The sequence below is a fragment of the Pantherophis guttatus genome, chromosome 4, assembly GCF_059756535.1.
Source record: "Pantherophis guttatus breed Tessera chromosome 4, ASM5975653v1, whole genome shotgun sequence".
Taxonomy (NCBI): Eukaryota; Metazoa; Chordata; class Lepidosauria; order Squamata; family Colubridae; genus Pantherophis; species Pantherophis guttatus.
The window spans coordinates 55425648-55714005 of NC_142066.1; the positions used below are offsets into that span (position 1 = coordinate 55425648).

Consider the following 288358-nt stretch of genomic DNA (forward strand, 5'->3'; position numbering starts at 1 on the left):
ACTGAAGCATGCAAAACATTTATTAACTGAGATTTATCTCTTTATTAGTTTAATTTCCTTAAATATTCATTTTACTCTTGGCAGCACTAGAAAACAACTTTTAAACCAATTTCCTTCTACATTTTCACACTCTCATATCATCTAATCAGCTTTGCTGGAATGGTGTAGAGTAATGTATTGGGAGTTGAATGATATCAGCTAAAAGCCAAAGTACTATTTTGTTGAACATGGCTTATAAAATAAACCACAGTTGGTTGTTTCAAAGCCTAAGCCTAAGGTTATTAAATGTTGTGTCCATTTGATTATTAGAGAAATAGATTTCCACATCAGGGCATTTTGTTAAATATAGATGGAAAGTCTACAACTATTTATAGACCTATTATGTAAGAGGAGGAGAACATATTAACTTTTTGATGCATCTTTCTCAGCCTTCCATCCTTCCAAGGTAGGTAAAATGAGGACCCAGATTATTGGGGGCAATATGCTCACATTTGTAAACCCACTTAGAGAGGGCTGTAAAGCACTGTGAAGTGGTGTATATCTAAGTGCTATTGCTATTGCTCTTCAGCTGGAGTAGATTTTTTTATGCTTAAAATAGATTATTTGATTTTTTTCTTTTTTTGTAGACATGGGTTTTATTTTTGTCACTGTTAGTGTTGAATATTCATTAGTCTGTTTTTTTCTTTCTTTTTGTTTTGCATTTTATCTTTGGTGAAAAAAGAATAAATAAATATGTTAAAAAATTACAAGTAGTCCACAATTGAGCCCAAAATTTCCATTGCTAAGCAAAAAAGCAGTGAGTTTTGCCCCACTCTATGACTTTCTTTGCCACAGCTGTTAAGTGAATCACTGCAATTGTTAGGTTAATAATAATACATTTATTGAGTAAATCTGATTTCCCCATTGCCTTGGTTGTCAGAAGATCACAAAAGCTGACCATATGACTCAGGGATAGTTTCCAAGCATCCAAATTTTGATCACGTGATTGCAGGAATGCTGTAATGGTAGTAAGTGTGAATAATGATCATAAATCACCTTTTTTGGTGAGGTTGTAACTTTGAACGGTCACTAAATGAATGCATATACTGTAAGTCGAAGTCTACCTCTATGGATGAGAGAGTTAGGGTTGATCAATTTTCCCCTCAGCCTGTCAAAACAAAGGTGGTCCTTATGCAACACCAGAGTTGAGGGGCCTCTTGATGATTCCGTCTCAGTTTATCTTTCTCCACTCCAGGAGCCGAAAAGAGTGGTTCAGGTAAGCCTCCTTCCCTATCTGTCCATCTGAGCCACCACTGATTTCAAACATTTTTTTTACTGATGAGCAAAAAAATAACACAGAAATTATGGTTTCCAGCAGCCTCTGTGGTAAGTCAAAGAAGTCAAGATGGCAGCCCAACAATATGATCAAAGCCTAAGGAGCAAGGGGTTCATCAGGCATTTGCAGCCACTATCTTTACTTTTTAAAATCTTCTCTGCAGATGACCCTGGCTGATTGTGTGCTGTTGGTCCACAGTCACTTGCCTGCAGGGATGACTGTGATTATACAAACAAAGCCATCAAATATGTATTTTGCAAAGCAGCACATGTTAATTCTGGCAGATAAATCAGTCTGCATTTTTGTCTGCCACTTCTCTTTCAATTTGAGGAAAGAGATTTGGCTATACACATTTGCTCAAAGGGAAAAAATGGTTTCTTATGGGTGGAGATTTAGATACTGGCTAGCCAAAGGGTATATGATAAATTTATTTCATTGTGTGCTTATCTTCACGATGGTCTGTAGTTCCATGGGATTTTCTCACTTCAATAACAAGAAAAATTACATAGGAACATTTCCACTTATCTTTTTCAAGTAGCGGTGTTGCTCTTAACAATAAGACAAAAATTGCCCTTGGGAAAATTTGAAAGAATTTTAAAAGGCCATTTGTGCCCAGTCTAAATACATATGGGAGATGTTTTTATATTTTTAGCTCAAAGTCTTGGGAGGGTTCAAAATATATTGAGGGTGGTTAGGGTAGAAATAGAAGGCCCAAAGAGAATATAAGCCTAGATATTTCTTCTTCCCCATGAACTGACCTTCCATGAAGTGTTCTTCCGTCCCAAGTTCTTGGTTGGTGGGAAGAAGCTTGTTGAGGTTAGGTGCTGGAATTTTAGCTGCAGGCATCTCAGACTTGATATGATTCAAAGCTCAGCAATCTACAGTGCTGATCTGGAGCTAAGTTGGAGACCAGCCTCTTGGTGAAGACAAAGACTGAGACATTCTGGAATTGCTTCAGGTTATCCTTTGAAAATCACCTCTGTTTGGCCTTCAGCCCCTTTCTTCTAAACTCTTTTTAAATCTTTAACATCTCTCCAATTGCCCCAGGCTGGACCCTTCCATGTGGCTGAGCTGTCATAGAGATAGCCAGACTGACCTTCCCTGGCCTGTTATACCAGGTAGTGCCACTAATGGACTGCTCCTCTCATTAACTGTTTGCCATCTGCCTTAGCTACACTAAGGGTTGTAGGTAGCCAGGGAAGGTGTGCTGCATAAAACACCCAAGACTCCTGAGTTTGTCAGTTTGGGCTGAATATCCAGCTTTTGTTGTTTCCAGTATGATTTCTATTGAGTTTGACCAAGAGTCCTTATGAAAAACCAGACTATACTTACTGGATTTAATTCAATTTTCTTTCTAACATGCACTTTTCTGTCTTCTTGCTTCATCTTAAGAACAGCAATTTTCTCACAACCATGGAATAAATGGTTCCTCAGTCCTTCAAGGAGGAACAAAAATCCATGAAGCTAGCAACTCAAAGAATCATACAAAAACTAAGGAGAACAAACAACTGCAATAAAATAGTCTATAACATAAGGTAACAAAAAAGTTTGCATTATGACTGACAAGGAAGCTGGGTGTCAACCATATAATCTCACAACCTCATTGCATTTTCTTCTGTGATTCTTGCCTCTTGGGAAAAAAGGTTACCATTCAGTTATTATTCTCTTCAGTTATTTTCAATTACTTATACTAGGAATTTAGGGACATACAATCCCAGAAAATTCTGGGGGTTAAAAATTGCAGAACCCCACTCAATATAGAGAGAGAAAAGGGAGAGATAGTCGGAGACAGAGACAGAGAGACACACACAGAGAGAAGTGATCAGCATTTTATTTTTTAAAAGTTTTTGTTTTATAGAGACAAATCAGTTCTAATAACATATAAATAGTCCTGCTGCTCATTTTAGTGCATCATTTTGTTTCGTACAATGGGCAATTTTCTTCAAAAATGTTGTTTATATTATTTATATTAACTTACATTTAACCAGTCTGTCATTTGTTAACCATTCACCAGTTTAAAGAAATATCTCTGGAGCTCTTCTAGAGTTCTTTTTACCTTCGTTTGCAGTTATGCAAAATGGCCAGCTTATTGCTTAATTCCCTGGCAGAATCAGAGGGGGATCTGAAATGCACTGAAACAAGGGCTGAATTTAATAAATTAAGAAAGAAAGCAGAACAAGCAGATTATGAACAGAACTTGGTAGGCTGTGGCCAGATTTTGTCACAGTATCCACCTAGACTTTGAAGATCCCATTATTGGTTATCCCATGTACTGTAATGTATGATGAAAGTGATTATTATATTATAACTGAATTGATAAAATATTGGCCATATCCTTCCATGGTGTGGTTTGATTCTATTCATACCAAGCAAATGTGTATTGCAGTGATACAAAACTCACTCCCATCTCCATTCTTCCTAAATATGTCTGCCCTGATGGTCCATGAAGAATCTACAAAGAATTGCCCCAAGGAACTCCTAGTGATACATTCCTTCCCTGACAATCTCTCTCATCCAAGCAAAGCTCTCTCCCTAGGTAAGTCTTCTGACACATTATGAAACCACAAGTATTTTAAGCTGAGTAAAAGGGATGACAGTGGTCTATAATCCAAACTGACAAGTAACCCAAAGGGCAGTGGGTGAGGGGAGGAACAGAAAGGAAAAAGACTTTTTGAATAACAAAAATAATTATTTGTGGCAGGTGTGGTGGGTAGAGTAAGGGGAGGTGTTGAGACTAGGCGGCGATGGGCAGAGGTGAACTACTACCTGCTTCTGGGAACAAGATATATATGTATTTAAGGCCTACTCTGGTCAGGACTGGTCTGCACATAAGAAGAGCTGGCATCACCATGACTCCTAGTGCCAATAAAGCCAAAACAAAATAGTAAACTAATAAAAGCAGTAAAGAGTAAAAGACTTGGTTGCAGAGCAGCAGAAAATCTGTAATACTGTCAATAGTGACATTGACATGCAGTTGGCAAAGCTGACTCTCTTTCCAAATTAAATTGACCTTCTGGGGCAGCACAGGAATAATGCACTTTCAAAAAGCTTGAGAGTGTTAAACGGGGCTTACATAAAGGCATGAGAATTGCTTCGGAAATAAGTTAAGGAAGATTTTCAATCCATGGTTGGCCCAAAGGTGCTTTTTCCAAAAGGCAATTGGACATTCCTGGGGGTTTTTTCTTTGAAAATGTTTCACTTATCATCCAAGAAGTTTTTTCAATAGTTGAAGAAGAAGTTTCTTGAATGAGAAGTTTTTTTTTCAAAGAAAAAACCAAGAAAGTTCAGTTGCCTTTTGGGAAAGAAACACCTTTGTGATATGTTTGGGAAAGTGCCAGTTGGGCATAATGGTGGTGCTGCCTCTTCAGGCACTCCAGTCTCCTGTTTGCCAAAGGCAAAATGGTCACGGTGATCGCCATGGAAGAGAGAGGTGGAGGAGAGTGACTATGTCTAAGAGGAGTCTAACATGATCATAGGATTTGGGCAATTCCAACTCCTAATTATGTCAAAAACTGTATTTTAGGTCAAGTGTGCCAGAGCACATCCAAAAGTTATGTTGGAATAAAAGAGAAAACACTCTTTAAAATTGAAACAAGTATGTCTAAAACTACCTCTGCTATGGATTAGAGATGAGATGAAGGCAATGTGGTGGCAGAAAAAATGAGTTCCTGAATCTTGTTGTATTTACAATATGTGAGGTTAAGCTTCATGGCACTCTCAGTCAGTGCTGCCCAAATTTTATTTGGAAAACATATTGCTCTAAAAGAAGGAAATGAATGAAAAAGAGTGCTTTGTGACTAAATCATTGTTTCTCAACCTCAGCCAATTTCTCCAATCAGCATGCTGGGAGTTAAAATCCACATACATATTAAGGGAGCTGAAATTGAGAAACACTGGCCTAAACAAAAGAAAATATACATTGACAATTAATCTAAATCCAATTTTAATTGTATCTGAGGCTACCAAAATCATAAAAGAATAGAAATATATTCAGTTATTATTCCCTTCATGCATTAATAGATAAGATGAGGTTGTGTTTCCAATTCCAAGAAAAAGTATTCCTCCTCTTTTAAATTTTTTGAATATTGGTATCTGTGGAGTCTTTGGTGCTCTCTAATCTTGGTTGCTCGCTTGCAGACATTTTATTATCCAATTAGATAATATCATCAACCCTAGTGAGTGTAGGGTTAGCACCTACCAGTATATACAGTAGCTTGCCTTGCCAATATTGGTGGGGTATGGTTTTCTTCTTGGTAGTTCCTTTATTAGGATATTGGGTTTTTTGCTTTATTGTTTTTCTAGGATTAATCCCTGCTTATCTGAATGTAGGTTCCTGAAGAGAGGATATGTTCTGGAGCTTTTGTTTGTTTGTTTGTTCATTTCCTTCTTAGTTGTTTTTTTTAATTGTCTCCTTTGGATGGCATGTAAATATGATTTATTTCTATTAATGGATAATTTGTTTGACTGCCAAACTTCCAGGAATTCCCTTGCAGTTTTTAAAATTTAGATTGGTGTAAGATACTCAGAGTTTTCCAGTTGAGACTATAGTTGAGTCTGTCCATGTGTTCTAAAGAGTTTTCATCAAGTCTTTGGACTGCTAAGTGGCATTCATGAAGGTCTTTAATTTTCTTCTTTAAAAATAATATATGGCACTATGTAAGGAATTAGTATATTCATGCTTTTTAGATATTTGGGTCTACAGCTCCCAGTAAGCCTTAGTAAGCAGAAATAATGACGATTAGCATGAGAACTTAATCCAAAACACTTGGGAAGTGCCAGATTGACTACTCTCATCCATAGTGACCCAGCTGTGGATCTACAGGATATAAAGAAGGCTTTCCAGGCTCCAGTTACTTCCAGAGATGCTCTCTAGTGCATCAGTGCTGAGTTGATCCTCAGAAGAGAGCATACACAAACATTTTAACATGACCTCCCTATTTGATTTTTGCATCTTCCTCCTATAAAAATAAGTCTTTTCAGATATAATAGAGATTTGTCTTTAGTTTTCTTTTTAAATTAATACATGGCACATTTCTTATATGTTGGAAATGCTGGTGTGAATTTATTTTAAAATTCTCCTGCTTATGATTAGTGACTACTGTATGCTCAATGTGGCCCAGACTTAGATTGTTCTTGCATCGGATCATGATATGATCTGTGTCTCTAGATTGCCTTTATTTTTGGACAGGCACCAAGAAGGAAGGTTATGCTTTTACACTTTACTTAATGGTAACTGTAATGAGGTCACATAACGTAGCCTTTTTCTCCAGAGACATTTGGGTATAGGCTCCCTTGTATAATGCATGATTCTGTTATCCCATCCTTGTACATTCCTGAAGGCACACCCCTTGGTTTTAGTTACACCAAAGAGTTCAAAGTTGAGCACCACAAGCCATTATTATTTCTTGGGACAAGTTGTTGTCTGTCCTGAAAGAATTCTACCTGGTCCCCTTGGGGCTAATAGTCACAGAAGATTTCTCATGTTTAAACCTGACCCGCCATCCTCTACACTTTGAGCAGGAGGAAACATGAGAAGTAAGGCTGGCAGGACTGGGATTGCAGTGTGTGTGCATGTGCGTAAGAGAGAGAGAATGTCACTTGCATGTCTCTTTCACACATACTTTCCCCATCAGCAATTCCTTGATCCCTTCTTGGAGCAAGCCAAGCGCACACCTGTGCACCTGTGCTGTTGGAGGCCTCCAGGCCTCGAAATGACATGGTACCGAAGGGGAGGAGGGTGGGGAGAAGTTAAGTTTCTTCTTGTTTAAAATCTGCAACATACTGGTTTCAGGTGACCCTCCCCTGATTTGGTTTCATTCCCTTACTCAGAATGAGGCATGTCAGGGGTTGAGGCTGAATGGAAGCCAAGAGCACTGAAAATGGTTCACTACTCAATCGCTGGGCTAGTCTGGGCAGAAGGGCAGTAAATTACTGGCAAATGGCATTCCCTCCTGGTGGCATTTCCTGCAAATACATGAGTCACTCACATCTGTAGAACTTCACTCTAGTGAGTCACTGCAGCCGGCAAGAGCAGAAACCTCCCTGCTGATGCCATCCAGATGTGCTGGCTTTTGTTTTCATTTCCCAACCATTGTGGCCTCTGATGTTTGAACCAGGTCATTGCAGAAGGTGGCTTCTACATAGGCAGGAGCACAACCAGGAAGGAGCAGAGAAGAAGGAAAGCATTTTCAGCTGCTTTCTTTTCTTTTTATACCAGGGGTATTGGTGGGGAAGAGAGGAAGGGAAATGAAGAAGGGTAACTGCAACTGCTCATTTGAAGCAGTTTTGTATATGTTCTATTTGGTCTGTACCCCACTGCAGTTGCAGCGATTTTTTCCTGTTCTTTCCTGCTCAAAAATCTTCCTGGGTGTGGGTCAGTAAATTGCTTGCTGAACAATTTAAAAAGTAGTCTGGGTGCATAAGATATTTATTTATTTGCTTATTTATTGAGACATTTATTCATTATACTTATGTAGCTGCCCATCCAACAATCCAGTGACTCTGGTTGGCAATGCACATCAAAACATTGCAGCTACAGACTGCTCATCTCTTCTGTTGTAGGTCTGAACATTGGTGAGTGAAAAATATTTATCTGCACTCACCCCAAACAACATATAACTTTCCAGATGTCCTACTTCTCCTTTTGCATCTATTCCCCCTGACATAAATATTCCTTAATTGCAAGACTTTTCCTTATCTTTGCTCTTGACATACATAAATAATCATACCAGTCTATCTTTTGAGAGCTGTAGTAAACTGATAACCCAGATGATATGAAAGGTTTTGAAACTTGAAATGAGCGTTTTAATATTTTAAACCCCTGAAATATGAGCAATCCTGCAGGTTCTAATCACTGTGCAGGGAAGCTCCAGGTTGTATCACCAAAGCTGAAGGTTGTATCAGCTACCACTATTCCAGTTCGTTAGGCTTCAGACTTATTACATAAATAACAGGGTTGAAAATGTCTGATTTACAGGGGTATCCACAGGGTATGATAAAAAGTATTACAGTTTTTGACACCTCTGCTGGTTTGTGATCCAATACATGTGTAGAAACAATCTGGGGTAGAGCTTGAAATTTGAGAAATTTGAAATCCAAAGCCTCCTTCTATGTTTGTCGATGTATTTATATACTTGCTTTTAGAAAGAGGCATAAGATTTCTGAATTGTACTTTTTGAACATTAAATCATATTTATAAGTATAGCTGTTGAATAATTTGGAACTTTAAAATAGTTTTTCACTTGTAATAACCTTTGTAATTTTAAATTAGGTAAACTGCTAATTAGCTGAAGGGAGTCCCTCGCTGATTTTGGATGATCAAAGGAAAGCTAAGCAGGGTGACAACTAGTTAAGATGAAGATGAGAGACTATTGGTGTGGGGGGGATCCCATGTCTGTGAACTAAACTGAGAAGTTTTTTAAAAAATCTGTGCACTAAACTGAGGAGTTTTTTTTTTTTAAATAATCATCCTGAAAGGCACATTGGTAAAGTTCCTGGAAAACAATGTAAAGTCTAACTGACCACCAAAAGTTGAGCCTGCTTGAACAGATTCATGCTTAAAGAGAAGAGGGGTAAATAGCTAATGAAATGCTAATTGTTCTTATTATCTTTTAGTATCATAATTCAAGAAGTGAGAACTATGAGAACTATGACATATCCATAATATTAACTGGAACAGAAACTTTATCTACATTAATGCACAATTACTAAACAAGAATGTTAGGCCACTAAAGTTTACAGTTCAACTTATTTATTTTAATTTACATAGGGTAAAGATAAACGTTCATCTCTGACATATTTTACATCCATATATGCCAGGGCACTCCCCATTTGTGACATACAAATACTACAGTGTGACACAATCATTACTGTTACATTGGCACAATTGTTGGATGAATCTACTCTAAATTATAAGGGAGAATCTTGCTATAGAAATAAATACATTAGCAACAGCACTTAACACTTAGACTTATATACTGCTTCACAGTGCTTTACAGCCCTCTCTAAGTGGTTTACAGAGTCAACATATTTCTTCCAACAATTTGGGTCCTCCTTTTACTGACCTCAGAAGGATGGAAGGCTGAGTCAACCTTGAGCCCCTCAAGATTGAACTCCTGGCAGTTGGCAGAATTAACCTGCAATTCTGCTTCAAGCCCCGGCACCACCATGGTTCTTACTATACTATTACTCTCCTGTACTATTAGAAATAGTATAACATGGAAAGAAGAGAAGAGTCACTGAAAAAAGAGCCTTGGTAGTACAGGGGTTTAAGGCACCCTGTTATTAAGCTTATTAAGACCAGCTGCCTGCAATTACTGCAGGGTTCGAATCTCGCCAAGGCTCAAGGTTGACTCAGCCTTCCATCCTTTCTAAGGTAGGTGAAATGAGGACCCAGTTTGTGGGGGCAATAAGCTGACTTTGTATAAATATACAAAAGGATGAAGGCTATTGCTTAACGCACTGTAAGCCGCCCTGAGTCTTCGGAGAAGCGCGGCATATAAATCAAATTAAATATATATATATATATATAGGCAGATGAGCAAACTAATAAAGTGATTACCAGATGTCTTTAAAGAGGAGATTTTTCTCACTCTCTCCCCTTCCTCCTCCTTCTCACCATTTTGAGGGGTTCTTGGTGTTCTTTGAACTCAGTTGTTTTCTTGCAAGCATCTCATTACCCAAACTAGGTAACATCATTGGTGCCCTGACTGATGCATCAACAGAAGATGTTGCCTAGTTTTGGTACTGAAACATCTACTAAAAACAACCAAGTTCAAAGAGTACCAAAGACCCCTCATTTTAATCTTGAGCTACAAATACTCTCCTTTATTGGTCTCATCATTTTGCTTGGCAGTACAAGTGGATCTTACCAGCTTTACTGTGGGATTGCCAACAGAATTGGGTCCACTTTACCTGCATCTTGAAATTACCTCCAAGGTCAAAACAAGAAATGAAGTTGGCACAAGCTGATCCCCCACCTCATCGGCTGCACTTGCCCACACTCTGCCATTTTCCTTTTAGGGGAAAAGATGGATCATGGCTGAAGCAATGGGATTACCAGAAACTCCTTTCCTGAACTGGAGGCTGTTACAGATTCATCTAGCCTACATTTTTTTTCTCTGGTGGCATTCCTAAAGTGCCTTGAACAGTGGCAAAGGTCCTAACTAAGGAAGCAAATTGTAATTACCATAATTCATATACAGTAGATACATTAAGTGTTATGATTAAGAAAGTTGTATTATTCTGGATTTTAAAATAATATTGTGTTTTGTTATGATCTTTGCATTGTTTAAATAAACTGATAGTCTGTATCTTTCATAAGGAGGAAAGTTACATACAATGTAGCTGCATTTCTCAATACAGTGAGCAATAGCCAAATGACTGCTAATTTAGCAGGAAAAAAATAAATATTTATTTAGCACAGGCAGTTTAGTCTTCCTATACTGGGGTTGCAATAGTGCAGGCGACCACTAACTTAATGCTGCCATTTAGTAGCTGTATAATTTTTGGAGTTCGTATATGGTAGGATTACTCCACAGGGACACCTAGGTTGCTGGATGAATATATATATTCCTGGAGTCCAGTAGAACAATGATATGCTTTTTAAATATAATCTTTATTGTCACTAACCAGCCAAATAGAATTTGTCCAACCAGTTGGCATCCACGTGGTTTAAAAAAAGGCAATGTCCTATTTTACTGCAAAAAAAGTTAAGGTGTAGTGACTGGTGAATATGCCAATCAGAAGAAAAATGATGTCTTTCAGTATCTCCTACTGAAGTAGATTGGATATGAGGAAGGAGGCAAGTTTGGACAGAGGGTTAGAGCATGGACCTGTCAAACTGCTGTGCAGTCTGAGGAATTGACCTGTCCGACCAATGCTGAAAAAAACGCCCCATCAGCCAAGTTGCTCTGTGGGATGCTACAGCAGAACAATCCGCCGGCAGGGCATTTATTTCTATACTTATCTGATAGGACAATCATCAGAGTTTCTTGCAAAAATCAAATCCAGAAGCACACACAGATAAACTGATGCAGCAGGATTCATTAACTTCTTTATATACACAATAATGCATGAAATAAGTTTACAATACCAACAGCAGATTCACAGTTTCATTTCAGCTCAGATCTGCAGACAAGTTCACACAGAGAGTACAGCAGAGAGACTTAACACACTAGTTTCAGTTTCTCTTTTCTGCACAGACTCAGAAGCTGCAGACTAAGACATGCCCTGGCTCCAGTCTGCCTCAGCTCCCAATTGGCTGATTTAGTTGCTATGCCTATTCATTGGCTGACCTTGTTACCATGTCTTCCCAGTCATGAATATTCTGACAGCGGTCATCTTAGAAAGGCCCTGGTCCAGTGGTGGGATTCAGCCAGTTCGCACCACTTCAGGAGAACTGGTTGTTAACTTTCTGAGCAGTTTGGTGAACTGGTTGTTGGAAGAAATCATTAGGGCAGAGAACCAGTTGTTAAATTATTTTAATCCCACCACTGCCCTGGTTTACTGCCTTCTCCAGTCACCTTGGGTGCTCCTGCTGTTCCTCTCCAGGTGTCATGTCAGTCAGAACAAAAGCCAAAATGGTCATGAAGGCAAATCAGTGGCAACCGGAGAGAAAAGGGCATGCAGGCAGCAGCCAAAAATTGCCAGTAGCAGCTGAGCAGAAGATTCACAGTCGATACTAAATTGTCACAAACAAATTGTGTTGGAGGAAGATAAAAAATGTTACCTCCATGTCAGATCAGAAAAAGCTAACTGACCTTATTGGTGGGCTGGGAATGAGAAGAAGGCTGCAGCTAACAGATATGCCCTTAAAGAAGCAAGGCATCATCAAGCAATGTTAGAGGGACATGTGGATGTGCCTTTGAAGACAAAGTCAGAGGGTTCAGCAGGAACAACTGTTTGAGTCCTTATTTGATAGAGTGTGACTAGATAGATAGGTAGATCCTGTCACTTCCATTCTGCTGGTGGGCTTATGGGCTACATTCAGAGTACTGGCTTTGATCTTTGACCCTGTAAATTAGAATTGAGCAACCAAGGAAACCATGGTCCCTTTGCCAGTCCTAAAGCCTCTGCTGTCATGCTGCCAAAATGGAGCAGGATTTGATTAATGACAGAGGGGGGGGATGTTTCTATTTGCATAAAATCTCTACTTGTTAGAGTTCAGGGACCTCTCCCCTTAACTAAACAGGCCTATTTTCCTTTCTAAAAATCCCATCCTCATAAATAAAAAGAAAAGGGAAATGACAAAAGTTCTGTCCAACTTCCTTTGATTATGTCAAATTCACCTGTCCTACAACTATTAAAGGAAAATAGTTTTGGAATTTCCAAACAAGACTGTTGTTTATTTGATCTCTCCCTATTTTAAGGTGACTTTTAAAAAACACAGTTACGTTTTCTACTTTTATTGTATCTGCCCGTTGCAGCAACCCATCTTTCTTTGTTAATTAGATTTGGTTTGAAGTTTCAACTGTGTTTTGTTATTAAATCATTTACAGAAATTGCTTTATGATTACAGGAATTCATTACAATGAAATGGAGAGGATACATTTGTTTTAGATCATCATGGGAAAATTGCAATTTTGATTATGGCTGAGAGAGATATTAAACACGCTCAATAAAAATAAGTGTGCAGAATGAGAAAGAAAGTAAATTAAAGTAATACAGCATACTACAGTAAAAAAAAAAATCCAGCCTGGTGCAATGCAGAAAGATTACAGTGAGATACATCTATAAAAAGCTAAAGAGAAATGAAGGAAGTGTTTTACAGAATTAAGAATAGGAATAGGAATAGGGAGAAGGAGAAGGAGAAGGAAAAGGAAGGGGAAGGGGAAGGGGAAGGAGGAGAAGGAGAAGGAGAAGGAGAAGGAGAAGGAGAAGGAGAAGGAGAAGGAGAAGGAGATTGTAAACATCAATTTCTTTCCATTACCATTAGGTAATTTCACATTACTCACTCTCTTTTAGTTTAGGTTCACATGGTTGCATCCTGGTCCCAATTGTTCTGTTGAAGTGCCACTCCTATTCCACTCTAAAAGGGCAAGTGCAGGTTGCCCATCCTTGTAACAAGGTGATGGAGAATAAACAACAACAAAAGGGCTCCTATGCAGCATAGAATCAGGGGACTGGAATTCCATTTCAGATAACAAATCTATTCCTGTCTGAGCTAATAGGTCATCTCAGGCAGTAGAATTTGGGATTTTGTATCACAGGACACGTGGTGGATTCTGATGCAACATTGATTATATACAGTATGATGGTGCACCACAAGAGCCAAATGGAGTTAATCATTGGCTTAATCATAAAAAAGCTGTTGGGTGTGTGGAGTGGACAGGAGTACAGGTAGTCCTCAACTTACAATCATTTGTTTAGTGACCATTAAAAGTTGCAATGGTACTTAAAAAATGACTTATGACAGTTTCTCACACTTATGATTGTTGCAGCATTCTTGTACTCACGTGATCAAAATTTGGAAAGTGGAAATGGATCAAAATGGAAAATATTTATTATGGTTGCAGTTTCCCAGGGTCATGTGATTATTTTTTGCAACCTTTTGACAAGCAAAGTCAATGGGGCAGCCAAATTCACTTAACAACCATGATACTAACTTAATTTAACAACTGCAGTGATTCACTTAACAACAGTGGCAAGAAATGTTGTAAAATAGAGTAAAACTCACTTAACAACATCCTGCTTAGCAACATAAATGTTGGGCTCCATTGTGGTCATAAGTCAAGAACTACCTGTAATGGTAAAAGCCTTTCAAGCTTATTGAGTTTTCTAGAACCCTGAGATTTGGGTTATTTCTCACTGTCTTCTTTTCTTTGCTTATAATTTCCCTCAATAGGAAACTGTCCTGCACAAAAATTAGGCCAGTCTTACTCAGAGACTTCTTCCCTAGTCACCATCCCTCACATTTCAAATCAAAGTTGATGATCTTATCTGTGTCACTATCAGCAGCTTAAGAGTCAAGACAGGATGTAGGAAAAATAACTGGGAGATCTCAAGATCCTGTGATGGTACTTTCTCCTTTTGTTATGATATGTCCCAAAGCAGTGATTCTTTGGCAACAAACCTAGACTGTATAAACCCCAGGAATATTCTACCTCAAGAGGTACTGTGGGAAATTCCCAGACATTTACCCCTGTAGATTCAGGAGCAGCAGTACTTGCCAAGTCTTTAGCAGAGTAGTATGGAATGTGGTTGCTTTGTTAAGTAACATTTTGGAAAATAGCCTTAACACCTGCAGTAGCACAGCAAAGATAGCCAGAGGTTTGCAAAATTAGGAAGTTCCTGAAATCCAAGAAGCCTCCCCACATGCCTTTATGAATAAGGTCACACCTGGCTCCTGGTGGGGGGGAACATATATGTATTTGCCAAATATGTATATGATCTAATATCAGTTATTACTCCAAGAGAACTAGAAGTTCTATATCTGAAATTGGTGAGTCAGTTGGTGCCATGTAATGCTTCCCAATTCTTGCCAGAAAGAAGGATCATCTGCACTGCCCTACAATCTTGGTTCCGTCTGTGCTGCAGACAGAACCAAAAAACTCTTGAGTGAGGCCATAATGTGTGAGCCTCTTTAAGAGCAGAGCAGAGTCTCTTTTTCCTTAATCCATAGTAAGCATTCTTCTGTAATCTGGCTCATTGTGATTATACTTCAGGAATGCATACTTCTAACAACTTGTGGATTCTGTAAACTGAGTATGTCCGTAAGCTATCAAATGGGCTGAGATGTATTCATACGTAAAGCATTAATCCCTTCAAAGTGCATGAATTTACTTGATCAAAATTGATAACTATGCCTGGATTCCTGTATCATCATCAACTAGTACATGAAGCTTTTTATTCTGAGAGTGTGATGCACAGACACAGCCATTGTGGTTTGTAAATCATAGTTTATAGTTTAGCATATTATATAAGCCTACTTAATTTGTCAGTGAAGCTCTTTGCAGAATGATAAAGCAGAATAATTTGGAGCAGCTCTAAATTGAAGGCTCCAGGTCCTTCCAGTCAAGCTATGCTGAGTGCTAACTAAATATCAGAAGAAGACTGGTAACATCTTTCCCAACTAACAAATGACTGGAAAAAATGCAGAAAAGAGCAACTAAGATGATTAATGGCCTGGAGACTAAAAATATGAATAATGGTTGCAGGATTTGGGTATGGCTAGTCTAGAGAAAAGAAGGACTAGAGGTGACACGATAGCAGTATTCCAGTATTTGAGGGGCTGCCATAAAGAATAGGGGGTCAACTTATTTTCCAACGCACCAGATGGCAAGAGAAGAGACAATGGATGGAAACTAATTAAGGAGAGAAACAACCTGGAATTGAGGAGAAACTTTCTAACAATGAGAACAATTAACCAGTGGAACAGCTTGCCTTCAGAAGTTGTGGGTGCTTCATCACTGGAGGTCTTTAAGAAGAGATTGGACAACCACTGGTCTAAAATAGTAAAGGGTCTCCTGCTTGAGCAGGGGGTTAGACTAGAACACCTCCAAGATCCCTTCCAGCTCCGTTCTAATTGATTGATGTTATCAAAAGACAAATCCACAGATTACAATTTCTAATGAATGGAATATTCATAAAGTTGAGGCCTTCTGAGCTAGCCAGAAATGTTTTGATGGATATAAGTTCAGCAGTCTCTGTTGCCATAGTTTATTGTCCTGTGGTAATTTTGAAATCTATCATCAAGTGACTTTGAAAATTAAGATAGTCTTTATCCTTAGTTGAATCCCAATACCAAATTTATACCCATTAAATATTTTTGACAAAGTTTGACTTGTTTAACATAGAATCTAGAGGGGTATTGCTGGCAAGTGATGGCATATATCACATTGTTGGAGGAAGAGCACATGAAAGTACGTCTAATCTTAGTTGATGCTGTGAAGATCTGTGATCATCCTATAGGGGTCAATGTGGATGCTTTACTTGACTATTCCCTGCATCACTGTAATGTGGTGAGAATGGAAAAATTGGGGATAGAAAATTGAACAATAATCCTGATTGTAGTTCAAGGGAAACAATTATTCTTTAGATAACATGAAAAAAATAGATGAAACAAGAGGAAAAAATTGCAGGAAGAGTGATTTACTGAGTTATTCAAGACACAGGATTAGAACTGTGACAGTTGCATATCTGCTTGGAAGAAAGAATGAAAATAATTATGGTAGGATACCATAAAACTGCAAAAAGTGAGGATGAGAGAAAAATGTTTTATGGAGAAAAATTTTTTGTACCATGCATGGAGAAAAATATACCATAGATTCATAGAATATCGCTAAAGAGAACAAGAAATAGTTACAATTAAAAGAAGCAGAGAAAATGCAAAGTAGGTTTTACAGAAAGAAGTTCCAGAACTGGATAGAAAAAGCTGAACAAGAAGCCTACAGCAGAGTGAGTAGAATTAAAAATGAAAAATGATAGGATTATTTGGTTGAAACTAGAATGTGTGAATGCAAGAAAGAGGATTTTAGAAATTTGTATGGGAGTGATACTTTTACACTGAAGAGTGGGACTCTTCAAATGGTCTAAGTGTCCAAGGCAAAATATGATGGAAAAATCACAAGTGTTACGAGAAAATTCAAAAATGATATGACTGCAGGAATAAATGATATAACTGGGGAAATGCTAAAATATGAATGTTGTTTGCTTTATGGAATTATTGGGTAACTTGTTCAAGATATGTATAAAGACTGGGTCCATACTTTGTTCCTAGAGGAGTACTGTTGTTATTTCTCTATACAATAGGAAAGACAACAAAAACCATTGCAAAACTACAAGGAATTAGGTATGTTAAGTCCATCTAGAAGTATTTTTGACAGTATTCTGGTAAAATTACACAAGAAGTAATCATGAGCAAGCATTGAGAAGTTTGTGTGTATTTGAGCGTCCTTCAGTAAATCATGAGACATGTGAAATATGAAAAATATCTGAAATACGAGGAACAAAGTTATTTCATTGTTGTAAAGAAAGTTCTTATGATAAGTGAATGAGCTTAATGTTTTATATGAGCATGAAGATTGGTCAATGAATGTATTAAAAGCAATACAGGATGGAAGTAAAGCATGTATACAAATGGGTCAGTGAATGAACAGAAGGAGCAAGGACTATGCAAATATGTTTGATGTTCTATCATTATATAATATATGTGGAATCCTTGGTGCTCTCTGAGCTTGGTTGTTTTCTTGCAGATGTTTCACTTCCCAACTAGGTGACATCACCAATATTAATATATAAATCATATAAATAATAATTGAAATTACAAGTATACCAAGATACAGTAGTTGTGTTTGATTGGGAAAATCAAATGAATAATTACACATTATAAATAAATAGTGAAAATTTTTAATGAGATGAATTTGTTTACCTTCGTAGATTCTTTACTAAAAATGGGGCAAATGGATGGAGAAGTATTAAGCCATGCAAATATTTTAGAAAGTAGTGTGTAGTGCACTGCTCTGAATGAACATTTGGTGAATAAATGAAAACATAAGGACATGCTCCCTCCCATTTTGTTATATGGAAGCAAGACCTAAATACTATATATCAAGAAAGCCATACAAGGTAGAATGCAATGGGAATGGGATACCTTAACAAGTATGTGAAACAAGGAAAGATAGCATCAAGAACGAATGGAGGTTGTTTGACTACAACAAGAGAATGAGTAAGTACATTGAGGAAGTTTGATATTGTAGAAACAACGAATGAATGAGGATAGATTTGCAAAGTGTATGAATGAAAAGTAAATGGACTGAGGAGGATAAAATCTAGGAAGCTGTGATAGGATGGAATTAATGAAATCCACAGAAAGGGATTTTGACAAGCTTAAATAATAAAAGCAAGCAGTATATGGCCATATTGAAAGCAAGAATGATTTGCAAGGATACAAATGTAGGGAGCAGAACAATATGAATAGCTGTATTTTTGTTACTGTAGTATTTCTTACTTATTTGCTTTGTCTGATGATGCTGAACTTGTAGGAAGCAGCATATTGGGTATGCATGTGTATATAGAAATGAAATGTTTTATTCATATATTGGAATGTGGCTGGACTGTTTAAAAGCCTGATTAGTGTTTTTTTTTTTAATAGATTCTGAGAAATATATTGTCTGAGAAATCTACCTCCTATAAGGTTCATCACTGCATTTTTCATCAAGCATCTGTTTTTTAACAGAGAACAAAGAGCATCAGTAGGATAGCAGTTAGCTCTCTAGGTCTTTAAACTGAATTGCCACAGATGTTGCATTTGTTTGCCAGATTTCAAAAAAGGCAATTATCTCTCATGGAATTAAATTTGGACGCAGAAGCATCAATAGCTGACCTTTTATCAGCATTTCCATGAAACTTTATAATGTTGGGGAGAGTAGATGATATTCCTCCAGGCATACAAATAGTTCTTAACTTACAATCAAATTTGGGAGCAGAATTTTTGTTGGTAAGCAAGACAATTATTAAGCCATGCCTCATTTATTTTCATTTATGAACAATGGATTAGGCAGGGAGATGGTTGGATTAGGTTAAATGGGAAGCAATGGAACTGTTTTGTCGTCATGTAACTAAATGACACATGAATATGTGAACAGACTTCAGTGAAAAGCACTGTGTTTCAGGGAAGTGATACATTTTTAATGCAATTATTTTAACCACTGCTACCTCCCCTTTAAAAAAATTATTTATTAATAAATGTATACAGCTGCTTATCTCAACAAAGATGACTCAAACATATTCTTGATTAAGTATCAAGATTTAAAGATTTAAACATACACAGATATATTGACATACATCATATACAGCAATAAGAACGTAATTCATTAAACATTCTTGCAAAATATAAAACACCTCTCCAATTTTCCCAACATTCATAAAAGCAGAGAAAAAGGGGATTCAGAAGAACTACCTAGAAATGGAATTCAGTGACTGCCGAAGAAGCACTGAAAAGTTCGTTTTGGTAGCCATTTCCTAGTCATTAAGGGGTTATTGGTCCACCTATTGAAAAATTCAACTCAGCTTCATATGGCTTGGTTAGAGTTTCACAGTGCTCATACTTTGCAATATCCCGCCTAAAATAATCCACTGCCCATCACTAACCATAGAGTTATATCTCTGAATTGTGCTGTGACAAAAGGGATGAAGCTCTCTCATATTCTCTGCTCCAATCACAGCTGGGATTAAAATGTCATGGGAAATGGCACCTTGGCAAACAGCAAGAGCAAAATTTTGTTCAGCCATGCTGAAAATCCTCTCACTGCATGTTTCATTCCTGCCACAAACCTTCAGAAACCTTGAAGCAATGGTTTGCTGGTGGCGGTGGAAGTTGGCTTTAGGCCCAACTTTAAAAACTCACAGAAGAAAAAGCTAATTTAGCTGAAATCAATTCAAACCGTCCTTATTCTTTAGATTCAATAATGCAGCAGTCCGAGATAAGAGCATGAGGGCGCTTTCGTTCATTTTGAAATCCAGTGACAGCTTCTCCAATATGTAAATATACTCATGAGGCTAGATCAATATATCAGTCAGAGGATTCAAGCTTCAGCCTATTAATTGGTAAGACCATTTTGGATCTGCAGATCAAATGCATGCTTGTTTCAGTTTTAAAGACTCTTGGAACCTTTAACAAATGAAGCTAAAGTATTTAAGACAGCCTTACCATATAGTGAGTGACATTGTCATTTATTAATTAAATTACAAATTCAACAACTCCATAGTATGTTGTTACTAAGGCTTCAGTGATATTTTTTATCCCACTCTTCTTCCAAGGAACATAATGCAGCTAACATTGGGTTCTTTCCCCTTTCTTTATCCTCACAAGGCTGGGATATGTTCAGCTGAAAGCAAGACAAATTCAAGATTCTCATGAATTTTACATGGCAGACTATGGAACTAAAATCTTGGCTCCACACTCTTGGTCTACAATCCTAACAGATACTCCATTTTTTCACAACAGTAGTATGTTATTAAGTCAAAGCTATTTAAATGGATTAACAACTCTAATTCTAATAAAAACAATTATTTTCCCATCAAAATAAATGGTTTTCAAGATAAACTGAATATCTACATTTCCTTTCTAGTGAAAGTAGCTATAATGATGGCTAAAACTCACATTTTCATCCTTATATTATTGATCATAGTCCTTATGCTAGTTTCTACTTTTAAAAAAGGAAACTCAAGATTAAAAAGCAGAGTTCTTTAAAATACAATATAAAAGATATTAATGGGATAATAGTAGGATTTAAGCATTGCAACATCTGAACATCTGGACAAATGATTACAACAATATATTCCCATTAAAAATGAAAGGCTGTAGTTGTGTATTATTTAAAAATCATATAGGATAGTGTTACATTTCAACAACCCAATACACAAATGTTCTGAAAAATGTACAAGACCCATAAATAATATAAATATGCTCAAATGTTAAACATGTTGAGGTAGGAAATAAAGCTCCTTCTCCTAAAAACACAGAATCTCTTTTGCAATCACAATATTTTGTTATTGTAACAAAGATATACCAAGCTTTCCTTGCTGGTGTGGTCAAAATACCATGGAGTAGCCACCAAGTGATGCTCTGAAATTATTTGCTCCTTTTCAATTATTGTCTTCTTTCTACTTTGCTGTGCAAATTTTATCCAAATTTTAAAATCTGTTTCCAGCACTCATAAAAAGTTTCCCCTCTGCCCCATCCCACACCAAAAGTTAATAAAATAAAGGGATGAGAAATTATTGGAGGGTAAGGCCAGTTTTACATTGTACTATTTGAAGCAGAGAATTAGATGATTCTCTCTCTGTACCCAAAATTTACACTTTGGAACTTAACTTTAGCTCTAGAATAAGACATCCTCTACAAGATTTGTTAAGCCTAACAAGGGCAGTGCAAGAAAGATGGGCATATAGCCAGCTCTGTACTTCAGCACCTCACACCACCTTCTATCACCACTCAAGTCCTTATAATAGAATCCTGAAATGAAACTTAAATGAAAATTGGGGGTTCTATCCAAGTCTGGCTTAAATTATTTATCTGGTGATCCAGGCCAAACATAGAGAATTTCCTAGGTTATTCTGGTAGGAATCATCTGCGCTGGTGTCTCAAACAACTTTGTAATAGTTATTTTTTTAAAATATCTCTGGTGGCCTGATTAGGGTCTGAACCACTGTGGATAAGATTGGGGAAGATTCAACTTACCCTACCCATTCCTCAGCTTACTTTTGATTCTGTGGTGGAAAGTGGAAAGAAGAGAGACAAAGCACCTATTTTTGTGGATACGTAGCTTCCTGTTTCTGTGCCAGAAGCTGGAAGAGAGAGCTAAAATCCACATAACTGTGCCATCTGGGTCTGTTCATGAGGAACTATAGATAGTGGTTTTAGCCAATAAAACTTACGTATTGGACAGGTAAATGACCTTGTAACCCAGACATGCCTGGGTTTTCAGGTTCAGATATATGCTTGTCCCTGACCTTGCCTAAAATGTTGTATGAATGCTGCTTCTATATATTTTACAGGATTGCCAGTTGTCAGTTATTTAAGCTGTTGATTCAATATAGTAATTTTGAACATTTCAAGGTTATCAGCTGTCAGTCATTTTATTGATTCAACTTTATGGCATGTGGGCTATTCTCTACTCAGCATTTATAAAGCCAAGGATTTGTGACCCAAATATGATGTGAAAGCTTGTTCATGTTTTCCTCTTAACCTGGACATTTGAATGACCCTTAGAGAATTAATGTGTTACTCATATACGGGATTGGGGAATGGTATTGTAGTAATAGTGTCACAGTTTACTCTCATCTGGAAAATTTCAGAAAATGGATTTGTTCCCATTCAAGGGCGCATCTCATTCCAAGATTTGAGTGAGAAGTGAATACACTCCTTTTCAAGTCACAGACACCGGAGCTGATTGAAGTCTGCATCAAGGTTTTTGCTGCTGGCTGAGATCCAGAATCCATTTTCAATCAGAGAAAATAAAAAGAGGAATATCTTCATTGCTAAACAACTGCTGCCTTTACATTCAGGAAATGTAATAACCACTTAAAAGGCAAGGAAGAGCCTTGGCAAAAACAGCTGCTTCATTCAACAGATTCATATTTGCATTCAAATGTTATAAGGTGTAACTGTTCAACTAATTTCTTTTTAGTTTCTACTAAAATACAGGAGTGGATGCTACCTGTACTAAGTATTCATTGCCCTGTTAGGATACTATAGAGCCGTGATGGCGAACCTATGGCATGTGTGCCACAGGTGGCACGTGGAGCCATATCGGTAGGCACGCGAGTTCAGCTCTGACGTGCATGCACACGCTGGCCAGCTGATTTTCGGGCCTTTGGGGCCTACTAGAAGTCAGGAAAAAGGCTGTTTCCAGCCTCCCGAGGGCCTCCGGGGAGGTGGGGAAGGCTATTTTCGCCCTCCCCAGCCTCCTAGAAAGGCTCTGGAGCCTGGGGAGAGCAAAAAACGGGCCTACCTTGCCATCACATGCCAAAAGTGGGGGAGTGCGGGAGGAGGGGTCACATGCACATGCGCGGGGGGTGGGGGGCATAGAATTATGGGTGTGGGCATGTGCACGAGCAACCCCCCCGCACTCCCCCCACTTTTGGCACGCGATGGCAAAAAGGTTAGCCGTCGCTGCTATAGAGGGACCAGATTGGGGATATAAACAGCTCAAAGTACCTGGTGTAGGAAGAGGACAGAGAGATAGTTTGGGTGGGTTGGAGAAGTCTTTCTCATCCTTAGCAATTTTAAGATGTGGGAACTTCAACTACCCAGAATTCCTCAGCCAGCAGAATTCTGGGAATGGTAGAATTTTGTTCTTCCCCTCTATTTGATAGTCAAAAGCAGTGTGGGTTTAAACAAAAATTGAATACAAGAATGCCAAAGAATCTCTATGTGGCTTAGAAGCTGTGTTAAATAGTATTTCTCCTCACCCCCAATTCCCACATGTAGCAGCAAAGTACAAACAATAAACTCCAAGAAGCACTTCCTTATGACAAGATGGCTAGTACTAAACTGCAAGCTGGTTGGAAACCAAAAATGTATTCTTTAAAAACTATCTGTGAAATACTGTTGTACGGATTGTTTTCCTCACCTGTGATTCTTTTCTGTCATTAGTTTCTGCTAATGATTGTGGGTTCTATTCCTCACATACCTTTTTCACTGCCAACAACTATGGAGTATTGGTAGAGCTGCTAACTTGCTATTTTGACCCATACATGGATGATCCTTGTCACATATATAGATTTCTCATTTTTACTATTATATCCAAAAGGCAAAATTATTGGATGAAGACTTGATAAAGCAGGCCACACTCAACATTATTTGCATGTTGTTAAGTCCAAAACTTGTGCAGGCCTGCTTAAGGATTTAGCATAACTAACTTGCAGAGTCATATTATTCAGAACTGAAAGCCTCACATTGTGATAAATCCATTTTATTCCATCTCCTACATATAATTGTGCTGTTTGTGAAGTCAGTGAGGAGAACAAATAGATGCTTTTCTCCCCCAGTTTTGCTTTAATAAACCAGCTAAATTTCACCAAATCCCACGGGAATCACCCAAGAAATATTCTCTTTATAGATTAATAAGGTTAGTACATAAATCTTGGGTCAACTAATGCTTAATAAGCATGAAGATTGTTTGGGAATCAAGATCAATTAGAGTCCAACTGGTAATCCTGTGCAGATTAAAACTACATCAATGAAAATCAAGCTGAAAATTAATATTTATTTACAAGTGCAAGATTAAATAAAAGATTTAAAGAATTGCCAAGCATATGTAGTCAGAAGAAAAGCAGTAGCAAAAATAAAACAAACTCAAGTGCTAATATGCACAACACCACACTGGCCTTCCCCAACATGATGCCCTCCAGTTTTTTTTAAAAAAACAAAACTACAGTTCTGGTAGCATTTAGCAAGCTATGGTTTCCAGACATGTAGGGGATGGCAGGTTTCAATTTGCCATATTCAGATATTCTAAAATTCAGAGTGCTCACCGTGTCTGCATTTCAAAGAAGTCTGGTCCCCTCCTTTCCAATATCTCTTGTGGGACATCAGTCTCCTGGAAATATTTGCACATTCAATATGACTGTCTACAGAAGGAACAGCTTGCCCATGAACTAGGACTCTGATAAGGCAAAGTCATACTGTGTTTGCAAGAGAAGTATTCAAGATATGCTTGTTGTGAACACGGCAGACATTTGAATAATAGCCCAAATATGTAATGTAGCATGAAAACTTGGAATTCTTTTACACTAAGTATCATAGCCACCTAATGAGAAGGAAGGACTCACTGGAGAAGAGCCTAATGCTGGGAAAGATTGAGGGCAAAAGACGAAGGGGACGGCAGAGAACGAGGTGGCTGAATGGAGTCACTGAAGCAGTAGGTGTGAGCTTAAATGGACTCCAGAGGATGGTAGAGGACAGGAAGGCCTGGAGGAACGTTGTCCATGGGGTCACAATGGGTCGGCAACTAACAACAACAACAAAGTATCATAGCACCAATCCTGCATTAAATCTATGTATTTAAAATTTGTGCAGAAGATCGGTTATTTTTATTCTTTTTTATTCCTTCAAGGAAACTTTTTATTTTTTTACTTGTAGAAAACTTGAGATGTAAACCAAACTGAAAAATAATGACCTACAGTATTCTACTCAAGTTCTTTCTTTACCCATTTCTTTCACTGCAACACATTAATCTTTATCAGTATTCTCTTGGTCTACTAGTTTGTCATCATGTATTATTACAACTTTCTATGTATTCCAATAATTTTCGCACATTATCATTAATAGGATAATAATATCACATCATTTTTGTATTTCTTTAGGTTCACACTGAACAATGATTTGTACAGGCTCACCCAGCTTGTGATCTACCAAAATCACAGTCTACCAAAGCTACTTTTAATGGCTTACAAAGGCTTAAATAAATCAGTTCAGCCATCTTTTATTCTCAGGTATCTAACCAAAGTAACTACTTAATGTGTTGCCAAAAAGGAAATTAAATTTATTTTCTTTCTAGTTCTATATGTATATGTATAACCTTTATCTAGTTCTCTTTGTATTAATTTCTAGTTCTATTTGTGCTAATTTAAACTCATAATTAGTTAATTTGTCGATCCGCTCAGTCAGTTGCCCAGATTCTAATTGTGGATGGCAACTCTGAAGGCCATAATAATCTCCATTATTTTATTTTTAATACACATTTAAACTGCAAGATTGAAATAGAGAAATATCCTCCGAAAAATAAATTCTCATAGATATGCTTTCAATTACTATTCCTTCAAATCTAAGTCTCAATATTTTATATTCTATTTTTAGCTCTCTTTATCTATATCAAGGTCATATGCTATTATTAACATTAATATTAATGATTTACGCACACACAAAAACTATATTCTGCAAAGAAAACTAATCCCAAAGCATGCCATAAAGGTTCTTAAATGGAAAGAACTCTAGTAATTCCTACAATTCAGGAGAATAAGTAAACTAGAGATATCTAATGTTATCTAATTTTAATACTTGTTAATACTTGCTAAAAATAAAAAGACATAATGAAGTAAAACAAAGAAGTACCTAAAACACTGTGCAATACACCAAACATTCATTTCATGTTGAAGCTGCTTGTCATCCTTTTGTTCCTCTAAGCTAGAGAAATGGACCTGTTCTAGGCCTTAATCTATTCCTAATGCAATACCTTGTCTAATAGATCAGGTGATGTTACAGGATTTAACCGAAAAATATTCACAATATCCATTTCTCTTAATAGGGACAAACAAGGACCGTCTTGGCAGAAGGACTAGTAAAATCTGTATCTGCCCAGCTTTATTTACATCTTACATTTTTTAATGGGGAAAAATAAGAAGAGATGCAAGTGAAACAGAGAGAGACAGTAACAAAGGAAGGAATAGAATTATGGAGAAGCTTCACTGCTTGTAAAGTACTGCAGAGCAGATAGCCCACTTAGCAAGTAGAGTTAGATCCATTGATTGGTGTTCCCTATTCTAGTCCTAGATGTTTGTTTGGCTTTTACAAATTTGGTTTTCCAGGATATCAAAACCAGGAATTTTAGTCTATATTTTATTCAAACTATTGCAAATTAGTTATCCTCTCTCACCCTCTCAAGTACTAAAATTACTATACTGAGTGTGCTTATGCTCCCAAACTTGCCTCTTTAAATCTTCCATGGCTGCTGTTATAACTATTACCTAGGATATTTTACTGTGAACTAAAATTATACATTCCCTCCCCCCCCACAACTCTCAATTCCCCAAAGGCTTAACAAATTTTAGTGGTCTTTCTCAAGCTTACCATATTGTTCACACTTTATTCTGTCTCAGCCTTGAAGAATGTAGCCTTCAGCACAGATTCTACCACTAAGTACATCAGAGGATAAATAATGCTCCCCTGGAGCTCTAATCAAGGACAAACGTGATTGGCATGCAAGTTTTGGTTGACCAGTTTTGGGAGAACTTTCACCCAAATTTCCCCAGTAGCATTATTTTCTATCTCAGTAAAAATGGTAGCAGTGGTCAGCAGTGCTTAAATAACAAGGTAGTCCTTGACATACAACCTTTCATTTGGTGACCTTTTGAAGTTACAATGGCATTGAAAAAAGTGACTTATGACTGTTTTTCATACTTAGGACCATTGCAGCATCCTCATGGTCATGAGATCAAAATTTGGATGCTTGGCAACTGGCTCATATTTATAATAGTTGCAGTGCCCAAATGATCACCTTTTGTGACCTTCTGACAGGCAAAATCAATGGGGAAGCCAGATTTACAACTGTGTTACTACTTAATAATTGCAGTGATTGACTTAACAAGTGTGGAAAGAAAAGTCATAAAATGGGGCAAAACTCACTTAACAAACGTTTCACTTAGCAACAAAAATGATGGGCTCAATTATGATCATAAATCGAGGACTACCTGTAGATAGATATCAGCTGCCCAGAGTCACCCAAGCTATTTTTTTTTTCAGAAGGCTTAGGGGAGGATTCAGTAAATGTGGCCTTTTTAGAACAATAGGATTGCTACCAACTAAAGATGCCTTAGAATGATATTGGACCTGAGAATAATTGGGAAGTTTTGATTTGTTTGCCTTCTATTCAGAACTGTTCTTACCATTTTGCTATTTATTATTAGTTGCTACTGAGATCTTTGATTTAAACAAGACATTTGCTTAGTCTAACATAGCATATCTATAGGAGATGACCAGACTGAGCCCAAGGGTGGGGTCAAATGCATCATCAGCCTCAAGTCCTTTCATTAAGTCCAGCCCACCTTGAATTCTGTTGGCCTTTATCTATCGCCAATTTGCTTTGACTGTTAAAAGTTCAGATTATTTTAGAGAGCCTTGGATACAAATATTCATTTGAACTGCCTGGACCCCTGATTTCCTGAGCTTGACAATATCCGAACTGCCTGGACCCCTGATTTCCTGAGCTTGACAATATCCTAACTTGGAACTTTCAGAGTTATTGTACCTCAAGCCTCATAATTCCCAAATAGAATAACCCATGACCATTGGAAATGAAGTTATATTACCTGCAGAGATTCAAGTTAGGGAATGCTACTTACAAAATTAGGAAGTGGAGGGTAAAATTATTCAGTTCCCGCAGTTAAGTTTTCAATTTTCAGTTCCGGACTTCTCCACTTGGAAGAGGTCTTAGGTTAAGAAAGACATCTTACTTCGGTCAGAATAAACAGCCCTAAGACAGATGAACCAAGGTCCTGGCAGTATAAAATAGGTCCTTAACCATCTTCTAGGCAGAGTTCTCCAACTCTGACCAATCAGTCCTGAGGGATGGTTTGCACTTATTTTATGATTTCTCCTTGCCTGCTGGACCTCAAATCAGTAATTTCAATGCTTAGACCTGGCATAAATTACCCCTATTTTAGGTTTTAGATCCAATATCGAGGGGGAAATTACTATATCAAAGAAGTCCAAGTCATCATGGTATTTAGCCCTAGATGCAATCTTAAGGGAAACCAGCCATTGTTCTCCAATTCCCTGGTTCAATGTCTTATTGCTTGCAGCTGTAAACCACTTCTTCCTGCATGCACTGCTGACATTCCACATAGCAGCACCATTGCACCTGGCAATGGCAAGAGAAGGTAACAATGTGGGTCTGGATATTGTAACCCCGGCCACAGCACATACTGTCACAGTTGGCCTCACGGGAACACGTCCTTCCAGCCGTGCCCACTGAATACCTGCTAGATCGGCAGAAGCTAGGAGAATCTTCCATATAAACCAGATCAGTGGGACGTGGAGCAGCAGGACCTTTAGCTAAGCGGCCATGATGCTGAGGGCTCACGAGCTCTGATTGTCCCATAGCATCATTGGTGGCACTGAAGACTTTGACAGCACTGTCGTAGCGTAGCTTCAGGAGCTTTCCTGTCTCATGGAAAGGAGACAACTGTTTCCAGCAAGTTCTCACAGCACATGAGCCAGACACACCGTGGCACTTGCAAGTGGTCTTTAGGCCATTTTTCACAGCCTGTGGAAGAGAAAGGAAAATATTATTAGCCATTGCAGAGTTATCTGTGAGTAGTTAGAAGAAGGGAGGGAGGGGGGAGGGAGGGAGGGAGGGAGGGAGGAAGGGAGGAAGGAAGGAAATCAGAAAATTTATAAAGCAAGATCATCCATTCAAATAGATTTGACCATTCAGGTAATGACTTTTCCAAATAATTCACCAATGAATCCAAAGAATACACTCTTTATTTAAGTCCACTTCAGTCAAAGTTACCTTAGTCACTGTGTAACTTTGGCTGAATCATGCTTTTTCAGCCCTACTGTTACTATGTGTATAAACTGAAAAGAGGACCCCTCCCCAATAAGATACCTTGAGCTCTGGAGGGAAAACATAATGAAAATCTAACACTTTAATAAGCAAATTTATATTCATAAAGGCAAAGAAAATCAAATTACAGTACACCTTAAAGACCAAGCAATTATTACCACCTAAGCTTTTGTAGACTAAAGCCATGTCCCAACTATATTGCTCAAATTTAACTTCTGCAAGTATAAGAATTGCATAATCCTGATTAACCCCAAAACAGTTCAGCAATTTCATGTTGGAATCTTCCATGGGACATTATCAAAATCTAGAATATAAAATGGACATAAACTCAGACTGTGCCTGAAAATATTTTTATGGGTCTCGGCACAAGAAGCATTTTAAAGAAAGAAGGAGCAGGTAAAGTGAAATGATTAAACGTATCCATGTTAGAAAATATAAGATGAAATCAGGGAACTGGCCGCTGAAGGATTTAGTTTTCAATAGTTTTTTGTATGCACCGTTAAGGGAAACAGATTAAGGTAGATTACAGGACATTTAGAATTGAGAATTGCCAAAATATATAAACTCTTTCTGAAATTCATAGAAATGAACAAATGAAAGAATGTTTGATTAAAAACAGGCTAAGAATTTTAGACATAATATATTGTTGGATCAGTGAGAAAGCATGTGATTGAAAGGACTGAAATTCAAACTTTGTAATAATCTAAAAGAGAATTTTTATAAAATGATGTACCTTTGGTGTATGACTCCAGAAAGATTATCTAGAATGCATAAAGCTATTTCCAATTTATGTTGCAAATGTGGGCAATATGATGGGGTTGTTTTACCCTGCTTGGTAGTTTTCTAAAAAAGCAAAATTTGGGGCTCAGTTGTGGCCATAGGTCAAGGACTACTTGTATCCACATCATTGGGACTAATTGCTTCCTCGTTATTTTAGGTTACAATACCACACACAGATGATACAATAGCCCACTGAATCAGTGCCTCTGATTTCTGAGTTGACACGCAGTACAGACATTATGTAATGACTATGGTATTTAAGCAAGTAATTTATCAGAGAATCAACTTTTTTTTTAAAATTTGATTTATATGCCGCCCTTCTCCGGAGACTCAGGGCGGCTTACAATGTCTTAAGCAATAGCCTTCATACTTTTGTATATTTATACAAAGTCAGTTTATTGCCCCCATAATCTGGGTCCTCATTTTACCTATCTTAGAAAGGATGGCTGAGTCAACCTTGAGCCTGGTGAGATTTGAACTTGCAGTAATTGCAGGCAACAGGTGTAAGTGGATGTTAATAACAGTGCTTTAGTCTGCTGAGCCAGCAACTTTGCATCTGAAGACAATATTTCTGAACAAAGTAGTGTGTTTCCTGCTTTTAGATGGCATGCACATGTGTAGAAAACATCATCCCTTGGGGGGGGGGGGAATGAGGGAAATCTTTTAAAATGCTTACTGCAGAGCTACAGTTTTTTTAAAATGTTTTACATTCTCTCTGAATGTCCATCCAGTTCAAGTCAAATTGAAACATCAAGCTACAGTGAGGTGGTCCATGTAATCTAATTTATCTGGAGGTTGCCAGCTGACAAAAATCTGCTGTAACCTGTACACAAGAGCCTTTATCCTCTCACTTCTTAAGCCCTATCCATGCAAGCTTCTAAGGATTTCCAAATATTGTTTGTGCATTTCTGACACAACCTTTGTATTAGAGTTGTCAATTTAGGATTTTGTAAAGATGTGGTCAGAAGGTAGCCTCAGAATCAACAGGGAGAAAGAAATGACCCATCTCATTAAAAACCCTTGCTTTATTCTACCCTGTTGCATAATAACCTTCATAATGTCACTGTGGAAACCACTGTTTTGACCATCTGCTGCCAAGAAAGATACAGATCTAGTATTTCAGAGTTCAGTTAATCCCCCAGTGGGGGGAGTGGAATGGTGATAAAGATTAGAAATTTTTATTTTCCATCTCTTTCTCTCTCTCTCTCTCTCCTGAACTGGTCCTGCAGCAAATTCACCCTTACCTTGATGCCCACATTTGTGTTATGGATGTCCACCTTGGCCCTCAAATCTTTCCCAACCTTCTTCTGGCCCAAGAAATTCTTCAGGAACCTGATGCTATACTTAAGGTTGTCACCACACACACCCCACTGCCAGGCTTTGCGGTTCTCTAAGTCAGGTGAATCATCACAGGTACAGCGCTCCATTCGCCCAGCACTGCACGCTCGAGCAAGGGAATGAGTTAATGCTGCTGAAGACACTGCATAGAGAAATGCTGTTTCCTTGAAACCTAGGAAAACAAAGCCAAGAAACACATGTCGTAAGAGCTAAATAAATCTAAGCTGGAAGTGGGGATGCAGACAAGAAGCCCTTGTACTATTTGCATGTCTCAACAGACATCTGGTAGAAGTACTGAAGTTTTGCTTCTGTATGGGTTTAGCCTTTCCCTGGGCTCCCTCCTGTAAGAAAGGTAAATCCTGCTATGGTCCTTAGCTCTCAAACCAAAGTTGTTGTTTTCTCTGCTAGAAAATTGTTTAATTAAATGCAGGAAGGAAGGAATGAGATGCACTTCTGAAAAATGTGGCCAAGAAAATTGTAGGGACTTACTTATGTAGTGTCAGAAATCAAGACTAACTCAAAGGCATGATCTTTCTTCATGCCTTTGAGTTAGTCTTGATTTCTGACACTACATAAGTAAGTCTCTACAATTTTCTTGGCCACATTTTTCAGAAATGCATCTCATTCCTTCCTCCTAAGGGTAAACTAGAGTGCCTGTGTCTAAGGCAGGTGTCCAGCCTTGGCAACATTAACACTTGTGAGAGTTGAAGTCCACAAGTCTTAAAGTTGCCAAAGTTGGACACCTGTGGTCTAAGGCAAGTCTACAATTCTGATTTTTCCACTTCTAGTCTAACACTTTAATCAGTACACCAGACTGACATTCTAAGTAGAATCTTGCTATTGATTAATATCTTGAACACGGGAAATGTTTTTCCTTAATTTTTTTGACAAGGCACATTCTTTTATTACTAGTTTGTTTGAAACTTTTTTTTTTAAATCATGCTACATAATCCTATATGCATGTAATCTCAGAAGTATCTCCAATTCCACACAGCTAGATTTATTGCAAAGCAAAGGTGTATAGGATTGGAGTCTTGGACTACTAGCTATTGTGAAAGAGTTTTTAAAATCGCATCCTACTGCTTTGCAAACAACTTTGAACAATGGAAACTGCTATAAAACGTTTAATACAAATAAAATGAGCTTGGGTTCCAGCATACTTTTAGGACCAAAGCATACCTGAGTGCAAACATTGGAATATCACATCCTTATATTTAACAAATGACATGAAAAAGAAGTGAGAGGGAATTCCATGCAGGCAACCCCACAGGCTAGCAGAAGAGAAGTAGTTGTGAACCAGTGTGAACTAGTTCCTATAATAGTTGTACATAGGAAGAAAGAACGCTTTCCTAAAAGCCTAGAGAATATCACAAGATGTGATGAGGGTAAAAGGTCACTGCTATCCAGCCTGCTAAAACTCTAATAGCCTAGTGCAGAGGTCTTCAAACTTGGCAGCTTTAAGACTGGTGGACTTCAACTCCCAAAATTCTCCAGCCAGCTATGCTATGCTATGCTATGTTGGCTGGGGGATTCTGGGAGTTGAAGTCCACCAGTCTTAAAGCTGCCAAGTTTGAAGACCTCTGGCCTAGTGCTTATATTTTGAGCCTAGAGGAGGAGGCTTCTTCTTATCTGCATTCAAAATTGAAAAAGAGGTAACCAAGTTAATTAAAAATGGCAACCTATCAATTTTGTGATTTGTTGACAAGATTAAATTATCTCTCCTGTGATGCCTTTTTTCCTAGCTTCTAATTATGACTGAAGGAATTGGACAACCCAAAGAGAAAGAAGCAAGAAGGAGAAGCTTCTGTTTTTTGGGGGGGGTTTCATAAACTTAATACAACAGATGTTCCTATTTACCTCTCTTCAACAGGTTTGTCCTCCCATCGAGGCTGCAGTTCCAACGCTCATTGCGAAACTGGTACTGGCACTCAAGGACTCCAAGCCGGATGGCATCTCGTAAAGTCTCGGCCAGCCCCGGTTCTCGACGACAGAGTCTCTTTTGCTTCTGGGAAAGCCTCAGCAGATCACATTGCTTCAAGTGAGCCTTCCAATGAGCAGGATTTGTTGAAGATCCCAGCAGTGGAAACTGAATCAAGGTTTCTTTTCCGGTCAGGCTAAGAGAAAGAGAAGTAAGTTTGGCTTGGTTTGATAAACCAGAGAATGCATTATTGCCACTAGGCATTAACAGATAATCAGTATGATGGCCATCTCAGTTACCCATCCCATGTAAGATTAGGGTTGAGTTACATGTAGAGAAATGAAGTGGTTTCAGAATTGACGAGGGGTGGGAGAAGGTGTGAAGCACTTCTACTGAAAATCCCACATCTGAGATAAAGTAAAAGAGCCTGAGTGGCGCAGCAGACTAATGCTACTGTTAAAGGTAGTATTTAGCTTCCGGCTGCCTGCAATTACTGCGCGTTCAATTCTCACCAGGCTCAAGGTTGACTCAGCCTTCCATCCTTTCTAAGGTAGATAAAATGAGGACCCAGTTGTGGGGGCAATAAGCTGACTTTGTATAAAATATACAAAAGTATGAAGGCTATTGCTTAACACCTTGTAAGCCGCCCTGAGTCTCCGGAGAAGGGCGGCATATAAAAAGAAGAAGAAGAAGAAGAAGAAGAAGAAGAAGAAGAAGAAGAAGAAGAAGAAGAAGAAGAAGAAGAAGAAGAAGAAGAAGAAGAAGAAGAAGAAGAAGAAGAAGAAAAGGTCTGTCTATGGATTGATAGTGATGGACCTTGGGGGATTCACCTATAGGAAAGAAAAACAGCTTTGACTCAATCTATTTTTCCATTAAAACAATTTGCTGCAATACAAGAAAAATAAAAAGAACCAAGTGGCTACATTCTAAGGGAGATTCTAAACTCTTTTAAAAACTTATGAGGTGAAGTCTGCAGTTTTGTGGTCAAAATTCAAATATCTTTAAGGAAAATTTGCCTTTGGAACAGGTTTCGGTAAAAGAAAGCTTTGAACAGGGAACAAATGTTGGGATGGATTTTAGAACCGTTTTCATTTAGCTAGTGCTCTCTACAGCTATTAGACAAAGTCTCCAATTATTCCACATTAGAATGGCTATAGAAGGTGATAGGAATTATACCTATTATTTGCACTACTTCTAGGGGAAAAAAGGAAAACTAAAACTAAACTATATACTTTAGAGGTCTCTCTTTCACAGAGGCATAATTCTGAAGTCCGCAGAATTTAAAGCTGCTAAGGTCGAAAAACACTGATCTGGATGAATTACCAAAATTACACTTTGATTTACTTCTATTAAACTAGGTTCAGTCAGAAGTAGCAGAGACCACATTCTTTTACTGGATTTCTAGGTGGGGGGTTGCACTGGAAGATTCCATATGATTCAAAAAGTTCCAAAACTCACGTATTTAGCCTAAACTAGAATAAGTTAATCATTTCAAAGGCTGTCCCTTTGCTATACTGTAACCAGATACTTAAAATTATGTATGTACAGTATGTATGTATGTACACACACACTTTATATGATATTAGTATTTTCAGAATTTTTCTTCAGAATTTAGGTACCATCAGAAAGAACCATTAAAGACAGTTTACTATTGTTTTTTTTCTTTTGATGAGATTTTTTGTTTTGTTTTTTAACGTGGCATTTTAATCTATCCTACTAGCCGGGGATTTACTCTCATCTTAGTTTCCAAATCAACCAAGGTTGACCAGTTGCTGTCACATTAGCTAGATCATATGTATACTACATAAGAACAGTAATATAAAAGTAGTATAAGAAATATTTAGATGATATCTTTACAAAGTGGAATGGTATTGAGATTATACAGTATCATAGTTTCTTTTTATCGGCCAGATTTTAAAGTTGAAAGCAAATTATGAATTAAATCTTAAACTGACTGGGATTTTCTGGTCTTACCAAGTTTGGGAAGATAGATCTTTGAATATCTAGGTTCATTTATTCACAATACATTTTTCTATCATTCTTGATATCGTATTTCATTATGATTCTATCACCTTTCCATCTGTTACCACACACAAATTAAGATATTGTAGAAGAAAAGTTTATCAAGTTAGGGGAATCATTCAGTTTTTCATACAGGGCCAAGTGCTCATATCTTAAGTTTAGAAAGAAAGTTATTGCAATAAATTGCCCAATAAAAGACAATGCCCAATAAAATAAACGTAACCATTTTGTTCTTAGAAACAACAAACTTGGATAGTATTAAAATGTCTTTAGAGCTTGCTACTCTTTCTCTATCTCAAAGAAATTATATCAGAATTTAGTTGAAAAATCACAGCCAAGAGAATACAATTGAGAATACAATTTATAACTCAGAGCCAAACTCTAAGTCATGTTACATACTTCTGAGACATTTCCTCCTCCTCTGCCCTTTAATTGCCCCTCCCTCAAAAAAAAACCTGAAATGCACCCTTAGGTCTAATGATTTTGTCGTTATAGGTGTTTCTTCCAACAGTTTTGTTTTAATGGGTAGAAAGCATTTTAAGACCAGGTGGATTGATTCTGACTCTAAAAATGTGAGGAAAGAGTCAAGCATCTTCTCACTCAACCTCATCCTCCAAGGTTGCCTATTAGTAGAAGAAAAACCGCCAGGAAGTTCAACATAACTCTCTAGGGTCTTTTATTTTACAATTCATCTGCCATCATCATTCCAAGCCAACCTCTTCCAATATTACTCATGCCCCTGGTGTCTATTGCTCTCAAGATTTTGCCTCTGCTGCTTCTCTATAACCCAATCCTGAGATTGGGCATTTCCTGGACCTGACCCGAGTTCATTTACAGGACAGGTTGTACATCAGAACCTGTGATCTATCAAGCATGCATACGCCTAGCGCCAGGCAGCCAAAAGGCCTCCAGTCTTGAGAGAGCACGCAAAGGAAGAGATGCTTATCACTTACCAAGGGTGGAATGCTCAAACCCTCTCCCCCACCCAATGGCCTTCTTCCAGCCAATGCACGATGTCGGTTAATGATTAAGTAAGTAAATTTCCAAATAACCAACAGAGAACAAAATGGCCACAGTTTCATCAAGATACAAGCTGTGTCGATGTAGCACCCACATACCAGCTGAACATTTACCCTTTTCTAATATCCTCTGGGCACTTAGAGCTCAGTTTGGAAGTGAACTAGAAGGACCCCAATAGAAGACAACAAATTCCAAATCATTTGAGAATTAAAATACTACTATACAATATAAACTTTCTGTAACTATCAATTTATAGGATTATTTGGATAATAGTTGTTGTTGTTAGTTGCGAAGTCATGTCCAACCCATCACAATCTCATGGACAACGTTCCTCCAGGCCTTCCTGTCCTCCACCATCCTCTGGAGTCCATTTAAGCTCACGCCTACTTCTCGGATTCGACAAAAAACAGCCCAAAATTCCAAGCTATTGGTATTAGCTGAGTTTCCAAGAAGTTATGTTCCTAAAGCTTGTTGCAAATTATGAAAAATATAGTTCAACAAAACTATAGAGAGTAGGGACAACTGATTTAGACATTAGTCACTGGTTGCTGCATTAAATATTTGTACAGCTTTGTGTGTTGTTGTTGTTGTTTTGCTTTAATTTATATGCCGCCCTTCTCTGAAGACTCAGGGCGGCTTACAATGCGTTAAGCAATAGCCTTCATATTTTTGTATATTTATACAAAGTCAGCTTATTGCCCCCACAATCTGAGTCCTCATTTTACCTACCTTAGAAAGGATGGAAGGCTGAGTCAACCTTGAGCCTGGTGAGATTTGAACTTGCAGCAATTGCAGGCAGCTGATGTTAATAACAGTTAATAACAGTGCTTTAGTCTGCTGCGCCACCAGGGCTTTTGCATGAGTTGCACCCCTTCCTGCACCATGAGGGTCTATTCATTTTCACTCATGCCCTGGTTACTTCCAGAATGGATTACCATTATGCACTCTACCTGGAGCTGCCCTTGAAGAGCATCTGGAAGATTTAGCTGCCGAATGTGGTTGCATGGACAGTTATGTGTGCTGATGTTTCTGGGACCAATTCTAATACTTCCAGATGTGTTGAACTGCAACTCCCTTCATCCTCAAGCAGCACCATTCCACAGAACATATCAGGTTCATTCTGGTTTAGCATCCTATGGGAAACTGCTGCCTAAGGATGAAGGGAATTGTAGTCCAACATCTCTACATAGACCAGACCATGTGTCTAGGTAGACTAGACCAAGAATCAACTCCACAGGATACCTAAAAAAAAATTTGAGATTGGTTATAATAACAGAATCTTGCAAGTGTGTTTATACAATGATCTTCCTTCTTATAACAAACAAAGTGAATAAGGAAGCACTCCCGAGTTCACTGAGGCACTTATGTAGGCTGTTTCTTGTAGACTTAAAAAAGTTTTCATTCATCATCACTCTAGTAACAGATCTTGCATATCTGTCAAGGTAATCTTCTTTACCCTCTACATCACCTCCCATGTCAGCCTTGGTTCCTGCCCCCTACGTGTCCAGAAAACTCTTAGTCAAGAACAAAATGCTGCTCTCCTCCTCCTCCTCTATTGCCAACTCCTCCAGATCATCTAACAAGTCCTGTAACACAGCCATGCACTGAGACCAGAGCATCAAGAGAGTCCTCTGGGCTGAAAGCAAGCTCTCTCTCAATTGCAGCCCCCACCCAGCAATGTTTACAGGGCTAAAGAGAAGTTGTCCTCCAGAGGATGAGGAGGGTGATAAAGTTGCATCCCCTCCCCAAAGTAGACCTGAGGAGCAAAACAGCAATCAACGGATGCTGGCGAAGTTGGCAGAGACCCTAAGGGTTTCAATTCCATTATGTGGTCATCCCCCTTGCCCTTCCAGACAATTCAACTAATTAGAGAAGAAAGGGAAAGCTGAAAATGGCACTGATGCTAATGACCAAGCAATGATAGCTTCTGGAGCATCAGAGGAGGAGAAAATGACTCCTTTCTCCATTGTCCCTGCTTGTCCACAGCAATTCCTATTGGAGGTTTCTTGAAGGGCAAAGAATGACCTGGAATGGTAGATATCTCCCCTGGCTTAACAACTCTGTTACATAGTGGCCAACTGAATGTGTTTGTGAAACTCACTTCTGCCAGTTCCCAGCAACAATTTTTTAAGGCAAAATGCCTATGATTTTACAGGTAGTATTATTACTCAGAAAGAGCCTAACCTTCCTTGAATCTACAGGTTTGCTCTTAAAACTATCCAACCTGGCTAGTGTTGACAAAGAGCATCAACAGGCCTATTCATTACCTTTCAGAAACAGAAAGTAGAATCTAGAAATTCCAGCATTGGAAGGCTGGTAATAACAAACAGGAAACTCATTCAAAATATGCAACAGTTCCCATAAAGAACTGGAGTAAAATGTTTTATCAACTAAAGGAACACAGCTGTTGCAAGATTGCGGCTCCCTTAAGTTGCTTAAGCAACCAAATCCACCTAAAGCAATAATCAATATTTGTTTTGCATTAAGGAAGTGATAGCTGGGAGAAAAAGAATATTACCTCTTGCTTGGGGTATGACCATGCACTTCCTGAAAGGAGAAAAGGCCAACTCATTCTGAAATGTAGGCAGAGATAGACACAGCATCCCAGATGAGAGATGCTATGACAGGGGTCTTAATCAAGACACTTCAATATGTTATAATTCTTGGAATTCCCAACCAATATTTCAAAGTGTGCAGTCCCAACATACCTGGAAAATGCTAAAAGGGTAACCGGGCTGCTGGCTGGGGAATTTTCAGAACTGAAGTCCACAGATTTTTAAGCTGCCAAGATTTGAAACCACTAATGTAGAGAATATCTAGGTTTTGACTAGGATTGTAATGATCATCTCTTGGAAGAAGAGAAGCAGTTACCTCTATAAAACTCTGCATGATAATGCTTGTATCCTTAGATCAGATCTAGAGTTGATCCTAATTCACTTATCAACATCCGTATAATGTATATGAATTGCTAGTGATTTCAAATACATTGAATCTGCTTCCTGGTCTTGGATTCCAATAGTATTATTTGTATACTGTTGGATGCAGTATACAAAATTGAACACAGCATTTCAAACCTGCCACAAAATCACATAAGGAGGCTTAGTAGATCTTTGCTGTAAGGAAAAATATATGCACAGGTTCAAAAACATTTTATTATTCCCATCTTTTTCCAGAACAGGTGCTGAAAACAACTCAAATCTGAAAATCCCCATTCTGAACTTTTAGAAATTCAAGACTCAGTATTTTTTTTTTAAAGATCATCAAAGCCTTAAAGTATATGTATTGGTTTCTGTAACTCTTAATAATGAAGAATAAGAATAACTACTAAGAAGGACCCCTGAAGTGCTGTAGTCTAGAAATAGGCAATCTGGTTTTCTCCAGATCTTTTAGACTATAATTGCCATTAGAATGGTCAATTGTCAGGGATGATGGGAATTTGTAAAATTTAAAGGCACCAGTTTGTCATCTCTAAAGTCCTAATCTAATCAGGCAGCATTGTACATTCCATTTTCCCCTCTTTAACAGACTTTAGGTGGGTGGGGGAAGATGGAAGAAACAGTAGAAAAAGATATGTGGAAAATATCTACATTTGGGTCATTTAAACTTTATGGAAGATTTATTCTCCATAATAAACCCTTTTGGAACCCAAACTATATTTATGTGAAATCACTGGCCTATGCATTTATACAATGTAGTAAACCACAATGAGGCTTAAATTCAACCAACATGGGTGAATTCAACCAACATGGTTGGTATACAACAGTTTATGCTTTAAAGTATAACTAGAACTCAGCAAACTGTAGTTTATTTAGGAATTTAACCCTAATTCAACAAACCATGTTTTAGTGTGCTACAAGAAGGTCGGAAAACTCCCCTGACACTATTGCTTCTACAGGGATGCTCACTTCGCAGTATTTGTAAAAATATTGAGTTTTGGGGAGAAATTGGACATAGAGATTGCCAAAATGGAGAAGGATAAAATCAATACAGACTAAAAGAATTTAAGTGGACAAAAACATGAATTACATCATGAGCTGCTCTCAAATTTATGATTAGCAAACTGAACTCTGCTTCCTGATTTACTAAAAATATAAAAAACACCTGCATTGTTGAAACTAAGTAGTGAAGCAGAGTTAGGCATTTAAGTCAATGAAAAAAATTGCCTATGTTTTGGGAAATGAAGGGTTGAGGTTTGAAAACTAAATGGATATGCAATCTCAAGTATTATACAAGAATCTTACCAATTAATATCTTTCTCTTGCTCATCAAGAGAAATTTTATGTATACAGTATTTTACCGACGTATCTCCTGAGAACTTTTGAAATAATATAATACAATCTTAATCCTTCATAAATAGGTCTCAATAATTAAAACAGTGTTTATCTTTAGGTAAGCATTTGTATGATTGCAGTCTTGAGCCAGAATGCAAGTTTTTATGCAAATACAATCTCTTGAAATTCAAATCTTAAGAGAATTTCAAATACCTGCATCGCAAGATACACATATATGCATCCTCACACTCCTTACAATAAGGTGCAATTTATGTATCATCCCAAACTCTTGAGATTGCATTATACCATGGCCCCTAGCTTGTAATGAAGAATAAAAAGGTGTAAAAAATGTAGGTGTAGATCCCGATTTTACCATGTTTAGGGATCCTCTGGACTTGTAAGGAGTTCTAACTAGTCAGGAGCTGCCTCAATCATTTCAATTGTACTAAGCATGGCTGAGACTGTATGACCTTGTAGAAGACACCACCTGCATATTAAATCGCAAAACTTCTGGTCCTCCCTTCCAATGCTGCAATTCCTAGCAAATACGCAGGCAGACCAACCCAAATGATAGACTTCACAAAGGACCAAATTGGTCCTTATTTCAGTGAGCCCGTTCAGCAAAACTTCCAAAGCCCGGAGGGCATGGAAGAGTTTTCTGCACATCTTGGGGGTGGGTGGGGGTGGGGACAATCAAAAGCCGCCTCCCAGTCATAGAATGAAATACAGAACGTGTCAGAATCTTTAAAGGTTAAGATCCATAGGTAAGCATAACTACATTGAGAAATTAATATGAAATACTTTACTCATCCCACACACCCCACAAAAAAAATCTTGCAATGTTTATATGGTCGGATCTGGCCCCATGTCTTTCATAAAGCCTTGTCCGTTTTCGGTCGACTGGGCGCTTCAGTCTAGTAAATGCAATCTCTGCCTGAGCTTTGAGCTGGCGATGGATCTGTTGCAAAGAACAGAAGGGTAGCAGAGGAGAGGGCGTGAAGGATCACCTCCAGCAAGTCTAACGGATGCCATCTCCTGTCAGGTTCCCCCGACAGTTGAGCTGAGTTTATCATGTAATCGCAGGATAACTGTAAAACCGGCATTGCGCCTGGCTAGCAATTAAGATACAGCAACTTTTCTTCAAAGCGTAAATCGCTGAAGAGAGAGAACTGTGTAATCCCAGACAGCGTTTAGGATTGCAACTATGTATCCAACCATTCAGACTGGATTGTTTGACGGAAGAAAGGAAAAGGGAAAGAGATAAGGAGAGGGGGGGGGATAAATACCATTTAAAATCAACAGGACAGAAGGGGACAGGAGGACTTTAGGCTTATCCAGTGTCGGGTCGGAAGTTAGTCGGACACCTGTTAAGGCGGCTTAGCTTCGCCATCTGAAAGCAAAGGGTTAGAGAGCAAAAAAGTAAGAAGGAAAGAAAGATTATTTGGAAAAAATGGGAAAGGTTATGGAAGAAAAGCAAGAGGTAGGGAAATCCAATCAAAGGCAAAGAAAGAATCGGGAATCGCTCAGAATAAGAAGAGGGACAGGAGGGGGAAAAAAAGAGCAAGAAAGAAAATAGAAAAGCAATACAAAACCAAATTCGTACAAAAACGGAAATTAAAAGAAGGGGAAGGGGAGAACACCTGAATGGAAAAGATGTAATCTAAATTTACGCATCCGAAGCCGCGTCAAAAGGAGAAAACGCCGCTGACCCGAAATAGGCGTCCACTTGCAGAAGCAGCAGGCAATAAGTGGCGGCTGTGGCGACTAGAGAAGCGCGCAGAGGCAACAGCGCGGTCTCCCCCGGCGGCAGGCGCATGGTGCCAGCTTCTGCTGCTGCGTCGCGATCCGCCGTTTCTCTGGCTCGGCATGGCGCTGCGCTCTCAGCGCCCGGCGCTCCCGCATCACTTTAAAAAGGCACCTGGGCGGGCGAGGGACGCCCTCTCTCGGTCCCGCCTCCGAGCTGGAGGGCGAGGGCAAAGGGCCGTTGGAGGTGCGGCTCGCCTCAGGGGCTGAGAGGTGCGCGGATCCCGCGTGGAACCTCGGGCCGGTCCCGACAATCGTCCTGTCCTTTGGCCGCAGTTGGGCTCAGGAGATGGCTTCAAACTGCAGTTCAGGAGGAGGCAAGAAGGGAGATGCACCCTCGGTCATCGGGGGTATTTCCGCCACTAGACTACCGCATTATAAAGGAATAGCGGGCATGTTGTGTTGTTTTGAGTTTGTAAAACGGCCTTGTCGCCCCTCTCGTGGGAATCGGACAGCAGAATAACAGAATAACAGAATTGGAAGGGACCTTGGAGGTCTTCTAGTCCAACTCTCTGCTCAGGCAGGACCCCTATACCATTTCAGACAAATGGTCGTTCAATCTCTTCTTTAAAACCTCATGTTTTGGAGCATTCACAACTTCTGGAGGCAAGTAGTTCCACAGGTTAATTGTTCTCACTGACAGGAAGTTTCTCCTTAGTTCCAGGTTGCTTCTCTCCTTGGTTTCCATCAGTTGATTCTTGTCTTAAACCATCATTGCCACGCAGCACAGAGAGCATTTGAGTTTGCACCATTTACCAACTACAAATTAGCCAGCCTTGTTTTAGCTTGTTGTTCAAACCCAGTCAAGAAGGCCAGTTTCTGTTTCAGTTCGTTGTGAGAATCCAGAACATTAGGGTGACTGGACCTGGACTGGGCATTAGGGTGACCTAGCCCATTAGGAGGGCATAAGCCCTGGCCAGCCCCTATTTGCTCACTTGAAGTATTTGCTGAACAAGATGCACCAGACGGGACTTTACACTATGCCATTCTCCTACTTTTCCATTTTAACCTTCCATATTTTCCCAGCATTGTTTAACACACTCACACCTCATGGAGAACAGGAAAGTAGACTTTCTCACTAACTGGTAGAGCTATGGAGTTAGAGTATACAATGCAGCATTGCAACATCCTTGAATGAGCAGGAAAAAAAACCAAGGGCCTTCCTAGGAAAGATTTATGGCATATGTGTTGTGTTTTATGTTTTGTTTTGTGTTTTGTGTTTTATGTGTTGTGGTTTTTTTTAGTATTTATGATACTGTGTTGTAGCATGCCATTTGTACCCTAATCCTACATCCTACTGTGTTTTTGTTTTATGCAAATCATAATAGGTTTGTTGAGCAAATGTGACTTTGTCCGCCTTCAGTACTGGAATGTATGGTTCCCAGTATTCTCTATTTTTAATTATGTTTAACATCAACCAATTAAAGATAAGCCCAATAGCATCTGACTGTTTACTTACATATTGTTTTATCCTTGCCACTGTGTCATCTTACAAAAGATGCATATTACTCCTGGTATTGGCATTTTTATATCAAAATAATTTTCAATGGAACAGTGGAAAAACTGTCCTTCATTTTTAAAAGGAAAAGTTTCTGTGTTTGTATGAATTTACAGCTAATCCTTGATTTACAATCATAAATGGGATCAGAATTCCCATTGCCATGCAATGCAATCATAAAGTGAGACATCACATGACTTCCCAGCCCTCAGTAAGGTGGGGATCCAATCTTCCAGCTGCTGTTTCCAGCTACCTCCACCCACTTATCTATCTCCCCCACTACATATCTGCCCTTTTGCCTGGCCTCCTAGTACATGGCAAGCAACCCCAGAGTTGGGTGTTTCTGGGGCTATTTGCTGCCCCACAAGGCCAAGAAGCCCAGTCCCGTTTGCCTTTGCCACTCTGCACTCCTATCACCCTGGGCCCCACCACACCAGCTGATCTGCACCATCTTCTTGCTTCCACTGTTGATGTGTTTGGGTTGGGCTGTGGCTGGGTTTTGGCTGGGGGTGGGAGAGGCTAAAAGAGGCATGGCACCAGAAAGCCCCTTGCACTGTGGGAAAAAAAAGTCAAAAGCAGCAACAGTGCATTTTGTGGCTTTTTTCACTATTTTTTTCTGTGGCATGAAGAAGCTTTTTGGTGCTACGGATCTGGGACTGCTGCTTGCTTGCTTATGTGATGCCTAGGCTGGAACTGAGCTTCCTGTCATGTTGCAAGAAGCAGTGACAAGCAAACAGCAGTCCCAGATCTGCAATGGCCTGGGGCACCACAAGAAGCAAGCAGAGAAGTGAGCAAGCATGCTGCCATGCTGGAGAACTGGTAGCAGAAATCTTGAGTAGTTCAAAGAACAGGCAAATACCACCTTTAACTGGCCCTACCCCCATCTATTCGCTGCCTCCCAAGTCCCAGCTGATTGAGTCCCAGCTGATCGGCTGGGTCTTATTTTGTTGCCCTGCACATGGAGCTGGAAAGCAGGTTAATGGGGTGGGAGGGAATGGAGATTTTACAGTATCCTTCCCCCTGGAGTAGGATGGAAATGGAGATTTCACAGTATCCTTCCTCTGCCGCACCCACCAAGCCACACCACGCCCACCAAACCATGCCCACAGAACCAGTAGCAAAAAATTTTTGAATCCCACCACTGGTGTGAAGGACCAAGGGTGTGAAGGGATGCTTCGTCAGAAGTGGAAACAAAAAGATGTCGAAGGTCATCTGGGATGGCAGAGTGTAGGATGGAGGAGGCCAAAAGGGCATAGATGGGTGGGAGATGGTCAGCTGATGGCAGTTGAAGTGGGCCGATGATCATAGGAGTACTCAAATTTTGATCACATAATTGTGGATTAACTACAATAGCCATCAGATCAGGCACAGGTCATATATGTCCCTTCATTCAGCACTGTCATAACTTTGAACAGTCGCTGTATGAATGGTCATAAATCAAGGATTAGCTGTATATTCATTCTCTCATAGGGACTTGTGAAACAGTTGCTCACAAATAACCAATTTCCATCATTTTAGGTATTTTTAGGTATTTCCAGCATTTTTAGGTATTAGTGATCTAATTAGACACCTTGACTAAAATAGATGCATTTGGCAGCTAAGTGACTGTAATTGCAAACATCATTGCAATTTTGAAGATGTTTGATTTACAATCCTGCTCCTATCCATTTGAAAAGATCTATTTTCAATATAACTTACGCCCTAATAAATGGGTACACCAGCATAGTTATGCTGTTGGGAATTCTGGATCTTGTAGACAAAATCCACTTGAAAGACAACAAATGTTTACAGATTAAGAGTTGGAAGGGACCTTGTAGGTCATCTAGTCTAACCCCCCACCCAAGCAGGAGACCCTACACCATTTCTGATAAATGGCAGTCCAATCTTTTCTTGAATGTCTCAATTGATGAAGCTCTCACAACTTCCAAAGGCAAGCTGTTTACATTGGTTGATTGTTCTCACTGTCAGAAAATTTCTCCTTATTTAGTTAAATCTCTCCTTGTTCAGTTTCCATCCATTATTCCTTGTCTGGCCTACAGGTGCTTTAGAAAATAGCTTGAATATCTTTCAAAAATATAGGAGAGCTATGGCAGATATGATCATAGTTTAAGAAGGTATCATAATCTAGCTATGTTCACAGAAGCACTATTGGAAAAGGTTTAAAAATAAATAGTATGTGGAATCATTGGGACAGTATAAGAGCACTGTCCAAAGCATCATTGAGCATGGAAATGCAGAGCTTTTGTTGGTGGGGTGCCGAAAATCCAATGTGGGTAACCCAGTTTAGGGCAATCTGTCTGACATTCTTTGAATTTAAGGCACCCATTTCTTAGAAAAATAACAAATTGTACAATAAGAATGTATGGTTTGAATTATTTCTAAGCCACCTGATAATAAAACTTTTCTAAACAGATAACAAAGTTATTAAAATATCAAATTTTGGGAGATTTCTGGATTAGGGAAAAGATTTTGTCCCTATCTCATAAATATGAACATCTGAGACCATCTGATGATAGATAATATATGGAGAACAACAAAGAAGTATTAAACAAGATGCATAAATTCCATACATATGGAATTGGTGAACTAGGGAAAAAAATATAAATTGATTACACAGGGGAAGCTAGTTACAAAAGTGCTATTATTCCTTATTTAGGGTTTTCCTGGAACTTCTAGTTGGGCTTTTTTCCCCCTTTATTTTTCTTTTTTTTAAGCCCAAGCAATTATAACAAGGCTTTCAAGTTCCACAGGAGTTGTGTCTAATTAACCTAGAGTACAAGGAAATATTTAAATAATATTATTTCATGCCAGAAGTTTAATTGACAGTATTTATTTGCATGATCATTTGCATCTCTAATTAAAATCTAAAGGCTATGATTTAGTTGGCTGAATGTCATTAGTTAAAGTTTGGTGTGAAAGATGAGTCCATTCAAAAGCAAACTCTTTTGAACTATTCAAAACTGATGCACATTCAAGAAGAAAGGGTGAAAAAAACCGAATAACAAATTATAATGTAATATATTTTATGTTTTTATGTTTATCTTCATTATTGCTGTTTCATTTGCGAATATATAAGATATATGGATTCACAGATGGGCTATGTTATGTTTTCAGGATTTTATTAAATGTCATAACTGGCTAGGATTATATGTTGCACTAAAGCATAAAGCATGATTTATACACCACCGCACTGAGTTCCCATAATATGCCAACATTACCAAAACAATCACATTGTGGTTATATTCATGTATCACAGTAAAACATGACATCTTTGGTTTGGTTTTTTTTAGTGTGTTGTGTGACTATGATGGCCATAGTATGTTGTATAATGCATTCTCCTTTCTCTGACGTGAGTGGATTTCTGGCCAAAGCTATGGGAGTTGTCAGAATCATCTCTAGCACTTCCAGAGTAATGGCAATACCAGTAAAGTTGGATGTCCGAACTTTACAACATACACTTCACCAGAAATTGCTCATTTGAAGGCCAGGGAAGTGTTAAGAAATTCAAGCCTGGTACAAGTCCTACCTCTACTCACAGGTCATGTGGGCTAAAATGGGTTTATGGGCCAACACTGAAGGAACATTCTGTGTGAGATGAGAGGCATTTACCTTAAAATATAGGTAAAGGTAAAGGTTCCCCTCGCATATATGTGCTATTCATTCCCGATTCTAGGGTGCGGTGTTCATCTCCGTTTCAAAGCCAAAGAGCCAGTGCTGTCCAAAAACGTCTCCGTGGTCATGTGGCCAGCATGACTAAACACCAAAGGGGCATGGAATGCTGTTACCTTCCCACCAAAGGTGGTCCCTATTTTTCTACTTGCATTTTTTATGTGCTTTCAAAAGGCTAGATTGGCAGAAGCTGGGACAAGTAATGGGAGCTCAACCGATTACGCGGCACTAGGGATTCAAACTGCTGAACTGCCAACCTTTTGATCAACAAGCTCAGCATCTTAGCCACTGAGCAAACTGCATCCCTTACAATATATATTTGATAAAAAAAGAAATGAAGAATTTTGGTAGTAACAAAGAGGAAGTGAATTTATAATTGTATTTAAAATTGCTGTAAGATTGGAAGCTACCTGTTTGTATCTTTTTCCTTTCTTTCTTTCTTTTTTTACTTTTTTCCTTGCTTACATTTTTAGCTTTCTCTTTGAATTCTTTCTTTTGAAAATGTTCAGTATGATGCATGTTGAAGAACTTTACATAAATATCGATGGAATTGGAGCTGGCAGAATATTAGAGCTGAAATAGTAGCTTAATAAAAAAAATAGCAGTACTTTGACAATAAAAATAAAAAATCCTTAAGAAAGAGATATGTGAAGGTTTTTTTGAATAGTCTTATATTTTTTAAAAACAAAGAAGAGTGAAGGTAAAGGATAATGGTAGAAAGATAAGATAGTGTTTATTTTGCTCTCACTCTCAGTCTAAAATCTAATATTTCTGTACAGATTAATAATAGCATCAATGCCATCCTTGCCAATGCTATCCTGATCTTCATTTGCTAGGATTAATGTAGTTCAACTTGCCTCATGTGAAAGAAATGCTTAGACTGTCAAAAACATATGTGATTAAACAACAAAATGGTCCTATGTTAGAAACAATGATGGTGGTCACTAAAATATTCAAAATTAAGCGATACTTGAAATAAACCCACAGTTTAATTTTTTTCTGAAAGAAAAATATATGTAGACTCATGTTTCTATAGCTAGGAACATCACTGTTTTGATCAGGAATGTTTTATTTATCAGGCTGTCAGGATCAGGAATGTTTTATTTATTTTTTTACTTGAATTTTTTTTTCTTATGGCTATCAGGTCTGGGCTGCAAAATTCTAAAAAACCATTTGATGGCAGTTATGGCTTTGCCTTTCTCTTTGCTGCCATCTAGTGGGCATCTGAATATTTGCAGTTCAAATTTAGTAGCCCATTCTTTCATGTGTCATTCAAGTGGAAAGGACAACATAAAACCAGTCTATTAACCTAAGTTTGTCATGCTACAGATCTTGTTTTGCATAAACCCCAAACCAGGGGTGAAATGCTCCCAGGATTGCCCAATCCGGTAGTGATGGCAGTGGGTGGTTCAGAGAATCAGTAGCAAAAATCCCTGCAACCCCCCCCCCCCATGCCCAACTGAGCCACGCGATCAACAGAGGCTGATTTTTTTACTTTTAAAAGCATTTTTCTACAACCTCTTTGGCCGAAAAAATGCTTTTAAAAGTAAAAAAATAGCCTCTGATGATTGCGCGACTCAGCTGGGATTGTCAGAGGCTTTTTAAAGCATTTTTTCTACAACTTCTTCGGCCGAAGAGGTTGTAGAAAAAATGCTTTTAAAAGCCTCTGATGATCCCAGCTGAGTTGCCTGATCATCAGAGGCTTCTAAAAGCATTTTTTTTCTGCACCTCTTCAGCCCAAGAGGTTGTAGAAAAAATGCTTTTAAAAGTTAAAAAAAAAAGTTGGCCACACCCACCCAGTCACATTACCCACCACCACCACCAAGCCACGCCCACAGAACTGGTAGTAACAAATTTTAGATTTCACCCCTGCCCCAAACCATCCCCATTCAAGTTTGGATGCTATGGTAAATCAGTATATAACCAGATGATCAGTATTTATCCATTCCTTCACCTTTGGGGACAATCTTTTCTCTGCTTCTTTCCTCTTCCTTTTAGGAATCTAATTTTGATTGAAATGAATCCACCCATATCCTACCTACTGAATTTATTCCAGCCTGAGGCACTTCTGGAATCTATTTCCCAAAAATTGGAAGAGAAGCCAGCGCTTCTATATCGGCCTGTAAATGGATCAGACCACAGTGAAACCTTACAATGAGCAAGACCACCTGCAGGCAACGTGGCCCCTGAAGTTTTCAGAAGTTTCTCCATGGCAGGCCTAAGTGCTCTGTTTATGTCAAGCATGTATATTTCACATAAATGTTCAAAGGGACTACTTATAAGGTAAGATGCTCAGGCCTTTTCTGATCCTTAATATCCAACTTTTTTTTAACATTGTTCAGCACTTTCTTGGCACTTTTCCCACTTTGCCAAGAATGATGGGCAGTATGTGCATTGTATGTACACACACCCATACTTTTCATTGCTTGTAACTGGAAGAATGAGCTTGTCATTTTTGTTTCCCAAACCCCTGGCTCTTCAGGCAGTATTTTTCTGAGTGTGTGTAAAATGCTTTTCTCTGGAAAGCAGAATAGAACTTTAATGCACCTGTGTGTGTCTGTGTGTGTCTGTGTATTTGCACAGATCTGTGTGCATGCACACACACAATGTCTAATTATATTGTACTTCTTATCAATCATGACAGGAGGTTTAAACAGAGAAGAATATAAGATCTGCTGCATACCTTGTACTAAACGAAAAACAACCAGACACCACACTTTCTCCTGTTGTACAGTTTGTAAACAGTTTTTTTTTTTTAATGTAATGTGCAGGGATACCCAAGCCAACTGTGATACATTTGAGAAGCCATGATTGAGTGAACCACGTCTGTAGCAAAGATTGATCGGGGGGGGGGGTCTTCATCCATGCTAAACATTTTGTTGTCCTCCAAAAGATTCATGCTTCCTATAAAAGCAGTTTTAATTGCAGCAAAGTGAGACTTTGGAAATTGCAGTCCAGAGGATTAATCTTTAGCTGTCAAAGGCATTTCTTCTGGAATCTCCTTTTTCCCATGGTAATTAAGCAAGAAAAAAAATGAAAGATTTCTACCAGTATTTCCAACTCAAATTAAAAACACAGATGTTAACTGTGGGCAATGCGGGTTTTGTGCATGTACACAGCAAAGAAAAATTAGAAAAAATGATTTTTATTAGACTTAATAGAATTTTGCCTTAAGTGACACAAAAGAGGAAGATTTCCTTGGCAAGACTTAACAAGTAGCTTCACCCCGTGGATTTTTTTTTTCTTCTTAAAATACCTCTCCCTGGCCATTAAGCTGAGGTACCATGCCTACATCTGTTGTGCTTAAGGATAATGAATTCAAACAAACCATTTCATTCCTTCATCTAAAAAGACACAGCCATGAGAATTTGTTCTCACAGGGTCCAAAGAAAACTGCCTGATATCATATCTGGATGTTTCTATAACAAGAGACAGATGGAAAATGTCTCTCCCACTTAAAGGGAATTACTTTTAGCCCTTTACATAGAGTGAGTGGGAGAAAGAGACACAAGAATTTGAACACTGATTGCAGAAGAAATAAAACACGTATTTGATACATAGCAGTTGCTTTTGATACATATGCTGTTTAGCATTTCTGAGAGAGAGAGGGGGGGGGAGGGAGGGAGAGGGAGAGGGAGAAGGAGAAAATACAAAGACTGGAAATTACTGTGAAGTAATTCAGTGTGTGAATCTCTTCACCATTGGTTCTTTTTTGAAATACCCCCAATAGAAAGTTCACCACCTTCCAAAACTATCTGTTCCATTATTGAACAGTTGTTAACATATGGGGCAATTTCCTTGGTGTCCAGCTGACATCTTCCTTGTACTTTAAATCCATTTTTTTTCTTGTCCTGATTTATGGAACAATTTGGCCCCATCTTCTAAAGAATAAGCTTTCAGATCAGGGGTGAAATGCTCCCGGCTCAGACTGGATCGCCTGATCCGGTAGCGATGAAGGCAGGTGGTTCGGAGAACCAGTAGCAAAAATCCCTGCCCCCTCCCACCCAGCTTATTTATTTCTTACTTCAGGGTAGCTCCTGTTATTGGTTATTTTTTTGATTGAACTGTATTGCTTGACTATATTGTGTTGTTCAGTAGTGGGTTGCTACCGGTTCGCCCCGGATTGGGCGGCGGGAGGCTCCACCCATCCGCCCGGATGTCTCTGTGCATGCACGTGCGCCCACAAACAAACTGGTAGCAACGGGTTTTGAAACCCACTACTGGTGTTGTTCAATTGTAACAATATGAAATTAAACAAAGCCTCCTTTCTATAAGCAAAGAGACTTTTATTGCAATTAATATTTTGTACTGGTCCACTGTTTCAGCATGAAATCAATCAAAGCCATCTTTTTTTGTATATTTTGTACTTTTGCTGGTATCCTTATGGTTTATATTGACTGTTTCCTAACATGATTTGATTGCTTATTTGTTCCCTATGACTATCATTAAGTGTTGTACCTTATGATTCTTGACGAATGTATCTTTTCTTTTATGTACACCGAGAGCATATGCACCAAGACAAATTCCTTGTGTGTCCAATCACTCTTGGCCAATAAAGAATTCTATTCTATTCTATTTTATTTAAAGTAAAAAATTGCATGCACATTTTTTACATAAATGACAAATATGTAAATTTGTTAGAAATACAGAGGAGTCTATGGAACCTGTGGAGCAAAGCTATTTTTTTTAGATAATTAGTCTCTACCTAAATCCTGGGTTGCCAATCTCTGGCTTCAGAATGTTTCTGAGATAAATTTCCCAGCAATTCTTACTATTTCCCATGCTTGTTGGGTTGGACTGTTGTTCAGATTCAGCCTCATCTTCAGAGCCAGGGCTTGCCTATACTCCCCTGAGCAGAGAAAGACAAGCGAGTTGCTAATGAGGAACAACTGAAGTATCTCAGTAACACAGTCTTAAAAACAGAAGAAAGATTATTGGATATTACCAAGTATCTGAGGAACTAGTGATGCAGCAGCTAGTTCTCTCTTGCATCAGAGAGCAGAATTAGAACAAATGGAGAGAAATTGCAAAGAAGAACAGATAATGGAAATTGCACTAAGAAGATCAGTTTTTCCAAGGAAGTGGGTACCTGCATTTTACTAATTGCGTTTAAACAGAGGTTGAAGACCCAACTAGTAATCAGTAGCATTTGCTACCTCAGATCTGGGTCAGAATGAACAAAAGCAACTTTATCTGTTAAATGTCTACATGTTCACAATGAGAAAGTGAGTTGTTTTCCTGAAGCAGCTTTTCATCAATGTTGACAAATTTAAACTCAAATCTTCAAGTTGGGTTCAGGGGGAAAAAATTCCCAACACAACACAAATCCATTCTAATATGTTATGGTTTAGGAATTGCGAGCTCACCTATTTTTGGCAGCTACACTGGAGTTCAAAATATCTTTTCTTGAACACAGACAGCAATACTGCAGTGGTTAGAGGACAGGCTGTTTGATTGCTTAACAGCCAACCGCCTGGCTGATAAGATGAAGATAAAATTATACTCCAATTTCTTTACAGTGAGGTACCACAAGGATATTCCCAAAGGACTATTACCACAAAAAAGGGGGAAGGGGGTGGCAACGGGGGTTGGGGGGGTGGGGTGTTCCCTCATCAGTCAGAGAGATGAGATTGTCTGTGAGGGCAGGACCATGCAGGAGAGTCTTACTTCCTGAAAGATTCCTTCTTAAAGTCAATTGATTTGTTGATCAATATATATGATATATATTGTGACAGCAGTAAGGTGGAATTTGAGAAAACTCAAGATGCCCAACTCAAGTCATTGCTGCTTTTCATATTTTTTTTTTTTAAAAAAGGCTCCTTGCTATAAACTTTAAACTTACCTTGTAATTAAAATTCAAGAAATCTGGTAGGACAAAGATGGCGAACTTTTTAGAGACCGAGTGCCCAAACTGCAACCCAAACTCACTTATTTATTGCAAAGTGCCAACACAGCAATTTAACCTGAATATTGAGGTTTTATTACCTAAAATAATGATAAACAAGGCAGAGTTCAGAAAAACTTTTATGCCCCTTCATTTTTTTCTGCTTTTGAAATATTACATTTAGCAACAATAAAAAAGAAAAACTTTTGTAATATCATTTCTCTCTTTCCCTCCCTCCCTCTCTTCCCCCCTCTCTGTGTCTCTCTCTTTCTCTGTCTCTTTCTCTCTGTGTCTCATCTATCCGTCTATCTATCTATCTATCTATCTATCTATCTATCTATCTATCTATCTATCTATCTATCCATCCATCCATCCATCCATCCATCCATCCATCTATCTATCTATCTATCTATCTATCTATCTATCCATCTATCTATCTATCTATCTATCCATCTATCTATCTATCTATCCATCCATCCATCCGTGGTCTCCTGCCCAGCTTCGGGGAGGGGCGGGGAGTGGAGGCTGGCAGGCAAAGCCAAGCATTAGAGATCCTTGCAAAATAAGGCAACTCAAACCTAGAGCCTGTCAGGGAGACACACCCACCTTCCCTCTCCCTCTCTCCTCCTGTGGTGGAGTCCCAGCCAGCCTGAGCGCAGCTCCCTCCTCAGAGGCGACCAGCAAGCAAACAAATGTGGAGCTCTGGCTCGGAGGTGATGGTGCAAAGCCGGCAGCAGAGCAAGCAGAGTGCACACCTTCCCCTGCTGCCAAGGCGCTGCCGGGAGGGATGTGCAAGCCAAACATTTGAAGCTGTGCTCGGCGGAGTTTGCAAGCGGGCTCGGCGGGGCCACTTAGTGGGGAGTGAGACCCTGGCCCATTTGGTTCGCTTTAGCATGGGGTGGGAATGCAAAAGGCAGAGGAAATATATGCCTTTTGGTGTTCAGCCCTCAAAGACTCCTTTGGGGTGACTGGGAGGGGAGGGTGAGGGGCAGGACAAGCCAGTGGTGGGATCACCCAACAGGGAGACGCAGCAGAGGGATGAAAGAGCCTGAGGCTTGTTGACACCCACCCTATGGCATACTGTGCTGAGGCTATGGTGCATGTGCCCACAGAGAGGGCTCTGCGTGCCACCTCTGGCACATGTGCCATAGGTTCGCCACCAGGTTGCTAGGATTTATTCTAATTGCTTTTCCAAAAACTCAATACACTATAACAAAACTTTGAAATTTACACCTCTCTGAAATTGCGTAAAAATATTATGGCTGCCTGATACATCTGTTTATATATATACCGCATGGGGTGCTATAAATTCTATATCATTTTTCTTTCAGTTTGTCAAGAGCATTTGCTCTTCTGAAATAATACAATTTTGTTTTATTTAACCTAGAAATATTTTTAACTTTCCACTAGGTGGCAGCATTACCTCAAATAATAGAAAAAAGAATAGAAAACTGTTTAGATTCTATTTGGATGAAGCAATTACAATTATTACAATTACGGTAATCAATTATATTGTCCATCCCAGATTATTAGCAGCTTCTTTCTCTTTCTTTCTTTCTTTCTTTCTTTCTTTCTTTCTTTCTTTCTTTCTTTCTTTCTTTCTTTCTTTCTTCCTTCCTTTCTTTCTTTTTTCTTTTCTTTTCTTTTCTTTTCTTTTCATCTCATCTCATCATTACAGACCAAGAAAGCATTTCTATTATACATTTCACTATTTTTTTCTGTTACAAATATTTAGTCCATACCGAAAATTGGATAGTCCTAGAAAATGGATAAAAGTTTTGTAAAGCTATGTGTTTAAACAGTAATTATGATGCCCCTCCAAAAGCAATAAAAAGAATGGATAGCAGAACCTGTGTAAAGACTATACAAAAAATGGGCATGGGGATATTCTCCTGAACTAAATGCTAAAGCATACTTGGAACCCACATATGCTTCCTGCAGTTTTCTGTTGATTGTCTGTAGGAATTTATGTGGCTTGGGTCTCCCTCATTTGACAGACGCAAGACCAAGAACCGATGCTTGTGCTAGGATCTTTTAAAGTAGCAAAGCAACTAATTCTCTGACAGCAAAAAGCTAAAATCCCCGTGCCAAAACAACAACAACAACAAAAGCCTCTGGAAGCATCTCACACTACAACTGTAAATCAGATTGAAATGCTTGCTCAGATAACCCTGCCTTGTATGGAAGGGGGATTGAAAGTGCTAATAGAGATGAACTACATTGCCTCTAGTCATTTCTGAGCTTCTGCACTGGCATCTGGTTGGTGACAACCATACCAATTGCTGTCATGGATTGGCTGGCTTAGCTGGTCATCTTCTCCCAACCTGTCCCACTGTCCCAGGAAGTCCCAATTTAGCCTGAAGGAAGAAAGGCATCAAAGATGGACCTTGTACCTTCAGCAATCCTGTGAAGCTTTGATCCTGTGAAGCAGCCGAAACAGCCATTGGTGCCTTGCGGAGATGGGAACAGGCGGTGTCAGGTAGAAGTGGGAGTCATCAGCCAGTTCTGAGGAAGACAGAACAGTGATTGTGTCTCACCACCATTATTGAAAAAAAGACCTGCTGAGTGGGAAAAACTTCCCACTCAGCAGGTAGCTCATTCCTGGATTGGATCTGTGGCCCAATGGTGGTAACCTCCACCATTGTGTTTAGGGCAGCCAAGACAACTTGATTCCAGTTCAAGGGAATCCAGTTTGATGCCAATTTTTAATTAGAAATGTTGACGATTCTATGGAGTTTGTGATGCTGGGCATTTTTCCATTCCCAGGAATTCTGGCCTCAACTCTTGACTCTTCTCCACTCCCTGCCAAGGTAGTTTCATAATGTTGTTATCCCAGTGGTAAGTGTCCCAACACTTAGCAGAAGAGGAATCCTATGGCAATCCTCTCTATGGAGTTTTTTAAAACAAACAAACAAACAAACACTAAATGACAAACACAAAACTACTTGTAGTAGTAGAATAATACTTGGTCAACTTGTTTTGGGCTCCCTAGTTGGTCATCTGGATCAGTTCAGTTGCTGTTCCAAAACTGGCAGCCATGTGGACAAACATCTATCCTCTTTTAACCATTTCTAAGAATTAGAGAGCAAAAATGGGCCCAGAATTCAGCTGTCTTTGTTAGTATCTCCAGGATGTGGAAGCTAATAACTTACTTCCAACTTTGCTAGTCTAAGTTGCCAAAAAGACTACAAGTGATCCACCCTGTGTATTGATCAGTTGTGATAAATGGAGGTAGTGTATTTGAAGGACTGTCTGTTATTGTCTAATAAACTTTCATGGACCACAGCAGGGTCTTAGAATGACATGTGATCAAAATAACAATACTTTAATTAGTTTTGATGCATTAAACATATGTCAAGTAAGAATCTCATATGTAATCTAAAATAATATTTACTAAGTTAAAGAAAGCTATACTTGGGTTCAGGTATTGTGTTAATATTATGTTTAAGAGCCGAGGTGGCGCAGTGGTTAAGGTGCAGTACTGCAGCTACTTCAGCTGACTGCTAGTTCAGCAGATCAGCGGATCAAATCTCAAAGGCTCAAGGTTGACTCAGCCTTCCATCCTTCTGAGGTGGGTAAAATGAGGACCCAGATTGTTGGGGGGAATATGCTATTTAGTATACTGTCTTTGTGTAAGCTGCCCAGTGTCCTCGGAGAATGGGCGGCATAGAAATATGAATAATAAAAAAAAAATTTAAAAAATAAATATTCTTAACCATGGTTTGTTGAATAGCACATAATTGGTCAGATTTACACAATATGTTAAGCCTTAATTATGATATGCAAACCACAAGTGTCTGGGTTCACACAATGTACTAAACCAAGATTTACACTAACACTGCAGAACACACGGACTCCTGTTTAATTAGACTATGGTTCACTAAATTGACCCAATTGTCTAGCTTGTGCATCACATTGAGCTACATACTAACAAGCCACATTTTAGTCTATGTGTTGTGGGAACTAAGCTTAACTTTAGTTTAGTAGAGTGTGCAACGTCAAACTTCTGAAAGAAATATAGTAAACAAATAAGTTCATTACAGAATGCAACCACGGTGCTATCCCTTACCAAACTTGGGTATATTTTCGTATTAAAACACCAGTGTTAATCTTCAAAAAGCATAAATTACATAACCAATACCTATCTGCATTTAGTTCTTAACTTCCATTTTCTTTCTTTAGGCACAGCTCCCAAAGGAAGTGCCTGGCTGGATAATTTGCCTCCCATGGCAGCCAGACAGATGTTGGAGAGATTGTTCCTTTCTAGAATGGTATTTGGAGATGTATCATATGCAAATCCAGAGGATCCATTTGGTGATTGGGTCTTTCAATAGTCTTTTTATAGTCAACCACTAGCCACAACATTTGACAACAGTTCCTCTTCTTAAAGTAGTTGCAGATTATTTGAAGAAATATTCATTTTGTCTAAATTCATCATTAATTCTGAAACCAAAAAGGGAGATGGTTAAAGTGGTACCTTTATAATTATATATCTCCTTTGACAATTTTAAAAGGAATTATTTGTGTTTGTATGTGTGTGTGTGTGTGTGTGTGTGTGTGTGTGTGTGTGTGTATAAACAGATGTGGTTTTTTTTAATGTCTGTATTCATATATGGGTATGTGATATATAATGTTCCTATTCTGAGATTACTGTTGGAGACCTTTTTGTAAATTTTCCTATGATGCTATTATTAGCTGCCCAAGATTATATTGTATAAAATGGGTGGTCATGTAAATCTTATAAATAATTAAATAAATGTACTAGGAAGACTTATACTTTCTGGCAATTTGTAAATTGTCTTCTTTGGGTTATGTATACTTCCTGGTAATTAGTTTCCAAAGAATGAATCTTCTTGCAAAGTGTTTGATTTCATTACCAACTTCTTAGAAAAAAGCACCCATTTTATTTTAATTGCCAGGGGAAGTTGTGGGAATTAAGCCTTTGATTTCATTAGCTCAAATAAAGATGTAATCAAGTGAGACACAGTGCTGTAAATAAGATTTACACCATGGAGTTAAAGTGACTCAAGTGACTATGAACTAGGCCGGTCAAGCTATAACAAGGCAGTGCTAAGAGATAAATTAAAATTCAGTGACACTTAATTAAAACCCCATTGGTCATGCCCAATAAATATCTGGGCAAAATTACCCTTTATTTTAAATAAACAAGTTAAAGCTTTTTCAGACAGTTTATCTGTCTGGGCTGCAGAAATCAAAATAAACACCAGATGGCAGAAATGTATAGGTTTCTGTGCTGCCACTAGTGGTCATCTAGATTTCTGCAGCCCAGATAATGAAGGCTTACATAAAACAATCCTGAAAGCTGTCTGTCTGTCTGTCTCTTAATGATACTGTAGGAAGTTAGCACCCACCCCTTTCCTGGAAGAGTGAAATATTTTAGGAAATATGAAAAAGGCAGAATATTATATTTCCCTGGATGAAAAATATGAGAAGTATATTTTACAGACAAAGCAGCTCCCACCTTCCTGCCCCACACCCTTTGTCAATGGGCCATTAAGGCCTGGGCCAGTCTATTCTACATAACAAAGATCTGCCTCCTTCAGGCAGAGCCATAGTAGGAATTGCCAAAGATAGGATTAGCCCTCTACACAATAGCAGCAGAAACTCACATGTGACCTGGGAAGTACATGTGACCATCAGCCAGCAAGACCCCCACCCCCTGGGAGTCTGACAACCAATCAGGATACTCTTTTGGGGCCCCAAGAAATGCAGAGCCAGAGAGAGTATAAAAACCCGAGGATTTACTGTATCTGCCCTTTTTCTGTTCAGGAACTCAAGCCATGTGATCCTGTCCACCGTTAAACCATCTTTCCAAGCAGTCTCCATGTTTCCAGTGTCTGTTTTCCCCACTTGGAGCAGAACCCAGAAGGATGTTTCTTACAACAATACTTCATAAATCTTTGATGTAATATGAAATTCAGTGATAATATGCACACATAAAAAGAAGACATGCATGCAATGGATCTCAGGTGTTAACCAAAGTTGTCATCAGGTTGATTAGACTTTCCACAGCTTCGACAGATCATTTTATTTCACTGAGATGCAAGTTAAGCTTAGAGGTGGATGCCTGGCACTAATCTAAAATTTCCAGACTGGAGAGTCTAAGACAACAGGCCTCCCTTTGTGCATTACCCCACTGTAGTCAATAAGTACAATAAATGATTTGTACTTCACTATGCATGAATGAACTATAAAAAATGCAACATTTGAAGGAGTTCTGAGCAAAATTATGATCAAAATTATGATGTAGCTTTCAAATAGATTGCTGAGTTCCCACTGTAGAAAAAGCTTTCTTCAAATACCAAATCTTAAATATTAAATCTAGAGGGGTGGAATTTAAACTTGAAGCCCCTAGCTCAAGGTGCTTTCTTGCCTCTTTATTCTTTCTCCATACTGATTTTCAGTAAGAGTAGTAGATGTTGAAGCTGCTTGCTGAAATGTTTTCCCTGCTTCCTGTTACTTTAAGTAGTGTTAAGTGTAAATGACCTTTATGTGAAGTTTTACAAGCTTGCAACTAATGATCTTGGGCATCTTCTTCATGGCATTTTGGAGCCAAACTACATGAAGTTTCACCCTTTCCCTCCCGATAGGCATCAAAGAGCTGTAGCAATTACCACAATCTCGCAGCTAGGGAAAGCTTTGTTTAGTGAATTTCAGACCTGCTAGACCAGGGAAGAGAAGAAGCTGGGACACTTTATTTGTACAGTAGCCTTGTGGATGGGTGAGGAATACTTGGGCAAAGAGAATGCCCCTCCTGAATAAGAAATGGGAAGCTGCCTCTTGCTTGGCCCCACTTATGGGCAAGAGCCATTTCAAATATGGGAGGGGGGTGCTTGCCATACATTCAGTATCCAGGAGGGCAAGTATAGGGACTGCTCTTCGTGGCTTGGGTGACGAGGAAGGTCAGGCTGGGATCAACAGCAGTGACAGATGGCGAGGGGGATCTGTAGCAGAGGCTAAGGACAGACACCCTCCCCGTCCTTGAGAAAGGAAGTTTTCGTGACATAAACAACAACCGCCACTGACAAAAGAGGAAAAGGAGTAAAGACCTCCTGTGGGGCCGGTTGCCATGGAGACCCCAGGGAGGTTTGAATCATTGTCATCATTGCCTTGAGTTGTGGGGATCATTATGGGATGGTGATAAAGAATGACATGCGCTCTTTCGGTCACAAGACTAGCCTCTTTCGGTCACAAGCGCTGACTCCTTTTCCCTTTGCGCCAGCCAGATGGGGGCCAAAGACCTGAAAACATTCCCCCTCTTTCTCTCTCCTCCTCAGTCCTACGCAAGATGGCAGGCAACTGTCTCTGCTCAGACAGGGTCCTTACTCTAACAGAGCACTGGGGTGAATTCCTCACTTGTTTGAGGCAGCTGGTGTAAAGAGGCATTATGGGGAACAACTGGGGAATACATGCACACGAATGCACATTTCTTTTAGGTTTTGATCTTTTTTAAATTCTTTGGAGATGTACCTTGGATGCCTAAAATGGAAGTATGAACGAAATGGCTATATACAAATCCAGACATATAATAAATGTTGCTGTACATGTTAGAGCTGCAATTACCCTATTACTGGTGCACATGTTAAGATAGAATAAACAGGGCTAAAATGCATGTTTGGCACCTGTTGGACATAGCTGTTAAGGGATTCTGAATAAATTCAATGCACTGCATCTAAAGAAGCATTTCAGGGAAATGTGTATGTGAGAAGGGGAAGATTACACAATAATTCTTGATGTTAAAGAGAGTGGCACTACTAGTTAGCAAACATGTCCTTGTTTTCATCTACACAAGGAGCATGCCATGGGTGTAATTTTTTGGGTTATTACCCAGCCAGCCAGCCAAAAATGTTGAGATTATAATTCTTCCAAATGGCTCAAAGAAATGATATCATTCTCATAGCCTGTAGTTTTGTCACATCCTTTGTTGTAGAGCCCGTGGTTGGGACCTCACAAAATTTTCCTGCAATTCATATATGAATTTCTACATTGAGGGGAGAAGCTTGTGAAGAAAAAGTAGGTCAGATCTACATAAATGGCAAATTATAATAACAGACCCCTGTTGGAGAAGAGGGAGTTCACCATTTTAAATTGGCTGGTTAAATGTTCTGTATTAGAAAAACTGTCTGGAACTAGAAAACAAGAGAACAGGATTCTGATCAGCTCTTTTAGTGTTTTGCATGTTTGCAAAGGCAAAAGGGAAAGAATTGTCCAAATTTGTGTACCCACAAAGAAACAGACAAGCTGCTGCTTATCTATAGGCAAGTTGTACATCTATAGGTATTTTATATCCTTTTAGCACTGTTTATTAAAAGCCACTTTTATTTAACTGTAGCAGAGATACACCCTGCTGTGTCCTCGTAACGCAGCTTTTACTCTTCCATAGCTCATGAATGAGAAAGGTTATCTTTAGCTGTAGTAGCTGTGGTATGAAAAATATTTCTTCCCGCTTAGTCCCACAGTGTCTAAGGCAGGGGGGGCCATCCCCCGGGTGGTGGACCACTACTGGGTTGCAGCCCATTGGAAATCGGGCCAAGCAGGAGGAGAGAGTGCAAAGGTTCATTTTCACATGGACAGGATTTAGGTTGCACCGGTGGTGGGTTCCGCCCGCTTCCGCCCGCTTCCGCCGAGCCAGTAGCAGTGACGATATGATGTCACCGAACCGGTTCTGGCCCCCCTGCCCCCCGCCCCCACCTGCATTATTCTTACTTTTTATTTAGCCCCACCCCCAATCTATTGCTGCCTCCTGAGTCCCAGCTGATTGGCTAGGGGGGGGGAAATTTAAACTCTTGCTGCGGGGCTTCAAAACTGATCAGTGTTAAAAGAAAACAAATGAGTAGACCAGTGCCTGCAAAAATAAATGGGTAGACCAGTGCCTCCAAAAACAAATGAGTAGACCGGTACAGCTCTGTAAGCAGTTAAAAGCCTGGTAGACCAGTACCTCTGCTAAATCCTAAAGAATTGTCACATGACCATCAAGCCATGCCCACAAAATAAGCCACGCCCACAGAACTTGTAGTAAAAAAATTTAGAACCCACCCCTGGGTTGCACACACAAACCATTCTCCCCACCCCCACCCCCACTACCAAAACTACCAAAGCTGTCACTGCTGTGACTGTTTCACCAGTCCACAGAATCAAAAAGGTTGGGGACCCCTGGTCTAAGTGTAGCTATGACATGTATAAAATCTGTTAGGAGTAGCTAGAGTAGTGATGGCTAACCTTTTTGCCATCGCGTGCCAGGAGAGGGGGGGCGGGGAGGGTCACGCACACACGTGCCCATGCGCATGTGTGCGCAACCCCCTCCCCCCAACCCAGCCCCCGCTCCTGGCACATGATGGCCTGGTAGGCCCGTTTTTCTTTACCTGGTTCCAGATCCTCTCTGTGTATCTGGGAAGGGCGAAAACAGCCTTTTCCACTCCTTTGGAGACCCTACGGAGGCTGAAAGGGCCCATTTCCCAACTCTCGGTGGGACAGGAAGTGACATTTTTTGCAGGACCTCTCTAGGAGTCTCTAGGAGCCTCTCTAGGAGTCTCTAGGAGCCTCGCTAGGAGTCTCTGGAGGCTGGGGACAGGAAAAAACATCACTTCTTGTCCCACCGGGAGTCGGGAAATGGGCCCTTTCAGCCTTCGTAGGGTCTCCAAGGGAGTGGAAAAGGCTGTTTTCTCCCTTTCCAGATACACAGAGAGGATCTGGAGCCAGGTAAGAAAGAAAAACGGGCCTTCTCCACCCTGTCCCCAGGCCCTCCAGAGGCAGGAAACAGCCTGTTTCCCTACTTCTGGTGGGCCCAGAAGGCCCGAAAATCAGCTGGCCGGCGTGCGCATGTGCCCCTGAGCTGAGCTGGCATGACCACTAATATGGCTCCGCGTGCCACCTGTGGCACGCGTGCCATAGGTTCGCCATCATGGAGCTAGAGACTACAGGTAGACCTTGACCTAAGACCACAATTGAGCTCAAAATTTATGTTGCTAAGCAAGACACGTATGTGCCCCATTTTATGACCTTTGTTACCACAGTTGTTAAATGAATCACTGCAGTTGTTAAGTTAGTAACAGGATTATTATAACAGGATCCGGCTTCCTTACCAATTTTGCTTGTGATGTCACAAAAGGTGATCACATGATCACAGGACACTGCAACTGACATAAATATGTACCAATTGTCAAGCATTCAAAATTTGATCATGTGACCATGGGGATGTTGCAATTGTTGCAACTGTGAAAAACAATCATAAAGTCACTTTTTTCAGTGCTATTGTAACTTCGGTCACTAAACAAGTGGTCAAGGATTACCTCTACCACTCAGCAGTGGGAAAAACCTCATGATAAATTTTGCTTGGAGGATTCAGATCGTTCCAGTTTCAGGTCAAGGATATATGACTGCTCAATAGGTGAGGTCACCCTTTACTCATTTAAAAAAGAAGAAGGTTAAGTGTCATGTGGACTTGTAAGTCCAATTCCAGCATCTGTTTTATAATCATTCTAAACCATCCTCCTATAACTAGTTGACAATATTTTCCTTTTATTCATTGGCTGGCTCATTATCATAAATTATTATATAGTTTACAAATTATACAGTAGTGTGATCCCAGCCATTTTTAGTTTATTTAGTAAACTACAGTAATGCAGATCATGACTTAGTAGACTAGGTACAAACAGACACGACATTTTTAGTCGTGTCTGACTATCATGTTGGCACAAAATTACTGCTGGGTTTCTGCCAAATTGTTACATCCTATGTCCAAGCTGGTAAGTATGGCCTAGAACGTCCCTTAAAATCTAGATATGTTTAAACAAAGTGCATTCACATGCTTCTCTTTGATTCCATACTTCTAGATTTTGTTTGTTGTTTCTTTCAATATCAAGTTTTAAAATGTTAAGTTCATCAAAAAGGATCCAGTACTGGTAGGATGGTGAAAAGAAACATGGACACTGATGGTACTGTGAGAATATTTAATTTAATTTAATTTAATTTCGAATTTATATACCGCCCTTCTCCCTGAGGACTCAGGGCGGTGTACAGCCAAGATAAAAAACATAGAATACAAATATTAAAACATTTAAAAATATATATAAAATTTGGCCCAAAAAATTAAAAATCGCAGACTAATTAAAAGGATTTAAAAATTTTAAAATTTCTTCTTAATCCAACCCGGCTTGCTGAAAAAGATAGGTTTTCAGGGAACGACGGAAGGCATTGAGGTCCTGGATTCTTCTTATCTCCGGGGGCAACTGATTCCAGAGGGTGGGAGCCCCCACAGAGAAAGCCCTCCCCCTGGGGGCCACCAGCCTACATTGTTTGGCTGATGGCACCCTGAGGAGGCCCTCTCTGTGGGAGCGCACGGGTCGATGGGAGGTCATCGGTAGCAGCAGGCGGTCTCGGAGATAGCTAGGCCCTATGCCATGGAGCGCTTTAAAGGTGATAACCAACACCTTGAAGCGCACCCGGAAGACCACCGGGAGCCAGTGCAGCTCGCGCAGGAGCGGTGTTACATGGGAGCGCCATGTTGCTCCCATCACTACCCGCGCTGCTGCATTCTGGACCAGCTGGAGCCTCCGGGTGCTCTTCAAGGGGAGCCCCATGTAGAGAGCGTTACAGTAGTCAAGGCGAGAGGTGACGAGGGCATGAGTGACTGTGCACAGGGAATCCCGATCAAGAAAGGGCCGCAACTGGCGAATCAGGCGAACCTGATAAAAGGTCCCCCTGGTAACAGCCGTCAGATGTTCCTCCAAAGACAGCTGCCTATCCAGGAGGACTCCCAGATTGCGAGCCCTTTCAGTGGGGGCCAAAGACTCGCCCCCAATAGTCAGTGATGGAGATGATGATAACTAAGTTATCATCAGATAACTTAGCCATAAGCTTTATTTCTTAAAACAAACATTATTTGACAATTGAATATAGTGAAATCTCATAGTAATGAACTAATTGGGGGGGGGGTTAGTTATTGTTGAAAAGGAGCATCCTGGGCACTTTTGCCATTTGCATGATAATTCAAATCGAGCAAATGACACAAATTATTTTGCACTTGGTTCTACTAAAATGAGAGGAAATATGTTTCAAGAAAGACATGTCACTTTTAAAAAGTTATTTTCTTGGTAATTGCCTACTTCATTTCATTTCAGCAAAAGGGGCACCAGTAAAGGTTCATATATGAGTGAATAGTTGGTAAGTTATCCCAGGTCTAAGACAGAATTCCAAAAATTAAAACCAGCTTTTTTTAATTGAGCCTTTAAAGATATAATTGTCTTTTAAGATATGCAGAACAATGGTTACTAAAAAGAATCTAACTTGATGGAACCATCTTCTGAACCCTTTTCAAAAGTTCAGGACAGAGTAAATTGCAGTAGCCAACTCAAGTCAAGGTCTTTAAGATCAGAGGGGATCTACCTGTTTTTCAGTCTTAATAAAATGATACTACTGTACTGAAGGTCAGTGAGAAGACCAGAAGAACCTGGTCTCACTCAAATGTTAGTCCTGGTGGTGTTTTGTTTTTTGTTTCTCCTTCAGGAAACACAAAGCAGTTTCAGTTATAGATGAAAACTTAGAGTGAATTAAAACTGATCTCTTTTTCCATTCAGGGTTGGATAGTAATACTATATTATATGTAATGCTTTCTCATCTTGCTTTGGTCTACTTCTAGATTTCAAATGGTACTTCTAAGCCTCTTTATCTCAGTCTCCTGCTATTTTTGAGCCAGCTTTGCCATTCTAGTCGAAATTATTGAAAGGAATGGGCCCTAGCAATGAACATGCATACATACTGTATTGTAGAAATCTTAATTGTCTGTTACTCATTTTACTTCAGGATTAACTTGTGATGTTCTTTCATATAATAATACCAAAAATACAGTATGCATTATAACCGACTGAAGAAATTACAAACCTTAAAAAATCCTGCACTTTTTCTTAATTTGAGTAGGCCACATAATTAAGCACAAAATTTGGATTTCCTTTACTACTGATTTGGAAAACAAATACTTAAAAGGACCTTCCAAGCAGAGAACTTGCCTACCTTTGAATATCACATATTAGTGTACAAGAGTTTTTTCTTATGCTTGTAGATTTGTAGTCCCATTTGTTTTGGCACTTTGGGAAACCTGATGTTGGACTAGATGGAAACTGTGGTCAGATCCACCAGGGCTTCCAAAGTGATGCCATGAGTTCCATGAGAACATGATAGTATTCAATGAGAGATATTTAAGTAACATTGTCTAAAAACCCCTCTAGAGCTTTCAGTTTGGTGATTACAGACTCCATCCTTCCTTCCAGAAAGATGGCATTGTAACTTTACTGGGGCTAGTCATGCCATATCTTTTTCTTGTCTAGTTTTGGGCTGAGGGGTTTTATTTTTTGCAGACTCTTCCAGACATCTTTCTGAATTTGTCGCTCAAACAAACTTCCAAAACCAGCGTAAATCTCCTTTTGCTGCCTCAGGTAATTTTCAGGGAAATCAAGACAGCTGCTTAGTGGATGAATTTCACCCTTGGAAGGGCAACGAGGCCATTATGCTGCAGAATGCAGAACAAGTAGAGGCAAATGCCTTAACTTAGCTTGTGCCCTGAAGCACAAAATCCAGTGGCCATTTACAGTTTGACTTTTTTTTTTAAGGGTTGGAACAGAAAGAAGGGGGGAGGTTTATAGATGAGAAAAGCAACACAGACAGGAGATGAGAGCTCTTCAACTTCATGGAAACACAACCCCTCTAGATCGGAGGAATCACTGCTTGGGTAGGGTGGGCTGCTTGAAGCTTGACTGAATTAAACCAAGGATGTTCCCAGCAGGAAAACAATGTAGAGCCTGCTGCATCATATCATGCCTCTGCTTCCCATAGAGATAAACCGGATGCCCTAATTTTTTTAAAAATAATCCAAAACAGTGCCTAGATTCACATGACACTAGGATACCAGCTTTTTAAAATCACAATTGGTTAACTCAGCTATAGATGATTGCAGTAGCAGAACACACTAAACCCAACAAACCCCATTGTGGCTCAGTGTACTATATACAGCCAGGCAGAAGGCACAAAATCTTCGTTTACTGTTTGTGGTCAGCATCCAGCATTCCTTTGGACATGAATCTTTCATTGGTGGTCTCTGTGTCCACAATTTAATGCCCTCCAGATATGTTGAACCAACCACCAGGCTCTCTAAGAAGTCCAACATGATAAGAAATTGTCTCTTAATCTATGGAAATGGCAGAATATATTTATACACTACTGAGAGAATTTGTCCTTCCTTACATGTTTGTTACACGAATCTGGCTTCCCCACTGACTTTGCTTGTCAGAAAGTCACAAAAAGTGATCACATGACCCTGGGACACTGCAACTGTCATAAATACATGCCAGTTGCCAAATTTTGATTGTGTGACCACAGAGATGCTGCAACGATTGTAAGTGTGAAAAACAGTCATGTCACTTTTTCAATGCTGTATCTTTGAATGGTTACTAAATGAATGGTTTTAACTCAAGGACCACCTGTGTGTATCTATATATATATAGAGAGAGAGAGAGAGAGAGACCCCAGCTCAAATCTATGCTTGAGATTTGGGATAAGTCACAAAGAGGTAGTCAGGAGAAAGTGCTATGAACACTAACAAATAAGGGAAGAAAAAAATCCAGATGCAGATAATATTAAATATTGTTAAACTTAAATGTTGCTTTCAAAGAACTAGAAGGATAATGTTGATGCAGATTTTGATCACCCATTCACCTGTCAGAGTATAAAAATATAAATGAATGCTTTCTTCAGTCTTCTGCTCACTGGTCCAATCTTGCTGCTGTCACGAGCTATACCATCCTTCTTCCCTGTCTGCCTGCTTAGGACTATTTGGCTAAACAATTTCTAAAGCGAAAGCAATGGATGTTTTCCTGATCAGCTGATACTCTGTTTTCTGTTTCTTTAAGCTTCAAGGTTTGAACTGTTTTTGCCTGATTGTTTCTCCTGCTGACTAGAAATCAAGCTACTTGCTTGAAGCTAAAAATCAATAGCCTTTGTGTTCCTTTGACTGCTGCTCTGAACTCTCCATGTATCAGTTGCTAGAGCAGGCTTTCAAACAGAACAGAAGCCTTCGTCAAGCTAATAAAAGCAAGATCGGCCTGAAATGGGAGACACTGCACAGGAATTTTCTTCTAAGTTTACAGCACCCTGTTTAGTTAATACATTAAATCCCTCCAAGTTCTATATTCACACTGTGGAATCCATTATTAGTTGAAAGGTGACACGATCCAATAGTACACAACATGCTTTTCTTGGAAAATATCCCTACATTAATTCCTGTCATTTCTAGTAGACTCTGGAGAATCACTATCTGAACATCACTGGATTCACTTACTTTAGGTTTTGCCATCATGGGTTCAATTGTCTTAAATTATATTTGGCTGGGCTTACACAAACCCAACACCCAAAGAAACCACAGGATAACTTTAGGGGTGATGTGAACCAAGTCAGTCCTGACGTAGACATTCTATTGGCCTAACTGTGTAAAAGGGAATGTCTTCTGTTCCTATAAAAAGCAGGGAAAACAATTCATTTTGGGGGCACATATATCTTTTAACAGAAAAGACCTGTACATTTTTTCTTTTTGAATTTTAGTATTGTCATTATTCATGCTTAAGCAGTTTGTGTTAATAATTCCAGATTTTACAGGACAAAGACAAAATATTAGCTCACTGGTTTTATTTATAAAGAAATAATCCATCAAATTTATTGTTCAGCCATATTATGAATTTTTAAATTTCACAAGTTGAGACATGTACATCATCCAGGCCTTTGAAGATAAACCAGTAGGGTGTCATAATTCTTTATTCCTGTCATGAAAACCATTTGCAGAAGTGAAAAGATTGGGTGGATCACCCTATTATCTTTAGAAAATTAACAAATCTGAAGGATCCTAGTTTCTTACAATCCCTTGTTCAAGAGTAAAAATATATTTTTAATCCTTCCTCCCAGGCTACTTAGTTTTCAGATTACATGCAGGGATATGCTGTAAAGAGCAGTAGCTTGAATGCAGAAAACTGCTTTTATAATCACCTTGTTTACTTATCTATTTCTATATTCAATTATTCATTAGATTTCATCATTCCCTCTTTCTTTGTTTCTCAACAACAATCCTGCAAGTTATATCAAGCTGAGAAAGTTTCCTAGGGAGCTTCTGTAGCTGACAGAGAATTTGGAGCCAGATTTCCTTGATGCAGGTTATGCACCTTCACTGCCTTATAGCTGAAAAATTATCTGTGTTTTTCAACTGAATATCTTTAATTATTTACTTAAACCATTTCTGCCTCATTTTCTCAAAGCAATTAAAAACAAATGTAGGGAAAGCAGAAATTAAAAAAAAGAATGCAAAATCAATTAACAATATGCCTATCTCTAAATAAACTAATTGATTGAAAGTCCTTCAATAGCGCCATGAAAGAACAATCACATCCAAAACATCTCCTATCCTTTTTTGTGGCAGGTTTCAGGCTATATGCTTGAAACTAAACATGCAGAGATGAGGCCAGGTGGGCTTCTTCAGGGAATCCATAATTGAAATGCAGTGGCAGACAAGACATTCATGCTCTCCACCGAAGCTGACAGGACCAGGACTCTAGATAGTCGCTGTCACTTAGGGGTGTGACATACTGAACTATTTCTCATAAACCACAATATTGCCTCATCAATTGTATTCCATTTACTGATATTAATGGCCATTAAATATATTTCTTTGATTTCAAATACTATGATTCACTTGCCATTCTACAGATTATCCAGGAGGAAGTAGGGGTCCAAGGGAGAATATTCTTTCTCTTCTTGTTCATATTATGAAAGCGTTCAGGATGTAATCAGCTTCCTATATCCAGCAAGGTGGTGTGGTGGTAATTCTCCTTTTGTTTTTTTTACATTATTCTTGCATAGGGTCAAAATAATAGAATGTGCAAAATCTTTTTGAGTTCATGAATGATTTTTCCTCGATTTGTTCAATGTATGTAATTGAAATCTTAATCCTGCATTGGCCAAAATACGCATGCAGTTAAACATTCCTCTCTTCCTTCTCCTGGCCCCATTTACCGATATTATGGTATGCAAATAGCACTAGAATCAGGACAGATAGGAGACCTTTTGACATAAATATGTTTTTGTTAATATTTTGCCAATATGTTTTGAAATTTCTCTTTCCAAAAGGGTATTAATATAGTCAATTGCTTAGAACCTATTTTATTATGCAACTCCATCTATTAAATATGTGAATGAAAGAATGAATGAAAAGTTTATTACATACAGTCAAAGGACCCAAGAATAAAATAACATAGAAAGAAAATGGCATACATTTTGACATTTCATGGGAAACAAATTATTCAGAAAATGGTTTCTTCCTGTGTGGATAAATTAATCTCTGTTGACCCAACTTGTTGCATCTCAACCCATAAATGTCTGAAGGGTTTAAAAAGAATGTTTAGAAATATAGGTCTCAGTATGAACTGAGACCTTGATGTAAGGTAGGAAATATAGTGCAATTCATATATTAGCTCTTTAACTATCTTAAATCGCTGCAAATTCACATTTTGTACTTGCCGTCCAACTGGCAGAGGAATACATAAGGAGCCCTAGAAAGCATGAAATTGAAGAAATTCCCCACTCTCACCTTACCTTCTAAGCTTAATCATGTCATGGCAGATGAGCCATAAACTGTACATCCCATGGAGAAAAAAAAACGGGAAAAAAACACAAAGGGAATACACTAGAAAACTCTCTTTCAAGGTTTGCCTATTACTCTCTGTAACAAGCACTACATTGCTGTGTTTGTGTGTGTGGGGAGAAATGTTGGGATGACTGACAGCCTTGAACTATAGGCTCATCCCTCACCTTAGGCCGTGCGATCTGATTGGATGCTTCCTGACATCTCCAAAGCACAGCACATTTTAATAGACGCTTTGGTAGTTTGTCAGGGGTGGGTGGGGGAAAAGGTTCAGCGAGGTGCATTTCTGACCAGCATAAAGTCATTTTCCACTTCAGGAATATTTCTTGGCTTTGGGGGTGTGTGTACATGTGAGGGGGGAGGGTGGGGGGTTGAAATACCTGTGGTTTTTTTTTCCAGGGTGGGATTGTTTTGTTTTGATTTTTTGGGGTCCTTAAATGTTTTTCTGCAAACTTCGTGGAGAGTGCTCTTCTCCTCAGCACCAAGCCTGGACTAATGGATTACCACCTGCTTGGATTAACTTTAGCTTTTTTCTTCGGTGATACAAAGGTCCTAGCCGGTTACCCTATTTGGTGGTAAGATTTCTTTTCTCCTCATCTCAAACTTTTTGGCAGCTTACTCCTTTTCCCCTACTTCAGTATATTTGCATTCTCTCTTCATCCTGATTCATTTTTCTCATCATTTTGCGTTTTCAGAATTTGTGCAAAGTTCCTACGTGCTCACCTCCCTTTTTTTCATTTTGGAAGGGTGATACTTAAAAGATTTTTTCCTTTTGCTTGAAAAGCATTGTGTCTGCCTCAGTCATTTGTGGCATCAGAATAATATATTGGAATGTAATTTATAAGCAGCAGGCATTGTAAAGACAATCAACTAAAAGAATAGAAACATTAAACTACTATCAAGGTTCACTTTTATTAGGTATTTGCCAGCAGATCACAAATGTTTATTAACAGTGCTATATAAAATGACTCCTCAGATGTGCTCTTTCACTTTAAATATATTTGCTTAATGATGCCAACATCTGCAGAAAAAAATATCAAGAAAACAACCAAGACCTAAGTTTTAACTTCAATATTTTTTTGGAATGACAACAATTTGACATTTTAATTTCCTGCTTGCTTCATAAAAATCTTGACTCTATTTAAGCAAACCAAGAAGATAAAAGCTAAAAATTATTTTGCCAAAGATTCATTTCCCTATACTGGGACATGGGGTGATCTGAGATTTTTTTCAGCAAAACCAAAATTTAGATTATTAAAAATACTTTAATGTTTAATAATCTAATGTTGGCTTTTCCTGTTGCTTAATTAAAATATCTCCTTATACTAAAATGTGTTAAACACTTGAATTAGAAATATCAACAGCTTCAATATGGAGTTAACTTAAATATGGCCCTCCACTACCACTTTCCAAGTTTTCATTTTATGTAAGTTACTCCTTAATTTTTTTTTAAATATAATCAAAAGTGTGGTATGAATATAAATCAAAAAGTGTTTAATTTTGAAAAATAGATTGTGTTATAAAATTTTTGTTTAGATGCCTACTATAAATAATAAAGAATAAACATTCAGTACATTTAGCAATGTTTTTAACCTTATTTTGTCTGATTATATGAAAATAATTGAGAAAAATTAAATCACAGCAACAACAAAAAATACTTGTATTTTCCATGCCAAATGGATATGACTCATATATGCAAAGCACAACCAGAATATATATTCAGGTTCAAAAAGGTTCTCTTGTCAGAATTTAGATTAATCAGATCTCTTTTAGCCCCAGGTTTAATGAAACAAACTTCCTATAAAAGAAACTGTAAACTATTAAGAATCAAATGTTTTGTCTGTCAACAAGAACTGATTCAGAGAATTTAGTTTAGTAAACAGAATCTGGCTATGCTGCTTATTTAAAGTTAATAATTTCAAGTTATAAAGAAAAATCTTGATATTTTAGTAAAATTTTGCCCTTCCAATCATACTTCTTAATGTAGGGAGAAGCACTATATAAAATCTATTTTCTTCCAGTCTGCTTAATTTTTCCCTTTTCCTAAAATCTATTCTTCCAGTAGATATCTTTTGTCTCAAAGAAAAAGGATTAAGCCTCTGGATTTTAAAATACGGACATACATAATTCAATATGCACCTATGCATATTTTAGGATAATCAAAATTATCTATAGAAAATTTATAAAGCGTCACAGTGACTAAGCAGTGCTTTTGGCTTGTATAGTTGTGTTTTCTAGTACAGTATAGAGCAAATGCTGTAATAATTACATTGAAAAACAAGGCTCAGAAATGAACAAATCAATTATCAATAATTGATAATGAGCTGTAAGTCAGGATATGCATTTCACAGCAGTCCTCACACCTTATTTTATTGCATGTTTCTAACTTCTAATCATTCAGTTCCTTTCAAATTCAAGTAATTATTTTCACTTGATGTGAAAGTTTATCTTGCATTATTCAGCAGGATTTAGTGAACTGGGAAAGATCTGAATTTATTGAAGTTTCTCGTAAATGTTCAATCTCTCTTCAGGATATAATTCCAGCCGAAGAAGATAGTCAGTAAATAATTGTTTATCAAACAATAATAAAAAATTAATACATTAATAACCATGCACAATTTTGCAGGAATAAGTTCAAGTGCATAAAAATATCAATGTATTAGTTTTATTAATGTATAGCAGGGGGAGAAATTGTCAGTCAGAAAATATGGGGCAGCGATCAACTTTCACATATATAAAAATGGGAACGTCATAATTTACTTACAAAAGTAAACAAAAAAGCATTACAAAATAATTCAGCATCTTAAAAAAAGATTTAGAATTCTTCAAACTAAACAGTCTAACAAGATAATATAATTTTGATCACCTAGTCTTATCTTGAGTCAGTGTCTATCCAATTTGTTTGAGCTACAAATCTGAAATTCAAGGTGCAAAAGACAATGAGAAAGCTAGTTAGGAACCTGATGCTGGGAATAAAAAATGAATCTATTGAAGCGTGAAAAACTCACATACATATACATATGAAAGTGCAAATGCTGGCTGAAAGCTTTGCTACATAAGGAAGAGAGCAAGCAAGACAGGTGACACTAGCTTTAGTTTCATTACAATATTTTCATAAGTAGTCCTGTATAGTAATACTGTAGCACTATTAAATCTAGCCAACTTGAGAGTACAAATGTATAAAACCAGCCAAAAAAATGTGATTCTCAGAGAATATGTGCCAATATTTTTCTCCAGCACTTCGTAGCCCATCATCTCAGGTTGTGATGACAGCTGTGTATGCCATTATACGTCATATATTAGAAGAATATAACTGGATAGCTGGATAAGGGTGACCTGGCTGTGTTTGACCCAGGCAGATATTAGGTATGACAGATTTTTTCCTGGGCATATGAGAAGACAATGGCCAGGATAGAAGTCAATTCTTAAATGTCCGTGGAGATTCTCAGTTATACAGGTCATGGTTGTCCCAAAGGTTTTTTTCGAAAGGCAACTGGACTTCGTTTTTTCCTTGAAGACCTTTTGCTTTTCATCCAAGAAGCTGAAAGAGCTAAAGAATCTTTTTGGATGAGAAGCAAAATGTCTTCAAGGAAAAAAACAAGGAAATCAAAAACATCTTGGGTCAATTCTTAGATGCAAGACTAAAAGTGCTGCCATATACAGGACTTAAATTGTGTCCCATAAATTAGGATACAAATGGAAAGGCTATATTGGTTTAGATTTCTATATTTGACCCCACCTTATTAATATTCGCTCTTTTGGAAAAGTACCTCTCCAATATGAGCTTCAATTTGCCAGGACCACTTTTGGAAATCTAAAAAAAAATGACCTCTGGATGACATATCCCTTGTATATGCTTTGTTTTTTTAAAAAATTGAAAGAGAGAGGTTGCTATAGTTGAATTCAGATGCTAGATTCTCCAAAACCTCCCTGCTTTTCAACTGAATGATCTTTATATTGTTTGCTTTTTGTATAATCAAGGTCATACCATATAAAAATCAGATTTTTATAATTCAAGAAGGTAGGGAGAGAAGCTTGATCATTAGGACAGGTGGTGGCATTCTTACTTGATTAAAAAGGGGCCAAGAAATGGGAAAAGTCAAAATTTAGGATTGCATCAAACACAATGACTTTTTTAAAAGGAGAAAATCTACTGTGATTTATTTTTCTTTGTAAATCATGCTTTGGAACTGTGTGTGTGTGTGTGTGTGTGTGTGTGTGTGTGTGTGTGTGTTTCACTGACTTATACAGTTTGAAAAGCTTCTGAGAATGCTGCAATATGTATAAAAAACCACAAAAAAGAAGGTGCAATAATCTTTACAGCCTGGGTTCTGGTCCCTGCAGAGGGCTGCTTTCTTTCTAGAGCTGTGATGGACCTGGAGTTGGATTTGCCTCTTCAAAGTGATGTAGTCCAGGATTAATATAACCAGGGGTTATATTGAATGGAGGAAGAATAACAGCATGCCCTGGACCACCTACACAATCCTACTGAACATTCCTCAGTTTATAATTCAACACTTGGTCTTCCTTAGAAAGCATCCTTGAAACCAAGGAGGTAAGGTCACCCAAAATACAGGAATGCCATAGGAATTGTGGAGGGCTTTGGGAATTATTTTTAACTTCATTAGCACTCTTGGGGGGGGGGTTGAAATGGACTGCAGTAAGAAGACCTTATCAGCTTCTTGGTGATAGAAGAAAGTACACAGTTTGGATTTACTTATTGTGCTAAGCCATTACAAGAAGCTATAATGTAGTTTGTTTGATTTGGCCCTAGAAAATTATATGAATGGTACCATACAAATTATTTATTAATCACTATTTCTGAACTCTAGAACTTACATCTTTCCACTGGTACTCTACTAAAATCAGACTTTCCCTGCCTGTCAATGTGACACAATGCCATCTTGGTGGTTGGGAAGGCAACAATACTTTAGCAGCTGAATTTCATCTTTAACATTTTGCCTACTGGCTTCAGATATTGACAACTGATGTTGCCAAAAGCCCATTGGCAAGTTGGATGCCAGCCAATGGGTAAACAACATTTGAGTCTAACCAGTGAGATGAGCCATAATTATGTCTATGCATATCCAAAACCAGTATCAATAACATTTAAACTCCAGATGGTGCTAATGAATTTGGAAATTAGATCTATCAAAGAAGAAAGAGCAGAGATGATTAAATGGGACAAAGCTCATACTCCAGAGCTGAATTTTGGCAGTAGAACATTCACCATAGCTAAAGATTGGACATCCTGATCAACTTGCCAAGCTACAGAAACCCACTATTAGAGTGTCCTTTCCCAAGCTGACCCTTTCTAGATATGCTGAATTACAATATCCATCATTCTCAGTCCACAAGGAATTATCCCTGCTAGATATTAATAATCAATGCTATAATTAAATACTTAGGAATAGGTTGATAAATACTATATTAAGTGCACCTCCATGATCTCACTTTAAAGAAAGGCTTGGATAAATAGAATAATCCATCTGACCTCTGTCCAATGATTCTGTGAAAAATGTAGAAGTTTTTCAAAAATAGGAGAAAAGCATTTGCATATTCTCAAAGGTATTATTCCATCTCACCTATTAAGCAAACTCTCCCCTCCTTTTTTTTTTTTTTTGGTGACCTTTGTCCTCTTTCAGCCTTTTCATATTTGAAAATTTATCCCACTTAAGTGAACATAATAAATGAAATGAGTTGGAAATTTAACTGTAAGATTTCAAGAGTAAGAAATTTGGCAAAATTCTGGAATCAATAAATTGCAAACATTTTATTCCATTATTCTCCATAGTTTCCCTATGTATTCCCTAGATATTTACTACCCAAAGAATGGATATTTCCCTTCCTTTGTTTTTTAAAACAGACATTTCTGAAACTTTCCATCAAGCTAGCTAAAACCTTAGAAATTGCCAATACTGTATGTATTAATAATTACCATGTTTCTAACATTTCCTATGATAGAAATGTACGTGTTTACATGAATAGTACAGCATAAAATGTTTAAGACATTATTTGTTTAGTTATCTACATGTAACTAGTTTACATAAAGTTGCTTAAATGATGTCCTCATAACTCTATACATAAAATGAAATACTCTGAATTCAAATATGACATTTCTATTTGACTTTGTCTTCCACAAAAGAGGTTTTTCTCATTGAGATGGATTTCCTCGCTAACATTTATATTTGGTTTGGTTTTACAAAGGAGTAGTTACAGGCCTGCTTAATACCCATGGATGTTTGTTCTCAAGATGCACATTTTTAATTTCAGATTTTTTAAAAAATCATTCAGTTTAGGCCTGTGATTAGAAGTTTTTAAATTAAAATCTTGGATGCCCCGAAACAGTGTTTAGAGTCAGGTATGTTCTTGACTTAAGGCACAATTGGATAAATTTTGGTTAATTTCTGTTTCATGCTTCCATCACAATTCAAGAAATAAAATTTACCTCAATCTTCCTTTGGGGTATTAGGGACAAATTTAAAATAGCCCATCTCACAGATATTGTAACAACACCTTTGGATAAACATTTCTGATGCAATTTATACCACATACAAAACAAATATGGAATAAATTATAATTAGTATAAAAACAGGCAGCTTGATGTTAAAAGTTATATAAAACGAATGACAGTCAGATTTATTTAAATATAAAAGGCAGGGGAAAATGGACAACCTACTATCTGAATTTTATTCATACTCAAATTGGCTGAAAAGGAAGATTTACAAAGTGTTTTTTTCCCCTGGAATTCAGATCAACTGTTCATTCCTAGGAGTGAAAGGTTCTCCTCTAGAGCAGCAGAGAACTAACTATAACTCGCCTCGTTATTACTTTGGAAACTGTTAGGGGACAAGCTTAGTTGTCCGTGGAATTAGAGGTAATTAAAATTTACTACCGACTCTTTTTCTGTCTGTTAAGGTACATTTAAAAAGGTTCAGAGGCCAAGCAGAAATTAACTGACAAACATATATTACGTTTTAAATTATGGATTCCCGCCCAATCTAAAATATGATTCTATTATAACAAATTCTATATTTTACCGTATTATCAGGTTGCCGTCTTTCGAAAACATTATGAACACATCATGCCTTTTTGGACGGGGGCTTTACAAATTAAGGCTGCCCGTCTACAGTCTTCTACACCCTTATGTGAGTTCAGATCGATCGATCGATCTCAGTGGGAATGGTGGTTGAATTCTACACGATTGCACCATCCCTGCAGATTTATTTTTTTAAAAAAATCGGATTCGAATGTGATAACTGTTTGCCGACACTCGGGGTCATTTGCTCCTTGTGAAGTAAGAAACGCGTGTGCTGAGAATTAGGAAAACAGGCTGGCTTGGAGAGAAGTGCCGCTGGCTAGTCGCGAGGGTAGAGTGAGGTACGGCAGATGAACCTGGGAAGCTGCTCAGGGCGGCCGGAAGGTGCGAAGGGAATTGACCCAACTTTCTGGAATGCAGCTGCTAATGTACAGTAAGGGAACAGGGCTCCCGACATAAAAGCTCCAGGCGGATCTGATAAAAGATGACAAGGCTTCTGAAAAATGTTTAAACCTGTTCCACTTCCCCTCCTCTCCTTTCTTTGGGCCACGACAGGGGAGGAAGCATTAATGTACTCTTAACGTTAAAGCCGATTAAGAGAGCCAACACTCAGAGTAGGAAAATAATGAAACACTTTTAAAACTCGTCCTGTTATTTCTAAATCGACCATCGAGATTATTATTAAAACAAAGAGTTGGAGTCCTAGGTGCCTGGTGGGATTTAGATTTCTCAGACTAAGGAATTCTCTTCTAGACATATAAAGGGCGGCGGGGGGGGGGGGGTATCTTCTCCTTTTCAGCATCTCCTTTGATTCAGCTTTAGTAACATGAATTATTTAGGAAAACAGACAGATTAGCAGTTAAAATCACAAGCAAATGAACTGATAAAAAGTAAATTGCTATTATTTAATTTGATATTTTTGCAATAGTGTATTGTTTTATTCTTTACTTTTATTTACAAAAGCTTTCCAAGTACTGAGATAATCAGACAAAGCCAATAATCTTCATACATTCATTTGAAACCTAATATATAAGGGAAAAAAAGTAGAGAAACATTGAAAAAAATAATCTATCTAGAGTCTAGACAAACCAGGACCCATTATAAGGTTTATTACCTTTGACTAGTGTTAATTATGCAATTTGCTTGGTTTTCCTTTAGTGTGCTGTATGAACAGTCATTGTTTGTAGAGTATGGCTTACAGCTTTATGTAAAGAGCATTGGGCTTGTTTAACCTATTATGGTTACAGAAATTGGCTTTGTGTTATACATAATCTATTTTCACTTAGTTCGCATGTTGAACTGATAAACCCGAATTCGCTTGAAGAGTTAAAGGATATAGCCTAGATATGATTAATCATGAATAATCATGGTTTAGCCTACCTAATTATCTGAGTTCATACAACAAATTGAACCAACATGGTTTTGCACAAATCACTAAAAAATAGCTGGACAATTTATGATTCAGTCTATCATGAGTCCTTTATCTTTTTGTGAGGTATACTATGCACAGTGCTACTAACTGATTAAAACTCAAACTTTGATTAGAAAGAAAATAATGAAGCTTAAGCTATTGCAATTCATTCATATCAAAGTAACCACAAGATAAGATAACATGTTGTAAGTAATGAAAATAAGAAAAAAATCTGATTCTGAAGAAACCAAGCATTAAATTCAAGGACACACATCCCACAATATAATAAATTAAAGAGATTGGGGAACAGCTGTATTTTCCTTCCCTTCAGCCTTCTTGGACATTGATGGTCTCCTTTACCAAAATGAAGTCAGGCAAGGGAGATTACTGGAGGAGGGAAGAACAACTCATACTTGGAGTCTTTAATGTTTACTGTAGAGAAGATGAATATTTTCCTCTGGTAACATCCTTGCTGGAGTCTGCAAGGTTGACACCCACCTCCAATACACTTGACCCTTTGGCAAGGATTAGGAGGGGTGTTGTTGAGAGGGGAGAGAAGGAATGAGAATTTTTTCTTTCTCTAATTTCCTTTACTTGGGGTCCAAGGCCAAGGTTATAGACTGATATATGTTATATGCTTCTCATTAATTTCATGGTGGAGATTTCACTTTTACTTTTAATATGAGACAATAAAGATGATGGCTGGGTTCACATACTGTTGTAAGCCATAATTGTTTGGTTTGGGCTTAGCATGATGTTTGAAGGCAACCATTGATATATGGTTTACTTTGTAGAGTGAAACCAGCCAGTTTCCAACCAACAATAATGCAATGTATGAATTTAATAGGGTTTTATGATTTGAGACTGCCCTATATCAAATGAAATAATGAGTGTGAGTAAAATAGAATTAACCTATAAAGTCATCACTTTATTGTTGTTCTTTTATGTGGCATGGATACACAAATAAAAATAATATGCCCAGAATTTCCCAGATCTCATGGGGCACTATTGGTTTATTTGCTTTTTTTAATTATTATATATTTTAAAACAATCTGATATACTGAAATCCCAAGGATGACTGACATGTCATTTTGTCATAGTTAAGTGCTCTTTCTGTGCAGGTTGGCATCTTCCATTCATAGTGTATTCTCATGAGTGCTCCTTGGTGTCAGATCTTTATTCAACCAAGAGTGCTGATTCTGAACAATCTGAATAAAGAACTCAGATTCTTTCATCCAAAACTAGTTATTGGAGTACATGTATTATACAACTCCTGAGCAGAGTAATGTGAATGGGTTCACATATTTTATTAATTTCAAATATATTTTGATTGGTTTTAGATTAGTAAGTTGTGCAAAGAACTAGGTGGCATTTGCTTAATATTTGTGTGTACTTACCCAGTAGTGGGTTTCAATTTTGGCCGCTACCTGTTCGCTCGTGGGCGCGCGTGACACATGCGCGTGTGACGCTTCTGTGCATGCGCAGAGATGTCCAGGCGGGTGAGCGGAGCCTCCCACCACCACTGCTACTGGTTCGCCTGATCCGGGCCGAACCGGTAGCAACCCACCACTGTACTTACCGTATTTATAGAATAGATGCAGAATAATAAGAGTTGGAAGGGACCTTGGAGGTCTTCTTGTACAACCCCATGCTTAAGCAGGAAATCCTATAACATTTCAGACAAAAGGTTGTCCAATCTCTTCTTAAAAACTTCCAGTGTTGGAGCACCCACAACTTCTAGAGGAAATACTGTATTTTTCAGACTATAAGACGCACCGGTGTATAAGACACACCAAGATCTCAAAGAGGTAAATAAGAAAAAAAAAGTTTTTGCCCTCCCCAGGAGCACCCTGCAGGCCTCCCAAACCCTCTATGCACCCCATTTTTTGCAAAAATGGGGGTGTTTTGCCTTCCCAGGAGCCCTCTGCCGGCCCCCAGGAGCCCTTTTCGCCCATTTTTGTGAAAAACGGAGTGCACAGAAAGTTTGGGAGGCCTGCAGAGTATTCCTGGGGGCTGGGGGAGGGCAAAATGCCCCCAGTTTTGCAAAAAACAGGCTGTCCTCCCCAGCCTCCAGGAGTACTCTGCAGGCCTCCCAAACCCTGTGTGCACCCTGTTTTTGTGAAAAACGGGCCCATCTTTCACAAAAATGGGACGAGCAGGGCAGGGCTTTGGGAGTCCAAAAATGGCTGTATTAGTTGTATAAGACGCACCAACATTTCCACCCTCTTTAAGGTGGGGGGGAAGTGTGTCTTATACTCCGAAAAATATGGTAGTTGCACTGATTGATTGTTATAACTGTCAGGAAATTTCTCCTTAGTTCTAGCTTGCTTCTGTCTTTGATTGTTCTCCATCCATTGCTTCTTGTTCTGCCTTCAGGTGTTTTGGAGAATAGATTGACCCCCTCTTCTTTATGGAAGCCCCTTTGATATTGAAACACTCCTATCATGTCACCCCTGGTCTTTCTTTTTATTAACCAAGACATACTCAATTCCTGCAGCCGTTCTTCATGTTTTAGCCTCCAGTCCCATAATCATCTTTGTTGTTCTCTGCATTCTTTTTAGAGCAGAGGTGTCAAACTTGCGTCGTCATGGCGTTGTCACGTGACGTATCACAATTTCTCCCCTTTGCTAAACCGGGCATGGACTTTATTAGCGTGTGACACATCCAGCCCGTGGGCCACAAGTTTGACAGTCCTGTTCTAGAGTCTCAATGTTTTTTTTATATTGTGGTGACCAAAACTAGAAGCAATATTCCAAGTGTGGTCTTACCAGGTCATTATAAAATGCTACTAACACTTCACATGATTTGCAATAGTGGTGAATATCTGTAGCTCAGATGTAAGATGAGGATGAAGGTTCATTCTCCGAGCTTGTGGGTTGGTTTCTGAATGTTTAATTACAGGATATGTAACATCTTCAATGTTATAAACAGCAGAACACTGACACTGACAACTCCTAAATTACGTTGAAGATGTTACTAGCTTGGTAACGAAATGTTCAGTAACCAACACACAAGCTCAAAGAATGAACCTTCACCCTCACTTCACATGATCTTGATTTTATCCCTCTGTTAATGCACCCCTGTATTGGGGTTTTTGGCAGCTGCGGCAGAACTGTATTGGGTTTTTGGCAGCTGCGGCATACTGCTGGCTCATATTTAAGTGATTGTCAATTAGGACTACAAGATCCCTTGTGCACTTAGTACTATTGAGCCAGATACCACCTATTTGATACCTGTGCATTTGGTTTTTCTTGTCTAAATATAGAACCATCATTTGCACCATTTCTGGTTTTAGAGTTTACTGTAGCCTTCAAATAATCAAACAAGAATGTTCCAACTTCATGTCAACCATCCATTTGGATAGGGTGGGGAGGACACTTGGTGACCTAACTTGTCATCTCTCTTTGGCAGGAGGCTTGTAGAGGAACTGGTGCCAACAACTTAGCTGGCGCTGCCTGGGTGCTAAAAATAAGTCATTTCTTGCCCTCAAGTCAGGTTCCCTCCAGAGTTAATAACAACAGAGCAAGCAGCCTGCTAAAGAAGAATTATCTCAGGCTAATCACCTCCCTGGGGCAGAGAGCTTGTCAGAGTTCAGGCAAGCAAACAGGTGATGCTGTTCCCAAAGCAAAGGCAGAGAGAATTGGCCACAGCTCTTCCCACAAGGAGAAGAATCTTACATGCTCATAGAAGATTCAATCCTGACTTGCCAACAGGTCTGATGTCCACTCCTGAGCATTTTCAAAATTTGAAGCATATTGTAGAAATGTCTATGAAGATTCTCAGTCATAGAGTCTCAGGTTACGGTTGTCCCAAAGGTGCTTTTTTTCAAGAGGCAACTGGACTTTATTGTTTTTCTTGAAGACGTTTCACTTCTCATCCAAGAAGCTTCTTCAGCTCAGAAGATTTGATTTGATCATCCAGGAACATATTTCCCTAGTAATGCTGCATTAAAAATCTAAAACCTAATGAAGATAGTTTCATGGAACAAGGCTAGTAGTGTTTGTTTGTTAGGGTTCAGTTAAAACCAGTTTAGTCCATTAACTAATTTTTAGTTCTAGGCTGAAGAATCAATTTACTTTAAGAAGTGCTGGATTTTAAGAATCTTATTTTAAGAAGTGCCTATCTATGTTAATTGGTTTTTAGTCAATAGGTATTTCTATAGGACATGGTTAAAAAAAAGTGAAAATGGCAATCACAATCAAAGCTACAGCCATTTTTATGTGTGCCATAGAGCTTCAATTGCACCATCTAAGGCCCCATCTTCATTTTTTTGCCACAACCTGCAGACAATCCTGCCCACCACATACTCCACTGGAGGAAAGGAAGAAAGACTGAGGGGATGCCATCTCTAGCCACATTTTTGCTGTGAACCCACTTACTGGCAATACTAGATTATCTTCTAGGAATGCAATTTGTAACAGAAAAGTGGGTCCCTACCGCTGCTCTACTCTCCATTGTACATACATATATCTCCCAAATGAGAAGTCAATTCCTTTTATGCTGGTGAATGCCCCAAAAAGGCATTTAGGGCAATGTGTAGCATTTTAGGTTTTATTTTCAATATGGTTGGAGGAACTAGGAAAGATGATTAGTGGTGGCCAAACTCAGATTGACCTTACTCAGAAACAAATTCTATTGGCTTGATGGAGCTTGTTTCCACAAATTGTCATAGATGCTCCAAGGTACCTTTTGACTGTACAGTTGTGGGTGATTTTATGTTGCTTACATGGTGGGCTGATTCCATTGGGGAGGTCTATAGTAGAAAACTCCCATTATAGGGACAAGAGGATTTAAGCATCTTCTAATGAGGTAGCCAAGGAAACGGCCCACTAGGGTTAAGGATGCCATCAACCCCTGTGGTTGCTCTTTAGATAAGGAGCGCTCTCAGCTGGGAGAAAAGAAAGGATCACAAGGAAAAGAAGCTTTGGAAAGTCCTTCAGACATTTGAGGCTGTTGGACACTCCTCTTGTTCTGTCCTGCTTGCTTTTATAATAAAGTTCAGACAATGGCATTTGTTGACACTCCCCTGCATTCAAGTGGGTATGCTAGAGAAATTCTCAACTTTTCTATTTCTCCAGTAATGTTCAGGTTCCATGCAAGTTCCTTGGTCTTATTTCTGGAACAGCACAGCTACATTATTTTAATTGTTATGAACTTCCTCTTGATCTCTCCACATAAAGTGTTTTTTCCAGTTTTTAGCTACTCTTTTTTATGCAGATTACTGATGGATATTTAATTAAATCCATGCAAGCAAAAATATTCTGATTATGCAAATCAATTAATCTGATTCTTTTTGCACTCTGATTAAATGAAAGTTATACATATGTACCCAATATCAAGCAATGAGTAAAATGATGGAAACAGAATTTCCATTCATTCCACCTGAGCCAATCCTGAAATTAATTTTAGAGATTCTAGAAGATAGTCCTCAAATATTATGTAATGTTGCAATGGCAAAATTATGTGTGTGAATCTGTTAGATTCTGGAAAAGAGAGAGAAAAGCACCCTAGAAATCTTAAGTCACAATCTTAAGATTATACAAATAACATCTGTATTTATATTTTATTTCATTTTTTTTCAAACCTGGGGGTTCAAATTTTAATATTTTGCACACTTTGCAAGTTTACAGTCTCCCATTTTACAAGTTTTAACTTGGTTTATTAGTGAAGACTGCTATGTACTCTGTTTTGTTACGGTTGTTTTACTTATATAAGCCATTTGTATATTTAGACAGACAGGTACTTGATGTTAATACTTTAGGGCTAGTTGCCAATGTTGACTTCCCTCTTGACTGAAAATGTGGTTGCATGGGATTGTGATATGAATAGCTCAATGTAAACATATCAGTTGGAGGAATTAAGCTAAAGGAGAGAAGGTAAGCAGGATAGCAGCTGATGTAATCCATGCTCATTTGAAAGAAAAAAGAAAAAAGCTGCATATGAATGAAGTTGGGAAGCTACTGTAATTAATTTAATTAATTTTTCAGCTCCAAAAGGAATAACGTGGGCATTATCCACATCACAAGCAGACATGGAGACAGCTTTTTCCCAGGTGCCATCACTCTGCTGAACATCTAATTCCCACAGTACTGTCTTATGCCTAAATATATTTATCCATTTAGTATGGCTGTATTACTATTATCCTTCTCATCTTTTCTTCTACCTTCTCTTGTTGGTATCATTATTATGATTATTATTACTCCGACAGTTTATGCACTGGAAACAAATTCCTTGTGTGGTCTGTTCTGTTCTGGCTAGGTTATGTCTGCATACAAATACATGATTTAATAACTCATCACACAAAATTATGTTATAGTTGCATTGCTTTGGGGTAAGGGGTGTGTGTGAATCAGATCATTTTGCCTACATTGTAATCCTGTGCTTGTAATTTGTTTGTTTGTCAAAAAAATAGCTAATATCCTTACTGTTTTATTTCAATTCAATCAATGACTCCACTCCTATATTATAATAAGCCTTTTTGCTCTGTACTATGTGAACCTACCATGGCTTGGTAAAACAGATATCTTAGCCATGATCAGCTATATCATACATATAATCAAGTCAACAAAGTTTGTTTGGCCTATTCCTAACTTGTTTTTCAGACACCCATAATATTGCTAGCCATACTACTCCAAATATTCTATCAACTTTGGGGTACCTGAGCCATCTCTTTTCTATTTTTTGTGTGGTATGTTTTTTCCCCCAAGTATTTGCTAGGAATTGGAGACAGATCTTTGTGTATTGAAATTAAATGCCTGTGTGTTTACTGAAAATCAGGAATATGTTATAATCTTTCAGACTAGCACATCAAAAGTTATAAGCTTTCATGACCTAATTACACCATGCATCTGATGGTTTTTGAGTTATAGTTCACAAAAAATATGGTAATAAAACATTTATTCTGAAAAGGTGCTACCAAATTCCTTCTGACATATGGCTTCCATAGACTAATACAGCTCTCCTACCATAGTATGAATTTATTTATGTCCCACCTTGTTTTTATAAATAACTCAAGTGGCAAACATAGATAATGACTCTTCTTCCTCCTATTTTCTCCACAATTACAATCCTGTGAAGTGAATTTGGCTGAGAGCGAGTGACTGGCCCAAAGCCACCCAGCTTGTTCTCACACCTAAGGCAGGATTAGTCTACTGGTTTCTATCCTGTTGCCTCAACCACTACACCAAACTAGCTCTCATGAGTTCCTGGGATTCTTTAATGTGGTGTGTTTCTGTCTGAGTTCTTGGTTTTTCTGTTTCTTTGTTGGAAACCTTGTGGATTATGGAGGATGGAGGGATGAGTGCTTTGCCTGTTTGTAGCTGCATACATGTACTTACCTCCAAAGAAAGCAAGGAGCAAAAGCAATTCAGAACCAGCAATGCAAGTGAGTGGAGTGGATAATTTATCATGACTGCATCCCTCCTTTTCTTCAAGAAGCTGCAGGATGCAGTTTTTCCACCACCCCCACCCTACCCCCACCCCCGTAGTAATCCTGTGGAACATGCTGAGAACTAGTGATTCAGGCAAGAAGCTGTGAAGCTAAGCCATTAATTCTACATTACTGATTCTGGTCAAAAGACAATAAACTTACGATGTTGCATTGGTTCTCAGGTGATAGTACTGGCATGTAAAACATGAAAATGAAATGGAACAATTCATTTTATATTTATGTAGCAAATGGGGAATGACCTGTTGTAATGGGCTGTGAAAGTAATGTTAGGAGACAGGCGGAAAAGGAGCTACAGACTCGGCAGTGGCCAGACAAGAAATATCTCAGCCCACAGAAGAAATGGGGGCAAAAAAAGCATCTCAGAAGGGACTCTCTCTAGTTCTCTGGAATTAAGGCAAGGAAGGGGAAAAGGGATTTCAGACTTGCATGGTTCTGTTGCTGCAACCTTACAATAAAGGTAAGTATTAGTATTTATGATTTTGGTTACTTGTCTGGACTGCCTGGAAGGGCTGATACCTGCTCATCCCAAATTAGTGCTGAGAATACTCTGGATAGCCAAAAAAACCTCTTTCCCAATAAAATATCTTTTTGAGTACAAGTGTAAGATAGGAATAATCAATATGTTTTTAATAGGCACTAGATAACACTCTTTGGGCTTTTGGTTTGCTAATAATTGATTTTAATTTTGGATGGACTCTTTGAATAGGAAAAAAAATAATAGAAAGGTGCCACTTGAAGACTGGCTGAAAGGTAAAGTATTATTTTCTAGCACTTTGTTTTCTAAGAATGCCTCTGGACCCCATTCTTAGGCAATGAAAGAGCTATGGTATTGGCTAAAGATCACTATCGCCAATGCTGTCTGCTAAATGGGTATTTTATGACTGGCCATGCTTATGTGGGGAGCCCTTTAGTGAATAGGCAAGACCCTCCCTACTAGCAGCAAACATTGGGGATATGGGTCAACCCTTCAAATTGTCCAAGAGCCCCCCAAAAATTGCACTTCCTTGATTACCACAAACTCATCTGCATCCAACTTATTTTATAACATTTGGAAATACAAATGCTTGTCAACAGCTGGATTTCTACCCTTTCTTTATTGGGAAGTGATTAATGTTTCTCAATATAAATCAGCCTTATGATATCTTAAGTCTTCCACCTGCAAACCAGACTTCATGTTTCTCTCCAAATGTAGGTGGTGAGATTATTAATTTTCTTTTCTTTTTTAATTATTTCTTTCACTATTTTTCCTATTGCTCTATGTTTGAATTTAAGATAATGGGTTTAGAGGCCCTTCTCACCACCCCATCCATTTGTTATGCAGTTGTTGCCTAATGCTTTTGGGATTTGGATGACAGCTCTAAAAATCTATGTTGGCCAGAGAGGACACAAATTGCAATTCATCACCTATCAAGAACATCTGGATAGGAAAGATTGAATCAGAAAACAAAGTTGATGAAATTAAATTGATCATAAGTCACAAAGGCTTTGCTAGGCCAGACCATGCAGCACATCGAGGTAATAAAATTTGTCTGCAGGTACTAAACCCCAAAAACTCAGATTCAGCACTTTTTCTTGGATAGCTCCCTTTGCAAGAAAACTGACCAGCCCAAATTATAAACATTCATCCTTTTTAAACAACTAACAAAATGATTTTTTCAGATATTTAAACACAATATTCGTTATGCTCTATAGAATACCCTAATATAGCAGGTTTGTTACTATGAACCTACTGGCTAAATAGTTAAGAAAGCAGCACCTTACTAGGCTTAAATATTAATGCCATCAACATACACTGGAGCCTTTAAAGCAGGGGTAAAATCTATTTACCTTCCCTACTGGTTTGGAAGTGTGTGTTCTGTGCGTGGGCGCGAAGCAAGTGCGCACATATGCATCATGTGCGTGCTTGGACCCTCTGTGCATGTGCAAAGCCTTCTGTTCATGTGCAGAGGGTCAAAAACCAGGAGGTAACAACGTCCGGGTGGGTGGGCGGAGCCTCGCGCTGCCGGCACTACCGGTTCGTGTGAACTGGTCCGAACCGGTAGCATTTCACCCCTGCTTTAATGATTAATAAAAATGTACAGTACAGGTAGTCCACAGTTCATTTAGTGACAGATCGAAACAAAACAACACTGAAAAAAGTGACTTACCACCATTTTTTACACTTATGTCAGTTGCAGCCTTCCCATGTTCATGTGATCAAAATTCACACACTTGCTAACTGATTAATATTTATGACAGTTGCAGTGTCCCAGGGTCATATGATCACTTTTTGTGACCTTCTGACAAGCAAAGTCAATGGCGAAGCCAGATTCACTTAACAACGTGTTACTAACTTAACAAACGCAGCAAGAATGGTCATAAAATTGTTTTGCTTATCAATAGAAATTTTGGACTCAATTGTGGTCATAAGTCAAGGACCACCTGTATGTGTAGGGGGGAAGAATATTTCCACAGGGAGAAAGGAAAATTTATAATCTATATTCTGGCAGGAGAAAAGGAGGTGAAGGATATATACTACAAGGCCACCTGTGCTTTCTAGAGAATTGGTGGTGATGGGGGAATCCTCTGGCTTCACAAATAGATTTTCTAAAGTACCATCTATACTTCCTAAACTTTGCCATCATATCCTATAAAATGAATGTGTAATTCTAATATTTTTTGCCTATATCTGTGCAAATAAGCAAATTTAAGCAAGTTAAACGTCCTAAAGATCAGCAGATTAATATTCTGATTTCATAGTAAGATAAAAAGATAATTTAGTGGTGATAATATTATCCGCTGAGAACCAATGAGACTTTGTGATTACCGTGTTGGATTAGGGCTGCTAAAAGTCTCTCTTTAGCCATGGGAACTCACTCAGTCTCAGCCGAACCCACCTTGCAGAATCCTTGTGATAGGAATAAAATGAAAGGAGATTCTTAGATAAGACACATTTTGCTCCTGGGGAAGAGGCGGAATTTAAATCTAACAAATAAAATTATATTCATTAATGGGGCAAACCATAAATCAAACGAGATAACAGTTATCTCATTCAAAAGTAACATCTTATAATTCTTCAGAAATGGCCTCCAGGTTGAATGATGGAATGTAAGATGTCTAAGAGAGAGAGAGAGAGCACTTTAAACGTTATGCGATGCTGTAATAGAGTTTTGATAATTTATATAATTGTTTATATAATTTATATAATTATTTTTTGGCATGAACCACTTATGCAGAATTAATGTTTATCTGACTGTGAAGTTCAGCAGGCAGAGCATTGGCATCAGATATAAATTTTATCCTGGCCAAATATTTCCAATTCCCAACACATTTAGCCAATGTGGATTGGATAATGCTATTATAAGTTATTTTAAGTAAGTAACTTAAAATAAATAGGTAAAATTAAATGGCAACTTTTGCCCAGAATTTGTTTCAAACACATTAACAGAAGCATGGCTTGGGATTTAACATAAGATAAATTTCTGGCTATTTCCTGTTAAAATATCCTGGTTTCCCGTCTGGATTTATTCAAACAAGAAAGGTATTGAACATTAAATGATACAAACCAAATCATACATAGTTTATACAGTTAGAATTTTTTTTCTAACTATGAATATGATTATGAATATTCTAAATATTTTTCTGACTCTTCTATGGTATTTATCATTGCATCTTTAATTTTAGTTTCCAAATTTACTTTGTCTCATTTTATTTAATTTCTTATTGCTTATTTCCAATCAACTAGATCAGTTCCTATTTCTCCTTTCCTGCCTTTCATAATTTTATTCATTTTAAAGAATTTTCAGGGGAAAAAAAACATTTTCAGCAGAATAAATTATTTATTAATTAATCAATTAATTATCTGCCTACCTCCAATGTTTGCAAGGACAATCAATGTAATCCATAAATTGCTGAATTCCAGTGTTATTTAATACAACCAACGGTAAGGAATGATAGGAGCTATTTTCAACAGTATATTGAAAACCACATATTGCCTACTTCCATACTGCAGAAAAAATATTGCTCATTTGAAAAAGAAAGTTAAAAGACAACTGAGATATTTTAAACAAGAAGTTATCCTGGATCAGTATGTAAATTACCGATTCTATGCTAGAATGTTTCTATATTACGCAAAATTAAGTCTAACAAATCCTGCGTAGAAACAGTTGAAGAAGGAAGCATTTGATAAACCAATCATTTCTGAGTTTATCTAGATGATGTCGTAATCATTGTATCTTTCAAGGACAGAACCTATGAATTAATTATTATGTGAGATCCACTTTGGACAAACATAAATTGGTGGAAATTGACATGTTGGAGGCCCAGTACACTTTCAGCTATAGACTGTATCTATTCTCTCCATGCAGGTCCCTTGCATTAGGCCAGCAATATACATCCCTGGGCTCCCAGCCAATTCTCTGTGGTTCAATTCCTGGCTTAGTGCCTAAGCAGCTTCGCTTCTGCCGAAACTACATTGAGATCATGCCTAGTGTGGCTGAAGGTGTGAAGCTGGGAATTCAAGAGTGCCAACATCAGTTCCGGGGGAGACGTTGGAATTGCACCACCATTGATGACAGCTTGGCTATTTTTGGGCCTGTTCTAGATAAAGGTATAACACATAGTATGCTGGGGGTGGGGGGAAGGGGACGCACATTAGGCAAACTGTTTTACATGCTGGAATATTAGTTTCTGTGTTTTCCAAGTATTAGGAATGTTGTGGGGTCAGGACTGGGAAAGGTTCTGAAATTTGAAGAATCAATTTCATCAGAGCAAAAATGGTTAGATGAGCATAAGAAAAAAAACACCCCAATACTCACATATTGTAATTAGCCATAGCTGACTTCCTTACCCTTGGTTGAATAAGTCATTGTGATTTAATGAATTCTGCATGCTAAATCATAAATATTGACCTGTAAACCACAAATGACTTAATACATAATATACTAAAATCAAAACATTGTTATGACATAGTGTAATTTATGAACTCAGACTCTTTTAAAATAGTTGCATATGTTCATGCTTAGGTCATATTAAAGTCTTAATATGAATTCCATAAACTGAATTCTAATGCTTCGTGTGAATTCAGTTCCATAATGCAGCAAATTATAGTCCTAAACAAATTAAAGGAAACGTATTATGGGAAGCAATTATTAGGAGGACTGTAAGATATCCCCAAATATATTTTCATAGGGAGAAAGAGAAGCCCATTACTCAATTATTAAGTAAACCAGAACCAAAGTCTCTCAAAGTAAGTGCAAGTCATAACTCCAAGGTTTCTTTTGTTGGTTTGTTTCTTTTTTTTCCTCCAGTGTTTATCTACATTTCCCAACTGGGAAGTAAATGAGATATTTTAAAATAAAATTGTCCTACTTGTAAGAACTGACTATTTTGTGAGAACATTTCACTTAAATTGTATACCAGCAGTTCAGAGAAAATGATTAAAATTGCAAGACCCAAAGAATGAATAGAGTAGAGTAGAGTAGAGTAGAGTAGAGTAGAGTAGAGTAGAGTAGAGTAGAGTAGAATAACAGAGTTGGAAAGAACCTTGGAGGTCTTCTAGTCCAACCCCCAACTCTCCACCACTTCAGACAAATGGTTATCCAAGATCTTTTTAAAAACATCCAGTGTTGGAGCATTCACAACTTCTGGAGGCAAGTTGTTCCACTGATCAATTGTTCTAATTGTCAGGAAATTTCTCCTTAGTTCTAAATTGCTTTCTCCTTGATTAGTTTCCACCTGTTGCTTCTTGTTCTACCCTCAGGTGCTTTGGAGAATAGTTTGACTCCCTCTTCTTTGTGGCAGCCCCTGAGATATTGGAACACTGCTATCATGTCTTCCCTAGTCCTTCTCTTCATTAAACTAGACATACCCAGTTCCTGCAACTGTCCTTCATATGTTTTAGCCTCCAGTCCCCTAATCACCTTTGTTGCTCTTCTGTGCACTCTTTCTAGAGTCTCCACATCTTTTTTACATCATGGTGACCAACACTGAATGCAGTATTCCAAGTGTGGCCTTAGCAAGGCATTATAAAGTGGTATTAACACTTCATGTGATCTCGATTCAACCCCTCTGTTTATGTAGCCTAGAACTGTGTTGGGTTTTTTGGCAGCTGCTGCACATTGCTGGCTCATATTTAAATGGTTGTCCACTAGGACTCCAAGATCCCTCTCACAGTTACTACTATTGAGCAAGATACCACATATATGGTACCTGTGCAGCCTTGGGGTACTCTACTGCATACTTCCCTCCATGTAGATGCAGTTCCATTGAGGACTACACGTTGAGTGCATTAATGAGGTATTATTATTTTTGCTAAAAATTCTGAGTTTACTGAATATACCGGTATTTTCTTCAGACAACTGAGAAAATTACTGAAAAGGGTGTTTTTAAAATGTGGTATTTTCACACAGAAACTGATCGCCATTGAGAATACTATAATGCACTATATATAAAACAATGGAAAAGACAGTAATTTTTAGAGACATGGCAATACCTGGGGGGGGGGGGTAGAAGAACAGAGGAAAAAGAATTGGAAAAATGTAAACTATAGAGCTCTGATGATAGAAATAGGTAAATTCACTTAATTAAGCAAACATTTATCATTAAGCAAATATTTTGGCTTTATCAATTGTGAATTTAAAAAAAAAATACTTTGAATGAGCACACATTACATTTTATGATGTTACTTGCATAATTCTTAGATTCCTGGCTGTAACTCAAATTCCAAATACATGATTCTCTTTGTTTTTTTCTTTGAACTGTTAGTAATTAATAAACGAAAATAAGAATTTAAGTTTTATAATTATTATTTCATGCAGTAAGTCCCAATCAAGTGAAACAGAAGTGCTGCCAAAATGCCATGTTTTTGCATGGTAAATACATCTCACTTTAAATTTTATTACATGTAAAGAGAAGGAAAAATGTATATATATCTTTCATACTAAAAAAGAAATAATGCTATACAAAAGTAGCAGTACTATTTTGAATAAAATCTATCTCAACTGTCAATCACTAAATAAACATATCCATATTAGTTTTTTGGCAAAATCATGTAAGCACCAAGTACTTACATTTTTCAGAAGCAATATTAAATGATTTACTTGTTATTATACACACACACACCCCTAAATACCTACACACCTCCAAGTCAGTGTTTTGACTTCTGGTGATTGCTTAGGGAAATTTTCTTGGTAAGCTTTTCCAAAAATTGGCTTGCCATTTCCTCCTTCCTAGATGAAGAGTGAGTGGTTTAGGCTTTGTGCCTAAGATGGGACTAAAACCCACAATGACCTGGTTTTTAGGCCAATGCCTTAAGCACTACACCAAAATGGCTATGAGAAGCATTATTTCAAACATTAAAAAGCAGGACCTCTATAGAATAATCACATCCAGGAACTATTATGTATAACATCATTATGTTAAGGTTGCTACTTACAAGATCTGAGGTAGTAAATTAACTTTATTTAATAGACATTAAATAGACAATAGGTTAAAATGTGTAACCTATTTTTACAGATAATTGTTTTAGAATTCCATAGCGGCCGTGCGGGTGGTGACGGGAGCGATGTGGCGCTCCCATGTGACCCCCCTCCTGCGCGAGCTGCACTGGCTCCCAGTGGTCTTCCGGGTGCGCTTCAAGGTTTTGGTTACCACCATTAGAGCGCTCCATAGCTCAGGACCAGGGTACTTACGAGACCACCTTCTGCCACCAGTAGCCTCTCACCGACCAGTTCGCTCCCATAGAGAGGGGCTCCTCAGGGTGCCGTCGGCCAAACAATGTCGACTGGCGGCCCCCAGGGGGAGAGCCTTCTATGTGGGGGCATCTGCCATCTGGAACGAGCTCCCCCCGGAGATACGGAGGATCCAAGACTTACGCATCTTCCGCCGTGCCCTAAAAACGTTTTTATTCCAACAGGCTGGTCTGGCCTAACTCTCCCTTTTAAATTGGGTTTAAAATGTTTTTAGATAAATTGGATGTCTTAAATTTGTTTTTTGAGCCTAAATTATTTAATCTGTTTTTAATAGTTTTTTTAACTTTTGTATGTCTTTGTATTTTACCTTGGCTGTTCACCGCCCTGAGTCCTTCGGGAGTAGGGCGGTATACAAATATGATAAAATAAAATAATAATAATAATAATTGTTTTGTTTTGGCTGAACGAATAAGGAGCTCCAATTTAGTTACCCTCTTTTCATTAAGACAAGCATCCATCTGATCTGGAAATCTAGCAATGCAGCAAGAATTGTTCTGTGCTTTGAATCCAGAAAAAAAAAGGCTGAGCAAAGCAGCCTCCTTAGTACACCAATAGCTGATTGGCATCTAAGAACCACCTGTTTGGATGACTTGCTTTTCACTAAAAGGGTAAATTTACTTTAGTGTGGAGGTGCAGATTGATATGCATATGTTTCTCTGTGCAGTAAAATTCTGTTGATACAAATAACTAAAGATTCTCTCCTCAGAAAATGTTCAGGCTAAGAAAGTAAAAAGACAGGGTGAAAGGGTTCAGGTGTGGGTGGGGTGTATGGAAAAAAACACACCCTTGGGTCACATGGTATGCAAGGAGGTTAAAATGTGTAACCTATTTTTACAGATAATTGTTTTGGAATTCCATAGCCAATTGAGGAAAGGAGCCTGCCCACATTTCTGTGGAACAAATAAGTACAACAAAACCTGTATCTCGAGGGCCTCTGTGTTTTGAGAAAAGAAGAGAGACTGCTTGGCTTTGCAGGCTGCAAATGGCCTACAGCATTGTGATAACCCAGCAGTGTTTTTCAGCTGTGACACAGATGACAAATTTGCATTTAAAGAGGAGCTGGGATCTAAATGGCAGAGATTTCAAGGCAGCACAGTCGGTGGGGAGGGAGAGAAAATGAGCTTATGGGCAAGAGAAAAGAGCTAAGCTGCAATCCCCACTGTGCACCAGAGCAAGGGATATCATTCCTGGCCTCGAACTGCTTCACAACCCCGCACCATTCACACGCCCTTTGGCCACTTAGAGCTCAGGAGGGGAGAAACAGCATTAGAGGACTCAATAGAGATTTCCGAGCCTGACTGGTGGGCTCTCAGGGGGATGGCAGGGCAGGGTGAGCACAGGCCCCGTTGCCAAGGGGTGGCCGCAGAGAATGCCAGCATGGGCACCATCGCGCCTGGCGGAAACATTCCACATTATGTGGGTAATACAGTGTGACACTCCACAAACAATGGCAAATCGAGTGTCCCAGCAGGTAACAGGGTCTGGATAGGAGGCCATGACAGTGAAGCTCTGTCAAGAGTCCCTAATCCACCCAAGCTCTGCTCCCCCCTTGCCCCCTTGATGCCTCTGAGAACTTCAGTTGTATCACTGGGAAACCTCTCCCAGCCATCCCCAGCCCCCTCTTCCCATCTACGAGAGAATTCCAGGGTATAATTGAGAGAGGGGGCAATGGAATGGGGGCTGATCCTTCTATATACACAGGCTCCAGGACAGTTTTAAATTACCCCCTGAATTCCCATTCTGAAGATAGCATCCCAGATCCAGTTACTCTGGTTCATTCTCAGACTGCGAATCCTAGAGCTCTGCCTAATGAAAAGCAGAGTCGCATTCTCCCATAACTCTTTCTTTTCAGAGCAGAAGAAGCATCTACCTCACTGGAGCCTCCCCTTGGCATTGCTGCATTAATTACTGTCCTGTTCAAACCTTTGCTGGGAACAATTATTTAAATTAGGAATGCCACTTTTCAACACTTATTTTAAAAACTAACCTCAAAGGGCCAAAAGACTCTTCAAAATCAGGTCAGAATGGGCAGGATGATAGTCTGCGTCTTCTCCTTTTTCTTCTCTTTCTCTTTTAAAAGGGGTGCTTTTCCCAATGTATGGCTTAGGCTCTGGCTTAATGCAGTGTATCACGTCAACTCAGCTAGTACTGTATTAAAATTAATGAAACTACAAAACCAGATAATAAAAAGCAAGGAAAGGCATGCATGCACATGTGTGTGCACATGTACACACACATTTAATGCCGGGATGTAAATGATTGATCCAATTATTTGCAGAAGACTGCTTATTGTAACCAACTACGAGTCTGTTTTGCACAGAACATATTCACTGGGTCATCTTAACACTATGCCAGCCATAATTGTAGAGGTCAGATATTTCCGATGTCATTCTGGAGAGATAACCTAAGGAATTTTCTCATGTTGCATCGTCCCACATAATATCCTTGTCCTCTGTTCTAATAACATCTTTGCTACTCAAGAACTTCAATTGGCCAGGAAAAAAAATCATGTCTGAAATAAGCAAGACAATTGCTAAATTCTGTTCAATAGCAATGGCTGTGAGGATCACTTCAGTGTAATGCTGGAATTAACCTAGGATTTCTGGTGCCATATAGCTAGGAATTGAATTATTTTAGCTTTTAATTGTTCATATTCCCATATTTTTGTTATATCATGGAATGGTTTTGATCATTGGAGTGTAACTAAATAAATTGGGTCTTTCCACCCTCTTTTGCAGCCACAAGAGAATCAGCTTTTGTGCATGCCATTGCCTCTGCTGGTGTAGCCTTTGCTGTCACACGCTCATGTGCTGAAGGTACTTCCACTATTTGTGGCTGTGACTCACACCATAAGGGACCACCTGGTGAAGGATGGAAATGGGGAGGCTGCAGTGAAGATGCTGATTTTGGGGTACTTGTCTCACGAGAGTTTGCAGATGCCCGAGAAAACCGTCCAGATGCTCGCTCTGCCATGAACAGGCACAATAATGAAGCTGGAAGAACAGTGAGTGGCTCCCCTCTTTATATTCTTCTGAAAAAGAATGGGCAACAAATCATTTTTTTACCCTTCATTCATGCTGGAAAGTTGGCCAGCACAAGAGCCCAAATCTCAGCAGCTCTCTGATCCAGACTAAAGCACTGTTGATGGCTTCATTCAATGGACAGACAGAAACTTCTCCCTCTTTTCTCCTTATCAGCTGCAGCCACTCAAGGCCATTCAGTCATCTTCCCCTTGTCACCATGGCTCATGACCCATCAAGAAACAGAGGAAAAACATATAAAACCCTCTGCCCTGAGAGCAACTGTATGGCCATAGTGCTTTCTAAGAAGTAGCAGTATCTGGAGATTAGGAAAAAGAAGGTAGATAGGTGTGTATTTGATGGCTCAGGCAAAAGGACTAGCCAGTTAAAGAGATCAATTACATTTTGCTTATCCAAATACCTGAGGCATTTGCTTAAACTATCATGATAAGAGAATGATTGCCTGCATTTCCAGGCAGATTGTAGTGACTACAATTTCCATCACCCCTTGTCAACACAGCCATGCTGTCTGATGATGATTTGAGTTTTAACACTTCTAGACAGCATGAAGTTGGAGAATGATGTATTTTTTTTATTATGTTTCTAAATTGATGCAATCCCAATTCATTATAAATTCTTAAAATAACATAGTTCTGTTTAAGAAATAATTTGGAAGAGTATAATACTCTAACAGTTTGATTAACAGTCATTGGTCAAACTAAAGTTACTTCTCTAGAAGAGAAGACAGATGTGTTTGTCTTTTTATTACCAGATCAAAACGCTATAAGGACAAATTTGTTCTAATGAAAATTGCATAGAAGAAATCCTAAAAGCTTGACTTGCCTGATTTTTTGTTTTCTTTTGCACAGACTATCTTGGATCACATGCATTTAAAATGCAAATGCCATGGCTTGTCTGGCAGCTGTGAGGTTAAAACATGCTGGTGGGCCCAGCCAGATTTCCGGGCCATTGGTGACTACTTGAAGGACAAGTATGACAGTGCTTCGGAGATGGTGGTAGAGAAACATCGGGAATCCCGTGGTTGGGTGGAGACACTGCGTGCCAAGTATGCCCTCTTTAAGCCACCAACAGAGCGTGACTTGGTCTATTATGAGAACTCACCCAATTTTTGTGAACCCAACCCCGAGACTGGGTCATTTGGTACAAGGGACAGGATGTGCAATGTGACCTCACATGGGATTGATGGGTGTGATTTGCTCTGCTGTGGCCGTGGCCACAACACTAGGACAGAGAAAAGGAAAGAGAAATGCCATTGCATCTTCCACTGGTGCTGTTATGTCAGCTGCCAGGAATGCATTCGTGTTTATGATGTTCATACCTGCAAATAAAAAAAAGGTATGTGTGGGGTAAGGGACTACCTAGAGCAAAATAGATATTTTGTTATTGTTGCAATAGTAGCTAAAGAGTATGAGAGGGAAAGTATTTAGTTTGAAGTTCACCTTCATCTTAAGCAATCTTAACTAGCAGGCAGTGTGGACATGCCTCACACATGAAACATTTGTGAAGACTCCTGTGCTATCATTATATGAAATGCTCAGGAAATACAAAATCCTCTGCAAGAGCACTCATTATTAAATAAAATCTTGCATGAATTTTAATGCAATGAATTTAGAACTTTCCCTAAGTTAAGGCTATAGAAGACTTCCTTCCCAATGTTTTTGGAATTAGCTACTATTTCTTATACACAAGTATGCAAACTGGGGTCCCAAATGTGATCTTCCCAGGATAGTTGCTCAGCAGATGAAAGAGGACACTGGAACATGGATATGTCACTATCCGAATAACTCTTAAAAACAGAGAATAGCATCCAACAGGGCAGAAAAAAAGACATAAGAGGCTGAATCATATGGGGAGAACAAATAAGGTGGTGTGTGAAATACAGAAAGAAATAATTCTGTGAGGACTGAAAAAAAATTATTTAGGAAAACACATTCCTGATATAAACACTTCTTAATTAGATTGACAATAATATAGATACAACAGCTTTCTCAACCCTTACCACCTTTCAGATGTGCTTGTCCATAAGGCCCATAATTTCAATCCAGTACTTGTGCTGTCTGGAACTTTTATATCTGGAACTCACCAGTGTTGGGGGGGAAACTGAATTATGAGTAAATGGACAACACAGAAAGCTGTTCTTCTACATGGCAGTGTTATCGAAATTGGGATCCTATCACTATTCGATTTCCAGACTTTTGGAGGAGATCTAAATGGCAAATTGACTATAAACCATTTCTTTCATGACTTCAGTTAAAAGGGTGGAGACTTATTAAATGTGTAAAGTCATAAATTAAACTCAAATAATAAGTCAAGTTCTCTGAAGAACTTGAATACCTATCCAATATTTTATGCTACTTAGCTTGTCATAATCAGCATTTTAACATATAAATTTTTGACTTTGAATAATGAACCAACACAGCACTGATTAGAAAAATTAGGAAAAATTTGAATGACAAATATGCTTGCAAGTGCAATTTGTTGCTGAAATGCTCTTAACACAATAGGTCACAATTGGCTTGAATGCAAAGTTGTTTTTTAAAAAAGGGTCAATAAGATAGTTCAACTATGGAAGTATAGGTTCAATCAACAGACTAACCTGTTCCTCCCAAAGTGAATCCTACTTCTATCTCACCTTGTGAAGGCTACTAACTTAAGGAAAACCGAACCCATTCAGGGATAAGAGAAGCACAATTTAGATTAGAAAGAACTAGTTCGTGTCACATCAAAAATTGTGATCATTCATACGATTTGCTTATTAATTTTCTGTGGAAATAGCTTTATGGTATAGCTGGAGGATAAAGAGAAGGTGAGAGACTGCCTGGAAACATTATAGTTAAAGTTCCTGGCTCTGAACAATGAAGAGAAAAAGATAGCATACTCAGCTTCCTTCTCAACTAAGGCAGGCAATGATGAAATAAACTCCTTCTTGAAAACAATCCAACCAGACTTCTTCAGATAGCCTACTTAGCAACATCTGCATTTCTTCTTGAACAGGTTGCATTATGGCGGCTGACAATGAGCTCTGAAGTTCCTGAGGTAATGTTCCCAATATTTAAAGGTTATTTGTTTTGCACATATGAGAATATATTTGTTTAAAAATCCCTACGAAAGGAGTAAAGGTGTTGCAACTTTTACATATATTCATTGTAACTATTCATGGTAGTAAATGATGTTCAAAATGCAGAGGAGTAAGGGCCAGGCTCAAAAAAATGTGAAAGGAAGAAACTCAAATGATAGCAGGTAGTTCTTCTTAAACACTTCTTCAAGTGCAGTTATTTTATGAATAATTTAATGTGAATCTTCATTTCCACATACATACCCTGCCCTATAATCATGTTTTTTAATCTGCAACATAGCTTGGATTTTGGAGCTGAAATGTTAGAGTGACAGCATTTCATTTTTTTTCAACTGATCAAGATTTTGCTTAGTACAACTTTTAGTCTTTTGACCAACAATGATCCACCATATAGAAACACACATCATCTTTAACATACACAAAAATATACAGTATGTATACCCACACACTTTCAAACATTAAGAGTCCCAGAATACATAAATAGAGACTAGAGCAGGGGTGTCAAACTCCTGGCCCGTAGGCCAGATGTATCATGCACTGGCCACACCCATGCTCAATTTAGCGAAGGGAAAAATTTCAATACGTCACGATGACGCCCTTGGATTAGAGGAAACTTGACACCCTTGGACTAGAGGAAGGGAAAGTGAGACTCTGAAATATTAGCAGCCAGCTCCTTCTTCAAAATCTAAATTTCTAACTAAACCTGCTTGAAAATGCTGAGTTAGACTGAATTAATAGAAGAAAGAGTTAAGATTGGCAACCAATCCATTGAGGCATGTTCTTTTTGTTCTGTTTTAACCAACAAAGTTAATAATTATTCTTGCTTCTCCCTCCAATGATTCAAGTGAGCAATTCTCTCTCCTTATTTAAGCACCAAGTATTTGTCTCCATAGACACTAAAAATGTCATGGTTCCTGGAGAACAATAAACATACTCAGACAATATTGATACTTCTTTCCCTTTTACATTTATTTACAGACCTACATGTTTCTGGATACCTAGAGGATACTATTAACTATCTTGTTTTGGGATGTTCTAATTTCTTTACAGAGAGACAATGAGACTTCCTAAGTTAGCTATGGTATCTGCCCCTCCTATCAATATTCCTCCTTTCCCACTGAATAAATTTAAGTTGCTGCTACTGACTTCAGGACACATTTTTCTAAAAATGATGGTCTCCCTGAAATTTTAATAATTTTAAGTTTTCTATTATTTTGATCTTTCTCACACACATAATTTTGCCATGGCTCCTTCCAAAATACTGCAGTAGTACCACTAAATCAACCCATCTAAAGTTGAATCGATGATTTGAACTCAACTGGAAAAGCTGAGGATGATTATTGCTAATAAGAGTAGATTTTATACTTATAAGGTGCTCCAAAATATTTGAGATATGTAATTAACCTGCTTCATATTACAGTTTCTTTTCTTCTGGTCCAAACTAATATAGGTCCTTGCTTCATTGGAATTTGCCATTTACACCCCTTGTGCATAATGCTATTTTCTTAAACCTTCTCGAAATGTCCCGCAGAGATGTGAGAATTTAATTCTAAATGAAAAATTTGGAATGTATTAGTACTGAACTTTAAAAAAAAAATTTTTGAAATAGCACACGTTGTGGGTAAAGATGGTCTAACTAATTTTATGTGGCACTATGTCATGCTGACAAATTCATTCAACTGGCTTTATCTGCCAAACCATTTCCTATAGTGTGATTGAATGCTGTTACCTGTACTATATGGTTTAGCCAGCCAATATCAGCCAAAAGAAAGATAATGTATATCTACAACCTTATCACCCACTTAATAAAAACTTTTCCATTTTTCCACTGTTAGGATAAATTGCTGCACATCTTTCATAGAGAATCTTTCTGTCCAATTTGATCCTTGCTTACAAAAAATAAATCAGAAAACAAAAAATATTTTCTTCTAATAATCCCAGTATAACTATAGTATAGATAAATTAATATTAACCAATCAATAAGTTAATAAAATTCAAATCCTGAGAAGAGTAACTACTGTTAGTCAGTTTTGACATCACTGAGCATAGTGAGCATAGTTAAAACATTCTATCATCAAATGGAAATATGCTCCACTAGAAAAGCAGGAACAAGTTTATGACCAACTCAGCCTGCTTTAATCTCTTAGAATAATTTAAAATGTAGCCTTTGAGGAGAAAGGAATACTAGGTATGTTTGTTACCTTATTTTTAAAAATTATTGGTGGGCTATAAATAAAAATAATTAAATAGGGAAATAATTTGTCACTGCTTTTTTCCAGAATTTTTTTAAGCTTCCAAATTTAACTTCCAGCAGTAGTATTTTCTGGTAATTCCTATCCAAGTACTAATCAGATCCAATTCTGCTTATTCTTTTGGAGATCAGCTAAATTCAGTGAGCTGCATGATCTAACTTCAATGAGTCTAAGAAACCTCTAATTTTAAGCATTTGTAGAAGGAATGGAGTAGGAATATATATTCCAATAAATTCTAATCATCATTCAGGAAGCATTGAAAATTTGGTTTGAAAATGCACTTGCTACATTTCAAGGGAAATATTTTCCATTTTTTTGGCCACATTTAGAATGTATGCTTGCTGTCACATAAAAAAATGACTTAAAAGTAAGGAAGTTATTTCAAAAAGTATATATTCCTTATTAACCTACAGTGGCTTTGCCATTTTTTTTCTTGCTGTAGATATTCTAGAATTAAAAGAGGGTATATCTTTATACGAAAGAAAGCCTCACAGTCTATCTGCTTCCTTTGCCCTCAACCTGCTGCATCCAAAGTTCTTTATTAAGCAGAAGAGATTTCCCATAACCTGGTGCTCCTTTAAAGGAGTTAGGCCACAATTCCCAGAATCTTTAAACAATTCAGCTTAATAGATCAGAGATGATGAGAGCTATCAAAGACAGCTAGGAGAACACCAGGGGACAAAGCAGCTCTAGAGGGTATTCATCTTTTTTTAAGTTGTATTCTGAAAATGCTGTTTTTATAATTATTTATTATACAATGTATATACCTTTGAGTTAACTAAGATTATATATTATATAAATATATATATAGATATATTTGAAGAAAATATTTCATCTTTCCTTGCTTCTCATGTCAGTAAAGGTACAAAGGCACTTAAAACAATATTTTTAATATTTTCATACTGTTCCTGTGGAAGGTGTGGATGTAATCAACTATTATGTAAAGGAGGCGTTGCTGCCTATGATTTCTAAAAACAGTAGCATACTGTAATTTTTCTGGGTTATAAAAATGGATCTGAGAAAATGCAGTTGGAATCCACGAAGTACAATTTTTTTTTACAATTTAAGCATAACTGCCTTCCCATTCTTTTTTAATGCTAAGAATTTCAGCAAGTATATATAGTAGAGATACCAGGACTTCAGTATTGGTACAAATTTTAGATAGGAATTTCATGTTTGCTCTTAGCTAACTCTAATCCCTAACTTTTGTATCTCAGTAAATTTAGCCCTGAAAACGTACCCATCCAGTCCAGTGAGACCTAGTTAATTTTGGCCAGACGTTAAGCTTTGTAAGGTTTTTTGCTCTCTCCCAACTCTATCACAGGTTAAATGTATCGTTTAATATGTACCAGTCAGTGATTGCTGGAGAAACCTTGTTTCTTTGAAATGAGCAATATTTTGCAGATCTTTCAGGAGAAATAATTTACTCATCCCGTCATTTCAACTCAGAAACCATCAATACATTTTAAACATCTGTGCCTTTTTATTGCATTCTGCATTTTAACATACAATCAATCATATATATATATATATATATATATATATATATATATATATATATATAATAATAATAATGTTTGTATTTTTCTTTCTCAGTTTAGCTTTGGACAAAAAAAACCACAATAAAAATGTTTATATTATTTGATCAAGACAATACAATATGTATGTTTTGCTTTCAGTGAAAAATGGAGGGAAATGGGAGTGGGGCGGGTGGAGGTTGGGTGGACAGCAGAGAAAAATCCAGCTAAGAGCAGTTCAATCATATCACCTACAAAACATGGGAGTCTTACATGTCCACCGTCATTCGCACATTATCGTTCATGGCAGAAAATCAATAAATATAAATCAGAGACAATGCTAATCCACAGTAAAATAAATATTCAGCTACCCTGCAAGAGTTTCTAATACTGCAGGTCTGTCTTTTGTAGCACAGAATTGGAAGATGTCAAGTACTGTTTTTATTCTTCCAAATTTAGCAACTTGGAGAAGCAAGGAAAGGGAATCATGCCAATAATGGAATAGCCCATTTGTTGAATGTGAGTGAATGGGTTACTTTTTGGGGCCATGCAATGAACCTTTTCTTAAAAGAGCTTAAGAGCCAATAAATGTTTCACTGCAAAAAGAAATGACAGATGTGCATTTAGTTTCCTTCCCTTTCTTGCAATTTAGAAGACCTTAAACTCAGCTACATCCCACTCATGCTCTAGTTCATCACTCCCTATACTACTGGGCAAACTTCCTTTGACAAGAGTTGCAAACAAACTCCTTAGTATGATAGGCAAGGATAAGATGTGTTATATTTTAGTACTAGGAATAGGTGGCTAATTTGCTCCAGTTTAAGTACATACTACATTCTTTAGAATGTTGGTCAGTGTGCTTCCCCTAAAGGATGGAATGGTAAGAAATAAGTGATAGAGCATTCTAAATAGCAGCCTATTGCTCTCACTGATTCAATATTGCATTGCACACCAAAAATCACAGGAAAACACCTCTGGAAAAGGCAAATTAGGCTTTTCCCTAATTTCTACTATATAAAATATGAGGCTAACAGCAGACAACAGCCAACCACAGTGACTGAGATTAATTGCTAGACATGTGACTGAAGTGTCAATAAGCTACTTGCTAAGTGGCAAAGGAAGGAAAGAAGATACAGTATGAACTCAACATCTTACACCTACACACTTGACAGATCTCTTAAAAATAATTCTGTGCAACATTTTCATAAAGGAGACAGATTGTAGCAGGTAAGGGTCAATGTGACAAAAGACAGAAGAATGTTCTCAAAATATTATGACAATCAAGGGCAGCTTGCTGCCTGTTCATAGTTTAAGTATGTCAGATGCTCTACTGCTGCTTCTGTAGCTGGTGATCAAATTATATTGGACCTCAACTAGCTGATCTACTGCAAATGTTGATATGTACTTGCAGGCCAGCAGTTAATCTTGCTTAAAATCTAGGTAGAAAGCAGCCCTTGGATCTTAATTCATCTGAAACTAGAGGCAGCACTTTACACCACATATATTTTTTTCTTAAGAGGAGTCTGAAACTCCACAATGTGGGACAAATCTACAAGGACAAGCAGCTATTCAACAATATTGGAGTGGGAAAAATCATCACCAAGAGTTTATAACCATGCAGACTGTTACTAGCTTTCACACTGGATTGGTGTAAGCTGAGAATGGAGGGGTTTCCCCATGTTTTATGCCTGAGTTTCAACATTAATGTCTGTAGGTCTGTACATGGCGCATTTCCACTCATGCACCAATATCAATCAAGTGGGTGCATAACACCAAAGCAATTAATCTAAAATAAGTTTGATTTGTCACAATACACCAGGATATCAAAGACAAAGGTAAAGTACTTAGTTGTGCCTAACATGCAAAAAAAAAAAAAAAAAAAAGTTCAGGAGAATCTCTGAAGAGAACCAAGCGTTATGCAGTTGTCCAAATGTGCCACATGGAAGAAGGTCCCAGAGAAGTAGTCTTCTGCTTGGCTGTTTTCCAGGTCGCCAGCCTTTAACAAGGTTCAAGCTTCATTCTAAATCCAGTGGACTACTGCAAAGAGAGAGAGTGCAACAGCCACAAGGATAGGCAGGTCTTGGGGAATGGGTGGTGGCACACAGAGATGGTCATCCAAAGAGGGGAACTGCATGCAAATTCACAGGCCAGTTGTGCCCCAGATATTATTCTCAATAGCTGCAAAAAAAAGAGGATTGTACTCTGACTGCATTAAGACAGGATATGGGAAAATGGCAAAGCTAAAAACCGTTTCCCTAACATGCTGGTTAAAGAAGTGAATTCTATTTCATCCCAGCATTAGGTGGCCATATGAACAAGGATCATCTGGAGCTCATTTACTAAATAAATGAAGTAGCTTTTTAATGTACTGGCACAGTCCCTGCTCTAGAAGTTATGAAAGGATTAAATAATAGATTTACCAACCCAAATGATGCGCTATCCTTCCTATTAGACCTGCATAGATCTAACTAGAAGAAAAATAGTATCAACATCTAAAAATATTTCTAATACTATCTCTTGAGTGATTATGGTTTTACGTGGGCAAATAAATACACATGTAAGGAGAACACACATTACTGTAAATTTCCATTCACCAAAAACTCCCTCTACTGGAAGCCAGCATGTCATGGAGTCAAAGTGTTAGCTTTGCTTGCTCCTTGATGTGCTAGTTTTATATATTCAGAGAATCTGAAAAGGTAAAAGCCAGAAGAAAATTTAGGGTAAAAACATTTTTCAGCATGAAGCATTGAGTTTGAATCTGTTGGTGACAGAAAGTGGCCTGGAACTAGAATATATGAGCCAATATATGAGTTGGGATTGTAGAACAGGGAAAAGTGTGTAACATAACTAAGTCATCAAAGTCAGTCCTGAAATACTTATGCATATGACTTTGAGAAACACAAAGCATGGCTTATATGCATGCTTGAGAGGTAAAAACACCATCTCTTTTAATACATACACACACACATATGCATTTATATTGCAATATCAGCTGTCAACACAACAGTGTGACAAGTCCTAACCAATGGAACAGGCTGATTTGGGGGTGGAATAGTTCAACAGCTGTCATGAATGACAACAAATGTTTTTATAAAACAAAATTTACAAAGCATACTCCCACAAAATCCCTATCTGGCCAGCAATAAATAGTTCTTAAGCATGCATGCAGATTAGGTAAGCACATTCCTAACAGTTACTTTATTACTTACGCTCCTTCCTCTCGTAGAAGTGCCAGGAATTTTCGCACACGGTACTCAGGATCCATCTTCATAAATTACATGTATTAAAAACACACAGTTAATACACAAACACTCTCCAGTTAATCACAACAAATTCAATGAACACAAGGAAAGTTAAGAGAGACAGTATCAACTATTATACCAAAAAAAGTTTTATCACAGTTACATATATATATTTTAACTAAAGAAACAAAGACAGTGCATATAGTCTTTCTGCTTCTATTCACCTCATTCCCAATTTGATGTTGGGAAACAGTGCCTGGCTTCAAAAACAGCCAACGGTCAAGAACTAATTCAAAATTGTCAAAAAGAGAGAGAGAGAGAGAGAGAGAGAGAGAGAGAGAACTAAGCAGTTATATGACCATTCTGTAATTCCTGCATTCAGCCCAAAAATTTACAGAAAAGAACTAAATGCTGAAATATTATACCATGCAGATCTTTGCAGTTGCTAAAATAGATTTCAGCGGGCAATGAACACGTTCATATAACATACTAAGCCATAATAAGGTTTAAGGGCAAACACATCAGGCTAGTTCTTCCAGTTTATGCCAATTCCTCCCACAAATTGGAAAGCTGTGTCAATTCTGTAGCTTCTATTTGCTCCCCATATTTTTTTGGCCATTGGCAAAAGACAAAATTAACATTGATCTTTCTTAAACAAAAGAGCCTGCTGAAAAACATGCTATATTCATGATTGCAGATCTACTATTCGATTTTAACCTCATTTCAAATCCAATTTCAAATGCTAAGGAGTATGTCTAATAAAAAGATAAGAATGATAAAACAACAAAAAAAAATCAAATAAGATGTCTTCCACGATTCATTCCCTTGTTAGCTAGAAAGGAAAGAAGGAACACAACACAATCTTTTCTTCATCATATCTCTCATTCCATTTTGTAGCTCCTTCCCTTTGAATTCACTTTGAATATTAAAATATGATTTAATTATACTAAAATTAATACTAAAATGCAGGATCAGTAAGAGGGATCTTCTTAAGGCAATAAAAAGAGTGAAATTGGACATCACCAGGCCAGAGTCAAATGGTACAGGCCTCTGTCTATTACCCTTTAATAGGTGTGAGCAATAAGTTACTGACTTTTGCCTATAGCTATGAAAATAAAGAGACAAGGGAAAGAGAGGAAAAAGTAATCTAGATAAATGACTTTGTACCCTCAGGTGACATCCAGTCAAAGCAGATCCCAAGCCTTATACAAGTTTCAACAGAATTGCAAAGAACAAGTCACTCAGAAGGGAGTGGGGAAGCATTTATAACACAGTGATGAATTGCATACTTCTTGGCTTATACTTAAAAGCTGTCCGAAAAAGAGGTAAAAAAATCTTCATTTATAGTTACATCAGCTGATTAGCAGGCATCAGTCCTGGAGACGTATAAAATTGCCCATGTGCATCTCTACTGTTAATGCATATCTGACCTCCATTTTCATTTGACTGGCACATTTACCAAAGCTAAGAGATGTAAACTTTAACTAGGTTCATGGACTATGTCCTTTGGCAGGTGATTGGATTTCACTAGCTTCTTTTGCATAAATTGTAAAAATCATTTTACAAAATAATTCACTAGCTGCTGTGGAGAATTATTTTAGGTGGCCACTAATAACCTAGATGGCATGAAATTAATTTTAAAAAAACTATGTTGATTCAGATATATAACTTCTAATCATCTGTAGTTTTATATAGCAAATGTGAATGATAAAATCAATGTCAAACTCTGGTAGAAACTAGATCCCTGCAGTTTTGCTTCTTAATATATGAGAGGGAAAATTGCTATCTTCTGCCCCACTGTAATCAAGTTATTATCTACTTTGTGAAGAAAAATAAGACATTTCAATACAGTGTTAACCTTTGTTAAAACATAGCTGAAAGTGGGACTGCAAGTCCATATTTTATTTGATTTCATTATTACTGAACTTTAATTATGCAGGTGTTTGGGACATCAACCACTCTGAACCTTTAGAAATGAGAGATTGTATTTCATAATTAATTCCTAAGCAGAAATAAAAACATAAGGCCTTATTTTTTATTTTTTCCAATGCCCAGTGCCTCTTTTTAATATCCTGGCTTGACCAGGGGCCAAGCAACCCATATGTCTAGCTCAGAGATGGGCCAGATGTGACCCTCCAAACATGTCTTTCAGTTCTTGCCAACTGTAGCCAACATAAAAAAATGATAAGGAACACTTAACTGCAAACCAATGAAGTTCTGGAGAGCCACACCTTTTATTTTCTTGACTTGATCTAAGGGCAAAAGCATTTTACCTGCAGTGACATCTCAATTAACATCAGCAGCTTCTTGATGCCAATCCAGACCTTCTTCCCTTTGACGTTCTGAGCGATAGTGCTGCGTTCCTTGTCTTTGAAGACACTCAGGAGCTAGAAGTTGGAAAAAGAAAGTTACCTAAGTTATAAGGAAAGCCCAGTCGAGGGAATGGATGGGATCTGGTTAACTCTGGACTCCATTTTCTTCTTATAAGCAGGATTTTTTTTATGTTAAACTACTTGAAAGATAGAACAACTAGAAATTATTATTTCAATTGATGTTCAAATCTTCTGCTCCAGACAGAAGTAAATCAAATTAAAAGGGAAGTGTGGACATGGGCACTGTTGTCTTCTTCGCCTTATTTTATCTTATTCTATTATTTCAGGTATTTGTATAAACATGACATGCTACAAACACAGATATCATAACATTTAGAAGAGATTCCTTCCTACATAATGTAAGGGGAAGCAATGTCTCTTTTGATATGTTGTTAATTTTAACTAACAGGTTGTGAACAATTTAGACTGTCACAGTCAGTAATTTCTAAAATCAATGGGGATTAATATCAAATTTAACTGTCACTTCACTGCAATTAGTAAATCCAACTACTAAGAACTATATAGTACCGATATGATAAACAGAAATTCTAATTTAAATGGAAATACTAATGTTAATTGTAAATGTTGCAATAAGTTGACCTAATTAAACCATTAATTCAATGATTGTTTTCAACAATTTCAGTTTATATAAAACTATCAGTACCTGGGATAGGTAATTATCTCTACTATAAATTACACAATTCAAGAGATGTTAATTACAAAACAGCAGCTGTAACTTAAATACGTATACAATGCAATTTATTAATTCTAGAATCCTCAGAATCAAAAATCTTCTAGAATCTTGCCTCTAAAGGAATAGCTATATAAAACTGCATAGAAGCACCCTTCAGTGTTTAAACAAATAAATTTGGACATTATGGGACCTTTTAAAATAATGATCTGCAGACTTAAGTATCGCTTTTGGACAAGGGAACTCAACTCTTTCCTATGGAAATATTTTCACTTTAGGTTGTAACTGTTCATGTATTTTAGATAGCAATTATTTCTCAATAATCATGGACAGAAGAAATATTTATTGCTACTTCTACTCTTTGTTCCAAGATAAAGTTCTGTTTTTCCAAGATAAAAGTTATATTTTCACTCCTAAATATTGTTGCAGAAAGATGGCCTTGACAGAGATATGCAAGATCTGTTGGCTAGGCAAAAAGGGAGGAAATCTAAAACTGCTAGATAATATTCGGAAGTGACTCAGACAGACAACTCCCTAATTCACAAGTAGTGGGTGATGCAGAACACAGCCAATCTTAATAAAAGTAGCTTCAGCATTCTTGTAAAGGAGATTTCCTGGTATGGGCTACCTAGTAAGTATAACAAAAGAATTTCAAAAGATCCACAGACTCGATTTGTCTAGAACTCCAAAGAAATTGGGTTCTTTTTTCAGATTCCTTCCTCCAGGGCACACTAGTGATCTCCTCACCTCCAGGGCCTCCATGAGATGATCACCAGTAGCAATGTTGGGAATATGGATAGTAGTGCTAAATGCATCCAGCATCTCCATCTCCTGCAGGACATCTTTGCGACTAGTAGTCCCAACAATCAAGAGCTTGCGACCCTAAATGTTAATAAAAAATGGGAAGGTAAAAGGTAAATGAAACTGAACTTTTTTAGAAATAATATAATCAAATACAATTTAACCTTTGGCTTTCATCATTCCTTTTCAATAGTTGGCAGCTTGGTAAGTTCACCCTGCTGGACCAGTTCAATGCTCCAAACCAATTTTTACAATAAGGCAAGTCACATGAAGCCAGGAATGCCAAAAGAGGGCTTGAAAACAATAGTTTCTCAAATATTGTTTTTTTTTTAAATAGGTAAACATGGAAATACAATTTCATTACCAATGCTAGTAGCTTTTGATAGCCTTACACTCCATGCATTTTAACTCTTTAAAAAAACTTTAAAAGCTCTTTCCAAGAAATCTGAAAACTACTGTGACTTATGGAAGACAATACTAAGGGAATTCCCTACATTCTTGTTAAATTATACTTTCTATATTTCTTTTGTACTACTACAGTTAAGCTGTTATAGATTTGTAGCATAGCTTGGATTGGGTTACTAGTATAGTATAAAAAAGGAAAAAGTTCCTATCAAGCAAATGAAAAGTATCAAACTGCCAGATTCATCACTGATCTTGCCTGGATTTCCAAATACCTCTGTCTCTCTTTGGCGAGATGCTCACTAAAACAGGGGACTGGAAAAGACAGCCCAAAATACAACAGTACTTAGATACTGCTTGGAAAGATACTAACAAGCCATTAAAGCAAAATTAATACTTCAATTGAAACTATTAAAATAAGTAATTTAAAATCTGTATTCATTTAATTACATTTCTGTAGTACTCAACATCTAAAACACTGTGGGAAATTCCCAAAATAAATGATTTTATAGTAGATACTGTTCACAAAATTGTTTCCACTGTTCTTAAAAGTTAGTGGAGCAGTTGGTTTTCCCCATAAATTTATTTCTTTCCATCTGGTTCTTGTGAGTCACTCCAGTGCTTGAACTAACCTCTGGCAAGATCAATCTGATTAAGCACAAAAAGTGGTGAAATATGTGAAAGAGAACAGTTTTGTCAGCTGCTGGAAGTAGAGAAAGCTATGCTTTTAAAGCCATAAAGCAATTATTATGATGAAAGATGGAGCCCACCCAGGAAACATTGCCAACTGGAAGGTCATGAAGTTTAAATGGTGAGATGGATATCAAACACTGACATAAAAAATGTACTTCCAGAAATCTTTCATCTAAATTAGGAAAACAATTAAGATACTAAAGTATTAAATGATATCATTTTCTAGCTCAAATGGATAGATACTGCAGTTCCTCCAAAGTCCATTCAGCCAGGGTGGGCTGGCACTAGAAACCAGGTTCTGGTCCACCCAGAAGTCCTCTGAATGACCTTGGTCCAGTTATTCCTTTTTAGCCCAACCTGCTTTGCAATATGGTTGCTTTGGAGAAAAACAAGAGAGAATGCTATTTACCGCTATGTTTCCTTGAACTTCTGTACAAAAGGCAAGATATAAATCTAATAAACAAGGTAGTGTCAAGTGCCTGGGAAATCAGGAGATTCAGGCAGTTCAAATGTGTATAAAGATTTATTGTAAGCTCAGCTCTCTACAAGAATCTGGCCAAGTGACCATTAAGGGAATGTGTGGGAGTTAAGAAAGGAATTCAAGGTGGCCTAGACTTAGAATTCTTGCGGGCACACAGGGACTCATGACTTATGACATGTTTGACCCTCCCTCGGGCTCAGCCTGATCATTTCCTACAGGTGGTAAATAATGAGTTTAAACTAAACTTATTAGGTAAAATGGAATAGGAACCCTAGCAGATATCAGAGTCTGGAGTCCTGGTGCTTTCTAAAGTATCCAGCTAGGTCACATCTTCAATGCTAGAAGGGAGGGTAGGAACAAAATGCAGGTGCAGTGCAATAAACAAGTACAGTAGGCCATACTTCGTCATTCTCCAGATATGCCCATTTATTGCATCAAATCAGGTGAAACAGTTCCTTTCTTAAAAATCACACTTAAAAAGCAAACTATGATTGGCATTGCCATTTTTCCAAATAGAAGAAGCTAATTTTTGATTCCCCAGGTTTATCCAAATTGTTCAAGATAGGAAAACAATCTGATCTGAAAATTGGCCAATATATGCACAAGGATTTTTATTTTCCTCTTTCATCAAGAACATTAACTGTGGAATTTTGACAACTTATTTTTAAAAGTTTTATTGGATCTTGTAAACACTTATAAAACCTGGGCCAAAGTACAGTAGCAATGGCTATTAAATAAAGTTGCTGGAAACTCAGATTTTAATTATGCAACATATTAATGTTATTTTTTGGGGGGGGAGCAAACAAACTCACCCTCTCCAATTCAGGTGAATTCATAACAAAGAAAGCCTAATATGATTTTATCACATCAGCATTCAATATTAAAAAAGTAAACAATTAAAGTCTGACAATTAAATCTCCAATTATGTGGCTCATTCAGTTTTCTGACTGCACATGTCTAGAATATTACATTTTCTGAAGAGGGACAGAATGTAGTACATGTTACTCTTATATGTACTGGATTCAAAACAGAACAGCTGGCTCATAAAGGATATGGAAGGAAATCATCTCTATTTTTAAGCATTTTAACTAAAAGATGAACTGTTTTTCTGAAGCCATGAGGGCACCAGTTTTGATTATCAACCAATCCTAAAATCTAAGAAAATATTTTCTACCAATGAAAGAGAATCATTGTAGCTCAGGGTTGAACTGTGATGTCCTTGGTGCTCTCTGAGCTTTGTTGTTTCCAGGGTCAGAGAGCACTAAGAAGCCCACAACATACTTTCTCAAAGATATCACACCTTTCTATATATAAAAAGGCAATTTACAGAGTGAGGTGGGCTATTAATTTATAATCTAAACTTGTTATGGGAGACTGATCTGATATCTCAAAGTTGTATCTGCAGTGTAGAGAAACTGGTATAGTGTTTCCCAACCAAACTATCTATAAGCCTTACATAGCAAATTGTCCTCAAGAGAAAAGAAATGCAGCCCAGCGATCTACTACATCACACCCACTGCCACAATTAGCAAGTTGCTGACTGGGAGGCAATGACATTGTGCGAGACAGCATTTCCAATCATGGTGGAAGGGATTAGAAACATACATAAGCAGGTGCCTTTTTCCCAACACAGTGTGGGAAAGAAAGAAACCATCATCCTTAGAATTCCCTAGCATCAGACTATTAGGCCGTCTGTAGCTACAGGGGCAGGTCTATGAGAACAACAAAATGCTCTTAGGAACAGGATTATTATTATTATTTTTCATATATGGCAGATTTTTATTTCTAAGCTTGGTTGTCATTTTTATGGAAGGAAAGAGATTTCATTTGGTATAAATTGTCTTGTGAAATGCCAAGAAATTCCGGACATAATTACTAGAAAGAAATTATTCTCTTTTTTGGAGGGGAGCGGAGGGAATCAGTAACAGGTTACATTTTTCCATTATTTTAGCAATATTAGTTGAACATTTTTCACTTTTTCACATTTCTATCCTCATGTATGGATTTTATTTTAATAAAATATTGAATGAAGCTACAAAGAGTTGAGCAAAATCTATACCATTCTTCACAACTGCTGGCTATGCTTACTACAAATTCTGTAATGGGCATCATTATTTAAACTCGGAGGCCATTGTTTCACTGAGAGTTTTCAAGTTCCAGAAAATAATAAAATTAAAGCCATTAAATTATGGACTATATCCTTCTCAAAGACAGCAGAATTAAGGCATCTGTATCCATAAAGACTATAGAAGTAAATAAGGTTACATACATACATACATACATACATACATACATACATACATACATACAATATCTCTGAGGCTCACAAAATAATTGCTTTGTGCTAAAAAGTTGGTCTAGCTCTAGTAAATACCAGTGTACGCACGCACGCGCACACGCACACGCACACGCACACACACACGCACACACACACACACATGGAAATTTGTAGGACAAACATAGGGAGGGTGTCTTAAGCAGGCCCCATTCAGAAGATCCCCAAAACAGTTTGCTGGGTTTTTCATAACACTACCGAAATTGTCAATCTAGCTTAAGGGGGGAAAGAGGGGGGAAGAGTAGAAGAGAGAGATACTGCACTGGGCTTTTACCCTCTAAGTCTAATTGTTAGTTTTTTCATAGGAACCAGCAGGGAACCCCATGTGAAGCCTCTGTGGGGTTCCCGAGCAGAGCATCCAATGCCTTGTGTGACTCTGCATGTAGATGAAGGAAGCCTTTTGGGCTGCTGGGCTGTTACCGCTCCTTTCTCAGAGAAATGCTTTTTTCTCTGGCTTGGCTCCCTGCTGGGCCAGCGCTTTTCAATCTTCCTCTCTCCTTTCCCTCACCCTCCCTCCGTGCTTGTAAAAAAATCCTCTCTCCTCATCTCTCCTCTTTGCAAAATCCATGGAAACATGAAAAAAATCAGAGAGCTCAGAGACATGGAATTATTATTTTTTCTTTTATTTTGGAAAATCTACATTAATTTTAAAAAGCTTTTAAAAATCTGTATATAAGAGAATATACGAATACATGAATACAGACCACTTGTATGGAGGGAAAGAACTGGATATTTCTTTCTTTCTCTGGATGGATTTTTACAAAACTGAAGTACGCTCCATGTCCATGTCTACACACACACACATATACACACACAGTGGAAAGCTGATAACTTGGGTTCGAAACCCAAGTGCCATGCAACAGGGTGAACTCAGATTCTTACCTCAGCTTGTGTCCACCTAGCAGTTCAAAAGCATGCAAATGCAAGTAGATAAATAGGTACCACTTTGGTGAGAAGGTAACAGCATTTGATATTGCCTTTGGTGTACAGCCATACTGGCCACATGACCACAGAAAATGTCTTCAGACAACACTGCCTCCCTCAGCCAAGAAACAGGGATAAGCACTGCACCCTAGAGTCAGATACGACTGGACAGGGGGACACACACACACACACACACACACACACACACACACACACACGTATGCACATACATACATACATACATACATACATACATACGAAGTATAGATCTATGTATATAGAAAGCAGAAATGCCTCCCTGATTAACTATGGTAATCCCCAATGCAAATGTAATGAACTTATCTTCCAAACAAAACAAAACAAAAAGAGGAGATTTTAATCGTTAGGGCTCATTCTGAAATCAAATCTGGTTATCTCTTCCCCAAGATCCGGCATGCTCCTACCCTTCTAGTCTTTTATAAAGCCTTAAAGATCTGGATTTTCCCATAAGCATTGAGGTAGTATATGCCTAGAACCTAAGAAAGCTATCTGTTGCATGTGAAAGGTGTGGTGTTCTTCAGGGGCCAGGAGTTTTTATATTGGTAGAGATCAATATTTTTTATTCTTTATTGCTGTTTATAGGCCATGAAAAATTATTGATACATAGCATGGATATCAATGTTAATCTAATAAATAAAGCCTGAAAGCCCTTCTACAGCAGCTTCATAATGACATTGCCATACATAGCAACATCTATACAAGCATGCCACTATGCAGGATAACGTATGTTGAATTACTTTCCTCACTAATACCTCAGAACTCAGAAATGCTAATTTTCTCCTTAATATATACCCAAAAAATTAGATAAAGCAGAAAGACAAATGCACTTCCCATCCAATACAAAATATACTTAAAGCTCTTCTAATTTGAAAGGACAAAAAAGGCTGCTCTGTAAATACTTCACCTCTTTTATATGAAATTGTTTTGGTCTCAGATGAGCACATAGCTCATCTTACAAACATTTTGTCATGTTGCAAGACAGAATACTTACCTTAGGAGGTGCTTTTTTCAATAACACCAGAAGGGCCTGTAACACCAGGTTGGAGAAACGTGGCCCGATTGGAACATAATCTGAAAGTTTAAGATAACAAAATAATAATACACATATTTACACAGCTCATAGAAAGTCATACAGAGTGGCAACAAGTTCAAACATTGTTCTGTTTCAAAGTTTGGAGGCTGGGTCAATCATACTATTCCAAGTGTGGTATTAAGGTAACTAAGGTCACCTCTCGCCTGGACTACTGCAACGCTCTCTACATGGGGCTTGAAGAGCACCCGGAGGCTGGTCCAGAATGCGGCCGTGCGGGTAATTACAGGAGCTGCATGGCGCTCCCACATAACACTGCTCCTGCGCGAGCTGCACTGGCTCCCAGTGGTCATCCGGGTGCGCTTCAAGGTGTTGGTTACCACCTTTAAAGCGCTCCATGGCATAGGACCTAGTTATCTTCGAGACCGCCTGCTGCTACCGACAACCTCCCATTGACCCGTGCGCTCCCACAGAGAGGGCCTCCTCGGGTGCCATCAGCCAAACAATGTAGGCTGGTGACCCCAGGGGGAGGGCCTTCTCTGTGGGGGCACCTACCCTATGGAATCAGCTGTCCCCTGAGATAAGTAGAATCCAAGACCTCGGTACCTTCTGCCGTGCCCTTAAAACTTTCTTTTTTCATCAAGCCGGGCTGGCTTAACATATTTTTAAATTTTTTATTTTTAATTGGTTTGTCATTTTAAACTGGGGCCAAATTAATATATATTCTTTTAATTGTTTTTAATGTTTGTATTGTATGTTTTTATCTGGCTGTACACCGCCCTGAGTCTCTTGGGAGAAGGTGCGGTATATAAATTTGAAATAAAATAAAATAAATAAAAAATAAATAATGCTCCTATTCCATTTGAGCCCTGCTGCTGCCGCCCCAAATGTGGTTAATATCAAGTAATGCCAATTAGGAAACTAGCTATGATAACAATAAACCTTTGAGTTGATAAATTAGAGCAGGTTAAATAAAACTCTCCTTTAATTTAATCTCATCCTTCCTTCTTCTAGTGTTGTATTACCTTCTCCTCCAAATAACGAAAGTCCATCAAACTCCATCATCTACACCCGCATAAACTGCCTTGATAATGCTACCTCCATATCCAAGCTCAAGCACACCAGGCACAAGAGCTCTTCTTTTCATAGAAAACCAGGGTTTTGCCCCAAGCTCATCTGTTCTTCACAGATATTCCCTTTACAGGCATTCTCACCAAGAAGCCGTTCAATATCGTCCACTACCACACAGCTGAGCTGAGACTTGTAAGCATCATCAAAGATCTAAACATCAGGAAAAAGAAGCAACAAAGCATTTTGTTAATGGAGCCTTCAAGTAAAAAATAATAGTAATAAAGCTTTGCCACTTGGATTTAATTTCTACCAAGTTCAAGTGTTTTTAACTTGAACTTGTTAAGTTCAAGTTAACTTAACTTGTTAAGTTAAGTGTTTAACTTGTTTTAAAAGAAATGCTCTTTAACTGAAGTTGTAATATTATGACAGGAGAAACTGATTTCTGCAAAAATCATATTCTAAAATTAGAGATTAAGAAAAAAATATATTTTGTATTATAGATAGCTAGTAATTTGTTTTCCTCCTTTGAAGTGTTCGTTAAATATTTGAAATTTTTGAATGGAACTGCCCCCAAGTTTTAGAAAATTATTCCTCTTCTTAGCTACTCCTATGCCGTGCAAAATATTCTGAAAATATTTTTAAAAGTATCAATTTCCTCAGATTTCAAAGAGGATGATGTTATCTGTGGCCCATCCACATTCTTAAAATTAATTTTTCCTTTGCTTTATCAGGAAATGGCTCTTTCCTGCTACAAATGCAGATACGTGTCTTTCCTTACATAGAAATGTGAAGACCTCTGAATTAGATATACTAGATTTTTGTTTTCTGCCTGACTCTTTTAGTAGAGTCACAGATTAAGTGAACTTGACTCATTTATACACCACCACCACCATCAAACTTCTCTGGGGTCTTCCCAAGCATTTCAGTTTAATATCTTACATAGCCTAGATTTATTATTCTATGTGACTAACCATAATTATCTTTATTCACTCTGACAACATCCAGGGAATAACAATGCAATTCAAGATATTACTTTACTGAAAATGATTTGTTCTCCTGTGTTGGAAGCACTGTATTAGACAACATTATGAAACTGGAAATAAGGTAAGACCATTTATATTAAGCGGAAAAAAAAAGGCATCCCCTTGCACTTCAGAGAATAGCTATAGAAGACTATTCTAACTACCTATTGTACTTCAGATAGATTCTGTTTACATGGGTCTTTTTCATTAAATATGACCAAAAGAAGCCAAATCCTAATTTGCAGTAAAGTAAATTGAAACTGATACAAGTAAATGACATCCGGCATTTATTCCATAGACACTTTGCTTTTGATGCATGACTCTCATTATTTTTCTAAATAATAAAACAAATGAAAATGGAACGGAGATCATTATTGCTATCCCTTACAAGCTAAGTCACTATTGGATATCAGTGATTTTTCAGGCAAACTATTTACTCAGGCTATTTGAATAGAAAAAAATACTGTTTGACCGGGAAGACCTCATTTCTGAAAGGCAAATACAAAAGTCCAAATGTTTAAGATTATCATGCAAGTCCCCAAATGTGTATCTAGTGCAGCTTTAAGATGAGAACTAGGACTTACAATTATAGAAGCAATACCTAGATTACCTTTAATTATTGGCTAAAATTGACACTCTTCTAGTACTATGCCGGCTAGTTATTAATAATCCTTAATAAATAACAGACATCACAAAACATTTGTTCTGGTTAGATTCAGTGCAGTTCCTCCAGCAGCTATTGACAGTAAGTATCAAAAAATTCCTTTCCATGAATAATTTTGCCTCAGGGACTTTCACACCCTAGAAATGCACTGCTGCACTCAAAAATTTGCAAAAATTTGGGGGAAACATTTATTTGTTTGTTTGTTTGTTTATTAAATTCACATGTCACACATTTCTCTGATAAGGTGACTCTGGGTAGCTTGCAGAGCATAAATAGATAAATAGAAAAACATTTAAAAATTTAAAATTATGTAATTTAAAAATGTTAAAACTGGGGGGGGGGGGAACCCCAGGAATCAAATGCAGATGTTGTAGGGATGGTGTCTTCTTAGTCTGTCAGCCATCTCCAGCAATGAGAACCCCCCTCCGAGCCCCACACTAAATGGCAAAACCAAGTTGTAATACCCTTCTGGAAGGCCAAAAGGGTGGGTGCAGTTTTCACCTGCAGAGGTAGAGTGTTCCACAGAGTTGAGGCCAAAATAGAAAAGAATCTTCTCTTTGGCCCCACCTTCTGGAATTCCTTGGCAGACAGTGTCTGTACACACCTCTTCTGTTGGCCCAAGAGGGTCGGGCTAATGCTATTGGGGTGTATTGGCCACTCCTCAAATTGCTAGTGTAGAAGTCTCATTCAGAATTACAGAAAGTACTTGATTGCAGTTATTGCCTCAAAACAATCCCATGTGCTATGAAATACTGATATCCCTAACCTAATATTTCATAGCACACTTTAAGGCAATAATTGCAGTCATCCTTAAGTTGTGATTCTTTGGGGGAAAATGCAAGGTACCAATATTTTTGGCAAGGTTGTACATCCACTAGGAGAGTTCGAGTAAATTTCCCCCAACAGGGAAGAATCACATTGAAGGTGGTTGATAAATTAAGAGGCAATCCCTCTCATGCATTTTCCTCTCTCCTCCCCCATCTTTTAACTATAATTCTATTTTTCATTGTAATTTCCATTTTTATTGCTTTAGAAATATTTATCTTTTAATACTCTAAACAACACAGAGTCAATTCAAAACAAGATGGGTGGTAAGTAAATAGATAAATACAGTATCTGTTTTAGCTTTTTGAGTATCTTTTCCTTTGCCGCAATAAGATTATTTTCATACTCATGCTTCTTAGATCCTGATTTAAATTCACACCTATGTAACTAATTTGTAAAAATATTTAACAAACTGTTAAACATAGAGCAGTAGAGAAAAATGATTTAGTAATATATCAGAAAAAAATGATTAGTAAAAAAACAGGTTATACCTTCTTAATTGCCTGGCACTTGGCAGTTTCTGAAAAGCCAATCATCTTATCAGGAGAGCAGATTTTGATGAAGGGGAAATTAGATTCCTCTGCAATCTTTGCAGCTAAAGCTGTTTTCCCACTATGTGGGGGACCTGTTGGAGAAAAATAGCCCAGGGATAGACAAAAGGAATAGCATATCTTGCCAGTTTTAAGAAGACAAAGTCTCTCCCTGAAAACGGAGTACCCATGGAAAAAAAGGTCACTCCATTTGGCTGAGACTTAGATAAACTTTCATGTTCTTAAAATAGCTATGAATCTAGAATCTTCATTGAGACACAAATCACTTTTAATACCAAACCATGTGGTAACCTCTAGAAACTTCATTACATTTGTCTCCCTGACACATTGGCTCTTGGGACAGAACAGAGAGAGAGAGAGAGAGAGAGAGAGAGAGAGAGAGAGAGAGAGAGAGAGAGAGAGAGAGAGAGATCACATCCAACCCACTGATCAACCACCATTATCTGCTTGAAGTTATCCAAATGATATACAGAATAATTTTGAAATTTCTTAAATTTGTGGGGTCAGGAGTGGAGATGGTACAGAATGTCTCAAATTTTTATTAACTCCATTAATCTAAACATCAGAAATTTTAATTGGGGGTTTTAAGCTAACTTCTCCCACTATCACTAGATGTAAATGTAAAGCATTACAAGGACTCCTTTCTCCTTTCTTGACAGTTTTTATAGCATTGAAGTTTCAGGCTTTCCTGGATAAAATTAATTAATTAAGCAAAGCTATCACAAACTGAGTGAAGACATGGTGATGATCCTTTTGGATAATCAACTCCAGAATTAGACAAGGGCAATGTTTCATTGTTGCTTTTGATGAAACTCTCAACAGCTTTTGACATAAACAATTACTATATTTTTTTGGATCGCCTCTTTCCCAGTTCTAAGCTCTACATTTATCTTCATGATTTGCACTCAGACACATAAATCTTTTAGAAGTTTTAAGAAGATAGAGCAAGATAGAGAGCATGTATTATTTTAACCATAACATTAGATAGCAGTTAGCACTAATTATAGGTGGAAAGTCACTTCAATGGTTCCCAGTTTCAGTTTGCTAACTGTAGAAACCATATTATAGCATTTTAGATATCACACTAAATATGATTTGAGGTTATGCTGAATTAAGTTTCTGTAAGTTGTTAAGAAAGAGAAGAATATACCAATCCTCTTTTTCTCACAGAGGTGCCAGAAACTCTTTTTATAATCCAGTATAATACTAATAATTTTCCTTTAGAAATTGCATATCATTCCAGATAGAAGCAAGCTCTCTCAAGCCCAGCACTCTTTCTAGGAACAGACCATATTTAATCCATCCTCTGTAGAGCAAGTAACATACCTTCCAAAAGAACACTGACCAAGGGAGTACGATCACTATTTTTGGCTTGCTGAACAAGAAGCTCCCCATCATCCAGCACCCGAGAAACAGGGTCACCCCACTTAATAATGCCATTCATAATATAGCTTGCATAATCTTCCTGATTGGTCCCAAATGCCTGTGGTTGGAAAGAAACAGGTGTAGTAAAGCAAATAATGAATAACTGCCTCCATTTGCAAGAGTGGGAATGACATGAACTAGTTCTCCTGTTTAGCAACAAGAAGAAATGAAAGGCACACTCACCGGCTTAATGTCATTCTCCAGTGAAGCCAAAAAGTCTCCCCTTGTCACCTGCAGAGATTCTGCTTTTTCCATATCAACTTCCACCTTAGTGCTGGCCTAATGAAAATGGGAAATGGCACATCAATAAGACAGCCAACAAAATCATAAATTAAACTAGGTTTACAATAGGTCTCTTTGAATAGGTCCTCAAATAATGGAACTTCCAAGAAAAATCTGTTTCCCTTTAAATAAAAGAAAAAATATATATCTAGAATTTTTTTTTAAAAAAAAAGAAGTTTCTTGGAAACAGAATGTATGAGTATATGCAGCAAAGTAAAAGAAACAAGAAGTTTAAAGTATATAAACATAGGAACTGGTACATGTCTGATGTCTTACAAACCAAGAATGGTTTGTAAGAACAAAAAAGGTATGGAATGATATTAAAAAGTGTTTGAAATAAATTAGTTTTAATTATTTCCCCTTTTCTTTTTATCTCCTGCTTTATGTTATACACATAAATTAGTCATACTATTTTTTATTTCTTTATTGCACCTTGCATAAATAATATTAGTTACTCCAAAAAAGAATCAATGAGTAAGTATGTACATATGCCTGCATGCATTCATTCCTTTTTATTTGCTTCTGTCTATGCTACTGAACGTTGTGAAATTAGGACAGTTGAGCAAAATGTATGATTTGAACTTGGACCTTTCTACTCCATATTCATAAAAAAATCCCCAGCATTTTCTTTCTGATACCCTTACACATGATCCCTTATTGAAGATTTACAATTCTTCCTCGTTAAGTACCCAACTGTCGTATGGTACATTTGGACTACAATTAAGGCAATTAATATGAGAATGTGTTAAAGAAACCATTACATTAAGAAAGGAGGTGGTGGCAAAGAAGTGTGCAGAAGCTAACTAGCTTCATAAGTGATCCTGAGCTGTGGGAATAATTGATAGATCCAGGGAAAGTAGATCAGCACCATGGAACCTGGCACTCTAAGGGATTGCCATAGTAAAAACTTTCTTCCACTTCAAATTTTAGACCATCTTTAAAATGCATTTTCCTTAAGCTACAATCATTTTTATAAGCTTCAAGGGTCTCCTCCCTCCCCAAATTCATCTGCAGAGCATACACACTAAGAGCTATGTGTTCCAGGATGCATTCCAAGCCCAACACCTGTTACAGTCACAGGCTAACAAAAATCAGCATTTCAACACTCTCCAATATAGAAAACTAATTTAGCTTTTTTCAGCTAATCTCTAATTTAGTCATCCTGACATTTCACATCTAACATCACTCATTTCCTGCTAAAAGCCCAGTGACCTTTACAACTAAAAATGAAGAAGAAAAAGAAAACAAGAGAAAGAGAAGAAAGGAAAGAGAAACACTCCAATGAATATCTCACCCTGAAATAAGGCCTTTGGGAGCTAAGTAATAAAACTGTTGTAGATGTTCACCCTCTTTGTGCATATCATAATTCATGATATTGTACGGGTAAAATCTAATCCAATCTAATTTCAATATCTAGTAGTAGACCAGGAGGACAATGTTTGATAAAACTTCAGAAATAAGGAGACAAATGTTTGATATAATACAAAGGAGATACAATCTATTTCATGCATACTACCAGTGTATCAATCTTAGCCTCTATATTGCATGCTTTTTGCCTGTGCAGTTGTACACTTTTTGTCTCTGTGTCAAATGAACATTTCATTAGGTGAGCACAGGCACAACTTTCCACTGAATTTCTTTAAAAATCCAATCCATATGAACAGGCAGCCAAATGTTATTTTCAGATTGAAAATAACTGGAAAATAGGTATGCATTCTATGGGGGAAACATTCCAATCCCAGATTGTTCCAAAATGGGAGTTAAAGTAGCTCCAAAACATTTAGAAATGTCTATTACAAAGTCAGAACATTCTATGATAGAATTTCACAGTACTATCAGGTATATGTACCTGCTCAGAATTGTTATAGCATTTAACAAATATGAACCCTGACTCCAACAGCTGGCCTCAATACCTGGAAATTAGCAGGTAAGAAAAAAAAAGCTTGGGATAATAGTACTCAAAGAGCTACGAAAGGGAAAGAAGATGTAGCTTTTGTATCATACTGCCTAAAACGTTATAGACATCTGAACAACAAATGGGGTAGCCATTTATTTTATCTAGTTTCAGATTACAGCAGAAGAAACTGCATGCTTTAATATTCTTTCATCTTTTTTGGGTCCCCAGAAATAACATAAATTTCCCTTGAATTTTTTTTTACTCATTAAGTTTTCTTCCTCCAAATATTGATCATTTAAAGCAGAGGTCTTCAAACTTGGCAGCTTTAAGACTTGTGGACTTCAACTCCCGGAAGTCTTAAAGCTGCCAAGTTTGAAGACTCCTGATTTAAAGATTTATTCTGCCTTTTAAATCCTTTATAACTAAGCAAAACTCATAAGAAGAACAAAAGAGGAAGCGGCACAAGGGGACAGGGCCCAAGCTCATATGTAGTGCCATCTGCAGAAACTGGGTAGTGCTAAGGAAGAGCAAACCTTAATGTGTCTATTCATAGCTGTGGACTGGGCTGCCCGAACCAGACCCTCAAGTTCAGCACCACTAAAGTTCTTGGTCTCCACGGCCAGCTCTGTAATATCCACATCTATAGCCAGCAGTTGGTGGGTTCGCATCCTTGACGTGTGGATGTTGAGAATCTGCACTCGACCTTTTTCATCAGGCAAGCCTAAACAGATAAGTTGTCATTTTGCTTTAAATCATTTTTTCACAATGATCTTTTCAGATGTAGTGTGTCTGCAACTTTCAAAATTTCTTGTCAAGATCTTAGTTGGGGAATTCTAGAAGCAATTATACCCAACACATTTGGAGACAGCCAGGTTGGGAAAAGCTCTTTGGACATTACTATTTTCTCCCATGATTGCAATATTGTAACAGGCTAAGTAATAACCTTTCTTTCCCAAATGCCAGTTCCCTGAGCTGGCTTTTAAAGAGTAGGAAATGGGGCAGAGATTGCACCTCATTTTCAACTAGGATGCAGTGGAGATTTATGAATCATTTTGTTACATTTAGGCATAAATAATAACATCCATGCAACTTTCTTAGCAAGAAATCTTGCAATTGTCTGGGGTCTTTTAGGATTTCCCAGCCTAGACTTTTTCCCTGATATTCCTTAGGAGCGTCCTATCCTATCCAAATCACATTTATATTTCCCCATGTTAACATGCTACGGATGAATATAGCTTAAACTTCTGTAGCTGTATCTACCTACAGTATCCAAACCTGGGAAACTTGGGAATAAGAACAAGCCAACATGTGGAAAGAAACATTAAATGTCCTTCTCTATTGCTGACAATGGAAAGGACACAAGAATGCAAGCTCAAGGCTTGTTGCAGCTTGATGTTCTTCTAACATAAGAATTCAACCATTCTTGATCTGTATGATCCCATAGAGGGAAAAACAATTTACATGAAGCCAAACTAATGGCTTGTGATCTGCAGTAAATGTTGCTTTTGTTTTTGGCTTTTGTTCAATCTCTATGAATATTTTTCAGTCATGGGTATCATGGTTATGTTAGTGTAATGTTCAAGAGAATCCATACTGCACATCTTCCTTGTTCAACAGTTAATATAAATTATGGAGAGATGGCTGAGGCCAAAGAACTATATTTACCAAATTATTTCCTATCAAAACTTTCCAATGTCTACCATTTGTTTGTGGTTTTGATAATAATTGCTGCCCTGATTATTTACCAATCTCCATTTTCACTTCCAGTCGTCCAGGTCGTAAGAGTGCTTCATCAATCAGGTCTGGTCTATTGGTCATACCTGGACACCAAAAAGAAATTATTACTAGCTTGAAAAAGAATGAGTCCAGATACTATATCTGATTCTTAGGTTAGCTGTTTGAGCCTTCTAGGCACCAAGCAAACAATGCTTAATAGTTATATGTTTCCATTAAGCAAAAGTGACAAATCAAACATAGCATTCCCACCAGGCAATACATCTAGCAATATCCAAGGTCCCAAACTATGTTTCAGAGATATGTTGATGTATCTGATATCTGTGAGTTGCTGTCTCAAGTTTTACTATTCAAATGAATGAACATGTGGATAGGATCGCAATTAATATGCAAACTAATCTGCATGAAAACAAATATAAGATACAGTATGATAGAGAAAGAAAGAAAAAAAAAGAAAAAAGAAAGAAAGAGGGGGGAGGGAGGGAAGGAGAGAGGGAGAGAGAGAGAGGAAGAAAGACAAGGAAAGTACCAACATCTTGCCTTGTACTCCCACTAACATAAAGTAAAAGAACTGGTTCTTCCACCAATATTATTCCTTGGGTTTGTTCTCACTTTTTCTTTTTGAAGTAATTATCACAACTTTTTAATACATTTTTTCTGTTTTCCATTTTATCTCCTTTAGTTATTAATTTAAATATTACAATTTAAAACCTTCTTTGAAAAACAATAGTATAAAAATTTACTGCAAAAGATTTCTTTGCTAAAAGAATATAAAAAGCTAAGAATCAGTCAATTAAGGGTTAATAATTCTTAAGACTGAATATAAATAGCTTGCAATGTATTATTTTAGTTTTGTTGTATGCTGTCCAGATTAACTTGTTGTGACATTGGCAGCTATATTAATAAGATAAATAAATAAATAATTTCCGTATTAGGTAAGATAAATTATCTAAATTTAATCTGTTGTCTAAGGCTCTAAAACTTTTGTTTTAGTCTCAAGACTCTGAAGAGTGAGACATTCACTCTCCTCATCCAGAAATATCTTGCATCCATGTCTCCCTGAAAATATGGCAAATATATGGCAAAGTCTCCCTCTCAAGAGGACCCAAGAGAACAAGGCAACTGCATACCGATTACCAAGATATTGTTCAACTGTTCAACACCATCAATTTTAGACAAGAGCTGGTTCACAACGGTATCATGGACTCCAGTACTGCCTGCCATACTCCCTCGTTGTTTGCAGATAGCATCGATTTCATCAAAGATGATGATATGAACACCACTGTTTGCCCCAAGCTAATGAAGAAAAATCAAAGTATGTTATTAAAATATTGTCATCCTTATTTTAATAGCTATCATATAGCTGTTTTAAGGAATACAGAATAAAGTATTTAAGCTTCTAAAGAACCATTCCATTCTAATCATAATAAACAGAACAAGTTTTCAATATTCATTTGGTATAACACTTATGGCCATAAATAAAGCATTTATTGTGGATCCATTTCCAGCTTCAGTATTCCAGAACAGCTCAATTAATAGTAGACTAATTAATATTATTAATATTACAAAGGGCACTAAAAATATTTTAGGGAATAGAATATTACAATATGTACACTCAGAATTTTATGAACATTTTTTTTTAGAGCTAGAAAACCCAATGGGTCATCCTTTTGAAGGTATTTCCTTACCTAAATAGAGAAATAGAATGACATGGATGGGCAAAAAAGCAATGACAACATTTGTCTGTCTTTCCTTGTGGGAAACTGGCAGGGAGCATTATAAATCACAACACATGACTGCAACTGAGTTATGATGCTGCAACAGCCAGAGCTTTGTAAATACAACTGATGAGAAGATCCTTGAAATTTCAATTACGGTAACAGTAATGATGGTACTATAATGGCAGTAATGGGTTCAAGATTTTGTACCATTAAGTTAATGGATTTGAGGTACTTTGATTCAAGCATTTTTGCACTATGATGCATCATTTGGGCTAATGGTGCATCATAGTGCAAACAGACAAGGGAGTTCTAGTAGCATATAAATATAGATATAATCCACTCTAAAGACTCGGGTAAATTACAAAAGTCACAGTTACATTGACTGAATTCCATTTCTGGCCAAGTCAACAATTACAAATGCTTAAAGCTATTAGAAAAAGATAAATGTATGCAGTGTGAAGTATTTATCGGATTGCAATTAGGCAGAACGAATTAAAAACACAAAGGATTGCAATTCTTTTCTCAAGAAGAATTATTGGTATTTTAGATTTTTGGATTTTCTGAATCTTTGTGTATCATTCTGCTGAATGTTATCAACATTTCAAGTGAATGTTCCTACTGATATATAAAGACAAGTGAGCAAATAACATTTAGAATTTGTTTATTTTATAAACAAAATTATGTAATATTTGACATGGCAGAATGAGAAATTAATTATCTCTTGAGATTTAGTGAAAATCGTTAATTGAAGTCATATTCTTCCTGCAGTTGCTGATCAGCCTCTCATCCAGAGGTGGTATTCAGCAAGTTCTGACCAGTTCTGGGGAACCGGTAGCGGAAATTTTGAGTAGTTCGGAGAACCAGTAAATACCACCTCTGACTGGTCCCGCCCCCCACTATTCTCTGCCTCCCGAGTCCCAGCTGATTGGGAAGAAATGGGGATTTTGCAGTAACCTTCCCTGGAGTGGGGTGGGAATGGAGATTTTACAGTATCCTTCCCCTATCACGCACAACCAAGCCATGCCACACCCACCAAGCCACGTCCACAGAATTGGTAGCAAAAATTTTTGAATCTCACCACTGCTCTCACCTATATGAATCCAGTCCTACATTGTGAATGGGCTCAACTCACTATCATTTGATGATTGTCTAGCATGAACTAATTATTTCAGATCCTGCTCAAAGTTTCTATGGAATCTGTAATTGAATTGTCTATTTTCTTGTATATCTCCTTTTATGTTTGGGAATATATTTTGCTGCATGACCCATTTGTACTTCAGGCAATGCCTTGATATTATGCAGCAGAGTATCTAATACAACACAACAGTGGTCCACAAAGGCTTGAAGAAATGTTATGATTTAAATCTGAGTTAAGTTTTGGGGTTCCATAGCCATGATCCATGGCCATAAAAGGGGATCCACAGTGAAGAAAAGGTTGAGAACTATCGCAATAGAGGATTCCTTCCTTCCTTAATTATTATTTGGGGATTTTATGCTGCTGCAATCAATTGACTCCCAGAGTCTTACAAAACTTTATTCAACATTAAAAACATCAATATTGGCCAAAACCAATAGTAAAATATCTATAACTTGTCACCCTCACTAAACATGCTCACTAAACATCACTCCTTTGGGAGCAGTCAACTTCCATTCCATCTCTACAGTTCTTATATAGTCAGGGCAGCATGATCTAATGCACTAAAAACAAGGATAGGGTTTTCTTCATCTCCGGAACAGAGGAGAGGAACCTTCACTGAAAATACTTGCATCTTCTAGATATTGACATTGTCTCAATAAAGAGACCTGTAGCAACCCTCCCCTCTTGGAGCTCACTGAAGGGGCAGATTCAGTGGTGGGTTGGTCCTGGTTCAGTCTGGTTCTTGCAAACCAGTAGTAACAGCAGCGGGAGGCTCCACCCACCCAGCCAGATGTCATCATGGATGATCTGCGTATGCATAGAAGTGCACACATTCCCATTGCAAACTGGTAGCGCAGGTAAGTAGAATCCACCCCTGGGCAGATTGCATGAAACCTATGTCTTAATACGTAACTGAAAGTGATAACCAATATCCTAAACAGTGCTTGGAAGCTAAATGCTCCCCAGTACACCTCTTGTAATAAAAATCTTACATGCACAAAATAAACCAAGATCGCTACTACCATGTAGTTGCATTCTGGCTCAACTGAAGCTACCAGAAGGTCTTCAAGGGTGACCCTATGCAGTGCAATTGAAGTGACTATTACTTAAGGAACTGTCAATAGGCTTCCATGTGTCTGGGGTTTGGTGAAACTCTCAAACTTTCAAAATGGTTTTCCAGAATTGTAGCCACCAGCAGATTGGGGTGAGGTTGTTGTTGTTGTTTTTTTAAGATTGTGATGTTTTTATTGAAGTTTTAAATTTATTTTAACTGGAGCATGATGTCCTTCTAGAATCTGTGGTGAGAAGTTCATTGTGATAAAAGCTTATGGTTTGTAAGATGTATATAAAGGACAGCTGGCCCAAATCAGCTCTGATTGTTAAATGAAATTTTCACATAATTGGCCCTGACTATTCTTATTTGAACTGACTAAATGGAGCCAAGGGCAGTGGCTTTTTAATAGTGGACCAGAATGATGGATGCCTTTGTTAATGAAAGAAATGAAGTAAGAATCATCTTTGTTCACTCAGATTCTAGGAATGTTTTAATAATGTTCAATAGCAAAGATTCATAAAATCTAAAAGTGGGCAAACACAGAGCAGTACAATATTTGAGCTTTTTAATACTTAGAAAAGTGACAAGTAAAGGAGGCTTGATAGAGTTATAATAAATGCTATTTATTACCTCCAATAATATCAGACAATATGCCTTTAAATAAAATCGTTTGATTAATTGGTTAGATGTGTATCCTGACTTTCTTTGGAGAACTTAGTTTCTATAATAGCCATCCTCTGAGGTAAATTAGGCTGAGGGTATATGAAGGGCAGAGAATCACACACTGAATTTTCACAACTAATGGTAGATTTCTTTCTCCAATCCTAGTACGGTTCTTTAATTACTATATCACAGTGGTTCCAGATATTGAGAAGCATTTGCTGGAGAATTCTATTGTACCCCTGCACCATTTACTGACTTCTCAGATCAACTAGTTAGTCTCTGTGGGAACAAAAAATAACAGCCCTATCTGCACACTGAATCAACTCTCCTGTCTCAGTCTTCCTCCACTCATTCTATAGTTAGGGTAGCCAGACACATTGCTACGCTAAATTTCCAAATGAAAAGATTTCTAAAATTGACTGACAGTCATTGGAATACATCCAAATTCTTTTCCTCCCCTAGAATACCCACATTAACAAAATTGCAATCCCATGAGCTACTACATCTCAAACTGCACATCACAGAAGCTGTTAAAAATAAAATATATCTTTGCCATTTCTTTCACTCATCAAGGTCTAGTTATTTTTAATCGGAAAAAAAATAAATCATTTCTGCCCATCTCTACTCAATTTCATTGTTCATGAGGGGAGGAAAATATACCATACAACGATGCAATCTCAACCCACACATTTCTTAATAATAGTTATTGACATGAAGAAAAGAAGTTGCCACAAGTTGATCCTGTGGCAGTTAACATATGCTCTGCTGATTCTACTACTAGCCTGAATCCTAACCCAAACAGAATACCATGTAATTCTTTTCATATTTCTAAATTACCCTTTTTTGTTCGTCTTCAGCATCTGCAAAGAGCTTGCGAATGTTGGCCTCTGATTCTCCGACATATTTGTTAAGGATTTCGGGTCCATTCACAACTTTTGGCTCCCTGGCATTCAACATTTTGCCAATCTGCCTGGCCATAAGTGTCTTACCACAGCCAGGAGGGCCATATAAGAGGATACCTTTCACATGTTTGCAGCCTAAAAAGAAAGAAGAGAAAACACAATCATGAAACTAACATAGAAAATCTTTTTTTGCCTAGAACAATAATGGGTGCAAAATAGAGCAGCAATTATTACTTGTTATTTATATCACAATTTACCAGAAAACTGATAAACATATCATCTTACCAGCTGACTACTCTTAGGTTTCCATCCATAAGTACAATTCAAAATCATAGTTATTATTATTTAAAATTACAGACAGCTTTGGATCAGAACAGAACTTATTCCCACTAACCCAACAAATCTGCCCATTAGCCATTTTTGGAGACTACTAAAACGGCTTTTATCTTCTGAGGGGCAAAGGATGATAACAGTATCCATGCACTAGCTCAGGTATAGTACTACCGGTATATGCAATTTTTTCTTGGCAAAAATATGTAAAGCAAATCATAGTGGAGGCTATAAATTTTGTAAGTGAAAGGAGAGGAGTGACTAAGTCAAAGAGATAGGTACATGACCTTGTTTCTGTAGAATGAAATCTGAAATTAGAGCTATAAAGTTTCTTCCTGTAATTGTTGGGGAGTTGGGGATGAAACACATGGTAAATATCCCTCTGATTTCAGTAACTCCTCCAGAATACCTCAGCTCAAGCAGATTAATTCCCTTTTTTGTTTCAGTCACACAATTATTTTCTTGTTATAGATTTTTATATTTCTTGAGATATCCCAGCATATACTGAAATTAATACCTTATTTTGGGGTGATTTTCATTTCTTTTCTAAGAAACTTGATGAGTCAAGTTTATTGTTTACAAAGCTACACAGAAACATGCTACTAAAGGGCTTCATGGAGGCTTCCGGAAGAAAACTTCTAAATGTGTTTTAGACTGCAAGAAGACATCTTCCTCTTTTCTGTTCTATCCCCTCTATGCTAACTAGGCTAAACAATTCAAGGTTGGAACTGGCTCTATCCCAAAGCTTTTTTTATTGCAAGGGAAAGATGTGCAACCAAATTTTTAAATGTCATGTTACACACTTACACAGACACACATCTCATGTTATACACTTACACAGACACACAATTCTAGCAGTCATCTCCAAAAATTACTAGCTATTATGAGATGAAGAAGACTAATCCTTTCCCTTCCTTCACAATTTTGGTGAACACTTTAAAATTTTCATGGCTCACCTGGTTAATTATTAGGCTCAGAATCTACCAATGTCCTGTATTTTGCCTTTAAAACTACTTTTAACACTTAGTAGCAAAATAATGAGCTAAAATGCAGACATTTTCCAAGTTAATCTTTCCAGCTACCACAATCACCCTAGGCTACAGTGTAAGGAAAATCAGCTGAATGGCATTAACAAAATATGTCAAAATTCAAGATAACATTTTTGTACATAATTAAGATCTAATTTTGACATTGGATGTTAAGGAATACTCTTGACATCCAGTACTCAGTCTAGTAAACTTTTTCCTCCGTTATTTCTTATGCATAACTTTCAACTTAATGTATTGAAAGATCAAAACAACATTCAACATAAATCTTTCTGCATAATGGTACAGATTACTGTGTGTAGTGTACACTATTTTACCTCTCCATTCTCAAAGTACTGAAGGACCAGAAAGAAAACAGGAATATTGTAGAGAGAAGTATATGCATTTTATATTATATTTTTAAAAATAAAGAATTTCTGTGTAACTAAAAGAAGTATCTAGAAATGGATATATAAGAAAATTATTTCTGAGTAATCTTGTTTCTAACCATTCTCAGTCACCTGAGTCTAGAGAAAATGTACTAAACAGCAACATTGATTAAGATGAGTGAGCCACCTTCTGATGCTAGGTATGACACCTAACATCTATATGCATGTGAGAGAACAGCAACAGGTGAGAAGATGAAGAAAAGTGGATAAGGCCATACCACAAACAGAGAATGGCTACGATTTTCCAGTTTTTCCAATACTTAGGGAAGGCAATGTTTTTTTGGCTTTTTGTTCTTTTATGTGTAATACAAGGCTTCATGCATTGTATTATTATAACAATTATAACAAAAGAGTATATAAAACACAAACATAGAAAATGTTTATGTATTAGGGTATGAAAATAAACTTACTGGCAGACGACTAAAGGGAAGCACGGTCAAAAGGGCTAACTTTATTTCTGGCAATCAAGATTTGGGATCTTTCTGAAGAGGAAGATATTGTAATGTTTTAATCCTATGTTATTTTATTCTGATATTTCTGGTATTGTAAGAAGCCCAGAATCATTTGATAGAAAAATAGGTAATATACAAATTCAATAAATAAGATGAATTAATAGAATGATATTATACCAAGTTTCTGAATTTTAGCTCAGGTGGGCTTTCAAGTTGGAAAGGCAATAACATTTTAAGATGGGCTGAGTCATAGCAACCAATAATGGCTATGACTCATACTGTTGACATTTGTAATTTTTTCTAATGCATCTGCTTTGCCATTACCCTGATGGGGAGCTGGATAGAGAAAAATTTATTAGTCAACTCTTAGGTATTTGAGAGAGACAGATAGAAAAGCAAACACTCAGTGCAAATGGGGGGAAGGAAAGAAAAAATAGTGGAGGTGAAAGACTAATTATACATATGAACCAGCAAGGTGGTGATAAATTAAAGGTGATCCTTGTCAAATTAGTGTCAAAGAAGAACCTGTTAATTCAGCATATAGGGAACACGATCTCTTGTGTAGCCAAAAATCAGTGAGGTGGGATTTGAATGATGAGTGATGCCAGAAAAGGGGAATCCCATTTTGCTGAGATGAGAGAGGCTACAAAAAAGCTATGAACAAGTCAGAACAGATTTTGTACAAACAAGTTTAGGGAATTTCTGTTGCCAGGCAAGCCAGTGAATGTAATCCCTTGATGCTGTACACTAGCCTCTTACTGCAAAGGCAACAAGGTAAAAGGGATACACCCAAAATCTCATCTACTTGAGGTATGCCATTATCAAGCAACTGCATGTAACTAGAATGACTGAGATGCACAATCCACATAGATATATTAATTTTCATTTGATTGTGATACCAAAAGTAATTCTTAAGGGCTTATGCACACTAATCCTCTCTGATAACAATAATTTACTCTGGCAGAAACTTCAATGCTACAGGACTTCAGTAGAGAGGAAACTGACTTGGCAGAAAACAAAACTTTTCTTTTTAGTGCTAAAGATACTGTTAACAATTAACTATTGCTATAAGAGCACAAATGAGATTTGCAACTTGACGTTCACCAGATGTTTCATACTACAACTTCCACAGTCCTATACTACTAGGCAGATTGATTAAGATTGAAATCCAGAACCCCTGAAGAATACCAGATTACTATTCCAATATTAGATTCTTAGGGCTGTTACTTTAAAGATTGGTCCACACATTCAGTTCTATTCTATTCTATAGCTCTTATAAATAGGGATGTGCTAGTGAACTTGTCAAACATATGCTACTTTTCTTATGCACATTTCCCAATTTGTATAGGTCTTCTTGCTATCTCGTAAATGCATATAAGAAATAAATGAAATTATTAAAGATTCTTTTGAAGTTAATGTAACTACTTAGAGGAGTTTGCCTATAAATCTGTACAGTTTAGATGTGGCCTTGCTTCAGATTCTGTAACCTCTGTTATAGATCTGCCATCTTTTTTGCAAAGGAAAGGTTCTTGATTTTTTTCCTTGATTAAAAATGCAAAAAAAAAAAAAAAAACCTTCAAAATTACTTAAATGGCTTTTGTCCCTTCATTTTCATGAGACTTCGTGTGGAACTTCACAATCAATAAGTTACACAGCAATTTAGCAAGCACTGGTGAAGAATATCTGATCAATATCTTTATTTTCTAATTTTTATTTTCAAATCCTCCTATACCTAATATTTATTTTATTTTGTGTGTGCCTTTTGATTCCTCGTGACTGCATGGACTAGTTCCTTAATTTTTCTTGACAAGGTTTTTGGAAGTGATTTGACATTGCCCCTTCCTAGGGCTGAGAGAGGGTAACTGGCCCGAAGACACCCAGCTTGAGTTATGTGTAAAGTGAGAATAATACTCATAGTCTCCTGATTACTAGTCTGTCACATTAATCCCTACACCAAACTAGCATTCTTTTACCTACATATTTACATTTGTTTCTAATGGCCCTCAGAAAGTGTACATTTTTCCAGTGCATTTAATTTCCTTGAAATTCCTGAAACTCTTTACACAGATGTCTTACATATGGCTTTTTGAAAAAACATAATTATAAACTATGTTAAATAACCTGTCCCCACTGGTTTCTCTAATAGTTTTAGGTTATAGATTATCACTTCCATATCAGTTGAGATTCAAAGTATATCATATCAGAAATTTAATGAAACCCTTTCATATAATTCTTATTATAAACTTTCCAAGATATTGTCTTAGTTTGTAGAATATAAAAGATTAAAATTAAGCCTGGCATCAATTTTAATTCTGAAGAGAGTAAATTTAAGCATTCAGGAAAAGGGTTTTGCTGACAGCTGAGCAATAAATGTATTATAATTCTCTGGGAGTTGTCAATTTCTGCTACAGTTTTTGAAACAGACTACTTGCAAAACTAACGTCCATCAAATCAAGAGATCTGAGGAGAAATATTTTCTACTCTCTTATCCTTGATCTCTGGCCATTACATATAACTTTCTTCTGAAATAGTGGTTAAGGATAACCTACCAATATTACAAGTTTCTGTTTTATCGGCCCAGGGACTGAATAATAAAAACCCCTGTAGTCTTCCAGCCTTATGGACAATGGCACTGCTATTCAGAAATTTCAGAAATGATAGCACAAACCAGGTGAGATAACCCAGCAGATCATATGCATGTTCAAGACTGTCAGTGTATGAGTTCATGAATTGGAATAGACATGGCAACAGGTCAGCCAATGGGGACTGTTTGGTGACTCAGATAGTTTGGAGCCTGGGCGTGGCTTAGCTTAACTGTTATGTATATAAGAATTGGTTTGTTCTTGCATTATTGCTTCTGTTATATTGATTCTGTGCTTCTGGATCCTGAGTTCTGGTTCTGGCTTCTGCACATATTGCATACATGCATCATGCTTTATATTACTGTATATAAAGAAGTTTCTTTTATACATGAATCCTGCTGACTTATTTACTTGTGTACTGGTTAGATTGCTGCAAATTTTAACAAAGACATGCAGCCCAATCCCTAAATCCTACTTCATCTCATAAATTTTGATTATAAAATGGGGAATATGCACTGAAAACAAATGTTTTGAAGCCATTCTTGACAAAGCAATATGAATTTATAAAGTTGCCACATATGAAATCAAGTTATCCTAAACGGGTATGGTACTTTGTAATTAATAATTCTAATGGAAGCAAGCCATGGGGGTAACCACACTAGGTCTCTAAATATAGGAAAGTCCACCTGAGGCCTAACAGTACTAATGGAGCTATTCTCTCCCCCTCCATAAAGTTGCCTAACCCCCTTTTAAAATTAAAACTGTTCATTATTGCAAAGAACCATATTTCATCTGCTCTGAATCTACCAGTTATCAGAAGGCTGCCCAGAGTTTAGTATTTACATCAGCAAGGGTAAAAAGTCAGTAGAGCTGATTGGCAGGAACTGCAGGAGCTGGAGATGCCATAGATTAAACCTGGGGCCTTCTCCATACAAAGCACACACTTTACAGCTGAGCCCTCCCCCACACTTTCACCTCTTTGCACCCAATAGCAGTCTCTGTACAAAATGTTCCCACCTGGCCAACATGGAAGACCCTGAAAAACATGAAGACAGGCCTCCTTTCAAATAGACAGGTGATGACAAACTTCAAAATGAAGCTACTCTGTATCTCTTCTAGCACTGGGGCAATACCTGCATTTACATCTTATCTCCCTTCTGAGAGAAAAGCAGGCAGTGTATCCAAATGTCAGCATTGTTAACAGACAGCATTTAAAACTCAGCCTCTTCCTTAAGATAGGTGTATCTAAATGCCTCTGCTTACCATCATTTACTGATCAAAGGTCACTCCTTAAACAGGGCACCAGTTTTTAATTATTTGCTCACCCACTTGTAACACACAATTCACATGGGAAACTATGCCCATCAAAATAACAGAAAAAGATATTACAAGGTCCAAAGACAATGTTGTCAGTATGCCATTCTCAGTAGTTTGACATTTGATACAAATTAAAAGGAGATAACCGCATCATTAAGCTAGTTTGCAAATGCCAGTCTGAAATGCCATTTACAGGATTATTTGTTTTGCTTTAGCTCCCAATATCCCATTCATTCAAACTGCCACATTTCTCATATTATTCAGTGCATGGCTAAGTGACACTTGTATAACAGAAATAAACCACATTGGGGAAAGAATGTTAACACACAATTATTAGGCACAATAATATGGCTGGTTAAGGACAATGGGATGTGTAGTTAAAACAATAGGCCTGGAAAGCTGTAAATTTAGGACAGCTGCTTTAATAGGTTAGCTTACAGAAGTCACAGATATTTACATGGAGAGGAGTGAGAGAGAGAGCCAAGAAATTTTAGAATTCTAATAGTATCATTTCTATAACATCTTACAGTGTTTCATAAGCAAAAGGTGACATGTTTGAAGATTATACTTCAAATATCAATTGTGAAATACAAGAAAGGTACAAATTGGAGATGAGGAGAATATTGTATCAAATGTAAGCAAATGTACTTTCTGTATTTAGGCATGACTGCAAGTGGGAATTAAAATGAAAAGTTACACAAGTTGCATAGTTAAGGAAACTATTGTCCAGACTGAAAGTCCCAAATGCTTATACCAACACATGACATTGGTCCAGAAAATATACTGAAACTCAGTGAAAATGACAGTATTATAGAATGTATTTAAAAATTCCTGTAACCATTTTTGTAATCAAGTTCTAGAGATTTCTGGCCTTCTTATATCACTCATATCCAATGATAAAGAGTCAGAGCAAATAAACTTATTCTAAGGCAGATAAGATAATAGCTAAATGCATAGTGACTCTTTCTAGTGATTACAAAGTGTCTAAGCGTAATATCTATTGGCCTCCAGTGCTACAGTAAAACCAAGACCACCTGCAGGAAAAATGACAATGAAAGAAGATGAATTGGAACCAATAGACCCTCTAGGATTTATGCAAACTGGAGAACAATTATCTCTTCTGATGGAATGCAAACAAAAAGAAAATCAGATTAAAGCAAGAATTCCTAATGCGTATTGAGAAAAGCCCTGGGCTAAAAATAAAAATTGCACATATTTAAACATAACTTGAGCCCAAAAGTGGGACTGAGAGCTTGCTTTTTATTATTATTATTTAACTACATTTCATTTACTGTAATTTTAGGCTTTTAGCAAAATCACAGCCGCAGAGGAGACACACCAGCAGCCTAACTTTCTAAGAGTTTGAAATGAGAAGGCAGCCCAAAACGTGCTTGAAGATTACAGGATAGGCCACCAGCATTGATGGGTTACAGCTCACTTAACCTTACTTTCAGCCATCAAATTTTAAATTTTATATTATTGATCCGCAATTGCTAGCAATTTTCTATAGCTTTTAAAAATCTAGCATGGATATTTATTGTAAAATACAGAGCTATAAATCTAGTGTTATTTTTTGTCATATATTTCTTTGATACAAGTAAATGTATCAAAACACACATGTCCATTCTATTTTGAAGTTGATTACAATATCTACACGTCAGGCATTGCTTTCATTAACTCAGGTTTATGGTGTGGCAGTATTTGTTAACATTCCTAGAAATTGCAGTTATGGAAAACACTTCTGGGTATTACGTGTAGGAAGATCCTTATTTCCTTAAATGGTTAGATCATTGAAATGATAGTTAAGGCCCTTAATTCACAAATATTCAAGGTTATGTGTGAATAAATAAAAATTGCAATGAAAATCACATGATCTGGGAAATGATCAAGTTGGCATTTGGGAAGAGGAGTCAATGCAGCTTCTTCTCTGTAACAAAATTGTTTCTTCCTCCTTCATACTGTATTCTTGAGTAGTTACTATTTCTTCAAAGGTAGACAAGATGATCTCAGGCAGCAGTGAAATCCACTTACCTTCGCTACCAGTTTGGGAACGGGAGTGTGGGGAAGTGCGTGTGTGCTATGTGCACATGCCTCTTCTGCGCATGCGCAGAGCCTTCTGCACATGCGCAGAGGGTCAAAAACGGACGTAATGACGTCCTGGCGGATGGGTGGAGCCTCCTGCTGCCGGCGCTACTGGTTCACTCAAGCCAGATAGATCCGGCCGGATTTCACAGCTGATCTTAGGGTGAAAGCTACCTCCAATTTCTACCAGTCCACATCTATGGGCTCACAATAGGCATGTCTTTGTGGATTCAGCAGAGTGTAGTTGATTTATATTCCGGTTTTTTCCCCACTTCATTTTACAAATGGAGGAGTTATAGAACCCCTATTCTGAAGCAAACTGTAATACAGATGATCAATCCCGCCAGGTATACAGCTGGCACATTTATCATTTTTCATTTGTAAGGCAAAAGAACAGAGAAAGGAAAACACAGAGAGAGAAAAGATCTTCTCCTGCTATACACAGATTTCAAATTTTTTCTTTTCCCCTCATGAATTATTGTAAACCTGAACAGATGTCAACCTGGCATTTGAGCTCTGAAATATAGTTGGAAAAGCAAGTTATAACTAATGCAAAGAAAAAGGATGGGTGTCAGGAAGCAGCCTTTTTCTTCAAATTTCAGATAAGCTTCTCTTGCCTAAGGGAGGAGACTGTCGAAAAGAAAATGGAACTGGAATGGGAAGCTTTGCTTACTAAAAAGCAACTTCTCTATTTGAAAAAGACTATAGTTTGTCAGGGGAAACAAGCATTTAGGCTATAAGAGACTTATAAGAGACCCCATCATCCTCTGTCAGGAAGTCACAAGTTTGCTGACTTCTAAAAAATTAACTGAGTTCGTAGCCAACAGAAATTTAAGAAGTGTGTATTGGTTGAGGTAGAACAACTCCATGAGACAAGCAATGGCTGCCCACTGTATCTCTGCCACATCTTGTATTTTTTCCCCTTCCATTCTATAATTTTTGAAGACTGCCTGAACAAGTCCGTGCAGTTTTCTTGGCAAGATTTTTCAGAAGTGGTTTACCCATTGCCTCTTTCCTACGGCTGAGAGAAAGTCACTGGCCCAAGGTTACCAAGCTGGCCTTGTGCCCGGGGCAGAACTAGAACTCATGGTCTCCTAATTTCTAGCCTGATGCCTTAACCACTACACCAAACTGGCTCTCTCGTGTTCTTTATTGCACTTTAAAATGAAATATACTGAAGCATACAAATGGCACGTTTCCAGTTTTAATTAAGAAGTATGCTTGAATCATCAGACATTTAAGCTGGCAGAATAGTCAATCTAGAAACTGTCCTAGAAACAGTAAAAATGGTATAATTTTCATCTTGTTAGTTGAACTGTTTTGTAGGAAAGAATAGTTTGTCCAATCCTGTCCATTTCCTTAGATTGACTTGAAAGTGATTAAATATCATAGGAGCCTTTTAAGTCTTCACTTCAGCTAAGTGAAATTTCTAATTCTTGCCACATAAGCAAACATTTAAAGTTAAGCAAACATTGAATTGGCTATGTTGGCAGACTGAATATATTTCAAAGCTTTAGAGCAGGGGTCCCCAAGCCCCAGCATGGATCGGCACCGGGCCACAGCATGCCAAAAACTGGGCCATACAACAAGCGAAGCCCCATCCGCGGGATGCAGGCAGTGCGCAAAACCATACTCCCTCCAGTCTGCAGAAAAACCTCTTTCAATGGAATCAGTCCCTGGTGCCCAAAAGGTTGGAGGCCGCTGCTTTAGAGCACCTGTTGATTGTGCAATGAGCATTCTATCATCCACCCAGCTATTTTTATTGACCTTAGCTAGCTTAAAGCTATGGGGAAATTATATTTTAGTTTTCTTATCTCACAAATCTTTTGTATATTTCTTGCTATGACGGTTTTTATATTTCATTTTTCTCAATCCATATTTTTATCCTTGCATTGACCCTTATTGTGTTTTTTGGGGCAGGGCTGTAATTTCTGTGATGTGCACTGGGGTCATATAATATCATAACATCTACTCATGTTTATGTTTGGTACAAACCCATTTGCTCCACAATCTCAGGTGGGAATACTCGAGAGGCAAACGCCCTTCGGAATATGTCAGAAAATTCTTTATCAAGGCCTCCAATACCCATCTTCTCAAAATTCCAATCAGGGTTGATGATAGACTGACGGTTTTCCCGAGTTTTGGATTTGCCTGCAGAAAAAAGAGCAAATTCAAGACCAATAATTTTAATCAGAACTGTTATAGATGGCTACAATAAATTTCAAATACACTATTACATATGTCTGATGCATAGAGCAGTTTATTAAGAACATGAGCTAAGAATTATTTCAAACTCATTTAGTTAAGAATAGATTGAAAGACTGAAGATAACTTCACTATAATAGAAAATATTGTCGTTGTCTAAAATGTGTTTGCATGTATACACACACTCAAACAAAATATACATGTATCTTTCAGACTTAACAAGAATTTAGTTAGCCAAGCTTTCATCCCCATATTTTCTCATGTTTTAATAAATAACGTATGTATGTATAGATTCCATGCAAACAGAAAGCACTATTTTAAATTGGATAGTTAAAAGATTTTGCTCTTCTTTTTTACAAGTAAAGTATATAATAAGATATAATAAGTCACAGAACCATATAATAATACATCACAGAGACTGCACTATTTTCTATATTTTTTAATTGGGACAGTCCAGTACATCATGCTAAACTTTTGATGTTTATTCATGACATGATAGGTTATGAAAGATCATTGAAATACTGAAATCTTACTTTTCTTTTTGTTTAGGAGACCCAATTTTCTAGATTTCATATATTTGGAAATATGTTTGAAAACACTGCAAAGCACTATAGTCATCTAAGCAATTGTGTCTTCCATCATTTTAGCAGTTTTCCTCTAAGAATACTATTCTAACAATGCTAAACTAGAAATCTGTCCACGATTAACTTGAGGTTGAAGCAGAAACAAAGAATGTTCTCCCTCTCTCTCTCCCTCTCTCTCTCTCTCTCCCTCCCTCGCTCCCTCTCTTTATCTATCTTTCATATTTCTTATCCACCCATCTCCCTCAGAGAGGAGCTCTGGTTCCTGTACCATACACTTTGGCATAAGGAGACTGACAGAGAGGCACAATAAGTTTATAATAGGCATAACACCCTTGTTTTTTTTTTGGCAAGTGCAGGAGATTCCATCAACAATTTGTTTGCAATAACGACTTAATTAATCTGAAATAGCAATTAGTAACAGTCAAAAATCTGAATGAAGTTTATAAATTAATATTATCACCCAAGGTTAATGTTAAGAAATTAGAAAAGAGTAAAAATATATTTTTTTCAATGCATGAAAGTGGTGGTGGGGAGGATATATTTAGCTACTATGTATTAAGCGGCTAGTTAGTATATCTAATCATTCTATCCATAAATCATTCTAATTGGCACACAGAAAGTTACTTATATATTTCTACACAGGATACATAGTAGTTATTGGTGAACTAGATCCTGCCCATCATTTCATCAATTCATTCTGAAAACAAATTAGAATTAAAAATCAGTCTCATAATTTTCTTAATACTAAAAGGGAAAGAATAAATTAAAAAAAACATACTAATGGCTGCAATAATATGCATCATCTTATATATGCCTGTTTATTGTTGCAGAAGCTTCCATAACACTAAATTCTTTCCTGCAATAATCTCACATGGTAACTCTTCTGGGGCCCAGAAATGTGCTTTAAACTGATAGAGTTCAGCCCCTTCACACAAATATCTATTTTCTTAATTTGAGTAAAATAATTGAAGATAAGACAGAACATTGTTTCTACAACACTTGGGAATCAGGAATGTTGACTGGCCTGTTACAAATGGCTCAGAGTTCTAACAATCTATTCAGACCCAACTAATGTACTCCCCCTTCTGCCTTCCATTACATTTCTACCTTGAAAAGCCAATCTAGCAGGTCTATAATTTGTAAAGTACATCACCTAGGGAGTTAATGCTGGTGTAGTTCAGTCTTCTTGAACTTGGGGTATATTTTAAAGTATGGACTTCACCACCCAGAATTTTTCAGTTAACACTGAGAATTCTGGGAACTGAGGTTTACACTATTTATATAGCAAAGTCTGCCAAGCTTTTCAAAGAATATTTTTATTATATTCTCACAAAAGAACAGATAAATGACTCAGACTAGGCACTGGAATTTAGAGGAAATAAAGGATTAAAAGTAAAAAGGAAGACTAAGAGTTGACATGAGTCCAAATAAGAGTGAAGGAAAAGTAGGTAAGAAATAAGGATAAAAAAAGGGGAAGAAAGCAAATCTACAGCCAAAAGGGTTAATTACAGAATGGGTTTGAAAAATGTACTGGTACTGAGATCTAGAACACCTGAATGCTTTGGACAGTTGTGCTGTGAGGATTGATGGAGTCTGACAAAATCCATTTTGGGAGTTTACATGTACATTACATCCCTGTTTTCTTCATCAGTTCTTCTTGCTCTTGCATTCTAATTCTCATTGTTCCTAGCACTCTATAGCAATGATGGCGAACCTTTTCAGCATTGAGTGCCAAAACCGGAATGCACATGCATGTGCGCATGCCAGAGGACCAGCTGGCCAGCATGTGCATGCCTGTTTTTAGGCCATTTTGGACCATTTTTCTGGCTGTTTTTAGGCCTTTTGGGCCGTTTTCAGGCCGTTTTCCGGGCTGTTTTCCAGCTGTTTTTCGGGCAGTTTTCAGGCCATTTTCTGGCACTCTGGCACCCATGAAGACCAGCTGGCTGGCACACGCCGCAAACCAGAAGAGCAGCTGGCGACGGTGCACATGCCCACACACACATTCTTCCTATTTCATAGGCTGTATTTTGGCATCTATTTTCTTGAATGCTGGCCCCTGACACGTTAGTTTCTCCAAAAGGCCTTAAGGAGGAGTAAAACAAGAACTCTGCTGAAGTATTTTGTTATTATGGGAAATATATTGGACAATGGTACCCTATAACCATTGTCAGAAGATCTAGATAGCAATAGGCTAATGGCTTTGGGGTCAAGAGAAAAAAAAAGTGCTCAATGAATGGGCAATTTGCAAGCTGCAAGAATTTGAACAACAGAAAAGTGGAAACAAGAATGAGAAGGAATAAAGAAAATAATGGGGGAAGTACAAGACCATAGATAGGGCTTTGGTTATGAGGGGATGTATTATCTGACAGAAAGGAAAGTACAGAGGCTTGAAGCCATAAATCCAGGAATCAAAGGTGTGGGGGGGGGGGGAGAGAAGGATTATGTCTTTACTTTAGTCTAGATTCTGAAAAAAAAAGTTCAGTGCTATCACTCTTATCTATGAAAGAGGTGCAGGGAGGTCATAGGGAAATTAAGTTAAAAGAATTAAGGTAAATGGTTAGCTTTTAAGTTGCAGGGCTCTAGTATTTTATGTTATTTCCAAGGAAGCAGCAAAATTAACCACTCAGTTTTTCCATTTTATTTTTCTTATTCAATACTGCCACATCCTGGCAATAAGTGGTATTTGAAACTCTGACAGCAAAATAATTGCGGTTTTTCTTTCATTCCGCAATACATCTTTTATCAACCATCAAATCCCACAAGCATTCTCTAATCTTAAAAAGTGGTTATAACATAGCAAATTCAAACATAATTAGTAGAACTAGCAAGCAATGCAAGTTTCTGCTAAATTAAGTAGATTATTTTCAAAAATATACCACAAATTGATTTAAAACACAAAGTTGTCATAAAATGTAACATTTATCATGCTATATAACATACATGTAATCATAAAAACATTTATAGATTGTTCCCAGACCCTGATAAAATCCTTCAAAGGAACTCTCTGTCAACCTACAATGTCAGATTAGTGGCATATCTATATTATCAGCTTTTTATCCTAGGCATGGCATACTGCATATAATATATCCAGAGGTTAGAGAAAGAAGAATTTCCCACATCCAAATGAAAATAAAATAAAATAAAATAAAATGTAGAAAATCCCTCATTTTTCAATCAGTTTCTATGAAATGACTTTCCCAGGGGTCATCAGTGATGTGACTTTTTGTCATCTGAAAAAGCAGCAGAGAAAGGAACTGTCTAGCCAAAATGTGATATAATGGTTAAGGAGTTAGACCAAGACCTGAGAAACCTAGATTCTTCATTCATCAAGGCAGACTCACTGATCTAGGGCAATCATTGTTTCTCAGCCTGCCCATCCATAATGGTTTTGCTGGGAAGGCAAGATTAGAAGAGTACTATATATGCCACTTTGAGATAAAAAGTGAGATATGTACAAATCATAAGCATCGTCATGGATTTTAAGAAGTCCCCTCAGGATGGAATACAATTCTACATGATCAATACAATAGAGAGGCTGTACAAGAACAATTGGCAGCACCAACATACAACTCAGTCTATCTGTGAAGAAAAATACATATAACAAATGCATTTTAATATACTTCCCATGGTGTATTTGTTTTTGCCAACTTTTCTCCTAATGCATCTCTTTAATATGCACATTTTTAGATATTCTTAGTATATTTACTAGAAAGGAGTACATTTCTAAAAGGCAGTTTAAAAATAAAATAAATGTATTTAACCACCATTCACTTTACGTATCAATTCAAAGGAGCATGACTAAAGTAGATTTACCTAAGAATGTGAGCCAACAAAGGTATCTAAAATTTGTAAATGCCAATAAAAAGTAACTGGTTCACATTCTCGTGATCTGGCTATAGGTTATTTGATTATTACGTGGGTGGCATCTCTCCTTATATTTCTGGCTACTGAAATTTTTTCCATGCTTCTTTTAAAGGCTCAAAAACTGTAATTTTCCTTTGAATCTAGTTATTACCAACTCTTTTCTATATTCTTGTTTTTCTTAAACCAAGATGTCATTAGTACCTTTGGTTAAAGAACAGTGTCTTCAGGAAACTGAAGCATTTGACGTTTTGTAGCTCCTAAAAGCTGATTGACTTTAATAACATCCGTTGGTCAGAAAAGATGAACTAGACTTCTCCTACTATGACTAAGCCCATATAAATGGGGAGACAGACTAGTTAAAAACGAATTAATAACTTTTGTGACTTCTGGTTGGAATCCAAAACTATTTCTCATCATTAGACTTACCAATAAGAGTGAGAGAAGAACTCTCAGCCTTCTCAAATGCAACTTGACTATTTCCCACAACAAGACCAATTTCAATCTGAGCATGGAAACAAAATACACAAATAAAAGCCTTTAGGAATAATGACATTTTCAATATTTCCCACTGAGATTGAGAAGGCAAGAAACAAATTGGCCAACAGAAGAATATAAAGTTATTTTAATCTGACTGGCATTCTGCCTTCATGCTATTTTCAGCAGCATGTTCAAAGGAGGCTAATTCGTGATTATCTGCTCCCTGCTCAATCTATGAAAACAGGAAGAGGATCAGGCATCTAAGGTTCTAGAAAGGAAAACAGCTGCCAGCACAGAAGGTGGATGCAGAAAATACCATCACTCAAACTGGGAAATGACACAAGTGGGAACAGAATAGTTCTAATATAAGAACAAACATAATAATGTAAACAAAGTTTGCCATATTTATATATGACAAATTAAAACTGATTTAATGAGGGATAATGTTACCTTAAAACATTGGACACTCCCATGAGATATATTTGGCACTTAGGATTTTATCTTTATTTCTAGAAGTTTTGTTGAGCCATATGCTGTTTCTTAAAATGTTTATTTTCTGTATTATTTCTTCAACTTCTCAAGGTTGGTTTGATTTTTACTGATTATGAAATTCTCTTAGTCTAAGAACTAGGATTGTGACAGTTTTGTATAGTTCATTTTATGAAAAATTAATATTAATTCACCAAATAATAAAAGTACAATGCTTTTTCTCCTTTAAAAATCAAGTAATTACTTTATTTGGGGATGTACCTTTTGTTTAGACTTCAAACAATTTCACAGACATGGTGATGACATCCCCGAATCAGGAGGATCTGAAATCTGCAATCCATTTTAGCTTCCGGGGGGGGGGGGGTGTTTCTTAACATGCCAGTTTGTTTTGCAAGAAAATCAAGTTCTCAGACTGCAATTTTTCTGCCAAATTTCAAGAGATGTGGTCTTGGAGAATGCTAGGAACCCCTCAAGTTGCTGTTTGCTCAATCAAATGAGATATTCAGATACAATTAATACAAGATTGGCCAAAGTGCCTCCAAGAAGACCACAAAGAGTGCACTTTCCCAAATTCTGGAGCTTGAAAGTTCAGCTACCATTTTTCATGTCATGATCTTTGTCTTAAGATCATGTACATGTACATACATATACAATTATGCAACTTACCTTCTGTTTTTTACTTGTGGCAGAATCTCCTTTAAGAATACTAGGATCCATAGCTTCAATGTCCTTGACCAATAAGCCAAAAAGTTTATCATTAAAGCTAAATACAAGCTGCAGGAGTAAAGAAAAATACACATTAAGATAATATAACAGGATAGACAACTAATGTTCCACATACAAAATTGGGTGATATGGTTTATCCTAGTTATCAGAAGATGGTACATGCTATGAAGATCAGGGCCTCTGCAGATCTGCAAATTTTAGAGCAGAAGTACAGGCAGTCCTCGACTTACAACAGTTCATTTAGTAACCATTCAAAATTATAACAGCACTGAAAAAAGTGACTTATGACAATTTTTCACTTACAACCACTGCATAGTCACGTGAATAAAATTCAAATGTTGGCAACTGACTCATATTTATGACAGATGCAGTGTCCCTGGGTCATGTGATCCCCATTTGTGAGCTTCTTACAAAGTCAATGGGGAAGTGAGATTTACTTAACAAACATATTACTAACTTAACAACTGCAGTGATTCAATTAATAACTATGGCACAAAAGGTCGGAAAATGGGACAAAATTAACTTAGCAACAAAAAATTTGGGCTCGATTGTGGTTGTAAGTCGAAGACTACTTCTATAAATTGAACTACAGGTTGCTGAAAAATCACATCCCTGAGTAAAAGTCTCTTCATGTCTCCTTTAATCACCATCAGGTTTTATCTTATTTTTATTTTTATTATTATTTGGGTTAAAGAAATACTCCAACCATTCTTCATACTCAATGGGAACTTTGGAAGTAATCATCTGAATGCATTTGGAAGGCACTGTTTTTCAATTTCAAACCCAATATCAATTATACATTATTTACTTCCATTCTGCATTACTAATCACCTTAGTAACACTTGGGCACAAAGCCAACTAAGTCACTTTCTCCCAGCCCTAGGAAGGAGGTAAAGCAAACTACTTCTGAAAAACCTCCAGGAAGAGAGTCAGACACAACTGAATGGACGAAGAAAAAAACTATTATACATTCCTTGATCTCTTACACCATGAATCACTGGATCCATCTGCACTTAGTAGCAGAAATAATTTTAAGAAATGATGAAAATATAACTTATTTTTTATTTTCTATTGCAATTATTATCCTATCTAATGGTTACAATAAACATATAGCTTGTCCTGTACCATCCCTACACTGGTCAATCTAGCTTCTTATCATTTCTGCTCTGATCAATTTGGCAAAAGATTCTAGCAAACAGAGGTCTTCTCCAACAAATGTTCCAGAATACCATGGATTACTTGAGATATTCTGGTTGTATAAATAAATTATATCAATCAACAGCTTTTTAAGTGATGTCCTTAAAAATGTTGCCTACATCTAGGCATCAAGAGCCCAAAACAATTCCATAAAGTTTGTAGCCTACAAAAATATATAAGTATATGCTAACAGATGGCCTTTTATTATTTGCAATATAAAAGAAAGTGCATGCAACTTATCATTCATAATTATTCCACATCTTGGTATCAAATATAAAGGTTATTGCTAAGTGAGAAACACACAAATGTATAAAACAATTGGAGCACAAACCTGCTGTCCAACTGTGAATGCTTGGTTATTGAATTGCTGGATGAACTCTGCTGCCATTTTGTCTGAGTCATAGGGATTTGAGTCAACATTTTTCTTCTGCAGGAAGTCTATCTCAATAGTCATAGTGCCAATGCACTGCTTGGTCTTATCAAAGTTATACAAGGAAACTGTGAGAAAAGAAAAAACATTCTTCAACCATGATTCCTTTCAGTAGAACTTTGTGTCCAAAGCGGGGTGGGGGGGTGGGGGTGGCGAGGGGGGGACATTACTCATTTAATTTTAAAAAATGGATATTATGAATTGCTCATAATATGATGTGCTTCTAATGCATTGATAGATAGATAGATAGATTGATTGATTGATTGATTGATTGATTGATTGATATTGCATTTAGAAATGACTGGAGGTGGATAAAATTTTTAATTCAAAAATGAATATATGAGCCAAAAATGTCTTTTTAGAAGAAAGATTTGTTATCATTTTGTGTGAATTCTAAGGACTCTGTAGGTGCCTACAGACTTTCTATCCCTTTGAATCATTTATGAATACTTAATTTCTTTTTTAATTAGCAGCTTTCTAGATGGCAGGTTAAAGATCAGGCATTCTGGGTCATCTGTTCAGATATAATGTAAAAACAAATGGTATGAAAATCTAGATGGCTTCTATTTGGAAGAACAAACTCTTCCCCCAAAAAAGTTAGATAGTGATGAATACTCTGGGTTATGTTTATTTATTTTTCAACACAGATAAAACTATTAACACTGACATAAACAGGCTAAGGACTACAAAACATTATTATTTTTAATTTCAGAGACAAAACTAATTGAGCTCGTACACTATATTTTATTTCTTTTTTTTTTACCTGCCCACATTTTTCTCACAAAACAATAAAGGTTCTTTTTAGTTAAGAAAAAGAGTATTTTTTTTTAATAAAAGACAATCAATACATATTGATGCACAGCTTTAAAGTCATGATTGTTCACAAAAAAGCCTTTATCAAATCATGTTATTACATGATTATTACTGGTAATGGAATTCAGGGCTTGGAAATTAAGATGGGGGTTTTAGCCAAATAAACCAGAGACCCTATTACTGATGCAAAGGTATAAAATAATTATATATAGAATCTAAAATTATTGTTTTATTAAAAAACTAATTGTTACCAATTGTGTTTAACCATAATCACATTTTTTAAAAATGGAGACCAAATGCATGGGACCCACACATGATTTCAGATATATAACCAAATACTTCATTGCAGGGCCAATGACTCCCTACCATCTACAATACCAGTAGGTAAATTAGATAGAAAACACAAGAACTTTTTCATTTCTGGTAAACACCACCCGATTTTCATTCCTAAACAAAATGAGTCTATCACTAGGACTGCTCATTGTGTCACAAAATATTTTTGATGTGGAATCATAAAATATGTTGAACGAAATGGTCAAATCTGCCCTGAGAATCATTGTTGGACAATAAGCATTATGATAATCAAAGTATCCGTCCACAATGTATCACTCCTTGAAACTGAATATCTAATTTACACTTAAACTTACTGAAAAACAACTGGCTATTATTGTTTGCTTAGTTGATTTGACATTTTCATTTTATTTTTAAAGGTAACTTCAAATGCAATTAATAAAAAGTAGTTTTTTTTTAATTCCATCCTTCTGAGGTTGGTAAAATTATGACCCAGATTGTTGGGGGCAATAGCTGACTTATAAACCACTCAGCATGCTATAAAGCACTATAGAGTGGTATATAAGCCTAAGTGCTATTGCCATTGCTGTTAAAAAAAGATTTACAAACTGTATAAAATTGAACAGGAATTTTCAAGGTAACTTTTTATTAATACCATATATAAAAATACATACATAAAATTTAACTATTAAAAATCAATAATTAACAAAAGCAATCAAAATGACAAAGAACACTTAACAATCACCTTACTAACAATAATTGCAGTGGCTCACTTAACATTTGTGGCAAGAAAGATCATAAAACGGGGCAAAACTCATTTAATAACTATCTATCTTAGCAACAGAAATTTTGGGCTCAGTGGTGGTCATAAAGGCTACCTTTAATTGATTTCTCCTTCCAAAAAAAGTTTAACACGTGTTGACTTTTCGGCCTCGACTGTTGTTAATTTTATTAAAAAATCAATTTTTAAATTAATAATGAAACTTAAGTTAATTCAGAATACATCCAGATGAAAAAAGGAAATTATGGGGGGGGAAATGAAAGAAATGAAAGGCTTTTTGCATGATGTTTTGCTTTCTTTAATTACAATAATTCTTTAATTACAATAATCAATCCTCTCCCTTCACTAATTTCTTCTTTCATGACTATGTCAAATCCTTCCCGCTCACAAAAACAAAATTTTTAAATGCTTACAAAATATCAACAATTATCCAATGGAGCACACAACAGGAAGGAATAGTGATGTTTAATATATGGGTGACACAATTATTTTATTATTCTTATTGGCCTTATTGTGATCAGTTTAGGATTACTGCATTTAAAATAGGTATTCATAATAAATTTAATAAGTAAATAAATGTGAAATTTAGCAGAAATAAAGGTATGATTGCTGCTATATTTGTATTTGCAATTTACTTGCATATTTGTATTACGGCATATAAATTTGTATTTGATTTGGGAAAGCTACACAATTCTTTTCCCCACATGTAATGTGTCAAAAATTAGAAGGAACATTACTTGCAGCTGATATCATATAAAGAATCCATTCTGTACATACTTTGTACAAAATAAGTCTTAATAATTCTTAGAAGAATTGATATTTAACATTAGTTTCCTTCTATAATGAACTATCTTTCAGAATTGTTAAATTTTATCATATTGTCACCAAGTATGAAAAAATTATCCTGATTACAGATAGTCTTCTCCTTTTTTGGGGGGGGGGGGCGCAACATGCTGACATTTGTATATTGCTCAGAGTATGTTGTAAAGCACTATGGAGCAGTATATAAGTCTGAGTGGGGTCATAAGTAGAGGACTATCTGTATTGCATTTCCAGCAATTTTTGAGTATGTATATATCTATTTTAAAATATCTATAACAGTTTACTCTGAACATAATATTCACACTAAATTTTATACTTATCTCTTTGGTGTTATATTATGGTATATAAATAATGGACTTATTCTACTTCCGAGTTGTAAGTATAACTTATAAATAAGCCTCAACAAATGTTCTGACTGTTGTGTTATATATTTTTAGAAGTGTTCCTACTTTTTTGAAATGTTTTGTTATTCCAGTTATTTTAAAATTCTGAACTGATAAGGGATTTCTGACCATTGTCTCAAAAAATTTTCATCTTTATTAAATCTTGCAATCAATATGAATTAACTCCCCTCTGATCACTTTTTGTATGTATACTTTCATGAAAATAAATATTTAATATTGAAGCAACTGGTAATAAGGCCACAGTAAATCCCCTATATTTATTATATACTATTACATGCTGTTAATGACTGAATAATCTCTTATAAAGTAATACCTATATTTGCATCCAACCAAAAATATTTATGTAAACATTCTCTATGGCAATATGATTCAACCTGTCATCCAACTTAAACTTTTGATTCTATAATAAATTTTATTATCAATAAGATTTGATAGAGGCAGTCCATATTTTTTCTTTCACATCTTGTATTCTAAATTTAATTAAAAAAAATTGCTTAACAAAATAAGGTAAGTTATTTCTCACTTAATCTATTTTTCAGCTCTTATTGATAATGTTTGAAATAAAATATTGGCCCTGGGTAATATTTTTACCACTAATATTCCTTCTAACCAGAACAAGTTTAATTTTTTCTATCTTATGATTCCTGCCATAAGTTTGTGAGTAATTATTCTTGAATAAATTTGGACATTTTTATAAATCTATCAATAAAAAAGATAGAATGCTTTTTGTCACTAAAACCAACAAATATCTGTTTTGGATTAAATTTTATAATAAACAAGTAGATGGATTATTTTTCTAAAGGATATTTAGGTCTCCATGTGTCTAAGAGAAAATGCAAAGACATGTAGTCTAGAATACTTTTCCTGTTCATACAATTACTTTTGTAACAACCAAATTAAATTATAAATATTTTAAGAGAAATATTAATATATCCAAGAATCTGCATGTCTCTCGCTGTAATTTTCATAAGATTTTGCTTCATTATTGTTTCAAGCATAAATTGAAGCAACTGCAATTTTCCCTAGTTCCATGTGATCTCCCTGCTTCATTATGTATATATTTTTTCAAATTCCCTTCTAAGTTTCTGATTCAGTGCATTTTTACCTGTCTACCAGGGGTCCCAAATTTTTGATCTCTTTATATTCTAGTAAATTAGATTGTCTTTTTTAAAAATATAGACCTTTATTAGATATGTATTTCCCTTTTTTAATTTTCAACAATCTCTCCCCTTTTAAATTGGTTCTTTTTAGTTCATTAATATTTGTTGAGAATATTTTGATTTAATCCATGGTGTCAACTATTAATTACATTTATGAAAGAATAGCTACTGCTTGATCCAGTATTTGATCTGTCTGGGAGTTCTTTAGTTTACTCTGTTCCTGTTAATGATGCAAGTATTTTATTAATGTCTTCTATTATTGCAATCATTTCTAAAAACCTTCAGATGAAATTGAGACGCCCATTTGCATTTAATCTCTATCATTCTTGGGGTTGTCAAAAATCTCATATCTCTTCACTTTCTATCCAATGATATCTGATAAAATCTCTTATATGTCCACGTTTTAAAGAATGCTACACCCTTTTAAAGTCAGCATTGTATCAGCATTTCCTGATGAATATACACATGGTAAGTTTCTTCTATATATTGTCAATGAGTTTATTCTGTAGATTTCTCAAATTTGTAATGATTCTTCTTCATTTAGAGTCATTAAGAGTGACTCTAAGAGTGAGTCTTCGGAGAGGATACAAATTGAATAAATAAATAAATAAATAAATAAGGTAACATACAAGTTTAAATTATCGTCAACATCAATATTATCTAGACCAATCTATTTTTTAAATAGGTGTTCTCTTTCTAAATTATATCTTTTCAAAATATTATGGAATTCCTCTGAATTTTAAATATTTTCTCTGCCAAATCTTTTTTTACTATTTATAATCTAGCCTCCGTTTTTATCTCTGACCTTCAGATTCCTTATTGGGAGGATAATACTTGTCATTCTGCATCAAGAAGCATTCATTACATAAGTAGTCAAATGTGTAACTCCAAATCAGTTATGAAAGCATATTAAAATCTTTCTTGCTTTTGCAATAATGTGCTTTTATTTTATATTAAGAAATTGCTATTACAAAAAAAGAGGACTGGAAATAAATGCTCAATATGGATACATACAATATCTCCCCTAGCCTCCCATGAATGGACAATTCCCTATACAATATTAGAGGATCAATCCTCCTGCTTCAAAGATTAAAAAAAAAAAAGGTGGGGGGGAGGTTGCCATCAACATGTTTCCTCAGATGCAATTGACTTAATTTCCTGTATAAGAATTTGGATTTAACTACTGCAGGTATCAGGGATACAAACAGTATTGCAGAGGGTAGAATTCATTTTCTAGTAATTTTGGCAACTATAGCCAGGGCCGGATTTAGATGAAAAGAGGCCCTAGGCTATTCCACTTATGAGGCCCTTTCACCTATAGTGAAAGTGTAATTTTAATTTTGCTAACAATTTGAATGTAGGCCCCTTTTGATCTTGAGGCCCTAGGCTGAAGCCTAGTTAGCCTATAGGAAAATCTGGCCCTGACTATAGCAAAAATTAAGTAACTCTCTTCTCCTCTTCTCTGAATTGCAATCAGTTTTATTTCATTCGACAAAACTTATCAAAGCCTTAAAAAGTAAAGACAGGGTCTAACTGCACAGCTATGCCCTGCATTACAGTCACTAAAAATGAAAAAAGTGGCAGTGGCAGAAATTAGAAAATATGCTACACAAAGGTGTATATTTCCATGCATCAACTTAATATATTCAAACTTAGGAAACAACCTCCAAATTTAGATACAGGTGGGAATTATACCATTGCAATCACTAATTAGCCTTCCTGTCTTGTAGGAAAATATTTCCACACTCCCTATGGGAAATTTTCTGATAAAAAAAGCTGAGAAACAAACACCTTTAACTGAAAAGAGAATATATCTGTGATGGTAATGTTAGATTTAACAGATGCAAAGAGGCAATAAATGCAGTTATTATACTGTAATGGCTATACAGTTTTGTCTAAATCATCAAAAAGCAATTTAGGATGCTTGAAAAGTGTATTCATTTGTTTTCTTATATTACTGAGCAATAAAAATACGAGTTTTTACTGTGTAAGATGAAATGGTAGAATCCATCTCTTCCTAAAAACTTGCTTCTCGTAGAATTATAACTAACTGCAGTTATAAAGCAACAGACATGCACTTGAGAAAATATTAGTACCTTGATAATACAGACAAGAATCTCATTGCTAACATTCTTTTTGAGAGGGACTGGGGTGAAAAGGGTGAAATTTCCGTGAGATACCACTGTAGGAATAAGCAAGATGCATGCATGCAAATCAATAGCAATAGCATTTAGATTTATATACCACTTCACAATGCTTTACAGCCCTCTATCAGTGGTTTACAGAGTCAGCATATTGCCCCCAACAATCTGGGTCCTCAGTTTACCGACCTTGGAGGGATGGAAGGCTGAGTCAACCGTGAGCTGGTGAGGATCGAACTACCCAACTGCTGGCAGTCAGCAGTCAGAAGAATTAGCCTGCAGTACTGCATTCTAACCTCTGCGCCCCCATGCGCTCAAATGCAAAAATCATATAGGTATCTATTTACAGTTGTTAATTTTTCACCAATTCATTTCTAACTTCATCCAAAGGGATATTTTATTTGCTCCTTTATCATTTGATTATTTAATAAGGTAAAATGCACTGTGTCCCCATTTCTCTTTTCTGATGTATCTATTTGTTTGGCTCTTTTCTCTTTTGATCTGCTTATTTTATCTTTATTATCCTTAATTTTTAAATATCTTACATAAAGCTTTTATTTAGAGATGAGAAATAATAATAATAACAACAACAACAACAACAACAACAACAACAACAACAACAAAACAGACATTTAAAGATCAGTGTAACTATCCCAACACAGTATTTCATGCAGATAATGCCAAACAGCAAAAAGAGGATTAAAAAAAACCTGCAATGCAACAGAATTCATTCCAACATAAAAGCCTTTAGAAAAAAAAAGTTTCAATTAGATTAGGTCGAACAATAATTATAGTAAAAACTTACCATCTATTTCTTGCCCAATAGAAAGGCCAGCCCATTTTCTCTATAGAGAAAAAAATGCATACAAGAAAAAGAACAATCATTTACCTACATTAAATATGCATATATATTCACAAAGGAAAACATCTTTCTAAATTTATAATGAATAACTTTTGTGTAGCAGCCATATGTATAGTAAAATTCATGTCATGCCAAAACCAAGTTGCAATCCTAGATTATTTGTCCCCTACAGGCAACATGCTATTATTGGCCTACTATATTGTACATAGTTGTTATCAGCATAACCAGATACCACTTTATTACCATCGCCATGGCTATAGAATGAAGAGCCCCAAAATCCAGATGGCTCCCACCCTGTTAGTGTTCGAGGGGACCTGACTGTTCTCTCAAACCTGGGCTAATGTGACTGAAAGGCCTTTCTTCTAAGGTGAGATAGATGGATATTTGTGGTGTCTTCCAGGTTCCACATCTATTTCTACTTCTTTTTCTTTTTATCTAATTTGGTTTTGTTGTTTAGATAGATAGATAGATAGATAGATAGATAGATAGATAGATGGATGGATGGATGGATGGATGGATGGATGGATGGATGGATGGATGGATGGACGGACGGATATATGCCCCTCCACAGCACCCAGGATAATTTTTGCCTGATTTTAGTAAAAGGCAAAAGCATGAAACCAATGAAGAGACAGGCAAGTAGGCCTTATGCTTTGACCTGTTCACAAGCTTGCAAGTTAGACCTCTAACTTAGATTACATTACTCCTTTGTCACATAAGATAGGGACTTTGTTTCCCAGAGATGCATGACCTCCCAGCACAATACATTATATTATCTCCAGCTTTATTTTTACCAAGATTTCTTAAGTAGTCTTTCCTATTTTCCACTCACCAAGAGATTTCTGTATTTTGCTTAGAGGCAAAAACAAATTTGACTTTAAAAGGTGGGGTTTATATTTTCAAAATGAACAGCAAATAATTTTGTGCTTTCTTTTTTTAGTAATCATGTTCTGGCCAGGGGTTGTTATTGAATGACTAAGACCAACTTTTCCTACCTCTGATCTAGAGCAGCCTTCCTCAGACTGGTACTCCCCAATGTTCTAAATGTTAACTATGCTGAAGAGGAATTCTAGTAGCTGTAACCCCAACACATTTAGTATTTACCTACTTTTAAGAACTGCTAAGGACCAGATGATTTTTACTATGCCTTGATACATAAAACTATAGAACTCAAAGAGGGTGTACCTTTTTTTCACATGATTGTAACTCTATTAAACAAAAGAATAGAAGTAAAACCTTATTTTGCAGCTCAGCAAGCTACTTTTTCTTTGTTCTTTTATTAGAATGACTCCTATTCACTCACATACACTCAAGGCTACGCTGTTCTTCATTCACAAGTCCAAACTGTTAGCTAACACCACAGGGGAATCAGGGAAGCCGCAAAGATTAGTCACATTTTCTGAAGCTTTGTTTCTAAATAGCTGATGTGAAGCTACATTTGAAAGGTGTTGGTGCAAGAAGCTGAAGTTAACATCATACAGAAAACATTATTTTCTTTTCAATATTGGAGCTGTACAGACAGCATAAAAATGCTTATTCTGAAATAACAATGCTATCTCATCTTACATCCTAGCGACAAAGGTCATTAATCCAGCTGCTTCATTGCCTATATTGTATCTCACATAACAACAGGAATCCTTCATAGGTCTTTGTCCTTAAACAACCCATTTTTCCTAATATTTTATCATTAAAAAGTGCTAGAACTGAATAATTTGCTTTCATATTCAAAGGATATCTTGGAAGCATACTTTTCTTTTGAGCCACTGCAATTTTAATTTTTGCTGAAAATAATTACTTTCAGTAGCAATATTGCTTGTATTTGGGATCAAAAAGGAAACAAACAATCAAAGCCATACCTGTGGCAGACTGAAAGCAATGCTACCTGGCACAACAGATGTATGACTTCTCAGGGTAAAAACATATTTGTGGCTGGGTGAGGTCTTCACAACTACATGCCTATAAAGAGTTTGAGAGAAAAGAAACGAGAGGTGGAAAAAAGATAAATAATCTAAACCTTTCAATATCTGAGTCAGTGCAAGCAATATTTGTTCTATGAAATAACTGAAGTCTAATATCCAAAACTATGCTTTGCAATAAATACAGTACAGTAATTTATTTTCTTGAGATTTTTTTAACGAAATAATTTCTGACCACTGGATAGAAAAGAGCTGATCATAATAAAACGCCAAAAAAAGCCAAAGGATTGGGAAGATCCTTTTTTAAAAAAAACTTCAAAATGATTTTCCAGAAACAGTCTTTCCTACATGAAGCTTCCAGAGGGCAACTGTCAGGTGAAAGTTATCATGCACCTTAGTTTACTTAATATTTTAAAAAATGATATACATACATAACTCTATATACTGTAGTTTTGGTTTGAGCCAAGCTAAACAAATGAAGTCACTATGATTTTGTTGTTGTCTTCAAGTAGACTTGACTTCTGGCAAACCACACAAACAAAACCTTGATGTCTTTGGAGGGTTTTTTTTTTTTTTTTTTTTTTTTTTTTGCTATTTCTTTATTTTTAGGGCTAAAAGTGAGTGGCTGGCCCAAAGTTATCCAGATGACTTTCATGCCTTAGACTGGACTCCGGTTCAGATTCTTCCACTTCTAGGCCAAATTGGCTCTCATATATTCTTTGATAGTTAAGATGGAAAGGATGGAAAATTAGTCAATATTAATTTTCACCAGTAATATGAATATCTGATTAACAATCTTTAGTTTGTGTAATCAACAAGTAGCCCTCATTTATTTCTCCCTTTTCACATAAAAATTTCTAATGCCAAAGAAAATACCATTCACACAGCTGATGTTTTATTAAATATATGTATGTGTGTGTGTGTGTGTGTGTGTGTGTGTCAGAATTCATTTAGTATTGCTAATTGCTAATAATAGTCATATAATTTGCAAGATTTACTATATAACTTTGGGGGGGGGGGAGAAACAGACTGAAGAAAGCCTATTTCTGCAATCTTCTCTAAAAAGAGACCAATCAAACTTACAAGCCAGATTGAAAGTCCTTTTCATTGATCACAGCACAATTGGTTAAGGAGAGTTCATCCGTGGGACATCTTGCAGCTTGCATACTCTGAAAGGAAAATCAGAGACAAGGGGTCAATAATGAAGAGCATGAATACAAAATGGCTTTAATTTTTGAAGTTCAATTTTACTTTGGAATAAGCTGTGCAAATTCACTGTTTGCTGTTTTTTTAGCATTTGTGTATTTTTGAGAACATGTATTTTTTAAAAGAGATGTCACACACTATTTACAAACAGAACTGGCTGATTATTATTATAAGAAACAGAAATGTAGTTCTCAGTACACCTATGATAGAAGGTAGGACAGGTTAATCAAACAACATAATGATGTTGTACACAAATTGTATCACTTCAAAATGGAAGCAGTTATGTACTTCTGAAAGAAGAAATGGCGAAGATGGTTCTGTGAAAAGCAAAGCCAACAAACCCAGTGAAGAACAATGAGCTGGTGGAATACCAGTTCTTTGGAATCTCCCCAGCCAGGTAATAGCCTACAAGCACTCTAAACAGGTGCTCTTCAGCAGGGGGATTACAAAACAACTATCACTGGAAGTGACTCAGAGATGACACTGGACTCAGAGATGACCAGAGTAATCATCTTGCTCATAACCACTATTAATGCCTTTTAAAAGCACTAAGTTTGCAAATTTCCTTTCCTAATCATATTCAGACATAGTTTATTAACTACATTTAAGCTGCCAGAGACCTTCAGATCCATAAGTCTGAAAACATTGGGTAAATTTTCTTTTAATCCTTAATTTAAAAATATTTTTTTAAAATTGAAATGAACAGCAAAAGGCTAAACAAGCCTTTGATCTGAGAAAGTTACAAATAGATTAAGGAATCAGATAAATTTAGAATAAGAGTTTGGAATTAATTATATAAAAAAAGTTCCTGTAAGAAATAGATTTGTTTTGACTTTTGTAAAGATGACTAGTTTTAAAAATTGATCTCTATAGGGAACTAAAGATTTTAGTTAAAGGAGAAAAATACATTAACCTGCTTAACAGCTAATTAACTGGACTTATAAAATGATGCAAAATATTATAATATTGAAAATACTGAAGGACATATTTGAAAAATGGAATCTAAAATCAGTAACAATGTCAATAGCAGTGTTTACTTCTACAGATAAGAATGTGTCCAAAAGACATTATGGAAGAAATAGCAAATGAGGAACAAGTATTATTTGAAAAGATAGAGATGGCATTGAAATTGGATCTACAAATTATAGGCTACATGATTGATATAAAAAATGATGTCTCACTGGAGAAATCAGTTGACATTTTAAAAATCCAAAGGGCAATAAATGAAGAAAGTGACCTGGATTGTTTATTTATTTTCTATCTTGAAATCAAAAACATTTAACCATATGACCTGCAAACCTCAACTGTGAAATAGCATAGCCCTGATTTCACTACAACACGGCTACTACATAAATAAGAAAAAGTGAGTTTTATAATATCCTCAAAAATTTGGGTCATGAGACAAGTTGCCAGAGATGGTATGGGTGGGGGAGGTAGCAACAGAAGCAGGAATATGATCGAAGAAAGGAAAAACTTTAAACTAGGAAGAGGGATTAGGCATTAGAGTACATGGAGAAAGCATTAGGCAAAGTGCACAAGGAATAGTCTTGCAGTTAAGCCTACATCAGTTTAGCATTAAATTAACATGCTAAGAGATTACAAAGATGAAATCAAATAACAATGACAGATGGTGCCCAGATTTATGGACAATTTTAGTATAAAGAACTAAATGAACCCAGAGCTATGCTGAGCAAGAGCCAATATAGGAGGATCCATAGTTTCATCCTGAGCAGTAAAAAGGAATTATTATCCTATTATTTAAGATTGTCTTCAGGATGTAAATACAATTGTCCTACATCTAACTACAATATTTATATCTGGGACATATAATCTCTTAAGATTTAAGTACAACTAGAGTACTCAGGCCACACTAAGAGTTATTTTCTCTGGTGTGTTTCAGTCTGTACAAGAAGTGCCCTGTGGTCAGAGATGGTATGATGGACAGAGAACAGCATTGGTCGAGAAGGGTATGTGAGACAACAGTGGGGATCAGGGTGTGTGTGAAAAGTGCTGCATATGTCAAGGAGGGCACGCTGGATCAGAAGAGGTGCCTGGGGTGTCAGGGAAGGCTCAAGGGGGGAGGGTGCATGGGTTGGGGAGGGTAGAAAGGGATGCACCAAAGGTGCTGCATGAATTGGAGAAGGCAGGGGGACAGCCTGGGTAGTTGACTTATGGGGGTGTTGCTTGAGTTGGGAAGGCTGTGTAAAGCTTCCTTCCTCCCTGTTCTTCCTCTCTCCTTTTTTTCTGTTCTCTTCCTAGTAGGCAGGTATCTCTGCATACAGTTCATCAATAACTACTGCAAAAAGTTATTTTATTTCATAGTCATTAAGTTAGAATTAAGAATTAAGCATTAAGAAATGGAAGGAAGTATTTATTGTATTTTGACTAGCAAGAAATAGACAACAGAAGAAAAGGGAATAAGGAAAACAGCAGATATGTTAAGGGTAAATTCTACAATTTTACAGATAAAAATATATGGGTGGGCTACAAATAAAACCTAGCAGTTTGAAAGTATATAAAAAATGCAAGTAGAAAAATAGGGACCACCTTTGGTGGGAAGGTAGCAGCGTTCCGTGCACCTTTGGCGTTTAATCATGCTGGCCACATGACCACGGAGACATCTTTGGACAGAGCTGGCTCTTCAGCTTTGAAATGGAGATGAGCACTATCCCCTCGAGTCGGGAACGACTAGCACATATGCGCAAGGGGAACCTTTACCTTTTTACAAACAAATATTTATGGATTTGATATTTGCAGAAGAAAAAAATGAATGCAAATATGTTGTTTGGATAACTCAAGATAAACAGCAAGAATAATCACATGCTGGTTTTTGTTTTTTTTTTTAAATTTTGATTTATATGCCGCCCTTCTCCGAAGACTCAGGGCGGCTTACAATGTGCTCAGCAATAGCCTTCATCCTTTTTGTATATTTATACAAAGTCAGCTTATTGCCCCCACAACTGGGTCCTCAATTTACCTACCTTAGAAAGGATGGAAGGTTGAGTCAACCTTGAGCCTTGGCGAGATTCGAACCCTGCAGTAATTGCAGGCAGCTGGTCTTAATAACCAGCTTAATAACAGGGTGCCTTAAACCCCTGTACTACCAAGGCTCTAGAGAAAGAAAGGCCAAAACAGTTGCCTGTAAAGAAATATTTACATATTTACAGAAAATATTTTTCATCCAATCCCAGGCAGTGGTTTTGATTTCAAAACCCTCTCATGGCTTGTAAACAGATACCTGAAGGATTGGTCAGCTGTCCTCATACTATGATCTTCATTATGATCTTTCCAGATTTCTCAACCATCTGAGGTACGACATATGATTATTCTCTTGCCACAAGAAGATATGCCAGCACCTACTTCAATATATTATGATGCCAAGGAAGAACCTTTATTATTTTCCCAAATGCCTTCACTTCTTCCAGGTCTTCCAGCCCAGGTCTCTCCACATCTTCTGATCTTATACTACTTCTCTGAGTTTTTGTGTGCTCTGGCTAGTGTCAGCTTTGATGGTGTTTTGCCACCATATTCTTTGGTGTCTTGGTTTAATTTTACCACAAATTCTTTCAAGCATAATTGCTTTCTCCAGTGAATTCCCCCACATGGCATAGCCAAAATTAGCGAAATGCAGTTTGTGATTCTAGTGACATGTCTGGTGTTATACACTCCAGTACTTGCTTGTTAATCATCTTTGCTATCCAAGGAATATGCAGGAACCTTCTCCAGCATCATAGCTCAAACAAGTTAATTTTCTTCCTATCTTCTTTTTTATGGTTTAACTTTCACAGCTATAGATAGCTATGGGGAACACAATAAAGCTGACTAACCTACATTTGGTTGCCAGGCTGATGTCCTTGCTTTTCCATTATTAGGCTCATGTTCATCGTTGCTGTACGACCCACTGCATTCTGATGTTTTATTTCTGGGCTGCATTCATTACTGAGTGATCTGACACCCTGGGAAAGTGAATTTTTCCATGCATTCTGTCTCTTCACTATTAATTTATATTTTAATGTTTTCATTCCTTGCAGTGAACATGAGCTTCATCTTTTTGTTGTTTACAAAGAGGCCAAAATTCTCATGACCTATTAATCCAACCCTTTATTCACAAGGTCCCTAAGACCTCATGCTTGAAAAAAACATGACTGCAATTTGCACAGAAGACAAAATTAGGTGAAGTCTCTCCAGGTCATCAGGAAAGTCCAGGAAAAATTCCAAACCAGAAATCTGTTACTTTCTAAACTTGATGCCACTCCGTTTTGTTTACAGACATCATCATTCTCACCCTATATATTAGTGTGTAAGGTGATTGGAATGATGGTCCCAAGACCTGGAAAGCACTAGGTTAGGGCAGTCTGCTCAGCCATGATACCTTTGATTACACTTATTTCTAGCCTGATAAGAGTTAATGGTCCATATGATGTACATTTGATCCATAAAAGCAATGGAGTCTATACATGTAGATAGCCTAAATAAGTACTTGAGATTAATAACAAAGCTGGAAAGAGATATAAACAACATGGGCACTAGGAAAGAGACGAAGACTAGTTTGGGTGTAACAGAAGGTCAACAATCTTTACTTTTTATTTGCTAGCCTGGTTAAGACTAAAATTCAAGATGTTTCAAAACATTCATATTCCATTTACTCTTGGAATACATCCATCCATATTTGAAGAAACATATCACTATAATTGCACACTGGTATGTATTTCATCTACAATGACTATTTAAATGGAAGCATTTAAAAGCTTACATCTCTACAAGGATGATTAAGCAGAATCTGCTCAGCTCATGGCAAGCCTACATGTGCTTTGGATTTTTCTTTCCAGAATGACTACTGCTGATTTATATGGCAAATAGCCAGACCAAATATTTTGGCATTGCTGATCCAGTTTCTTTAAACAAACACAGCATTGCTACTATATGTATCCTTTCAAACTTTTTGCACAATTTGAATAGCATTCAAATCCTTTCCAGTCACCCTTTTTGTTGCTTTAAGCAATCTTGCTGGTTATCCTTTAAAAATGAAAGCTCCCAGACTATTTCATGAGTTGATTCATAACTGAATGATGGGTACAAATTCTATAGCTATCGATCAGCATGGTCATTTTGATTTTGAGATTGATAAAATATTTTTGCACATTCTCTATGCTATTAATGCTCAATGTGCAGTCCACTGCAGCATACCTCTGTAAAAGCATCACAGCCTCCTCCCCAGTCAGTCTGACCAACAACAGCCCATCCATCTTCTCAGCTGAACTTCCCGGCATGCTCTAACTAGCAGCTGTTTCATGAGAATAGGTTAGGGATGAAAAGTAGTTCACAAACCATACAACTATAATATAGGTACCAATGTGAACATTACAAATGACTTGAGGTAATTATGAGCTGTTGAAGCTACATATGCTATTCTAAGTGCACTGTGGTCTTGAAAAAACAGTAACAAAAAAAAAAGGAAATTAGAATAGGAAATACAATGGATGTCTTAAAACGGGGTTTTATTACACTGGAAATCCACTTGCTCCAACAGTTAAGTATTAAGAGATTTTACTGAAGAAAACTCTTGACCAGCATACTGTGCTAAGGATAATTGTTCTCATGGCTTGGAACACATAAAACAATAAAGGGATAAATTTTAGATTGAAATGTTTGGGTTAAATTTAATTTTTAAAAGCCTTCAAGGACAAAGAAGATGGAAAACATGAACAAGTACAAAGGCAACCATAATTATAATTCTATTCACCAATAACTGCAAGGTCTCATTTTCTTAAAATGTACGAAAGACATCCTTGTTTCATTGGGTGGTCACATTTTTGTTGAGAAATTAAAACTAAGTTTAACATCAAAAATGTCAGCCTAAAATTAAGTATTTATCACTTGAATGGGAAAGAAACAATAAGTATTAGTACCTTTTATCTGAATGCCAGTTCCTATGGGAGTCAATAAAATATTCCCACTGGCATATTTTACAGTATTTTCACACTAGTGTTTCTAATTCCCATGTGACCATTGGGAACTGACACCATTTTTTCAAGCCACAGGATCTTGAATAGATCACATGTCTAAGTCAAACAGTGCTCCATCCAATGACTCCCTGAACATATGAAGTCATAAAAATTCCTTCCTAGGCAAAAATGCAATATAAAACAAAATTAGATGTTCTTCCATACAATGGGAAAACCTCTGCAGAAAAGAAAACATCCAAGTTGTCTTCCACCATTTTCTTCACTGCAGTTAAAAGCCTCCAATGAAGTGGCAGTATATTAATAAAAGTGGGAGGATATTGAGGAGTTCAGTTCTCAAAACCATTCAACATCTTGTGACCATATAGGTTGGAGCTGTTTCTGAAATTGTTCAACGTTCTTATGTGAAAATGCCCTAAGAAACAGATTTTTTACTATTAACTATTAGGATGCTCAAATGTGCACTGGCATAATGTCTGGATTTTAAATAAAGTTAGAGATCTAAATTCTAACTTTTTTATACTGTAACTAAACTCACGTTTTTTTTTTTTTTTGGTACAGGTTTGTATATTATGTTTATTATACTACACTTTCTAAAGCTATCTGGATATGTTATAATATGCAGAGAACGAGAAAATTATTCTGCTAGGATCCTAAATCAACACTGTCCTTTTTCAAATAGAAGTACTGTAGCCAAAGTCTATAAGGCTTGGTGATGTTTAAAACCATCTACTGAAAGGACAGACAACCTTATATAATGACCATTTTTCCAATATAACCCATTTTTGTTGTACTCCTGGTCCCAAGAAACAAAGTGTCAGGCATAGAATAAGCCACTGAAAAAATAAAGCAGCAGTATTTCTCTGAGTTAACAGCATCACTGTAGAATCTGAAAGCAGAGTGCTCTATTGCTAGCCAAATACATTGCAGTAAAAAGTGTGAACTGCATCAACAGCTTGATACTCCCACCTATTCACCCACTAGATCCTCCTGTTCCAAATGGAGGAAGTAACACAACAAGAGTTAATTACTGGGAGGCCACCAATGAATGAATATTTGTTACACAGAGAAACATTTCACACTGACAGTGAAACCTTCCCTGTCTGTGCAATGCCTTATTTAAGAGTAACAAACGTAGGAGAAAAGGAAGTTTTTGTCAAGTTTTTTTTTTTTAATCTATTTAATCATCTATTTCAAAAACATGGAAATGAGGTTTGCCTTCCCTTCTGCTCCCCTTCTAGGTTCACTGCAGTGAGCTGAACCTAAGAAAAGGGAGGGGGAGCAATTTGCTAAAGGCTGGTGAAGAGATGCTACTTTATGACTCACTGTGACGGTTCTCACAGAGGAAGCGTAGCTAGATAGTACATGCGTTCATTCTGCGGTGGTTGTTATTTTCACGTACGGAACTCGTCCAGGGTTATTAAACAAATCCTACTTTAAACGATGGGGAGGATCGTCGTGTAATCGAAGATCTCCCTATCAACCCCTTGAGTTTTATTATCCCAGAGGAGAGCGTTTACCTCTACCCTATAAATCCTTCAAACAGGCTCTGATGCACATTCGGGTCCTGCCGGTTTAACTTTAAAAAAAAAAGGCAGAGATACCCCTCCAACAGAGAAGAGGGAAACAGAGCTATTAAAATAATACGGCCTTAATAATTTGGGAAAGCAAAAGGGAGGGCAGAAGGTGTCTTGCTGACACGTCATTGCCCCCGCCTTCAGTCATTCATCGGCTCACTCACCCGGGCCGCCATCTTGCTGTTCCGCAGCCGAAGACGCGACTGACAGGGGATGCGAAGACAGCAAGCGCGAAATCTGCTAAGGAGGGGCGGGAGGAAACAGCTACATCTCTTGCGAGGGGCGTGGCCAATCTGCCTCCCGCCCACTTCCGGTCTTTCCTGCTGTACTCGTTCCTGCGTTCATGGGGGAACCAGGGAGGACGAGCATCTGCATTGCTGGATGACGCCTGTAAAATATTCTCCCTGATTAGACTCACGAGTACCGTACAGTAGTGGGTAGCGAATGTTTATTTAGTATCTTAGAGAATTGTTCTTTAAAGTTTAAAGCCAGGGTAAGCAATCGCCAAGATGAACGTTAATAGGAAGCTTTGCGAGATTTTATTAAATGCTGTCATCTTGCAGATAAGCCTAAGGTTTTTCCGCTGGCAGTGCTCATGGCTACTTCACAAGCTGAGAGAATGAAGGTGGCTTAGAAAATCTATCTACTGTAGCTTCTTAGAGTATATATAAACGACGGAGCCACAGCCATAAGTTTATTTCTGCATCCATAGTGGAAATTTATTTTTAAAATGTGCATTTAACAACAACCAATGGCTAAAAGCAAGCATAATGACTTCAACTTGTTTAAGAAATCTTTGAGAAGAATAAGAAATATTTGAGTCATCCATACCACTGAGGACAATATACCAAAAGCCACAGCCTGTCACCTGATCCATGCTTTGAAAAGTGGCAAGACCCTTCACAGACCCTCTCTATGTTGTACCTCTTACAATACTATTGACCCTCTCTATAGTCTTGGATTAAGTGGGTAGATTGTGTGCTATCAAAGAAAAAAACAATTTATGTTGAACCAACCATGAAGATTTTGAAGAAACATGGCAAAACCTCTTCTTCAGGCCATTTTGGTGCAGAGAATGATCTCAGAGCAACTGATTCAACAGCATCAATACAACTAAGGATGCATACCCTGAGCTGTAGTTAGTAGGATGTTCATGTATTTTAAAGTGTTTAAAACGATCAAGAAGTAAATATGAACATGAAAATACATACATGCCAAAAAGAGCATATTTTAATAAACTGAAAAGAATTTCCCTTGCAATTTGCAAATAGATCGGCAGATCATGCTGTCAATATGGCTCTCCACTACATTCTACAACATTGAATCTCCAAGGACCTATGCAATTGGTCTTTTTGGTAGACTTCAGCTCAGCATTCAATATCATTATTCCAGATATTCTTTTAACTAAACTGATTCAGCTAGCCATACCTGACCACACTTGTAAGTGGATCATAAGCTTTCTAACAGACAAGAAGCAGCAGGTGAAGCTAGGCAAAATCACATCAGATACCTGTACAATTAGCACAGCCCCTCCTCTCCTACTGTGTGCTCTCTCCACTTCTCCCTCTATAACAACAATTGTATCTCAAAGGATCCCTCTGTTAAAGTATTGAAGTTTGCAGATGATTGATCTCAAGACAACGATGAATCTGCATACAGACTAGAAATTGAACAACTTGTGGTGCGACCGGAACAATTTGAACTGAACACACTAAAAACTGTAGAAATTATTAGATTTTAGGAGAAGCCCTCTTATTCTACCACCTCTTACAATATTAGGCAAGACAGTATCAGCAGTAGAGTCCTTTCTAGGTTCTATACAGGGGTGGGTTCTACTTACCTTTACTACCGGTTTGCAATGAGGCCGCGTGCACGTTCTTCTGCGCAAGCGTAAAAACTTCTGCACATGCACAGAAGCATTTTCATGACGTCAGGGTCAGTGGGCGGAGCCTCCTGCCGGTTTTACTACCGGTTCTATAGAACTGGTGCAAACCGGGGGCAACCCACCACTGGTTCTATATCTCAAGATTTAAAATGGACACCTAACACCAAAAATGTCATTAAAAAAGCACAATAAGAATATTCTTCCTGCACCAACTCAGAAAATTCAGACTGCCCAAAGAGCTGCTGATACAGTTCTACAAAGGAATTATTGAGTCTGTCATTTGCACCTCTGTTACAGGCTGGTTTGGCACTGCAACCAGACAAGACAGAGACTTCAGTGGATAATTAGAACTGCAGACAAAACAATTGCTACCAGTCTGCCTTCCATTGAGGACCTATATATTGCCTGACCTAGAAAGAGGGCTGTGAAAATATCTACAGACCCTTCATATCCTGGACGTAAACTGTTTCAACTTCTTCCCTCAAAATGATGCTATAGAGCAGTGATGGCTAAGCTTTTTGCCATTGCATGCCAAAAGCAGGGGGATGCAGGGAGGTCACGCATGTGCATGCCCACACCCATAATTCTATGTGTCCTGCCCCGCATGCGTGCGTGACCCCCTCTGCGCTCCCTCCGTGGCATGTGATGGCACGGTGGGCCCAATAGACCTGTTTTTCACTCTCCTCAGGCTGCAGAGCCTTTCTAGGTGCCTGGGAAAGGTAAAAACAGCCTTCCCCACCCACCCGGAGGCTCTCCAGAGGCCAGAAACAGCCCATTTGCTGACTTCCATTTCTGCCTTCCCCAGGCTCCTAGAAAAGCTCTGGAGCCTGAGGAGAGCGAAAAACGGGCCTTCCCCACCCCTCTGGAGGCAGAAACAGCATGTATCCTGACTTCCGGTGGGCCTAGAAGGCCCAAAAATCAGTGAAGCTGATCTCGCATGCCCACCGATATGGCTCTGCGTGCCACCTGTGGCACGTGTGCCATAGGTTCACCATCACGGCTATAAAGCATTGCACGCCAAAACAACTAGACACAAGGACAGTTTCCCCCCCCCCTCGCTAAACAACTAATCCCACAACACACTCAAACTACCTAGTAGGGCTGTATTACCATTCTTCTCATCTTTCCTATTATCTATTACTTATTTTCTTATAACTATAGCTTTGTTGCTTGTATCTTATGATTTATATTAATTGTTTTATTTAGTACCCTAGTATTTATATTGATTGCTTATTTAGTAAGTTATGACTGTCACTAAGTATTGTATCTTATGATTTCTGATGAATGTATCTTATGATTATTATCATAATTTATCACTTGTTCCTTGTATATACACTGAGAGCTTATGCATCAGAGACAAATTCCTTGTGTGTCCAATCACACTTGGCCAATAAAGAATTCTACATAAATTATTCATAATTTATTTCAGTGTATACTATGTTTTTTGTAAATAAACACATGGTTTTAGCTTCCATCTCATAAGATAGAATTAGTTCAGCATTCTATTTCCAATCATAGCTGCAATAATGTCTAATAATAATTTATATTACTGATTTTTTTTCTCTATTGCACTGCCATGCCTCATAATAAAGACTCTGTCTACTGCAGACTGCAGTGATTATATTGCAGTACTGAAGCTATTGCAAGTTAGAGAATAGAAAAGCTAGGAAGTGTTGCATTGCACAAAATGTGTTTGTGTGCTTATTTAACATTCCTTTTTGTTTTGGGAAAATAAGTGTGTTTTCCATGGTACATATCACAAAAGAAATACAGACAAACTGGGACATTTTTCAATAATTTAAAGAATGTTTTGGATGGAAAAATTAAAAACATTACACTAAAAGTGGAGGAAAACATTGCCATGGAAACTAGAATTCTAACAAGAATCTGCTGTCTGTGTGTGTGCGCGCGTTTGTGTATGCACACAAGTTGGAATATAGTTTTATTATAGAAAAGATACTATACATAAAGCTGAGTGTATGGTATGATATACAGGTAGTCCTCAAATTATGACCATAACTGACCCCAAAATTTACATTGCTAAGTAAGACAGTTATTAGTAGGTTTTGCCCCATTTTATGACCTTTCTTGCCACAGTTATTAAGTGAAGCACTGCAGTTGTTAGTTACACGGTTGTTAAGTGAATCTGACTTCCTCATTGACTTTGCTGAGTATTTTGGTCATGTGACCGTGGGGATGCTGCAACAATTGTAAGTTTGAAAACCTGCCATAAGTCACTTTTTTTCGTGCCATTGTAACTTTGAACAGTTGCTATACCAATGGTTATGTCAAGGACTACCTGCACTAGACAATTATGGTAAGTGCAAGAGCTAAGCAAAAACCAGAAAATCACTATTTAATTATTCCTTATTGCTATGAAATTATTACTTTAGATCCTCTCCTATACCTGAGTTAAGTCCTTAAGGTAAGTCCTCAACTTAAAACCACAGTTGAGCCCCAAATTTCTGTGATTAAGCAAGGCAGTTAAGTGAATTTTACTTCATTTTACAACCTTTCTTGCCACAGTTGTTAAGTTAGTAACACAGTTGTTAAGGGAATCTGGCTTCTCCATTGAGTTTGTTCGTCAGAAATTCACAAAAAATAATCACATGACCCCAGGACTCCTCAACCATCATAAATATGAGTTGATTGCCAAACATCTGAATTTTGATTGTGTGACCATGGAGATGCTGCAAACGTGTGAAAAACAGTCGTAAATCATTTTTTCAGAGCTGTTGTAACTTTGAATGGTCACTAAATGAATTGTTGTAAGTGAAGGACTACATGTAATATAGATAATGCCAATCTACTTTGGAAGTCTGTAACAAATCTCAGATAATCTAAGCCAGATGTCAAACTCATGACGATATATCGTCGTATGACATATCACAACTTTTTCCCCCTTTGCTAAACCGGGGGTGGGCATGGCCAGCACATCCAGACCGAGTTTGACACCCCTGATCTAAGCTTTGGGTAGCAAGTGCTATCAATGAGCACAGAAGCAGTAAGTAAAAATTCAAGCTGCCATAAAAGAAATATGCATATACACCTTTCTTTCACAGCAACTTGAATTTGATTTGCCTCCTGATTCTCTCCAGATTTAAGACCATTAATTACGTTTCATGTAATTTTTAGTAGCTTAAATTCTGTGGTCTAGCATCATAGGTCCATTCTATTGAATTTCAAACATTTATGTTTCATTCAAAATAAATGGTTTTCCATTAAAACTCCCCCGCCCCCCAAAAAAAGTTGGACTGGGGCTAAATCACTTGATTTTGACTTAAAATAGTGGTGTCTATTCTGAATTTATAAGGGATTCTGAAGAAACCTTTAGAAACAGTCCACCAGACTGGTGATAACCGTTATAGAATGAGCAAACATCTAAATCAATTTCAGTCAATTGCAGGTGTGTTTGTGTGTACCTAACAAAGGACGTATTCTGCGTACGTTTTATGATGTTGAGTTAGCGAAGAGCGTAGACAGCTTAAAACCTCCTGCCTCGCTTCGCTGGTTTCCTAGCAGCAAGAACTAACCCGCTTTATTCCTACGATGTTCATAAAACACTACATCTCCCAGCCAACACCGCTTCTTGGTGGGTAATCATAGAGTTATATCATAACAGCTTGACGCAGCAAAGTCGAAGGGGAGGAAGTGAGGCAAGCAGTTTCCGGTGGAAATAGGGCCCTGTGATTCCGGCCGGCGTGAGTGAGCGAGTTTGGCTTTTAAGATGGCGGCTGCGGCGGGCTTGGAGTTCCAGCGCGCCCAGTCTTTACTGAGCACCGATCGCGAGGCCTCCATCGGCATTCTACACTCCATAGGTGAGTTGGGCCGGCCGGAAAGGGGAAAACCGGCAGGTTAAATCTGGCTGCCGATGGTGGAAAGAGATTGATGATGGGCCTGGACGGGTTAGGCTGGAACCGCTGCTGACTCACTGTGTGTGGAACTCCGAAGGAAAGCGGGAGCTCCTGAGAAGGTGGAATTTGGAAAGGGGAAGGCTTAGTGGGGAAGGCCTCCATATTCAGCATCGCTTCGTGGAAAACGGAGAAAGCAAGGGGGGGGGATTGGGAGACGGGAAAGGCGTGGGGACTGAGCTGAGGCGAGGGGTCGGGGCTGACAGGCGGCCTCAGATCACCAGGCGGGCTTCTCTGACCTTCCCCCTTGGCTTTTATTCAGAAGAGGCGACTTAAAGATTAGAAGGTAAACAGGGCTGATTTGCCCGCTAGGGATGGGTTCCGATGCCGCTTTTCACCCACTTTGTAGCCCTGGACCAGTCAGGTTACTTTGTAACTTCCTAAGCGGGCAGTTCTGGCCTGCATCACCCCGTGTCACTTTTTCGGCTCTCCCTTCCAAGGGCATTTTCTCTGGAGGTAAAGGTAATGAATGAGTGGGCGACAATATACAAGCGATTTGGAAAAGAAATGTGTATGAGCTTCTGAAATGTAGGTTGATTTTCTGATGTGAGTGGAAAGTGGATTTTTGGTCACAGTTAAATACTAAGGGACTACATTGCACTTGCTTTATTAGTGGTTTAATATGCTCATCATTCAATATTCATATCACTGTTTTGACAGGCAGGTGGAGTCCATGATAATACATTTTACACGCTGTGAAAAATTTCACTTGTTGGTTGTAGAAAGTCAAGACACTTTATTAGTAAGTTTTATTGATTCATTTTTAGTTGGCTTTTTTTTTTTTTTTTTGGGTTAGGTAATAGTTTGCTTGATAGGATTGTCCTGCTACAGAAAGGAAAAGAGGAAACATGCTCTAAGTGAAACAGAGGTGACTTTTTAAGGAGAATGCTATATGGTCCAGAGATGGCATTAAGAAGGATAATGTGAAGAGTAAGAATGGTGGATCTAAAAAGGGCTAAATTGGATATAGAAAAAATGGCAAAGCAGCATGAATAAAGCTATTGATGTAGCATATTTTAAATGTTCCTGACTTTTCCCTGTAAAGTTATTTCTGGTTACAGCTTGTCATGTTCCAGGTAGTCCTCAACTTATGACTATGATGGAGCCCAAAATTTTTGTTGTTGAGTGGGAAATTTAAGTGAATATTGCCCCATTTTACGACTTCTTTTGCCACATTAAGAGAATTACTGCAGTTGTTAAATTAGTAAGAAGGTTGTTAAGTGAATCTGGTTTCCCCATTGTCAGAAGGTCGCAAATGGGGATCACATGACCCTGGGATACTGTCACGGTCATAAATATGAGTCAGTTGTCAAAACTCCAAATGTAAATCATGTGATGATGGGGGATGCTACAACAGTCTTAAGGTGTGAAAAATGATCATAAGTCCCTTTTTTCTGTGCCATTGTAACTTTGGTCATTAAATGAACTGTTGTAAGTCGAGGACTACCTGTATATGATGTGGAAGTATCAGCTGTTGTTATTAAACAAGTAGCTGCTATCCTTCTGTCCCTTAATGGCTTTGTGAGAGTGGTTAATTACTAAATTATATAAGATTTGATTCTGATTTTAGAAGGATTGTCTTTGTAATGTTGTTATGTAAAAAGAATTCCGTTGAATTAATTATATAATTTTAAACACATTCCAGAAAGGTCTGTGACAATTCACCATGGACAACATGCTGCAGCACAACTCACTGCAGGACAAGAGTTACATTAATATTAAAGAATGAAATGTGAATGGCAAAAATTAAAATATTTTTTTATTTATTTTAAATAATTAAATAGAATTGTTAAATTGTTCCGCAATGAGTTGTCCTACTGTGTGTTTGCCATGGCGAGTTGTCCTGCAGCAAGGTGGCCATGGTGAGTTGGCTGTAGTGAGTTAGCCGCAATGAGTTGGCCGTGGCAAGTTATCCCATTCTGTTTCAGAAAGGGTAGGTTTTCCAAATCCGATAGTAAGAGAAAATCAAATTTGCTGTAAGAAAGGTTATGTATGAGAGTCACCCTTCTTTCTTCAGTGCAGATCCTCTTACACGTCTATCTGAATGCTGTATTCCAGTGATCTTCAACCTGTGGACCACTGGGAGGCCACAATGTTATCACAGGGGGTCTGTGACGGCTTGAAGAAATGTTATGATTTAAAACTTGAGTTAAGTCTTGGGTGGGGGTCTGTGCCCATGGTCTGTAGCTATAAAAGGTATTTAAAGAGGGTCTGTGGTGAAGAAAAGGTTGAGACAACCACTGCTCCATACATTTTATTTCACATTAAAGTTGATTTTCTGTAGAACATGTTTCTTGGTAACACAGACAGCATAACTTCCTCTCTCAGACAAAATAAATTTGAGTAAGGACACCTGCTGTAGAGGTTTTTTAATTTTGTGAGCTTGCCAGCAGAGAAGAAATGAGGGAGATGATGACACCAGAGAGGACAAACTGCTACTACTTTTGTTGTCCATCAAACGTTCCCTGGCCTTGTGGTGCTTAGTGAATCCTGGTAGTAAATTACTGGAACTTATAAAGAGAAGACTGATTTAGGGAATTGGTTCATATGCATTTTCACTATGCTTGACAATATTTAACCTAGGACAAAATAAATTTTACGAGATTCTGATATTTCTATTAAAAAAAATGGCTCAAAAATTGGTATTAATTTGGCTGTATTTTTGCTATTGGGAAATATTGTGTCCTGAGGACAGCTCCAGTTGTCAGTAAGTTTAAGTAACACAGCATTTGTTTTTTTTCTATAGTGCCATAATTTTAAGTGCAATCCATCATAGGTGTCAGTATTGCAGTCTTTCCATTGCGAGTTGTCCTAGGACAAATGTTGGCAACCCGTGGCTCCAGAGCCGCATGTGGCTCTTTGACCAATCTCCTGTGGCTCCCTGCTGACCCAGTCTCGTGACCTGCTCTCCACCCTGAGAAGGCGCAAGTCTGTCCTCAGAGCCACGTGACTGAAGCCCCCCCTAGCGTTTCCTCTGCACTGCCCGCAGTTGGCTGCTTTTTGCTATTCCTTTGCGGGCAGCTCACCACCAGCTGCGGTTCCTTTCGTGTCACCTCATGAAGGAGGGGAACAGGGAGGAGCAGTTGCTGCCGCTGGATGCAGGGAGAGAAGAGCTCTGGCTCTCCTGCACATGTGTGGCTGGCTACACATCTGAGCGTACAGTGGCTGCAGTGGGAGGAGGAGTCGCCACCGCCGTGATCCCGGCCCAGGACGGTATCCCACTTGTGCGTATGTGCGCATGAGAGAGAGAGAAGGGGAGAGAAAGAGAAAGAAATGAGAAAATGATGGAGAGAGAGAATGAGAGAGTGAAGGGGTGAGAGGAAGAGAAATGAGAGAGAACTGGAGGGAGAGAATGAGAGAGGGAAAAGGGAAACAAATGAGAGAGAGAAATGAGAGAGAGAAATGAGAGACAAGAAAAAGAGAAACGAGGGAAGAGGAAGAGAGAAATGAGAGCTGGAGAACAAGAGAGAGAGGGAAAAGAGAGAAACAAATGAGAGAAGGGTAAGAGAAAGAAAGGGAGAGGAAAAAGAAAAGCAAATGAGAGAGAGATGAGAGAAATGATGGAGAGAAAGAGGAAAAAGAGAAACAAATGAGAGGGAAATGAGACAGCTGGAGGGAGAGCATGGGAGAGAGGGAAAAGAAGGAAACAAATGAGAGGAGAAGGAGAGAAAGAAAGGAAGGAAGGAAGGAAGGAAGGAAGGAAGGAAGGAAGGAAGGAAGGAAGGGAAAGAAAGGGAGAGGAAAAAGAGAAAAGCAGAAATGAGAGGAAGGGAGGAGAGAGAGACACACACACATTTCCCACAGAAAACACCGAGAGCCACAAATCCTGGGTAGGCGTGGCTGGATGTGTGTCATGTGACAGGTTTTGTGGCTCCCTGTGTTTTTTTGTGAGAAATGGGTCCAAATGGTTCTTCAAGTGGTTTAAGGTTGCAGGCCCCTGTCCTAGGATGAAAAGAAGATAAACTAGAATGGAATGACTAATTCTGCTAATGAACCTTCATAAGCAATAGTATATTATAGTGGAGAGATATGTTTTTTTGTTTCAGTATATGACATTCACTCTCAGTATTGCTAAAGAGAGTTGGATGATCTTTCAAGCAAGAAGTTTGTATTTCCTTCATGCCTTAAATATTGGATGTTGCACTGTGCAGGTACTCTAAGAAACAAACTTACTGTATTGGCTTCTTTAAATAATAGTGGTTTTGTGTCTATTTGTTCATGCAAACATATTAGCATTGGTGACATCTGTTTTTCATGTTGATTATCTTTGTATGCATTGTCTTATTTTCAATATCTAGTAACACATTCAAGAGTGTGGGGGATTCATTTCATAGTTATAGCCATATTTATGCTGATTCAAATATTAACACCAAATGAGGTAACATCAAGCCCTTGTATAAATATTCCATGCTTTGAGCTGCTTCATCATGCAAAACTTTCTGCTCCTTTCCAAGACTCTGAACAATTTGTCAAGCATATGTTTTTGGCTTATAAGAAGCAAATTTAAAATGAAAGTTTGGGAGACTTGTAAACTCTCTTTGATTTGACATATACCTCTTCTTTCATCAAAACCTTTTATTTTCCCAGTGAAACGTGATGTTCAAGAGAATGATGAAGAAGCGGTTCAAGTCAAAGAACAGAGCATTCTGGAACTCGGGAGTCTCTTGGCCAAGACAGGACAAGCAGAAGGTGAATCCTATGTTTAAAGCAATTTAATGGTCACATTACTAGCAGTTTTTCTAAAATTAGCATAAATGCTAGAATAGGATTTCAACTTGGTTTTCATCAAAACATCAGACAGTTTAAACATTCTTTCCTTCTCATCACCATTTCTCTCTGTTAAATTATGATTTAACCATGGCTGGTTTCACACATTTCATAAAGCCATAAACTAAAAACTCTGCCTAGGTGCAAATAATAATTAGGCAAAGTAACATTTCAATTACACATGGAGAAAGACCCCTATAGCAAAACTGTAATGGAAATCAGAAGTAGTTTAAATATCTAGCAGTCAGTTATCTGAGACAGATAACTGACTGCTAAAATTTATGTATGGTCACCTTTTTCTAGAATATGAACATAACCTTTTATAATGCATTCAGATACAATTTTGGATCCTGAGCTATATTGCTACTTGATTATTTTATTGTTAATATAGAGCTTGGAGGACTTCTGAAGTACGTGCGTCCTTTCTTGAACTCCATTAGCAAGGCAAAGGCAGCCCGTCTGGTTCGGTCCCTGCTAGATCTATTCCTAGATATGGAAGCTGCAACAGGGCAAGAGGTGAGACAGTTGAAATTCAGGCACATCTCTGCAAATGTTCAGAGACAGTTTATGTAAAAAATGATATCATGATAGCAGTGATGGTGCAAATAGTAGAAAAATAATGGAATAAATGTAGTTTTTCTTTTAGGTTGACCTATGTCTTGAATGCATTGAATGGGCCAAATCGGAGAAGAGGACATTCCTGCGCCAAGCTCTGGAGGTAGGATGTAACATATGCCCATTGTAGTTAATGTAGTGATGCACAATATTCTTTCCTTTGCTATTTGGATATGGAACCTGACATCCTATATGTCAATATATTATATTCAAAACATTTGCCATTACTTTTTTCTTTAGGTTCTTGACGGCATATTCTCAAGTAGTAGTTTGGAGCATGATAAACTTCCAAACTGATTCACATGTTATTACAGGCAATTTTTCCTGCAGCTTATTAATGCAAATGTATTTTGCTGCTTAAAGAGCTTTCTCAGATATGGTTGACGTAAGATTTTATTTATGTAAATGTATTAATAAAAAGGTGTTCCTACCTGCAAGTGTTAACACATGCAGTTCACCGTATTCTATCCTTGTCATTTCAAAAGCATTACTCCTACTGATTTCTTTCGTATTACTGTGGTTGTGCTTTATAATATAGGTTTTTTTCCTGTGTTTTCTTGCCATTCCTGAAACATTTTCCCAAGAGTCTTGTCAGGTTCATATTTTACCCATTTTGGCTCTTAGATCAGTATCTAATCATCATAAGTTTTCACAATAATTCTTTACTTTTCTCTCTTTAGGCAAGGCTGGTTTCTTTGTATTTTGATACAAAAAGGTATCAAGAAGCATTGCAGCTAGGTAAGTTGACTTCTGTAATCATCCCCAGAGTGACCCCAATGACTTATTATTGTTATTCTAGGAATGTATACAATGGTGAATGCATGGAACAGCTAGTTTGAGATGATTTCTGCATGAACTGAGAACATGTTTAGCCTCAATATGGAATGAATTAGCATTGTTTTTGATCTGGAAACAGTTTGAAACATTTGTTACAAGCTGAAGTGTTTTCATATAGGATGCAAGAAAGAAGAGAGGGTAAAAATCAAGGCCATTGAGGTTGGTAGAGGCTATGGGGAGAAGGGAAAATCCTAGAAAAATTGGGGATGAGCAAGAGAGGGATACCTTGCATTGGAAATTGCTAAGGGAAGAAAAAAGGTGATCTGCACCAGGCCTTGCCTACTTATCCCATAAAATCACTCCCATAGAATATCATAACCCAGAAGCATTCCTCTTTTCTTTTCTTTTTCTGCTGAACTACAGCCAATCCAAGATGGTTTGGTAAAATGTCCAGAATCCAATGTGTTTGTTGTAGGTTTGAAACAAAATCTATGTTCTTAATTTTTTAGTTTCAGTTTATGAATAAATTCATAGTGACTTAGTTAAGCAACTGGCAACTGCTGGGTTCTGCATGTTGTCAAGAATAATAAAATACCTTATTAATGGCTAATACCATTAGGCAGCATAATGTTTTTGGAAGCTTTGGGGATATCATACTGATATTGAAAAAGAGAAATGTTGGTTTTTGTATGTAGTGTATTAGTTTGGTATGTGCTGTTTTCACTCTTCCTATATTTTGATCAGACTAATGTTTTAGACTTTTCTTTTTCTGATCAAATTAAAGGATTCAGAGGAAGGCCTTTAATATGGTGTAAATGCCACCATCCACATTGTTTTTATCAGGCTCACAGCTTTTGCGGGAGTTAAAGAAGATGGATGACAAGGCCTTGTTGGTGGAAGTGCAGCTATTAGAGAGCAAAACTTACCATGCTTTGAGCAACCTGCCAAAAGCCAGAGCAGCATTAACCTCTGCTCGAACCACAGCCAATGCAATCTATTGTCCACCCAAGTTGCAGGCAGCACTGGATATGCAATCAGGTAAGATCTTGTGCTTTTTTGTATTATGAATGCCTTGATCTTGGGTCATCACTATTTGCACAATCTGAGAAATAAAAGCCAGCATTTTCAAGTCTTGAGTGCTTGGATTATTTTAATTTGCAATATATCCTCAGCCACCTTGCTAGCTGCCCAGGACCATAAGAATTCTTGCATTCTTATAACAACCAGAGCACAAAATGAGAGAAAGATTGGCTTATAATGTCATGCAGAACAAACTAGGTCATAGAAAAAAGAGAAAGAGAGCCAGTTTAGTGTAGTTGTTAAGGTACTGGCCTAGAAACCAGGAGGCAGGGAGTTTTCTAAGCATGAAAGTTGACTGGATAACTTTGAGCCAGTCACTCTCCCTCAGTGTTTTACCCACCTATTAGGCATGTTCACGCCCTTGAGTTACCGTATTTTTTATAAGATACTCCGACTATAAGACGCACTTAGCTTTTGGGGAGGGGAAAAAAAATCTGCCTCTTGCCTCCCAGCAATTTGCCTCCTTGCAGCAAACAGCCTGGTCAGCTTCAGCACAGCCTGATTTAGCACAAGCAGCTGATTAGCGGTTGGATCTGCCTCCCGGAATACCACCAATCAGCTGTTTCAGGCTGCGGGGATCATCGACACCGCCCATCGCCGCTGCCACCTATCACCGCCTCTGTGCACTCCATTTTTGGCCTCCGTGCGCCTGGTTTTCGGCCTCCACATGTCCCATTTTCGGCCTGTTCCAGGCGGCAGGGATCGCCTATCCTCGCTGCTTGGAACGGACTGAAAACTGGGTGCACGGAGGCCAAAAATGGGGCGCACGGAGGGGGCGATAGGTGGCAGTGTCTGTGTGCAGCCGCGATCTATGCAGCCTGGAACAGCTGATTGGTGGTATTCCAAGAGGCAGATCCAACGGCCAATCAGCTGCTCGTACTAAATCAGGCTGACCAGGCTGTTTGATGTTTGCTGCAAGGAGGCAAATTGCTTAGGAGGTGGAGACCGAAGGGTTGGGGCTGGCAGGTGGGTGGGGCTTTGGCAACATTCGCTTTATAAGACGCACTAATATTTCCATCCACTCTTTTTTGGTGGGGGGAGAGTGCGTCTTATAGTCCAAAAAATATGGCATATATAAAAACAGGATAAAAATCTAATAACAATATTGCAAAAACGTTTATAAGACAGAATCACACTAAAGCAGTCTGTCTAGGGAAAATTATAGTATGTACTGTATGTTCCAAAGATTATTGAATGAAGTATGAATAGATCGTTTACAAAGTTTATTGTAGGCTGAGAATATCTGCTTTGAATGGTACAGTTAGTCTTCAAGGTACAATGGCAGTTTAGACAGAGATTGCTATTGCTAAGTAACATGATATTGTATGATTGTATTGCTAAGTGACAGCAACCATTATTAAGCAAGGAACTCATGTGACCATGACTTCTGATTACTTTGATTTTGCTTGTGAGAAGCCACAGGAAACATCAGAAATTGTGATCATGTGATTGTGCCTTGCTGCTATGTTATAATTTCAGGCAGTACTGTGGGAGCATTTTAGTGGCTAGAACTCTGAGGGTCAACATGTTATAAATCCCCACCTTAAAAGCCATTGTAAGTTTGAACAGTTGCTGAATGAATGGTGGTAACCCAAGGACTGCCTGTAATTGCTGGATTTCTTGTAGCATTTTGAAAAGAATTGCTTTATTTTATATGAATTATTGAGACAAAATAGAAACATGACCAATTCTTCAGTGATTACAAGATCAGATATGGTTTTTTAAATAAGTGTTTAGATGCAGTCATTAGCAACTAGATACAGAATTGAATAGTTAAATAATGCTCTAAATTCTAAACTTTATCCTGAATTATACATTTGAACATCTCTTGATTATTTCCTTGACATGACTTCTGTGATTTAGCAGATACTTAATATAGTTGGTGTTGTTTTGAGTCTCATTCAGTCTGCTATCAGAAAAGTTGGTGAAACTTTAAATATTGGAACAAATTATAGCTACTATTTTGCATGAATATATGAAAATGAATTTTATGAAGATTAGAAAAATTTTAGCTATATGCATAAACTTAATTTTTCTTGCCCTACCCCACAACAGGATAGATAAGAAAGTTCAAAAATTTTCTGCTTGGAGAAATAAATAGGATTTGGCAACAGTGTTTTCCCTTATCTTGTTCTCCAGGTACCTCTGTTATATTTAGACCTCTTTTTTATTTCCCCTTTAATAGGTATTATCCATGCAGCAGAAGAAAAGGACTGGAAGACAGCATATTCTTACTTCTATGAGGCATTTGAAGGTTATGATTCTATTGACAGCCCCAAAGCCATCACTGCGTTGAAGTATATGCTGCTATGCAAGATCATGTTAAACTCGTACGTGATTTTATTGCATCACATAGGGAATGCAACATGTACTTGTTTCCTTTTTTTACATCTGCACAGAAGACAGTTGCTCTGATCATACCACAGGCTGCAGTTTGTTAAACTCTTGTATGAATAAATTGATTTTCAAATCCTGATGGTGGCTGAAAAGATATGAACACGAAGGAGGAAAGGGGGCGAAAAATAAAAGCCAAGAAAGGGAGCAAAGAAGGGTAGAATGTTTGCCTTTGTGTCCCATTTTGTTGTAGAGTTTCAAAGTTGTGTCCGACCCATCGTGACCCCATGGACAACATTCCTTCAGGCTTTCCTGTCCTCTACCATCCTCTGGAGCCCATTTAAGCTCACACCTACTACTTCAGTGACTCCATCCAGCCACCTCATTATCTGTCGTCCCGTTCTTCTTTTGCCCTCAATCTTTCCCAGCATTAGGCTCTTCTCCAGTGTGTCCTTCCTTCTCATTAGGTGGCCAAAGTATTTCAGTTTCATCTTCAGGATCTGGCCTTCTAAAGAGCAGTCAGGGTTAATCTCCTCTAAGACTGACCAGTGTGATTGCCTTGCAGTCTAAGGGACTCGCAGGAGTCTTCTCCAGCACCATAATTCAAAGGCCTCAATTCTTTGGCACTCAGCCTTCCTTATGGTCCAACTTTCACAGCCATACATTGCAACTGAGAACACCATAGCCTTGACTATACGCATTTTTGTTGGCAGGGTGATGTCTCTGCTTTTTAGTATGCTGTCTAGATTTGCCATAGCTTTCCTCCCAAGGATCAAGCGTCTTTTAATTTCTTGGCTGCAGTCCCCATCTGTGGTGATCTTGGAGCCCAGGAAAATAAAATTTGTCACTACCTCCCATTTCTTCCCCATCTATTTGCCAGGAATTGAGAGGGCCAGATGCCATGATCTTAGTTTTCTTAATGTTGAGTTTCAAGCCAACTTTTGCATCTCCTTCACCCACATCAAGAGGCTCTTTAGTTCCTCTTCACTTTTTGCCATCAGAATGGTATCATCTGCATATCTGAGGTTGTTGGTATTTCTACCGGCAATCTTAACTCCAACTTTTGATTCATCTAGCCCCGCCTTTCTCATGATGTGCTCTGCATATAAGTTAAATAGGCAGGTGACAGTATACAGCCTTGACGAACTCCTTTCCCAATTTTGAACCAATCAGTGGACCATGTCCAGTTTTCACCGTTGTTTCTTGACCCGCATATAGGTTTCTCAAGAGAGAAATAAGGTGGTCTGGTACTCACATCTCTTTAAGAACTTGCCACAATTTGTTGTGATCCACACAATCAAAGGCTTTAGCATCGTCAACAAAGCAGAAGTAGATGTTTTTCTGGAACTCCCTAGCTTTGTCCATGATCCAGCGTATATTGGCAATTTGATCTCTAGTGCTCTGCCTCTTTGAAATCCTGACTGTACTTCTGGTAGTTCTCGATCCACATATTGCTGGAGCCTAGCTTGTAGGATTTTAAGCATAACTTACTAGCATGTGAAATGAATGCAATGGTGCGATAGTTTGAAGGTTCTTTGGCATTGCCTTTCTTTGGAATTGTGTCTAATTTAGATTTCTTCATATTGGAATTGCATTATCACTGGCAAAATATTACTTTTTTCAGTAACTTTTCTCCGCTCTAAGAAACATAGGCGTTGCTTGATAGAAGCAAACCCTTAAGAGTGAAAAGGCCACTATATTTGAGCTCCTTGCCATCTAACAGAATTAAATGTCTTATAGCATGCTTTCCTAGTCAAAATATGATTTGGTCTGGGAAGTCTCCGTTAACTATTGAGATAGCTGAAGGTTCTTGAAATATAATTTGTTTACTTTTCATTTCTGACAGCTAAGAGAAAGCAAAGGTTCTCTTGGTTTTTCTTCTGCATGATGAATAGTATTTGAAAAAGGAAGCCCTAGAAACATTTTGTCCAATCCCTTATATCAATGCTGTTATTTTGTTCTTGATGTCAGAACATCTGGTTTGTAGTTCCATGTATATTTCCATGTATAACTCTGGCATTTCCAGTGGCTACAAGCAAAAGTTACTCTTTATGTCTGGAGTCAAATATATTCAAATAGCTGGTTTCTTTTTTTTCTTGATATTTGGCATTCCCTTAAAGCATTTCAAATATATTAATATAAAATCGATAGTAGAATGCTATTTTTCTGGAAAGCAATGATTATATGGTGAGGTGCTTTCGTAGCCTGAATTCATGGACTCAATAAATCAATATTTCTATGCTTTTTTACAGACCTGAGGATGTGCAGGCATTGGTGAGTGGGAAGCTTGCATTGCGGTATGCAGGCAGACAGGTATAAAAATCCTGAACTACTATTTTTTGTTTCTGAAAAGTTTTCCAATCCTAGCTGACTCCTGTTAAAAAAAAGTTTCTTAATCCTGTTCAAAACAGTTATCTACTAATTTGTTCTACTCCCAGAGTATTTTATTATATGTTTTTTTATGCATCCTGGGTGGTTTGGGAGCCAGTCAGTTGGCATGTGTTGCCACCTGAATGCAGAAAGATGGGTCAGCAGCATTAATGATGTGATTCATCAAAATGGGGTTATGATCTTATGTCGTTGGATTAGTGTCTTTGAGCCAATTGAACTGGAAGGCCAATGGCCTTGATTGTATTTGGTGTTGATGCATCAGTTTCCTTTTGTCCCCTTTCCTGGTCTGAATCAGAGAAGACAAGATGGATCAGATCTCGTAGAGATTGGCAAGATTAGAGCAAATTAGACCACTTTGGACTTGCTAAAGTGTGAAGTGTTTCTCTGCTTTGATGAGGGAGTTAAATTGTAGGGCTCTTGAGATTTATAAAGGCTTTCTGCATTGTTGTCAAATTCAAGGATACCAAGTCAGTGTTTTGGCGGCTGCACCCATTATTTCTAGCTTTTAAATTCATTGTATTCTCAGTATTTCTTGCTCACAGTTAGGTCCAAAAGAATTAATTATTACTCTTTTTAAGGCCTCATCTGTAATGTGTTTTTGACATTAATTTGGGAGAATTATTTCAACTTTGTCTTGACAAGAATGCTGGGGTTACTGGTTGCCATGGTTTTTATAATTTGGCATGCTGCCCTTGGCATTGGGCAAGATAATTTCTGCTCAAGGTAATGGATTGAATGCACTCCTTTTTTCATCCTGAAAAATGCATAGTTGATATATCTGAAAAATGCCCCTTAGCGCCCAAAACATGGAAGGAATTGTAATTGATTAAATGACAACAAAATAATTTGATATCCTGTCACAGTTGGATATTTTGAACAGCAAACAGCACTTTGAAAGATAGTGGCTAAATGCTAGAATATAGTAATAGATTTTCTAGTAAGCCAGCACCCACTATTAATTCTATTAAAGTGTAACTTTAACAGCTTGATTCATTTGAATTGTATAAAACTGTCTGTTTAGATTTCTTTTTTGTCTGATGTGATGCTATATGATCTTGCTTTATTTGACTGCTATTATTAGTCTTAACTTGATTTCCCAATAGTTTCCTTTCATGACTAGCTATGAGCTGTCCATTGCTAAGTGGCAGTCTTTTAAGCTACTGTGGAAACTGCTAAACTATTTTGGCCAAGAGTTTCAAAAGCTGTTTTTTAAGGAGTCCACATTCTTGTTTATAGATGATTAATATTCGAAGATAGAAATTACTGTTTGTGCAGTCAGTCGGCATCATCTGACAACAAGGTCTGTTCCAATTCCTTTGAAGATTGTTTAACTTTCTCCTCCCTCATTGAGGATGTATGAATTGTTGCTTCAGGATGAAAGCTAAGGAAGCATTCTGATCACCTGTTTCATTGTTTATAAGAGGAAGACAGCTCTAGAAATGCTTGCCTTTTAAATTCTGTTTCCAAATCCCAATTCAGATGGTCATATATATATTTGAGGTGTGAATAAAGTAAGTAGATTTGTCTTGTCAGCTTTATTTACATTTTTCTTGTCCAGCATAATCATTTTGTCTTCTTGATGATTTAGGTAAAATCTGGACTTGTTCTATTGCATAGGGGAGGGGATTTTGTCTTTTATCTTGAGAGGTTAAACTGGATTAAATTCAGTATTTCAGGTTATTACAGCTATCTAATCTTCAAGGGATAGTTAACGCTGAGTAGCAGATTTAAATAAAATAAGGATAATGTAGATAAAATGAGAAATACACCAAGCAAATAGATTGTCCTGTTGGCTCACCAGACCCAGTTTCCTACTTCCAGTCCTAGTTTGCATTTCTGTATTTTAACGAGTTTAGATCCCAATGGATGGATTTGAGTTGCATTGACTACTTGGATGTTTTCAGGTACTTCATTATAACAGCTTAAATCTCTGTTTCCATGTTGAAGTTATTTTGTCTGGATAGTGTTTTTCGAAAACATACCTGAATGCTTCTGTGATTTAGCAACTGTGTGAGTTAAATGAGGGTAGAAGAATTAAAGCAGTCTTAGTATTTTGATCAAGTATCCTTCCTGAATTACATTCTATCCAACTAAATCAATTTTCTCATATGAGAACAATACAAGTAATATTACTATCTAAAGGTTCAGAAGAATGTAAGCATTGGCTCTACTGTTTTACAGACAGAAGCACTGAAATGTGTAGCTCAAGCCAGTAAGAATCGATCACTGGATGATTTCAAAAAGGTAAGCAGCTATAATAAGGAAAATGGGTTGAATATCTTTGGATTAGGTTAATTCTTAGTCTTAGAAAAGGCACTTCTACTGAAAAGAAAAAAAGGCAGAGATGATCTTCAAGATACACTTGCTGAAGTCATTTGAGAATAGTCTTAGACAAGATGGACTGGGCTGATTAGAAGGCCACATTTTCAGTTGTTTTAACTCAAAAGTCTGATTTCTTCAGAAGATGCATTTTAGGTTGCAGACTTTTCTTCACTGAAAGTCAGAAAAATCAATAACTTGGATCCTGTTATTGTATGATAAGTCAAAGCATGTGACAGTGAAAATATTATGAAGATAAACCAAAGCCAAGCTAGAAAAACTGTTGGAACAGAAAGAAAATTGTTAACTTTTGTTGCTGGGAAATAAAGTACCATGTTCAAATATTTCCTTCTTCAATTTTGAAAATTGTCTATCTCTGTATATAGGTATATCTTGGGAGAGTGTTGAATATCTTGATTTGCACAACCAATCAGAATTAGGGCTTATTTACAAAATTAAATTTTAGTTTGATTAGGGCTACTTCTGTATGAGAAGCTATTTGGATCCAAAGTGGAAATGATGCTTTTAAGAAAGTGTGGGAATGCTTGCTATCCCTCTTGAATCTCCATAAAGAGACAGCAACAGATTCGGTGAGCATACCTACACTCCCTCCAAGGCACTATTTTTGCTTCAGATCTGAACAAAAATGCATCACTACCTAGGAATACCATATGGTTCTGCAAGAAACGAAAAGACCAAGTGCCTAATGGATGCTCATAGGTCTGTGTATTTTTAGTGAATGTTATTTTCATTAGTCAGATAATAATTTCAGTCCTATATATAATTTAAAAAGAATTAGTTTTTAATCATATCATATATTCTAAAACTAGCCATGAATGATCTGTAGGGTCGGTGACCGGGATCAGAGGTTTAGTCTTCCTAGCTTTTGGACTCGTGCTGGAGCCCATTCTCAGGGAACTTCTCTCTACTGGAAAAAAAAATATATTCCAGTAGAAAAAAGTTCCCTGAAGATGGGCTCCAGCACAAGTCCAAAAGCTTGGAAGGCTAAACCTCTGGCCCCAGTGACCGACTCAGATTAGATTTGCAACATTATCCTAACTTCAGGTAACCTAGTCAGAATGGTAGTGAAATAGCCTCCTGCATTCAGTAATGATTGAACTTGATCTGCTACAGGCACTGAAAGATTATAAAATGGAACTCAGGGATGACCCCATCATCAGCACACATTTGGGCAAACTGTACGATAACTTATTGGAACAAAACCTCATCCGGGTTATTGAGCCTTTCTCCAGAGTGCAGGTAAAATGTTTCTGTAGAGCTCTACCCATGTCTCTCTTCCCATCAAACTATATGAAAAGCTTATTTTAAAACATTGGCATTTTCACATAAAAGTAATCCAAGATTTGCTTTAAATCTTTTAAACCTCTGTCTTGTTGAACAAGTTAGAGTCTCTAATCATGTCTTATTTGGCCAATTCTGATTTGCCTTCCTTCTGCTTCTTTTGGATGGAGTACAAAACCAAACTGGGCTAAACTATTATTGTGGCCTCAAACAAAATGACAAGCCCTGGTTAAAACAGGGAAGGATCTGTAAATGTAGAGCACTGTATAGTGGTTTATTGTATTGAAAAAAAATCAATCATGGTTTCTTTTCTTATATTGTATATTTATTTGATTGATTTGGTCATCATGCTAAACATAGTATGGCATAGTATTTTAGAAGAAAAGCTATATATGCATAAATAAAATAAAATAATTTTGTTTAAGCCAGGCCATTTTGAAATTTTCTGTACACAATTTAGGACTAGAGTAGTACAGAAGGAATTACAGGGTAGAATGAATTGTGTGAGATTGTTCCAAATCTTGAACAGAAGCTTTGAATATCAGGTCAATGCATGGATTTAGTTTTTTGTTCTCCATCTCTGGACTTGCTCAATCTTATCAAAAGTGAGGTCTTCAAAGTATTTCAAATGGATAGTTGATCACACAGTTGATAAGATTATTTCAAGATAGGGAGATCTTTTTTTTTTAGAGAACGCTGATATGGGTGGAGAGTCTTAATATTTTTTTCTATCAAATTAATAAAAATGTAATTACCAAAATGACCTTGTGTTTCATTATGGAGATAAACTTCTGTCAAGTGTAAATCAAAAAATCTGGAAGAGCTAACATCAAAGTTAAAATTATATAGCGAATAAGGAAGGTAAACTTGACAGATCCATTGTAATATCCATTAGCAAGGAGAAAGCATATATTAAATCTACAACAAGCAGAAAATACGTGGAAGAGAGTCAGACAAATACCTCCCTAATTTACAAGAATATAAAAAGGCAATGAGGTATAGTACGATCAAATGTGTAAGACTTTATTATTATAGCCACTCTTAATAAAAGTTGTTTTAGCCTTCCTGTGGAGTAAATTCTTGGCCTGGTCTATCTGGTAAGGCTGATAATTTCACACAACCAGTTGTGTGAATACTGTGGTAGAGGCAAATAGTGTGCAGATTAACAGATAAATTACTCGATCTCATTAGCACTTCCTCATTGTGGCCCCACCTTTTTTTCTTTTGCAGATTGATCACATATCTAGCCTTATCAAGTTATCAAAGGTAAGAACTTAAATATAGTTGCCTCCATAATGCTATTTTCAGTCATTTTTTTTGTTTCAATGTCAGTTACAGTTGTGAAAAAAAATCACATTTTCTTCAGCAACAGAAGTGATTTAGTAAGAAATTCAATTAAATGAAAAGAAAAAAGAACCTAGTAAGCCTGAAATACTATAACCACACACTTGTAGAAATAAGCTGTGTTGCTAAGCAGATATTCATGGGTTGAACTGTAAGGATTTTGGCAACTGTTTCTTTAAAATAAGTAATAAGTGGAAAAATAATTTTTCAAGGGAAAAAGGGAAAGCATTGTTCTAAGCAAGGAGCATTCTCTCACTTGAATGTTTCTTGGTTCAATTTCAGGCAGATGTGGAAAGAAAGCTCTCTCAGATGATCCTGGACAAAAAATTCCATGGTGAGTCAATTCTCAAGAAAAGAGTTTGTTTCTGCCCTTTGTAATGTTTAATGGTATTTCTTTCTGAATAAATATGATGTACTTCAACAAGCATTAACAATATAATATAGATTGAATTATATTGAGGAATTCCCACAACTTCTAGGGTTTTTCTTTTAACTTTATCTTTAAAAGTTGTGCATTTGGAATCTATATAGTTGGGGTATAATTTTTATTTATTAAATACATAATCCAAGCTACTCTACTTGCTCTACTCCTTTGAAGTCTGTCAAAATTAAAGTGGAACATTCTGCGTTGGAAATATAAGTTGTCCAACAATCTTAATTGAAACGTTTCTCTCATTAGGGATTCTTGACCAAGGGGAAGGTGTCCTGATTATTTTTGATGAACCACCTGTAGACAAAACATACGAAGCTGCTCTGGAGACCATTCAGAATATGAGTAAAGTAGTGGATTCATTATACAACAAAGCCAAGAAGCTAACATAGGTGAGGGGGTTCTTACAGCCCATGGTTAAAGCTGTAACAGATTTTACAGAAGGATTGTGCTAATGAGTGATATGCCTCCATCTTTTTTGTTCCCCTTGCAGAGTTGAAAACTGTTGGCTGTTTGGAGCGTTGGTGCGTGAAACCTTTGGGGGGTGGAACAAAAGGCTTAGAAGATGGTGGGGTTTTTTTGGGTTCCCCACGCCCCTTTTGCTCTCCTTCTTACTCAAAAAGTTTAAGACAGCCTTTCCCAACTAGGTGGCCTCCAGATGTGTTGGAACTACAGGTCTTTGAATTCCTAATCAACATGGCCAGGGATTCTAGGATTTGTAGTCCCAATATATCTGGAGTCCACCAGGGTACGGAAGGCTGTTTTAAGACTTCCTCATCTGATCCATCTTGTCTATACAATTGTGTGTTCCAGTTTCCATGTAACCTTTTACCTGCTGAACTTTGTACTGGGATGGGGAAATAATGTTTTTAAAAAAATGTTTCGGGGGTGGGGGGGAAGGGAAGCAGTGACAGCATCCTAAATAAAAGGAGTGAGGCGTATGCTACCTTTAAAAATGAACTAACTTGCTTTTCATTTTTTTGAAGGTGGCAAAGGGATAGGCCAAGATGTCTTTTAAATCACAAGAACCCAGCCACACAAAATTCCTGCATAGAAGTTATTTCTTGTGTGCATTGTGTCCAACATGATTGTCCACAGATGTACATGCACTGGGTAATCAAAATTGATTACTGCATCTAAGCATGTGCCCAGGTAGCAAATGTTCATGAGTGCATGTTGGTTTCCCACAAATTCTCTCCATAGCATTGTGTTCTATGTAGGAATTTTGTCATCTGTAAAGGATAAAATTAGAAATTGGGAACTATATTAACTTTGTGTTCAGAATTCAGGAGTCACAGTGGCTTAAGCCACATCAATCTTCACATTTATTGAAGAATCAGTAAAAAAATATTACAGGCCTCTGTCATCCTTAAGTGCCCCATCTACAATTCTAAGGCCTTATCACATGGGGCCTGCTTAAAATACAGTTTTCCATAACAGTAAAAGGGCAGAAAATAGCCACTCTTGAACAGTGGTACTCAAGGTTTCCTGATTCTGTACTGCATGCTTTTTTTTTAAAGGCTAGAATGTACTTGCCTTTTAATTTTGCAAGATATGCCATTGAAAGTACAATTGAGCTTCTGTTCCTAATTGTTGATTTCTTTAAAAAACAGTAGATGGGTTTTGACGGAAGGCTGGTTTGGGTCATCCAGAGGTATTTTTAACCTTTGTTCCATTCCCTGAGCATCAAGAATAAAGCTGCCCTTTGAGGGTGAGGGCATGGCTGCATATTACACTACCCATGTGGCTGCTATCTGAAACTGCATTCTTCTGTTACTGTGCCAGATACCTAAGGGGATTTACTGAAGAACAGATTTCCTAAAGTTTACCATACTGTCATTTCAGCAGTGAATTTCCTCATAGTCTGTCTTAAGGATCAAGCAACTAGTTGCTCCAATCCCAAATTAATCTGACTACTAGATATAATGGTGGAGCAAATAATAATTATTGAATTTTCTGGCAGCCTGTCTTTTGCAATGGTAGGAGGGATCCCTCCTGCTTCACTATTACTTCCAGAAAACAGTTATTGGCCATAAACATTTCATCAGGGAGAGGGGAAACTTTTCAGAGGCAACCCTGCAGCAAAAGTAAAGCAGCCTTCTAACTCCTGGTGCCCACAAATTATCTTGGATTTCAACTCCAGTATTTCCAAACTGGCATGGTCTGAGGAGCCTGGGGGTGGGGTGGGGTGGGGGGGAATCCTAGAATGAAGGAGACTGCTATAAATGATTTGCCTCTTAAAACTGTCTCTGTTCAAATCTAGAGGAATTTTAGAGTGGTGGTTTTGTGTAGGAGAGACGGCACTCTTCACCCTGGTGTTTTGTCATTGAATAATGAAGTTATATTTAAGGTGTTGCTTGACATATGAGTAGTGTAACCTTCCACATCATTGCCCTCATCTTCCATTTTCGTTCTCTGCTTTCTCATAATTATTTTGTAAACTTGCTTCTCCTACACCACAAAATATTTTTGCATACGCATGACATCTCTTAACTGGCTGTATCTACCCCTTTTTTCATGCTGCTTTTCTCTTTATTTTTTTCTTTTGTGTACTTAGCATTTTAAAAGTTTCACTCTGTGTCAGCCAATTCAAATGTTCTGGGGAGAGGAGGGTTTGGGTTTTTTTGTTTTTTTGGTCTTGGGGGAGGGTTTGGCACCATGAATTTCAAAATGTACAAATGGTTCACGCTAACACACACCAGGTATATCTGATGTTCAGATGGCATACAAATAAAAATATTCTTTTTCAAAAAGAACCTGTCTGTTGTCATTGCCTACAGAGGCACAAATCTAAGCTCTTGGGAGTATCAGTGGCATGGTGACTCAGTCCCTATAATTGTTAATCTCCATAATACAAGTTACTTTAGTAAGATTGTTCTCTTTATGATTATTCATTACTAAAATCAGCCAATCAGATTATTGACTCCATCCTACTTCATGGGATCTCGCTGGGTCTTGTTGTCCGAATATCGAAGCATTTTATTGTACCTTGTCAACAATAGGACAATCTTCTGGAGAGAACCTACCGAGTATCTGAATACGTTAAAAAGTGAGCATTTTGAGCTGTAAAGTCTTAATCAGCGACACCAGTCATGTACTTGCAAGTTGCCACTTTGGGCCTCTAATCTTACACAAATTCAGTAAATAGCCATAGGTTAGCATTTATCCTTACATTCTATCTTCTTTTGTATAGAGTCTGTAAAGAATTGTTGATTGCATATAAGGTGCAATATATTTGAAGAAACTATATCAGAAGTAAGCATTAATTCCAAAACATTGTTTAGCGGAAAATAGCTAAAGGCAGGGGTGTCAAACTCACGGTTTTGTCACATGATGTAGTGGGACTTTTGCCCCTTCACTAAACGGGACATCGGCATGGCCAGTGTGTGACGCACCCAGCCTGCAGGCTACAGCCCTGACTAAAGGGATGATGCTATCAATGTTGTGGAAAACGTAAATGGCTTCTCTAGAATTTATCAAATGTGTAGCCTGTGGAGATGATCCAAGTGCAGAGTTGGATCAGGGATTATTTTTAAAAAATGGAAAGTCCTCTATGAAAATTATTCAGTTTATAGAATTTTATAGTTTTACTTACATGCTTTGTCTTTATATATTTTGTTTCAGAAGAAAACTTTAACACCAACCTGTAATACTTAAAAGTGACTTATTTACATTTTGAGATTTTTATTATCTCCGTCCTTTCATGTTGAGGTACTTCAGAAATGATCTAGCTATAATGCAAATATTTATTTATAATTATAAATAATTAAATTTTTCTATAGGATCATAGCCTGTCCTTGTAGTCTTAATATCAGTGCCAGTTTTTCATATCAGCTATGTATTAAACTATGACAGTTGCATCTACATTTTACTACTCCACCTTAAAACATGTATCTTCTTACTTAAAGCTATATAAATAGGAATTATCAAGGATGTTTATAATAGGCATATATATATATAAATAGAAGGGGAATTGCAAAAAAGCTTTACTCGGAACAGCTTACGACCTGTGACAATACCTCTAACACCATCAAATATCCAATCTGCCTATCCCAAATCCTTGGGAAACTCAATAGGCGGACAAAAATGCCAAATCCAGTTTGAACATTTTGCTGACTGGAACGAACCATAATAGAAGGGATATGTACATTGATAGGCTTATATCTGGTAAGCTTCACATTTGCTTTTGAAGACTCATCAAGTCTATGTGTGTCATATGGTACATGTTTCCTTCAACATAAATGCAGAAACTAATGGAGAAAAAAGATCCTTGTATTGTGGGTTCCTTGCTTTCTGCTTGTTTGTTTTCTAGCAGACGTTTCATTACCAAACTAAATAACATCTTCAGCCTGAAAATGTTACCTAATTTGGTAATGAAACATCTGCAGCAAATAATGTAAGTTCAGAGAGCACTAAGAACCCCATAATTCAACCTGAGCTACAAATATTCTCTTCTATTGATGCTTATATTTGAAGTACAGCTGAAGTATAAATAGAAAGAGGGCTGAATGTAATGTTGGCTCTTTTTTTCAGGAAATCTTGCCTAACTTCCCTGTTTTCCTATATCACCTGTTTTATTGTTTCCTATTTTCATAAATAACACTATTTTAATGAGCCCTTTCCCCAGATTTAAATCCTCAATTTAAAAGTCTTGATCTAGTGGTTAAGGCACCAGACTATCTATTTTGTTAAAACTGCAGAAAAAGTAATGTTGAACATAATTCAGTATCAAAATTTATGCAACTTAAGCAAGCTTCTTCACAGCATTTATGGGAGTCAGCTATGTATTATTGGTTGCAATATCTGAAGATTTTATTTATTATTTATTTATATCCCATCTTGATTATATTTATGAATAACTCAAGGTGCCGAACATATCCAATAGAGCTTCCTCCTATTTAACTAAAACAGCTGACCCCATGTCATGGTGGTTTTCATGGCTAAGGCAGGACTAGAACTCAGTCTCCCGCTTTCTAGTCTGGTGCCTTAACTACTAGATCAAACTGGCTCCTATATATCTTGTGAGGAAGGATGAATTATTGGGATTTCTAGTTTATCAAGATTAGAACAAATGTGAAAAGAATCTTATTGAATATAACCATTTCCATGATAGAAAAAAAGTCTCCCGCTACTATTGGAATCTGTCAATTCCACATTATAAAGATTTTGTTACAGCTTGCTCCTTTTAAATGTTAGCAGTGTTCAGAAATCCCCATAGGCAATTCTGTGAAGAATTCTGGATATAAAAAAAGCCTGAATCTGTTCTAATGGGGGTTATGCTCAATGGTGGTTCTGGAGAACACTGTGCTTTGTGTTGGTAATCCATGCTGAATATTTTTCACTTTTTATGGACTGATAATTGGACAGGATTCATGGAGAAACACATGTACATGTTTAGTTTCCCTGAACTTCCTGGGAGAAGTTCTTTCAAATGGATCTTTCCTAGCCCTAGGAAGTATTGACCAAAAAAAAAAAAAAAAAATTGAAAAGGCTTGCTCAAATTTTGAATACTGTAGCTACTGAAATACATATTTTTTTCAAAAGTGTATTTTTAACATACATATATGGTATTTTACAAAATTAAGAGATAGAAGTCCTTGTCCTAAAGGGTTCACAAGCAGTGGGATGAAGCAGGGAGATAAGTAAAATAAAACTAAACATACCAGAATAAACACAATGAGTTGTTTTACAACTGGACAGTCTTGTCCATCGATTTTGTTAATAGTGGCTTCCTGAAACTGAAAGAAAAGTTATTTTCCTATTTTCGGTCATGTGATTCTTGCCATTAAGAATATTAAGTAACTTGGAACCTTTCGTGTTCTATAATAAGCTACAGCAGTACAAGATAGGGATAAAAGCAATTCAGCATTCAGAAGATAGATTAGGGTTGGAATATAATATTCTAATATAGGAAAACTACTGCAGGAGTGAATTGGAAAGGAATACTGGCCAGATTTTTGTAAAGGAAGTTTCCTCAATGGGAGATTAAGAACAATTGGAGAGTAATATACAGTATGTCCAGGGGTGGGTTCTACTTACCTTTACTATCGGTTCACAACGGGAGCGTGCGCACTTCTGCGCATGCACAGATTGTCAATTACGATGTCCAGTCGGCCTCCCACCGCTTTTACTACTGGTTCGCAAGAACCGGACAGAACCAGGAGCACCCTACCACTGAGTATTGCACAGAAATGAGTACACCCCCTCACATTTTGTAAATATTTAAGTATATCTTTTCATGTGACAACACTGAAGAAGTGACACTTGGATACAATGTAAAGTAGTGAATATACAGCTTGTATAACAGTGTAAATGTGCTGTCCCCTCAAAATAATGCAACATACAGCCATTAATGTCTAAACTGTTGGCAACAAAACTGAGTACATTCCTAAGTGATAATGTCCATATAGGGCCCAAAGTATCAATATTATGTGGCCATCATCATTTTCCAGCACTGCCTTAACCCTCTTGGGCATAGAGTTCACCAGAGCTTCACAGGTTGCCACTGGAGTCCTCTTCCACTCCTCTATGATGATGTCATGGAGCTGGTGGATATGAGACCTTGCACACCTCCTTTCAGGATGCCCCACAGGTGCTTAATAGGGTTTAGGTCTGGAGACATGCTTGGTCAGTCCATCACCTTTATCCTCAGCTTCTTTAGCAAGGCAGTGGTCGTTTTGGAGGTGTGTTTGGGGTCATTATCATGTTGGAATACTGCCCTGCGGCCCAGTCTCCGAAGGAAAGAGATCATGCTCTGCTTCAGTATGTCACAGTACATGTTGGCATTCATGGTTTCCACAATGAACTGTAGCTCCCCATTGCTGGCAGCACTCGTGCAGCCCCAGACTATGACATTCCCACCACGGTGCATGATTGTAAGAAAGATACACTTGTCTTTGTACTCCTCACCTGGTTGCTGCCACACATGCTTGACGCCATCTGAACCAAATAAGTCTAGCTTGGTCTCATCAAACCACAGGACATGGTTCCAGGAATCCATGTCTTAAGTCTGCTTGTCTGCAGCAAAGTGTTTGCGGGCTTTCTTGTGCATCATCTTTAGAAGAGGCTTCCTTCTGGGACAACAGCCCTGCAGACCAATTTGATGCAGTATGTGGTGTATGGTCTGAGCACTGACAGGCTGACCCCCCCCACCCCTCCAATCTCTGCAGCAATGCTGGCAGCACTCATAGTCTATTTTCCAAAGCCAACCTCTGGATATGACACTGAACACTCAACTTCTTTGGTTGACTATGGCAAGACCTGTTCTGAGTGGAACCTGTCCTGTTAAAACACTCTATGGTCTTGGCCACTGTGCTGCAGCTCAGTTTCAGGGTCTTGACAGTCTTCTTATAGGGCCCTAGGCCATCTTTATGTAGAGCAACAATTCGTTTTTTCAGATCCTCAGAGAATTCATTGCCATGAGGTGCCATGTTGAACTTCCTGTGACCAGTATGAAAGCGTGAGAGCGATAACACCAAATTTAACACACCTGCTCCCCCTTCACACTTGAGACCTTGTACCACTGGGTCACATTACACCAGGGAGGGAAAACAGCTACTTGGGCCCCATTTGGACATTTATCACTTAGGAGTGTACTCACTTTTATTGCCAGCAGTTTAGACATTAAGGGCTGTGTGTATCGTTATTTTGAGGGACAGCACATTTACACTGTTATACAAGCTGTATACTCACTACTTTACATTGTAGCCAAGTGTCATTTCTTCAGTGTTGTCGCATGAAAAGATATACTTAAATATTTACAAAATGTGAGAGGGTGTACTGTGATATACTGTACATGTTGCACAGAATATGACATACATATGGAAAATATGACTAGTTTTTTCCCCCTAACTACTTGTATATTCTTTATATTATTCATGTTGTCTTATATTCTTGTATGGACTGCACCAATAGAGGCTAAACCAATTTTGTTATATACATGATGTACAATGACAATAAAGGCTTTGAAACTTGTAATAAGAAACCTTACCCACTATGGACAATAGTAAATCACTGTGTTCTGCAGTATGGCTATTGATTTTTACAGCTGTGTATGGTCTTTAACATTAGACTCTCAGTGCCAGCTGCTTTGGACCAATAATGGGAGTATGATCATACTGTTGAGCTTTTCAAAGATATTTGCTTGACCACTCTGAGAGCAAAAGGCTAAATTAGAAGAGTTTTCTAATTTAATAGTAGTTGCTCAGATTTCAAGAAGCAAAACCAGAATCACAAATAGCATAAATCTTGCCAAGTTTGCTTCTCAATAGTCTCTTCATTTTTGCTTGCCTTCCTTGGGCTGTTGTGATTTTGTTACTGCATCTTGATAATTCATAAACTAAATCTGCTTTGGCAGAATTTTGTGGTGGAAAATATAAATATTGTAATAAAAATCGAGAAGACTAACTCGGTCTTTGCCTCTTTTAGTGCCCTCCGCTTTTTTCCTGATAGGAATCTAAGCAGGGCTAATCAATAGGCGCGCTAATCAGGGCTTACTTATATCAGAAGGCTACTGGAATCTTTTAACACCCAATTGTTTTTGGTAAAAATGTGAAGGAAGAGATCAGTTGGCTCCCATTAAAAGTTTGCTGAAGAGAGCCATTTTAACCATCTGCCGCTAGAGGGAGAATTTTGGGGTCTACTTTGGTAGAACGCGCCTCTACCATGGCTGCTTCGAGGGAGACCCGAAGATGCTGATGTCCTTTAATGCAAATTGGTTTAGCGACGTGGGTTTATAGAAATAATGCATTTTGTTCCTCTAGCGTTGCCCTTTTCTGCCTCCATAGCTGGGAGATTAGCTGTATTAGCTTGAGGGCCCGGTGAGGCGAGGTTATCCAGCAATTTTGCGAGATGTGTCTTGAAAGGATGATGGCGCGGCCGCAAGGTACATGCACTCAGCGACGCACCGTCAAAATGACGTCTATTTCCTCCCTTCCTTCAAAAGGTGGCAAAGATTTGAGGAACCTAAAGCCCTTCCATTCCTTGGCACGTGATTCCTCCCGTCCTCCTCTCCCTTTTCCAATGTTATATGTACACATGCACCTACATCCTAAAATGGATATAGCTGAACATGCTATATATCCTACCTCGGACACCCAATGCCCATTCCCTCTTCGCTTGACCCAGTTAGGGCTCTACTATTGTCTTCCCACTCTCTGAGATAGCCTTCCTCCGCTGTGCGCCCACCACCACCACTTTTGCTAACTGAGGATAATAGGAGTTGTAGTCCAGCACATCTGGAAAGCGCCGACTTGGATAAAGAGCCTGGCCTTTCAAACGTGCAGCCCTGGCAAAAATTCTGAAGCTCGCCCTATTTTGGAAAGGAATTAAGAATAAGCTAATAACACTCCCCGAACGGGAATCCGTGGGCTTTGAGACCCAGGGAGCTCTCCTCCCGTCTCTTGCCTCGGTTGCTATTGCTGCCCAAGACCCTCATTCCACTAGCAGGTGACTCTGCTATTTCGTCCCCCTCCTTTTTTCTCCCGGCGTCTCCTTCTCCCTTCCAGACCAAGGCTCCTGCCTGGGGGAATGGGCAAGCTGCGTCGTCCCTCTCGGCTCTCTTCCCCTCCTTTCCTCATCTACCCATCCCAGTCTTTGCAAAATCCGCGCGCTCCCTCTGCGGCTGCTTTCTGCCTTTCAGCCCAACCGAGACCTTCCGTGCCAATGGACGAAGCCACCGGAGGAGAGGTTTAACGTTTTTGCCTGCGACCTCTACAGAAGAGGACCTGCAGCTCAGCGGTGTAGAAAAGTTGCCGCTATCTTATTTTCGGCGCTCGAATATTCCAAGCCGAAACACCTGCATTGTGACTTCCTGTGATCTCGCTTTCGATCCTTCCTCTTTTGGGGGTGGAGGCGAGGGGGAAGTTAAACTGAAGCAGCTCGTCACTTCTCGCCTTCTCAAGAGCGACCACGCGTTGTCTCTCTCCGCCGCTTGCAGCGGATCAGAGGATGCACCTCCTTTTTCTGAAAAAAAGTTGCTTTGCTACCTTCGCGTGGAAATTGAACCCATCGTTTTGAACGTAGAAAAGCGCGAGGCACCACCTGCCTGGTGTTGGCCCCAAAGGAGCGGAGCTCAGCGGTCACCTCGTTGGGCGACGTTCCCTCTAGTCCGCCGCGGCCGTTATTTCTCCTGTTTCCGGTAACTCCAAACGCCAGAGCAAAGTCATGGACAACAGTCACGGCTCCTTCTTGCCTTAGAAGATTTTTTAAGCACGTGCAGGGAGTTTCTGAAACACCCCTATCTTTTTCCCGCCTGTTTTTTTTTTTTCTTTTCTTTTATGGGTGTGATTTTTCCTATAGGAGACTCTTCCTCCCCTTGAACCATTTTCTGCTTCGGGGGAAAATCGGGGGAATTTTCAACTCGCAGCCTTTTTCCAGATTTTATTTTGTAACCTTAAAAATCTGAGAATGGGTAATGCAGCCAGCAGCATGGAAATGTCTCCAGCGAAGGAGATTAAAACCCAACCGACTGCTTCTTCGCCTTTACCCCCCAAACAGCCTGCAACCCCCAAACTACCTATGCCTAATGCTGAGGAATTGGAAGAACGATTCGGACATGTTCTGGTAAGCCTCTCGGAAGCCTTCCTCAACCTTTACCTTCTACCGCGGCAAAAGCCAATTTTTAACTTCACCTTCCTTTCCCCTTCATCGTTCTAGCTACTTTGTGTTAGATTGGATGGTGGTGGGGTCTTTAACATCGAACGGATATCAAGGGTGAGGTAACCTAACAAGGGAAAGAGGTATTATGTGCAGAACAGGGAGGTTGTGAATGTAGACCATGACTGGTAATGTAATAATGTTTGAGACTTCTGTTGGTGGGTTGTATGTTACCATTAACACTTCTTATGCAGTTCTTGTGCTGAAAATCTGTAACAGGAATAAAATAGTCGAATGAACAGTATTCACAGAACCAAATTCTAAGTTAGAGGGAGGATGTGACTATGGAGGGAGGAGAGAGAAATGAGAACGGCTCCGGGTTCATTTATCTGGAGAGGTGTGTGCTCTTACATTGCCTCCATGGAGGTTAAATCTTGCTTAATATTTCCAGAAATATGTGTCTGTTGTAGACTAGAGAACAGTTTCATGAAAAGATAGTTCTCCCCTTTTTTCTTGTTTTCTTATTTGATGTTAGTAACAATAGTCAATTCCTCACTGTCCTTTTGTAACCTTGAGTGCCTAAATGAAGTTGAACTAACATCACCCATTGCCATCACCATCCAGCCCGGGGAATAATATCTGCCCGCCACCACCTCCCACCCCCCAAAAGGGCTTAGCCTATCCAAATTCTACATTCATCTCTGATGCCACTATCACAGGACTACACTGCTATGTTCCTTAAAGCTGCCTTCTTGGTTCCTCTGGATGTCTTGAGACTTCATGGTCTCTGTCTTCCTCTGCCTTCATCATTGTGGCTGAGATTTCAAGGGAATTGTAATCCTGACACAATGGAGAAAACTGGATTGAAAAAGCCTGGCCATATTTGAAGGGTTTTTTTTTTCTCCTGGATTTGGTATTTTCAGGTTCATGTTGGATTTTGTCTCTAAGGAGACAGCATTCTGAGCACTTAAGTTTAGATGTGACAAGACAAATCCCTGGCAAACCACTTTAAAGACATAGAAAATAAACTCCTTTGAGAACCATGACTGAACTTTGTACTCCATAGCTTCAGGTTTTGTTTTGTTTTGTTTTTTAAAAAAACCAAATACTAATATACTCTTATCCTATTAGTTTGCTTCAAAGCTTTATAAATCACTAATCACGTGCCTGCCACCAAAAAGAAGTTTGGCTTATTTTAAGTATCCTGAAATGAATGCTCAGCTCTCAAGAATGGAAGATGGTGGCAGAACGATGTATGATCTACAGTTCTCTATTTGAAGCTGGACTTGTGCCTCCGAATAGTTCCTACTCTTTTGTGCGTGGCATTTTGTGTAAATACATAGTTGTGGATATTACTTTTTTTTAGGACCTGCTAGAAATGGTACTTGCTTTATTATAATCAATAATTTAAATACTTACTGTGCCAGTTTGCTTGAACATTATTTTGAATAACAAAGATACCGTTGGAGAGAAGATGATGCCTATATTGAAAAAAGGATTAAGTTGAAAAGCAGGAGATATGGGTATTGTCAGCAAAGAGTGGAGAGTTGATTGAGCATTTCTTCACTTGTAGATGTTTAGAAATGTGTGCTCATAAATTGCTAAAAGCAGATTATTCTCCTTTATTTTAATAATTCTTGTAGAACCATAAAAAAAGTCAAATGTTCATTTTCATATTCATAATTGCAGGTAGTCCTTGGCTTACAACAGTTCATTTAGTGACTGTTCGAAGTTACTGAAAAAAATGACTTATCATTTTTCACACTTATGACCGTTGCAGCATCCCCATGGTCATGTGATTTACATTTGGATGCTTGAGAACCAACTCACATTTATGATGGTTGTAGTGCCCGTGAGTCATGTGGCTCCCTTTTGCGACCTTCTGACAAGCAAAGTCAATGGCGAAACCAGGTTCACTTAACCATGTTATTAATTTAAGAACTGCAGTGATTCACTTAACAAATGTGGCAAAAGTCATAAAGTGGGGCAAAACTGACTTAATATATTTCTCACTTAACAACAAAAATTCATCCTAAATTGAGGACTACCTATACTGGCAAAAACTTGTGAAACCAAAAGTAAGAGTGTAAAATGGAGAAGGCATCACTAGTTCTGGGTTTGTGTATAATAGCATAAGTTTAGACTACAACAATTAGGAATGCACTTTTCCACCTGTTTTCTATACATAGTCAGGATTTGTACGACTCTCCTGACTTCTTTCAAAAGCTATTATCCAGGTTCTGAGAATGATTCAACTTTTGATTGAAATTGCTGCATAGCTTGACCTACCATGTTCATGTTCCTGGAATATGTTCCTTTAAAAAATGGACATTGCTTAGCAAGGAAGCTTTGAAATTTGCAGTTCAGTGACCCTCAATTTCCAGACAAATAGGCAGAGAGGGGTTTATGCAGAGAAAAGGATTGGTTGTAAATTATCCTTTCCTGAATGTAAAAAACTGATTGACAAAAGGTTGAAGGAGAAAAGAAAAACAAAAGTTTTTTCTGCAAAATTGATTGTTGAGTCAGTCAGCAAGTTAGCACAATTTGTGTAATTCTGACAATTGCTCAGAAACTATCAGGTGTAACGGATAGCGAAATTAAACTTTTGACCTAAGTTTGGGCCACTTTTTTCAAAGTGTGATAATTGAGGCAATCAGCAGTCACAAGCCAAATCTGTTGTTACATTGCTTCAGTGCTCCCCCTCAATCTCCCTCACCTCCCCATTACAGCATTTTACACACAGAATAAAAAGTTTTCAGTTTCCCTCCCCCCCCCCTTTTTTTTTTTTGACATGAATGCCACATCACTGCCACTTACAGCATATAAGAAAAACAGATTGGGACTATAGCTCTGTGGAGATGCCCTTATATATGGTCCAACAATTCACATTTTTTAGATGCCATGAAATAAAAGCAAAGCACTTTGCCCTCTATACAATTCAGAAGCATTTTTTCCTAGGCAAAAGTCTGTGTGAAAGTATGGAGTATCTTAATTTGCTATCCTGCTTGCAATAGAGCAACCTGCAAATATGTTAAGATTACAGCTTCCAGAATTTTCAGCCAATATGCTAATATGATTTCTGGAATTTACAGTCCAATACTTCTGCAAAGCAAAAGGATAGAAATGCTAAATTAGAAAACAGTAATTAAAATACAGGGGAACCCAATAATGGATGTACTCTTTCCAGATACAGATCTACTCAAGCCTTGATAATAAAACATCCTGGTTAATAATAATTCTTTTCACATTCATTGCCAATCCATGGGGAGAGAGGGATTGTTTTGCTATTGAACTTGTCAGCAATTTGCTTTTGAGATAGCAGTATCTCAATTTCTCAGAACAAAATAGCCATTGGGAAAACTAGTAGTTGACTTGACTGTAATGTAGAGGGTACTTTTGTAAGTGTTGAAATTCATATTAAAATCTGTTACCACTGAAAAAGAATGCATGGCACTACATTTTGTTTAAAAGCCTGGAATTCAGAAAACAATAGTTAAACATGGGCTTTATAGCGTACTTCCACCAATAAAATAAATCTCCACCGATAAGATACAATGGAAGAACAACAGGTGTGACATCTGAATAGCCCTAAATAATTGAGTGGTAACTACAGCACTGGGATAATAAGATAAACCTGAGTACAAACCTTGATTCTGATTATGTCAGGATAATGCAAAAAACATAGGAAACCAAGTTATGGAAAAACTTTAGGGAATCTGGATAGGTTTGGAACAAAGAGGATTGCATTTTTATACTATCTGAATGGATGATGTATGCAAACCAAACTGTAAGTGTAATACAGAGAACACTGGATCAGGCCATGGCTCATTTCCCAAAGTGGCCAATTAGGTAGGAATCACCCAAGAATGAAAGCAAGCACCTTTTCTCCTAGAAGTTGTTATTATTCAGAGATTCCCTGCTTATGTCCTTAGAAAAACCATATATGTAGCTGTTCCCAAAATTTTAACACTGGCTAAAAGCTCTGGGCTTCAAATCTGATGCCCATGCCTCTTCTTTCTTCTATGGAGAGTTAACAGTGATTGGAGGGACATGTAGAGGGGCTTGAGAACAATTGCTCGGGACTCCTCAATCCTAGCATATCACCCTCAATTAATGTATAGCCTTGGTACTTGTGAATCTGTCTAGTTTGCTGCTAAGAATATCCAAGCTGGTAGCCATTATTATATATCAATTAAATGAATTCCAACTCAAATTATGTGCTCTGTGGTGAAATGCTAGTTTTGTTTGACCTGCCATTCAAGTTCATTAAATGTTACAATTCTAGTATTATGAGAAATGAGGGGAAAGTTTCATTTTCTTTACTCCATGTGTAATTTTTATGTACATTTATCATCCTTCCTGCTATTTATCCTCAAGGATCCATCATTTTCCAACTGGGGCCACAGGATGCCTCCAGAAGCTAAGTAAACAGGATATTTTCCTCTAGTTTCTGTCCAGGACCAGGAATCAAAAGGGCTGAATATAGAATTCCTTTGACTCCCATAGAATGGTTGTGCATGACTCTTAATAGTAACTCATTTCATAAGAAACTCTCTAGACCAACTCGACAGAATTTTTGGAGACGTTTTGGGGATAATTTATATAAGCACATTTTTCTTTTTTAAGAAAAAAAACACACTTAATAAACAATATTATTTAGTAAATTAAGTGCAATAGATGGGTTACTTTTTGTTCCAGGAATATATATACACTTGAAAAAGTTTGGGTATTATATACAAATGAAAATTGATCGTTTGCTCCACCCTTAGACTACTTCACTCATTCCACTGGTCTACAAAGATCTGTGTCATGGCTGTCATTCAAAATCAAGGGATCCTGTGCAGGTTTATGTGCACTATTAGTATTAAAGGAGAAAAGTTTTTTTAAAAAACATTAATACATTTCTGTGACACTTCTTTTTATTTCCATTGCTGCAGGGATTTCTTCAATTAGCCAGATCACACAGGATAGATGAGAACAGAATTGTCTTGAGATAAATTAATACCTCAGGTTTGGGAGAATTGAAGTACCCCCATTTCTCCTTGCTATATTTTCCTTATCTTATTTTACAAAATTGCAATTAGGGCTATAAAGTGCTTTGGGTCTGATTCCAGAAAGATACTTTGGAGTGTGCAGAAGTGTGTATTTGTAACATTGGTCTCAAATTCATAAAAGTAGCTGCAACTTTTCTCAAGATTTAACAAACTTTAACAGATTAACAGAGTTGGAAGGGACCTTATAAGTCATCTAGTCCAACCCCCTGCTCAAGCAGGAGACCCTACACCATTTCTGACAAATGGCAGTCCAATCTTTTCTTGAAAGTCTCAAGTGATGAAGCTTCCACAACTTCCGAAGGCAACTTCTGTTCCATTGGTTGATTGTTCTCACTGTTACAAAGTTCCTCCTCATTTCTAGGTTGAATCTCTCCTTGGTCAGTTTCCATCCATTATTCCTTGTTGGGCCTTCAGGTGCTTTGGAAAATAGCTTGACCCCCCACTCGTCTCTGTGGCAGCCCGTCAAGTACTGGAACACTGCTATCATGTCTCCCCTGGTCCTTCTCTTCACTGGACTAGCCATGCCCAGTTCCTGTAATCATTTTTCATGTTTTCGTCTCCAGTCCCCTAGTCATCCTGGTTGCTCTCCTCTGCACTTTTTCTAGAGTCTCAACCAGGGGTAGGTTCTTTACTACCAGTTCGCAACGGGGCAGTGCATGCGCAGAAGCTTCCTGATGATTTTGGGGGTCGGGGGCGGAGCCTCCCAACAGTTTTACTACCGGTTCTATAGAAACTGGATGCAGTATTCTAGGTGTAGTCTTACTAGGGCTTTATAGAGTGGTATTAGTACCTCACTTGATCTTGATTGTATCCCTCTTTTGATGCAATTTAGGAGTGCATTGGCTTTTTTGGCTGCCGTTGCACACTGCTGACTCATATTTACCTGGTTGTCCACTAAGACTCCAAGATCCCTCTCACAGTCACTGCTATTAAGCCTCGTTTCACCCAGTTTATATGTGTACTTTACGTTTTTCTTACCTAAGTGTAGGACTACTTTTCTCTACATTGAATTTCATTTTGTTAGATAGGGATCAGTGTTCAAGTCTGTCAAGATCCATCTGGATCTTGAGCCTATCTTCTAGGGCAGTGGTAGTGAATCTTTTACTCACCGAGTGCTGAACCGGTACGTGCTTCGTGTGCTTCGTGTCCTTCTTGCGCGCATGTGCTATCCATGCTAATGTGCAGCTCCACCCCCGTGTGCTGCACACACAACCCCATCATCTGCGCATGTGCATGACTGGTGTGCATGCTCCTCTGTGCGCTGCGCACACAATCACACCATTTGTGCATGCGGGCGGCTTTTGCGGGTCTCCCCCGTGAGCTGCGAGCACAACCGCACCATCTACACATGCACGGCTTTCGCGTGGCTTCCCCCTGCACTGCATGTGCAATTTCACCATCAGCACATGTACATGGTTTCCATGTATGCAATGCATGCGTGTGAACGCCGTATCTCAGTATAAATGCTGTACTCTTGCATGCATGCGCAAATACACACGCATCCGCAGGAGAGCTCCAAAGACCATCTGGATCCCCTGAATTGCACGCATGTGCACTGGAGGCCCGAACACCAGCTGAGGCACACGCGCATGCACAGCTGTAGGTGAGTTGGGCTACAGTTCGCGTGCCCAGAAAGATGGCTCTTCATGCCACCTCAGGCACCCGTGCCAAAGGTTCGCTATCACAGTTCTAGGGTGTTACTATTCCTGCCAGCTTAGTATCATCTGCAAATTTGGTAAGTTCCCCTTCTATTCCCTCATCTAAGTCATTTATGAAGATATTGAATAGTACTTGGCCTAAGATACCAGACTGCCTTCTAAAGTTGCCATACCATCATTGCCAGACAAGTGCTACTTTAGGTAGTCCTTGACTTACGGCCACAGTTGAGCCCAACATTGATGTTGCTAAGTGAAACAGTTGTTAAGTGAGTTTTTCTCCATTTTATGACCTTTCTGGCTACAGTTGTTAATCACTGCAGTTGTTAAGTTAGCAATATGATTAAGTGAATCTGGTTTCCCCATTGACCTTGCTTATCAGAGGGTCACAAAAGGTAATCACATGACCTTGGGAACTGTAACCATCATAAATCTGAGTCAGTTTTCAAGCATCTGAATTTTGATCACATGACCATGGGGATGAAGCAACAGTCGTAAGTGTGAAAAATGGTCATAAGTCGTTTTTTTCAGTGCCGTTTGTAACTTTGAACGGTCACTAAATGAACTGTTGTAAATTGAGGATTGCACTCACACATGCAATGAAATATCATTTTGAAATTGAATTTAAAGAACTGCCCAGCATTAATAACATATAATTAATAATCAAGAGTTTTATTTTCTTCGTCGCCTCTTTCCTTCCTCTTTGTGTTTGCACCAAGGGAAGATTTATGGAGATAATAAGACTCTTGAACCTGTTTCCTAGGATGCTCCATTAACAGTGTACCTTTTCCTCTGAAGCCCAAATAATAGATCCTCCTGTTGTAATCTGCTGGATAATAATATGACCTAACAGGATTGTTACAAGATTTCAGCTTCATAATGCAAGTAACGTGCTCTGTGCACTTGGAAACACTTTGCAAATATATTTATGTAAGAAATGCAAATACTTGTTTGCAAGAAAAAGAACTCATTCAAAATCTAAGGGCGAACATTTCGGGCATTCGTCAGACACAATTAGGAAAGGTTGCTTAACATTAGGCAGTAGTTTATTTTGAAGTGTGTGCTTCATAATAATTTATTTATTTTATCTGGTTTATATGCTGCTCCAATCAATATTTTTAAGTGGCTTACCTACCTAAATATATAATAAGACATTATGGTTTGTTCCCTTACAAACATTACAGCTTCCTAGAATATAAATATAATATATTCCAGACACTCTGCCTACCACTGACAGTCTACTGAAGTCCAGCATGAATCCTATCAGATTACATCAACTTCAATCTGGCTTGCATTGAATAGGAACACAAAAGTTTTTATTGGTGTTTAATACTCTTTACAATGTCACAACCAGCTTACCTGGAAGTCAAACACTGTTACTGGCATATCTAGGTAAATGAACAAAGGCTCGCCTGGATTAATAGCATAGAAAGATAATATGTGGAAGATGCTGATTTGAGGCCTTTACTTTTCCTTTCTGGTTGCTGGAATTCCCTTGTGTACAGGCGTCATCTTAATTAGTTGACGGAAATCTCCAATTGCTGCCTAGAGTGCTTAGAACAACCTTTCTCATCTTCAGAACATGACCTCCATCCTCTCTAGTGGGGTGTTCTAACCTATATAGAAAGTGTTAGTTGGAAAAGCTGGCGCAGATCTCTGGGTAAATTGCTGCTGCAAACAAAAACAATTACTGGCGCAAAGATGGGAACCCTTGCACCTCATGTGGCTTTGAAACCATTTTATATAACTTCTGTAGTACTCAAAAGTTTGCACTGTTAACATTTGTGGAAAAATTACCCAAACATTGGAAGCAGGATTTCCTGTTGCTCCCCATGGAAAATGAACTAAATAAAAATCTGCTAAGTTTAGTTTGTTTAAATCAGAAAAAAAAAAAACACACCTTAAACTTGGAACACCATCAACTGATTATTTTCAAAAAATTATTCTGACTGCTTAATTGCATAACATGTTTGGTGTAGTGGTTGAAGCACTAGAAACTGGGAGGTCCTGTGTTCTAGTCCTGCCTTGGGCACCAAGCCAGCTGGGTGACCATTGGCTAATCACTGTCTCAACCCTAGGAAGGAGGCAATGGCAAACCACTTCTAACAAAACTTTGCTAAAAATTGCAGGGTCTGTCAGACATCACTGAATGGAAGAAAAAAAAGGAATACTACAGGAATGACAATACTATTATTGTTACTATTACATCTATTATTAATAATAATAAATATAATGGGCCCTGTATCCATCCTTATGCTATAGCTGTATACCTGCTAATGCTGTAGAGCTATTTAAGATAAAGTATGACTACCAGTTCTTCAGCTACTATCATTTTTTTCTTCAGCCACATTGTTACTTGAGAGGAAGATTTGTCTTGTTGCTACAGGACAAATAATTTATTAGAAATTTGGATTTTTAATTATAATAGAAATAATACTAATATTAATAACAATATCTCTTGTTGAAGTCATCCTAGTTTCTGAAAAGCCGTGGAAAATAATTTTCAATAGCTGTAAAATGTTATTTTTGTTGAAAAACTAACATTTTAAAATGTAAGGTGAAATACCTTCAGTTTGGTGCAAGAAAAAAAAGTACAGTTATGTGATAGTCTCTAGGAAGCCTCTGTATCTATGTGTAACTACTAGTTATAAGGGAAGGTCAAGAATCTAGGGGCTATCAGAATTTTATTATTTATTTAATCAATTTATATGGCCACTTATTTCACAAATTGTGACTCTGGGTGACTTTATGTATATAGTATTAAAGCAAAAAAACAACTTACAAAACCAAAAACATGGCACAGGCAAGGCAAACCAAGTTCATAATCCACCATTACAAAATGGGTTAATGCCCAAGATGCCCATCAGGTGGACCTTTGCCCCAACAGGCCATTAAAATACATCTTTGAGACCAAGTAATCCTTTTCGTTTTGGACAAGCACTGGTCAGGAATTGGCCTTTGCATAGGAAAGCTGCAAAAGAACTCCGGCTTTCTGGAATATTCTCTTTTGCCAGGTGCTCACAAAGAAACATCCCATCTGTGGCTGCAGCTTCTCATCAAAATCCCTGCGGATTTCCCTATTATTTACTTTCTCAACTGCAAGTGAAATTTTCCCACCTTTTATTTCTCATGATTGAACTGAAATATGAGTTTATCAAGGGCGAAACCAACACTGCCTGGTCTATACAGTGGTAGCTTTTGCCTGCCTGCCTGCCTGCCTATCCTTGAAATTGTTTTGATTTTCCTGAGGTAAAATTATCACATAGCTGTCTTGTCCTCCCTTCTCTCAATAATCTGTCTCTGAAAAGAGGAGGAAAACTGCAGATGGGAAAGAAGCCTGCTAGCCACTGATTCTTAAAAGTGGAGACACTCAAACCTATCTTATCCAGGTAAAGAAGTTTTGAAGTTATAAATCTCTCACCAAGCTTTTATCAGTGCAATCCTACATATTTTTACGCAAAAGTAACTGTTCAATGGGGTTTGTTCCTCCATAAACATTAGCAATGAAATCCATTATTTATTTAAATAAATAATTTAAAGGCTGCATCTTTAATTGAAAGTTTTACCTGCTGCCATTCAGCAGAGTTTCCAGGCCATTCCATAAAAAGCAAGGTAGAATTTATAAATAAAATATATTAAGTTGAAGGAAAAATACACACAGTATGATGTCCTCAGAATTCTCAATAGGATCCTAGCTGGGAATTCTAAGAGTTGCATTTCCAATACATTAGGGGGATGCCAAACTGGGGAAGATGCAACCCACTGAAAATTCTAGGGGAGAAAAGAATCTTCCCTGTGCCAAAAGATACTGATTGATTATGTTCCATCATGTTGGTGCCTTAGCAACCACATAGATGGATTTTCTGCATGCCGGTCTATTCCTAACTCAGTCTTTCAGATCTTCCAACCTCCAATTGCCACTGTCTCTGAGAACATCCATTTTGCTGCTGGTTGTCCTCTCCTCTTTCTTTCTTCTACTTATAGAAGGAATGATAAGATCACATTATAGACTTCTCTAAAGACTTTGGCCTTTACATAATGTGTCCCAAATAGAACAATCTGAGCCTGGTCATTTGTGAGAAAGATAGCAATGGTATTAATAGGTAGGTCTCTCTCGAGGGAATTTGAGATGGGTTTTCTCTTTCTCTACTGTTTTACTTTGAGTGGTGGAAGCTGCCTGGAGGAAAAATCATTCCTCACCTGTCTTTATTGACAAATCAGTTGGTATGGGAGTACAGTCAGTCCTCAACAAACAACCACAATTGAGCCCAAAATGTATGTTGCTAAGTGAGGCATTTGTTAAGTGAGTTTTATCCCATTTTATGACCTTTCTCGCCACAGTTGTTAAGTGAATCATTGCAGTTATTAAATTAGTAACATGTTGTAAAGTGAATCTGGCTTCCCCATTGACTTTGTCAGAAAGTCGCAAAAGCTGATCACATAACCCCAGGACACTGTAACCATCATAAATATGAACCAGTTGCCAAGCATCCATATTTTGATCATGTGACCATAGGGATGTTGCAATGGTCGTAAGTGTGAAAAATGGTTATAAGTCACTTTGTTCAGTGCCATTGAGACTCTAGAAAAAGTACAGAGGAGAACAACCAGAATGATTAGGGGACTGGAGACTAAAACACATGAAGAATGATTACATGAACTGGGCATGGCTAGTCAGTGAAGGACCAGGGGAGACATGATAGCAGTGTTCCAGTACTTGAGGGGCTGCCACAGAGAGGAGGGGAGTCAAGCTATTTTCCAAAGCACCTGAAGGCCAGACAAGGAATAATGGATGGAAACTGACCAAGGAGAAATTCAACCTAGAAATGAAGGAGGAACTTTCTGATAGTGAGAACAATCAACCAATGGAACAGCTTGCCTTCGGAAGTTGTGGGAGCTTCATCATTTGAGACTTTCAAGAAAAGATTGGACTGCCATTTGTCAGAAATGGTGTAGGGCCGTGATGGTGAATTTACGGCATGCGTGCCACAGGTGCCCACAGAGCTATATCTGTGGGCACGTGAGCATTGCCCTAGCTCAGCTCCAACACCCATGTGCGTGCCAGCCAGCTGATTTTCGGGCCTCCCAGGCCCACCCGAAGTCAGGAAATGGCCTGTTTCCAGCCTCCAGAGGGCCTCCGTGGGGTTGGAAAGGCCATTTTCACCCTCCCAAGACTCCTAGAAAGCCTCTGGAGCCTGGAAAGGGTGAAAAATGGGCCTTCTGGTCCCACTGGAAGTCGGGAAACAGGCTGGTTCCAGCCTCCGGAGGACCTCCGGGGTGGCGGGGAGGCAGTTTTTGCCCTCCCCAAACTCCTAGAAAGGCTCTGGAGCCTGGGGAGGGCGAACAACGGGCCTACCAAGCCCACCATACCATCGCATGCCAAAAGTGGGCGGGGGGGTAACGCACGCACAGTCACGTGCGCATGCGTGGGGGGATGAGTCTCATTGAATTATGGGTTTGGGCATGCGCGCGTGTGACCCCCCCGCTCCTCCCACTTTTGCAACGGCACAAAGGTTAGCCATCACTGGTGTAGGGTCTCCTGCTTCAGTGGGCGGTTGGACTAGATGACCTATAAGGTACCTTCCAACTCTATTAATCTGTTAAACTTTGAACAATCACAAAACAAACTCTTGTAAGTCGAGGACTACCTATAGATGGTTTTTCAATGTCTGTATCCTAAGCCATGTAGAATTTTGAGGGGACTTTGAACTAGTTTGGGGAATATATGTTTAATATATTCTTTTATATTTTATAAGAATATATTCTTAATATATTCTTTAAATATATTCTTTTTTAACAGCTAAGGAACTGTAGTTTATATTAAATTTTCTAAACAAAGTCATCTCCAGATTGTTCACATTATGGTAGTCAAGCTTAACATTACTGCAATATTGTTGTCCACACATTAACTAGCCCAACTGGCAAATCAAGCTGCTACAGTTTGTTACAGACACTATTGGAATCTCCAGGGACAAGGTTGGATCCAGAATAATTTCAGTATGAAAAACTGACTCTTTAGAGAGAGAGATGAGGAATTGTTTACCATTGAGATTTTGATGAAATTTTATCATTCTCCAGAGTGACTATTCTAATTGGGATTGTTGGGAACTATACATATAGTACATAAGAGATGGAGGTCCTCCATCCTTTAGAGGGCCATGTTGCCATTATAATCTGGAGCAGGTTGATTGCTCATTCCCAGTTATTCAGCAAGAGGTGAAAGAGATGGAAACCTGCTCTTTCTCTTGCCAGGTGACTCGGATGTCAGTGTGCTACAAGTTCAGGTACCTGATGAACAGACTTGTGCAACTGAGCTGAATCCTACAAATTTGGGAAAAATAAAAAGAGCCAGACTGCCCAGTGATGAAGAGATTCGTATTCATCTTCTCTTTGAGCCAGTTTAGTAACTGATTAAATTTAAATGTATTTGCATATTACTAAAAATGGAAGACCACTGCCTCTTTGTGATAATGAAGGAAGTGTGAAAGAATGCACAGTTTTAAGAGATGAGTATTACTATCCATTATTAAGGGAAAGGTATTTTATATTTTGTATTATATTATCACAGCAATGAAAAACAGTGTAGCTTAAAAAATGAAGTATGCCTTTAATCCATATTTTCTGATTTAAAGTTGGTGCTTTAATCATTTCAAGCTTTAGAAATAAAGCAGCCCTCAAAACAAGAAGTTCATTAAACTAGGTCAAATCTGAAAAGGTCCCTGCAGATTATATTTTTTTTAAAAAAGCCTAATACTAAAACACTCAAAATTAGCTGTGAAATAGACATGTGCACAGTCACAATAAACTGCTTTCTTGGGTTTCAAACCTGCACTGAGATGGCAAAGGCATTATTTTTGTAATGATTAAATGATTGCATGTCGTAAAGGAACAGGGCAAACAAAAGGACTGCTTCTAAACATACAGCTTCAAGTAGACAGGCAGGCAGGCAGGCAGGAATGAAAAGAAAGAGGGGAAAGAAAAGGAAAAGAAAGGATAAAGTTATTCTGGGATTTCTTTTCAGTGGTAAAGAAAAGATACAGAAAGTGATGGAAAATATGGGTGGGCCAAAAGTGTTTTCTCCCCATCCCCATATTTTGAAGCAGAAAGATGCTACAGAGTGAAGCCTTTAAGGCAATAAGAGCCCAAGCTATGGGGGTGCTAATGTGCACATCTGGAATTTTAAGAACAGGTCATGGGTGCTCCCATACTATGTCCAGCCACAAGACATTCATGTAAACAGGTAGTCCTTGATTTACAACCATTCACTTAGTGACTGTTCAAAGTTACAACAGCTTTAAAAGTGACTTATGGTCATTTTTTAGACAACCGTTCCAGCATCCCCATAATCACATGATCAAAATTCAGACGTTTGGCAACTGGCATGTATTTATAAAGTGTCCCAGGGTCATGGGATCACCTTTTACAATCATCTGACAAGCAAAGTCAATGGGGGAAGCCAGCTGGGTTACTACTTAACAACTGCAGTGAATCACTTAGCAACTGTGGTAGAAAATGTCATACAATGGAGCAAAACTCACTAAACAACTGTCTCACTTACCAATGGAAATTTTGGGCTCAGTTGTGGTCATAGATCGAGGACTGCTTGTACCAGGAAGCAAGCAAAATACTTGGCTGGAGTCACACTCTCATTTCTGAACTGCATCAGGGGTGTGTTCAGGGAGGGCTCAGAAGCATTGTTATGCATATAGGATATTCTTAAAGCTGATGCACTGAAGCATATTCTGAAAATTAATCATTTTCTAATTATAAGAATCTTAATTTATTATAATTAATCATCCCTTTGATGGCTTAAGTCCTATGGCCTCTGTCAGATCCTATGAAAAGGCAAGATATTGGGAACAACATAAGTAAAGAATGACAGGAGGCATAACATAATTTCTTCCCTTACTGAAATTAGAGCCAACATGAGTTGAGGTCAAGAAGCTGTTTAGTCTGGGTCTCTAGCGGGAAGACAGGTCCTGAAGAAGAGAAATAGGGAGGACATGAATAACAGTGAAGTGAAAGAACAATACAGCTTAAAGTAACAAGGCAACAGTGTAGTTAGGGACATCTAATAAATTTTCAAACTTCAGTTGCTTATGTTAACCCACATATTCTTCATGAACAGGAAGTGGATTTGTGCAAGACATTTCCGTCTTTTGAGAGCTCAGCTCTTGCAAAAGCATATGGACGGTTTGTCAATAACTTTAAGGAAATGTGGTGAAGAGTAAAACGGTTAAGATGAAACTGATCACTGCCAAAGACAAATGTAGTATGCCAGCAGCTGTCCAAAAATTTTAAAAGAACCATGGAGAAATTTTATTTCTGTGGTTTTTATAATCTAATTTTGTAGTTCAAATCAGCATGTACCATATATAAAAATAGAAGCTTTTTTCCCTTTTTGGTTGAGATGTTGGTCTACTCTTTATGCAACAACAGTAGCCTATGGGCAAAGATGCAACTTGGATGTAATGACATTGGTTAGAAATGTGAATGGATTTCTTCAATAGAACTGTGCGTGACTTGAACTGGGGATAAGGTAGTTGCCAAGTATAATCTCTACAATGCCAGAGTTCCCATGCTCAATCCTTGCCGTATCTGGAACAGAAATTTGGAGAGCTAGGATAGGGGGGAAAAATCATGAACGAGTTGAAGAGATTCTGGCAATCAAAGCAGCTAATACAGAACTGGATAATCCAATGGTCTGACCTGACATAAAGAATTTCAACTATGCAGGCTAATTTGCAATGCTATTTACTAGGAATGTTTGTATGTTATACATCTATCCACATATAACAGCAGATGATTACTGCATCAATATGTTCAGTACAGAAATTTTCTAGTGATATATGTAGGTATAAGCTGTGCTTTAAGCAATCGACATCTTATGTGCTAGATTTGGTTTCCAGGCTTTTAAAAACAAGTCTGTTAACCATATCCAATCTTTTTCATGAAGAGAGAATTATAAAGTTGGAGCTTTCTGGTTGGTTGGTTGGTTGGTTGGTTGGTTGGTTGGTAGCAATCAATATGGTGTTAACATCCACATAAATAGACCCTTTTCAGAATGATCTGTCTGGAATCTAGTTTTTCAGGTTTTCAAATGGTATAATCACTGCCACAATTGGGTTAATCAACCTTGTGGCTTTACCTCTTTTTCTATTTCCTTCTGCCTTTTCTAGATTATGACTTCCTAAAGGAGTTGGGTCTTTGCATAATATTTCTAAAATGAGATAATTTGAGGTTAATCATTTATACTTGAGTGAGAACTGGATTGATTTGTTCTATAATCCCATTTGTTTGCTTTCTTGGCTACCCATGGTATTCTCAGGAATCTTCTCCAACGCTAAAATTCAAAAAGCAAAAACAAAAAACAAAAAAAAACACCCTCTTCCTGATTTGCTTCTTTACAGTCTAACTTACACTTCCATAGACTGTCACAGAAAAACCACTTCCTGCAACATTCTAATCCTCATACATACAGATGCCAATATGGCATCTGAATATCTGTTCCACGCCCTCCTTTGCTCCTCTACCAAATGCTAGGCTGCAGTGTGTTTCTTGATTGCTGGTTTCTTTATTGTTAAAAGTCAACCTTAAAAAACAGAAGTTATCCATCATGTCAATATCTTTATTGTCAATTCTGGTTGCCATGTCTGTTTGGTTTTATTTATAGTTAATCACAGTGCTGCTTTTTCATTATGCTCCTTGAATTTTGTGATTGGAGAATATATATCACTTGTATTTTCAGCTAATGGAGCAGGTGGTTTCCTTAATAGTTCTAAAAGCCAAGACATGAAGCGGGAAAAAAAAAAGGCTACTATTCTGCTCATTTGATTTTAAGAATCTCTTTCCCATTACCTCTCTTTTATATTTTTGCTAAATGAAAGAAGGCACAGCAGAATAAATTTTCTGATTTCCTTTTCACAGTAAGGGATAGTATTTTTTTAAAACAATATTCCATGATGAGAAGTGATTGTTGCTCTGTGGGGGGTGGGGGGAAATCAGAATCTAGTCATGTATTTATTTTAAAAAAAGAAACAAAATGAAAGGACAAAGGCAAGAATTTGTAATATTTCTAGCTATTGGATTTTTTAGTGGTTTAGTGGTTTTCTGACTGTTGAAACATAAAAATAATCCTGCCAATGCATGCAGATAAAGTCCACCATTATTATATACACATTGCAGGAGGCTGAAAACTATTGTGCTGACATAGCAAGATTGTCCAGAGTTTCTTGTACCTGTACCTGAGGAAGGAAATGAGACTTGTGAATGGGAACCCTTCAATATAATTTAGTACTGCTGACTGTTCTCCAGGAATTTTTGTTTTGAGAGATTCAGGGGAATGCCCTGGAGATATATTCGAAGTTAATTTAATTAGTATTACTATTTGTAGTATTATATTATTGTAGTACTGAATGTAAAGCAGAGTAACCAATATCAGTTTCTTGTTTCTTATGGTTTGGGCATGCTTTTTTTCTCTTGGTGAAAATATTGCAGTTGAGATAGTATGCCACATAGGTGAGCAATAATGAGAATTTTTTGTGTATTTCAGAAGTAAATATTACCCTGGTACATTGGAAACCAAAACCTTGAAAAGGACAACAAGTTGGGTTCCACTATATAAGTAAAAAAAAGTGGGAACAATAGTGATCTGAGTTATATCTCATTGCCCATCTCTCAAAAACTGGCAGACCAATAGTAAGAAAAATGAAGACAAAAGAATTATAAGTAACGATCATTAAAACAATTATTCTTTGCTCACTGGCAAAGTGGCTGAAAAGTCTGAACTCCATTGAGAAGACCTGTCTCATTTTGCTGATTTTGTGGCAAGATAAAAACGAAGGCTGTTTCCTCAACTATCCTAAAGCCCAGATAGACTTCTATGGGACAATGTACTCCTCAGATAAGATAAGCAGCAGAATGAGTCCTTAAACGTGCTAGAAACAAGTGAGTAATTATTGGATTTGTTTAAATTGAGTCACACGTCTCATATTCAGATCATTCACATTATTCTGGATCAGCAAAGTTTGCACACTAAGTGGCTCCATGTAGAAAATGCCATAAAATGTCCAGATAGGAATGCATCAAAAACAAACATCACCATGGGCTCATGTGAAATCTTTAAGAAGCGATGCAATCAGAGAATAGACCTATGGATCTGGTAGATAGCTCTAACAACTAAGTACCTGTGTAGTAAGTCTATCAAGAAACATATGACCTTATACCAGATATCTCTTGTTTCCAGGCAGAATGACCTTTTACAGCAGCCAGGGGTGCTTTATAGCTCATAAAACACCTGTTCCATGGCTGTTCTAAATTTGAAAGGTTGTAAAATGATTGGTTGTTAAGCAAAATCTACCAGTACATTGTCAATTTTTTGGTCCCAACAGTTTTTGCCTGCAGATATGCCAATGTACCATTGCTGGTCCCTTGACCTGCAATCTTCTTGCAGCAACTAACTTTGAAGAAGTGCCATTATCTGTTGCCACCTTCTCAATCCTGGCTTTATATGCATTTGTTCTTAAGAATTGGTTTTTTGAAGCCAGAATTTAGCAGCAGCAGCAGCTCCTCCTCCTCCTCCTCCTTTAATTATTGCACAGTTAGCCAGATGTTTAGATTATTGGGTTTGGCATTTTTGTCTACCTAGTGCTGTGATGGTGAACCTATGGCACACGTGCCACAGGTGGCAGGTGGAGCTATATTGGTGGCCACGTGAGTGTTGCCCTAGCTCAGCTCCAGCAAGCATGCATGTGCCAGCCAGCTGATTTTCAGGCCTTCCAGGCCCACCGGAAGTCAGGAAATAGGTTGTTTCCGGCCTCCGGGGGCATGGGAAAGGCCATTTTCGTCTTCCCCAGGCTCCAAGAAAGCCTCTGGAGCCTGGGGAGGGCAAAAAATGGGCCTACCGGGCCCACTGTGCCATCATATGCCAAAAGCGGGAGGAGTATGGAGAGGTTGAGTGCGCATGTGCAGGGGGTGGGGTGCATTGAATTATGGGTGTGGGCATGCACGCACACGACCACCACCACCCTGCTTTTGGCATGTGACAGCAAAAAGATTAGCCATCACTGACCTAGTGAGTCCTTACCAAGGATAGGCAAATCTGGATGTTTGATGGTATGACAGATATCATCACAGGATGGAAGCTGTTCCAAATAAAGCTGCCTTCTGCAATTGACTGATGCTGAATTTGTCAATGCCAATGGTATTCAAGTGGTGCTCCAGTTGTTTTGGGATTGCATCCAAGTGGTGCTCCAGTTGTTTTGGGATTGTACCCAAGGCGCCTATTACTGCTGCTGCTGCTGCTGCTGTTATTATTATTATTGATTTAATCTTCAATTCGATTCATAGTCTGTGACTGGTAGAAATTTAACAGTTCAAGTTCTAACCAAGGACCTAAGAGCTGTTAATCTGAGTATATAGGCAGTTCCAAGTAAGGTCTAATAAGTTCAAAATGTCCATGCATCTAGGCAACCCTTTGGGTATTGCTCCAAGGGCTCCTATTTCTATTGATACAACCATTGTTGTTGTTGTTTAAGATCTTCAATTTGATTCATAGTCTGGAACTGGTAAAAATTTAACAGTTCAAGTCTTAACCAAGGACCTAAGAGCTGTTAAAGTAACATCTGAGTATATAGGCAGTTCCAAGTAAAGTAGTTTTTTGCAAAGTCATTATTATTATTATTATTATTATTATTATTATTATTATTATCTACTTTATTCATTAAACATGAAACTCAGTAAACTGAACATTCAAAAAAGCATCACAAATACCATTGACTGGTGTTAATGGTTGATACGGGTTGCTGCCAGCATCCTAGGTATCAACCAAGTACATTATTATTTCTTTTATTCATTAAACATAAAACTCAAGTCAACTGAACATTTAAAGAAGTGTCATAAACACCATTGACTGATACTAATGGTTGATATGAGTTGCTGCCAGCGTCCTAGGTATCAACCAAGTATATTCTTCAAATATATGATGATCCAGTAGCACATTTTTTTGCAGTTCCGCTGATGTTATTGCAGGAAGCTGCAATTTCTTGATGTGTTTTGTAAAATTCTTGGACATGGTACCAAGTGCCCTGATGGCGTTGTTGTTGTTGTTGTCAGTTAAACCTGTTTGCAATTTGTATACTGAGTTCCATATGGATAAAAACATTCCTAGGAAACCGGTTTATTAACAATAATTTGTCTTATTTGTGAAGTGGAAATAATAAGCCCAGAGGCAAATGTACCTCTTAATTTTACAAATTGGGGGCCGGAGGCTAGGAAGCCACATTTTTCTTTCAAAACAGTACCCACTTCCTGTTGATGTCTTCTCACAGTGCCCAAGTGCTACATACAGTATATGCACACACCCAAAACTGTACTTTCATTTCAGTGTAGTGCAGAAAGGAAGTGCCTCTTATAGAAGGCCTCAAGATCCAGCAACTTTTTTTGTATGAAGTTCCCAGCAGGGCTGTCCTGCTCAACAGGTAGTTTTTTGGTCTATCAAATCCATCAACTGTAATCTGAGTACAAAAGGCAGAAACTGAGAAGTAAGGAATTGAGTGCCTCAACTGCAGACAATGTATTTCACCTGGGCCTTTGGTGAAGGAGAGTGAGATCCCTCACTTCCTTGTACTTACTTACTCTTTTATCTTTACTTTTTATTGATTGTGCCAAAACCCTCCAAAAGGGTTTGGAGTGAGAGGGCCTTTAAAAAAAAAGTGATGAAGAACCTCTGTTTGCTACTATGCTTTAGCATTTGTATCTTCTTTTCAGCTATAATGAATAGATGTATGTTTTATTTATTTTATTTTATTTTATTGCAGTTTATATGCCGCCCTTCTCCCAAAGGACTCAGGGCGGCTTACAAGATAAAAATTCAACAATATGAATTAAATATAAATTAAAATCCAATTAAAATTAATTAAAATTATTACAATGTAAAAAACCCCCTCAACGGGTCAGTCCATTTGATGAAAAAGCCACATCTTCAGTTTGAGGCAGAAGGAGAGGAGGTCGGGGGCTGTCCTAAGCCTGGTGGGCAAACCATTCCAGAGGGTTGGCGCTCCCACAGAGAACGCTCTCCCCCTGGGGGCTGCCAGCCGACATTGTCTGACTGACGGCACCCTGAGGAGGCCCGCTCTGTGAGAGCGCACAGGGCGATGGGAGGATGGCAGAAGATGGTCCTGCAAGTACCCCGGGCCTAAGCCATGTAGGGCTTTATAGGTGACCACCAGCACCTTGAAATGAACCCGGAGGACCATCGGCAGCCAGTGCAGCTCGCGCAGGAGAGGTGTTACATGGGAGTAACAAGAGGCTCCCGTAACAACCCACGCGGCCGCATTCTAGAAGCCTCCGGGTGCATCCCAAGGGCAGCCCGATGTAGAGGGCATTACAGTAATCTAACCGAGAAGTAACAAAGGCATGAGTGACCGTGGCGAGGGCATCCCGGTCTAGGAAAGGGCGCAACTGGCACACCAGGCATACCTGTGCGAAAGCCCCCCTGGTTAATATGAAAAGAGATGAAAACATTTCTGTGAAATAATACAGGAAAAAGAAAAATCTAACTATATTAGCAAGGGAATCTACTCTCTTAGTCCTACCAGCATACAACAATGCGGAACCCCTGACAGGGTTAAATGAATACAAAGAAGTGCAGAAGTCTTCCAGAAGTGCAGGATTGAGAATAGACCAACATTCATTCTACTTCTCTTGCATTGTTCAGATCACATCTCTAATATCAACTTGTAATAATTTTCTTAAATCTTGTTTTAGCATATAAACTTAAAAAACATTACAAGGAGCAGGATTTCTATAACATTTCTCCTCTTCCGAGCATATTGCTATCTCAGTGCTTAACAATATGTGCTTTCTTGCTCTGCTTCCCCTCTTCCAGTTTTCCACAGCTGTTATTTCCTTTTTATCTTGCATATCATTGTTTTGTACTAAGCCAGGAATAATAAAACTAACATATCCCTTAAGAACACTGAGAACTGAAAACCAATGCAATCCCATAAGAAATGGCTATAGAAAAATAATTTCTGATTCTTCAAGGTCTGGAGATTGCTGAACCTTGCATGGTAATGAACTCATAGGACACTTTCTACCCTGCTTCTGCCAATTGGACAAGTCTTAGTACTGAACAGTAAACAGGAGCTTCCATTACAGATCTTAGAACAGAATAGGCTGACTTGGATTGAGTACAAGTAATTTGGTCCCATATCATTCAAGGCATCAGAGATTAATAGACATTTTAGAGTTCACTCAGAAATTGCACTGAGAATCAGTGAGAATGGAAATTATCTAAAGCCAATTGTAAATCTTCCTCCACAGTGCTAGATTTCTTTATTTGCAGCAACTCTATCTTACATAGATTATATTACAATTTCTTTGTCCTCATCAGTTACAAGAGACTGTTCCAAACATCAACATATGAGTTTCATATCTCCCTGAGTTTGAGAAATAAAAACAAGAGATAATGCTGAAGATTGTCTAAACTCTGCAATTTCCTGGACCATAGGTCAAAGATTTAGGGTAAAATCAAATCTTTCTGCCTTTGGGCATATAACCATTTGCTGCAGTTATCATAAAGTTCCATAGTTTTTTTCCCCAGCGGCTTTACATCAAATCTCAAAAGCCAATAGTTTCAGTTGTATATGACTTTTTAAAATCTTCTGTTTATTATATGCAATTGAGCCTAAAATTTTCTGGCATTTTACATGTCTACCAAGCATGATAAAATGTCCCTTCTTGTTGGTTATATTTCCAGCATATGTTTGAAGAATCTTTATACATTCCAGTTAAGTTTTTTCAGTGATGTGTCAATGATGTTTCATTTTATAAAAATTCTCTTTTAAGACTATAACATAGCATAAATTTCAGACCTTTCACCACATATTCTCCTATTGATCCATAGGTACACTATGACATTTTAAAGCCCATTTTATCCTACATTCTTTCATGTGTTCTTTTGTTTCGTATTTCAATAAAAGTGTATACATTTAATAATAATATAATCATCACTTGTACCCAGTTCCATTTCGAATTCAGTCTTACGTTATTCAAAACCATGCACTGTTTTAAGCACTTTAAATCTTTCTAACAATTACACATACATGTCTATGGAGATTCTCAGTCATCTAGATCACGGCTGTCCCAAAGGTTCTTTTATTTCTCTTTTTTTTAAAGGTAAGCGGACTTTCTTTTTCCTTGAAAATGTTTCACTTCTTGGATGAGAAGCAAAATGTCTTCAAGGAAAACAAAGTCCAGTTGTCTTTAAAAAAACAAAAAACATCTTTGGGACAATTGTACATACAGATACCATTGACATATACTTCTACCACTAGTTCTTCTCTGGTTTTTTTATTCTACATTCTTCCTGACAAAATTCTAATATATCAGAGTAAATCAACCATTTGTGTTTAGTAATAATTTCTGTAAAATACTTTCTGTGCTGAGAGTCACAAAGGTATTTTCAGGCATAGCCTAGATTGATATCTGTTATGGCATATCAAACAAAACAATTTTTAAATCTACATTAACCCCAGCTTTATTATACCATAGATATTTGTATCACCCAAATCTCAAATCATGCCCTTCTAACTCCGAAAGCTTCCTGTTTCTTAGCAACATCCATTGTTTCATCCAGACCAAACAGTAGGCTGCAAAATATAATTTCCCAATCGGGTAAGCCCAATTCTCCTTTTTCCTCTGCCTCTTGCAATATCTTTTATTTAAATTATGTTTTCCTTCTGCTATACAATGCAATGCAATATAAATTTAGTTATGTTTTTTTTGGGCACTATTTAAATTGTACATCAGATGTCAAAACTGGTATTGTCTAAAATTAAAAAAAACATTTTAAGCAAGACATTCATGGATGGTGGTTTCATCCATTTTATATATTAAGATGGATGAAACCACCATCCATGAATGTCTTGCTTAAAATGTTTTTTTTAATTTTAGACAATACCAGTTTTGACATCTGATGTACAATTTAAATATTATTTGTTTATTACAATCCAAATCTTAACATAATTATTTTGAAACAATATACAGATCATATTTATCATATTTGTTACGATCTGATGAGCGGCCGCCCAGCAACGGGAGGCTTCCTGATCGGCTGAGCTGATAGCTCGGCCGGCGGGAGGTGTGAATGTTTTAAAGTGTTTTATTGGCCGTGCGAGCCCAGCTGCAATATAAATAGCGGCTGCGCACGACCGAGTTTAGGTTACATTTTAACCCTTGTGCTTGTTGCTGTGAATAAACCGCGTTGCTTATCTTGGTTCTTATCCGCCGTTCTCAATCCAGAACACTGGCGACGAGGATGGATGACTCCCACTGAGTACGGCCATGAGAGAAGAATTGTTTTGTTGTTGGTATTTCGGAAGGTAACTACATGAGGCAAACATTTTTTTCCTCTTCTCTCTCATTCCTTGTGGGCCTGCAACTCTTTCTAATGAGTAATTTGGCTATCTTTATGCCTTTTGTGCCCAGCGCAGAAACTTGGGATGCTTATATTGAGCGTTCCGAGTGTTTTTTGCAGGCAAATGACTATACTGACTTTTCCAATGACCGGAAGCGAGCCCATTTTCTCAACGCGTGTGGGCTGCAGATTTTTGCAACGGCGCGGGCGCTTGTAGCTCCCCAACAGCTGTCCACCGTTTCTTGGCCTACTTTGCTGGCTAAATTGAAGGGCCATTATGCACCCACACCTTCCCGCATTTTTCGCCGTTTCATGTTTCGACAACGGGTGCAAAAGGAAGGGGAGTCCATTAATGACTATCTTGCCGCCCTTTGGACTGAGGCGATAAATTGTGAGTTTGAAAACCTTGATGACTCCCTCCTCGAGCAACTAGTTTGTGGCGTGCGCGATTTGCGGTTGCAGCGCCGCCTTTTGGCCAAATCTGTCATCAATTTGGAGACTGCTGTTGAGGAAGCGGCTGCGTTTGAGATGTCTGACCGGTCTGCGGCGGAAATTCGAAACTTCCTGCATGTTCCACCGGCCTCTCGTTGTGCAGCCATACAGCTAGGGGAGTCTTACGAACGCTCTGATACCGTTGCTGATAGCGAAGAGGAGGTGGACCGCCTCAAGGCGTCGGTTTTCAATCGATGCCCACCCTCCAAAGGACAGGCTCCAGCGTTTTGTTTGGGTTGTGGAGATTCACATCCTCGTGCTTTTTGCCGTTTTCGAAATGCCATTTGCCGCCACTGTGGAAAGAAAGGTCACCTGGCAAAGGTTTGCCGTTCGAGATCCTCTGCGGACGTCACGGGCGTACCATCTTCCATTAAATTAGGCCGGGAAGGGTTCAACGGTCCTCAGGACTCTTGTTTCACTATTTCCCGCTGTGATCTTCTCTCGTCTGGCAGCCATGCTGTCTCGGATCACAAGAAGATCTTTCTGATTGTTCGTATCGAAGGAAAACTGTGCAGGATGGAAGTGGATACTGGTTCATCTAAGTCCATCATCGCCTGGCAGACCCTTAAAGAGCTGGTGCCGTCCTTCACTTGTGACCGTTTGCAACCCTGTTCTACTCGTCTCCACGACTACCAAGGAAATGGCATTCCCATTTTGGGTTGCAGCCAGTTTATGGTGGAGTGGGGGGAGTTTGCAGGTCCCCTCCCACTTTTGGTAGTCAAGGGCAGGCTCCCTAGCCTTTTGGGTTTAGACTGGTTCGGGGCGTTGGGGCTTTCCATTGCCGGCATCCATACCACGTCTAGTGATGTAACAGAGTTCGCTGAGGTTTTCGACGGCACCTTGGGTAAATATAAGGGTACCCCCATATCTCTTAATTTAGACCCCCAGGTGCCACCTATACGCCTTAAGCCCCGACGGGTTCCTTTTGCCCTTCGCCCTAAGGTGGATGTGGAGATAGATAAGTTGCTGGCTCAGGGTGTACTTGAGCCTACAGATCATTCTCGATGGGAGACCCCTATTGTTATCCCCACTAAGCCGGATGGTTCCATCTGTATTTGTGGTGACTTTAAGTGTACCCTTAATCGGGCCTTCAGGCCCACCCGTATCCGGTCCCGGTAGTTCAACACCTCTTACATTCTTTGGGTCAAGGGTCTATTTTTGCTAAATTGGATATGTCCCAGGCGTATCAACAGCTTCCTGTTGATGACGCCACGGCCGCTGCCCAAACAATTGTCACGCATCGGAGCGCTTTTAAGTGCCACCGATTACAATTTGGGGTCTGCGTAGCTCCCGGCATTTTTCAGAGCCTTATGGAGCGGTTGCTCCAGGGAATCCCTGGCGTCGTTCCTTATTTCGATGATGTTTTGATCTCGGCTACCACCAAACACGACCTCGTCGAACGTGTTCGCCAGGTGCTACGCAGATTTCAACAAAAGGGCCTGAAACTTAAAAAATCTAAGTGTAAGTTTGGTGTTCCCCAAGTCGAATTTTTAGGGTTCCTTGTTGATAAGTTTGGCATTCATCCTACACCTTCTAAGATCGATGCCATAAAGAATGCTCCAATGCCATCATGTAGGGCTGAGCTTCAGGCTTTTCTGGGCCTGCTTAATTTCTATAGCATATTTTTGCCGCATAAGGCGTCTGTGGCGGAACCACTCCATTGGCTATTGGACAGAACGGCCCCCTGGAAGTGGGGGCAAGCCCAAGCTACTGCTTTCAGAGCTGTTAAAGATTTACTTACTTCTGATGCCGTGTTGGTCCAGTATAGTGACCATATACCCCTCACCGTGATTTGCGATGCCTCCCCATATGGCATCGGCGCTGTGCTGAATCATGTTTTACCCAACGGGTCTGAAGCTCCAGTTGCCTATTATTCCACAACTCTGTCGATGACAGAGAGGAATTATAGTCAACTGGATAAAGAAGCGTTGGCACTCGTGGCCGCCGTAAAGCGGTTCCACGATTATATTTACGGCCGTTCCTTTCAATTAGTTACGGATCACAAGCCACTTTTGGGCTTGCTGGCCGGAGATAAGCCTACTCCCCAGATTATCTCCCCACGTTTGGTGCAGTGGTCTGTTTTCTTGGCTGCCTATAACAATCAGTTAATTTATCGCCCTGGGAGCGCCTTGGGAAATGCGGACGGCCTTAGCCGCTGCCCCCTTCCTTTGGCTGTAGAGGATCCCGTTCTGGACCAGCTGGTTCTTTTGATAGATGATGTTCCTTCCCTTGTGATGGCTGCGGATGTAGCTAAACACTCCGCTAAGGACCCTACCCTTGTACAGGTCATGGATTGGGTGCGTAGGGGATGGCCGCGTGAGGCGTTACCCACGGAGGTTAAGCCATATTCCATCCGCCAACACAAGCTTTCTATTTCCCGGGGTGCCTTTTGTGGGGCTGCCGAGTGGTGGTTCCCCCTGTATTGCGGCCAACTATTCTGAAACGGCTGCACGATAGCCATCCTGGTATCGAGAGAATGAAGGCCTTAGGCCGTAGTTATGTTTGGTGGCCTAAGCTTGATCAGGCCATCATAGATTGGGTAGCAAGGTGTCAAGTTTGTCAGCCATCCCGGCCAGGGCCCCCGGCTGCCACACCTAGGGAATGGGAGATACCCAGGAATCCGTGGTCCAGGCTGCATATAGATCTAGCAGGGCCGGTTCAGGGCCAGGCTTTTCTAATCGTGGTTGATGCGTATTCTAAATGGGTGGAGGTTGTTCGTATGGCATCAACCACGTCGGACGCTGTGAGCAAGGCTCTCCGTAACATATTTGCCACACATGGACTTCCCGATGTAATTGTCTCAGACAATGGACCCCAATTTGTTTCGGCAGCGTTTCAGATGTTTTTGATGGGGTTGGGTATTCGTCACGCCTTAGTGGCACCTTATCATCCGTCCAGTAATGGCTGCGCGGAGAGGGCTGTCCGCTCAGCCAAGGACGCTTTGGCCCGTTTCGGCCCCGGTGATTGGCAAGAGAAGGTGGAGCGGTACCTTTTGGCGCAGCACTCGACCCCGTGCCCGGTATCCAATCGTAGCCCGGCCGAACTTCTTATGGGCCGGCAACTAAGGACTGTGTAAGATAGGCTACATCCGGACTATACACCTGAGGCACCCGTGGATTCCTCTAGCCGGCCCCGGGTGTTCGGGGTTGGTGATGGCGTTTATGCCAGGAATTATGGGGGTGATCCTTTGTGGCTTCCTGGACGTATTATTTTAGTCACGGGACCCCGTTCTTACAGGGTCGAACTTGAGGATGGCCGGATTTGGCGGCGCCATATAGACCAGCTAAGGAGTCGCATTACGGCTCGGACCCGGGGTAACGAGGAGCCGGATATGTTTAGTGCACTTCCGACGGCTGATCCGGTGGACAATAGTATTCTAGAGGCTCCGTCATTGGGGTCTTCACGTTCACCTGTTGTAATTACAGCTCCTTCATTGCCAGAGGTACCCGTAGATGTTCTTGCACGATCATCAAATATTCCACCGTCTTCAGACCAGCTACCTCCGTCTATGACATCTCAGGAAGTACCGGAGACGGCGTCACCCCCTGATCGCTTGGACGGCGATTTGCGCCGGTCCGGGCATATATGTAGGCGCCCGGGTTATCTGGACGATTATTGTACTATCTAAAGGGGGAGGAGTGTTACGATCTGATGAGCGGCCGCCCAGCAACGGGAGGCTTCCTGATCGGCTAAGCTGATAGCGGGAGGTGTGAATGTTTTAAAGTGTTTTATTGGCCGTGCGAGCCCAGCTGCAATATAAATAGCGGCTGCGCACGACCGAGGTTAGGTTACATTTTAACCCTTGTGCTTGTTGCTGTGAATAAACCGTGTTGCTTATCTTGGTCTCTTATCTGCCGTTCTCAATCCAGAACAATATTAATACTCAAACATTTCATCTTCTCAACCTTAAACTCCATATTATTCATCAATTCTATTTGATCAGGGTATTCATATTTTCTGTTAACATCTTTGTCTTCTGTTTATTGATCTTAAAATCTGCAAATCCATCAAATTTTCCCATTATAGTTTCAATTTCATTTAAAGGGTCCTCTAAGATAAGAACCAGAATCATCTACAAAGGCTCTTAATTTCTAAGGTGTTTTTTTTTTTTACAAAATTATATCCTTAATCTTCTCTTGTTTTATGTCTCTGCTTAATATTTCTAAAGCTGGAATAAACAAAATAGGAGACAATGGAAAACCCTGCCTTGTTCCTTTTTGTATTGCACAGTTTAGATGAATCTACATTATATGTGCCTTTGTGAAGTATAATTCAACTTTGTCAATTTTATAAAATTCTCCCCAAAGTTCAAAATTTTGAATAAAAAGTCCAGTTCAAATTGTGAAAACTTTCCTGCCTAACACAAAACACATAATGCAAGTTATTTTTCATTGTGCTGTTCAAAATATCAAACGTACAAGGCTGTTGTAATATTTGTCTTTTCGATAAAAACTCAGATCGATCTTCATGAATAAGTTGTAATATTATTTTCAATCTATTGAAAATAGATTGAACAATATAAGTAGAGATATTGGTCTATAATTCCTTGTGAAAGTCAAATCCTGTCCGTCTTTATTTATTTATTTATTTATTTTGTCGCATTTCTATGCCACCCAACTCCCAAGGGACGCTTTGAGTATTAATGTTATATATGTACCTTTCCATGTCTCAGGCAACTTTCCTGCGCGTAAGATAAAATTCATCACATATCGCAAAGATTGCTAAACTTTCTACAGAATTTCTGATCCTTTTTAGATTCGGTCATAAGGGTACTCTGGGAAATCCAATTCCTAGAATCCATTGGAGAAATGATCCCTTGAGGACTTTCTAATTTGTATCATTATGGTAAGATTTCACTAAAGTTCTTTAGTACATGATCTAGCCCAGTGCTGGTGAACCTTTTCGGTACCGAGTGGTGTCGAAGCACTGCAAACCGGAAGGGAAGATAACCGGCACACATGCGCGTGCCGGGAAGCTGTGCTTCTGGTTTCCGGTACTCATGCGTGAAAATCAGCTGGCCAGCACACAGGCACGTGTCAGAGCCCAGAAAAGCAATCGGCTCATGCCCAGATAGATGGCTCTGCATGCCACTTCCGGCACGCATGGGATAGGTTCGCCATCATGGATCTTGCCAGATGTATTCAAGTGCCCAGGCCTGGTGTAGAAAAGCGATTGTGATTTGTTGTGATAACAAATACAGGCAGGTCTGTAAGAGACTAATCTTTTACTTTTATAAGAAAGAAACTGAAAACCAAGAGAAAATAGTGAAAACTGTTCTTTTTTTCTCCTTCTGAATAGTTAATTTAAGAATGATGCTGTCACTGCAGAATCTAGATGGCTGAGTCCATCAATAATCCTAGGTGGCTGGAAACTGGGATCTTAGCCCAGAAACTGTCATTCAGAATTTCATTTAAGATTCTGCATGACTTTGGGCAAGCCAAATCTATAAAACAAGTAGAATTGAGTAGGTTTTTACTGGCTGTTGGTAGATCCATGCAAATTTTGGAGGCCATGAATTAGTTTTGGCTATGTAAACATTAGTTAATTAATATGTTACTGTATAATAGTTCAATCTTTTGAAGGCTAGAGGTCACCAGCAGCTTTTCATTGCTTTATCAGAGTCCATACTTTAAAAGTTGAGCATGGTCAGGATAAGGAAATAGATGGGATCAGAAAAATTACTTGATAGAGAGCCAGTTTGGTGCAGTGGTTAAGGCACCAAGCTAGAAACAGGGAAGCCGTGAATTCTAATTCTGTCTTGGGCACAACAGCTTTCCATGTTTCAATGTATGCTCTCTGTTGTGGTATAATATCATGCCAGACACATGACCATGGAAACATCTTGATAATGCTGGCTCTTTGGCTGAAGAAACAGAGATGAGCAGTGCCCTTAAAGTAGATCACAGTTAACAGGGTAAAACCCACAGGGACAACTTAGGCACAAGATCAGATGGGTGACTTTGGGCCAGTCATTCTTTATCAGCCCTAGGAAGGAGGCAATGGCAAAATCTTGCCAAGAAAACTGCATGGACTTGTCCTGGCAGTCAGCAGGAGCCAACTTGAAGAGGCAGACACAAACACATACACACATAAACCAAAACATTAACTAATACATTAATAAATTTCCCCTATCTAAAACATATGATATGGCTGAGCTTTTTCAGAGATTCTGGGGAACTTTTGTCCATCTCTTTTGCCCAGATTCATCTTTTGATTCATTTCCCTTAAGTGTTGGTTCTTAAAAGATGCAAGCCTTCAGCCCAAGACTGGCTCCTTCAATAATGTTGAAGTTGCAACTCCTCAAATTCCTAGCTAATGTATTTAATAGATGAGAATTCCAGGATGGGGAATGTTGATGTAAATAAACAAGAAGCTAAAATGAATTATTCTCTAAGGGAATTTTTAACCTAAAAAAAGTACAAGCCAGACTTCTTCAAACCACTCAATGGCAGTAGGAATCCCGCATTTCTCCCCCTCACCATGATTTATAAATATACAGTAGTTTAAAAAGTAGGTAAACAAGTCTGATTTAAAAAAAAAACATGAAGGACAAGTGGGAAGTGGTTGGATCCATTAAGCTCATTGTAAAAACACTTAACTGATGATTTCAAGTTGGCAAATGGCTTCAAATAAGTACCTTTACAGGGAGAAGGCAGTGGGATACTAAAGAGATTCTTAATGGAGAGATAGAAATAGGCCCACAAATATTTGAAGCAGTAATGGGCAGGGTGCTTTAAAATCAAATTGTGGGGGTCAAAACAATACAAAAATGTTTCTCTATTCCCTAGGTTATTTCAATTTATTGCAATTCTGATTGCCAGAAAATTGATCTTTCAAGACCATCATGCAGCACACATTTTAACACCCATCACAAGAAATATATAGTCAGTCCTTGACTTGCAACAATTTGTTCAGTGACCATTTGAAGTTACAATGGCACTGAAAAAAAGTGACATAATTGTGTTTCTCACTTACGCCCATTTAAAGCATTCCCCACAGTCACATGATCAAAATTCAGACACTTGCCAACCAACTCATATTTATGACGGTCGCAGTGTCCCAGGGTCATGTGATCATCTTTTGTGACCTCCTGACAAGCAAAGTCAAAGGGGAAGCCAGATTTACTTAACAACCATGTTACTAATTTAACAATTGCAGTCATTCATTTAACAACTATGGCAAGAAAGGTCATAAAAAGAGGCCAAACTCAATTGACAACTGTCTCTCTTAGCAATGGCAATTTTGGGCTCAATTGTGGTCAGGGTGGATTTGATTTAAATCGAGTTGATTTAAATCACAATTTAAATCATGATTTAAATCACTAGTAAAAAGGCTTGATTTAAATCAACTTGATTTAAATCATAATTTTTAAAGAGCAACTCTCATCTCTGCTACTCCTTTGACCCACTGTTGACTCACCGATAGTCCCAGTGTTGCAGAATATACAGCCTCATGCTACATAACTAAGCTCCATTTCATGCTGAATAAACTAAATTATTTATGTATCTTAAATAGAAAACTATCTTACGATAGATTTTTACCCCAAAAGTTTTTTATTAAAATAAATTCGATAAAAATCAAAAAAATCCGATTTAAATCAAAAAAATCCGATTTAAATAAAAAAAAATCTGTTTTTTTTTAATTTTTTTAAAAAAAATCATTGATTTTTATCCACCCTGATTGTGGTTGTACGTCAAGAATTACCTGTATTAGCATGGTTCTGGAGAGTAGTTCTGATACCTGGAGTTGTATTCAAAGTCTCAACAAGTGACTCTGCATGCCTTACATCATAAAACCTATTAAATGATTAAAACAATACAAAATAAATATAGATGGGCACCAGGTAAGAGTGTTACTATGGATGTCATAGCCAGGAAATGGGGCCCTTAGCACATCAGGGACCCAGGCTGTTTAAGAATCTTTAAAAATAAAATAGCAGTTTGTTCTAATCTCATATCATCAAGAAGTCTTTCCTAATGTTCACGCCACATCCCTTCTCTTATTTTTGGAAACATTTGATTCGGTCTCTGCCCTTGGAGTATGGTGTACAGAAGAGGTCAATGGCATCGCCCTAGAAGAATGATATTGTTTTTATTTCTTAATGTTCTGATCCTGAGAAGTGCTGACAAGAATAATGAAAGCAAATCATGCATCAGTGATTGTGGGGACAGGATTTATTTTCAAGCATTAAAAGTCAAAGCGAACAGATCCTCAAAGAAATCAATGGCAGAGGGGAGTAAGAGTGGCTAACTGCAGTGGTTTGGTGCGGCTAATTTGAAATTTAGGAGGTTATGTTCCTTCTTTTAGAAGGAGTGCTCTGTTCCATGATGCTTTAAAAGAGCGTTTTGAAAAATAGCCAGGTACCTATCTTAATAGTTAAGTAATTTCCTAAACAATATCCTGCGGTAGATTTGTTGGAGGCTCAGGAAATGGGTATCTTACTTTCAAGGAACCTTTCCTGTCTGCTCTTCATTTTCCAGGGGGACATCCTCATGTCAAAGATTCCTTCCCTTATAGTGAGTTCACCGTATGTAGTCTAGCACCATACAGATAGTCCTTGACTTATGACCACAATTGATGTTGCTCATTTATTAAGTGAGTTTTGCCCCATTTTACGGCCTTTCTTGCCACAGTTGTTAAGTGAATTGTTACAGCTGTGAAGTTAGTAACATGTAATCTGGCTTCCTCCATTGAATTTGCTTGTCAAAAGGTCACAGAAGGTGATCACATGACCTCTGGGACACTGCAACTGTCATAAATATGAACCAGTTGCCAAGCATCTGAATTTTGATTATTTGACCATGGAAATGCTGCAATGGTCGCAAATATGAAAAACGATCACTGAAAATCACTTTTTTCAGTGTCGTTGTAACTTTGAATGATCACTCAACAAACTGCTGTAAATCGAGGGCTACCAGTACTTTACAATAAGATACTTTTAGGATTTGCATTTGTTTGCATATGATCAATGGTTAGCTGGCTTTGGTTGATTCAAGAATAATCAGGATTGGAGTTGATTAGTATTTGGGAGAGGAAGGAATAACACCAGATATTCTAGGGCTATATGGTATACTGGAAGTATTCCCAAGAAAAACCAATGGTGAACTAGTTTCACATTGCCGTCCATTAAATTATGTGAAAACGACTAGGAGTCAGGAGATCCTACTTTTTAATAGATGTAGAAGACAATCTAATATTGGTAAGTATGGCCAATATTAGATTGGGAGGCCTACATATGTCTGTATCAGCGTTTCTCAATCTTGATAAGTTTAAGATGCAGGGACTTTAATTCTCAGAATACCCCAGTTAGCCATGTTGGCTGGCGAATATTGGGAGTTGAAGTCCCCATATCTTCAAGTTGCCAAGTTTGAAAAACACTATATCATAGTGCAACCTATTCCCCTCTAGATGTCTTGCACTATAGCCCCAGAGACCCAACTGGTATAGCCTAGAGCAGGGCTGTCAAACTTCCAGTCCGGTGGCCAGATGAATCACGGGCTGGCCACACCCAGTTTAGCAAAGGGGAAAATTAAATCCTGATATATCACGTGAAGAAAGTTTTACCATCTCACAAAAATCCTAATCATTCCTAAACTGGACTCTCATTACAAACCATTAGCGCTTTTAAAAACTAAATTGAAAAATTATTCACATTTCTTTTTAGTAATTATCACCCAAATGAGGCAATGAAATGATATAATAAGGCTAAAAGGTGTGGGTTTTGTTGCCTAGGGCACACAGCAGAAAATATCAGAAAAACAAGGAAGAGAATTGTTCTAAGCAAAGTCAAGCACCAACTAATAATATTGTCACCCAATTCTATAAAGCTTTTTGATCATCTGGATAAAGTCTTTTTTAACTTCCGAAGAACAGACATTTTGGCAGGAGTTTACTTCTGGCAATTGTGATATTTTTATAATATTTCATCAGCTCACATCAAAATTGACAACTTTAAGTCCGATTGCTTTGGGATACATTTGCAGGTGAGTTAGGCTGCCCTGCTTTTTGGTTTATCAATTGATCCATTTACAAAAGCCGTTTGTGGTAGGTCCTCTTATTTCATACCACTTATGTAAATTTTGAATGAGGTTTCGTTTGATGGACATGTCTTAAAAGATGCAGTACAGCAAAATAATAAACAGATCTACAAACTAGCTCCCAAGCAGAAGTTGCTATGTTTGTAATGCTTAGTTATCTACATAGTTTGCAGTAACCAACACCACATATAAGTTACGGTGATCCACATCCTTATCATATGTCTTCACCACTGCAGCGCACTAAACTATTTTTGAAGACGACTTGGAAGCTATAACAGTCCATAATGTAGCACTTGTTCTGAAGTCACTCCATTGGATGCTAGGAGATTCTGATCCAATCCAGAGTTCTGATTATGACCTACAAATTTATGCATGGCACAGTACTAAACTGAATTAGAGATAATCTTATGCAAAATTGTTCTGTTCATTCTATAAGGTCATTTAAAGAGGGTCTGGTTAGGACTCTATATTCTTCAAACATGAAAGTGACTTTCCCAAAGATAGCTTGCTCCCCTCAATTCTGATGTTCTGTCACTAGATTAGGATTGCAGCCCAAGCCAGATTTGAACCTCCATGCCTCCTACATCAGCGAAACCTTGTATCTCCGCAATCACGCAATGATGCCATGGAAGCAGACATCCAACATAGAGCTGAACTGCAAGTCAGCTGGAAGATAAGAAAATGCTATACGAGATCTATGAACATCAACACGATGATGATGCATTATATGTTTTCTTGCTATGAGTTTCCTCTGAAAAGAGCTGGAATTCTTCCTTTTCATATCAGATAGAGGAGACCTATTGATTTCTATATTATGACAGTTTTTTTGATTGCCTGGTAATTTGAATGCCAGCAGCTTCTTTCAGTGCAGCTTCTATTAATAGCAGCTAAGATGGAAATTCCCGTAGAGTCTCAAAATCACATATTCCTAATATCCAAGAGATTTTGAAAATTAGAAAGAGGAGTACTAGACTCATCTATGAGGCCACTATGGAGCATTCCCCAATAATTTAGGGCTTATTTCCCATCTTGATTTCTTTCTGAATGCATTACTTTGGAATGTTTCGTTATGATTTTAACCCCCTTCTGAATTTACACTGCTAAAATGTACCAATTGTTCCTGTATTTCAGTTTTTGAGTTGCTCTGATCAAGACATGAGATTAAGACTAGGATCTGCCTTCCCACCCTAAACATAAACCATGATTTTTAAACTATGGTGCTTGAATCTTACACTGCATTAAGCCAAAACGAAACCAACCCAACCATATTGTGGCCTAGCGCAATATGTGAGTCCAGCTCTTCATTCATTGGATTGAATCTAGATTTACAATGAGTCCAACACAGAGCATTTTGTAAAGCAGTAGAGGTGGTCCTCAACTTACAACCGTTCGTTTAAGGGCTGTTCAAAGTTGCAGTGGCACTGAAAAAAATGACTTATGACTGTTTTTCAGACATGATTATCTCCATGGTCATGTGATCAAAAAATCTTGCACTGTCCCTGGATCATGTGATCACCAATTGTAACCTTCCCAGCTGGCTTCTGGCAAGCAAAGTCAATAGAGGAAGCCAGATTCACTTAACAACGAAATGATTCAATAATACCTACAGTGACTCGCTTAACAACTGTGGCAAAATGGTCATAAAATAGAGCACACATCACTTAACAATGGTCTTGCTTAGCAATGGAAATTTTGGGCTCCATTGTGGCCATAAATTGAGGAATATCTGTAGTTCTCCTAGATGAAGTTCACATGTCTTAAAGCTGCTGAGATTGAAAAATGTTGCTGTAAAGAGGAGATCTGGGCAAGATGCTCAAGTGAATATTGACTGATTTTTAAGCATTTTAAAAAAAATTTATTTTTTATATATATATTCATTTCTGCTGGTTTTAGGTTGGTTTTCAGGTCAAAATGAAAGGAACTTCGGTCCTTCAACGGGATGACTTTTGCCAAGGGAGATGGAATGCTACTCTTGGAGACCTCATCAGCATTCCATCCCAACAATCACAATACCTTTCTGGATGAATCATCTGAATTGGCCATTGGTAGCAATGCCTTTCCCCAGTTTGGATTACCATTTCCAAGAAATGATAATGTTGGGGGCATTAGTGCTTGGGGAGAGAATGGAAAAAGGAGAAAAACAGTTGATCATTGGACAGAGCTTATAGTGGGAAAAGAGAAGAAGGAGATCTCTTGGAATTAACTGTTGAGGATTTTTGATGACATACATATTTTATGCCACTTGTTCATGTCACAGTTGCATAAAATTTTAAATGTTTATGATCGGCTGGTCCTCTAGATAAATGAAAGATAAAATATTTCTCTCCCCCCTCCAGTCTTATCCATCTCTGCCAAGAAAAGTACTAATAAGAGATGAGATAATATACAGATATTTACCTTTTTTGGACAGGAACAGCAAAACTGTCTAGGAAACTATGCCACTTCTGACCTAATTTCATTTTCTATACTACTATTGATCTCACATTATTTTTTTCACATTCATGAGATGATATACAGGTAGTCCTCAACTTACAACCACTGTTGGAACCAGAAATTCTATTACTAAGTGAGGTAGTTAAGTGAGTTGTGCCTGATTTTATGACCTTTTTTTTTGCCATTGTTAAGCAAATCACCATTAAGTGAAGCATATATTCATTTAGGCAAATTAAAATTGGCAGACCAATATTCAGGCAATCTCAAATCAAACAAAAGGACTAAGGTAAAGGGTTAAACTAGGGGTTTAATTAATTATAATTTGAGATGATTACAACTCAAAGTAGATGATTTGGTAAATCTGTATTGGAAGCCAAGAAAATCTTATTCACATGGATGTTGTCACTCATTGATCAAAGAAAGTTTTATTTAATTTAGTGTTTCAAGGTGGGGGGGGGCGATCTTCTGTGCTCTCTGAGCCTGATTACTTTCTTACAGATGTTTCAATAACCTAACTAGGTAACATAATCAGTTACTAGCACAAGCTCAGAGAGCATCAAGAACCCCTAATTTCAACCCTGAGCTACAAATATTCGCCTTTATTAGTGTTTTCTGTAGTTAAGAAAACCAGCACATCACCAGTTAGTTTTGACCAATGGCCTTATTTTTCCATCTTATGTGGAATGTTTCAATCAGCTAGTTGTAAGGGAAATGAGAACAGGTTGGGTTGAGAAAGAATGGTTGCAAGAACCAAACACACAGCCAGCTTGCAACTTCCTGCCACTGAGATAATCTCCTCTAAATACATGCTGATTTCATTCAAGCATAATCACAAGGAGCCAAAGACTTCTTTTTTTGTTATTGTTCTTTATGTTGAAGCAAAAGAGGAACATAGCAGTCCATGAATATGAGCATTATTTGGGTAGCCAGGCTTTTGTACAATGAACCAGGCCTTTTGAGGAGCATTATTAGTAGACTTGATTTAGCAGGTCATCCCAAGGAAAGTTTAATTTCCATTCAATAGAATTTCCGTATTGCAGTGCAAATATTCTCCTTCCCTAAGTGGAGAGTAGAAATAAGTGGGAGAAGCTCCTGAACTTTATTTGTTGAGAACTGATGTAATTATACTGGGGATGTTTCTAACCATCTTGTAAATGTACCTCCAACTGAATATAGGAAACCTTTTTTTATACCCTGTTTCCCCCAAAATAAGACATCCCCTGATAATAAGCCCAATCAGGCTTTTGAGCGCATGGCAATAAGGCGAAGCACTTATTTCAGGGTTCAAAAAAAATATAGACAGGGTCTTATTTTCGAGAAAACATGGTATTAGTTGTAAATCAAAGGGACAATCAATGTGCAACAACTTAGAACCTTTGTCAAATAGGATTTATTTCACAGCATATAACTGCAGTCCCAATTATAGATTTTGGGAAGCTCACATAAAAATGGAAAAATGTACACTCAAATCATACAATTTAGAGGAGCCAGTTTTTTAAAATTGCTCTTAAAATGATCTCTGGAAATTATTCCCCACCCTTTGCATTTACATTATTCCTTTCTCCCCATCAATCAACTAGTCCCTTGCTATATGTTGCTGGCTCTAAACATAACTGATTCCCCGCCCCCCATAGTTGATGTTTAGATATGAGCCTCTTATAATAAGCCCAAAATGGCATCATCCATATAGAAGAGGAAAATACCAATTCTAACACTTTCAGAAGTAAAAAAAAAAAATCCTTAGAGGAAATAACCATAAGGAGGGGAATTCCCCCAACCTCAACCCCCCAAGTATCAGATGCTGCTGACACAGAACAAAGAATCTCTGCAGAAGATCTCCTAACATGGAATATATCTGTATCTGCATTAAGATTGCCTGGTAAAAATAAAGAAAATGAATTAAGTATAGTTTCATAGAAAACTTTGATGAAAAAGTTGTGAGAGCACTGAAGAAAAACAGTGATTGTGGGAGCAACTCATTACAAATGGGTCAAATAAGTCCCTTGTACAACTCAAAGCAGAGCCATGGGGGGGGGGGGGGACAAAAAAAGTCAGGATGAAAGTTGTGATTGCACAGCTGAAGCCTTCTCTGTGTACCCTCAAATTGCTCTCTTGTTGCTTTGGCTTTTTCCTCTGGTATTACAGGTAGTCCTCAACTTACAACCATTCATTTAGTGACCGTTCGAAGTTACAGTGGCACTGAAAAAAGTGACTTATGACCATTTTTTACATTTACGACCATTGCAAGATCCCTATGTTCATATGATCAAAATCCAGATGCTTGGCACCTGGCTCGTATTTACAACAGTTAAAATGTCCCAGGATCATGTGACTGCCTTTTGCAACCTTCCAACAAACAAAGTTAATGGGGAAACCAGAGTAACCCCAACTTAACAACTGTAGTGATTCATTTAATAACTGTGGCAAAAAAGCTTGTAAGATGGAGCAAAACTCACTTAACAAATGTTTCCCTTAGCAACATAAATTTTGGGCTCAGTTGCGGTTGTAAGTAGAGGATGACCTGCATGAAAAACATTACATGATTAAACGTATCATGATTCTTGTTATGTAATTATTCTGTATAAACAACACTTTCTCCCCCCCACCCTTTTTTTTTTTTTTTTTTAGAATTCTATGAATCTGCCACCAGACAAAATGAAGCTTCTGGGACAGTATGATAATGAAAAGAAATGGGAATTAATATGTGACCAGGTAAGAGACTAGACTGCTTTATTTAAAGTAGCTATATGAATCATAGTTTAAAATAGCTTCCAATATGGTTTGATCTTCAAAGCTCCTCATACGTCTGAGAATTCTGGGACTTGTAGTTTCTGTGGCTGGTGACCATGACAAGCAAGCAATCCATGACAAGCCTGGAGGACTTCAATTCCCAGAATTCCCCAGCCAGCAAAGACCAATAGCAAAATGCCTATTTATTGTAAAGAAAAGTGGTGAATTTGTTTCTTGCAGTAGCCTTTAGGCACCCTCTAACCTCTTTACCTTTGCGGGGTGCTGTTTTTTTAATAGGTTAAGATGTGTTTCCGATCAAAGGGTATATGAAAGTCTGTAGCTTTGGTTTGCAACTTGATACTTTCCTATTAATTTATTTTTTTAAATAATGGGTTTGGGCAGAGAGATTATAAGCACTGAAAGATATTCCACAAGCATTTTGTGTTTGTAGATAGTATTATAATTATGCTTCTTTTAGCTCTGACCTAGCATGATAAATGTCAGGGATCCTTGATAGGACACCTGTGGCAGTTCAGTATAATTAGAAGTCTAGTGTGGTTTGTCCTTGAGAAGTCTGGATAAACAAGGCTATTTCTATCTTTACTTTCCCACAGGAAACTGTTAGTGGAAAAGAAAATACCTTAGGTAGGTCTGTCACAGGATCACAGACATCATCCAGAAGTTCAGAGTTGATGCCCTAATACAAGTAGCTTAGGTTTTGAGAAATGTAATATACGGTATATCAAAAGACCAATTTATGAGGTTCTGGTTGCATTCACCATGTACACTATCTTGCTCTTCACAAGCGTTTAATTTTCTATGGATACAAATTTGTCCTTCAGGTGTTCACAGAAATTTATTTTGGATAAAAGCAATAGGCATGATTTTATCCCTGAATCCATGCTTTCATTAGCTATTTGAATAAGGCCAAAAGTGTAAATTCAGGAGGTCTGCTAGGCAGATTGCAGCCTCCCAGTCAAATCTCACTGCATTGCATTTGGGTTAAAAGGAAGTACATCTGTTTTTCAGAGCATTAAACCAGGGTTTATTACATGGTAGGAAAAACTGGGCCACTGTGTGTGTGTTGGGGGGGGGAGGGATAACTCTTGCTTTTAGGTCTATTTGTACCTACCCAGATGAAACAAAAGTGGCATCAAAAGAAGCATTTTTCACTGGACTCATATTTAATGTTAAACTGGTTTTTTTGTGTAAACCATTGTTTGTGAGGTTCACACTTTCTGCTAAGCCAAAACTAAAGAAGCCACACCATGATATGAACCTGGCCAAATAAATAAATCTGCTATCACCTTGGCTGAATCATTTCAAAATCCTGCCAAAGCTAAATGGGTACATATGAAAGTGGGCTGTGTCATAACAAACAGCTGTTCCTTCTTTTGAGTTGCCTTCATGAGTTTAGTAGTGGTGGAGAAACAATATTTCTCCATCCTGAGTTAAACAAGGAAGGTGGTTACTTAAGGGTCCCTTGTGAAAACAAGCTGTTGGCAGAGACACATGGGGGAAATGGCACCTGTTCATGCTGTGAAACTATATATTCCTCAGTTTAATAAAGGCACAGGCTTGCGAATGATGCTGAATAGAAAAAGAGAAGAATGACTCATTCTGGGCTATGCGAATGTCTCTCTGTGATCCAGCCCTTCACAGATCTGCTAAAACAGCTCTGGCACAGGGTGATTTCCTAATGTCCTTTATTTCAGAGAGTAATCTTAAGGTGTTCATTGGGTAGGCAGTTAGGAATCAAGAAAATATCTCACTCGCTGTTCTGAATGATATCAGGTCACAGGATCCTTGTGAAGTGGAACTTATTCTTGTCTGCTTTAGCTCACAACAAATACAGCTGAGTGAATGATGGACCAAAAAAAGCTTGGCCTTCATTTAGCATGAATCATATAGGAAGTGGCCGTGTGGGTAGTATAGATGTTCCTGTTGATCTTTAATTGGGAAGACATAAATGGCGCCTGTCTTCACACAGAGCATTTAACTCACTCACTTGTTGCTGAGTGAAAACATATTGACTCCTAACTGGATTACTAAGGGGTGAGTTTACAGATCAGTTAAACCATTAAATAAGTAACCCCTGCATTCTGAATCAAATTAAGTTTAGGATCTGGTATGCATTGATGAAATGAACATGAATTGGGGCAAACAGTGGAGAACAGAGGAGCCTGGTGTGCTATGGTCCATGGGCACAACTTAGTGACTGAACGAATGTGCTATGCATACCTCCACCAGGCAACCTTGTTAATAATGCTGTGTTGTAAATGAAATTCTTAATGAAAAATGGCAATGTGTAGCTCACAGAAAAATGGAACAAATATACAAAGAGGCAGCAGCCCTGCCATGAGTCAAAGCATTTACATCAAGGAGTAGATAATAGTTATGTAAAACATGTTCAAGATGTATGAACAACTTCTAATTATAGATCATCCTCAACTTATGACCACAATTGAGCCCAAAATTCCCATTGCTAAGCAAGACGGTTGTTACTCTTTGCCCAATTTTACAAACTTTCTGGCCACAGTTGTTAAGTGAATCACTGCAGTTGTAAAGTTAGTAACACTGTTGTTAATTGAATCTGACTCCCCACTGACTATGCTTGTCAGAAGGTTGCAAAAGGTTGCAAAATGATAACGGGACACTGCAACTACCACGAATACATGGACGTTGTCAAGCCTCTGAATTTTGATCACATGGGGATGTAGCAATGGTCGTAAATGTGAAAAATAGTCATAAGTCACTTTTTTCAGTGCTGCTGTAACTTTGAACAGTCGCTAAACAAATGATTGTAAGTTGAAGACTACCTGTATGTACCACAATCATAAGATTATTTTCTGCCCTGCCATTGCCATCTCGGGGTCATCTGCTTGTAAGGGAAAGCGTTCTTTTATGGATCCAAAAGGCAGGCTGAAAGCAGCACCCCCACTTTTACAGATGGAAGCAGCTGAGTTTTTGAATTTTTCATATCTCTTAGATCTCAGGTCCCAGGCTACCAAAGACAAGATGAATGCTTTTGATCATTCAGATTTTTTGCAGGCCAATGTTTTAGACAAACTTTTAGCAAAACTATCAGATATATGTAGAATTAAAAATTATTTGCTAAGCACATCATCCAAGAAAGCGTTAGCCCATAGCCATCTGCAAGAACAATCCTTTTTTTTTTTTACATGTATGTACACATACACATCACCTTGTCAATTCTCTCGTTTTTTTGTGAACTGCTCCAGGGATGTCTACAGGGAGTGGTAAAAAAAAAATAAACCCAAAATGGTGACTGCTACAGTAAAGTAGAAGCTTTTACCATAGTCTGAGGACACTCCTGCCTTATTCTATTTCTTTTAGACACTTTCATTCAATCACACATCCAAGTTTTAAACTGGTTCAATGTTAACAATGTATTCTTTAATTATTGCAGAATCTTTTGAAGCAAATGTTTCAGCACTTGTGCTTCAGAAAGTAAAAACAGGAGGCAGCACACAATCACTCTTGTGAAACATTGTGTCATATTGTGGCACAGGGTGATGCAATGCAGTTATTATGGGAAAAAGAAGCAGGGATGATTTACAAGGGACTAAATGATCTGAGTTCTACGTTTAAACAGTGTGTATGGAAAGGATTATCTGCAACCTCTTTTTACAGATCTACTGATTCTTTAAAGTTTACAGCTTGCAATGACCAGAGATGGGTGGGAACCATAGAACTTTGTAAGCACATTCCAAAATGTACACTTTGCAGGCTAAAGTGTTTTAAGAGATGGGTATTGTTGTGATAGAAACCCTGGTGGGGAACAGGTGGTCCTTAATTTACAACAGTTTGTTTAGTGACTGTTCAAAGTCTCAACAGCACTGGAAAAGGTGAATTGTGACCATTTTTCAGATTTATAACCGTTGCAGCATCTTTATGGTCACCTAATCAAAATTCAGATACTTGGCAAATGACTCGTATTTATGATGACTGCAGTGTCCTGGGGTCATGTGATAATCTGACAAGCAAATTCAATGGGGAAGCCAGAGTTACTTAACAATTGTGTTACTAACTTAACAACAGCAGTGATTCACTTAACAATTGTGGCAAGAAAGGTAGAAAAATATGACAAAACTCACTTAATAACTGTGTTGCTTAGCAATGAAAATTTTGGGCTCAGTGTTCATAAGTTGAGGACTCCTGTAATGGCTGGGCTGTAAAATTGGGAGTTTCCTAAACTTTTAACAGGCTGAGTATATCATAACAGCCTTGAATATTGATATATCTTTTTTCCTCTTTGTGTTACTGCTCATCCTTTTGCAGTTTAGCATGATTCATAAACATTTACATCTGGCAGCTAAAGGCTGCTAGTGCTTGGGCTCAGAAGCACCTGCAATATTTGTAATTTTGGTTATGTTTAACAACAGTATCTTCAGCATCTTCTACAAAAAGAGATAAAAAGTTATGCCTAACTTGCCAGGCCTCATAATATGTTTGCATTTTCAGAACCCTCTCTATTCCTCATAGTTTTAATGAAAAAAAAAACGTGTTTTTTTTTTTCCTTTTCTTCCACCCCATCTGTGCCTATCTGTAGGAACGATTCCAGGTCAAAAACCCACCATCTGCCTATATCCAGAAACTGAAGAGCTATCTAGAAACAGGTGGATTCAGTGGAAAGGTAACTTGTGGCTAATATGGTCATTTCATATTCTCTCCTCCTCATAATTACTTCCATGTTCTTTCTATTCTCAGTTGGAAATCTATATATGTCTAAAATACTCATTCCCATAACCTTTAACTAGGCAAAATGTTGCATCATAGGGCAATAATTTTGGATTACCTCGTGTACTAAATTACAGAATGTGTTCAAAATCTTGGACCGATGACTCCTGTAGATTTCAAATGTGGCAAACTGTATAAAACATTTTATGACGTAAAAATAATCATAAAATGTTTTGTGGCATAATGCAAAATATCATAAAACATTTTCTGTGCTGATGTTTGACTGTGCTATACAATTCAACATGGGCCATTTTCCAGGCAGATACATCTCTGAATGTATCCCAGCTTTTTCCAGTAAAAGCAGTAATTAGACATTCTGTCACAGTTGAGGAATCTAGTAAGGAAACATCTCTGAAAAGATGACCTGATGAGACACAGGCTGTCTAGTTTTACATACAGTAAAAGTAAGAAAGATGTCCTTTTGCTGACAAACCATTAGCAGCTGGTTATCATAGTTTTCTTCCCTAAGACTAATTTTGCTTTTGTTTATATTTATGTTTATTGGACTTCTATAGCCCCCTTCTCCCAAAGGACTCAGGGCAGTGTACAGCCATATTAAAACACATATAAATTTACAAAGTTTAAAAACAATTTAAAATCCAATATATAAAAATTTGGCCCACAAATTAAAAACTAACATACACCCATTATAAAATTCATATTAGGCCAGCCCGGCTTGTTGGAACAGAAGGGTCTTCAGGGCATGGTGAAAGGTACGCAGGTCGGGGATCGTACGAACCTCTAGGGGCAGCTCATTCCAGAGGGTTGGTGCCCCCACAGAGAAGGCTCTCCTCCTGGGTGTCGCCAGTTGGCATTGTTTGGCTGAGGAGCCCCTCTCTGTGGGAGTGTATTGGCTGGTGGGAGGCTATTGGTGGCAGAAGGCGGTCTCATATGTACCCTGGCCCTAAGCCATGGAGCGCTTTAAAGATGGTAACCAACACCTTGAAACACACCCGGAAGACCACTGGGAGCCAGTGCAGCTCGTGCAGGAGAGGTGTTATGTGGGTGCGCTGAGTCGCCCCCATAATCACCCGCGCGGCCGCATTCTGGACCAGTTGGAACCTCCGAGCGCTCTTCAAGGGGAGCCCCATGTAGAGAGCATTGCAGTAGTCCAGATGGGACGTGACGACGGCATGAGTGACTGTGCGCAGGGCATCCCAGTCCAGAAAGGGACTCAACTGGTGTATCAGGCGAACCTGACAAAAAGCTCCCCTGGCCACGGCCGTCATATGATTTTCCAAAGACCATCCAGGAGAACACCCAAGTTGCGAACCCTCTCTGAGGGGGCCAAGATCTTGCCCCCAATAGTCAGCGATGGAACCAGCTGACTATACCAGGACGCCGGAAACCACAGCCACTCAGTCTTGGAAGGGTTGAGTCTAAGCTTGTTCCTCCCCATCCAGATCCGCACGGCCTCCAGGCACCGGGACATCACGTCAAGGGCATCATTGGGGTGGTCTGGGGTGGAGATGTACAGCTGAGTGTCATCAGCATACTGGTGGAACTTCACCCCGAAACCACAGATGATCTCACCCAGCGGCTTCACATAAATGTTGAACAGAAGGGGCAAGAGGACTGACCCTTGCGGCACCCCACAAACAAGGCGCCTCAAGGTCGACCTCTGCCCCCCCTGCCAACACAAACTGTGTACAGTCGGAGAGGAAGGAGGAGAACCACCACAGCACGGTGCCCCCCAACAGTGTTTCTGTTTTAAGAAAAACAGAGCAAAAAACAACCAAACAAAAATCTTCAGCAGGCAAATACCACTGATTTTTTTTTAAGTAGCCTTTTGATTTCCTGAACGAGTAGAAATCGCTATTCTGCACACAGTTACAAATTTATTATTTTATTTATTTACTGCAGCTATTTGTATTTCAAAGTAACAATCCTTCATTAGCTTATGAACAATGAAAGCAATTGTAGATAAAATACAATGAGCATTATTGAAAAAGAAATGAAGTCACAGGATCCTGTACACAGAGCAAGTGATGCTACAGGCCTGATAGGGGTGTGGGATGGGGTGGGGGAAGGGGAGCACATTTATATTTTCTAAATGTTTTGTGTTAGATGCACACCTGTGCATCTAACACAAAAGATAGACTGGCAATGGCATGCACAATATTTCTTTCAGGGTCTGGCCAGAGTAAAATAGGAAATGCCCAGACAGCCTTAGGTTGAGGAGATAGATTGGTATCACTCTCTTAACTGTTGTTACACATCTGCATTTTCTATCAAAAAGCTTGACTCTTAAAGATCCACATTTTTGTAATAAAATTTTATCAGTTTTGAATGACTTGTATGCTTGGATCTGCCTGCCAGAAACTCACAGTTCCTATAGTCTTAGTTATTTAAAATTGGAGTCATAGGCTTTATTTGAACAGGGTACTTTTATCATTTGCTCTCTGGGTGGATGATTTTTCTTTGCTCATAACCATAGTCTTCCTGCAATCAATATGAAAATGCAACCAGCAAAAGAACTGTTTTGTAATTCACTATTGATTGCAAGGCATACTCACAGTCTGAAATTCCTAGTGCTGTCTATATTATTTCCCATTGATGTATAGATACTTTTTCAAACCCAGGATCATTATATAATGCATAAGTCACAGGTAGATAAATATATGCCAGGTTTGTAATTTCTATGGGATTTTTAATTTGAATTCCTTTTCTTTATTCAGTTTAAGAGACGAGTTCAAGAATCTACACAGGTTCTTCGGGAATTAGAGATATCCCTGAGGACAAACCACATTGGGTGAGTATCAGTGGAAAACAAATTCATTGGTTATTCACTTATTTGTTGTGCACTCTCCAACTTGCTATTCCTAGTCATGATCAATTATAATTTATTCATTATTAGAAATTATAATTTATTCATTATTTGAATATTATTGAATATTATTTGAGAAACCTGAAACATCATGGCCACTTCAGAGATTATCTTTCAGCACTTTGGTAATTCATTGACTCATTCAGAGTCATTTGACTGAAGTGAGCAGCTGTAGAAATTGAATGAATGAATCAACGAATGAATAAATGAATGAATTCTCAAAATAGTTTATATATTACATAAAATATACTCTGTTTGCTTTCTCAAGTTAGAAATAATACTTTTTAAAATAAATGTCCCAAAGAATCCTGTGCCTATTGGAGATAGAAGAAAGTATGTTTGGGCAAGAATACAGAACATTTCTGATTGTGCTCAGTGAAAATCAAAGTGGCCTGGGTAGGGTTAAACCTAAATTTGTTAACTCCCCTCCTATATCCTAACAATCTCCAAGTACTGGGATAGAACATTGATAGCATTGCTTGGATGGCCTGGGATCAAGATGTACAAAATATACAAATGTACAAATCAGCATATTGATAATACCTGACTCCATGCCATTGGATAACCTCCCCCAATAATTTCTGGTAGATGTTAAATAAGAATAGGTTAAATAGATTAAATAGTATTAAGAGATCCAAACCATGAACCTAAAATTCCCCTCTCCCTTTCTTCAAGGAAAGGTAGAATTAGTCCCAAAGTGGAACTACAGTGGAATTACCCCAAATAAAGCAGAATAACAGAGTTGGAAGGGACGTTTGAGATCTTCTAATCCAACCGCCTGCTCAGCCAGCACCAGTCCATGGCATGCAAGAAACCTGGCTGTACAAATAAGCGAAGCCCCATTCATGGGATGCAGGCAGTACACAGAACCACACACACACACAACCCCTCTGGTCTGCGGAAAAAACACTCTCCACAGAACCGGTCCCTGGTGCCCAAAAGGTTGGGGGCCACTGCCCTACACCATTTCAGACAAATGATTGTCCAATCTCTTCTTAAAAACCTCCAGTGATGGAGCATCCACAACTGCTGAAGGCAAGCAATTACACTGATTAATTGTTCTATCAGGAAATTTCTCCTTATTTCTAGGTTGGTTCTCTCCTTGATTAGTTTCCATCCATTGCTTCTTATCCTGCCTTCAGGTGCTTTGGAGAACAGGTTCACTCCCCCCCCTTTTTTTGTGGCAGCCCCTCAAATATTGGAACACAGTTATCTTGTTACCCTTAGTTCTTCTTTTCATTGAACTAGATATTCCCAATTCCTGCAACAGTTCGTCATATGTTTTAGCCTCCAGTTTCCTAATTATCTCTATTGCTTTTCACTGTACTCTTTCTAGAATCTCAACATCTTTTTTTATATTGTGGTGAGCAAAACTGGATGCAACATTCCAAGTGTGGTCTTACCAAGGCATTATAAAGTACTACAGACACTTCATGTGATCTTGAGTCTATCTCCACTGTTAATGCAGTCTAGGACTGTGTTAGCTTTTTTTATGGCTGCCATACATTGCTGGCTCATCTTTAAGTAATTGTTCATTGGATTCCCAAGATCCCTCTCATAGTTACTACTATTGAGCCAGATACCATCTATTCTGAATCTGTGCATTTGGTTTTTCTTGCCTAAGTGTATACCTTTACTTTTCTCATCATTGAATTTCATTTTGTTAGATACAACCCAGTGTTCAAGTCTGTCAAGATCCATCTGTATCTTGAGCCTATTTTCTGGAGTATTGGCTATTCCTGCCAGCTTATTTGCAAATTTGATGAGTTCCCTTCCCTTCTATCACCTCATTTAAATAATTTATGAAGATATTGAAGAGTACTGGGCCTAAGACAGAGCCTTGAAATAGCCCACTGCATACTTCCATGTAGATGCAGTTCCATTAAGGAGTAATGTTGAGTATGATTGGTTAGCCCATTATGAATCCATCTGGTGGTGATGCTGTCTAATCCACATTTTTCTATCTTATTAAAATATCAATTTATCAAGATTTCAATTGGTTAGATTATCAAGAACTACTATAAAATAGTGCCCCCTACTCCCAAAGTTAGTCCATGTGTTACTATGATAAATGGTATCAAAAGCCACTGAGCTATCAAGATCAAGGATGAGCAGGAGAATTACATCACCCCCAGTCCCAGCAGAGATCATCCACCAAGTTATTTCAGTGCTATACTCCAGTCTGAAACCTTATTCCACAATATTCCACAATCTCCTTACCCCAAGGTTCCCTGGAACTGCAGTCCATTCTGTTTGATTCCCTCCCCAAGGAAGTTTGGAGAAAAATTATCTAGTGTAATTGGGTCCAGTGAAAAGGAAGGGGCATATCACTGCCTCTTTCAAAGATAAATTCATTGCCACCTGGACCTAACCGTGTGTAATCTCCCAGGTGGCTTTGATTAGTCAGAAGGGACATGGATTTGGCCTTCAAAGAGAGAAAAGGAACAATGAATCACTGACTGAAAAACGAAAGATAACTCAGTGCTAAAAATGTGGAAAGAAACTCAAAATATTCCTGCCTTTATCTTGTTTGGAAAGAGAAAGAGCAGAGAGAAACTCTGACAGGCTTCAGGATTCTATTCTTCTACCCTATAGCAATAAAATACATTATTGGAATCCTTGCTGTTTCTATTTCTTGATCTTACCTACTTTTAATGACTGATTTGGAATGACTTTCACTCACAGCTCAGAAAACTCAATGCAATTCCTCAAGACTAGTAGGCTCAAATTCCTCCCAGATAATAGAGCTCAACCCACTTCAGTAGAATTCACCTAGTCAGAAATAATAATCTGAGTGATTATATATCAGAAACCTAACATTCCTTTAAAATGTTCATCAAGGCATTCCCTTTCTAAAAAAATACAGCTTACCCTGAATATGATCACTTGGGTGGCACATATGCTAAGAGTGGGGAGAAAATCATGTTTTATTGTTCTTACTGCCATAAGATATTCCTTAATCCAAAGTCTTTTACATGTCTAATAAGAGTGACTCCCAGTTTTTCACCAACAATGTCATAGATGTTTCTCCTGTTGCTTCATTTCCTAGAGCCGTGATGACGAACCTATGGGCACAGGTGGCACGCGGAGCCATATCTGTGGGCATGCAAGTGTTGCTCTAGCTCAGCTCCAGCATGCATATGTACGCCAGCCAGCTGATTTTCGGGTCTTTTGGGCCCACCAGAAATCGGGAAACGGGCCATTCTGGCTTCCGGGGGAGGGAGGCCATTTTCGCCCTCCCTAGGTTCTTAAAAAGCCTCTGGAGCCTGGGGAGGGCAAAAAACAGGCCTACCGGGCCCATCATGCCATCACGTGCCAAAAGTGGGGGGAGTGCAGAGGGGTTGCACGTGCATGCACAGGGGGGTGGGGCACAGTGAATTATGGGTGTGGGCACATGCGCGCTCGACCCCCCTGCTTTTGGCACGTGACGGCAAAATGTTAGCCATCACTGTCCTAGAGCTTCTCAGTAAACCAAGAGGCATTTAGGATTGATAGACAAAGTGATGCTACTTAAGAGCAATCCAATGAAGGGCTGTCATCCTCCATTCATTCCAATTATTGATTAAAATTCCAGTTTAACAGCCCACCACAATCTCAGGAAACTCCCCAACCATTCTCTTGTAAAGCAATAGGATCCTTTCGGCTCCTGGACAAACTGATCCAACAGATCACACCTTCCTGATGGACCAGTCCAGGGTAACCAAAGATGTGCGACAGAAGATAATGCCCCTTGGCCAGAAGTAGATTGGATGTTCTTCCAGAGAATTTATCAACTGCAGATACAGCTGGGAGGGTGGAGATTATTTAGAATCTGTGTGATTGTTTTTAATTCTTCTTTCCTTCATTCCATTTTTGGCCTGCTCTTTCCTTAGGGCTCAATAAGAATGACAGCTTGAATTGATGTATAGCACATATTTAAATATAAATTGGAATTGCAACTACAGTCTGTAATATACAATATGTCAACAGTTCAAAGCCATGAGACAAGGCCCTTGTTTGTTAAATAGCTATTTATAACCTTTTCTTGAAACACTCAAATTGCTGATGAGTTTCTGGATAGGAAGAAAATCCCATAGTTGTAGAACAGTCAGAAAAATGGCATTTTATGTCATTTGTTCTCCAGGTTTGACAGGCAAATTGATTAATCAAGGGGGTATCCCCAGGGCTTACATGGAAGGTCTGTTTTTAGTTTTGCAAACAGTGGCATTAATGGTGTTCTGACCTTACTTATGCAGCAGAGACATTGTAGGGTCCAAATGAAATTATGAGTTCTAATAATGTCTTTTGAAAACTGCCCATAGCTCATCGATAAAGTATATGTTCTGAGACCCCTGGCTTTTTAAATGATGTATGGCAGCTTCCAGACTGAGTGATTAATGTTGATACTGGCCATTTTGGACTTTTTGCTTTACTTGTTGAGTCAATTGCATTGCTTGCAATTTGAAGGCTTTGGTGCTGATTTGTTCCCTGTTTCTACTATGCCTTTTTGTTTGTTTTCTATGTTTTACCTGTTAACCTCCCTGAGTTGTTGGGAGTCAGGCAGCATACAAATATAATCAGTAAATAATAAAATGAAGCTTTAAATGATGCAAGACCAGTAATTTTTTTAATTTGTTCATTTTGTATAGCCACCCTCTCACCAAGTGATTCTCGACATCAAATAATTTTTTAAAAGTAAAACAAAATAATTATTTTTCTATTTTCTGTTAAGATTAACTTTAAAGTACCAGTAAATGGCCCAATCCTCATATTATAAATAGTTTGAATAACTAGATAACTTGGTTGTACATATCCAATATTTATTTGTCTGTCAAATCAGATCAAACAGGGTCAACTTCAGATCCAGCCTATCTATCATCTGATGGGATCTAGGAAAGACGCAGTTCCAGTCACTGCCCCAGCTTATGGAATTCTCTCCATATGGAGATTCCTTCCTGAATTGTAGCTGAGAAGTTAAGAGCTGGCCTTTCCATTTAGATCAGAAGGAAGAAATGCTTTGAATGTCAGAATGCGTATACATGACTTTGCATATCTATTTTTAATCCTTTATGATGCTGTTGAGATTTCTAGCGAGGGGGGGGTATCATTTTTATTGAAGACTTTTTAAAACGAAGTTTCTGGCTGTTAGCCATTGAGATCCTCTGGGGCAGAGGAGCATACCAATCTAAGGAATGATTAAATAAAGTTTCCTTTGTAGTATATCTGAAATGCTGAACTAAATGAAATAACTGATTATAACACTGCTGGAATGCACATATTACACATAATGAGCCTTTGCTGGTTTCCAGTTAGAATGCAGTTTGTGAACGCATCACTAGGGGTTCAGTGTTATTTGTGACTTAATCAAGAAACTATAGCTTGATATAATTTATGATAGATAATGTCTCCTTGGTGTTGCTGCTGCTGACTTCATATGCATTAAACCTCAAGCTCATTAAATTCTTATCTCTGGCTTTTGTAAGAACTATTTCATACAATCTGTTTTGACCTGGAAAGTGCCTTTGAAGTGGGGAAGTGACCCTTGAAAGGAGATAAATTCAGGCTTGATCCTCTCTTTCCCAGCCTTGAAGTAGACAAGAATGCCTAGGAATTATCTACCTGTGTTTGGAATTAACAATTAGGTATAATGAGGGGAGGTGTGTGCTAAAACTATTGGTCTGGCTTAAAGTAGGATAGAGTGGTGATTTCTTTGCTTGTGACTTTATTGAATGGGAAGAAGGTAAACACAGTACATAATATCAATAGGATCTACTGAATCAGGGCCAAGCTGGGAACTTAAGAGGGAAGCTAAACTGAATTCATTGATTCCAGTTCCTTGTCTTATGGTTCAGTCTTGCATTTTCTTTTCCAGTGCTTCAACTAGTAATTCTATACCAACTTATTTCTCCTTTAGTGTCTTATTTTTGGAATGAATAAACTAATGACTGTGAAGAAAAGAAACCAAGACAAAGTTTTGCCTTCTGCTGAAGCACTAGAGGAATGAAAAATGTGTTAAGGATTGTTTGGGTGATGTTACATTTTAATTCTTAAAATGAATATCAGCCGCAATGGAGGTTAATCTGGTTAACTGACTAATTTCTTTTGCCGGGAGCTAAGCTAAGAACTCCACCCCACTCTTTCCCCTGTTTCTATGAGTCCTTTGAGGTTTGCAGCAAAGGCCTTGGCCCTCTGTAGAGAAGGTGACCCCAGCATGTTGGAGGCAGCAGCCAACACCATTAAGGACAGTGATGTATGCAGGCTAATTAACAGCTTGAACGAGAAAGCATTTATCTCTCTGGACCAACTGCCTGCCAAGCAGTGAAGAGATAAAAGGGAAGCCAACAAGCCCAAGTTTTGTCAGCATTTTGTGATCAAAGATATTGTCAAGCCCAAGACAGTGTAAAAGACAAAACAAATTACACAGTAGAATAAGATATAGGACCTGGGCACCAGGAGAGGCAATTCAGCCTAGCAGAAATGGTACCAAATAATTTTCTCATGACCTAGTGGAATTCACAGTATGTACACTGAGAGTTTATGCGCTGGAGACAAATTTCTTGCATGTCCAATCACACTTGGCCAATAAAGAATCCTTCTCCTTCTCCTTCTCTTCCTCCTCCTCCTCCTCCTTCTTCTCCTCCTCCTCCTGCATTTGCATCATATTTGTAATTTGTTGCGCATTACCTACATTAACCAGGTGCTACATGACTGCACTGAGTACCTTTCCCCCTTTGATTCCAAAGTGATGTATAATGCTAATTTGTACTACCTTGGACCAGATTAGAAAAGACTAATAAAGAAAAAACTCTATATAATTAGAATTGCATAGATATCTGTACAAAAGTAGGATTTAATCACATATACATACTTGCATACACTTCATTGGAATGGCAAGCTATCCTTTAATACTTTGCTATGCACCATCTCAGTTTAGATCCCCCTTGTGTCTGCACTGTGAAAAATAGCTCCCATTTTCTGCATGGAAAGCTCATTTGGGGTGTGTGTGTGTGTGTGTGAAATCCAGGATAAGAAGTAAGATCTTAATGGCAGACAAGCTATTAATGACTTCCATCTGTCACAGTAGGGTACCACTCTGCTTTTGCATTTCAAGAAGCCATCCACACAATAGTTAATTGTATGAATAGTGCCATATTTAGTTTTATTAGTTAGTTACTACTAATTTAAAAACACACCCTGAAAAGAAACTGCATAATACAAAAGTTTGGATTATAAAAACATTGTAAGAGTTAAGTAGGCAGAATTTTTGGATGGAGATGGACATCGGTGCAAAATCTCAAGTTCCTTCATTTTAGAATTTTAGGCACTGAAACATATTTTAGTCCCCCACCTTTTTTTTTTCTGTGGAAAGGAGAAATTCATCCTTTCAGTCTTAATGTTCACAGTATAAATCAGTGTTTTTCAAACTTGGCAACCGAATGGACTTTAATTCCCCATGTTGGCTAAGGAACTTATCTTAAAATTGCCAAATTTGAAAACATAAATAAATACTTTTCATGGAGGAAAGTATTTTGTGTAACACCAAGCACCACAGAAAATGAGGGTGATCTGCGAGTAGGATGGGGATAGGCAGGAAAGAAGGCATGCCAGCATCATTGAATGTGTCCCTCCCAATACTTGATTTTCTGGGAATGGACATTGCTTGCCTGAGTGATTGTTCCAGAATTTTAGTGATTTATGTGAATGCAAATTTTAGTTCATCCTTGAAAATGTTGGTGAAATGGATAACATGTAAACTTGGAAATTGAATTTCAAAATCTATCCTCTTTTTAAGAGTTCATTGATCATCTTTCTTAGTGCTGGATCAGATATTTATAAAGAGAAGTTAGGAATCCTTGCAAATAACTCAATACAAGTTTCTATCTACCATAGTTTTTACTAATTTATTTGTTCATATGTCCTTAAATAAGAATTTTTCTTGTAGAACATTGCCAGTTTAAAATGGTGAAATGTTTCAAGTTTGCTTCTGAATTATATATATTAAAAAAAATCTTAAAGGCAATTTAGTTCTTCCCAGGCAGGTGATTAAATGGCTAATTACAAGCTAAAAATATGCCAATATATCTGATGTTCTACTGTATGCAGCTTCACATCTAGAATATCAAGGAAAGATATCTAGTTTTTCTATGACATGGATGTAATCTCTCGTAGAGCATATAGGAGATTACAGAATATCTGATTCTTCCATGTTTAACCTAAAGTGATACCATCTAGGATAATTGCTTTTGGACGTATCCTATACATATCAATGCAGAAGAACCTTCAGTTAAGTTTGTTTGATTCTGGAGTGTTGATTGGTGAGGATTGATGTTATGGTGTTTTTGTTTCCTTTTTAACTTTTTTTAATTGCCTCTTTTGAATGGCATGTAAATCAGTAGTGAAATCCAATTTTTTTTACTACTGCTTCTGTGGGCATTGCTTGGTGGGCGTGACAGGGGAAGGATATTGCAAAATCTCCATTCCCACCCCACTCTGGGGCCAGCCAAAGGTGGTATTTGCTTGTTTTCCGAACTACTCAAAATTTCCGCTACCAGTTCTCTGAATTGCTCAAAATTTCCGCTACCGGTTCTCCAGAACCTGTCAGAACCTGCTGGATTTCACCCCTGATGTAAATGTTTATCTCTATGTGCCTGTTGATGTCTGAGTTGTCTAAGTGCCAAGCTTCCAAAAAGTCTCTAGTAGTTTTGGATTTATCCTGGTTTAGTATGCTTAGTTTTCCAATTGAAACTATGATTAAGTCTGTCCATGTATAGGGAAATTAAGGAGTTATTTTCAAAAAGACCAGAACACCTCTTTCACCAGTCCCCAGATAAGCAGGGATTTACACTAGATAAACAAATCGTAAGTATCCTAATCAAGGAACTACCAACTTAGAGAAACAATCAAGCAGTAAGCAACAGCCTAATCAAAGAACTATCAAGAACAAAACAGTGCTTCTACCAAGTTACTGTAAGTAAACAGAGAACAAATCCTTTTTAGCACTGAAGCTGTTACCTAGCCAAAACATTTGCAAGAAAATAAACAAACTCAACAGCACCAGGGACTCCATAGTTCAGCCCTGAGCTTCATGTATCCTCTTCTATTGGAAGCAAGTGTTCTGGAGAAGTTCCAGGCTGAGAGAGAAGCATCTTTCAAGGGAGAGTAAATTCATGTGTGTTTTCTCCTCTCCACAGTTGGGTCCAGGACTTCCTAAATGAAGAGAATAGAGGTCTTGATGTGTTGGTGGATTATCTCGCTTTTGCTCAGTGCTCTGTCACGTAAGTTCACTGTTGTTAACTAAAAGCAATAATAAGGAACAAAGTAGAATTGTGATGAAGCTTCTGTCATAAACATAGCTTTAAAATCAGGAGTTGCTTGATCCAGTTGTGCAGGGAACTCAAGCCTGGGCAGCCAATGATATAAGGATGCCAGTAGCTGCTTTATCTCAGTAGCGTCACTCTCTAGGTAGGTTTGATATTGGTTAGAGAGAATTAAATTAATTAAATTCCTTATTTAATTATAAGGAATTATTTATTTCCTTATTTTATTTATTTTATTTCCTTATTTAATTATAATGCTTGAAACATTGCCAAAGGAATTTTGAGGTTATGTTCAGGAGAAGCCTGCTATCCTGTTTAATAGGGAAAGAGTCTAAAGGCCCCTTGACCTCACAGAAATAATTTCCATGCCCTTTTGAGAATTGGACATACATTATATTTTGTCTGTATATACATATGCATGAACTTGGGTATCAGATAATCCTTTTAGAAGGGAGTTCTACTTAGTGAAACCTATCTAAGATTATATATTCATTCAACTCTTGTCTTATCTCTGTGAAATAACTCGAGGATACCTAACCTAAGTCAGGAATGAACTTTCCAATGAATCAGTTGATCCAAAATAATTGCAATATATATTAAACCTCAAAGAAAATATCTTGTAAACTTGTTGATCACATTTGAGATAGGAAAGCAAGATTTCCCATCACATAGATTTCTTCTAGTTTTAACATTGGAAATGCAAAGCAACATTTGAAAAAAAAACATTTTCAATGTAGGTTAATATCAGTCAGTTCCAACTGTGTCAAGAAAGAATCGGCAAGAGAAATATAAAGTTACACTAATAAGAGTGTTTGCTGTTTTTGCTGAAATTGTGCTCCTGACTAAGGATGGATGAGTCATATAGGAGCCATAAGAGTTCCCCCCTCCTACTTCCTGGTACAGGAAACTAGAGGTGGCAAACTTGTAATTCTTTGCCTGATTTTACAAACTTCTACTTAATTTCAGGAGAAGTCTGAAAGATATCAGTTCTGAAAAAGCTATTTTTTTTATATTAAGGAAGCCAATGAGAAAAAGGAAGTGTGAGATTCTGCTAATAGACTAGCATTGGTCTTATTAAAATGAGCCCTCTGTAAATTATTTTAAAAGAAACATAATACTTTGTAGAAAAAAACCATTTTCTTTTAAATATATTTTAATCACATACTACTGAGGAGTAATTCCTCAATAACATGAAAAGATTTAAGCCATAGTGATATGAGTGGTTGCTTCTCCAACAATGACTGTCAGTCTAACACAAGCTTATCATCAGTTCATTTCCTCAAGGCCAAGTACTATTATTATTTATTACATTTTTTAATGCCACCCATTTCCCTATAAGGTGACTCTGGGCAGCTTACAAGTTATAAAAGAATAGAAAAATAATTAAAACATTAAAACATTAAAACTACAAAGATTAAAATTACAGAAGGTATGTTAAAACCAGAACGAAGAGATAGACCCTTCTACCCTCTCTTACCCTCTCAACCACCTCCAGCAATGAGAGCCCCAGGCCAACTAGCAAAGCCAAAAAAGTGGGAGCAGTTTTCAAGCATGGGGCCAAGCTTGTCCCATCAGGGAAAGATGGCTCCTCAGATGCCCTGGACCCAAGCCATGTAGGGCTTTAAAGGTAACAATCAACACCTTGAATTGGACTTGGAAGCAAACTGGTAATCAGTGCAGCTCCCACAGTAGTGGTGTTATATGTGCAGTCCTGGGATTCCCAGGACTCTGTGCACCACTGCATTCTGTACCAGCTGTAGTTTCCAAATATTCTTCAAAGACAGCCCCATGTAGAATCTGTTGAAGTAATCCATCCGAAAGATGATTATGGCATGAGTAACCATGCTCAGTGCCAAACAATCCAGGTAAGGGTGCTATTGGGACATGACACGAGGCCCTCCTAGCCCAACTGTCACCTGCTCTTTGTGCAGGAGTCATGAGTACAGGAGGAGTTCTAAATTGCCCACCAGACCTGTCTAGGGTAGTGCAATCCTATCCAGAGTTAACAATGATAAACAATTGGATTCTGAAGTCCCTTGAACCCACAGCCATTCCGTCTTGACTGGCTTAAACTGAAGCCTCTAGAGCCTCCAGGCACTGAGAAAGGATGGCCACAGCATCATTTGGATTACCAGTGGACGGAGTATGTAAAACTGTGTATCATGGAGATGCGTATACTTTTTTTTTTTTTTTTAATTTGATTTATATGCCGCCCTTCTCCAGAGACTCAGGGCGGCTTACAATGCGTTAAGCAATAACAGTAGCGTTAAGCATACTGATGATATTTCATCCCTTGGGGTCAGATGATCTTACCCAGTGGTTTCATGTAGATGTTAAAAAGGAGTGAAGAAAGTACTAAGTACTTCTTGCTCACTATTAACATCTATTGGGACTGGTCTTGGATGAAGGAGCTGAACCAGTGCAATACAGTGCCAATCAGCCCCAAAGCCCAGAGCTGGCCAAAAAGATAATGTGGTTAATGGTACTGAAATCTGCAGAACGACCATCTCCCATTCTGCTCTCACCTGAGAGCATCCATAAATGTGACCAATACCATTTCCATCCCATAACCCAACCTGAAATCTGACTGAAAAGGATCCAGGTAAACCATTTCATCCAGGACCCTTTAGAGCTGCAAGGCAACCACTTTTCCCTTTCTAGGGAAGGTGGGAAACTGGATGAAAGTTGTCCAAAGAACTTGGGTTCAATGAGCGTCCTTGAGGAGGTGCCACATCAAGGCCTCCATTAATGGTGCTGGAAACACTTTCCCTTGCACTGATATGTTAATCCCGCTTGGACCCATTTGCAGGTCACCATCCTGGAGGTTTTCACCAAGCAGGAGGGATAAGGATCTAATAAGCGAGTAGTTGCCTTAACAGCCCCAAAGATCCTGTCCACTTCCTCAGGTCCAATAGGGCCAAACCATTCCAGATAATCTGGCAATTTGGAATCTCCAATGGACATGCTCCACACTTGGATTCAAACTGAGAAAGGATCTCAGTGATTTTGTTCATTACATCTTCAACAAATTCCTCTGCATGGTCCTGTAAATGATTATCGAAGCCCCTCTTCTCAAGGAGGGCAACTCTTTGCAAATGCAGTAAGACTGGAGAAATAGCGATATTTCACCATTCTTACTGCCATGAGGCAGGCCTTAATTGTGGCTCTGATCTGTGTCCAGTCAGCTTTATTTTTAGTTTTCATCCAGCAGTGCTCTAGCTGTCTTTTGTCTCTTTTCAGCACCCTCAGCTCCTCCATAAACCACGGGAAGTTTTGGGACTGTTGGGCCATTATGCACATGGGCATAATCCTGTCCAGGGCCTTGGCCACTTTCTGATTCCAGGTTGCAGCCAAAGCCTCTACTGGGCCATGCAGCAGAACCCCCAGAATATCCCCCAGGTCCTTCTGAAACCCATGTGGGTCCATTAAGCACTGAGGGCAGACCATTCAAATAGGTCCTGCCTCCCTGCATCGCAGGGAGAATTGGAAAATCTCACAGCTACCAGGTGTGGTCTGACCCTGACAGAGGAATAATGGCAAATCCCCCACCAGATCACATTGCCACTGCTCCAGCAAGAAAATCGCATCTGGAGTGGGACTGCTATCCTGAGGCGGGCCTTGGATGATCTGCCACGGCAGCCATGAACTCTGACCTGCCTCTGAGACAGATTAAAAGGATGGCAGATTGAAGCCCTCCAGGACCACAAACCTGGGAAACTCCACGGGCAGCCCTGAGATGGCTTCCAGCAGCTCAAGCAAGGAAGTTGCTATCCAGTAGGGAGGCTGGTACAGAAGCCACCCTCCCAATTGATCTCATGTGCCCAGCTTTGGTAGGAATTATAAAGGAAGCATTGTTTACAAATGAAACAATTATTTAGGCTCATTTAGCATAATTTTCTTCTGCTTCTGCCATTACAGGCAAATAATTAGCCACCTGGATTTTTTTAGGCCCAAACCTAAAAACAAACATCAATGTATATTGTAGGAAAAGTATAGATAGTCCTTGACTTATGACCACAATTGAACCCAACATTTCTGTTGCTAAGTGAGACATTTGTTAAGCGAGTTTTGCCCCATTTTATGACCTTTCTTGCCACTTTTGTTAAGTGAATAAATGCAATTGTTAAGTTAGTTAACTTAATGATGTGATTCATTTAACAATTGTGATGTAAATGGTTGTAAAATTAGGTTGCTCATGTATTTATTTATTGGTTCGATTTATATGCCACCCTTCTCCGGAGACTCAGGGCGGCTTACAATGCGTTAAGCAATAGCCTTCATACCTGTTTAGTAGGGCTTTCGCCCCCCCCTAAGCGGTGTTCTTTTTTATACAAAGTCAGCTTATTGCCCCCGATAAAGCGATGACTCGCTTTATGACCTTCCCAATTTATGACAGAAATTCTAGTTCCAATTGTGGTCATAAATCAAGGAATATCTGTACTGCAAGAGATCAATTATCTATCCTTGATTTGGATCTAACTCATATTCACCTAGACGAGATATTGTTGTTTACAGGTAGTCCTCGACTTACAACTATTCATTTAGTGACTCTTCGAAGTTACAATGGCACTGAAAAAAGTGACTTATGACTGTTTTTCACACTTATGACTATTGCAGTATCCCTGTGATAAAAAATCAGACACTTGGCAGCTTTCCCGAGCTCCGTTTTCACCGGCAGAGGGTTGCAGCAGGCCATCCCAGCCAAAAATGGAGCTTGGGAGCCCGTTTTCTCTGGCAGAGGTACCACTTGATATGAGTGACATCAAGCTGGCCACGGCCACCCTGGCCACGCTCACCCCGGCCCCCCGAGGTCAAACACAACCCTGATGCGGCCCTCAATGAAATTGAGTTTGACACCCCTGATGTAAAGTATATAATGACTCCATCTCCTAAGCCACCTATTTTCCATCTTGTTCCACTTATTCCACCTATAACATTGTGCCTGAATCCAGCTAGTGGACCTCAGGAACCCAGTTAAAAAGGGAAAGACAATCCTGGAAGCTGGAAGTCTGTACACACCAAAGTAAAAGACACGAAGACAGTTTGCTCAGCACCTTGGATAGCGGCCCAGCTCTTGAGGCTGCCAAAGCAAAACATGGAGCCTAAGCCATGTTTATTTCAGCACTGAGTTGTGAATCTATACAGGGAGGAGAATTTATTGAAGTGTTTACAATGGTCATGCCCTGAAAAACAGTTCTCCTTTCTCCTTCTATTTCACTGCCAGAGCCTCAATAAACCCCACTCACCCACCTGTTGACGCACATTATTGTTTGTCTGTGTGGCTCCAGGTATGATATGGACAGCACTGACAATGGGAGCCCTGGGTCGGACAAGGGAAAGCCCCTGGACAGATCTGTAGAGGACCTCAGCAGAAGCAATTGCTCTCCCACACAGGGTTCCATCAAAACGAGGCACTTGACTGTCAGGTAACCAAATGAAACTCGGGTAGGTTTTCTTAAACAACTTTCCCACGGCTGAGATGAAGCATATGGGACAGGAAGAGAGGCAGTCCCATTTTATATTCTCCCTGCACAACAAACTGCTCTAAAAAATAAAATAACAAAAATTATATAAAAGCCAGCAAATTAAATCTTAGGCAGTGGCCCACAACCTTTTGGGCTCCGTGGAGAGGTTTTTCCGCAGACCGGAGAGGGTGTGGTTTCGTGCGTTGCCTGCATACCATGTATGGGGCTTCACTTGTTTGTGCGGCCTGGTTACTGCCATGCTGTGGACTGGTGCCAGTCCATGGACCAAGGGTTGGGGGACCCCTGTCTTAGGGTTTGGCACATGTTAAAAAGCCTTTGCTATAAAGGATCATTTACTATAATATAAGCACTATGGAAATCAGAGGCCATTTCAGTTAGTATAAGCCAAATTCTTACTTTTTAGATCATGCCAGAATGATGCCAAATGAAAGAATTGAGTGACAGGGGATGGCAGGCTGATTAGGTGTATATGTATAGGGTGACTCTCAGAACCTTCATCTAAAACGATCAGAAATATTCTGGATTTAAGGTAGCTCTGAGTTTAAATGGAACAATGAGATTAATTGCTTATTAAAATGAGCTCACTAGGGAGCAGTATGAAGAAGTGCTCCACACAGATTTTTTTCTGGTTTTTTTTTTTTTTTTTACTTCTGTAGACTATCTTAATACTCAAACTGAAAGCTCTGATCCTATCAGATTTCTTAATATATATAAAAAAACTTTTCAAGAGATTACTCGTTTTTCAATTTCTAGTTTTGAAATTAAAAGTCTACTTCTCTGGCCGTGCAAAGAACACAGTATGTACTGTTTTTTCCTCAGAACAGCTATGGTTACTATATTAAGTAAACCAACCTAAAATAACAGTAAGGAGTCACTCATAATCTAGTTTCTAAACTTTTCACGTCTATGATCACCTCAAAAGTAGTGCATTAAATGACAAATCTGAGAAGATGGATGCCTGTTCATGTTAATTGCTAACTTTCCAACAAACTTGCAAAATCAGTTTCTCTTTTTCTCTTCTTTCTCTCATCTCTGTCCTAACTCCTTTTCTTATTCTAACCTCACACTTCTTTTGCATGCTTCCATTGGGGAAATGCCTCATGGTAGGTACCCAGATATTGTCTTCCTGGATAGGGGAAAAATAGTTGATGGGATTTAGTACATGTGTAGTTTGGGCCATCAGTTCCGGAGAGATTCAACATTGAGATCCATTGGATCACGGTGTATGAAAAATATGTATGCCTTTTCTCTTTTGCTTTCATTTTTGAGAGGCAAAATCATACATTGAGGCATTAAGGTGGCCTGGCATCTCTCAGGAGTGCACCAAAGACCCCTTCCATGCTTTGTTAATGTGGTTTCCTATGCAGCATTAGAAGCCTTTCTCTCTACTTACATTTCAGAAGTGAAGTGAAAACCAATACAAGACCTTCCTTCAAGACTGGAGGTGCTGGGCCTTGTGATTCAATGGGCTAAATGCTATAACTGTTCAGCCTTTTTGTTACATAAGGTCCTGATCCTGGATAGGATGGTGTTGACCTTGGAGAACAACTGACTTAACTGACACAAGGGGGATTCCCAGTCCTGCCGGCAAATTTCCTCCCACCCCTAAACTTGGAATATACAGGGCCACCCAATTAAGAAAACATTCTTGGCTGTACCATAGAGAAAAATCTCAAAATGTAGAAGTAGGCTTGCATTGGAAAAATGGGTAATAATGGGCTCCTTTTGCTGGATTTACCAAAAAATTTCTAAAGGGATATCAAGATTGCTTTTCAAGTGACAGTAAATTGTCCCTCCCTGTAATTCCAAAAACTGTCACTTTTTCCCCATGCTTGGAGAGGGGGAGGGACAGGGAGGCGTCCACCTGAAGCATCCTATTTTTCCCTCCTGTCCTGCAGGGTTGCTTTCTTCCACCTCCTTCAGGTGTTGCCATTTGAACCAGCAGATCCAAACATTCTTTCAACAAGTCCACCCCAGCATCCCCTCTTCCAGCGCCCCTGGCACCGAGCAGGACTGTAAGCCCAGGCCACCTGTCAACTCTTACTCACCCCGGTGAGCCTCTCCCAGACTTCATGAGATGAGAACCCTCTCCCCCACAAATGCAGCCAGAGAGTGTAGGAGTGGCTTGGCAAGGGCACACTCGTCCTTCTTTCACTTTTGTGTTCATGCACAGGCACTCCAGATACTGAATATTGGGTGCCTTGAGGGCTGGAAGCTTGCTATTTTAAATATCCCAAATAAGGCAATCCATCCCTAAAAGTTCAGTCACTTGGAAATCTGGGATATTTGCATGCTTAGATTTTCATTGTTTTCATAGTCATCCCAAGGAGTTTTGGTTTGTTTGTTTTGGCTTTAGTTTTTTTTTTAATGCTACTATCATGAAGCTTAGGGAATTCGCTGAGATGTACAGAGGTTGTGGAAAGGGAACGTTGAGCAATCAAATGAGCCTTAAGTTTCACAAAAATAATGTAAAGTTTCATCTGGCTTGTCTTCAATCATGACATCTAGAAACCTTTTGTAAGTCTGACAAAAAAGCCATCAGTTTTTCAGAATCTGAAGAACTGATACCAGCATCCATCCTCTGTATTGTCCTTCAACCATATCCATGTGAAAGGCTTTTCTATAGACTGTCAGCTCCATTCTTGAGCTTCTTTTCCAGGCTTAATCATATGGAAGCAGCAATGCCCTGGAAGCTGGACTGGAAGTCTTCACAGGTGACAACATCCTCTAGGCCAGAATTTCCCACCTTGTTGCCTTCCAGATATGTTGGACTTTAACTTCTATAATGTCCAGTCAGTCACAGCTAGAGATTATAGGGACTAAAGTGCAACACAGCTGCAGGACAACAGATTGGATAAGGTTATTCCTGGATGCTATTTGTACTGGAAACTTAGAAGGAAAGGAAAATTTCTAACTACTAACCTGCTACTAATGCTGACTCCTGCTGCTCTCCTTCAAATTCTTCTCATGTGCTATTCTTTATACTTTTGGACTGTTGAATGAGATTGGCATCCACTGTTATTGAGCTATTTTCCCCCCTCCCCCTCCCCCACTTTAAATTTATTTTTACCCCAGACTCAATCCGGCACACAGCAGGAAGGCCTTACGGAACTCGCGCATCGTCAGCCAGAAGGATGATGTTCATGTGTGCATCATGTGTCTCCGTGCAATTATGAATTATCAGGTAATTGAAGGAGAGGATAAGAAAGGTGAACGTTTCCATGTGGGGGAAATAGACAGCTTGGGAAACACATACATAACACTGGGAAGGGATTTTGAAATTTGCCTAGATTTCAGAATTGATGTGTGAAGAGACATATATTCATGGTATCAGGGAGAGGCAAGGAGGGAAAAAACCAGGAAACCTGTACCATACGAGAAAACCATCCCCAATATTTCCAGGTACAGCTGGAAAGATTCTCATTTGAAGAGCTAGCCTGAATAAACCAATATCTAAAATTGGACAGTTTTCTAATATGTCATCTCAAGTGACCCATAAATCAGGAGTAATGTGGCTATAAGCATTCTCAGAGAAATCCTAATATTTTAATGTTAGAATTCAGGGTTTCATTGTTTTGTAGTTCTCTGAGATCATGAGGTATAAAATACAGAAGAAGCAATCTCGTTATTAGGAAATGACCTGTTTGCATAGAGCTTTTAGTCATTGACATATAACAGGCATTTGGCTGTTGGCCACAGTAGACAAATTGAGAAGAGAGAATTCAGTAGCCCTTAAAGTAGTCAGTGGTGCTTGTTGCAAACCAATGTTAGATTTGATGAACCACCATTTTATTTATTTGTTTGTTTAAAATATTTATGCAAGTGCTCATCTTACTGTGTAGCTCACAATCAAAATAACATAAAAGATAAAGGTTCCCCTTGCACATATGTGCTAGTTGTTCCCGACTCTAGGGGGTGATGCTCATCTCAGTTTCAAAGCCGAAGAGCCAGCACTGCCCAAAGACATCTCCATGGTCATGTGGCCGGCATGACTAAATGCCAAAGATGCACAGAACGCTACTACCTTCCCACCAAAGGAAGTGCTTTTGAACTGCTTTAGAACATGCTTACGAACAGCTAGGTTGGCAGAAGTGGGGACAAGTAATGGGAGCTCACCCCGTTACACGGCACTAGGGATTCAAACCATTGAACTGCCGACCTTTCGATCAACAAGCTCAGCGTCTTAGCTGCTGAGCCACCAAGTCCCTAAAACAACATAAACACCATATTAAAATTATTAAAAGCAAACATATTATAAATTTAAACACTGGAGTTTTCCTTACAGTACAGGCAGATTTGCACAACCTGCCTGCAATGACTTCTGATAGATAGATAGGTATGCCTATGAAGCCATTTTACATGATACTTTGCACTATTATTTTTGAAAGGAAGATGTTGCCCACTAGTGTTATTCCCATCAGACATGGCTGTGGGAATCGGTGGAATTCTGTGAGTTTATATATCCCAATAGTTGAGCAATAATAAATGTTTGGGGTGGCTCAGGTGTGTTAAGGAGTAGTTTGGCTTTCTAAACTTTTATATGTTATTGTTAAATGACATCACACAAAATTTGGTTAAAATATGACTGCGTCCGCGTGCATGTTTAAAGCTCTCTATGCAAAGAAATGTTAGGTTCATAACTATCACTTGAAAACGGGTAACCAGCAGTTTGGCTTGCCACAATCAATCATGTCCATATGGCGTTAGCTTGCTAAAAAAAATATACTCTTTGAATCTCTGTGTAACCAAAGAGCCATGCTTGTGTGTGTTTCTACTTTCAGTCATCTAGATTCACTTCAACTGCTAATTTGGGCTGCTAACTTTCTCACTTCTCCCTTAGTCTGGATTCAGCCTTGTGATGAACCACCCTGCCTGTGTAAATGAGATCACACTCAGCCTCAACAATAAGAATGCCAGGTAGGAATTCTATCCTCCTTTATGGTTATCCTTCTCAGTCTGAATGGTTGTGTTAGCCAATTGCTATCCAGGTCAGTTTCAGAGATGAATTCATATATAATTTCTGCATTAAACACTACTTTTATTTTAAAATATGATATAAAATGAGCATTTTCTAGAATACATTACTTTTCAATATATTTTCTTTAAAAAGTGCACTCTGTGTGCTCTTTGGCATGTGTTTTGAGCTGAGAATGGAAGTGTCACATCTAAAGGACTTCATTTGGCAGAGATGTTTGAGAGGCATGGAGCAGGTTGCTTCACTTCACAGTGCTGATTGCAATACAAACCAAACAAAATCCACAAGCATCCTGAGTTGTTCTTAGTATTCATTCATTTAGTTTTATGGAGTGAGTTATTAGAACTTGGTGAGTTACTTAAATCTCATAGTATTGCGACTAATAATAACAATTATCTGAGTTCATATTAGGACAAATAATACAATATTGGTATACTAGTGGTAATGTGGAATACACCTCCATGGAATACACCTCCGTTCAACAGAGAGATTCACACATTGCATAAAATTGTAATGTAGATTGGCTATCTTTGTCCTAATGTGTTATGCAAATCTAATCATCTATCTATCTATCTATCTATCTATCTATCTATCTATCTATCTATCTATCTATCTCCATCCATCCACCCACCCACCCTGTTTCCCCCAAAATGAGACATCCCCTGATAATAAGCCCAATCGGGCTTTTGAGCACATGGCAATAAGGCCAAGCACTTATTTCAGGGTCCAAAAAAATATAAGGCAGGGTCTTATATTCAGAGAAACATGGTACCTACCTACCTACCTACCTACCTGTTGGCCTCACTCTCTTCCAAGTCTACCTGTTCCATTCTTAGACTCCAGTTTCTTTGGAAAAATGTAAAATCTTTGCTCTCATTGTCTTCCATATTGCAGAACTAAAGCTCTTGTCCTTGAGCTGTTGGCTGCTGTTTGCTTGGTCCGAGGAGGGCACGATATTATTCTGGCTGCCTTTGACAACTTCAAAGAGGTTTGTGAGCTCTACCTTTTTGTTTTGTCACTGGTGCTTAGTTAAAATGATGTTCATCAAATTTAGGGCTTTAATATAAAATAATTATATATTTGAAAAAAGGTTCTAGGTGTACAACTGGCTAAACTTAAATATTAAACTCTAGATATAATGGTCTTACAAAAACCTCTCCTAGATGGCAGTGAATATATTTATTTTCTTCAAAATGCAGTAAATCGGTCTTGCTATTTTTCCACTTTTTTTTCTATTGAGTGGACTCCTTCTCAAAATATCGATCAGGACTTTAGATGTTCTAGAAAATCATGTTTTAATTGGCTGCATTGCTTAATGTTCAGACCCTTTTATCTATCCGAAAATTCTCCAGTGAAAATTATTCAGTTTTGCTATGAATTTGTTTGAAATTTGATTGGTACGTTTGTTTCATTGCTACCTCATGCAAAGTTGCAACCGGATAGTCCACCCACAGAGAAAGCATTCCCAGGACAGTTGCTATGTGGGATAACAGATCCTGAACTTCTGTAGAAGCAGATCAATAATTATTTGTTTTTCGAAAGAAACTTTTCAGCTGTAAGAGTGTAACATACTTTCAGATTTAAATCAGTGTGAACAGAAGGTGATGTGCAGAGGCTGTGAAATGGGATAAATATGAGGCCACAACCATAGAAACTAGCTCCATATATTCTATTCTGGATCCCTTTACTGTGACTGCCTGAACATTATTCAGCCCTTGCCCAAATAAACTGAAGTGCTAAGAGCTGAAGAATGAAAGCAGAGATTTTAAAAGCTTCCACATTTTTGTTGAAATTATTTTTTCAATGGCTTTTAAAAATGAAAGCAGAAGCGATAGAAGGGGATATGTCCTCCCACTATAATGTTGTATGTACATATGAATAGTGAAATTGAATGTAGTATACATATACATGATTTAAAAATAATTTTCTGTTTAGCACTGTTCCTTTTAAAATGCAAATTGGATCACTTGGGAGGCAGAGTGGGAATTAATGAGATCACAGCAAGTCTTTCTGTGCTGCCATCCAGAAAAAAGTATTTTTTTTCATTTCAAGCTTGTGATTGCATCAGGAGGAAATCACCCATTTTTGTTTAACTTGGTTTTTAAAATACTCTTTGGGAGTCCCTGGAGATGTTGCAGAAGCTTCTGGAAATGGAATACACTAAACAAACAAACAAATAAATAAATAGAAATAGAACTGAAAGTTGGGTTTTCATACTGCTCTCTGTAAACTGACCCATGGATATCTGACAAGAGACTACTTAAATTACCCAGAATAGTAAGCAGTACAAAAAGGTGGTTTGTACTAAAGGCTTTCTAGGTGGGGGGAATTCTAGTTACTGAACAGAAAGATGCAAACTGATCCTGTTCCCGATATGGCTGAACAATCTGCAGTTGGCCCACAAATCAGGCTTAAAAACAAGACAAACTCAGAATACCAGTTAATTCAGTAGATATTAAAATAATGACCATCCTTAGAGAGAGAGCAACTGCACTAACTCAGAATCTGTTTATGTCACTGAGCTTACTGGAATGAATATTAAATACCGTAATCTTCCTGATCAGGCTGCCAAGGATTCTGTTGTTCTAGAAGCAAATTCTTATAAATAAGTAATTATGAAACATTTATCACCACTGAGAGCTTGGTGACCATTGAGAGCTTTTGTCAGTCCTATCGGGTAGACCTGATAGAAAACGCAACAAATGAGTTAATTTTACATTATTGTAAAGCTACACTAACAGAATCTTGAAAATCTAAAAGTACACTTCTCTCACCATCTCCTTTACAGCCTCAGAAACTAGACATGGGTCCCTTCTAAACTTCTTGCCCTGTCCATTATCCAGTTGCAGGCTATGCTGTCTCTTATCTGGTTATTCCCTAGGCAGCATCTTTGCCTCAACTCCCAAGGTTTTTCCCACGTGCCATTACAGTTTTACTTTTACAGCCACCTGAAATGGACTGGGTCTATGTAAGGGTATTTGACTCTTTTATGGGTTCAAAATACTTTCTGAATAACGTTTCTCCATTTAGAGATGGAAAGCAGTGCATCTGAGCATTTCAAACATCCTAAATTACAAGACTAGGGCTGGAAAAATCTGGGTGACCAATAGAAAAATATAACACTCTGCTGCTCTCTAATAATCATCTAGATTTTTTCAATCAGATCTGGTAGCTTGTCTACATTATAACTGGCAACTGGGCAAAAGAGAGGCAACAGCCCCTCCTGGAAGCAATCTCTTTTCCCCCTTCTCTTATCAGCCACTACCCCCTAAATCAGTTATGGGTAACCTTTTTGGCACTGAGTGCCGAAACTGGAGCACACGCCAGAGCATCAGAACCCAGAAGAGAGTAGCTTTGGTGCGCAAGTGCATGGTGGCCATCTCCCCCTCCGGGTTCCATCATGCGCATGCATGCCAGTCCAGTGTGCATGTGCATGGTGGCCAGCTGCTCTCTTTTGGGTTCCGGCATGTGCATTCGCACTGGCCAGGTGGTCTTCGCATGAAGACCAGTTGGCTGGTATGCATGCATGTGATGGAACCCAGAAGAGAACAACTGGCCAGTGCACATGTGCACCAGACCAGCAGGCTGGCATGCATGTGTGTGACAGAACCTGGAAGAACAGATGGTGACAGCGTGCATGCAGACAGAGAGGGCTCTGTGTGCATGCCATAGGTTCACCATCATGGCCCTAAATCAACTTCAGTCATAGGCAGAGGAGCTGGCTGCATCAGTAATACTTGGAGGAGTCAGAGGTGGGTTTAGCAGGTTCTGACCAATTCTGGAGAACTGGTAGCGGAAATTTTGAGTAGTTCGGAGAACCAGTAGTAAAAATTCTGACTGGCTCTGCCCCCATCTATTCTTTGCATCCCAAGTCCTAGCTGATCAGGAGGAAAGGGGAATTTTGCAGTAACCTTCCCCTGGAGTGGGGTGGGAATGGAGATTTTATAATATCCTTCCCCTGGAGTAGGGAGGGAATGGAGATTTTACAATATCCTTCCCCTGCCACGCCCACCAAACCACGCCCACCAAGCCACACCCACAGAACCGGTAGTAAAAAAATTTGAAACCCACCACTGGGAGGAATAATACGATATACACTAGATAACCAGTCTATTGATACTTTTAGTAAGACAAATAAAATGGTAGTGCTGTTACAAACATCTCATTTTAGAATTGTCCTAAAATTGTTATGATTTCCTGTCCAAAACTGCCATAGCTTCCATTCTAAGGGAACCAGAGCTAGGGAAAAGAGGAAAGGGGTATTCTATTATTTCCTCACAGAAGTCATTTTCAGGACATAGGAACTAGGACTGGCGGCCTGAAAGAGTAAAGTAAGTGAGAGAAGATAGGAGACATGTGAGATGTCAAGTCTTGGGCCAGCCAGCTGGTAAGCAATGAAACACAGACTCAAGTAACAGTACTATAGTTGCTGAAGCTTACTAATCAGGATGGAGCCAGAGGCTTTCTAGCGGTGTGTACAAACTGTGACTCAAAGCCATGTGACCTCCAAGCTTCTCTTAGAAGAGCTGTCTGCCAAACTATAATTTCAAAATGACAAAAGGGGCAAAAAACAAATATTAAGCTATACACTATCTCTCTCTCTTTTTTGAAGGGGGGAAAGGGTCCTGGCACCACCTATTTTATCCTGATCTCACTCCTGATCTCGTCTGGACTACTGCAATGTTCTCTACATGGGGCTCCCCTTGAAGAGCACTCGGAGGCTCCAACTGGTCCAGAATGCGGCCGCACGGATGGTTATGGGTGCGACTCGGTGCACCCACATAACACCCCTCCTGCGTGAGCTGCACTGGCTTCCGGTGGTCTTCTGGGTGCGATTCAAGGTGTTGGTTACCACCTTTAAAGCGCTCCATGGCTTAGGACTGGGGTATATACGAGACCGCCTTCTGCCATCAACAACCTCTCACCGCCAATACGCTCCCACAGAGAGGGACTCCTCATGGTGCCATGGGCCAAACAATGCCAACTGGTGACACCCAGGGGGAGAGCCTTCTCTGTGGGGGCACCAGCCCTCTGGAATGAGCTGCCCCTAGAGCTTCGTCTTAGCCCCGACCTGCGTACTTTTCCCTGCGCCCTTAAGACCCTTCTGTTCCAGCAAGCCGGACTGGCCTAGTATGAATTTTTAAAATGGGTGTATGTGTGTTTTAATTTGCGGGCCAAATTTTATATTTGATGTTAATTGGTTTTAAATTTTATAAATCTATATGTTTTAATATGACTGTACACCGCCCTGAGTCCTTCGGGAGAAGGGCGGTATAGAAATCTAATAAACTTTCAAACTTTCAAACTAATTTTTTGGAATGTCATTAACAACATGCAACAAAGGCTAAACCATTATTGCTCTCACAAAGGGCTTGCTAAAATCCATTGGACCTGTCATTTAATAAAGAATAGAATAGAATAGAATAGAATAGAATAGAATAGAATAGAATAGAATAGAATAGAATAGAATAGAATAGAATAGAATGTTTTATTGGCCAAGTGTGATTGGACACACAAGGAATTTTTCTTGGTTCATATGCTCTCAGTGTACATAAAAGAAAAGATACGCTCATCAAGAATCATAAGGTACAACATTTAATGATAGTCATATGGTACAAATAAGCAATCAGGAAACAATCAATATCAATGTAAATCATAAGGATACAAGCAACAAAATTACAGTCATACAATCATAAGTGGAAGGAGATGGATGGTGGGAACGATGAGAAGATTAATAGTAGTGTAGACTTAGTGAATAGTTTGACTGTGTTGAGGGAATTATTTGTTTAGCAGAGTGATGGCATTCAGGAAAAAACTGTTCTTGTGTCTAGTTGTTCTGGTGTGCAGTGCTCTATAGTGTCGTTTTGAGGGTAGGAGTTGAAACAGTTTATGTCCAGGATGTGAGGGGTCTGTAAATATTTTCACAGCTCTCTTTTTGACTTGTGCAGTATACAGGTCCTCAATGGAAGGCAGGTTGGTAGCCATTGTTTTTTCTGCAGTTCTAATTATCCTCCGAAGTCTATGTCTGTCTTGCTGGGTTGCAGAGCCAAACCAGACAGTTATAGAGGTTCAGATGACAGACTCAATAATTCCTCTGTAGAACTGTATCAGCAGCTCCTTGGGCAGTTTGAGCTTTCTGAGTTGGTGCAAAAAGAACATTCTTTGTTGTGCTTTTTTGATGACGTTTTTGATGTTAGCTGTCCAGAACAAAAGTGTTTTAAGCAGTGAGTGGTTCCATTTTTGTTGACTGCCATGAACACACAGAGAATAAAATACTTGAGTCTGATTGCTAGAAGCTACTAATATGTATATAAACAGTTTAAACTCTTTATTGCCATTGCATGTCTGCAGTGTTCATCAAACAGTATTCCTCCCCTTTCTCTCCTTAAAGGTTTGTGGTGAGAAGAACCGTTTTGAGAAGCTGATGGAGTATTTCCGAAATGAAGACAGCAACATAGATTTCATGGTAACAAAATGCAGCAGAGGGGATGGTTGCTTGGTCATCCATAAGATTTCCTCTAATACTGTTCTCCAACAGGCACAGTCTGCCAGGAGATTAGCTGCTGTTCATGCCATGTTTCCTATCCCTAATTAACAAAGAATAGTTACCTGTTTTAAATTTATGCAGTAATTCATGCTTCAGCCCTTACGGAAGCACAGGTTGGCAAAATGTTGTAGAAACTGACGAACAATGTCTAGCTGTTTTGGGCTTGGGTAAAATCTTTAGCATGCCTTCTGAATCATTTTCGAGGCATACTCAGTAAGAGCTCAATAAGGCATCATTACAATTATAAATAAGGCGCTTAAAAACTAAACCAACTATATCAGTGATGGCTAACCTTTTTGCCATCATGTGCCAGGAGAGGGGGGGTGGGGGAGGTTCGCACTTGCGTATATTTTCTATGCGCCCTGCCCTGCATGTGCAACCCCCCCCGCACCGCTCCTGGCACGCAATGGCCCGGTAGGCCCATTTTTCTTTCTCATTTGGCTCCAGATCCTCTCTATGCATCTGGGGAAGGCGAAAACAGCCTTCCCCACCCCCTCTCTAGGAGGCTGGGAACAGCAAAAAAGTCACTTCCTGTCCAACCCGGAGTTGGGAAATGGGCCATTTCAGACCTCCAGAAGGCCTCTGAGGGGTGGGGAAGGCTGTTTTCACCCACCCCAGATGCATAGAAAGGATCTGGAGCCAGGTGAGAAAGAAAAACAGGCCTTCCCCACACACTCCCAGGCCCTCTGGAGGCAGGAAACAGCCTGTTTCTCTACTTCTGGTGGGCCCAGAAGGCCCGAAAATTATCTGGCTGGCGCGCACATGTGCGCCAGAGCTGAGTTGGGGTACCCACTGATATGGCTATGTGTGCCACCTGTGGCACGCGTGCCATAGGTTCACCATCACGGAACTATATAATGATATTCCCCATAATTTTTTTAAAAAAAGTCATTGAAACTCTCAATGTTAGTAAACATTTTTTCTAATTTTCAAAAAAGCCCAAAGTTATTCTTTTTTGTGTGTGCCTTCAAGTCCATGTTGACTCCTTATGACTGCTCAGGCAAGTCCTGCAGTTTTCTTCACAAGGTTTGGAAGTGGCTTGCCATTGCCTGTTTCCTAAAGCTGAGGGAGAGTGATTGGCATAAAGGTGGCTTTATGCCTATTGTAGGAATAGAAGTCACAATCTCTCTCCCTCTCCCTCTCCTCCTCCCCACTCTCTCTCTCTCTCCCTCCCTCCCCCCTCCCTCCCTCTCTGCAGTTTTCGTGGAAGACTTTTGGAAGTAGTTTGCCATTGCTTTCTTCCTAGGGCAGAGAAAGAGTGACTGTCCCACAAACATCAAGCTGATTTTGTACTTAAAGTGGCACTGGAACTCACTATCTCTCACTTTTTAGCCTGGTACATTAACCACTACATTAAACTGGTTGTCCCAAAGTTAATGTCTGATTATTTAAAAAATATACATGAGTTATATTTTTAAAATAATCAGATATTAACTTTGGGACAACCAGTTTAATGTAATGGTTAATGCACATATGTGTGTAGAGATGTAATAAGCAAAACGTATGAAAACCAAGTAAGGAAAGTCCACATGCCAAGAGAGTCTTAACCACCAAAATTCCAGCCCTTCAAAATTGTAAATCCTGTAGAGAACACATTTTTTTCTTCTCCATTCCCAAACATCTAGGTGGCTTGTATGCAGTTCATCAATATTGTGGTTCATTCTGTGGAGAACATGAACTTCCGTGCCTTCTTACAATATGAGTTCACACAGTTGGGACTCGATGAGTACCTACAGGTGGGTGGTTATTTTTAATGGCTCTTAATTTCACCTTAATTTTTCTTCATTTGAAAAGTGCTTTGCAATTCTGAAATGTGTACCATTGTTGGAAACAAGCAATAGTCATTAGTTAACACAGTAAAGATGTTTTATTAAATAAGAGATAACGATGGAATATTTGTGTGCTTCTCTACCTAATTTGCTGAGGCTGTTTTATTACTTTTGGAAATTGTTCTCTATATACTGATAGAAATTAGAATTAAGTTGCTTATAGCTGTATTTCCCTTTTTTATTTACTTTCCTTATAAACAGCACATTTCAATCTAAGTAAACATTCATTTTAAAACTGAAGCATTAATCTATAATATAATACATAGGTTTTGAAGGAATAAAATATTTGCAATAGATTTGGAGGTGAGAAGAGCATTTTCCAAAAATGTTCTGGGAAAATTTTCTGCCCTGGTTCTTTTAGCAAGTTTATTTGGGCTTTGTGTCATAAACAACGACAACAACAATGCCTACAAACATTTTATTAAAAAGAAGGAAAAAAAAAAGAAAAAGAAACATATACAGATGGACCATGTACTGACATTTATAATTCCAAAAGTTTATACTGTAAAGAATGATAATTCTGGCCGAATTTTTAAATAAAAGTTTCCTTCCTGTGATTTAACAGAAGCTGCGTTGTACAGAAAGTGATAAACTGCAAGTGCAGATCCAAGCCTACCTGGATAACATCTTTGATGTTGGTGCCTTGCTGGAAGATACCGAAACAAAAAATGCCATTCTGGAGCACATAGAAGATTTGCAAGAGGAAGTTGGACAGGTAGGGGGGCTGACTAAACAAATGCTATGGACAATGTACATCTGAAGATGGTCAAGAAGCAGCAATTGAGGAAAATGGGGTGGTTGGTGACCACCAGGTCACCGGGAGAATGTATTCCATCCCTACACCTGAAGTTCATATGCACAAAGTTCATCCTTGTTTGAGTACATAGGATATTTGTTGACTCTGCTTTATAGTTTGGCCCTCCCAAAACATATTCTCAAACATTGATTCTTTTCACAGCTCACAGAGAAACTCCAGGATGCAGAAAATGAATCTGAGGCCAAAATTGCTGAGCTAGAGAAACAGCTGTATCAGTCACACAATGAGCTGGAGATCCTGAGAGCAAGATCAAGTGATGAGACGGTATGGAAGCAAACAGAAAAGTGTTAGGAGAGCTGTTGATCAGAACGGATTTCAAAATAAGATTAGGAAAAGAAGTTACATTCTTTGTTATTAGCAAAGCACACTTCTGCAGTAAACTCAGGTCGTTGCACTCAAACCTCATTTGATATTGACGGTGTGTGTTTCAATTTTTTTTAAAAAATCTGTTTATTGCATAAATTTTAAAATATATAAAATGAGCATTTTATGGATCTCATGTACATGCAGCCTCCTGCATCACCATCTCATTGGAAGTGGAAAAGAAATGCAAAACATTTCAAGGTAAAATATTTTGGATCCGAAACATCTCCTTCCAACTTTAGAAAGTCTGATCCTACAAGAAAAATTCAAATTCATCTCAACCTTACATTCCAGCTGTGCAGTTAAAACCAGGTTCCAGCTGTGCAGCTAATCTTACCAGGTTCCAAAATCCTGGTAAGATCAGAATCTTTTAAACAAATTGCATATGTAATTAGAAGATCTGCTGCATCAGGTCAAGTATCCATCTAACATAGTTGCTCCTCCACAAAGCTCACAAGCTGCATATGGCCGGCAGATATGTAGAATTAATTGGAGATAACAGATGAGGAAAAGGTGTTATAATAGTGGAAGAATATTAATTGCCATGTAGGCATGAAAGGGCTGACCTGATCATCCACTCTTTCCCTCATCTTTTCTTCTCCACAACATACAGTCTGAAGATGGGTAGTCAGTAATTGACTGATTAGTCAACTGATTAGTCATCCCAGTTTAGTCCTCCTAGCTGTCACAAAAATTAGTTAGAAATTTGTGTCCTTTCACCTCCTCAATTCCTGGCTTCTAAATGTATTTATTTGCTTGGTTGTTTTATTTCCTAAAGGTTAAAAAAATGTGGTGCCACTAGGATCAGCTCTGCAAAAGCCAGTTACGGGGCTGGTTTCCTCACTCTTCACTTTTTTCTTTTTCTTTTTTCTTTTTGCTGTATTTCATCCCCCAGGAAGAAAAAGGGTAAAGGAAAAACAGTAGAGGAAAAGTGAATAGAAAGGCTTAATTTTTATAGAAGACATTAAACCCATTTGAACAAAAGAAAGTTAATTTAGTCCCAAATTTCTTTTAGATCAAAAATTAAATCTCTCATGATTACCTGAGTGGATTGGTTAGCTGGGTTATATTGTTTGCCCAACACATCTATCTTCCATGTGTCATGATCAATCATGAAAATAGGGATATTTACAATTCAGAACCTGTCACATTGACATGGACTACTTTCTCTTAGGAGTATCTGTCCTTCTATGTTTCCCCCCCAAAACTGATATGAGCTAGTGAGCTGTATAAAATGTTTTTTTTTTAAAAAAAATTCTAATAAACCCAGAATATTTTTCTTTAAAAATAGGAAAATAAGTGTCAAGTCCATACCATAGCAGCATACTCAAGATCTTAAAAAATAAGATCTTGCTCAAATTCAGAATAACAATAAATTCGCTAGGTTTTCTATTCAAAACTCTCTAAACTTTTTCTTTCAGGAGAAGCTAGATCAAATTAGCAAAGTTAATAAGTCAGAAAGCCCTTCTTGGCTCCCAATGCAGCTTCCACAAGAGCCAAAAAGAACTCCACTATACTCTGTCTTGGAAGAGAACCTGGAAGAACTAGAAGACAGAGGTTTTATCCGGATTAAGCGGAGGCCTGACAGTGATAGCATCATTGGCATTGAGGTCATCCCTCTTGTTACTATTGAAGCATCTTCATCAACTAGCACAGGTACATCCTCATGGGACAAGCAAGGTGAAGCCTTACTTAAAGCATTTTGCAATATAAATGAAGAATTACTTATGGGACCGCCTTCTGCCACCGATAGCCTCCCACTGGCCAGTATGCTCCCACAGAGAGGGATTCCTCAGGGTGCCGCCAGCCAGACAATGTCGGCTGGCGACCCCCAGGGGGAGGGCCTTCTCTGTGGCACCACCTGTCCTCTGGAACGACCTGCCCCCGGAGATACGTAGGATCCCAGATCTCCATGCTTTTTGCTGTGCCCTTCAAACTTTTTTATTTCATCAAGCCAGGCTGGCTTAACCCACCCACCCTTAGATATTTTTAATTGTTAATTGATTTTAGTTGGGGTGTTTTAAATTTATTGGACCAAAATTTGTTTAATTCTTTTTTTAAAAAAATTTAAATTTTGTATGTGATGTTTTTATTCTTGGCTGTTCACTGCCCTGAGTCCAGTGGGAGAAGGGCGGTATAAAAATCTAATAAAATAAAATAAATAAATAAATTATATGTTTTTGCTGTTGGATGTTGTTTAATGTGGCGATTCTGTGGTAACCCCAATATAGTAATTTTTGGTCTGACCTCTCATTGAATAAAATAAAATATTACATTGGGCAAGAAATATACTGCTTAGTTCTACAAATTAAATGTTAAATCTACATGTGAAGCAAATGAGTTAAAGAATCTTATAACTTTATATACAAAGAAGATAAAATACTGAATTTTATTTATACATATATTTCGCTAGTCACTCCAAAGAATTTGAATTTGCTATTCTGCTGGCAGAAATTCCAGAGGGAAATAAGTATTTCTGAAAAAAGCCAAACATGGTTATCCATAGTCTTTATCAATTGATTGTAAATGTCTAATAATAGTTGGATATTTTTTACAAGTTCTTTTTTTTAGCCACCACTCTAGTGGGCAACCATAATAAAAAATAGACAGGTGTCAGTTACACTGTGCACCAAATAGATTTTTCACCATTTAAATTGTATTAAAGTCCCCATCTATTAAATACATTAAAAATTATAATCCTCAGGTTGCCAATGTGCCCCTGATAGTTCACCATTCATAGTTTGGGAAACCCTGTCCTATATGAATACATCCCCACATGCAGCTAGTAGATCAAGGACAAGAATGGTTTAGAACTTTTTATCCTCAGTTAATATATGTAACAGAGGATTTGTTTGTTTTGCATCATTTTGTCTTAACGAAAGGCAATTCAGGTAGGAAACACTCCCATTTGAATTGCTCCAACCCATCAACATTTGTACTATATGGTCTCTTAGGTGGCCTATTTCCTGGAGACTACTCCATGATATGCAGCAGCTAAGAAATCATCACCTATGACAGGGGTGGGCAAATGTGGCTCTTTTACAACCTGTGGACTTCAACTCCCAGAATTCCTGAGACAGCCAAGCTGTGGACTTCAACTCCCAGAATTCCTGAGACAGCCAAGCTGTGGACTTCAACTCCCAGAATTCCTGAGACAGCCAAGCTGTCTCAGGAATTCTGGGAGTTGAAGTCCACAGGTTGTAAAAGAGCCACATTTGCCCACCCCTGACCTATGATACAGGAACAGGTATTTTAATCTGGTTGGCTCATATACTTTCTCTTTCCCAGGAGATTTAGGGAGGATAATCTTCCAATGGGCAGGACAGGAAGGCATTCCTCATATCATGTTCTGTTTTCTTTCAGATTATCCCTCCCTATCTACATCTCCTGTCCCCAGTCATGCTCCAGAAATACCACCGGCACCACCTCTACCTTCTATGAAAGACAGTGATTTTGTGGCTTTCCATTCTTCTCAAGAGGAGGAGCTGTCACCTATTCCAATTCCTCTTCAACCACCACCACCACCTCCCTTATCAGGGATCAATGAGCCTCCACCTGCCCCACCCCTGCCTGAGGTTGTAACGATACCTCAAGCTCCACCAATGCCGCCTCCTCCACCACCACCACCACCCCTCTTAACATTTGGTGGCCCAGCTGCTCCTCCTCCACCACCACCTCCTCCCATGATTGATGGAGCAACTTTGCCAGCAAGTACAGCTACTGCAGGTAAATTGTATATATTATTGTAGATCTTTCGTAAACAGCCACTTTATTTGCATGGTAAGATATATATTTATTTACTTCTCTCTTGAGATCAGAAGGTCACAAAAGAATTGTGAATTTAATGACATAATTTTTTTAAATAAAATTTTATTATAAATTAGAAACAAAAAACAGAATAAAGACTATAATGAAACACAATCACATACATACGACTGAGATTGATTCAACCCCCATATATATATAGTTTCTAAATAACATTACATATCATTATACTACAGCTTCAATTTGGTTTATCATACTGCATTTGTTAATCTTTTTGCATTTGTTAATCTTCTTATATCTAATATTCCCTTATTTATATTTAGCTTGCTATTTACATATCTATGCTACATGCTTCCCTAACATCTACCTCATGACATTTTTACTTCTATCCATTGGTACCATTTATCCCAGATTTGATTGAAAATTGATTCTTGTCTATCTTTAAGTATATATGTTAATCTATCACATTCTGCACACCAAAATTTTTTGTTGATAATCATCTGATCCGATGGTACTTCCTTCCCTTTCCAAAGTTGCGCATATGCAATTCTAGCCACAGTGGTAATGTGTATGAAAAGGTACCAGTCTGCTTTCCTTATGCCCCCAGGGTTTATTCCTAGCAAGTAGACCTCTGGTCTCAGTTGAAAACTGACTCCTGTAATCTCCATGAGCCAAACTTTTATCTTACTCCAATAGTTTTGGGCTTGTAGACATGTCCACCATTGGTGGTAAAATGTACCCCTGGCTGACCCACATTTCCAACATAAATTTTTCATGTCAATAAATCAGTGAATCCGCACGGAAATAAAACTAGAAATCTCATACAATAGTCTGCATTGTTCAGTTCCTAGTGCAAGAAAAGCATTCTTTGAATTTAAAAATATTGATGCATATGGTTCCTTGAGTATCTTATTGTATATAGCAGAAAGTTATAATCTAAATATGTAAAATAACTATATATAAATGATATATTCAGGTACTTTAGAGTTGGGATACTTCCTCCGAGCTGGTGCTTTCATTCTTCACTTTTATAAAAATTTCCATTTAAATCATAATATGTAATTATGAAGAAATGGATTTTTAAAATTAATCTAAAGCATCATTTATAGTTTATGTTCATGTATTTAATTAATTAACAGGGCAATTCTAAACTGAACATTTAGAATCTACTCAGAACCCTGATGAGCTCAGTAAAAATCACTGAACCTAACAAATTTTCAGCCTAACAGGTTACATGGTACATTCCTAACAATGTTATATGATTTTCTTGAGGATGACAGAGGTTTGGTGGTATTTACTGCTAAATGTAAAGGGGATACCAGGAACTATGACTCTGGGAAAAGAGGCAATATTACTTGCCAGACATCTACTTTTTTCAATTGCTCTTTCTTAAAATATTGTATGATCATATTATATGATCATATACCATTACCATTTCCTCAATAACAGAAACAGCAGCCTTTTAAAGAAATTAAAATTGAGATCTTTCATCTCCAAATTCTAGCTACTAGTCTGAAGAATACTCAAGGCTAGAAATTAGGAAGTGAATAGAATTTATATTCCATGCTGAGAATTGGTTTACCTCTATTTAGTTACTGCATTTATTTCTTGCTTTTGCTTATAATGGCATTCATTAAAAAAAAAAAAAAGAATGATGCTGAAAGACAATGATCGGGTCCAAATATTGTGCTAAACAGTGATTTTTTTAAAACCATGGTTTATTGCATGGCCCACACATGGCTGAGATCATACATTACTACTAAGTCATAAACTATACTTCATATATTTTAATTTTATATTGGTAAGATAAAATCAGATTTGTGTAACAGTGAGTTCTTGAACAGTGGCCTTTTGTAGGGCTCTGAAGACTGGGCTTTCCCCCCAGCTGTTCAGGTCTGGAGATTAGGTTAGCTTTGTTGCTGATGCAGTTTTATGACTGGAAAATGTAATTTAGCCAGGATGCCATGGGTTATTGTTTTAAGTGGTGGATTTTAATTTTTGTGTTATGCCAAAAGTCCCTGTTGTGAAGCATATCTCTAAATAAATAAGCAACCTTATGGCTTAATATGTTGTGGGAATCAGCCAGCTTCACTCTTTAGAACTCATGAAATTACATACATATTAAAAAATGGAACCTAGGTCTTCTCAATCCAATATTTTATCAATGATTGCTCAATGTTTCTACTAGTTTAGAAAGATTTAACTATATCAAGTTTATCACAGATGAGAGTTTCTCTTTCATTTTATGGCCAATCTGTAAGAAGGCCCTTGCTGAAAAATAAAATTGGGAAGAGACAAATGTCTGAGATGGTAGAGCACTTACAAACTTTCTTATTCGTTGGAAGCTGTCAAGATCAAGAAGCCTATACAGACCAAATTCCGTATGCCTGTCTTCAATTGGGTTGCTCTGAAGCCTAACCAGATCAATGGGACCATCTTCAATGAACTCAATGATGAAAAAGTCCTTCAGGTGGGTGCCTCTTTACTTTTTCTCTTCCTTGCCCACCCAATACATATCACTTTGTTTATTTTGGCTTCTCCTTGGTGCAGGAGCTTGACATGAGTGACTTTGAAGAACAATTCAAAACCAAAGCTCAGGGTCCAGGCAAAGAATTCAGTTCCATAAAGGCAAAGACTTTACAGAAAGCTCCCACTAAGGTTTCACTGATTGAATGCAACCGGGCCAAGAACCTGGCCATCACCCTCCGTAAAGGGGGGCTCAGTATTGACAACATTTGCAAAGCCATTCAGACGTAAGTATGTCCAAATTTTCTCGTCAATTTCACCTGCCATTCAAAAGGGAAGATTGAATTGAACACGTATGCATATCCTCATGATATCCACATTAGATATGCAAAATGTTTAATTTTGTGATGGAAAGCTACTTACTGTAATAACATATATAGTCCTGTCATCTAGAAAAACCCTTTAGGCCTCTCCTACCGAACCAGTTACTCCCAGCCTACTTTATTCTTGTTTAGATATGATTTACAGACCCTCAATCTGGATTTTCTGGAGTTACTGATGCGCTTCATCCCAACGGAATATGAGATGATACTAATCCGCAAATATGAAAAAGAGCAACGTCCACTGGATGAACTTTCGGATGAAGACCAATTCATGATCAAATTCAGCAAAATTCCCCGCCTAGCAGAACGCATGAACATCATGACATTCTTAGGCAGTTTTGCAGATACTGTACAACTCCTTCTGCCAGTAAGGAACAAAGCAGGCAACTGATTATAACCAAGAAGTGGTGTCAGTCAATAGTATCTTGGGTTAATATCAGTTGAAAGAGTCTGAAAATGGTTATAAAAGTTGATACAGTATCTTGACTGATGATTCTTCTAAAATAGTATTTTTCTTCTTTTTCAGTCTTCTTATTTATTCCAGGTGGCAGAAAAAAGGGCATGATTTGCTGAATGGCTTAATAAGAGCAGCAGAATGTAAATTGCAACTTTGCATAGGAAGTAGATCGGGGCTAAATGTAGCGAAGCATTTTCAAGTATCCAATATTGTTGGGGGAGAGAGAGCAACAAATCTGGCACTTAAGACATCAAATAGCAGCAGGCAGCAAATCCTTTTTACGTTTTTTACTTATTTTTTATTCTACCAACTATTTTTCTCTTCTACCAACTTGTGCTGATTGTGGAAGTAATTCAAACCCTTGCCAAGCCTTTATGTGGAATTATCCACTATGGCATTATCAGGGTTTGTCATTGAATTCCCAAGCCATGTTAAATTACCTCAGGGAAAAGATCGCAATTATCTGAAAAGATCCAGGTGTACACTTTGCATGATAAGCTAGGATTATTAAGTATCTGATGCAGCATCTAGCAGTGCTGGCAGCTAAAATGGTGTTTAAAAAATTATTGTTTTTTTCCTGTTCTGGTTGTATTCAAAATATTCATTCCTAATTTCATGATTTAAAAAAAAATCAAAAATGTTAAGAAATGTTTCTGGAATGAAGTCACAAAACAGGAAAACATAAATTTTGGAGGTTTGATAACTGAGTTTAAAATGTCCACATTTACATTTAGTTCCAATAAGTAATATCAATTAAGGTAGGTAGGAAATTAGAGTCAGAAGTTGTCAAACCAAGTAGGAAATCTGATTATGTCATTCTCACATTTCATTTGCAGCAACTAAATTTTCTGATTGTTGCTTCAATGTCAGTCAAGTCATCTACCAAACTGCGTCAGATTTTAGAGGTGAGGTTCCTTAAAGATAAGGTCTCCACAATCATTTAAGTTGAAGGACAATTTTTCTTTGGTCTTGGGTAGTAATAATTAAGTTGGCTCCCAAAATTTTGACAACTGAGTTGTACACTGTTGTCTACATATTCTTAAACATCAGAATACTTTCATGTTTTATTTATTTGTTAAATGTGTATACCACATTTCCTCCAGGAAGTCAGTGGCATGCATTGTATTCTAAACCCCCCCCCCCCCACACACATACACAACAATCCCATGAGACTGAAAAGTTATTTAGTATGCCACACTGGCATGAATTTTTAATAACATTAAGCAACAGAAGTCTACCCAGTTCACTTATTTGTGAATTTGTGGTGTGGGGATGGGTGGAGGGGGGGATGGAAGGAGTGAGTGAGTGAGTGAGGAAGGAAGGAAGGAAGGAAGGAAGGAAGGAAGGAAGGAAGGAAGGAAGGAAAGGAGGTAGGTAGGAAGGAAGGAAGGAAGGAAGGAAGGAAGAAAAAGGGAGGAAAGAAAGAAAGGTAGGAAGGAAGGAAGGAAGGAAGGAAAGAAGGAAAGGAAGGAAGGAAGGAAGGAAGGAAGGAAGGAAGGAAGGAAGATTGATTCTTGGAGCTTGACAGCAGACAGAATCTGCTATGTGGGTCCCTTTGATTCATGAATTTATTGGATTATGTGACAAAACCAATTATTTGTCATAACAGAATTCTGCTCTATTATGCATGTCTGGAAATATGCTATAAAGACATCAGAGCCATTGTAGACATATATTTCCCAAGCCTATAAGTGGAACTTGAGGTTTTCATCCACTCTTTCCCAGGATAACTGGGAATAAAAGACATAGTAAAATCACTATTATAATTATTATGATTAATAACCATTCATATGCTTTTTCATGAATATGTATAATCTTTCAAAGCCATCATTGATGTATCCCCCATCTCCCCCGCCCCAGTAGCTGGCCATTCTTATGAGATAAAATAAAATGATCTCCTCTTGTCTTCTTCCCCCTATTTTGGCCTATCAATGCTTTTAGATTCAGCTAAGAGATTCCAGTCAAATATGACTCATTTTAATTGCCTGTCTGCCTCTCCATAGATTGTCCTGGCATTTGGGAATTATTTGAACAGCAGCAAACGGGGAGCGGCTTATGGATTCCGGTTGCAGAGCCTTGATGCGGTAGGTGGGGTGAAGGCATATAATCCTTAGGACTTGCATCTAAAAGGAAAACATGGCCAAACAATAGGGTGTGAACTTGAAAGTTGGTTGTGGCCTCAAACCAGGAA

At 38.2% G+C, this 288358-nt stretch overlaps 5 protein-coding genes across 14 annotated transcripts in view; 3 read left to right on the forward strand and 2 right to left on the reverse strand.

Moving 5' to 3' along the window:
- Positions 1-18921: 18921 nt before the first annotated feature.
- WNT9B (Wnt family member 9B) lies at positions 18922-42398 on the reverse strand. 2 transcript variants are annotated; one of them, XR_004591153.2, is made up of 5 exons: positions 42165-42331; positions 33082-33338; positions 31131-31396; positions 27881-28803; positions 18922-20142 (listed from the first exon to the last, which is right to left on the reverse strand). XR_004591153.2 is itself a non-coding variant. In XM_034415995.3 (4 exons), exons 1-4 carry the CDS (start codon positions 42269-42271, stop codon positions 28327-28329), a joined length of 1107 nt encoding a protein of 368 aa, XP_034271886.1. In that variant the 5' UTR covers positions 42272-42398; the 3' UTR covers positions 24882-28326. The 2 variants fall into 2 exon arrangements, 1 of the variants encoding a protein (XP_034271886.1); XM_034415995.3 differs by lacking the exon at positions 18922-20142 and having other exon boundaries at positions 24882-28803; positions 42165-42398.
- Positions 42399-71236: 28838 nt separating this feature from the next.
- Positions 71237-101701, forward strand: WNT3 (Wnt family member 3). 2 transcript variants are annotated; one of them, XM_087892212.1, is made up of 6 exons: positions 71237-71579; positions 75349-75559; positions 91251-91492; positions 97373-97638; positions 98524-99010; positions 100670-101701. In XM_087892212.1, the coding sequence occupies exons 3-5, from the start codon at positions 91366-91368 to the stop codon at positions 99001-99003; spliced, it is 873 nt and encodes a 290-aa protein (XP_087748338.1). In that variant the 5' UTR covers positions 71237-71579; positions 75349-75559; positions 91251-91365; the 3' UTR covers positions 99004-99010; positions 100670-101701. The 2 variants fall into 2 exon arrangements, with proteins under 2 accessions (XP_087748338.1, XP_034271887.1); XM_034415996.3 differs by lacking the exon at positions 75349-75559 and having other exon boundaries at positions 71254-71579.
- A 2884-nt stretch (positions 101702-104585) lies between these two features.
- NSF (N-ethylmaleimide sensitive factor, vesicle fusing ATPase) lies at positions 104586-168920 on the reverse strand. Of its 3 annotated transcripts, none has more exons than XM_034415991.2 (21): positions 168789-168920; positions 160962-161047; positions 159819-159918; positions 157906-157945; positions 150590-150756; positions 149002-149109; positions 147796-147871; positions 142712-142867; positions 132415-132614; positions 128132-128297; positions 127013-127087; positions 125801-125988; positions 123272-123367; positions 122990-123146; positions 121604-121737; positions 118745-118811; positions 117492-117571; positions 111573-111707; positions 110036-110149; positions 107730-107785; positions 104586-106557 (listed from the first exon to the last, which is right to left on the reverse strand). In XM_034415991.2, exons 1-21 carry the CDS (start codon positions 168798-168800, stop codon positions 106536-106538), a joined length of 2235 nt encoding a protein of 744 aa, XP_034271882.1. In that variant the 5' UTR covers positions 168801-168920; the 3' UTR covers positions 104586-106535. The 3 variants fall into 3 exon arrangements, with proteins under 3 accessions (XP_034271882.1, XP_034271883.1, XP_034271881.1); XM_034415992.2 differs by having other exon boundaries at positions 104586-106698; XM_034415990.2 differs by lacking the exon at positions 104586-106557 and adding an exon at positions 107013-107208 and having other exon boundaries at positions 168789-168900.
- A 5247-nt stretch (positions 168921-174167) lies between these two features.
- Positions 174168-194532, forward strand: PSMD11 (proteasome 26S subunit, non-ATPase 11). Its single transcript, XM_034415994.3, has 14 exons — positions 174168-174327; positions 179008-179109; positions 179579-179703; positions 179834-179905; positions 180483-180540; positions 181423-181617; positions 183845-183989; positions 186246-186306; positions 188566-188628; positions 189838-189963; positions 191236-191271; positions 191632-191683; positions 192029-192171; positions 192273-194532. Exons 1-13 carry the CDS (start codon positions 174237-174239, stop codon positions 192169-192171), a joined length of 1269 nt encoding a protein of 422 aa, XP_034271885.1. The 5' UTR covers positions 174168-174236; the 3' UTR covers positions 192273-194532.
- Positions 194533-201200: 6668 nt separating this feature from the next.
- The window catches only part of FMNL1 (formin like 1), a 93846-nt gene continuing 6688 nt past the window's right edge, over positions 201201-288358 (forward strand). For 2 of the 6 annotated variants that reach the window (XM_034415979.3, XM_034415980.3), the window contains exons 1-21: positions 202091-202342; positions 242094-242177; positions 246769-246852; positions 249635-249708; positions 258954-259037; positions 264368-264505; positions 266489-266617; positions 267641-267749; positions 269406-269482; positions 270435-270528; positions 275932-276006; positions 277713-277823; positions 278482-278631; positions 278875-278997; positions 280518-280752; positions 282460-282822; positions 285207-285331; positions 285412-285614; positions 285843-286077; positions 287004-287072; positions 288171-288251. In XM_034415979.3, coding sequence (XP_034271870.1) covers positions 202187-202342; positions 242094-242177; positions 246769-246852; positions 249635-249708; positions 258954-259037; positions 264368-264505; positions 266489-266617; positions 267641-267749; positions 269406-269482; positions 270435-270528; positions 275932-276006; positions 277713-277823; positions 278482-278631; positions 278875-278997; positions 280518-280752; positions 282460-282822; positions 285207-285331; positions 285412-285614; positions 285843-286077; positions 287004-287072; positions 288171-288251 — 2799 coding nt within the window. In that variant the 5' untranslated portion in view covers positions 202091-202186. Of the gene's footprint in view, positions 202343-242093; positions 242178-246768; positions 246853-249634; positions 249709-258953; positions 259038-264367; positions 264506-266488; positions 266618-267640; positions 267750-269405; positions 269483-270434; positions 270529-275931; positions 276007-277712; positions 277824-278481; positions 278632-278874; positions 278998-280517; positions 280753-282459; positions 282823-285206; positions 285332-285411; positions 285615-285842; positions 286078-287003; positions 287073-288170; positions 288252-288358 lie in introns of all 6 variants that reach the window. The other 4 variants (XM_034415981.3, XM_034415986.3, XM_034415982.3 and 1 more) reach the window with 3 other exon arrangements.

What these genes read in the sequence shown, in the direction of transcription:
- WNT3 (XM_034415996.3), top strand. Translation starts at nt 71,500, where the DNA reads ATGGATTACCACCTGCTTGGATTAACTTTAGCTTTTTTCTTCGGTGAT. An exon ending in TGGGCCTGTTCTAGATAAAG is followed by an intron (nt 91,493 to 97,372) that starts GTATAACACATA and finishes CCTCTTTTGCAG; the next exon opens with CCACAAGAGAATCAGCTTTT. An exon ending in ATAATGAAGCTGGAAGAACA is followed by an intron (nt 97,639 to 98,523) that starts GTGAGTGGCTCC and finishes TCTTTTGCACAG; the next exon opens with ACTATCTTGGATCACATGCA.
- WNT9B (XM_034415995.3), bottom strand. Translation starts at nt 42,271, where the DNA reads ATGCGCCTGCCGCCGGGGGAGACCGCGCTGTTGCCTCTGCGCGCTTCT. An exon ending in CAAGTGGACGCCTATTTCGG is followed by an intron (nt 33,339 to 42,164) that starts GTCAGCGGCGTT and finishes TCTTTCTCTTAG; the next exon opens with CCTGACCGGAAAAGAAACCT. An exon ending in GACAAACCTGTTGAAGAGAG is followed by an intron (nt 31,397 to 33,081) that starts GTAAATAGGAAC and finishes TTGTTTTCCTAG; the next exon opens with GTTTCAAGGAAACAGCATTT.
- NSF (XM_034415990.2), bottom strand. An exon ending in CTATGAATAGACACATTAAG is followed by an intron (nt 123,368 to 125,800) that starts GTTTGCTCTTCC and finishes CATTTTCATTAG; the next exon opens with GCCAGCACTAAGGTGGAAGT. An exon ending in CTTCTACGAGAGGAAGGAGC is followed by an intron (nt 107,209 to 107,729) that starts GTAAGTAATAAA and finishes TTACCTTTTCAG; the next exon opens with ATTCTCTGAATATATAAAAC.
- PSMD11 (XM_034415994.3), top strand. Translation starts at nt 174,237, where the DNA reads ATGGCGGCTGCGGCGGGCTTGGAGTTCCAGCGCGCCCAGTCTTTACTG. An exon ending in CGGCATTCTACACTCCATAG is followed by an intron (nt 174,328 to 179,007) that starts GTGAGTTGGGCC and finishes TTATTTTCCCAG; the next exon opens with TGAAACGTGATGTTCAAGAG. An exon ending in CCTGGACAAAAAATTCCATG is followed by an intron (nt 191,684 to 192,028) that starts GTGAGTCAATTC and finishes TTCTCTCATTAG; the next exon opens with GGATTCTTGACCAAGGGGAA.